Genomic DNA, 288,358 nt, shown 5'->3' on the forward strand with positions numbered 1-288,358 from the left:
CAGCAGACTTTATATATACACAGAGAATATGAAACAATACCTCTTCCCACCCCACTGTCCTGCTGGTAATAGCTTATCTAAAGTGATCATCAGGTGGGCCATTTCCAGCACAAATCCAGGTTTTCTGGATTTCTGGGGGTGTGGGGGGATGGAGGGTGAGAAAACCTGGATTTGTGCTGGAAATGGCCCACCTGATGATCACTTTAGATAAGCTATTACCAGCAGGACAGTGGGGTGGGAGGGGGTATTGTTTCATGGTCTCTGTGTGTATATAAAGTCTGCTGCAGTTTCCACGATATGCATCTGATGAAGTGAGCTGTAGCTCACGAAAGCTCATGCTCAAATAAATTGGTTAGTCTCTAAGGTGCCACAAGTACTCCTTTTCTTTTTGCGAATACAGACTAACATGGCTGTTACTCTGAAACTTTTAGATTGCCAACTCTTTAGGGGAGGGCCTTCCTTTATTATCTAGATGTGCAGCTGCATACATGGTGGGGTCCTCACCTTGCTGCCCTGTTGGGGGTACCGCAATAGAAATATTAAATAATAATCAATCTCAAAAATAATCCAAAGCCTGTACTGTGTATGTAACTAGAGCCATGCATGCCCTGGGTGTTTATCTGGGAGACACAAACTACAACCAGCAAAGGGTTTCTTTCTTTTTCTTTACTCCTGTCACAAAGTTTTTTGTTTCCTGGTGACATTTGGTAAATAAGCCATGGCAGTCAATGGGGGCCTGCAAACTGGAACAAGGGAAAACGCGCATATAGTGGAATCTGATATAATTGCACATAATAGTGAGTGTTATGTTGCCAAAATATAATGGTAGTGATTGCAAGCTTTTGGGGGCAGGGACCATCTTTTGTTCTACATTCGTACAGCACCAAGCACAATGGGCTGCTGGCCTATAATTAGGACCCCCAAGCATTACACTAACACAAACAATAACAATAATTGCAGGTTGCTGCTGCAAACTCCAGCCCACTTTTGGCCCCCTTTGAGCCATCCCAGCTCTGCGCGGGCTCTGTGTTTGTGTGTGCATTGCTCCGTTCTAGGGAGCATTTTCCATCTGTGACCGTGCATTCCAAGTGACCTTTTTAACGCTGGCTGCCTGGGTGTGCTTTTTCTGGGGGCAGAGGAGCGTGAATAAACAGAAGCGTGGGGGTGGGGGGGGGGATCTAGAAGCAACAGCCACCCCATTAGAAAAGTGGAAAGATGGCATTTAAGGAGTTAAGCAGTAGGCAGTGCTATAGGCCTGCAAATAGCAGTGTGCAGCTGCAGCAAGGAGAGCTGGATAGAGATGTTAAGTAACGGAGCTCAGAAAGCCTCAACTGCACCAGTAGCTGGAATCTTAGCTACAGGGCAAGGCTTTCCCCCCTTCCCCCCCCCAGCCAGTGACATCAGAGGCAGCGGTTGGCATGAAAAGCATCCCGGGGGAAAGCAGGAGTGGCAGGATGGACAGAGATTCTGGGAAGCCTCCGTCTAGGTTGCATGAGGGGGAATTGCAGTGACAGCTACTCCAGCGCTGCCATCCTTCCTGGAGACGCGGACTCTGAGACACACACACACACAGGCTGGGGCTGCTGCATTTGGGGGGACGGTCACTCCCTCCTGCACACGCTTACTTTGCTGGCGCCTTGGTGGAACGCAAAGCAAATGCCCTTCTGAGCAGGGCGGCGAGTGGAAAGAGAGGGTCCCGGTAGCAAAGGCAGATCCTGTACAATGCTGTTGGAAGGACCAAGGGGGCACACAAAGCAGCCGTGGACTTAACCCGGAGGGGAGGAAGCTGGCGCCCTGGCAACTGACCTCTGTGGAGTTTTGAAGTGACTGCACAGCGCTCAGGTAAGGGGAGAGGAAAGTGAGCCGTGCTGGGGCTGGTTATGCTCGGGCTGATGGAGAGATGGCTTCTTTTATTTTATTTTTAATGCTGAAAGCATTAACAGAAGATTGTTTGCCAAAAAAATGTACATAAGGCTATTGCGGGGAAGCAGGAGAGGCCGGGTTACAGGGATTACCAGAGGCCAGAGGGTTACTGACAAAGTTTCACTTTGGGCTGCCAATAAGCTGCTCTTTGGAAGGGGAATTTGCTCCGTTATCTTCCCCCATCTGCATTTAGCCGTACGGGAGATGCTTTCAGGACCTTATTAAAAATGCCGAACGTGACAAATGATGGACAGACAATTGCATTTCTACTCACAGTTGTCCCCATTTAAAACAAAAAAACGCCACACTGGAAATGACCTGAGTGTCTGTTTCTGCTTCTCAAAGCTGAGAGTGGGGAAGGAGAGGAGACAAATCATTTGTTAATCTATAACGAGCGTTTTATGCTGTCTGTGTAATTAAGTTAGAAATCGATATGTGAGAGCTTCCTGGCTCTGAAAGGGTTAAAGATCCTTTGCAGGGAGGTGTTAATAATTCTATTATTGTCCATGATTTCTCACCATATCCTGCTGGTTTAAAAAGGGCTCCTAGACTTGGAGAAGGGGGAAAAAAAATCTCTCTCCTTAGACTTTGTGCAGGAACATTCGCAGCATGGGAAATTGGAAAAAACTGGTAATCCTTTCAAATGAACTTTCCTGATTCATTCTGCGTCCCGGCTGATAACTTCTTAGAATTTTTTAAATATATACATTAAGAAAAAGGGGATAGTGAGCAGACAGTTAAATAATAATATGAAGGTTACCTTGAGCCTAAGATTAGAAAAAAATAAATAAAAGGAAGTCTCTGCTTCTTCCAAAGGGGCACGATTTAATAAACTTTCTCTGCAAATGCAGTAAGCCCATCATGGGTTTGAACTGAAATATTTGGATGGGCAAACTTTGGAGAAGGGACGAGACTGAGGTGAGGCAAGAGGGTAGTATGTTGTAGGGCAGAGAGCAGAGATGCTTAAAAAGCCGGCTGGAGCCCTTGGAAGCATGAGATGTCGGATACACTTCAGTGACCCTTCCAGTCCAGATTGCTCCTTATGGCACCATTGGCAGCTGTAAACTGGGGAATCTCCACTTGCTGGTTTACTCTGCTCAGATTATTTTAACAAAACATGAACAGGGTTCTACAGGGACCACCTGTCTGGAAGCATCATCCCCAAATTAATCCCTTTGCTCTTATTGCAAATGGAAGAGTCTTTCCCTCTGAGTTCCACTAGAGTTTTGCTGAGCTATTGTTTTAATAGGCAGCCCCTTTTGTATGATTCGTGAAAAAACTAGCTTGACAAGCTACATTGCAAATGAGTGGCTGGCCCTCCATTCATCTGCCATTGATGGTTGTTATTATTTATGGCAAATGCAGTTCAGTGCTCAGGAGAGGGCAAGAACTGTGCTGTGAAAGAACATTTTCCTCCAAGTTTTGGGCAAAGCACTGGGAAGCTATGCTGATATGTAAGGTTAGAGCGTTATGTCTGTCTGACCCTAGGGAGCCAAAAAATATAGCCTTGGAGAAATGCGAGATAGAAGAGCATCTACTTCCCGCCCCGGCAAATTGCAGGGTTGTCTCTGTTGTCTCTATATGTCTCCAGTACAGTTGTAAAGGTCCCAACCACTTGCCTTGTCTTGCATTCTGCACTGAAGGTCCCCCGGAAATCATACATGAACCCTTGTCCTCTTCACTCCCAGCAAGGGCATGAGACACGGGAGCTGTCTTCTCCCTAAAGGTGAACGGCCACCGTTTTTGCTCCAGGCACATCCAGGCAATCTTCCCAATGACTTCAAGAGGAGGTTTTCCTGTGTAAGGCCTGCAGGAGTTGGCCCTGTAGCCATGGCTGGTCCAAGAAACACTAAGGCCAGGTCTGATGGCTGGGGCTGCATGTTCTGAGACCGACTCTGCGATGTTACAATTGATCTCCCCGCAGAGAACGGGCTTCAGGTCCTGTGTGTATGATCCACCTGGACATTTTTATCCTTAACCCATTACTGCCAAATAGGGATCAAGGGGGTTCATGTTCTCTGTCATTTGCTATTGCCATTTCACCACTTACCCATATGCTACAGCCAGAGCTGGGATCCCAGCTCTCGCCACGCAGCAGGAAGGCAGCTAGTCTCCTCCCGCTTTGTAGCAAGCAGATACGAGATGGGGAGGTAGCATGCCACCTGCAGAAGCCCAGGGTACCAGTCTGTGACATGGGTGGAGACAGCAGGAGGGCCTGCAGGCAGGGACATGAAATTTCACTTTTCATGGGAGCGACCTTTCTGGTGGCGAACAAACCGCTTTACTTTTTGGTCTTCCTCAGGCCTTAATCAAAACACATTAGGGGCCCGATTCTGATCTCAGAATGGTGTCTATCTGGAGTAACTCCTCTGAAGTGACTGGAAAGCTGGTGAAAATGAGATATCAGAATCAGCCCTGGACTCCTCTTTAACAACTGGCAGCTACTGTGTTAATGCCCAGGTAGGGTGCATTAGCCTGTTACTCTGGGGTGCAGTGGAAAGGGGGTAGATTGGCTGGTGAGTGCCTACATTTCGTATTGCTAGATACACCCCTTGCTCCACAAGGTTTGAGGTTGCTTCCAGGGCAGTTCAGGGCCTGGCCACCAGCCCAGCTGTTTGCATGGGCTTGTTAAAGTTAAAGTCACTTGTCAGCGAGGAGAGAAAACTTCTGGCACAATTTGGACAGTGCTGGAGGTGAGCCTGAGCAACTATGTTGGATCCAGGTCTGTGTCCCCAAATTTCAGGTTTGTTTGGTTCTGATTTGCCCGACTGTAGAGACAGAGGCATGATGCTCCGGTCTGAATCTGAACTTCTTCAGGGATTAGAGGCGTCTGAGCTCAGATTTTCGTTTGGGCCTGTGCCTGGTACAAATTGATATAAACTCAGTGAAACCCCTGGATGGACACGGAGGGGGCTGCTGTGATATGTACAGTCTGCTGCCTGGTGGTCACGTATCTGTGTGTGTGTCATGCAAGGCAGTCAGCTGGTACTGGTTGAACCTTGTGGCTTAGCATTCCTGGACATACTCATTTTCCAAAGTGAATAATCCCTGCAGCTTGGGCATCTCTTGCTGCCTGACTGTAATTGACAAATGCTCTAACCTGGTGTTTTTTCAGCTAGTTAATGTGGGACAGCGCTGCACTGGACCTGCTCGAGGCGATGCTCTGATGCACGCGGTACTCCGTGGCTCTCTCCCATGCCATTCTTCCAGCTCCTCTTTGCAAGAAGCCCCAATTTAATAGGAATTGCTGAATAAACTCATGGGCGCTGAAAGCTCAGGTATAATTTGATTAAGTGCATCGGGGAAACAGGCAGCCCAAGATACAGAGCAACACCTTGGCATAAAGATTTCTAATTAGAATGAATTTGCTTTGCTTAAATAAACAAATCAGGAGAAGAAACTGTCAGTTGCTAAGCACCCCACTGGGTCTCATCCCGCCAGTACATCACATCGTGCTGCAAAGGATTCACAGCAACTCTCAGGTGGCTCAGGCACACAAGCAGGGCTTGAGTACCCCCTGTGGGTGCAAATTTGCACCTCTGTGTACCTGAAGAGCAGCTGCAGAGAAGGGGAATTCACTCCCTGGGGGAGCCCCGCCACAATCTCTCTGTTGCCTTCTGCTGGGAGAGAGCAGCTTTCAACTCCAGCTGGCCCCATCTGATGGAGGCTGATGAGGAGATGCAATGATCTAACTGGTCCCTGTAGTATCGTGGTTCCTTTCTGCATTGCATAAGTCAGCTTCAGGGCCCCCACAAAAGACGGGTTACTGTGACTCCCTTTCAGATGCAGTTTCCACTACCAGCCCTGATGGAACCCAGGCAGTGAACCTGGCCTCTTATCTAGATTTAATAAATAATGATTGCATGTTACAGTCGTGCCAGCCTGGGGTGCTATAAAGCTCTAGTAACCAGGAGTTGGAGATACCCCACCTCACTCCATAGGGAAAGGTGGCCTGCAGATCCTGCTGCCTTACCACTGAAAACTTTAACCTTGTCAAATCTTCTAGGCTATGTAGGGGTGGACTAGGTTAATGCTTGGATAGGAGACCACTAGGAAGATCCCACATATTATCCAGGATGCGTCTGAGTCAGTACTAGACAAAAGCCCTACCGTGGTAATAGCTGGCACTGTGCTGTTGGAGTTGTATTTTAGATGAGATAGAAATCCAAACTTAGTGGATGTCAGAAGGAGTCATAAAAAATACAAATTTCTTCCAAAACTGGATCTCCTTCTCTCCCCATTTTGTTGTGCATTAGCAAAGAGGCCCACTTCCATACATCACTACAGTGTGCAAGCTTTTAGTGCAAAAATAGGGCTTATTTGGAAGCCATCTTAAACGTGTGGCCAGAGTTTTTGGAATGGTGCTAAAGATGAGATTTGAACTCCCCTGGATTTCAGGTGCTTTGTTTACCAAGAAAAGAAGGTGATCGACATTCTAACATGCAGGAGCCCTGTATTGGAGGCAATCAGAACTGCTCACCTAGGGCCCTGTTATCTCCAGTAGCAGGGCCGGGTACTTTTGGAGGAGTTCGATCCCTGGTGCGAAGCACAGTAATGAATATAAGGCTCTGTGGTGGCCGCAGATTTCTTACAATATATTTAATAAAGAAATTCTTTTTTGTGCAGCAATTGCACACTCTTTCTCTTCATGTTGTATCTCAATTAAATACATTTAAAAGTGCACATTCATTAGCAAAAGAACCCAATTGGACCACTCATCAATATGTCATTGTGAGTGATGCCTTTTCCTTTCAGGGTCATGCACCATCAAATCTTCTGATTCATCACCATCATGAATCTCTTCTAACAACAAAAACACGGGGCTAAACTAGACTCTCACTCACAGTGGTCCTTAAACCGAAGGCAACTTGACACGTTGTTAGGTCTGCTACACTCGAGTAGTAGCCAAAATACTCTTTTTTTTTTTAAAGAAAAATCTAGTCTGTAAGAAACTCTTCTTCTGATTACTTTAGTTTTAAGAACACTGATAAAAAGAACGTCTCCTGCTTGAAATGGTATTTTTGCTTGCACAGTGCTGTTCATAATCTTAGATTACTGAAATCTGGGGAAAGACTCTGCGTCTGAGAACTAGAGAAGTGAGGTTTTATAGGTGAGATTAGTTTTGTCTCCTTTCCACTTGGAGAGGTTTGGGGTCAATTGGAGACACCACTCATTTGACCTTCACATGCAGTCTTAAGGAGGAACATTTCAATGATTACTGAAAGGGATTTATCATCTACTACCTGGTAGGAAGCTGAATTAACCAAAATCTTCCACAATCTTCTACTGGAACTTCCATTAAATGGCTTACTCCCCTTCCTTAGTAATAAAGTCCAATACTCCAACTTGCCCAAGGTTTGCTCAACAAAACAATGTTATTTTTAGATACACATTAGTGGCTTGATTTCAGCATTAGGTCTTAAAGTGAACACCAGAAATTAGACTTCTGTTTTGTTGTCAGTTCCATATTAGGGTGCTGCTCCTTGATTCCTGATGTCTATAAAGCATGCGTCTGATCTGCAGCTGGTATAAATTGTCATAGGTCAATTGATGGGCCTATGACAATTGACACCAGCTGAGGATCTGGCTGCATATGTATTTCTCATATAACCTATATAAAATAGAACCAAGTTTTCACGTTATAGGAATCCAGGTGTATTTTATAAGAATCTGTCCTTGACTTTGTCATTTTTTTCATCATTAAAACAGTCAGTATTTGTATTTACAAACCTGGAGCATTAAGGGGGTTCGTGTGCCCTGTGGGGTGAATTGCATCAAATAACACTGAGGTCCTGCAAAAATAACCCCCCAGATTGTTCCCTTCCTGTAGGGAGGAGGGAATTTGGAAAGCTTCAGAATTCTATCTGGATATTTTAAGTCAGAAAGCAAGAGATTTGCAGGGAATGGTGCAATGGCTCAGAATCCAGCAATGTGTCCATTAACCCAGAAAAAGGGATAACAAGCCAGGCTAGAATGACCTCCATTTTTCAGCTCTGTTTGCCTGTATTTCTACATTGCCTACCCTCAGTTAAAGGTAAAGGCCACTCTCTCTCTCTCTTCTGCAGCCTGCTAAACGCAAGCAGGCTGCTGACCCAGCAAAAAGAATGCCAAGGGAGCAATGGGCCCTGGCTCCTAGTTAAAAAACAGATCTACTCCATCCACCCTGGTGATGCTAGCAACACATCCTTGTATTCAACTTTCTTGCTATAACCAGGCGTCATTTCCACTTTGAGGGTCAGGATCTCTCCTCCGCGAGGGGCCCTTTGCGCCATTCTGGTGATGCAAGCAAAGGGATCAGCAAGCAGCCAGATCTTCCAGGTATTCCTTTGGGGTCCTGCCCTTCCAGCTGCTGGCATGAGAGTTGGGTCAGGGAGGAGGGCAGAAGGCCACTGTGCTCTGGTGATTCCCAGCTGGTGAACAGCCCCTTCTGGGCCATAGCCGGCGGGTGTACTTCAGAGCAGTCCTGAGACGTAGCACTGACCGTGTCATCTGGGAACCACGAACAGCTGCTTTGAAGTCTCTGCTACTCAAACGCCCCGGACGATGAATGGAACTTTGGTCATAAAAGTTTGTAGAGCATTGATATAGCCATCTCTCTCCCATGTCACCCAATGTGTTAACAGCTGATCAGATTGACCAAGGGGATTGGGGTGCTGGGGTTCCCCCCCCACACACACATGTTCTTTAAGTCTGAATTACTGTCAGGTGAGACTGGATTTGATTCAGCCAGTGTCTCCAATCGGCCAGGCCGCAGAAGGGGAAAGTATCATTACTAGAAAGCTTGACACTGTAATGCCTCTTTATGCTAGGTTAAGAACAGACAGCTAGCTCCACCCCACCCAAGAGAGATCAGTCTTTAAATAATGAATCCAATGGGAGAGTTGGTCCGACTGCCTTGGGCAAGGTTCACACCTGCGGTAATCATTGCAGCCTAACTAGACTGCGTGCTAGAGATGTATCGCAGTTGAGGGGACTAATTCAAGATGCATTTTTTAAAAGTGTCTTTTTTTTTGGTCAAGAGCAGATCAGACCAGACCAGATCTTGAATTTATTTGTTATTTGAACATAGTGTCTGGGAAAAGGACTTGGTCTGTAGTTTGTTTGCCGGCAGTTTGCTGTGAAGCATTGTGGCCTAGTGGCAAGAGCAGAATTGCTGGGTTCTATTGCGAGCCTGCTGCATGACCTTGGACAAGTCACGTCACGGCTCCGTGCCTCAGCAGTCCCCACCTATAAAATGATCCTCACCTCTGTCGTAAATCACTTTGAGATCTACAGATGGGAAGGCCTATGCGAGCGTAACCCACACACCTCTTGGGTGTGGTGTTCTGTCTCCTCTAGTGGAACCAAGACCACTTAGAGATGAAAGAGTCTGCTACAGCCTTCGCTAAGAGCTACGTGGCTTTTAGCTCATGCAGAAGAGGCTCATGAATTTAGCTCCAGAGATCCCAAGTTGAATCCTGCCCACAGATGACCGCGGTCTGTCGGTGTTACCTAAGAGCTAGGTATTATTATTATGAGCGTTCAATATTTAATAGTCCAGGTCCAAACTGTTTGAGTGGACCCCATAGGTGCAGTATTGCCAACTCCAAGCATCAAAAAACCATGAGTCAGTCCTCCAAAAATCATGACATTTACTTAGAAATGACGAATTAAAAAAATTGGGGCTCACTTTATTCCTTTTCTGATTTCTCGACCTTTAGGGTGCACCTGAGTCACGGTTTTAAGCTTCTCTGGGCTAGAAATGTCCTTTATTTAAAACGGCAGCTGAGCGTCTCCCCTAGTCACATGAATCCAGGAACTGGGGCTTTCAGAAAAACATCCAACCACGCGCGAGACTTGCGATAAAACAGCAAGAGTTGGCAACGCTGCACAGGTCACGTGACCTGTTGCAGAGACACAGTTCCCAATATAAAATTGCAGTGCAAGTGTTTTCCCTCCCTGGTCAGCTGGGTCACAGGTGTGTATGGTTTAAGAGAGAGGCTGGGGAAAAGAACCGAAACAAAGTGTTTTTTTGGGAGGTGGGGCCACCTGTATCCAGCTGTAGGGGAGGTAGGTGCTCCTGAATGAGGCTGCCTTGAAGTTTTGTTGGATATTTAGACAATATGGTGAAAGATGTATATGATCTGAAGAGAAACCAGAGTATTTAGGCAGCAAATAATAAATAAGACAGTAAATATCATAATGCCACTGTATAAACCCACAGTACACATGTACTGCATGGAGTTCTGGTCGCCCCATGTCAAGAAAGATACATTAGAATTGGAAAAGGTACAGAGAAGGGCAACAAAAATGAACAGGGGTATGGACCAGCTTCTGTATGAGCAGAGATTAAAAAGACTGGGGATGTTCCACTTGGAAAAGAGACGACTGAGGGCGGAGATGACAGACGTCTATAAAATCATGACTGGGGTGGGGAAAGAGAATAAGGAAGTGTTATTTACTCCTTCTCATAACACAAGAACCAGGGGTCACTCAATGAAATGAATAGGCAGTAGGTTTAAAACAAACAAAAGGAAGTACTTCTACACACAGCACACAGTCAACCTGTGGAACTCCTTGCCAGGGGATGTTGTGAAGGCCAAAAGTAGAACTGGGCTTAAAAAAGAATTAGATATGTTCATGGAGGATATGTCCATCAGTGGCTATTATGTAAGATGGTCAGGGATGCAACCCCATGCTCTGGGTGTCCCTAAGCCTCTGACTGCTTAAAAAAGAATTAGATATGTTCATGGAGGATATGTCCATCAGTGGCTATTATGTAAGATGGTCAGGGATGCAACCCCATGCTCTGGGTGTCCCTAAGCCTCTGACTGCTAAATGCTGGGACTGGACAACAGGGGATGGATCACTCAATAATTGCTCTGTTCTGTTCATTCCCTCTGAAGCATGTGGCATTGGCCACTGTAGAAAGACAGGATACTGGCCTAGATGGACCATTGGTCTGACCCAGTGTGGCCACTCTTATGTTCTTAGACAATGCAAGTTTTGCCTCATTCATTCTAATACACACAATATTACATTACTTTCTGGTCCTGATTCTATGGTGTACCCAAGGAGCACGTGGTGCAAGTCTGAGGTGGCAGGGGACAAAGGTGTCTTTTGAAGCCACCTTTTGTCCCTCCCTCAATTCTAGTGTCATGGCAAGGAGTCACCGGGCGGGGGCACTCTTACACATAATTTTACATGCTATTTTTCTTAGTGTGTGAGCAAATGTTCAGTCTTGGAAGAAATGTTGTGCTGCTAATGTGGGGATGTGAATTTTTAGGGGGAAAGGTTTTGCTGCAAACTGCAAGGAAGTTTGTTCTCTGCCTTAATCTATCTAACTAAAGTCAGTCCCTGGGGCAGAACTGAGCACTGGTGTTTGGGCTGACAGGTTTGCCTGCATGCCGTTGATCACCACCTCTGTTCAAAGACTAGCGTATACAGTGTACAATAATCAATTGAAATGAGAAAATACCCTGACTTCACATCCCTGATTTCTCTGACTCGTTGGAGGTGTTCAGCATTGCGGTGACCAGACAGCAAGTGTGAAAAATCAGAACGGGGGGTGGGAGATAATAGGAGCCTATATAAGAAAAAGACTCAAAAATCGGGACTGTCCCGATAAAATTGGGACATCTGGTCACCCTAGCTGCAACGAAAGGCTGAAGTTCATACCGCAGCACTGAAGGAGCAAGCAGAAAGTCTACCATCAAGGCCTTGCCCACATTTGACATGCTTGGGTTTCACCTCATAGAAATCAAGGACACCATCATGTCCTTCCAGCTGGCAATACTCTTGAAGAGTGCGATCTCCATAGCACAATCGGTTCTTCCTCTAGAAACTTGACCGTGATGACCTGACAAAGACAGAATTATCGTTTCGTATCTGCTCAGATATCTGACATTGGACTTGAGCATAGTCAGGCGTACCCTGGGAGAGCTGCCATCTCTTCCTGGGAAAATGTGTCCTGGGGAGTTTTCAGTAGTGACAATGACAGTTCCCTTCTCGCTTTAAACTCTTCTAACACATCTAACCACAGGACCTGTCTGCGCTGCAGCCCGGGGAGCAGTCTGATGTCAGCTCTTTCGGCTCTTGTAGCCTGTCTCCCGGCAGAGCCAGCTCAGTGATCAACTCATCCCTCACAAACTGTAGCAAGAAGTCTTGAAAACCTCAGGCTGTCTGGCACTGAAGAGTAACCCCCCTGCGGGTTCTGCAGGCCATTCAAAGCCAGATAGCCTGCCCATGGCCATGGGCAATGCAAACCCCTAGCTGAAGGGTGAAGACCCTTGGGCCCAGATCCTCCAACTATTTTCATTGGGCGATGGGTGCTTAAATACCTTTGAGGATCTGGTCTGTTTCTCTATGGCTGCTTCTTTCACTTCGAGGCTGAGGAGATACAGTACAATGACTCTTTGACCATGGTGTGTAACCCAGCCCTCTCGTGAGTATCCCACCAGCGGAGCCTATGTCTGCCCATCTCCGTCCCAGGGATGACACAATGAAATGCTGTGTAAAGGCCTCTGGGATGCGCTATCATGACAAAGCCAGACTAAAGGGAACCCGGGACTAGCCAGTCCCACGCCCGCTTAGCCAAACTTGAGTGCTAGAGGCCAGATATCAGAGACATTACTGCTGGCCTTGACATACGATGACTAGGCCAACGACCAAGCCAGCTGGTGTCTGAGGCCTAACCTTACACAACGATCTAGAGGCGTATGGTGCTGTGCGGCCTGTTTGACGGCTGGGCTCTAGCCCACCTTGCTGCTGTCAGTGGGTTGGCTGCTGGTGCTGACTCTGCCCCAAAGTGCTCTCCTCCTCCTCCGCTAGCCCGGGGCCTGGCCCTGCCTGCTGTGGGCCCTGATGCAGCCTGCCACATCCTTTCCTGCCCGGCTGGCTCTGGCGTTGCGTCAGGGAGATGCTGGCTCTTCTCTCTTAATCCTCTTGCTTCCAGTCCACCAGAGCCCGTTACACAGTAAACAGCATGTTTAACCTGGTGCCCAGCTCAGTCCTGACTCCCTGTGTAAGAGGCTTGCTTGTGAGCTAGCCTAGCGTTAACGTACTCTGTCTACTGCACACGTTACTCTGACGCTCGTGGCCCAGGCAAACGGGCAGACACTCACCCCTCCGAGTGCTGGAGCGCTCGGTGAGCCACCAATGTCACCTCCCAGCATCCTCCGGTTCCTGGGCTCACTCCTCTTTCATAGCAACAATTGCTGGAGGAGGGCAGCTCTTTTCCTGGTCTCTCGCCACAGTTTTCTGCCAGCCCCTTGTCCTTTTCTCTGATTTTTCCAGTGGTTTCTTTTCCTTGGCTGCTGAGGGAAGACTGAGTGACTCAGACCCCCTCCAGCATGCACTGTTCACTGCCTCTACAAAGGAATCTGTCCAGAGGCGTCTCCCAGGTTGCCAGCTCCCCTCAGGACTTTGCCTTCTCTTCTCCAAGTGGATCTGGCTGTGAGATCTCACAGAGATAAACACCTCCTTCCCGCTTGCCTGCATGCCTAACTGCTGTGTGCTGATGGTCTCATTTTGGTTTAGCAATTTGCTCTTGTGCCTTGACTTCTTGCACAAGTGTCCAGCGTTCACTACGCCCACTGCTTGCTGCAATCTAAATTCTCTCTTTGATGCAACACAGCTGGCCGTTCTGCATCAATACTTCCCACATTGAGACCTTTACATCAGCTTTAAACAGCGATGCCTCAGCTCATCCTCTCCTTGAAAGACAGCCAAAGGCGTCACTGGGACTGCAGTGGCCAGGAATTTCACCATATCATCTTACAGGCCGTGGGCTCCTTGGGATAGCCGCTGAGGTTCCCTTGCTGAGGATGTCTGTCCGTCAGGGAGGAGGGCTGTCTCTCTGATCTCCCCCGGGCAGATGGAACGCTGCCTGCACGATGTTCTCTCAACCATCCATACACAGTAAACATCTGAAACATGCGTAGGTGTCTGATTAATACACATGGAACCTAGTCACTCCAAAGCAAGACTTGTGCTGTAGCCATGGTGCTGAGGAGGCTCAATGTGGGGGCGCATGAGATATCTGTGCTCACCAGCGTCTTGGAGACCCAGGCAATAATTCCACTGCTAGGCCTAATGTACTGGCTAAGAGTGAGACCAGGCTCCAGGGCCTCAAAGGTATTTAGGCACCTAACTCCCATTGAAATCAATGGGCGTGGCACCTTGGAGGATCTGGGCCCGTGTCTCCATCTCGGTCATATCGGCAGGACTTTGGCCTAGAGCTCAAGACCAGGGTCCAATCCCTGGCTCAGTCACAGATTTCCTTTGTGCCCTTGGCAAGTCAGTTAGGGCTTGTCTACACTATGGGGGCTGCTGGTAGCTATGCTGCCGCAAACCCATAGCGTTGATGCATCCTACAGCGGTGGACAGGGGTTTTCCATTACTGCAGGTAATCCACCTCCCTGAGCAGCAGTAGCTAGAATGCTTCCGCTGGCCAACTGCGTGTACACCAGAGCTGAGTTCAGCCAGGCTACGGTGCTCAGGGGTGTGAATTTGTCAATCTAAATGGTTAGTGTATTCCAGGCCCTAGTCCACCCTATGCCTCAGTAACCTGTCTGTAAAATTGGGGTCCCAGGGGCGTTGTGAAGATAAATACATTAATAATTGGGAGGCGCTCAGGTGAAGAGGCAACCTAAGTACTTAGATCTATACAGAATCGGTTCCCTTTCGGCAGTGTGGAAATTCAATTGCACTGGTATTTACCGTCAGTATAGCCGGATATCTGCTAACAGTACAGGGATGAGCCCTGCTTTTTGGGAGATATGGGATGACACTATGGTGCTGAGCAGGCTGGGGTCTCTGGATACCAATCCCCTAAAACACTGTTTAATGTTGGACCGTGACTGGGTTATGTTGGGACATTTATTCCATCTAAATTAATACAACAGGTATCTCCCAGACCTCCTGCCTGGAGAGCTTTGCAGTCCCTCCCTTGTTTAGTCATGATCTTTCCCCGTCCTCCCTGCCTGGGGCAGCTCCCCTGGTCCTGGAGTCTTCCCTGTAGGACTTTTCCTCACTCTGCAAACTTCCCCCTTCATTGCAGCCTTCTGCTGTGCTTTATAGGGCAGTCACCCTGATCACTCCCAGGCATGGCTTATTCTGCTATCGGCTGGCTAGCCCCAGCCCTAACGGGGCGAGTCACCCTGTTACAGGGCTGATTCCACATTGTAGAGAAAGGTTCCACAGGCTGTTTTTACATTTGTCAGTTACAGGATTTTTATATATATATGGCTGAAATCCTGGCAGTGGCAAAACTCCCATTAACTTGGATGTGACCAGGATTTCACCCAAGGAGTTTTTAACTTGTGTAAAGGAAACCATTTCTGACAAGAGAAAGCTGAAGAAACACTAGGGGCAACTCTGCAAAATGCTGTTTTTGTCTTTATCCTTTAACCAGCAACAGTCTCTCCCAATTGAGATCCAGCTGTAATGCGACGTGCATGCAAATTCTAACGGGCCTACAGAGTAGATACCGTGAAAACCACGAAGCCTGGAAAAATGCAGACGGACAGCCCATCTGATTCAATAGCTGCCTCATTTGAGGAGCTCCCATTTGGGTCTAAGCAGCCCCCTTGCAGGGAAGCATATGCCATCAGAGGGAGATGACAAACAGCGCTTCTCCACTTGCATCCCAGAGTGCACCTCTCTCGTGAGGCAGGCTTACTGGGATTGCTGACAAAGCTAGGCATCTGCTGTGTGGGCAAGTGGAAACAGGCCTGGGAACATAGACCTGCACACACTGTCCTCTCCAGTAGGGGAGAATTTGGACACATTCTGCTCTGGTGAAGCTCTGTTCTGCTGCTTGCTGGAGAAAGCAGGAAGGCTGTTCTTCGGCTAATGTGACAGAGAGACTTGTCCTGTTTGCAATTTCATATTCCAGCATGCTAATATTATATTTGTATTATGGTTATTCATTTACATTAATGAAAACAAACATTGATCTAAGATGTTGTCCACTGCAGCACAGTGGAAGGTTGCTAGTTTAATGCAATTAGCCCTTCTTAGAAAATGATAGAGAATCTTTGCTCTTTCCAGAGACATTTTCAGGCCCTGTTAAAGGAAACCCAAGTACTGTAAGCTAAGATAACACTAATGGAAAGTGTCAGATAACACCAGCTTGTGGTTGTTACTGGGTAATTAAAATAGTAATACAGTAATATATTGGTACATTACAAAGGGCTGTCTACAGTTACCTGTTGCTGGCCCTGGCTTGAATTGTAAATTAATGCATTCTTATTTATATTATTACAGTGATTTCAGTGTTACTGTTACCCTGGCTGTTTTAAACCGTCTGATCTGAATACATTGTATCCTGTATAACATTCTGGATATACCTGGCTATTTTCTTTTTTCCTTTATGAGTCACCTTTTCACTTGCAAGGTGCATTCATCGTATGGCAGGATGCAATGTGCTTGCATTGAATTGCAGGCAATGGAACAGAACACAATCCAAACCCAGACCTTCGGGCAGGTAGATAGCTTGATGAAATTCAGCCCATTGCAAAGCAAATTACAATGCACGGAAAGGGAGACTGGCATGCAATCTTCAGGCCCTGTGCTCGGTTTAGCTCAAAGAAACTGGGAGGAGTGGTAGATACGCTGGAGGGGAGGGATAGGATACAGAAGGACCTAGACAAATTGGAGGATTGGGCCAAAAGAAATCTGATGAGGTTCAATAAGGATAAGTGCAGGGTCCTGCACTTAGGATGGAAGAATCCAATGCACAGCTACAGACTAGGGGCCGAATGGCTAGGCAGCAGTTCTGCGGAAAAGGACCTATGGGTGACAGTGGACGAGAAGCTGGATAAGAGTCAGCAGTGTGCCCTTGTTGCCAAGAAGGCCAATGGCATTTTGGGATGTATAAGTAGAGGCATAGCGAGCAGATCGAGGGACGTAATCGTTCCCCTCTATTCGGCATTGGTGAGGCCTCATCTGGAGTACTGTGTCCAGTTTTGGACCCCACACTACAAGAAGGATGTGGATAAATTGGAGAGAGTCCAGCGAAGGGCAACAAAAATGATTAGGGGTCTAGAACACATGACTTATGAGGAGAGGCTGAGGGAGCTGGGGTTGTTTAGTCTGCAGAAGAGAAGAATGAGGGGGGATTTGATAGCTGCTTTCAACTACCTGAAAGGGGGTTCCAAAGAGGATGGCTCTAGACTGTTCTCAATGGCAGCAGATGACAGAACGAGGAGTAATGGTCTCAAGTTGCAGTGGGGGAGGTTTAGATTGGATATTAGGAAAAACTTTTTCACTATGAGGGTGGTGAAACACTGGAATGCGTTACCTAGGGAGGTGGTAGAATCTCCTTCCTTAGAGGTTTTTAAGGTCAGGCTTGACAGAGCCCTGGCTGGGATGATTTAACTGGGAATTGGTCCTGCTTCGAGCAGGGGGTTGGACTAGATGACCTTCTGGGGTCCCTTCCAACCCTGATATTCTATGATTCTATGATTCTAAGGGTCCCGTATGCAAAGGCCATTCTCCCAGCACTCACAGTTGTGCTAGCTGCAAGCAGCACCCCAGGGCTTTTCGGACTTTACTGGGGATTGCTGGAGTGTAGGGACCCCCCAACCTCTGGCAACACCCCCTACACAGGGCATGGAGATAGGTTTGCACAGAGCCACTACATCAACCTTCCACCCCAAAGGGAATCCGGCTGTAAGGCTTCTTGTTACTGCCACAGTGGCACAGATCAGCTGGAGCAGCATGGAGAATCTGGCCCTTTATATTTCTGTTTCCTTTCTCTGACTGGATAAGGAGGTCAGTGGGGCTATTTCCTAAATAGGGCTGCACATCATAAGGTCAGAGAGTCGTTTTAGTTAATATTTCATAGCTGAACTTGGATCCTTAATGGGACCCTTCGTGCCTACAGAGCTGGATCTCCTGAGAACAAGCTTTGTAGCAGACCAGCACCTCCCCTCCAGTCCTGGCCCAAACTAGAAAGCAGGGGGACGGTGTGAAAAATTCAATATAACCCACACAACAGAGTTGCCTGGAAGCTTTTGAAGCAGATGCTGCTTTTGCATTCTTCCCCACCAGCCATGGCAAACAAACCTCTCCTGCTGCTTCCTGAGTGAATGAGTAACAGCTGGAGGTCCATTGTCCTCAGCCTGCAGCTTGGCACCCTGCTATGTCTGTCTTCACTGCAGTTAGCCAGGGCCGGGTTAGCTAGCCCAGTTGGGAGCATCCCCCTCTCCCGCCCCAGCAAGGCCCTACTTACATCTACTATGTCCTCACTGTTTCTGCGGTTCCCCTTGTAGGTCTGGGGGCATATCCTAGGGTTCTTTGTGCTGAGATGCTCTAGTATTCTTTCCCAGGCAATTGTGGGAAAACGTGTCTGTCCTTGGAGGGAATCAGAGAAAGGCATTGGAGGACGACCAGCATTTGGGTGACTTAGCCTGCATCCTAACTTCAAAGAGGGCGGGTTCCAGCCTGAGTTAAATGGGAGCCTGGGGTCTAACCCATACCCCCAGCCAGCTAGCCTGGGCTTCAAGCACCTCCAAACCCAGCATACAGGTTTGTCTGTATGGATGGTAGCGGTTTGGGCTAAAAACCAGGTAGGAGCCCAGGTTAACTGGTCCGTGAAGACATACCTACAGCCAATGTCTAGTGCTGTGCACAAGAGGGGCATTGGGTTGCTGGAGAAATTCAATAGCATGGGACTGATTCAAATGAAACAGTTTCTTCACACGTGTTGAATTTCACCATCTATTTCCTATGTCTGCCCTGCGTTTCATCCCATATTTCACACATCCTTGCTGCATGTCTTTGCTATGGCTGACGTCAGAACTGAAATCCCACAGTTCCAGACTGCACAGGCTCCGAAAAAGTACTTGAGTGTTAGGGTACGTCTTCAAAGTAAACCCGGAACCTTCTGAGGTTAGGCACCTCGCGAGCAAAGTTTTCTTACATTGCCAGGCTTGGATTCACTTGGTGGCTAATTCAGGGCAGATCTTCCTTTTAAGTAAGCATTGATTATTATTACATCCTTCTCCCACCAGTGGTGGAGCACAGCGGTGAAACAAATCTCTTCCATCTCTCTTTGTTATTGGCTGCTGCTTCCATCTGTGATATGGTTTTGAGCTCGACTGTTCTGCCCGCCCTGCTAGGGGGTCTTCTGAAGGTTTCTCTTGGGCATCCTTGTCTCTTCACACCAGTTGGTTTCTACTTGACAGCTTCATGTGGGAGTCTGTGTGCTGGCTTCCGCAGTACATGCCCCATATATGCCCGATGCTTCCTTCCAATTTCTCAGGTCTCTTAGTTGGTGATAGTGTCTCCTTCCAATTACTTATTTTCAAACGCATCTAGTTTCCTATCTAACATCTCCTAGATCTCCAGCCCTTGCAGCTGTATGTTAGGACTGAGTAGAAAATTCTCCGGTTTGATTGCCATCCGTTGTTGAGTTTAGTGAATGCTGTGGATGCCTTTCCTATCCTCCATGCCACATCTTTCTTGAGGTCTCCCCTGGCTAGTGTGATGTTGCCCAGGTAAACGAACTGTTCTAGTTTCTTGATGGTTTTGCCTTTTAATGGAACGTTACTGCTTGATGACCGGGTTTCAAGGATGTTTGTTTTGGTGTCACTGATTACGAGCCCTACTTGGCCGGCTGTTTTCGCAAAGGTGTCTGTCTTTGTAGTTTTTGGGGGTGTCACTCAGGAGCATGTGAGTGAGCATCACATTTAAGGAAAAGCTATTGCAGAATCAAGCAGAGAATGAGGCAAGTATTGGAATTAACCAGAAGGGCTAGTTCAGTGATATTAAAACAGTATTCGGAGTAACAGCCGTGTGAGTCTGTATTCGCAAAAAGAAAAGGAGGACTTGTGGCACCTTAGAGACTAACCAATTTATTTGCGCATAAGCTTTCATGAGCTACAGCTCACTTCATCGTTAGCGCGCTCCTAGGGTCACTTCCTGATTGCTGCCGTGCACCTGCAGCAGCTTTCTGGATTTGGTCCGTTACGCACTGGCTGTGTGAGGCCGACACTGGGCTTGCTGGTCTGCCGAATTAAGCAGCCCAGTTAGGTGTCAGGTTTCCACTCTGGGTGTAGGAATGTAACAACATCCTACTAGCAAACTCGGTTGCATTCTTTGCATTGCAAGCTGATCTTTTGCAGGCACAAGACAAAGGAAAGCACAAAGAGCCTTTATGATACACCTTGTATGAACCGAGTCACCCACAGTTACCCACCTGTGTATTCATTTAGAGATAAGAAAGAAGGGCCATTTCTTTTCCGAAAGCCACTTTCTACCTAAGTGTATGTAGGCGCATGTACTTTCCCCATGCATACCGCATGCAAGGAATATTCTATTGCACAAAACTCGGACCTGGGAGACTATAGAAAATGCAGAAGCTATGAAACATTCCATCTCACCTGCTAAGAGGGGGGAGTTGGTTTGTTACAGATATTGTGTAATTCTGGTGTCAAGGACAAGGTGCAGGGTCGGTACATATCTTATGGGAAAAGATCATGTGAATAGATCTTTTGGCATGTAGCAGCCACAGGGGAAGCATTGCCTATGGTGCTCTAGGCCAGTGGTCCCGAAACTTTCTACCTTGCATCCCCCACTTACCCCATCCGCATCCCCCCCTCGGAGCTGGGGAGCCCCGGGCACGGGCTGGCAGCAGGGGCTTCATGCTCCCTTCCTGGCCCCTGTGGGGGCTGGCCCGGGCCCCAGCTGCGCCCCCCCTGAACCTTCGTCTGTGCCCCCCCAGGGGGGGCATGCCCCACAGTTTGGGGACCTCTGCTCTAGGCACTCAAAGAAGTAGCAATGCATCCCCTCTCCCCTAAGTAACAAAGAGGCAGAAACGCATGTTTATTTAGGCTGTCAGCTCTTTGGGGCAGGGTACATCTTTTGTTGTGTGTTTGTACAGCACCGAGCACAATGGGGGGGGTGTCTCTAAGCACTATTGCAGTACAGACAATAATAATAATAATAATTAATAACGTTGTTTCCAGTCTTGAATGCAAGATGTAACCCTGCTGTAGGCCCTGATTTCTTTCTCCCTTGATGAGATCCCTTTCACAAATGGTTTTTGCACTGCTTCCAATACAAAGGGCATTACTGCTGCAAACCTGTCGTGAAAAATTCTGGCTGCAATTTGTTTTCAGTCTGGGTCTTCTTTCCAGTCAAAAATTGCCCTGGCATTCTCATGGGTTTAAGAATTCAATATCTTGGGAATATTTTCTGTGCCATCACATTACGAGCTTTTCCTTTGCAGTGTGGAGTAATGTGCATTTTTCTTCCACCTTTCAAACAGGCCTCACAGTAGAAATCCTCTGTGCTGTGTTTGCTTTCAGCAGGGCCTGGGCGAAATTCATGCCCCCCCCTGCAGTTTGGTTGCCTCTACTTCTGACCCAATCATCGCTATTATTTTGGCAGCAGAGTTTGTGCCACCGTTTCCACCTCAAATATTCCAAAGCCATGAATATCTTATCCTTTCACAAGCCAAACACAGTGGCTCAGGCAGGCATCTCTAGAGAGCTTGGGACTGGGGCTTTTGAGCAGCCTGTTGAATTTTTAATCCGCTACCACTCAACTCCGAATGTCAGTTATGTTTAAAACTGAAGACATCAGCTCAGTTAAATAAAAGAACTCCCCTCAATTTGCCACAGATCATGTTGAGGTGATTTCAGCCGTGCACTGAAAGATTATCTGGGCAGCTGTCAGCTGACTTATCCTGACCCAGGCTGTTGTGTACAGCAGAGGAAACACGTTTCCGGCAGGTATCCATCTGCGGAACTAATCAATGTGGACGGGCAGCGGAAAATCATCTCTAGGTTGTTCTGTGTAGGAATATCAGGCCAGATCCTCAGCTGGTGGAAGCTGGCGTAGTGCCAGGGGAAGCGGCACTGAGAATCTTGTCCAGCATTTCAGAGTTTATTTATAACTGACTTGTAAAGCTGGGCTTGTGTATGGTAGCAACCAGGCCTCGTGAAAGCGAGAGAAACAGAGGAAGGGTTACGTGCGGGAATAAAATACATTCCCCAGGAGAGGTCAGCTGAGCATCCAAAATATTGTGAGCCAACCCTCTTTCAGGTTCCTTCCTCACCAAGCAGCCAGCCTTAGATGCTCCCCGCCATACCCAGAGCAACAGAACAGCCAGTCTCCTGTATCGTAGTCGTATGCTATACAGAGCGTCAGTAAATCTTATAAAGAATATTTAAAAATTCCTTTCCTCCCCCAGCCCTGTGAGCACCGGCGTTTGCGGTCTCATTTAAATCTCAAGCCTTCCATTGACTTTCAGCGAGGAAATAGATTTATAAACCTTAAAACAGATTTGGAAACCCTGTAAAAATCAGATGGACAAATCCTCCTTTGGATTTACAAATCAAGCCAATAAATCCCAAATAAGAGGTTTTTCCATTGCAAATCTTTTTGCAGTTGGGCCAGAGAAGGGACTTAACTATTAACTAGGGACTCTGGAGCCCAAGCCACTAGACATACAGTTTCCATGAAAATGGCTGGATGAGAAAATTCTGTACCTGACTCTTCTCGGTGGTTCAGGAAAGCACTGTACCCTGGGCAACCCTCACGCTGCAGTGTCACAAACATACAGAACGGAAGGCAATCCGCTTGCCGCTATTTCTGTTTACAGATCTCACTATTCCGACTGTTTCCTCACCAGTAAAGTTCCACCACCCACTGTCTGTACCGGTGGCCCCAGATCCTCAGTTGGTCTCCACTGGCTAGCTCTGACACTGCAATCAATCTGCACCAGCTGAGGATCTGGTCTTCTATTTCTGCTGACCGGCTTCCCAGTTTACAACCCCCGTGTAGTTGTGCTTCTTCTCTCACACCAACACACTGGAGCTCCTAACCCTGCCCTACCTACACTTTCATGATGAAGTTCTTCCTGGACAGGGTCAGGTAAGATACTGGCGGCCGCCCACCTGGAACGCAGGTTGTTTCAACATCTCCGTGCCTCAATGTCTTCCCAGCAGCTACATGATATGCTTTCGAATGCACATGTCTGACCTCCGCTGAGGTCAGTAGCAGCCTCATGTGTGTGTCTAGCGGCAGAACTTGGTGACTAAGAGTTGGATTTCAGTCTCATTGAAGTCTGTGGAAAGGCTCCCATTGACTTCAGTGGGCTTAGGATCAGGCCCCGTCTCTAACTGACACGCTACTCTTCCATCTTCAATCAACTCCCCCACTGCCTTAGAGCTAGAGGTGCTGGGGTCTACTTCTCTCATTCTGATGCTAATTGGCTAGGGGCTATGATGGGGAGACTGCCTGGGTTTTCTGCTTTGCACCCGCTCATGTTGACACAGGGATCAGCTAAGAAGACCCACCAGGCATTCTTGAGTCACTGATCTGGGCACCCTTCTCAGGAGAATGGGAGCTGTTGAAGGAGACCGAGTGTGGAGGGTAATCCAAAGAGTGACCACACCTGTCTGGTTGGAAACAGAGGATCTCAGCCTGTGGAGAACTCTTCCAGAACTCTTTGAAGATCTGCATAAGAGGGCTCAAGAACTTCCCTTCTCTTGTGAACCTGGTACAAGGTTGCTATTGAGCCTGACCCCTCTTCAGCTACTATGGCACCTATTCTGGAGGAACAGCTGTGCAATAGCAGATATACAGAGATAGGAATACTAATCTGAACGTAATTACTTCTCAGATAAAGCAGTTCAAAGATACATTAGAGGATACAAGCTGTGGCCCTCTTGTAATATTTAAAGTAGGGAAATTGTGCTCATGCTGAGGGCTTGATGGGAAACAATTCCATTTCTCCAAAAATTCAGAGGCTTTGACATTTGCTTTTTGTTCCAATATGCAACAAAAATGAGACCCTTTGCATTTTCTTTTGGTGTGAAAAAATTGGAAGGAGAGAAACTTCCCTACCCTGAAATAGCCAATGGCCCAGTGATGAGGGCATGCACCTGCATGTGGGAAACCTGGGTTCCAGTCCCTGCTTCAGATCAGGACTTGAACCTGGGTGTCTCACATCCCAAGTGGGTACCACGGCTGCTGGGCTTTTGGCGGTTCTTGGGGTGGGTCTCTCTCTCTTACTCTCTGGTTTGGACCAGAAATTCCATCTTAGACCTCTGATCAGCTCTATTCGCAGCCAGCAACAAGTCCAAGTTGGAGGCCCAGTGAAAACCCCACTTATTTCCATTGGAGGCTGAATGGAAAATCTCCGAGGTTTAATCAGGAAGGGGTTGGCATTTAAATGCCCCTGCAGCTCTTATGGGCGCCTCCGTTTGTGCATGCCGTTGCTTATGGTTTTTCAGGAAGCGGGGTGTAGCTAGACACTGAGAGCTGACAAACAATAGGAGAGGTGCTGAAGGGATGTCACGCTGAGTCTTACAGGACAGGGTATACCTGGGTAGAGCATGCCCTGTGGGAACTGCAAAGAGATCTAAAACTTTTTAGCAAACTTGAGTTGAAGGAGGCTGCGGTCCTGGAGATGAGCCCGGGGTCCTGAAGGTTGGAGCTGTTGCTTGGCTTTGGGAGGAAACCTCACACATTTTTTAACCTGAAATGTAGTGTTTTGGACTGTGTTTCACTTTGAATTTTTGCATTCACTCAAAGTTGAAATGCCAAGGGGTGGGAACCCTTGAGACGCAGAACAGGAAAGGATCTCATGGTCCCTGTTAACCAAAATCATCACATCACACAGCTCTGGGGGGTTGCACAACAGAAAGGGGGAAAGCTGTCCAAGGTTTGGATGCTTGTCTACATTTATCCTGAGAACAGGCTCTCCCAGGCCAGGCCAGATTTAGCTCTCAGATACACCAATGAAAGTCTGCAGTAACTTCACTGAAGTCAATGTCACGCTCTGGATTTACATCCATTGGCGTCGTTCTTTATTTGTAGCACTGTGGCATCCAAAGATCCCAGCCAGGGTCCAGGCCCCATTGTGCTGATGGATATACAAACACAGAAGAAGAGAGAGCTCCAGAGAGCAATGTAGACGAGTGCCAAATCTGACCCATACTTTTTAATGATCAAACTTTTTGGTTTCATGAACTGGGGAAGGATTAAACTCGTCATTGATCCAAACCAGATTGTCGATCTCCTGTGTCCGTCATATTGGGAGAGTGAACTTTAGTGGTTATAGTAGGAAGCTGGAGGGCAGGGACAACTCTCCTGGGTTCTGTTCCTAAAAATACCACAGACTGACTCATTACGTGAATCTGGGTGTCTGAATTAACTTTGCTGTGTTTCAGTTTACCCATGTACAAACCTGGCATACTTATATACAGCATCCTACGTGAGTGCTGTGAGACTATATCTGAGGAAGGCGTTTTGAGATTTTTGGCTGAACGGAGTTATATGAGGAATTTATAACCCATTATCACAAAACCACCTTGAAGCATGATGACGGATAGAGCTGACAGTTCTGAAAAAAGAAATGGTTTCGGGTCAACCCCAAAATGAAAGTCTTTAAAATGTTCAGCGAATCAAAGGGGGGGGGGAATTATTGGGTCATGTTGGTTTAATTTTGAGCAATTTTTAACTTTTCTTAATCTATAAGTGAAGGAAATTTCAAAACAAAAAGTCATTTAGAAACTGTCAAAATAAAATGTTTATTTTGCCGAGGAACAGTTCAGCAACAACGACATGAATTTGCTCAATGTTTCGGTCAACCCCAAACTGCATTTTTCGCTGACAAACGTTTCAGTTGAAAAATGTCACCCAGCGCTAGTGGTGAGCAGCGAGGGGAATGACCCATAATCCCAGATCCAGACACCCCTAAATAGTTGGGAAGTTTCGATCCAGATCCACACTTTGGACCTGACCCCACTCAAACATGGAATGAACCAACCCGCCAGATCTAAACTTAGAGAAAGTTTTGATCCAGGTCTAGAACTGAACTCTACGGCCCAGACTCGTCTGTAGAAATAAAAGACAGATGGCACTTCCTGTAGGGAACTGATGGACTTATACAGAAGTTCGACCCCATTTAAAGTGCACCCAAGAAATGGAAACTAGCTAGAGACCTGAAGTAGGAACTATGAGATGAACTAAGTTATACTGCATAAACCTCAGACAGATGGAAAACAGAAACTGCCACCGCCTAGCAGAAAATAGTGCCATATTGGGCTACGGGTGTTGCCAACAGACTCTGAACTCAAGCCAAGCCAAATAAAACATTTTAAAAAAAATAAAGTTAGATTTATTTTAACTGCCTCTAACATTTCAGGTGGTGCATTTAGCTTGGCAGCGGCCCTGGAATGACTTTGTGGAGTGTGTGTTCTGGTTTGGGCTGACGTCTGTTTGTGGTGTGGATGAGACCAACGTGCTTTCTTGTTACAGCTTCTCCCCTCCGAGCCCCACACTCTGCGCTCAGAACGGGTTACTTAGCTTAAAAGGGCCTGCAAAAACTTGCTGTGCTTGACGACGCCAAATCTGCCTCAGTGTTATGGCAATATCATTTCTATCTAGATCTACAGCAGTGCCTCTTGGAATATTTATTGCGATAGACACGACTCCCTTCTGACTATCACTATATCGAGATAGGGCCAAATCTACAGCTGGGATAAATTCCCATTGCTCCACCGAAGTCAATGATCCTACATCATTTATACCGGCTGAGGACCTTGCCTAGCTAATGTAAATTCTCAAATGTGACTTGTGATATTGGGTGCCTCACCTTTTCAGTGCCCAGCTTATTATTTATTATTGGCATTAGCGTAGCACTGAGGAGCCCTAGTCATGGACCGGGCCTCCATTGTGCTGGGCCCTGTACAGACAGAGACCAAAAAGACAGCCCCTGTCCCAAGGAGCTGATAACCTACGTACTTTGGGGTCTGATTTGCAGAAAGGGATGAGCACCTCCCCTCTGCGAAATGAAGACAATTTGAAGTATCCCTTTTGAAAACCTAACCAATGGATTGAAATATAGGTTAACAATAGATCTAGACACACACACACACACACACACATGCTAGCTTGGAGCTCCATCACTGACAATTTTTCAATTAAGATTTACACCGCAGTCCTCTGGGCCAATCAGGAATGCAGCAGGCCAATGGCTGAGGATTCAATTCACTCTTGGGCACAGAATCTGCACAAGGCCTATTTGAAGGGCTTAAGTGGGACTTAACTGTTGACCCTATTTTCAAAACCAGAAAGTAGGACACTTCTATGGCCACATGGCTTAGACTCATGACATGCCCAAGGGCTCCCACTCTGGTTCCTTTCTGTGATCAGCCCTGCCTGGATGACATAGATTGAAAAAGGCTAAATTCTACCTCACCTCTCTGTGTTCCCTCATAGAGTGGAAGGAAGTGACAGGGAGAGAGACCATCAGGTGTACGCTGACCCCTCTCCTCTGAGGGGGTCACAGCTGGGGGTTTGCATCAACTAGAGCAGGTCATCAACTCGTCTTGCAAGGTTGTTGCCTAGGAAGTTCTGACAAGCTTTGACCCAGCACAGTGGCTGTCGTGAAACATGTTCGCTGCGTGATGCGAGTGACCCAGAGCTGTGGGCAAAGCAGGTACTGTTGGGGTAGCACTACATCTGGAAAAAATATTCTGCATTATAAAAAACTCAAGTGTTTAGACTGGTGCAATGACAAACCTGGACATTTCATGACCCCTGACAGAATTCAGGGAATCATGGGACTGTCCCAGGAAAACCAGGATGGACTGTCTCTTTCCTTAACTGGTGCATAAGTTTCATTCTAGCCCTCTTCACGTGGTGGACTTCCCCCATAGTAAGGAACTCTTTTCAGTGTCTCCATCAAACAAAACAGTTGAAATCTACATCTGACAGGTTTGCTTGTGTGTCTGTAGGCTGGGGAAGTTCTTGCACTCCCATTGCTATTTTTAGTTTTGAAACTGCATGGTTAACGCACATTGAAAGGTGCCCTAGAAACAGACGAATTAAATAAATAACGTTCCTGTTGATAAAATCATTCAATTAAAGTCCCAGCCTTTTCAGATGAGATTTCATTCATCTCCCAGAAATTGTTACTCTAGTAACCATTGCAACCAAGGTCTAATAGAATGACACGTAAAAACAAAACACTTGTAAAATGTGTTTTGATGTAAACCCAGCATGGGACGAGGCTGCCTGCAGAGAGGAAATCTAAGAAGAGAGGGAGGATATTGTGCGGAGAAAATAGCAAAACACACTCGCAAAACAGCGCTCCTTCTGCCGGAAAACAATTTGAAGCCCTGTTTCCCCTCGTGTAAAATCAGGAGTCATGCCACTGGAATCGATAGAGTTCCAGTGGCATCCGGGCAAAGGGAGTTAGGTCCAGAATCTGACGTGAACAAAGGAAATTCCTGGCTGTTTGGGATGACACAAATCTTTACACTAATACACACACGGATGCACTAATACTATAGTCCCCACTCCTGCAACTACTAGCCCATGCGTTAGTCAGCGCAGCCAGTGCCGGAGGCCTTTTTGAAATGTCCCTATGAAATCAGTTGTGTTCTCGTGAAAATCCTGAATGATTAGTGCCAAGGCATCGTCTCTGATTGCTACCAGAGCAAAAAGAGGCCAGCTCTGCCAAAAGCTTTCTTCTAAAAAGCAATGTGGCTAACGGGCATTCCTTCCAGGAAAAGACCCTCTGCTAGTTTCTGACGTTATTCACTCTGAAGCCAATGGAATTACTCTGAATCCATGCTGGTGTAAGGGCTTGAGCTTGCTTTCCATCAGTTTGAACGAGAGCAGGACCAAGACCTACGGCAGAGCATGAGCAGGTTCAGTGTGTGCAGTTTTCATTGGGTGGGGAAAAAACATGTCCCACCTATTGATACACAAAACCAATCACTTTATATGTATATGGCTCTTAATGTGGTTTCCCCATTGCACACCCGACCAGATTGCTTCCCAACAAAAGAAGATAACAAACAAGTTCAGCAACAAAATTGCATCAAAGCCCAGCTGAATAAATAGAATTTTAGCTTTGATTTAAAAGCAGCCCAGTGCACAGCAAGCTCTTCTCATTTCCAGTGGCATTCACGACCCCTGTGTATTAGTGGCTCAAGGGACTGGGCATCAAATGATCCTTGCACTGCTGTGTTTGACCGAAGGACAGAATGGAAACCTTAATTTGCACTGCCCTGGCTTTGCTCAGTTTCTCTCCCAGTGGTAATATTATTTAAATCTAGTTGGATGCATCTCATGTTCTGGTTCTGGTTCGGTTTTGTTTGGTGGGAGGTTTTGGGGGACAGGGAGAAGGAGAAATACCTTTTTACTGACAGTGCTATAGCTGGATGATTTACCGAAGAGCCCATTCTGATTTTAGCAGAGTGAAGTCCGCATTTCATGTCACCGCGGAGACACACCTAACATATGTCTAGTTTGATAACCAGACTCATATTTTCAGAAAGTGCTCAAGGGAGTGAAGGACTCCTAGCACTGACTAGATCTAAGACGGATGATTTGCAAGCTCCTAAAATAGCCAGGGCACCTCTCTCTCTCTCTCTCTCTCTCTCTCGCCTTTTATCTGCAATGGTCCCTATTGCAACCCTGGACCTTTTTGAGTCTAGTGGATGGAGCAGAAGCTGGGAATTAGGGCTCCTGGCTTCCCCAAGAATTGTGACAGTGTAAATTCTTATTCACAGGAACAACTTGATTGCAGCATCTGCCAATGGTGCCCCATATATCTTGTGTAAGTGAGAGGCTAGGAAAGCTGCAGAATACATACATAAGATGACATGTATATGCTGATCATTTAACATCAAGAGATTTTGGATTGCCAAATTACTAGATGGTAATCAATATGGTGAGGCAGCATCCAATTTAAAAGCTGTGGGTTGATTTTTTTTTTTTTGACAGAGAGAGAGACCAGCTCAAAAATGCATTCTATAAGATTGATTGCACACAAAAGCTTTCAGCTATCCAAGCATCTGGTTAAACTGAGCGTGGATGAACCAGATCTGACTGTTGCTGATGTAATCAGTGCAAACACATACTTCCTCTTGCAAACGCTAGATGAATTCTTCATTCAAGCTGCTAGTGCCAGGAACTAAAAGTGAGAGCAGAATTTGCCTTTGTGCATTGCAGGTATGGCATTGTCCACAGGAAGATCTCACAGAACTTTTTTGGCCTCATGTGAAGTAGGTAAGTGACACACCTGTGGCTCTCTAGGACTTCACAACTGTCACGATGCTTCACATCACAACCACTTTCAAACTTCATGGTAGCAGTGGGGGGATAGGACCCAGATGCTCCTGCTTCCAAACCACAGGGACCTACAGGAGAGTTGCCATGAACTGTTAGACTGTTCAAAAATGTTCCACAGTCTGTGTACTGCTAACTCCACCCAGAAGGGGGCAGTCAGTAGGACATATACACATGCCATACCGTCCAGTTACCGCATGGCCAGATCATGATTCCTGTTTGACAGTTAAGGAAACCAAGAATTAATGATTGCTCCTGGCAGAGTCTCCTGAGCAGATAGCCTGCTTCCACGCTTTAAACCCTAGACCACAGTCTATTTTAAAGACCTTTTCTCTTGCTCTGTCCTAGGCCCCAATAAGAAGTGGTTCTGATATGAAGCAACTAGATAGTTCAATTGCCTTTCTTCTCCTGATGGAATGCTTGTGTTGGCTAATTTGCTGGTTTTAATGGCCTGCTTGTTCTGCACATCCCAGGGAAGCCATGTGAGCACTTCGGTGTGTTTTGCAGCGGTCACATGCTAGGTGGTGCTGGAAGGCAACTGAACCTTGTTGCTCAATAATTGCAGAGCAATTTGGAGACACGACTCAAATGTATAATTTATGGGCGCTTTATTCATCCTGGTCACAGGCAGTTACTGAGACAATTTTTATAGTACAAAAACAATTGCCATCAGGACATGTGGCTGGCTACCTACACCCAGGCATTAGTTTGGAAAGGGAAGAAATCATAGAGTCGTAGGACTGGAAGGGACCTCAAGAGGTCATCTAGTCCAGTCCCCTGCACTAAATCACTTTGAACTTTCCGATGACGTTTTCCTCTTTAGCGAAAATGAGCAAAGGACCCTAAAATGAAGAGATCCTGATCTCACCTGCTTCGCACAGGGTGAGAAGTGAGTGTAAAATGCTAGCAAATCAGAATTCCCACCCTCACCTCCAACAGAAACTCCAACAGAATGTTTCTCACACACTTTGCACAAACGAGAATGACTAGAAAATAAACCAGGCCGTGAGGAACCCGGCCCGCCACCATTCCGATTTGCTAGCAGTTTATTCCTACTTTGCAGAGGTGCAAATAACTGCACATGGTGCTGGGCAGTGAGAGGAGGAACCCGGGCTCTTAGCCTGCTTTGCAGTGCAATATTATACGAGCATGAGCTGGTGGACTACTACCCCAGACCTCCGTCTTTCCTTCTAGGATGGAACCGCCCACTGTGGGGGAAAGCAGCTGCTGTCGCCACTGCTAACACCATGTCTCTGCTCAGACCAATTAAATCAATTATTCTCATTAGCCAATGGAGAATTAACAAGCATTGGGTTTAAACTGCAAGAGGGAGAGCTTAGGTTGAGCATTAGGAAGGAAATAAACCATATCTGGCCCAAATTCTGCTTGTTTCCACCCATATGAATCCATTAAAGTTAGTAGAGGTGGGAGCTGACAGCAGAATCTGGCCCTAACCCTATAATGGAACCAAATGCCAAAGAAAGTGATGGAGTAGCTGGCACTGCTGATATTCCAGGCTGGACAAAAACCAAGGGACAATCTAGACATAATAAAAATCAATTATGATTCCTCTCCAAATGCAGGAGATGGGTGAGACCAGCCATTGCTAGAGCTTTCCTCCAACCCAGGTGATTCTGAGATTTTAATAAGGGCATTTGTAGAGCGTAGCCCAGAACAAGTGATGAAAGCCACTGCTCTAAAATCTGACTTTTCCAACCCTGCCCCACTGCACTGAAATGTGTGATGAATTTCTCTTGCTTTTAGCGTCATTATTTTGACTCGTAAAGCATGTCACAAACTGTCGTCTGGCTAAAATGCTGATCTGGCTGGCGCTTATTAACTCTGCTTCCAAATAAGCGATGCTTGGGCAGCAGTATGTTCTGAAACTGCTTTCCCTGTGCAATGAAGATAAAGCCTTCTTCAGCACATCAATTCCCAGCCTCCCGTGGTATTTCTCACACAGCTCTTCAGAGGAGCGCTCATCTCCAATGCAGAGAGCTGCCTTCCACTGCTGGGAGTGCCGTTTGACTTTAGGTATCAGATTAAATCCCGCACACTTGTCATTCTGATGGCATATTATTTAAGAGCACGTGCGTGTGTGCACAAACACACATACGTACACTCTCCCTCGTACCTGGCAGAGAGAGCTGGAGATCCCAGAGGAGGTGAGCAGACACCTTGGGGCAGAATAAAAGTAAGTGACAGCGTATGTCGTCTTTAACATCAGTAGTAGGGATCTAGGAGAGCCAAGTAGGATTCTGACATCTAAAAGCACTCAGGCTTCCTACTCTATAAAAGAAACCATGGGAACGGAGAGGCCATGGAACGTGCCAGATTGGCAGCTACTGACAAATGCAGTGCACGGTTCATCCACTGAACAAGTCCAGCATGGGTTTCTTGCCCCACTGGTGTGCCTCAAACCTGGCACGGAGAGTAGGTGAGTCTTCATGGCTCAGTCTTCATAGCCTCCTGGCTGAGTTTGCCAACCAGTGCCAGCTGTGGGGGTGGATTTAGGAGGCGGGCACTTGTCCACTGGAAGATGGACTGAGACTACTGAGATCATTTCACGCCCTCCCCCACACCCGACGCCAGACACACTCAAACCTGAAAGGGGGTTCCAAAGAGGATGGATCTAGACTGTTCTCAGTGGTACCACATGGAGTAATGGTCTCAAGTGGCAGTGGGGGAGGTTTAGGTTGGATGTTAGGAAAAACTTTTTCATTAGGAGGGTGGTGAAACACTGGAATGGGTTACCTAGGGAGGTGGTGGAATCTCCTTCCTTAGAGGTTTTTAAGGTCAGGCTTGACAAAGCCCTGTCTGGGATGATTTAGTTGGGGATTGGTCCTGCTTTGAGCAGGGAGTTAGACTAGATGACCTTCTGAGGTCCCTTCCAACCCTGATATTGTATGATTCTATGAACCTCCCCAAATACACCGGTGTCTGCAGTGCCTACCCCACACAAGACAAAGCTCAAAAATGAAATCACTTTGGGTTGAATAGGGAATTTCTTGGAAGGCCATGAAGTCAAAAACACCTCCAGTCGCTTTACTATCTCTCTCCCACTGCCTCGGAATGATCACAAGGCAAATTCCACAGCAGGTTAGGTCTGACAGTTAGCCATGCGTGACAGGACGCATTGTGTCATCCACCCACGAGCGCCCCGGCCACCACCGCACACTTGTTGCACAGCAGCACAAAGAGCTGGAGGATGACTTTGGCTGGGTTATTAATCCCAGCTTTGATGGAAGTGTGACCGGTAATGAGGAACAGCAGCGCTGCATCATTAGAATGAAGGACCACGGGGGTAGTGTATTCAGCATCCAGGCGATGCAGAAAGAGCATGCTCTAGAGTCCAAATATGAGTTTCTATCTCCCTGATGGTACTTGGGGTTTCCGGCTAAGGAGAGAGAGCCGATGTTCCTATGCAGAGACTATTTACACTCTCTAGCGTTACCTTGCATCTTTTGCTTCTGGTGTTTTTTTTCTTTTTATCCTGCCTGAAAGTTAGCATGGCAGAGCTCCTTTAATGAGGGTTATGGTGCTGTAAGCCCCTCCCACCGGGGATTGCCCACTTCATCTGGGATTAAGCCTTCTTAGAGTGAAATTCTGAGAGATTTCGGTGCTACCAGAGGGCCCCGTCTTTCTGTTTCTGCACTCATCCCGTTCAGCCTGAGCTGACAGCAATTGCGCTGGAGGTGGGGAAAGGACGGAGCGTTGGCATTGCACCAATATTGTTCTGGCTCTTGGTATTATTGTTGTAGACAGAATTGGCTGGAAGGATGTGACGTGTTAGGCTTCACCACTGTCTGGTCAGGGTGAGGGCTTGGCAGGAATTTATTGATCCTGTTGTGGCGTCTTACTAAAATACTGTGTTTTGGTGACATGTTGCACGACACCTTGTTAAACCAGCCCATCTGTCTGCCTTCCTTCCATGTTAGACGAGGGCAATGGTTCTCAACCTATTTACCACTGTGGGCTGCGTGTGCAGCTCTGTGTTATGTGGGCTGCATCTGCACAATATATATACTACCTCATGGCCCTGAGGATGTCACATGGGCCACAGCTGTGTGATGATTGGGCCACGGTTTGAGAACCACTGGACTAGGGGCTCGGCAGTCAGTCTGCAAAGAGTTTTGCTGGCAAACTATTCAGAAGCTGTACAAGTCTTGCCGCCTAGTGGCTGGAGGGTAGGCCGTTGATTTCAACGGGCCTTCTCAGGTGCTTAAAATCAAGCTTGTGCTTTACTACATTGCTAGCTCTGGTCCTGAGAGGCAGTTCCAGACTGAGAGTTATTGCAACTCAGCAGAGGTGGAGGAGGAGGGTCGATAATTCTTTTTCAAGAGCCTTGAACTGGTTCTGTTCTTGACTGTTAAGAGCTTTGTCTCTCAGTAGCACTCCCATGAGCTGGTGGACTTCTGCAGAGACAGCTTGAACTTTTCTGGAGCTGTCCCAGGCTTTGTGGGCACTAAGACATCTCCCATGAGTTGTACCCAAAGTTGCAATGTGGACCTCACGCTGAGCCTTTTCTGGAGTAGGAGAAACTGGGGTCACCATGACTTTGTTCCAGAAGAAAGAACTCTGCTCCTAGACTCTGTCCCAGCGTATGGTTTTCCCCATCCTCTCTTGGCTGCTGCAGAGAATGCAGATAATTACATCTCGGAGCGAGTGACCTCCAGCACACAGGACTGATTCAGCACTTGTTTTACATTTCTGTCAATTTTTCACACTTTAGAGGAGGTTTAGCGGCAGGAATCAAAGTTGAAAGGTGCCCCGGTTACCCCTGGCAACCGCATAAAGCGGCGCTCATGGCTTGTGAACATGTAATTGGAATCACCATGGCTATTTTGTGTGTGCTGGCTGGGGGAAGAGGGAGAACAGCAAGGGGGTTTCCTCCTCCTCCTTTTAATTGATTATCTGTTCGTCCAAAGCTGCAAAGAAAGGGACCGATGAAGATGCCTCCCTTTCAGACTGTTTGTAAATATCCCCCTGGCTGGGGAACAATAAGAGGAGGACATTATCTCCTCAAGACAATTAGCAGAAGTATTAATGGAATATATGCAAATGTGCAGTAATTGACCTGAGACTTCAGTTCACAATGGAGAAGGATGAGCTCCAGGTGGCTTAATAAGAGTAATTTAAGCCCCTTCTTTAGAATGTCAGAGCCACAAAAGAACTAAGAAAAGCCAGGCTGCATTCTACCCTGGGAGGAGTGCAGCTGGAGATTGTTGCGACACATCCATGGGCCACTTGTTGCTTTAGGGGTACAGTGGGGATAGACCGCAGATCCTCCTGCTCCAAACAGCCCAACCCCTGCCACATGAGTGAAAGGAGACTGACTCTCTATTGGTTTTAGTAGCATAGAGCCTATGACACACAGTTAAGCAATTCTAATTCCATCCAGCAGAGGGAGGTGGTGCGCATGTGTGTATATGCACAAGTCATTTATGTTGCCTGAGAAGATACCATCTATTTTATGTACTCTGGTCATTTACCGTTTGTTTCCACCCTGGGAGGATCGATTCAGTGCTGGATTCAAACAGGGTGTGTAAAACACCACCTCCTGCTTGGAACCACAGCACTTTTCCGAGGCTGAAGAAAGTTTGGAACAGGATCTTTTGAAAAAAACCCTCCTGTCGGCGGCTGTCTCTGCACTTATGTCTCCTATCTAGTCCTCTAATCTCATGAACATTCGGCTGTTAAACCCAGCCTCCAAAGTCAGGACAATGGGCAGGGGGTGTACGGGCATGTCCCCAAACTTTTTATTATCTGGCTGATGTGTCTCTTTTCCTGTGTCTCCCCCCCGCCTCCCAAAATAATGTGATTGCTGGCACCTGGTTCCTCCTCCCCAAAGCTTGCAGTACCTATGTATCCCCCTTCCCCTGAATGTAGCTCACGAAAGCTTATGCTCTAATAAATTGGTTAGTCTCTAAGGTGCCACAAGTCCTCCTTTTCTTTTTGCGAATACAGACTAACACGGCTGTTACTCTGAAACTTGGGAGTTATAGCAAGCTAGAGGGTGTGGGGATGGGGTGGAGAGGTTAATGGTTAAAATAAGAATTTCACGTTGTCCCTGCTTTGGGCAGCTGGCAAGCCCTCTGGCCTGTATCTGAGGGGCGAACCACCTTCTCCAAAGAGGAATGTGTGAGTAGCCAGGTCTGGCAAGGCGCAGGAATGAAAGGAGACAGCACGCTCTGCCCCTGGAGGGAACAGCAGGGAGCAACCTCTCCGTATCCTGCTCTAGCTTACCTGGACTGGGGTGGATGAGATAAGCAGCGTCAACCCTCTTTGACTGGGGTTGTTGGGTGAAAGATAACATCCACCCCAATTTAGGCTTAAACAGGGCTTTTTTTAGCCCTTATTAGCTACAGTTTTAAGACACTACTATTATCACCTATGAATTATAGATGCATGCAAAACCAGATAAGGCGAGAAAAATTCTCTAACAGGGCGATTGGTCAGGCTGACAAGGGGTCCTTGTGGGAGGAGGGGGGACAAGAGCCAAGTGCTGGAACATCTCTTGAAATCTTTTCTCAGTGTTTACTCAGCCCTTACTCAGGCAAAATTCCCATTGAGCCCCGGACAATTTGCTTGAGTAGGGACTTCAGGATATGGCTTGCTGAGAGATGCTTAGCACCTGCCACTGTCATTAAAGCCAACGGTGCCAATCCTGAGGGACCTATTCAGTGTTTACTCAAACTGAGTAAAGAACAGAGTAAACACCGAGTAAGGACCTCAGAAGCAGGCCCATGATGAAGTCTCTGAACTAATGTCAGGTTGATTCTTGAGCTAATGCTCCTCCCTCATTTGCGGCCTGATGCTAATTGCAACAAAGTTCACACTTATAGAGCAAGAGGTGTTTGAATAATTACTCTGGGAAGCAGAATTAAAATATTTATTTATAATTCACACCATATGTTCCACCAATATTTTGTATTTAATCAACTAAAGACAGATGGCAGAACATTAGAGGCCATTAAACTAATGGCACTTAGTTTTTCCATTTATTTTCTTCTCCTGTGGAAAAAAGTTAGGTGGACACATGAAACTGAATGACGTCAGTGAGCTCTGATCTCGGAAAGGCCAAGTGGAGCTAGAGGGTAGGAACCAGGAAAAGGAGTGACAGGTTTTGCCTGAAGTTAATAGAGCTGGATTCCTGTCTTGCTGACACCAGTTTCACAATGGTTTAACCCCACTGACTTCAGAAGAGTTACTCCTGGGTTAAACCAATCTGAGGTCAGAATGAAGCCCTTAGTCATTCATTATCAAAAGGCAGTAGGTGGCTCTGGGATCAGTACTGTACTCTGGAGCCATCGGTCGCCAGTTCTCATCCAGCCTCAGTCAGTTGACATTATTACCATCCTCTGAGGAACATTGGCGCTCACAGTCCAGTTCCTAGTGAGCAAGCCACACCACAAATGACACTCCAGTGTCAATGAAGAGATTGGGTAGTGATTGGAGCTTTCTTCTTGGTTGGGAGGTAATCAGGACAGGGCAGGATTAAGACACCTTGGAGGGGCTTTGCTGGGGAAGTTTGTGTGAAACAGTGTTAAGCCACGCACGCCAGGATAATACACATGTGATGTAATACTCATGCATGGATTATGCAAAAGTGTCTTAGCTCAGTGGTTTGAGCATTGGCCTGCTAAACCCAGGGTTGAGAGTTCAATCCTTGAGGGGGCAATTTAGGGATCTGGGGCAAAAAAAATTGGGGATTGTGCCTGCTTTGAGCCAGGGGTTGGACTAGATGACCTCCTGAGGTCCCTTCCAACTCTGATAGTCTATGACTCTTTAACTCGGCGTGCTCGTTCATCCTCCAGTGCTGATGCAGAACTCTTGCTGGTGTGGGAATGAATGTACCTGCAGCACAGATATTGTGTAGCATTTCAGTGAAGGAACTGAATTATTGTACAGCATTTGAAATGTATTTGAAGCTCTCGTCTCTAATTTTGGCCAGTCTGGGACACCATACTGGAGAAGAATACTGGTTTTCCAGGTGCTGGCTGCACAACAGAGATCAGTTCCATTTAGCCTTGAGGTCTGCTGTGCTGGGCAGGAATCAGTTTTCTTCTCCCGCAAGAGTTTTCAAACTTTTGTCCTGTTCCAAACGGGGAGGAAAGGTTGAAATCTCAAAATTTTTCACAGCCTGATCAGCTGGGAAAAAAATCAGATCAGGTCAATCAAAACACCAAATCAAACCATTTTGGTTTCACTGAATCAGCATTTTACAATGAAAAAAATGTTTCATCAGAAAATTCCCAGCAGGCTGTCCTTAGACCAAAAGTTTCACACTTGCGTGCCAGAGACAGGCATGGAGGGTGGAATTTTCAAAACACCTACAGCCGAGACCCTTTGATGTATGTAGGTGCCTAATTCCCATGGAAATTACATTCTTCCTTTGAGGCCTGGGTGACGTGGGAGCCGAGTTCTGGTGAAAGTCAACGGGCTGGTTTGTGAAGCAGTTTGTGCTGTTGTGCTGCCCCACTGAAAGTCGTGGCCTCCTAGATCATGTGGGCGTTTTAGAATCTTCCACCCAGACCATTATAAGGCACTGCAGTGACTGATTGCCAGCTTGCTCCCAACCCCCCTAAGACACAATCCACGAAGCCTATGGTAACAGCTTCTGCCCAAATGTTGACCCTACTTATTTAAGAGCTGGTGTGTTAAGAAATGTGTGCTGCAAACGCCCCATTTATTGAAAGAGACAATGAAGAGAGCTCCTGCAACTTCCCTATTGTCTAGGCTGCTTTCTTCTTCCTGGGATTCAGAAGGGTAAACTACTTGGCCTCGCATTGTTGCTGTCTGTTCTGTGCACACAAAGCCGACTTCACTCTCCGGGGCTGTCAATCTGGCCTAGTTCAGCTGCATGAAAATTCACTCTTAAAGGGGGAAGGAGGGGAAGAAAAATAGTTTATTAAAAAGAAAACGTGACGAAAGGCAGCAATCAAAACGGTTTTCTTTATAGTTCCTGTTGCATTCAGAAAACCGAGCCTCCCCCCGACCCCGCTCTGTTAGTACACATTCAAGGTGAAAATGATTCACAGTTGGATAAACAGCTCCTGGAGGTGTTAACATTTGCAATAATCTATTGCTCTTCTTAAAGCAGAAATTAAAACCTTCAATCTGCAACTCACAGGCCCCCAGCCTCTGGGGCTTGTTGGGAGCAGCCTGAGAGGCAGGAGGGGAAGAGACAAGACATGCGAATGTTACAGGAAGCTTGGTGCATAATTCTCTTGCACATCAGCAGGATGACAGAGCCTGTAGTGTCTCTGGTTTCCCACACTGGTTTCCCACACCTCGCGGCTGGAACCCCTGGGCGAGAGCCGTCTCTCTTAGCTCTGTTGATTTCAATGAGGTTACTTCTGTCTGGATTTCAGAGGTGAATCAGGCTCATTATGCTCCCAAAGCTGGCCTTCTACTCCCTCAGTTATTCACTGCCAGATCGGAGTGGGAAGGATTGACCCCCCTTTTGAATTGGTGGCAATCGCTCCATTGGGTGTAGGGTGATTGCGAATCGGCCCTTCCGAGTTAAAAGGCAGACTCCTGCCTGGGCGAGCTGGCTGAGCCATCTGGAGCTCTGACCTTAGCACCTTTGAGTCAGATTGTGCTCTCACTTACTCTGGTGTCAGCTGGAGTTTCTCCCCAGAAGTCCATGGAGTTCCTCCAGTGTAGAAATGGGGCGAGGTCAGAATCAGACCAATTGCACCATTATGCAGACTCACCAGCTACTAGGCCGCGGGTTGGCAGTAGCAGACACAGCCCCCAGAATAACGGTGCAGCCCAGAGTTCAGTGAACCAAAGATCAGAGGCTGTTTATCCCTGAAAGGGCACAGGAGCAGCTCACTCCAAGCTGCATGGGTTGCTGTTACTATGCAACTTTCCCTTCTCCCAGTGGCGGGAAGAACAGAGACACTTCCTGAGATGAAGGAACCTTCCCCCTCCCTGCCACCTGCCCAGGGCTGTCTATCGGTGGGCCAAGGAAGCCCTGCATGGCCAGCCCGTGCAGGAACTCTGTTACAGTACTCCTCAGCGGGATAGCTTGAAGCTCAGCGTTGCAGCTATGCCTCTGATGGAAGGCAAGAGAGATGCTCACGTGAAAGATGTAATAAGGACAAATGGAAAGTGCTCCACTTTTAAGGAACAGTCAATTGTACACATACAAAATGAGAAATGACTGCCTAGGAAGGAGTACTGCAGAAAGGGATCTGGGGGTTATAGAGGATCACAAGCTAAATGTGAGTCAACAGTGTAAAAAAAACCCCAAACAAAAAAAAGTGAACCTCATTCTGGGATGTATTAGGAGGAGTGTTGTAGGCAAGACACGAGAAGTAATTTTTCCACTCTACTCCGTGCTGATTAGGCCTCAACTGGAGTTTTGTGTCCAGTTCTGGGCGTCACATTTCAGGAAAGATGTGGACAAATTGGAGAAAGTCCAGAAAAGAGCAACAAAAAGGATTAAAGGTCTAGAAAACATGACCTATGAGGGAAGATTGAAAAAATTGGGTTTGTTTAGTCTGGAGAAGAGAAGACTGAGAGGGGACATGAGAACAGTTTTCAAGTACATAAAAGATTGTTACTAGGAGGAGGGAGAAAAATTATTCTCCTTAACCTCTGAGGAGAGGACAAGCAGCGATGGGCTTAAATTGCAGCAAGGGAGGTTTAGGCTGAACATTAGGAAAATCTTCCTAACTGTCAGGGTGGTTGAATACTGGAATAAGTTGCCTGGGGAGGTTGTGGTATCTCCCTCCTTCCCACTCCCCCTCCAATACCCCATTCCTCTAGTGCTTAGAATCATAGACTTGTGGGACTGGAAGGAACCTCAGGAGGTCATCTAGTCCAGTCTCCTGCACTCAAGGCAGGACTGTGTAATAACTAGCTCAGCATTATGCTGGGTGCTCAGCATCTGTCAGGATCAGACTTTACTGAAACTTCCCAACTCTTCGTTGGTGCCATCAACAGTCCCCCTCTTGCAGCACAGAACTCAACATGCCTTTCACCAAACTGAGCACCTGGTACCTAATCTACTGGCATGCCAGGGCCGCCTGCACACAAGAACACTCGGCTATAGCAGTGGCCGGGAAGAGAGCCTTGGCTGGCACGGCATCAGCGGCGCAAATCAGAGATGGTCTCACGGTACTTTCAGACCAGGCAACGGGAACATCTCACATCTGTGAGATGTAAAGTCAACTCACTGCTTGGCAAAACCACCCGTTGGTCTCAAGGGATCAATCAGTTCTTGGCCGCTCTGCTTAGTCTGCCCGCAGTGGGGCCTGTTGGAACAATTGCCTTTCCATCAGCCACTGGATTGAGACCATCAGCTATATTGCAGAGGCCATCAAACCGCTGTAAGGACCTTTGTTTGCTTGGGCTGGATTCAAACCGAGCAGCCTGGAGGTGAAATTCTCCAAATGCTATTACCAATCCCACATAGCCAGCTAGCCCCCACCTGCTACTGGAGGTTGATCACAAATGCTGAGCCCTCCCCAGGAAGTAACAGGCCTTCAAACTTTTGATACTCACAGGTCATCAAGCCACGAAAGAAAGGTGCTGACTGACTTGTCACCGAGCTCTTTTGTGGGGAAGGCTGGCACATTTATGAGCTCTTAGGAGCCACAGTAATCTTTGCTGCTTTTCAAATTGGAGGGTAGGAAATGTCCCGTGGGCTCGGAGAGACATTTGAGTGATAGAGAATCTGGAAAACATTTACAGTGTGTTTTAAAAAAAAAAAGTAATCACTCAGCTTGTCTACTTGAATTTAGGAAGGAAGAGGAAGGGGGAAAAGCCAGGAGAGTGCTGCAGACAGTCTGTTATGTGTTTTTTGAAAGCTGAGATTGACTAAAAATTACATTCTGATGGGAAATGAGCCAGTATGCATGCAGAAAGGGGCTGTGTGCTTGTCAGCAAGCTGATCTGGAGGGTGTGCTGAGATACAGCGCTTTGCACAGATTAAATCATTTAGAATGTTTCTACAGCAAATATGTTGTGATAATGTGCTCCGGGCCATCCTGACATTCTGTCAGCATCACCTGACACCCCGAGCTGCCTCTCTCCCGGTGCCCCCACGGCTAGGCATTCGGAGAACCCCAATAGGATATCAGCTTGGGGTGATGCCCTGGTGAGCAGCTGGTACCCTGCTCCAGACCCCAAGTCACATCAAGGGATAACCCCAGCAGAGAACTGCCCATTGGGTTCTGGGGGGGAGGGCTATTGCTGCAGAGTGATGCTGGCACCCCATTCTGCCCTGTGCCCCTAGAGAGCTGCACTAGGTAGTAGTCCCCCATCGTTTGCAGAAGCATAGGAAGAACTCTAAGCCTAGGTGGACAAAGAGACACTTTCAGGCAAAGAAACTCCATTAGCAGGGATCGGCCCATTGGCAGCGGTAAACCGTTTATCTTTCGAGTCCGGTGCTAACAGGAGAGTCCGGCTAGCACACTGACTAGGTGACGGGGGGCACACCGGCAATGCCGTGCTTTCCAGGCCCAGCCCCATATCAGGGGTGGGGTGGATATGCATGGCCCAAGCAGCAGTTCCCAGAGGCATTGCGTCCGAGGCAGACAGCTCCTCCTAGAGCTCCCAAAGAGAGGTGCTGCTAAACCTATGCACGGATGTAACATATGGGCCCCGGCTGGCCAGCATTTCGGTCTGTGTCAGGAAGGAGGGGATGGCCAGCTGGTTTCAGTGGGAGACACCCATTTCCTGGGAGGAGCAAGGCTCAGGCGCATGACAAAGGCTAGGCCCTGACCAGAGAGGGGCATCCTAACCAGAGCCAGTCGGAACGTGTTCATTAAAATATGGTTTTCCATGAAAGCCAAAATGTTTTTCAGAGACTTATCGGTTTTTGGGTCTGGGAAGGGGAGAGCAGGAGACCAAGGCAGGTACTTGCTCTAAGGCTTGGGGATTAGAGGATGGGCTGGGACACCCAGGTTTGAGTCCCTGATGCAGAGTAATCTAGAATTAACCACCGGAACCATTTCCTGAGGGTCGTGGTGAATTCTCCGTCACTGACAATCAGTAGGGAGGCTGAAGAAGCAGCTGCGTGTTTTTCTAAAAGCTCTGCTCCAGGAATGGCTGTGGGGCAGGTCTCTGGCCTGTGCTACCCAGGCAGTCAGAGCAGAGGATCACCATGGTCACTTCTGGCCTTGAAACCGCTGAATCTCTTCCCTGGGGCAGCTGGAGCCAGGTTTGCCCCCTCTGAAGATCCGTTGCAACAGCCTCTTGAGAAGGAGGCTGTCTCAGGCGGGTGCTCTCCTGCACGGATGTACGGGAAGGAGCTACCTGGTCTCGCTGAATGAAGCCGCCCTCCATTTCCTCACAAACTCCTCTGCAATAAGGCGCTCTGGTGCCGCTGGTCTAATGCCCAGGGGTGAATCAAAACAGCTTCTGTCCGTTTTAGCTGCACAATTAATTTAGAAAGGGCATTAAAAGGCCTAATCTAACTAACGAGGATAAGACATGGAAGGTAATCACACATCTGCCTCTCCCAGCAACAGGAGCATCCAGCAATAAATATGCAGATTTGGACACAGTTCAGGCAGCCGCGAGCACTTTGCTGGTATCTGCAGAAGCGAGCGAAGAAGAGCTCAGTGTAGCTATCTCACCACCAGAAGTTATTCCCTCACCTGCCTTGGCTCTTTAAGTAGAGCACTGGGAGACAGGAGGTCCTGAGTTCAAATCCCAGCTCTGCTACTGCATGACCTTGGCTACTGACTCACCTTTCTGTGCCTAAGGGTCCCCCTCATTAAAATGGGGGTGGGGTCATAATACTAGCTACCTCCCGGAGATATTGTGAAGTCTGACTGGTCAAGACAAGATTGTGACCTGGCTGCTGGGGCGGGATGGTTGAGAAACAGGCTGTAGTGCCCTGCTCTTGTTGGACTCTGGCGTGTGTTGGCTCTGCAGAGCTCTGCAGTCTTCTCCCGGTAGCCCCACTCTGTCACACCCATTCACTAGGTGTGGTTGCTCTCTCTGTCTCTGAGCCTCCCGTGGTATCACAAAGTACCATGGATACATCCCAGGCAAAGGTATGTTTTCAGTCCAGTAGCTCCCGTGATGGACAAGGGCAGATGAAATAAACCTGGAGCCACTCTGCCTCTCTCAACAGTGGCCCAGAGCAACTCTCATCTCTCCCCCTCAACGGCTCCGTGAGATACAAAAAACAGACCTTTTCTTGCCTGGGCTTGAACATCTGAGCAGCCTGATGACACCAAAAATACAGACGACTCATGTCTTACTGCTCAAGCCTCACAATCTGCTTTAGGTTCTGATGGAATCAGGTAGCTCCCAGCTGCTTCTTCCGCCCCCCAGCCAGCTCCCACAACCATGCACCACCTTCCTCCCCACGGCCCATATTCCTTTGCCTTACTCACCGAAGTGCTGCTACATCTCCTCCACCCACAGCTTCTCCCTCCCACAGCTGGGTGGGCCGTTGCAGCCTCTTTCCACGGCCAGTCCTGGTCAGTGTTTCCTCCCCCCAGTCTATTTCTCATCAGTGGGAGATTTCGGTGTTTATTTAGTTCCAGTCTCCCTCCCCTTTGCTGCGTTGTGTGAGCAGCATTGTGTCCTGGAGCTCCCGGAAAGGAAGACTGGGATAGTTTGGGGTGGGATGGTTGAAGTTGTACTTGCCATTTGGCTTTTTAGGCCACTAGGAAATCTCTTTTGCTTGTTGATATCCCCTTCCCCCCATTTCCCCACAACTGTAAATTCACCTGCTTTTTTAACTCACCACCCTGGCATCTGAGCTAACTATAAAGCAAGCTCTGTTGCACTCTACTGGGTATTGTTATTACTCTAACAATTTCGGCTAGAGATGGGATTTTCTTCCCCATATCAAAATAAAAGGGGTATCAAAGCAGCTAGCTGGACAAAACTGATTTCTAGCACCTCTTGTCGTAAGTACCTCACACAGCTACAAAGCAGTTTCTACAGGGAAAAGATATTTGTTGTAATAAGGGAGAGCAAAGTGCTCTGATTACAGGGCATTCTTGAATATGGACGACACAGCATGTCCTGTAAAATCTTCTTCCTTGAGGAACACCAGCTACACCTGCCTAATGAAGGAGGGGGTATTAGCCAGAGGGTCAACTGTGATCAGTGAACGGAAGAGTGGCAGCAGCTTTGGTAAACAAAGGTAGTACTAAAATAGTTGTACCACTATTAATATTGAGTGTTTCTATGTAGGTAGCATTGAGGGGCAGTGGGTCTAGCAGAGGAGGCTCTGTTCCCAGCTCTGCTACTGACTCACTCTGTGACCTTGGGCAAGTTACTTCACCTCTCTTCTTTGTTGCTTTGGTCTATTTAGACTGCAAGTGCTTCAGGGCAGGGGCCCTTCTTATGCATCTGTGCAGCACCTAACACAACGGGGCCCCTTCAGTCTCTGATATTTCTGCAAACAAAGGGGCCTAGTAACACCAGTCATGATGGGCACATTTTCCTTTAAGAAGTGAGTGGATAGATGTCACGTCACCTGGTGAGGAGCACGGTAGAAAAACAGTTGTCATGAGCGCACTGAACAGCTGTCAGGTGGGAGTCAAATCCTAGGCTGGATCTGAAGTGAGAAGTCTCTAATCTTTCTCTACGCCCTCAGCAACCAGTTAGTCAGTTTGCCTATCTGGAGACAACTGGCCTTGCTAAGCCTTAACCAGCATTTTACACTATGTGGTTCTAATCTGGTCAGCATCTAGTGCAATAATCCTGGACAAATTAAATGCCATTCTGCTTGTGAAGTCAACTGAAATCCAGGGGCCCATCCCCTTCCTAATTCAGTCAACAGGGTAAGAATGTGCCATATGCAAACAAAGGCAGCTAAAATCTAGACCTCTTCAATGTTGTAAGAGCCACAGGCCTGGTGATTTTGTCCAGCTGCCGAGGTTTCACGAGACAGGACGGTGGGCTAGTGGGTAGATCACTGCACTTAGACGCTGTCACACATCCCCCTGTGACCTGGACAAGTCACTTGTTCCACCCTGTGCCTTGGTCCCCCTCTGCAAAAGGAGAATCAGACTGTCTGGCCTCCCAGGATAAAATCCACTCCTGACTGGGAGGTGTTCAGGCCCTGTGGTGGCAAGAACCATGTAAGTAACTAAAGGGCTCATCACAAGTGAGCCCCAGGGTCAATCATTGTTATTCCAAGTCCTGTGGTCATTACTCAGGGAAATCTTCCACTGATTTCTGTCCAAATTCACATCAGGACCCTGTAGACTGCTGTCCTGTCTCCCAGCCCAGGGAAGCTTAAACGCCACACCCCAGAGTCTGCTCAGACCCTTTCTCCAGGACACCATTGACCACTCCCACCTACAATCTCCCGCAAACCCCATAATAAACCAGTTCAACATAACTCCAACAGCCACCTGGCTCACACCTCCCTGCTCCTGGCATCTCTTCCCCATCCCTCCTATGGACCATCTACCTCGGCCTTTCCCTTGCCCGAGAAACCAGCCTGTCCCCTCAAGCTCTCCTCCTTATCTGAGCTCTATCAGCCTTTCTAGGATCCAGGTGCTCATCAGGCAGTTACCTGACCCCTGCCCAGCTGGGTCTTATCATCCCCTCTACCGGGCCCAAACCCTGGTTCTTCAAGGGGCTCTGCCTGGCCCCCTGGCCCTGCTACAGACCCATTGTTATTTATTTATTTCCCACAGTGTGTTCACACCACATAAGGAACCGTGAGGTTCATCTGCAATAGGGATGGGGAACCAGTCTGGAGAAAATAAGAAATGAACCGACTCAGAAGTAGAACCCAGGCGGGAACTCGCTCTGATGCTTACTGAAATTCAGAGGAGGGTTTTGTTGAATAGATACACACATTCGACAAGCACAGGCGCCTCCCCGTGCATGTTTACTAGGGAATGGGAAAACCGACTTGAACCTTTGTCCGGCACTTCCACCAGATCCAAGTCATTTGGGGAGCGCTCATTTCAAGTGTGAAGCTTCCTTATGTGCGTGCGTCTGAGCTGGTGATATCCGGTGAGCATCCCCATACAATCGTGGTTTATAAGCACTGTAATTCCCCTTCTCGCCTTTGAGTTGCTCGGGATGCCTGGGAACCCGAGGTTAGCACAGTGCTATCTTCCATGCCCGATCAGGGTTTGAATTCCATCCGCTCCCGAGCAGCTGCCCCAATGGACCGTGGTGATGGCAATCTGAAATAGCCAACCGTTTTCACTGGGGCTCTGTGTCTATCCAGGAGCCTGATCTCCCTACTCCCAGCACGGCACAGTGCTCTCCAATATGCTGAAAATGGTATTAAAGAAAAAGTTAATGGCCACAGCTACTGCTATGCCTCTCACTCCAACAGGCTTGGCGTATTATTGTACCATCAGCCAGAGCTGAGTCGAGAGGGCCGTGTTCTTGCCTTGCTGTTGCACTGGATGCAATGCCACAAAGATACTGTCCTGCAAGATGCCTGGTGCCCGCACTGCCTGCAGACTTGGGGAAATAAGGGATACTCGTGCATAGGCCCCCCCCAAACCCTCCACTCTCCCCTCCTCCTCTAGTCAGCGGAATCCTAAATAGCTGTGGTGTGTAGCCAAGAACATAAGCCCCGTGGAATTTGCAGCTGATCTGAAACACAGGTGGGAAGGAGGGCGGGAGGGAGGGGGCCATTACACGATCTGATCCCATTTATTGACGAGCAAAGCCATCTTCCACATCACATAAAGAGGAGGCTGGAAAATCTGCTAGTGAGTCAGACTGAGGAGCAATTCTCGTGCCGTCCTCCAGAACCCCTCGTGCAATGCTGCAACATGGGTGATGGGGAGAATTCCCTCCTGACCCCGAGCTGGAAATTAGTTTCCGCCCTGAGGCATGAGGATTGATTGACCTGGTGGCTTGTATCTGAGCTAGCATAACTGCCCTGCCTGGGAATGCCTGATAGACAGTATCAGCGTACAATCTGCTCATGGCAAGAGCTGGGTGCCGGGCCTGTGAAGGTGTATGCTTGTGTGTAGGCCCCATCTTGTGTGTGTGCTGACCCATCTGCACTGCACACTACATGGCATTCTCTTTATGCAAGAGGGGCGACAGGGGTGCCATTAGAAATTGAGCATTCTCGGATCACTGAAGGGCAAAGGCCTGTCTTATTTGTGACCCTTTTCAGCGCCTCCTTCTCCTGTTTATTCTCCCCACCGACCCCGAGCAGGGCAAAGGGGAGAACAGAAGCTCATGCACAAGCCAATCATTTTCAGGTCAGCAAGCTGGGTACCAGCAGAATGGGCAGCGTGTTCGGGCCATGTCCCCTGCCTGCCTAATGGCATGTGGGGCAGATTTTCGTGTGTGGGCATAATGGGTGTATCCCTAAGGATGCATAGGAACGTCGGATGCCTGCAAGCCACTGCATGGGTACACACAGACGAGCCATTACCTGCTTTGTATGCACAATTTTGTACCCCTTTTATTGGCTCTTTGACTTGGGTAGACAACGGGGCAGACAGATTCTGCCACAGTCATTATCCAGGCTGAGTGCTTGTGATTATGCAAGTGGCACACTCACTCGTCTGACTGGTGAAATAACAGGGGAAATGTTGTATAAGGTGGTTCTGGTTCTTGTGACAGTCAGAAAAGAGACTTTTAGGCTTGCTTGGTGCTCTCCCTTAGGCCACCTTAAAATTTTTTTTGGGGGGGGAGGGCCTGAATGCTCCTTCACAATGCATTGTCGCAGACAACATCAGGACCAGGTGAATTCATATTAGCCCCCCTAGTGACATGCAGCCATTCTCATCTACGGGAAATCCTTGGGGCGTGGCCTTTGGAAGGCTGGGAATCGGAGATTTAGAACTCGGCCACTTCCCAGCAGCAAAGATGCAATTTACAAAAAGTTAAAGTTAAACCAAAGAACCCTCTGAATTTGAGGGTTTTCATAGATTTCTCCCATTGTTCCGACAAGGCCACAATTAACGGTGACATTTTCCCCACAGCACCTTTGTGACTGAATAGCTGCTGGCTCATTATATGTGAATCTGAATTAGCAGCCAATCAGAAGAGTCTGCCTGGGATTGCTGCTGGGGAATTCCTGAAGACCCTTTGACGACTTAGCTGTAAATTTGCTTTTCATTCGATTGTGGGAGTCTGGACTGAAGCATGACAGTCTCAAAGGGATGTGATTAACAGGACGGTGCAAAAGGCGACCCTGCGGATCAGTCTGCATAGGCCTCATTGCCTTCCAGGGACAGGAAACTCTTCGACTCATTTCAAACCCAGCTGAACGTCCAGGCTGTTATTGCATTTGTGTCCGGCTTTGGAAAGATGGGGTCGGGGGCGGGGAAACAGGAGAGGAGATGGGAGGAGAAGGGAAAACTGTTGAAAGACAGACCCTACTGCAGCAGAGCGAACAGGAAATGTGCAGGGAGTGTGGCACAAAGAAGCGGAGGGGAAAAGAGTGAAAATGGATGCTGTCCGTACGTATATGTTGTACACCGGGCAGCCACTGGTGCGTGTCTGTGTGCATATGGCAGTGTGCATATCAGTGTGTGTGTGTGACTGTGTATATCTCTGTGTGAGAGGGTTACTCTATTCTTGCTAGAAAAATTCAGTGGAACTTCCCTAGCAATCAAATGGCATTAAAAAACAAATGTTGTCACTCTAACTTGTCACCCTTATTACCAGGCATAAAGCTCTTCTAGTCCTGTAACACACCATGGGCCTGTGCCCCCTTTGGTCCATCCTACAGGTGAATTTCACTAGCACAAAGGCTCCTGTAAAGCGAATTTCAGTGTCACGTGGAGAAGCTGAATTTTAAATCCACACAAGGAAGTGGTCACACTTGCTCACTCATCCAATCAGGGAACAGGAACAATATCATGTGACTGATCTGACCACTCTTAGCTACTCGGGATTGGCTACGTTCAGAGAATTGTTTGTGAGCAATCTGGGTAGTTTAAAATAAAATGCAAAAAGGATGTGTTCAGTAACAAATACACCAGAGGTAACTGTGATCTGCTTGGGGACACTTAGCAGAAAAAGTGATCAGTTATCTGTTGTGAGTTATTGGCCCATCCCTAAGTCATTAGTAATAAGAGCTCATTCAGATATAGGGCTGAGAGCAGTGGATATAAATTGATTAGAGCATTAAAGTACGCTAAATGCAATGATAATTAGCATAAATCATAGATTATCAGGGTTGGAAGAGACCTCAGGAGGTCATCTAGTCCAACCCCCCTGCTCAAAGCAGGACCAAGCCCCAATTTTTGCCCTAATCGGCCCCCTCAGGGATTGAACTCACAAGCCTGGGTTTAGCCGGCCAATGCTCAAACCACTGAGCTATCCCTCCCCCTAATCTATGTGTCTGTGCCTGCTGCCTGGCCCTCAGTGTGATGAAGAGGAACCGTGAAGCCGGAAAGACCTGAATGAAGAGAAAGAAAGGCTGGAAAAGGAAAGAGATCACAGTGGCCTGCTTCCCTGACTCTAGGGGGAGCTCCCGAGACACTCACGGGAAGCTAGCAGTCAGTTTTGCACCGTTGTCCTTCGCGTGAGCAGTTCAGGGTTCATGAATCTTCTCTCCACGTTTTCAGTCTGCTACTAATTGTCTCATTCGCATTTTAAAAATCTTTCTCACCCCTTTGTAAATGCTGCTAAATAGCAGTGCAAATCCCAGCGAGGAACCCAGAGCTGCATATAGGATATCTGAAGAGGGGTCTGGCAAGCCTAGCTAGAGACACGCAGTAGCCTCTGTATACAGATATTCTCTCTCTCTCACTCACAGCAAGGCAAAGGGCTGCAATTTAATTAGACCTTTCCAAATTACATTGACTCCTCAGGGTTCTGTGGCTTGATGATGACATTTCCAGGGGTAATTTTCCTGGCACGAGCTGCCCTTGGGTACGTTCCTCTTGCCCACAATAAGAACTTGTGCCTTTTGGGACGTGTGGCCAAAGAAAGTTGAGATGGTGCCAGACGTGTATGGGGTCCAGATGGATAGTGTGTGGCCAGAGAGGAGCCGGGACAAGGGCTGGAGAAGGCTACTTTCTCATCAGTATCGAGGTGGTAGCCGAGGCAACAGAGATACAAAGGCTAAGAGCCAGGCTTCTAGCAAAGTGTAGGCCCCATGTGCTGAGCAGCTCTTCTGAAAATCTAGCTGTAAGTGTCACCGTGAGAGCTGCTGGGAGCGGAGCCAGCCTAAAAATCTGGCCTCATTTGTGGGGGCTGAGCTGACTCGAAAACCTGACCTCCCATGGGGGAAAGTAGCTTGGAAAGGGGCCCGGGCATTGAAGGAATTCACACAGGTATCTTTGCACAACAGAGCAGTAGACACACAGCTAAAGCAGTTTGACAGGCAGTCGCTGAACAATGACTGGGTTGGCTAATCCTGAGAGGAAGGCCGGTTTTGTGGAGCAGCAATCAGGAGAGCCGGATTCTATCACTTACTCTCACTGTGCCTCAGTTTCTCCATCTAATAACACCAACCTATCTGACAGGGGTTTATGAGGCTTATAGTTGTAAAGCCTGTTGAGATCTTCAGATAGCAGGAACCCCAGAAGCGCAAATTGTCTGTTGCATGTTACTTTGATTAGGGAGGGAAATATAAATGTAAAATCCATTCTTTTTCTAAGTGCACATAACCAAGGAACATCTGTTGGTTGGAGAGCATTAATTGGAAACAGTGGCCGTGACCAAACCTCCCTCTGCACTCAGATGTGTGCTCTATTAGGCAGGCTGCAATGAGGAGTTTGTTGCCAATGCTGGATGGCTTTGTGGTGGAGAGGTTTCCGATGGTTGCTTCTCATCTGTCATGCAGAACAGTCTGGAAAATGCAGGAGAACGACCACATTTAAAGAGAGTTTCATGGGGCTGTCCAGGTCCGGGTGTTTTCTGGTCTGGAAATAACCTATTTCTGGGTTGCATTGGATTAGAAACACCAGGAGAACAGCTGAGCCAGCTACAAGTTGGTACTTAATATTTCTAGTCTTCAATGAAGCTAGGGGCACAGAAACACATTCAATAAAGAAATAATGGGTGCAAAGTTATCAGAACTGCAACAAATCTGCCCCCCCCTCAGGTTTGGGTTCAGGGAAAGCTTTAGGCAGAGGTTTGGGTCACTTCTGCTTTTCAGTGAACTAGCTAGTGCATCCCTACACAGGGCCAGATATCCAGCTGGTATAAAGTGATGTTGATCCATTGAAGACCAGGCTCCTCAGTATCATGCGATAACAGCAGCTACGTGCTTTCGCAGATGCACCAGGGAAGACCTATGAAGCACAGGGAGCTGTGCAGATTTAGCCCAGCTGAGGATCTGGCCTGATGGCAGTGGTCCATTTTTCAGAACCACCTGTCTGGAGCCCAGGAGCGAGTATGGCATTTGCACAAGGAGAAGTAGCCGGGTTGATCTGTTCCGGTCACACTCTTCACTGGTGGCCCTACTCTCCTTTTTCTGTGCTTACGCAGTCTGTGCACATGACCTGCATGCCCCCTATGCATCGTTTAATCCCTGCTTGTGCAAAGAGCCTAGTGCAGGTGCTCCGCTCTGCCAGGAATTTCACCTGTCGTTTTCCCCTCCAAGCGCACCTGGGGGCTTGTCTTCGTGTACAGGGCTACAGTGGGGCGGCTGTACCAGTGCAGAGTTCTCAGCTGTGCCACGGTGGTGCTTTAGTGAAGACCCTACTACGCCGTTGGTAGAGCTTCTCCCGTCGGCGTAGTTAATCTGCCTTCCCGAGAGGCGGTAGCTTTGTCAACAGGAGACGCTCTCCCGCCAACGCAGCACTGTCTACACCCGGGCGTAGGTCGGTGTCACTCCGTCGCTCAGGGTGTGGATTTTTCATGCCCACGAGTGACGTAATTACACTGTGATAGGTCCGGAGTGTAGGCCTGAGGTTGTTCACAAAAGAACCGGAACATTCGCTGGGGTGGGGGTGGTTTTGTGGCCACCCCCTCAACTCCGGCATGGGAAACAGGCCGTCTCTTTTGCCATTATGAGGGAGTCGAACAGGTACCTGGAGCTCGTGGCTTACGACCGTGTCCGATTTAGCAAGCGAAGGCGAGTCCAGGCTGGGCAACGCTGAGATGGGAGACTTCCAAGGAAATCTCTGGGGTCTGCACCACGTGGTGGTTGGGGTTCGGTGGGTGGTAGTCTGGGAGCAGATGAACTGAGCCACTATGAACCAATGCCACCACATGATCCTGGGGAGGGCAGGAGGGGCTGTGCTGATGGGAGCTGTGGGAGAGGTATAACACTGAGGTTCTCTGACTGCTGGGCGGGGGGGGGGGGCATTCGAGATCCTGAACCCGTTAATGAAGCAGGATGTTAATATGAAGAGAGCGATTTTCAAAAGTGCCTTGGGAGCCTGCAGCATAAAAAGTCATTTGCATTCTGGTCACCTGACCATGGACCGGCCCCTTTAGACAGAGTCAGAGCCGGGTTGCTGCTATGCAGTAACTAAATTACTCACCCAGCTCTAGGTTATCTTTCTTCTGCCATCAGTGGGGGTTTTATCATCAAGTGCATGAGGATTGCATCAGAAGCGTCTGCCCTAGTTGCTTCCAGCGGTTGTGCTCTAAGAACTGGGACCTTCATGTTGCTTTGCCATTGAGGCCTCTCGCCTTGGGGGAGGGGGGCAGTCAGGTGCTGAGATAAAAGACAATCCGTCTGAGTCAGCCAGGACTTTTCAAAGTGGTGAATGGTTTCGATGCGGGGATCGGGTGCTTTGCCTTGACACATTTTTGAGGGAAGTTGATCCTCAAGAACCGAATGGCTTGATAGCAAAGGTTTGATCCAAAGAAGATGCAGGCAGGTGCCAGGCAAGCTTCTCATTTTAGCTCTGCCGTTACATTTGCAGCCACCCCCACTCCCCCCACACACACCATTCTAGCCCTGGGATGCTCCCTGCACCGGCTCTGCCGATGACACCCCTCCGCCCTGACCTGCAGCTCCCCTGCTATGCCAGCCATGAGCTCCTTCCTCCTGGCTCTGCTGGCACCCCTCAGTTTTGACTGGGCTCTAGGACACTGGTCTCTGCCGTTCTCCTTTGACACTCTTGTGAAGGAACTGCCCATTGTGTGTGGAGATTTGCTATGATATGCATAGGACTAGCAGCCTACTGGCTTCATAATGACCTGAACAAACCAGGCTTGGACTCCAGTCTCCAGCTACCATAGGCTCACACATGCTCTCCAGAGACTGAAAATCAGAGATGGTTTAAAAAATCTTGCGTGTTTCACAGCAACACCTCACATTGTACCTCAGGCTCAGCTGGAGAGCCCTTCCCATCCATGCTGCTCATAATGAGCACAGTTTAAGGAGGTTTAGCTGTCCCTTTAACAAGACAATGTTGGTGAAAATGAAGACAGCTAATCATTCCTCCATGTGGAACCATATGCCAAGCCAACAGGGAATTTGTAGGAACAATAAGACACATGTGTTTTGAACCGGGTCTCATCAACCGGTTGACTGGATGTTCTCCAAGAAGTCTGCCTTTGCTCAGGCTGGGACGGGAACACATGCAGGCAGCTGTTTGGGGCTGTGGCTTTACACACACCATGACAGGGAGGCGATGCACAAAGATGCACTTTGTATGAAATGCTGCAATCCTCTGCCAGCTGATTGAAAGAGTTAGCTGATAGCTAATAGGGATTCTCCCTTAGGTAGCAGAGACCTGTGCTTTCAGAGCAAGAGAATCTGAGTTCTATCCTGGCTGAATCCAGGAAATTCCAAGTGGCCGCAGTGTATGACACAGTGACAACTGTGACATGCCTGGACAGTCCTGGATTTCTTATAATAAGTTAATTTGCAAATATCCCAGACTGCTAAGCTTCAAAAGGAAAGAAGAGGAGTTGTGTTTTATCTTGACTGGGATCTGTCTGGGGGAGGGTTTGCAGCTTCAGATGCTATAAATCTGTCCCTAAAGCCTTCTGAACACTTTTCTAATGATTGTCATTCCTTTTGACTTGCAGGTAGAGATTTCTTGTCCTGAGACCGAAATGAATGGAGATTCATTAAACAAAGGGCTCCAGTCAGTATTCCGTACCTGGAGATGCATCCAGGGACCTTTTATTCTTTCGCTGAAAGGGAGACGGTGCCATTTCCATTACAGAAATGCCTGCAAGAACCAGCTCTGAGGAGCTGAAAGCAGAGAAAGCCAGTGAGGGGAGCTGTGTCAGCTGATCAGCTTTCAAATCACCTTCAAACACTCAATTTTCTTAACATGATCCTGCCATCAGTGGAGTCTCCAGAGCACCCCTTAGGAACGTTAACAGGAGAAGAATAAAATGGGAGCTACTGTGATTTGCTTTGAGAAATACCTCGTTTTCTTAGCACAAAACGGGAACTGAAAAATACACTCTCCATCCCCTTACCCTAGCCCCTTCGGACTTTATTGAATTCTAAAATATTTCTGTATGAGTTCTGTACACAGTCCCGTTCTGCTTTAGTGGGTACTTATTGATCCCAAAATAACACCAGGGGAGAATACTTCAGCAATTGAACCAGCGCAGTGGGACGGCTGACAAAAGGCCATTGTCCTTCCTTTCCCACTTCTCTCATATCAGCCGGTTTTGACCCACTCTTGTGCACTTGAAGAGAGAGTGGCGAGACTAGAGTTGCTGAATTTGCTCGGCGACATCCCACCCAACACAAGGCGAGTAATGAAGGCGCTATGGCCAAATTATTGGTAAAGTTCCAGCGTTATTTCAGGCGGAAACCCGTGCGCTTCTTTACTCTGATCGTGCTGTACCTGACGGCCGGGAGCCTGGTGTTTCTGCACTCTGGGTTTGCGGGGGAGCCCACCATCTCAGAGAATGAACCCAACCCCGTGGATGGCACCAGCGAAGGGACGGCGTTTCAGTACCTGGGGGTGGTTCAGCTCGGGAGGGGCTTCAAAGAGACCTCGGAGGCTCGGAATTCGGTCCGGAGGTATGGGCCTTGGTTCAAGAGCGTTTCCAAGGATACGCCGGAGAGGAACAAAATGGGGGACTATGGCGGGGCCTGGAGCAGAGCTCTCAAAGGGAGGAAGGTCCGTGAGAAAGAGGAGGACAGAGGTAAGATTCTGATGGGGCTGTGGGAAGAGAGGCTGAATAATAGCATATATTCATAGCAGGGAAATGGCAGAGACTAATAGCAAACCTCCTGGGCAAAATCCTGGCCCCCAGGAGTCAAGAGGAGTTTTGTCCCTGATATTTGCTCATCCATCCCCTTGTAGGGCATTTTCCAGGGCTTTAGCGATTCTGGTTTTCCATAATTCACTCAACCCAGCTTCCCCCACTTCCTTTGGGAATTCATGCCTTCAGCCAGTAGAATCCCCCCTCCCCGCCCCCCAGATATTCAGCCTGAAGTTTCCTTTGCTCATTTTCATCTCGAACGTCCAAGGGCCTCAGACCAAAACAATCTGCCTCCCCTAGGGTGTTGATAAGTGGTGCTTGCAAACATCCAACTAACCCTCAGGGAACTTTCAAGAGGATAACTGGCAAGCGAAGAGAAACACAAGTTGAATCTGAGGTCCAATTTATGTCCCATTGGCCCTACGGATTTGAATATGCTCTTGTGTCTCCTGCATTGAGTGAGTCTCATCTGCTAGGCACACCTTGAGCTAGATTCTGATCTCAGTTACACTATCTTGTGTCTCCATTGGCTTTAGTGAGGTTACTCTCAATTTACATTGGCGTAACTGAGATTAGCAAGGATCTTCATCTTGCCCTGTATTTTTACTGGCGCCTGCCTGTGGGAACGCTAATCTGAACACAACCTGAGCTTCTCCCTTGGGGGTGCGTTGAAATCCACTCATTTTTAATGGTCCCGCTGGATGCCTAATTGAAAGCCTGAGAAAGACCGAAACCCACACGTTGAAGTGAGTTTCTATTTCCCAAGCTTTCTGTGCATTGGAGCTGATAAGGCAGCACTGCAGTGGATCAGTGATGTTTCTAAACCAGCCAAAGAGCTTGCACCAAAATCAGCATCCTCAATCTCTTTGCGTCTATCTGAACTATACATCCCTGGCGGTTCAGCTTTGGCACCATGACGGGGGACCGAGAGGGCACTGGGGACAGACCAACACCTGTCAGCCCCTCCTAATCCCCTTTTAAATATACATTATCTCAGTTTTAAATGAAACCTGCTACTGATTTTACCCTCAGCTGACAGCGTCTTTTGTGTGGTGACTTATTGCGTGGCTTCTGATGTGCTTATCGTCTCTGAGAACCTAATTTACAGTACCTAACAGGACAGTTATTTTATGGGGGATGCAGAGCAATCATAGGTTCTGTTTCTTTACTGAGCAGGGTGGCTTAGCCAGCTTTGTCTATTCCCAGTCATTATTTCCATTCGTGCCAGAGGGTGCCACAGAGAGGCAGCGCATCATCCATTTCTTTAGCAAGAAAAGGCATCCTGCATCTTTTTGCTTAACACTGTCCTGCATGGATGTTTGCTGTGCGCAGTAGACTGCAAGAGCCAAAGAAACCCAAAACCTACTTCTGGAGCTACCTGATTTCCTCCTCCTGTTCTGAACATTCCCGCTGCTCCACGAAGAGTCTCTAAAAGCATTTGTGCCATCGGTACGAACTGGGAGACGAATGGATCACCTCGCTCGGTTGCTGTAGTTATAGCGGTCTTGTTGCTTACCCTGAAACATTTGCCAGACTGCCCGCCCAGAAAGACACAGACATGCCTTTGATCAAGAAGACACCTTCCCAATATCTGTTGTTATTAATACTTCTGGTATGCCTCACCTACTTAATGTGGGCATTCTGGGTGAATGGGTGGATGCAAATTCCTTCTAAAGTAATGGGAAATTAAAGTACAGCCAATTACATTTGCAGTAGGTGCTCAGATTTGATGTTTAGATGTCCTGATATACCAACTGTCCTTCTCTCTGTCGGTAAATAACGTACAACATATTGTGGATCGGCTAAAATGTTGTTAATTACCCAGGATAAGCTAATTTAGTAGTTCTCATTGGTTTTTAAAAGCTCACTTATTGACCCTTTGGTTGAGTATACGCAGACAAACACACACTCTCTGAGGTGCTCTAAGGTTGTGTGTGTGCAGCTGCATTTTCAGAAGTGCTCGCTGCATCTGTCTCTCTCCATCCTGGGCCTACTCCAGGAGCGCGGGGGCTGCTTGGTACCTTGGAAAATCAGGCCCCAAATGGCTCAAGTCGAGCACCCGAAACTAGTGGCAACTTTTGAAAATCCAGGCCAGTATGCCAGGGTTACTGCTTCAGACCCGGGATAAGCCTCGCTTTAGAAAATTGTCCTACATATGCTGATGGCGTTAAATATCAGACGAGAGCAACAGGATGAGGTGTCAGGAGAGTACCCAAAGATGACACAAAATTACCTGCAATCCGTGTTCCCAGATTGGAAGATGAACGGGAACGGTACATTTACAAGGCAGTTAGACTCTGCAAATACATTTTGCCTTGAGTTCTCAATCTACTCGTTTTTCCCCCTTGAAGCACTAACTTGCGTCTTTGGTTGAGTGTGAATGCTGTTACAATTTGTTGTCATTAATAAAGTGGGCTGGTGAGAAGAAGCAATATAGCATGTTGTTACAGTACAGTGCACCTGTGACAGCAGCATAATAGATTGCCTTGGTATTTAGGGAAATAGCGGCAGCGTTATCCATTATGGGAACCCAAAATGAAATACGAAATAGCAGCAGTAACTACTGATGATGGCTCCAGCAGCACGTTCAAGCCCTGGTATATTTTTGAAGATGATTTCTTTCCATAGCTTTTCCCAGGGAAGGCTTATGTGGACCTTAAACAATGTGGACGGCCATATTATCGTCACCAGTGGTATTTAATTGCTGGTGCAGTTCTGTTGCAAAAACACATAGTTAAAAACGGGCCATGTCCACAGGAAAGACGAGACCTCCTGCAAAACCAGACAAACACATCGTGAGCCATTAGGAAGCTGAGCATGTGAAGGAATGTTGGGAGCATTCACATGTCCCCCTATTGTGAACTAATTCAGCCTCTCTCTCTCTGTTCCCCAGGATAGTTCTGTGAGCGTCCTGCTTGAGTTAGCATTAATGGGCGAATGTCCTGCAGGTAGCAAGGTAATCTCTTCCCAGGCATTTCCCCTCTAAGTCACAGGCTGGCGTCTGGCCCATACAAGCTGCGAGAAAGGCTCCGCAACAATTGGCAAGTGGATGAAAGGATTTAATTCATCTGCAGCGACTGTGTCAAGCAGCTCTGGTTGCAGGGATCAATGTTTGTGGTTCTGGGCTGTGGAGGTGCAAAGGAGGACTGGAAAGAACATAAAGGAGGTGGGATGTATGAGATACGCAAGAGGTGATGGCTTCTCATAATCCGTTTCCACAATATGATCCCTGTTTATTTGCTTTACTCTCTGCAGTATCAGGGGTAGCCGTGTTAGTCTGTATCCACAAAAACAACGAGGAGTCCGGTGGGACCTTCAAGACTAACAGATTTATTTGAGCATAAGCTTTTGTGGGTCAAAACCCCACTTCTTCAGATGCAGAAGTGGGGTTTTTACCTATGAAAGCTTATGCTTTACCTCTGAATCCCTGGACATTTTGCAGCATCAGCCCCTTTGTACAGAATCTGAGCATCGAGGGACAATAAATGTTGAACAATTTACAGGCTAATTCCGATTAACTTCCATCCTCAGCTCCCAGTGGTGTGGGTGGGAATTGTGGCGTGCAGCACCCCCTCAGCAAATGCTCTGCACCAAAAAGGATTAGGCCTGAAACAATACTCCTAGATGCTGTATGCTGTGTGTTTGAATGGCTGCAGCACTGAAACCAGCCAGAAACTCACCTCTGCATCGTGGGCGCAGAAATGATTGTTAATTGGTTGATATTTTGTGTTCTGTTTGGAATTCCCCTGCACTTAGCGTTTGCCCTAGAATAGCAACTGTCACTCACACAACAAGGAGCTTATGTAAAATGTCCACACACAAAGCCACAGCAAAGAGATGACAGACGCGCACAACTCCCTCGCAAGCAGGTGCCTCGCCCGGTGCCATTCGCTGAGCATGCTGCCCCCGCTACCTTTCATCTTGTCAGGTGTGCAGATGGGAATATGATCTCATCAGTGTGCATGGGAATCTGTATGTATAACGCCCAGGGCACAGTGAGTATGGAGATGACAACATACCCCCAGTTAGTCGGGATTTCACATTGATGTGCCAGATAAGTAACCAGTGAAACATTTAATTATGCACAGAAGTAACCTTCCATGGAAAAGTTCACTGAGAGGTTGAGTATGTATTTCTTGAGGTGTGTGTGGGAGGAATGCTGTAATAAATCTGTGGCAAGCTAGGAATTTCACAGCTGTCACTATGCTGTGCACCACGGATCTGCCTCTCAGGTCCTCGGTTTCCAAAATCACATCCGCCAGCTGCTTTAGCTCAAGTTGGATCACTGTTGGCAATTAGCAGTATAGGGCCTATGAATCACAGCTGAATGGTTCTTATTTAATCTAGTAGAAGACAATGATGAAAATGCTCTCTAGACAGTTCATTGCAATGCTCTGTAGTGGCAGCTAAGTCATTTCAGGTCGCTAGAGACCTGTATATGATGCATGCTCCAATCCCCTACTAAACAGGCTTTTCCAAAGCTGGAAAAAAGTAAATGCCCTCCAGTCAAGTGACTTTCATGTTACATAACAGGAGATGGGAAATATAATGCCCAAATAAATAGTCTGCCCTTCCCTCTCCAGCCTTGTGGTGTTCTTATACTTACAACAGAGTAATCTGTGGAAACCCACTTCTGAAACGCATGTGGTCGTGTTCATTAGATTAATTTGGATTGACACGCAGAGAATCTCGACCAGATGGTTAGCGAGAATCAGCTGTCTGTCACCATAAAAAAACATGCAGCATTCCTGTTCCTGGCCATATGTAATGTGTCCACTGCAATTAACTGCTGATAAAATGGCTTCTAATTCCTAACGATGGAGATGGGGACTGATGCAGGGAGATGCTATCGTTATCAATGCACATTGGTGCTGGCCATGAGTGACAAGAGTTGGACTCCACACTTGCATTAGCGACTCCTAGAAAAGGGGCTACTTTGTGTTCAGAGGGAAAGCAGATGCTGCTACCACTCGGTTTATACCTTAGCTCCCAGCAAGTAACCGGCCCAAACCATATTCAGAAGAATCTTCGAGTTAAGCAAAGCCAGTTCATCCGTAAGAAACCTCTGCTGGCTTTCTGCGAAATCACCAGTAGAGAGTCAGCCCAATCAGAGACGGGGCTGCATGTGAGACAGAGGGAGACTTTGGGGCTGTATTCAGTACATTCTGGCAACGCCTCATCTGCATAAGTTTCCCTGCATTTCGAAGCGCAGATGTTGTACATGCTACTTTATTTATTAGCAGTTTACTTGTCTGTTTGTTTTATAATGGAACGAGAAGATTTGGTTACTCAGGACAAAAAAATCAAACTGCACGGGACTCAGTGCTCAGACCGGGTATAAGCAGCTGTGGCCGTAATTAACAAGAGGAAGCGAGAGCCGGCGAGGCCAACATGAGATGCTTGTGAACAAATGGAGCCTGAATGAGATCTGAGTAGACCCAATAAAGACAATCGGGCGGATTCACCAGTATGGACTGGCAGTAACCACACCCTACTCAAGGGCCTTCCACAGTGTGAAACCAGTGTAAGGGAGGACAGAACTGGGCCCATCTTAATCAAGGCCCTACTGCCTAATCTATGAGCACTCCTCCTTTCCAGCTTGGGTTGACAAACCTGTGCTAGCTTTGATTGCAGCATCGCAATGCGCAGCAGCATGGACGAGCTGCCCAAGGGTTCACCTCGGGTCTCGGATGGGATTATACTCGAACTGTTAGCCCATGCTGCTCTTTTTAGTGTGCTAGCTTGATCAAAGTTAGCGTGTGTGTGTCTATCCGAGCTGCAAAGGACACCTCCGGTGGCAGTGTGGACATCCCCCTAGAGTCTTCAAGTACATAGAAGGTTGTTACAAGGAGGAGGGAGAAAAATTGTTCTCCTTAACCTCTGAGGAGAGGACAAGCAGCCATGGGCTTAAATTGCAGCAAGGGCAGTTTAGCTTGGACATTAGGAAAAACTTCCTAACTGTCAGGGTGGCTAAGCACAGGAATAAATTGCCTAAGGAGGTTGTGGAGTCTCCATCATGGGAGATTTTTAAGAGCAGGTTAGACAAACACCTGCCAGGGCTGGTCTAGATAGTACTCAATCGTGCCATGAGTGCAGGGAACTGGACTAGACGACCTCTCGAGGTCCCTTCCAGTCCTATGATTCTGTGCTTCCTTTGTGCCCTCCACTGAAAATGTCTCCCTCTGTTCTTCAGCCATTCACTGCCCAGTTGTGTGGCTTTTCAGAGAAGCGAGCTGTGTTCCTGTAAAGTATGTTGTGGTCTGAGTGTCCAAGCATGTCTGAGCACCTCATTCAGGGGTTGTCTCTTTGTTATGTCTGTTTGGCATTTGGGGGGTGGGTGGGTGGGGTTAGTTGCTTGTGATATTTGGGAGCTTGGGCTCGGTGATCTGGTGATCCCTTCTGGCCTTGAACCCTATGCCTTTATACCATACTCTTGGCAAAATTCACCGCTGGGCAGAGGTGACAGCACAAGGGCCTAGGCCTTACCTCAGACCGATTTTGTAGGGTTAGTCCTTGTGTGGACCTCCCCACAGAGGTGAATTTCCCCTGCAGTGAATTGCTAATGACACTAAGGATGACCTTAGGAAAGGAAAAACGCCCTTAACAAGCTGGCCAAATGCACCCCCGGCGTATGTCCGCAAGCTGTAACTTGGTGACACTCCTGCTAAAATCACAAAATCCAGTTCAGTCCAGCCCCTGTTCACTTCTTCAGACTCAGTGGTGGAAAACACAGCAGACTCAAGCTAAACTCCTGCCCCATTGCTGGAAGCTTTCTGCTACCCAAGAGCCATCAGGCGCAATCCTACTAGCATTGCATACAGCAATTAGTGTGTAAACCCTTTAGAACAGAACGTTATCTAGGCTGGAGAAACTGCGCACCAAATATGCAAGTCCTTTGATCTGGAGCCTTCAGGATAAGGGTAGATACTTACTCCACCCTAAAGCTAAGCCCGGAGAAATTCTTTCATCCTGCTTTTAACTAACAAAGTGACAGTTAACACCCCATGAGCCAGCAGAGAATGTGGAGGAGCAGACGCAGAAGCCAGCGGAGCCGCGTGATTTCTGCCAGCTCCGAAAGAGCTCCCGGCAGCAGGCTCTTGCTCCGCATCGCAGGCCTTGGCAGTATCCACGCCTTGCACTTCCCTAGCGTCCGCTGTCTGGGGATCTCAAAGTACTTTGTAACCGTTAGTGAACTAGCCCCATGATCCTCCCTGGAGGTAGTGGAATATCACCAGCTCCATTATAAAGGTGGGGAAAGTGAGGCATGGAGAGGTTAAGTGACCGATCCAGGGTCACACTGCAAGTCAGTAGCAGAGCTGAGATTGGAACAAATAAATCTTGCTGCCCAGCCCCCACCTCCCCTAGTGCTCTAACCACTAAACTCCATACCCCACCCAGAGCAGGGTATGCAAAGCCAGCAACCTTGACTCACACCGTTTCGCTTCTTCTTTCAGTCACTACAGTATTCTCCTTCCTGGGTGTGGTTATAGAACCCAGGAGTCCTGACTGCAGGTCCCCTGTTCTAACCGCTAGGAACCCGTTCCATTCCCAGTGCCAGGATCCCTAGGCCAAGTGAACTGTCTGACTCAGCTGTAGTCAATCCCACTGAATGCATTCCTGGACATCGCAAGTTTGTTTTAGCAGAGATGTTATCACGTGTTGTTATGTCCAGATGCCAAGTAGCTAGGCCCAGAGGCCCAGAGCCTCAAAGCTATTTAGGTGCCTCCTTCCCCATGGGAGTTAGGCACCTAAATACCTTTGAGAATCTGGGCTGAAAAGCCTTGCCTGCTGCAAGCCCTTCCTTGGAGCAGCAGAAAAATCTCTGGGGGCAGCAGCCAGATAGGAAGAGCCTGAGGGGTTGAGACTCCACCTCGCAATACGAGTGACAGCAGGCGGTCAGGTTCACCTTTGGTCCTGAGGAGAGCACAGTAGCGTATCAAAGCCCGAGTAAGACCATATGCCGCTTGAGCTGTGCCGCAAAAATGACCAGGCTGGCTATTTGTGTGAGGGGAGGGTTTTACTCTGGGCTTGGTATTGTAAATCAAAGGCCCCTCTGAGTCACCGGCCCCATGCAGAGAGGCTCTCAGTATACATCACTAGCCACCGACACAGCTGTCTCCTCCAGGTGATGGATGGCTCTCTGGGGCAGGGAGAGGAGCGGCTTGTGGAGAGCAGGCCCTCTCCGTGTGAGCCCTTCAGATCCCATATTACGGGATATAACACCAGGGAGAGTTATTCCAGGCGGATGAAAATCACCATATAGGTATTGTTATTTTTATTACAGTCACATTCCCAAAGGGACTGGAGGTGAATGAGAGCTGGATGCTACCTTTGCTTTTTAACCCCTTCTTCCCCAAATCCATAGTGAGGCTCCTAAATAAGTGCCCAGGTTTCCATATGTGCTAAGACCCCACAGCTCCCATTGAAGACAAAGGGGCTCTAATACGAGGCTCCCAGCTCCCACTTCTCCGTTGGCCTAATTCAGCTGACTTCAAGGGAATTGCACCAGCAGGGAATTTGATCCTCAAGTTTGACGTGCTTGGTCAATGAACACACCCACGGAAGGCAGGATCGGTCTATGGACCATTCGAAACAGGCTAAAAAGGGCGACATTCACAAGGGTGTAATAATTATTCTGTGCTCGTAAAGCACAAGTGCACCCTTTTGGTCACTTTTTATTTCAGAGGAGATCACAGGACAATCGTGCTTGTTCTTGTGATTGCCTCTTCTTCAGCCTTCCTACCCAGGAATGTGTCCATGGAGATCTCTCTGTTCCTTTTAAAAGCTAGCTGCAGCGCATCCACTTTTCGCAGAAGAATGAACCTCCCGGCATCGGCTGCTTTCGGTGCAAAGCCGAATGCCGGCTCCCAGGGGCATTGGAGGTGGATGGAAGCAGCGGCATGATTTCCTGCAAGTGATAAGATAGGCAAAGGCTGTAGTTCCAGCTAAGGATAACTCGGTAAAGTTCTGACCAACTGGATGAGTCTCGTTTTTGGTTTCCTTGACGGACCAGATGTCTGCGCACAGCCAAATCGTGGCCACTGGAGGTGGGACTCCACGCATGCAAAAAAGACATTGGCCCTGATTTTACACTACATGCTCAGCTGCTATATTTCACTGCAGAGGTGGCTGCATTTCAGTGGGGGACAAAGTGTATTTGCTGCATGGCCTGTAAAGTGCTTTGGGATTCTTTGGGATGAAAGGCACAATCTATACAAAACGACATTTATTCTTAATATTGCCATTATATTTACAATGCTAATGCCACTTACCCACTAACAAAGCCATCAGATGAGAATGAAGTAGTAGGGATTTAATACATATTTGCTGGATGGCCATTTTCCAGCAAGTCAACATGGTCCAAATTCACTTCTGTTCCATTGACATCGGTAGAGTTACACCAGGTCTGAATTTGTCCAAATGCATTATTTAGCAGGATTATATCATGGTAGCTGTGTTATTAACTCTGAGCTTCTGCTATGCCAACTGGGCTGTACTATGCTCATCATGCCTCTCTTAGCCCCTTGTTAACTCATTATCCTTGCATTTCCCTAATTATTCAGTAGACTTCCTAATAAGTTGCAGCTCATATATGTCAAGAGCAGTGTACTAAACATAATGCACATCAGTCACTGGCCCGTTAAAAATTACTGGAGTAATCCCATATCAGTTGGATAGATCATGAACAAAATTCGCTGACCTTCTGAGACCTGATCAGCATTGTGGAAATGCCAAGTTATGCTGAAAATAATTGGAAGCAATGCGCTATGACTATTCCGTGGTTACCGTTACCAGGGCACATTTCCCTCAATCTTCCTCCAGCCTTCTCCTCATCCTCCAAAAGTCTTTTAATAGTTTCTAAGACGTTCCTTTAAGAGGTCTAAGAGGATCCGACAACCTTTAACTGTTCGAGTTGAATCCAAAAAACCAAACTCAGTCAGTATTGTTCCTGGGATGCACTGTGGTTTGGATGGCACCCAGGCAGTGGGGTGTGGAGAGTACGGATTTTGGCTTAGGTAGATGTAAGGGCTGCAGACTCCAAGCAGGAGCTGAAGAATGTTATCAGTCGGGAGCACGGGACGGCTTGGTATTAGCAAGTTCATTGCTGCCGCATTCGATACCCAGGTGATGGATTTGGCGTGTGGATCTAGACAGATGAAGAAAGAGAGAATGAAAGGCCCACATTATGCATTGCAATGTGCAGATTGCTTTCCAAGCCAGAGTGAGCCCATAATGAAGCTGTTCTGTGGGTCTGATCCAATACCTACTGAAGTCAATAAGAATATGAGCTTGGTGCATGGGAATGATGGGGTCGAAACAATATGGAAGTTTACAGGAACACAGGCAAAGAGATCAGATAATTCTGTTCAAAAATGTATCAAGCTCCATCTTCAGACTACTTAGGGTGTGTGTCTCCGCTGCTCCAATTGGGGGAAAATGTATAAAAATAACCTGGTCCCCCTTCTGTGATTTGCCCCCAGTTGTCTCCACTTTTTACAGGCCAGATTCAGTCCATCAACTTCAGCTGAGTTTACACTAATTTCGCCCTGTGAGGCTCTAGTCCGATGGATCTGTCGTCTGTGACACTATGCTGCAAGCTCCTCAGGACTGGGGCTAGATTTGGATCAGTTCATTCAGAGTAAATCAGAGTAACTCCAGTGAAGACAGCACTGGTTTAAAACCAGTCTGAGATCAGACATAGGTTTCTTGTCTTTTACCCTGTAAATCATCTCGATTACCCCGGCAGCCAATAAGCACATGAATACTATTATTACTTGGCCAGATTCTCATCTCCGTGTCACAGGAACAAATCCAAAGTAATTTCACTGCTGTCAAATAGGTTCTAACAACCTGCCTGGACATGGGATAATCTCACCACAGCAGGATTCCTATGTCAGAGATACAGCTGGGAATCCATTGTTAGGAGGAGGTTGAGACTTGACTGTAAGTCAAGGAGTATAACAAAGAGTAATGGTCTCAAGTTGCAGTGGGGGAGATTTAGGTTGGATATTAGGAAAAAAATTTTCACTATGAGGGTGGTGAAACACTGGAATGCGTTACCTAGGGAGGTGGTGGAATCTCCTTCCCTAGAAGTTTTTAAGGTCAGGCTTGACAAAGCCCTGGCTGGGATGATTTAGTCGGGGATCGGTCCTGCTTTGAGCCGGGGGTTGGACTAGATGACCTCTTGAGGTCCATTCCAACCCTGATATTCTATGATAAGCAAGATTAAGGGCTCCACTTGAAAGAAAACACTGAAGGTAAACTGTATTTGTCTCTGTGTCTTTGAATCCCATGCTTGTGGTCACATCCCTGCTGATGGAAAACTAGGGCACGTGGTCATCTGAGGCTAACAGGTTTGCTCTAGGTCTAGGACGAAGACGGGGCTCTGACACCCTGCAGTAAGGGGTACATAAACAAACCCAGAGATAAAAGAGATTTGACCCCGGTAGGATTCAGGAACGTGTTTTAAAGAAACCATTTGACTTCTGCACATTCGAGAGCAGATTAGAGATACTTTCAGAGTTGCATGCCTCGGGCGATTCCTGTCCTAATCAGTAAACTGCACATCTCCCGTCAAAACAGATTAATAAACGTTACATTAACAGATTACCAAATAGCTGACTACCCACCCAGCACTTGGGAAACTGCTTTTTTTCTTCCTTAAAATCGGCACAAGAAATGGCTGTAGGTTCAGTTCACTGAACAAACATGTCACGTGACTTTCATCTGCGATGTATCTTTTCAGCAGAGCATGTATTTTTGTATCTGATTAGAAAAGAAAAGGTGAAGGCAATGAGAATTATGTTGGCCACGCTTATTAGTGGTGATACAGTACCCCAGGCAAAGCATCTAGCATGGGTGCCTGCCTGCTTTAATTGTGACTGGCTAGGGTAACTGGTGCACAATGTCTTACCTGAGTATCAGTGTTAGTGAGGTTTCCCAGTCTTCAACAATATTCTCATTCATAATTAGAGCTGCCTGAATAGTGCAATATATTTTCCCTGACTATTCCTCTGAATGTTTAAATGAATCCACCCCAGTCACGTTCGCTCTGTTCTGTGTCCTGCAAGTGCGATTTTGCAAACATCACTCCATCATCTAGGCGGGTCTGCTTCTGAACCTACTGGCAATTTACATGACTGAGTGCAATATTTGTAGATTCCAAGACCGGAAGGGACCATTGTGATCATCTCATCTGATCTCCTGTGTAACGCAGGCCAGAGAACTGCCCAAAAATAATTCCTAGAGCAGATCTTTTAGAAGAACATCCAGTCTTGATTTAAAAATTGTCAGTGATGGAGAATCCACCACAACTCTTGGTAAATTGTTCCAATGGTTAATTATTCTCACTGTTAAAATTGGATGCCATATTGCAGCCTATTTTCTCCCCTATATCATGCTTCAGACATGAAATGTGGTTTTCTATCTACACCGTCTCAGGATCCCCACCTCCGTTAAAGTGACAGACAAATTTACATTCGGCCATTAAAACTTTTTTTTTCTTTCAAATAAAGGTTTCTCTTTCAACTTAATTTAAGATCTGTGAATCCATCAGTTATTATTAGACAAAGATCTGGGACAATTGGTACATTTCCATAAAATATATTGATTCACCAGCCTTTGGAAAGTAAAGGTTTTGTGAAATACAGCAACAAAATAAAAACAGAGAGCAAAAATAGCATTTCTCGGAAGTGTTTGTAGGTGCCAGGTCTCTTACAGATTCCCCCACAGCCAGTTCAGGCCAAATAGAAGATTGACACTATCACTTCTACAGCAACTTGGTGCAATGCTTTCCCCATGCTGTTTTCAACAGTTCCAGCCATACTGAAAGCAGGAGAAGCGACCTGAATGCGGTCTGTATCCAGACGGAATGTAGTGTTCATCACACCCAGGGCCCTGTCTGTGTGTGTGGGAGCACAGCTGTTCATCTCAGAAGGCAGAGTTCATGTTATGACAGTGCCGGCCTATTTCACTCTGCCTTTCGACAGGACAGATGATGTAGCAGGTCTGAGAACTCCCTCGTTGAGGATACCCAAATCAATGACCCAGCTCTAGCAGCTCTCTGTGAGCTCCCCGAGGCGGCAACGACTGTGTTAGGGAACTGCGTATTGTCCCATCGGCCATTTCGAGCAGCTTTCCCCTTGACACCGTGCCGTGAGCAAGCAGCTCACATTGAGATGCCCAGCAGAATGCAGCACTGTGACCTCAATGAAACTGTATCGTGACGGGTTCAGCATGCAACACTCATGGGCGCCAGACGGACGAGGCGAAGTGACCAAGGTACCTGCTGAGCTTCAAACCAAATGGTAATTGTCCCATTGGTGCAGCCTCATTTTCTGTCCTGTTAAATTAGCTCAGTGTCATTTTTGTCCCTGCTTTGTAGACTTTTCCCCCAATTTACTGGTATTGTAACTATAATTTCCTATGGATGGAATCGAAATTAACTCCCGCTCAGTTCTTCAGCTGCATAAAAATGCATGACAGAAAGAAAGACACATGGCTAGAGATATAGAGGTGACCATACCTCGTCCATGCTAGCTGCCTTATTTTTAAAAAGACAGTACATTCTGGGTGACTTCATGGCTCAGCGGATTTGTATTGGCATAAGAAGTCTAACCTCCACATTGCTGGTTTGAATGTGGCCTCGGTCTGTAATGATCGGAAGCTATTACCCAGTCCGTTTGCTGACCTAGGGGAAAGGAGTTGTATTATGTCCAGTAAGTTCCCCTGTTGGCTTCATTCATGAGTAAAGTTCTGCATATGAATCCGTGTTTGCAGGAGCAGAGCCTAGATGATGCACAAGATGATGCACCTAAAAGTATCTAGTGCTTTTCTGCTCATCATAACTTAAAACCAACGTAAACATTTAATTAAAGTCATGGAGGGGAAAAATATTTGCTCACAAACAATGGCTTGTAGCATGAAACAAATTTCCTTTGTTGGGCATGACCGACCTGACGGTCCTTTAAGAGCTTCATAAGCCCTGGATTGTCACTGCATGATGCAGCAAGAACAGGATGTGCACGGAGATTACTCTGCTTACTGCAGATTTGCTCCTGCTCTCCTTTCTCTCTCCCTGGCCCAGTGTGTCTCCCTCTTCCTTTTGCATTGTCCAATAATTCTGACCTTTCCTATCTGCCTGCTCCTGCTGCCTCCAGCTTCTCCACCTGCCCAAGCCACTTCTTGCCTTTAGAACAAAGAAAAGCTAATACATCTCCTGCCACAGGAGGTCAGAGTCAAATGCTGTTGCTGTGTTTTAAGAAAGGCTAAGTAACTTTGTGTCCATTGATAGCATTTGTCCTTGTGCATGTTAGGCTAGGGGGAATCAGACCTCACACTTCAGGACATATCTTGTAGACTAGAGATTGTTGTAGGGATGCACAACAACAGAAAGCCCCAATGAACAGACTTCCAGGCCTGACTTCCTTTCACTTTAGAAACTCCTGGGCTCCATTCCCTGTTTCTGAAGAGCTCCATGTTGCAGAGTTCAAAATGGAGTGGGCTTCCTCAGAGACTCATCCTTGTGCATTAGGCCCTGGAGCATCTCTGTGATTCTCTGCAGTGTGCAGGAAGGAGCACCAAGCATGTTGCCTTTCCCTGACTTCCTGTTCCCTACCCAAGCCTCGTGTAAAGCACACACGTTTGTATCCTGGAACAAATGTTTGGAGAGTGTTCACGCCTGCTTCTATCAAGGTGTAAACTGCCCTGAGCTAAGTGGCCATCAGTTAACTCAAGGTAAAAAAGACCCTAGTAAGCAAATGACCCCTTATAGTAAATGTTACCCATCAATCAGGTTAATTTCGCCCTTTTGCCCAGTGCACAACATCCTCCTCGAGAGGCTGAGACAGCAGCATCTGGTGACAATCAAATGCACCAATAAAAATAAAAAGCAAAGACATTGAGGTGCCTCAGTTTCTCTTTGCAATTTATTACCATCTCAGCCCCTTGATGTGGAAAGCTGCTTTATACAGTCAGGGCCAGATCCTCAGTTGATGTAGATCAGTATAGCTCCACTAACATCAACAGGCCTGTGCTGATTTATGTCCTTGTTCAGAATCTGACCCTTCTTCAATATATTAACATTCGTTTGGTTCACCACCATTATATTCTCTTTTCCCGTTTTTGTTCTTCCAAGCCCAAGTAAGAGCATGTTTTCTAGTAGTGAGACTTCAATTCTAACGTTAGCCATGGGTTATGCCTAAACTTATGAAAAAATGTTATGACTTTACTGTAATTTTAAGAATTGCTTCTTTTCCATCAGGGAAATCATTTAGTTTTTACGTGCAAATTGAAAAACAATGGACAGATCTTTTTGTAGGTGCAAAATTAAAGTTCCATAGCGCAGCAGTTGAAACCAACACGCAGGGCTAAATCCCGAAGACCTTAGTGTGTTTTTACTCAGGCCTTGCTAAGGCAAAGACTTCTGTTGATTTTAATGGGGTAAAACCTGGGTTTAATCCCAGGCCCGCTGCCATCAATGGTGGGGGTTCTTTCATTGTTAGCACTGATGGCTTTGTTCCCAAGATGCCTTTGCCCAAGCATGTGTGACGGCTGCCCTCTTAGCTGGCAGGCTGGGAATTGAATTGGCGACCTCCAGAGCTAAATGCCTGAGCTACTACATCTTGAGCTAAAATAGCCATCTTTGTTAAAGCCACAGGGGCTGTAACTGCATTTCCGCTGCAGAGCAGCACGGTGGGAGTCCTATGACACATGCTCACCAGAGGATTACACCTGCACTCTGTGATTTATCTGCTCTAGCTCGGTGGAGCTGATGGCGCTTGTGCACAGTAGGGGGGTACCAGCCTCAGCCTCACCGTCTGATTCCAAGTGTTCGCCATGCCTGCTGGCACTAATTTCCTAAGCACCGCTGCCTTGTTGTCTCGGCTCTCTCACTTGAAGCGCTAGGTATTCTGCCTCAATCTGTGATGCGAAGAATCAACTGACTGGTGCTAAACATGATGGATTGAGCCATCTTCCTGGCCTTGGCTGCTGTATTATTTTTTAATGTAAGGCAAGTCCTTGAAAGGACTGTGCTAATTATATAGTATATAGCTTATGGTTTTTATGAATTAGCCCTGAAACAACTGTTCACACTGCAAATACAAGGAGCCTTTGCTCTGAATGACCTGGGGTGTTGTTTCCTCTAGCTGATAGGTAAAAAAGAGAATTCATCCCCCGATAGATAGTGCTGTAAGGCTGCTAGAGAGAGGAAAGAGCAGGGAGCAATAAAGTAAGCTGAGCCAAAACACCCGCAATTGGCTTGTGCCTGCAGATACTGGAAGTGCCCTCTCCAGGCCAGGGGCATGCCCTAGACTCTCCAAAATTCACACTTACTGTTCAGAGCCAGAATTGAATCCTGTAGCCACAGGCTTGCCCATAGAAATGGGTGAAAACGGGAGGGAACAGAGGAGAGAGAATGCAAATGCCCAAGCTTTGAAAAGTGTCCTGCTCTACCTGTACAGCTGTGGCATGATCTGCAAACCCACAAGGAAGAGAAAGCACCTGGCTATGTGCCACATGCCATACTTGGGATACAGAACCTGTCTTCACACCCCTCCTCACGTTGTGCCTGAGATAAGGACACAAAGCTCAACTGTGCATAGCCCTATGGCCCCTTCACACCATTCCGGCAGCATTAATCCAAAGAGGCTTTCCACTGGGAAATACAGTACATCTGACTGGACACTGTACAGGTTCCCTTTTGACTGGACTTTCCGGTCGAAAACCAGACAGCTGGCAACCCTAAGCCCCAGTCACATTTCCTGCCCTCACAGAGGCAAGGAGAAGATTTGGTGGGTGCAGTTTGGCCACGTCTGTGGAGAGGGGAGCAGGGCTGAGCTCCCTATGCACACTGGATTGTCTTGGGAGTTATTCTGCCCCAGTCTGGCCCCTAGTCACAACATGTCCTGGGAATATGATGATACAGGAGCTGATCCAAACCCACTGAAGGCAAAGCAAATCTTTCCACTGAATTCCAGGGCTCTGGATCAGGCCCGGAGAGAGGACATTGCACGTGGCAATGGTCATGGGGATGCCCAGGGTGGGATGGCATCGAGAGAACCAACACTGGGCTTGGGATGTTTAGCCCCCTGTGCCCATCCCTGGATTGTGCCCGGATGCACAGCGAGTAGCAGGCTTCTGGGTTGGGCCGAGAAGTTCGGATTGCACAGTGGGGAGGGCTCTAATTCCCATGGCGTTCTGCCGGCCTGGAACGAGAGTAACACAGAGATGAATCAGGCCCCGTCTGGGCTGTGTTCCTGGCCTGCATTCTCAGCCTCGCCATTTCCCAAGCACTAAACACGTCACAAATTACCTCCCCAAATTCAACCCCCTTAGCCCCTTCCTGTGCCAGGCTGCCCCTGAGACCAGTGCTGCTGAGGAGAGCAGAACCTCCCACTGGAATATGGGCTATTGCTTTAGTGATGGTTCCTTTCCGGACGTGCACTGACTGGAGTTAAGCGAATGAGTTAAGCATTCAGCCTTCCAGGGCTCTGAAAAACTCATTTTGCTTCCCTTCCTTCTCGGGAACATGCTTTATTTGCCTGTGTATTCATTCCTTGCACCTACGTGGGTGCTTCACTGATGGATTCCTGCTCCCCCTTCCCCCCTCCCCTTGACTTGCATTTCTAGGCCAGCTGAACTGACTCATGTTGAAGAGGTGAAAAATAATATTTAGCCAGAGGCTCAAATTCGGAGAGAGAGGGAGTCACGAGTGACTTAGATATTGGGAGTCTCATAACAAGCCAAATTCGTCTTCTCTTTCTTTTCCCCAGCAAAATACATTGGCTGCTACGTGGACAGCACTCGCCGACGGGCGCTGCGTGGTGTGTCCTTCTTCGACTACAAAAAGATGACAGTGTTCCGTTGCCAGGACAACTGTGCCGAACGGTAGGGTGGTAAATGAACACAGAGTCTTCATTAATTTCAACACATCAACAGCGTTTCTTGCTTGTCAGCTCAAGCACTCCAGTTTCTTGGCCATTTTTCTTCTGTCTCTCCCTCACTCCCCATCCTTAACTACCCCCCCCCCCCGGATGTTTTGAAAGATCCTATTTTTCCCACCGGGAAAAGGCCGGGGCAGTTGATGTTCCTCATTTGGGATGAAAATGCTGTCCTGATTCGAGGGGAGCCTGAGGCCCTTTTGCTGAGCGCCACCCAAAGAGCAGGCTGAACTCATTGCTGGGGTACATTGGAACAGCTCCCTTGATACCACCCATTTACACCAGCAGGGAATTTGGCCCTGGTGGAGCCTGGAATAAAATGGAACAGGGATGCTTATCACTGCTGAGTTTGCAAAACCAAAACCCACTGACAAGATTTTCCAACCTCCCCAAACTACCCTGGTTTTATGCCCGTTTGCTTTGGATGCAATTCACCTTGTGCAGCAAGCACTTCAATGCCGCACATGCCCTCAACCCAGGGTACAGTGCCCCACAAGCCGCACGCTGGCCCTCTGCGCAGGGTTACCCTTCACTCAGCACTGCAGCCCGTGAAACAAAACAATCGTGAAACAAAAAGGGACACCGGCTAGCGCCCTGGTTTTGCATGAGACAGCCGGCATCTTTCCAGGCTGCCCAGTGTTGCCTTTGAATAGCAGTAATTGCCGCTCACCCCTAAATCCCTTTTTGTTTTGGGGAGACGGTGGGGAAAATACATTGATCTCTAGATGAATGAACGTCTGAAACCTTTTATTACATATGGGGCCTGGAAAAGCTCTTCTGCCCCGTGTATCGTCTCAGAGATATAATGTGATTCCGTTGCCTCGATTACCGTAGTATCTGCACATCTCACAAACAGATTTACCCTCCCAGCACCGTGATGAGGTAAGGAAGTGCCATTATCCCCATTTTTCAGATGGCAACTGAGGCCCAGAGATCTTAAGGGCCAGATTTTTAAAGGAATTGGGCCATCTAAAGATACAGAGAGTAGGCACCTAACTCCCATTGAAATCAGTTATTGAAATCCCACTAGAGACCTATCTGCATCTTTGAATGCTTGAATTGCTTAAAAAATCTGGCCCCACATGCTTATTCAAGGTCACCCAGGGACTCTATCATGGGGAAGGGGGGGATTGAACCCTAATCGCTCACATCCACAGTGTCAATAGACATGGTGGTTCCTTCTGGGATGTCTTTGATCAGAACTTTAAGCTGGAGGGATGAATTAACACAGAGCCAGGAAAGGAATTGGAATTCTAAACATTCCACCAGCCAGTCAGCATTCCACGCACCAGCTCCTTCACTGCTGGGCCTCGGAAATGCACTGAACAGCGTCTGTATATTGCCAGATAATCCCTCCTCTCGGCTCCCTAGCAGACCTTATCACTCCTGTGTCTTCTGTAGAGTCGAGAGGCCAAAGCCCAGCACGTGGGCCTACATATACCTGTGACATTCTTGAGCTTTTCCATTAGTGCTGCCATTGATACAGCAAGTGGAGTCCTCCTCGCTGACCCCCAGTTCCTGACTGCAGTCTTTCCTAGCAACGACCACATCCGCAGGGCGGGGAGACAGATTAGGAACTGAATGATCCCCCATTGGTCCAAGCTATATTGGTCATGCAGGGACAAAGCTGCAGCTGGACCTCTATTTCACTGCCTGTTTGTGCAAGTACCTACCTGGATGGGCACAGACTTGTGGGTACTTGCACAAACAGCTGCTAAAACGTCTAATGTTTCCGTGTGCCCTTTACACAGCCTCGCACCCGGGCGTCCACAAGTGTTAGCATCTGCACCCTTGAAAGAAACCTTGCCTCTTGTTAGGTTTGTGGGTACAAATGCTAAGATATCCCTCCGGGCTGCCATTAGACAACTGAAAAGATGCATGCAGCATCGGTACGTGCACAGGTGTTTGCAGACAACAAATGCAAGTGCAAGTTCAAGTTCGTGTGCATGCAATTTTGCATATGTGCATCTGCCACATAGTACACCACAAGAGTATTTCGATTGTAAACTCCCAGGTGCGGGGATCTTCTCTGCTCTGTGTTGTACACAGCATTGAGCTCAGCACTGCTATTCAACCACTAATAAAATAAAATAATCTGAGAGTTTGCCCAGCAGCTCTCTCTTACTCAGCAGAATTGCTGCATGACTGGCATCTTCCTGGAGAACCCGTGTCACCACTCTTGCGAGTCAATTTTTTGTGCCAAGCTCTGACCCTTGTCTCTAGAGGCAAGGGGGTTCATCTCTATGTTCACTTTTCAAGCCCACTCCTCTTTCAGGTAACGTTGCAATCTCCTCTTTTCAAATCCAATCGGTATCAACTAGTGGAGCTTTCCAACTCTAGGGCCCTGTAAAGTCTCCATTGCTTATTATTTCACTTGCAACACACATAATGTCCTTTTTGCCTGTAAGTAATGTTGCTGTCTCTTGCTTTATGATCTATAAGATGCACTGAGCCCTTTTTCTTTTAAAGTGATGCTACTTCCAGCTGGTGTCTAGTAAATCATCAGCAATGGACACACACATACAGAAAAATCAAACACACTCTTGTTCAGAGAATTTTAGCTATAACATGACTGCTGTGGCAACCAGAGCCCTGAAATGGCTTGCGGCAAGCTGATCTCCTATTGTGCCCAGTACTTGGAGCAATTTAGATTGACTCTCAAGTGGCTGAATTGTTATAGAGAATTCAAAATACAGCAGAATCCAGATAATGCCACAAGCTGGGACTGGATGACAGGAGATGGATCACTCAATAATTACCCTGTTCTGTTCATTCCCTCAGAAGCACCTGGCATTGGCCACTGTCGGAAGACAGGATCCTGGGCTGGATGGAACATTGGTCTGACCCAGCGTGGCTGTCCTTATGTTCTTATCTGTATCTTAATCAGTGTACCAGCTTAACTGATGCAACAGCCAAGCAATGGATTCCAGGCTGGCCTGATTCTGATTCAACGGGCCTGATTCTGATCTCACACCCAGTTGACGCTGGTGTAACTCCGTTTCCTTAAAGGAATTACTCCTGATTTGCACCTGTTGAAGTGAGATCAGACTCATGCCTGGTTTTGCTAAATACTGGATAAATAGTGTACTGATTAGTTTAAAAAAAGAAAAGGAGTACCTGTGGCACCTTAGAGACTAACCAATTTATTTGAGCATGAGCTTTCGTGAGCTACAGCTCACTTCATCAGATGCATACCGTGGAAACTGCAGCAGAAGGCTGCAGAAGGCTGCAGTTTCCACGGTATGCATCCGATGAAGTGAGCTGTAGCTCACGAAAGCTCATACTCAAATAAATTGGTTAGTCTCTAAGGTGCCATAAGTACTCCTTTTCTTTTTGCGAATACAGACTAACACGGCTGTTACTCTGAAACCTGATCAGTTTAAATGGCTCACCTGGTACAATCTGGATGCCTGAGTTAACTGATGTGACTTGGGGCTTCCTGGTAGAGATTACCCAATGTGTTCTCCCCAGCACCTGTCGTTCACCATTGAGGGCCTGATCCAAAGCCCATTGAAATCAGAGAGGTTAGGACCAGGCTTAGGAAAGTCGAACTGGCCTTAATAGAGGTTTCCGAAATGTGCAACTGTTTTTGCATCACCTATTTTGGGTGCAGCTCCTCTTGATTTGAAAAGCATAGATCTGCGATGGCAGTGTGCTCCCCAGGGCCACCGGGAATGGGATGTGTCTGTGACGGGTACATTTCTCTTCCCCCTGTGGTCTGTGCCAGTGAAGAGGACTGAACGGGGAAGATCCCAAGAGTACTTGGAAGGAAAATCCACCAGCTATTGAGCAAAATTCCCCTTGCAGGTTTGCACGTGAAACTCTCTGTGCATAAACAGGGCTGCTGTGGATAGTAGTGAGAAATCTGCACACACAGGGCCAAATCTTGAGACCTGCTAATGTGAGCGGGAGAGGTCAGCACCGCTCAGGATTCAGCCGATAGCAAGAGCAAGGGATAAGAGTTGCAACCCACTGTGTGGAGCTGAGAGGAGAATTTATGCAGGAGAGACTTTTTCCACCACATCTGTCTCATGCGATGGGCTCTGAGTAACCTCAACCCTTTCCGTAGACATTCCCAGTGCCTTGAACTGCTTACCCACCACTGATCTCATTAGGGATTTGAACCGTCACCTCCAGCAGGTGCAAGAACTCAGGGGTCAGATCCCCGGTAGCTCTACTGACTTCCAGTAGGTTTACCTGGGCCAGGCTCCTCCTTCCTCCCGCGCCTGTTGTTTCACTGTGTAAGGGATGCTGCTCTGACTGTGGTTTCTATCTCCAGGGGTTATTTGTACGCCGGGTTGGAGTTCGGTGCAGAATGTTACTGTGGACACAAAATCCAGGCCTTAAATGTGAGCGAGTCTGAATGTAACATGGAGTGCAAGGGAGAGAAGAGCAACTTCTGCGGAGGTGTGAACCGTCTCTCCATTTACCGGCTGGAGCTGGCCCAGGAGTCCACCAGGAGATGTAAGTAATAACCGCGCTGCTGTCAGACATTGAAGTAGCTAATGAAAATGGATTGGCAGGTGCAACATGGAAACAGGGAAAGTGCCCGGCTGGAAGCATTTGCATTTCCCAGAGCTTTGTGCTCACCTCTTTGGGGTGAAATGCACTCCTTGGGCTTACCTGGTGGGTGCATTTCATCCCTGGTGATCACACGGTGCTCTCCTCTTCTCATGCTCAATTCATGCTGATGCCTGTAGCCCAAAGTGAATAGTGAGACCCAGCTGGGGAGCCAAAGTACCTCACCAGTTTGGGAGCTTGGCTTTGGTTGGGATCTGATGCTTTCCTGCAATGTTCAGAGGTGTCTCTGAACTCTCCAGACTTCCCCACCTGTGGATGACTATGATCTCTCTGGCAAGCGCTCCAGCACCTCTTGCTTCTGGCTGCAGGAAGGATTTCAGTGAGCAGAGGGCAGCTCTGGAAGGGGCATCCCAGGCACAGAGGGGCCGGGCTGCTCTCTTAACTGGGATCGTTTTCAGAGAAATTGATGGGGTTTATTTGGGGGAAGGCTTGTGCCAAGAGGCATGGCACACATTGTGCCCTCAAGGTGGACAGACGTAGGATCCAGTGTTAGGGACAATGCCCATACTGCCCACCCACCCCCCTCTGAGACAGGGGAAGCAAGAGTGATTAAGAGTGAACTATGACAGGACAATAGCTTGGCTTTACACTCACACCCTGTAGGTCCTGTCGTGCACAATACGGTAACTGTAGGGCTACTTCAAGCAGCCATTCTGTGTCCCTCTGCTATAAAGAAAGGGGAACTTTATATTCTTCCCATCAACTTTGCCTGGCCTCTTTCTCTTTTCCGAGCTACGTCTTCCCCCCTACCCCCCATTCCTCATACGAGTGCTGGGCAACTTGGAGTCATAAACCAGGGAAAAGAGGAGTGGGGAGGAGGGGGGTTGATTATTTTCAGTAATGAATTGGATGAGCCCTGGAACCAGGGCGATGTGTAACCACAGTCACACCTTGAGAAAACTAGCTGGCAAGGCCAGGGACGATCATGACAAATTGATGCCGGGGGCCGTAGTAACTTAGGAGAGGAATTATTCAGAAGGCGCCTGAAACAGATAGTTCCTAGGCTGCTGCCCATGGAGCAAGACAGGAAAGGGGAAAATTCAATACTGAATTCATTACACCTTCCCCCTTTGAAGCTGATTTCATCTGTCAGACTAGCTGTGCCGAATGACCGTCTGATAGCTGAAAAGGAGAGGATGGAATTGCACTTATCTTTTCAGAAAAGAGGCTCCACCCCCCTACTGGCTTTCCTCAAGCCCCAGTTAATCTTCTGGTCCAGCACATAGTGCACTAGACTGGGAATCAGGGGACCTGGGTTCTGTTCATGCCGCTGACCTGGGGCAAATCTCACCCTTTCCGGACACTTGGCTCTTCTATAGTGCTCATCCTTTGTGGATCTCCAAGCACTTCACAAAGGAATGTAAATATCTTTAACCCCAGTTTACTGATGGGGAGCTCTGCTCTTGTCCCTCTTCATAAGGAAAGATAAGGAGGCGCTGTCATTGCTGGCCCTAGATTCTGAGCTCAGTTACGCTGATGTGTGTGTGGAGTAACTTGAGGGGAGTTACTCAGGATTTGGCCTGAAGCCAAAATCTGGACACCGCCCCTTTAATTCCTCTCCATCCCGCAGGAAGGGAGGGACCTTTGAATTAGGGATGTCATGTTGTTCCATTTGTTCTGCAGAAATGATGTCTGCAGGGCTGTGGGTGGGCATCAGAACTGACCGTGGGCACTTGCTATTCCTCTAGGGCAGGGGTGGCGCAACCTGAGGCTGAGAAGGAGCCAGAATTTACCAATGTCCATTGCCAAAGAGCCACAGTAATACGTCAGCAGCCCCCCATCAGCTCCTCCCCTGCTCCCAGCGCCTCCCACCCAACAGCAGCCCCGCCGATCAGCGCCTCCCCCTCCCTCCCCGCACCTCCCCATCAGCTGTTTCGTGGCGTGCAGGAGGCTCTGGGGGGGGAGGAGAAGGAGCGAGGGCATGGCAGGCTCAGGGGAGGAGGTGGAGTGGGGGCAGGGCCTGTGGCAGAGCCAGGGGTTGAGCAGTGAGGCCCCCCGCGGCACATTGGGAAGTTGGCCCCTGTAGCTACAGCCCCGGAGTCGGTGCCTATACGAGGAGCCGCATATTAACTTCTGAAGAGCTGCGTGGGGCTCTGGAGCCCCAGGCTGGCCACCCCTGCTCTAGGAGATGAAGAATATACACGGGCTCCGTAAAGGAATGAGGGGACTTCCATTCCACTCTCCTTCGAACACAGGCTCTCTCCCGCTCTCTCTTAAAGGGACTCCTTTGGCTTCCAGTTAAGTTGCATAATACTGTAATTAGCCCCCATTCTAAGCCTTTTTTCTGACACTCTGTGGCAGAAGCTGCCAAGAACTGTGTCGTTGTGATGGTAAAGTGTGCAGCAGCCGTCAAATTACTCCGACTGGGGTCTTGCCATAATCGTTTTAATAAGGATTGATTGACTTCACTGGCATAATTTAGCAACAAATAACGAAAAGAGGAAAACTCGATGCTGTGTGCTTTCTCTGATGAACTACATGCCAGATTTTTTTCTTGAAAGGAACCCTTACACAGATACAAGGCAGTATGTGGCTAACATGTAGATCTGAGCACTGGGAAGCCCTGGGGTTTGAACTACAGGAGAACAAGATTCCATATTAATATCAAGTACCATGGGGTAGTTGTAGAAGCAGAAATCTGAGGGCGGTAAAACTTTCGTCTTATTTTGGATGTTGGTTTTAGTGTGGGGTGTTAGGGTGGAGGGTGTTGGTGGGCTGTGATAGGAGGTCAGCTGAGATGATCTGGTGGTCCCTTTTGGTCTATGAGAGGAGGCAAGGGCCGCGGCCTCAGAACAAGAGACACAAGTGCAGAATGATCTCTAATGCACCTTTGGCAAGACAGTCAATGGTGAGAGACTTGTGCAGGTCAGCAGCAGAGGTGGGACCAGAATGTAGGTCTCCTGAATACCACTCCACTCCCGCTCCCCGGCACTAGGTTGCCTCTGATTTTCCCCCAGTTCTCTGCCTGGCCTGGCTGAGATCAAAAAAGGCCAGGTTACTTGCCCAAGGAAGCAGCCGTTTCAGATCACAACAGAGGTTCTCAAAGTGTGGTCCATGGACTGCAGAGCACTTGGTGGTGGTACTCAGAGAACCAGCTAGTTGCTTGGCACTGGCTCCCAGTGGCTAACCTGCATTAAAAGAAACTCAAAATCCATTCACTATTTCCCTACTGTTACGTTTTCGGGTTGACAGGGACATGGTTGCCAGAGTATGTTACGAGGAGGGGGGGCGGATGAGTTGGGGTTGGTCCTGCTTTGACCAGGGCGTTGGACTAGGTGACCTCCTGAGGTCTCTTCCAATCCTAATCTTCTATGATTCTATGAGCGGGAAAGCATTCATGAGTCAATCTGAGTGTCGAAATGTGGTCCGCCCAGTGAAAACGTGGGGGAACTCCTGCATTGCCCAGTGACGCGCACTTTGCTTGTTTAGGTGCATCCCACCCTTGTTGTCAAAAGCAAAGTCCGCAGCAACCTTGTGCTTGTTTGTGTCTTCCGCTGTAAGTGGTGAAATGCTCTCCATTAAAACTGCAGCATCTGCGCGTCTCCCTCAGCAGCTGTCCTGAAATGTTAACGATGTTACAATCCGAAAGGACACTTCTTATAATCAAAAGGCCTTTCCCTTGCAGTGAGCTGGCATTAGCGTTTGCCAGAAACAGAGGAGTGGGGAGAGAGAGAGAGTCTTAAGGAGCTGACGTTCTCTTAGAGGAGCTGTGTTATTAATTTACAGCGAAAGGTGTGTCAGCATGGACCTGTCAGATCTCATTAACCTTAATGCTGAGTTGCAGATGTCAGGATTATTTGCAGGATTACAGAAGAGCTGAGAAATGGACTGTCTGAATTGGATTGCATACTTACAGTACTTGCATACTTAAACCAGCACCGGCTATGCAGTGAGCCTGGCTAATTAGTTCATTCCTGCCAGGCAGACCAAAGTCTTCCTGAGTGATTGCTTGGTAAATATGCCAAATGATTTGAATTTCTCTGATTGAAAACAGAGGCATAATCGTTTTTGTTTGGGACAGACAGTGCATGGCTGGAATGTGAGCAGCATGGAGCATACGGATCTCAAGTGACTTGCGTCTGTAACTCAGACTGGTTTAGCAACAGATAATAATAGATAATGGATTCCACTTTGCTGTTGCTACTTATTATTTGAGATGGCCCTACAAGTTATCTATACTATTGACTATTTGTGTTACTGTAGTACCTAGCGGCCCCAGGCATCGGCCAGAACCCCATTGTGCTAGGCCCTGTACAAACACAGCTCAGAAAGCCAGTTCCTGCTGCAAAGAGCTTCCAGTCTGAGTGTGAGACAGGAGATAACAGATAGAAACAGACGGACAGGGGAGTAGATGTAAACAATGAGACAATATTGGTCTGCATGATAGGCAGCGGTTACAGCACAGAAGTGTCCTGTAGCACTTTCCATCCAGTGATCCCAGACAGCTTTTCAGGTACTACTGAATTAAGTGTCCTAAGCCCCCTCAGTAACGTCACTCAGAATGATCATCCCCATTTCTCCAGTGGGGAAACTGAGGCACAGAGAGCAGAAGTGACTTGTTCGGGAAGCCTGCGGCAGGTCTGGGGAAAGAACCCATGTCTCCTGACAGTCTCAGGCCAATACATGAGATCTGAAGAGCAGCTTATTTGTAGTGTGCTGATAAGGTGATAGCTGAGGTTGTGCTAAGGTACGATCTTCATGTCAGGATACCTCGGACTTTCCAGATTTGATTTTATCTGTATGGGTGTTGCCTGCAGCAAGATGTTCCTCACGGGCTGAGCTGTCCCTGGGTGGAATGGGTGTTTTATTCAGATGTTATTTCATAGCTTATAAAGCCAGAAGGAACCACTGTGATTGTTCCTATATAACACAGGCCAGTGAACATCCCTGAATTAATTCCCCTTTGCCCTGGAGCAGATCTTTCAGAAAAATATCCAGTCTTGATTTAAAAATTGCCAGTTGGTAAGTTGCTCCCCTGCTTAAATCCCTCTCTGTGCCTTATTTCTCGTCTGAGGGTGTCCACAGAACAGCCACTCCAGGGGCACAACGACAATGCTGCAGTTTTGCTAGTGCACACTCCCTGCATCAACCGGCGGGGTTTTTCTCCCGGAGGCGGTAGCTAGGTTGACGGAAGACTCCTTTGGTTGACCCAGCCATGTCTACAGTGAGGGTTATGTCGACCTAACTGCAATGCTCAGGGAGTGAAATTTTTCACAGCTCTGTGCAATTTAGCTAGGTTGACTTACATTTTAGGTGTAGACCAGGCCTGAATTTGTCTAGCTTCAACTTCCAGCTGCTAGATCTTATTATACCTTGGTCTGCTAGCCAGAAGAGCCCTCTAATATAAAATTTCTGTTTCCCACATAGACACTTATAGACTGTGATCAAGTCACTCCTTAAACTTCTCTGTCTTAAACTAAGCAGATTGAGCTGCTTCCGTCTATCGTTATAAGGCAGGTTTTCCAATCCTTGAATCATTCTCGTGGCTCTTCTCTGAACCCTGTCCATTACCAACATCTTGAATTGTGGACACCAGAACTGGATGCAGTATTCCATTAGCAGTCAGTGTCAAATACAGGGGGAATATAATCTCCCCACTGCTACTCGAGATTCCCATTTGTACTTCAGTGATAACATTAGCCCTTTGGCCACAGTATCACCCTGGGAGCTCATGTTCAGCTGATTATCCACCACAACCCCCAAGTCCTTTTCAGAGTCACTGTTCCCTAGGATAGAGTCCCCCCCTTATGCAAGTATGGCCTGCATTCTTAGTTCCTAGATGTATGACTTTACATTTAGCTGTATTAAAATACATATTGTTTGCTTGTGCCCAGCTTACCAAGTGATCCAGATCGTTCAGTATCAATGACCTGCCCTCTTCTTTACATATCACTTCCCCCAGTCTTTGTGTCATCTGCAAACTTCATCCGTGATGATTTTAAATTTCCTCTCACATCACTGATAAAAATGTTAAATAGTGTAGGGCCAAGAACTGATTCCCGCAGGACCCCACTGGCAAGAGTCATCCCCCTTTTAGAGTTACACTTTGAGGCCTATCAGTCATCCAGTTTTTAATCCATGTGATGTGTGCCATGTTTATTTTGGCCAGTTCTAGTTTCTTAATTAAAATGTCACATGGTACCAAGTCAATGCCTTACAGAAGTCTAAGGCCTTGTCTACGCTACACTACAAACAGTGGAGGTAGACACACTACAAAGCTACTTTTGGCTGCAAAACTCTGGTGTTTTGCTGACAAAATAAAACCACCTCAACAAGAGGCATAAAGCTTTTTGCAGCAAAGTTAAAGCGACAGAGCATCAGTGCAGATTCTGCTGTTTGTTTTGTTGACAGAACTGGCTTCCCCCAGTATCCCACAATGCCTGCTGGGACCGCTCTGCTCACCGGTTTGATCTCTGCTGCCCTGCAGACATGCACCCCTCCCTTTTCAAAGTTCCGGGAAGTATCTGACAGCTGAGCGTGCGGCTCCGTTGGGGGAACAAAAAGCAAATCGTTAATGTGGAAGGCTCCTGTTCTGCCCTGCACTGGAGCACAGCGGCAGGCAGACTGCTGCTGCAGGGACGGGACTGCTGCGCTGCTTTGACAAGCCTCAGCCCGGAGAGCTCCCAGAGCAGCTCGGGATGCTGCTCCCCACAGATGAGGAGGCTGTGGGAGAACTCGGAGGGAATCACAGAGCCATAAGCAGGCAGGCAGAGCGGGCTGCTTCAGGAGAGACCAGTGTGCCGAGCAGAGCCAGGGGCTGATGTGGGGGTGGGAGTGTGTCCCCCTCCCCCTGCCTCAGAATAGATCAGTCAGCCTGCTGTCTCCCCTGCCGCAGACACACCACTCTCCTCTCCCTCCACCCCTTCAGTGGGGTGAAAAGCAGCTGACAATCTACTTGGATGCCCATGGAAGGATGGAAGTGAGAAATCTGCATCATGTGACGCTGTCCCTGCCCCATGAGGCACTGCAAACCCTTCCCAAAGCACCCTGTGGCCAGTTGCACAGTGGAATAGCTACAACAGTACACTGCTTTCTGTGTCGATGCAAGAGCTGTTAGTGTGGATGCACCCGGCTGACACAAGAAGCTAGTGTGGACATGCAACAGCGGTTTTAATTAAAGTGGCATAACTTTTGCCGACAAAACTTTGTAGTGTAGACAAGGCCTTACGTATATTCCATCAACACCTTTATAGTCAAATGTATAATCTCATCAAAAAAGACAAGAAGTTAGCTTGACAAGATCTATTTTCCATAAATGCATGTTGATTGGCATTAATTACAGTACTCTCCTTTAATTCTTTTTAATCAATCCCATATGAGCCATTCCGTTAATTTGCCTGGGATCTATGTCAGGCTGATTGGCCCATAATTACCCAGGTCATCCTGTTTACCCTTTTTAAACATTGGCACAACATTAGCTTTCTTCCAGACTTCTGGAACTTCCCCAGCATTCTAAGACGTATCGAAACAACACTGATGATTCAAGCGGTTCCTTGGCGATCTCTTTTAAAACTACTGGATGCACGTGGAATGTTTAATTTCAGTTAATTATGAATTAATTAATGAGTTAATGCTGCTGAATATCATCTTTAGGTACTGGAAGAAGGAAAAATATTTCATCATCATATGATAATATGACTACATCATCCGTTTCCCCCGCAATTACAAAACAGAACTGTTAATTGAACCCTCCTGCCTTTTCTGCATTATCACTTTTATTAGAGATTGGCGCATCCATTTGAATACTATAAGAACCAGCTTGATTGTCTGTCTGTCCAGCAAACCTGAATCTTTTGGGAACTTAGAGCTGTAGATGCAAACTTTCTCAAAGACTGCCAGTCTGTAACAAACTGAGCCGGACTGTGCTGGCCAAAGACATTGGGATGCCCAGACAGTGAATTCACCCGGTCTCCGGCTCTAAGGATCCGATTCAGCAGGTTGCTCTGATGAGCAGGTCACCTGCTGCTCCAGCCCCTTTAGGAGAGTGATTCTTTGTGAAAACTGTGCCACCTTCACCAATCGGAGACCCCTCTGGTCTCTGTTCTGAATCAACAGCTTTCTCTTGACATCCCTGTTGGCCTTTGCTCATCAGCCTTGGAGAGTGAATATAGCTTCCCTTCTACTGCAGTGGAATGTGGTAGCGTTTCGAGTCGTCCCTGATCAGCTCCTGAGCATTTATAACATGGACAGGGAGAACCACATGAGACACAGACCGTCTGTTTGTCGGGGGGGGGAACCCTGGAAATCTCTTTGCTCCTCAGGCAAGAACCTCCCCTCAAGCAAAGGGCGAAATTCAAATGAACAAGGATCATCTGGTTCCCTGACAAAGGGTCAGGGCAGGTCCAGGAGAAGAGACAGAATCTGAAGTGCTTCTTGCCCTACTGTCCCCAGGCCCAGTGTGGTGGGTATCCCAGGAGAGGATAAAAATAGAGAGACTTTGCTCCTGGGCTTTCCCTCCTGTTTTGTGACATAAGCAACCAGCAAAATGCAGCAACGTGTGCGTCTCACTGGAAAAGCCTCACACAGAAGGAATGAAGCTCATTCCCTGCAAATTGCTTTTGCCCTTGTTTTGTCGCAGCTCGAAATGACTCATTCAAATGCCATTAGCAAATCTAGCTTCACAGCCATTAGGCGACTGCAGATCGTTATCATAATAGGACACAGCAAATGCTCTCCAGGCACACAGAATCTGTGGGCTTTGTGGGGGAGGGGAAGCAGATAGAAGAGGATGTGTAGGAATTGATCCCTGTCTGTGGACTGGAATGGTGAAGGAGACACCGCTGATAGACTGAACCCTGCAGTGAAAATGTGGCTCTGTAACTTTTCTCTGCCTTTGTTTCCCCATCTTACGATGGGGATAATTCTATCTATCATTCAGGTGGGGTGTTCCCCTCATTCACAGGGCTATAAAGTGCTTTGAGGATGCAGCAGAGAGGAAGGACATTCTTGTGGTTAAGAGACAAGCTGGGATTCAAGAGATCTAGGTTTAGTCCCTGGCTTTGTCACAGACTCCCTGTGTGACCTTGGACAAATTGCTTAATCTATGTCTCACCCATAACGTGGGGGTGACTGTACGTCCTTCATCTGTCTGTTTAGATTGTAAGTCCTTTGGGACAAAGACTCTCTCTCTCTCTACTGGTATGGACAGGACCTAGCACATTGGGATCTCAACTGGGCCCTCTAGGAAGTACCAGAAGAGCAGTATTGAATGAGATGAAAGGTGCTATGGAAGTATGAAGTTTTCTTCTGCAGTAAGTGTCTGCTCGGTGAAATGCCATGAAGAGAAGGGCTAGGCTCCCCCACTTCACCATCCCGCTTTTGACAACAGCCAGGAATCTCTCTCTGGCAGAATGTTCTCAGTGTCCTTTAAGAGTCCTTCATGTCAGCAGTCTCCCATGGATAAGGCATACCATGCTTGGAAAGGAAGTATTAACCGAGTGGCCATGCATCAATAACTTGACTAATGAGGTTGGCCTGTGAGTTTCCAGAGGGATGCAAAATTCTGGTCACCTCTGCTGCTGATAACTTCAATCTGACTAGCTCACTCCAGAGTGTGGTTTAGACCTCAGGAAAAATAAATGCTCATTAAAGAGCAAAGGCTGGAGGTGGCTCTGGAGAGATGTCATTGCCGATTCAGGAGAGCAGTCAAAAGCCAAGTCATCTTGGTGGGAGGAGGGAGGCCAGGTTCAACTGGCTGGAAAATTGAGCTGGCTTCTCCAGCCAGCAGGGAGATCATGTGCCAGAGCAGACAAGGAGGTCACAGGATGCACCCATACAGGAAGCAGGCAGGAGTGAGTGGTGGCGAGATTCCTACGAGAGACCCGTCTTCTATCGGTGCAGTAGTGATGCTCTCTGTCTTCGCTACTGTGCCAGCCACCGAGGTAGCTGAGCACTCCAGAACAATTGGAAGCACAGGCTCTGAGGGGGATTTCTATGCCCTGTTAAGGTTCAGTTCCTCGCCCCGTCACTCGGCGGTGCAGGTAGCCTGTGTTAAATCATAACCTGGCTGGCACACTGATTGTTTGCTCTAGTAGTCAGTCAAGGTACCTTGTCTTTCTGTCTTCCCACCCTGTCTGGTTGCTTGATCCATCTGTTGTGTCCTGCCTGATACTTCTCTCTGGGGCACGGCCTGCCTTCTTGATTTGTTTGGCACAATGGGACCCTGGTGCTTTGACTGGGGCTTGGAGGCACCTACCATAATAACCATCAATAGGAAGAGTGGGATTTGCAATTTGCAAGTGACACTGCATTGAAACTATTGGAGACTTTCATTCTGATTCCATATGTAATGCAAACTTTGTACACCTGGGTGCTGCACATCTTTGGAATCCAGACACAGAATGGAATTAGCTGATTATGAGAGTAGCCTAAAAGAACTAGCTGATTGGTCCACAGGAAGTTAGACCCTTTCAATTCATTAAGCATACCACTGGCCCCAGGTAGCCTGTAACAGCTTGCTGATCAATGCGCTCTTTCCCCGCTGACCATCTCTAATGGAGCAGAAATGTATTTGATTACTCAAGGGATGTCCATTTTTTAATATCACAAAGGATTCATTCTGCCATGGTTTTGTTGACGAGGACTAGTTATTACAGGGATTTCCGAAGGTGGTAGGTTTTATATAAGAACATAAGAACAGCCATACTGGGTCAGACCAAAGGTCCATCTAGCCCAGTACCCTGTCTTCTGACAGTGGCCAATGCCAGGTGCCCCAGAGGGAGTGAACAGAACAGGTAATTAATCACCAAGTGAAACATCCCGTCTCGCCCATTCCCAGCTTCTGGCAAACAGAGGCTAGGGACCCATCCCTGTCCATCCTGGCTAATAGCCATTGATGGACCTATCCTCCATGAATCTATCTAGTTCTTTTTTGAACCCTGTTAGAGTCTTGGCCTTCACCCTGGCAAAGAGTTCCACAGGTTGACTGATAGCAGCCTCAGATCTAGACTAGAGGCCATGCCTGTTTTATAATTAGCTAGTCACTTGACATCTAAAGGAATGCATCTGTTGTCTTTGGCCCAACTATCTAATAATGTAACTCAGTAAATGTATATGTTTTGCTTGTTTTCAGGGGTGTCATGGTGTATGGTAGGTCCTTCGATGCCCTCTGGAGGAGACCTCCTTGTGATACTCCCCTATCACAGTGACTTCTCTAGAGGAAGGTCATGCTGAGCCCAGAAAAAGAGCTGTGATAGTTTGGGGTTAAATCTCAGCTTCCTACCTACATCTGTGTTAGGCAGATACAGTCGAGCTTGGATTGCGCCTTAAAACGAGGCAGTAGAAACAAATGATCAGAAACCAAGCCTGAAGGTTCTGGAGGCGCAGTGGCTGCTTGGTTTGGTCTGTTATTGTTTGTTGGCTGTTAAAGGGATGCCATCAACTTGAAACTCATATTTCCTATGTGGGTATAGCTATCCCCTGGTGATCAGTGATGGTGGCAATTTTACACCTGAAGCTGGGCCTAAATAATCTAGTGACTTGACCAAAGTTGCACAGTAAATCAGTGGCAGATGCTGGACTTGAAACCCAGGAGTCCTGCCTTCCAGTTCACTGCTGCTCTAAACACCAGACTTTGTCCAAAATACAGACTCCTTCCTTGAGGGAAATTTCCCCATTTCAGGAAAGTAATTCACTGGTGCATGTTCTAAGTACAAGGTGACTTTAGCAGATCACTTTTGCTGCCTGGAAAACCCATAACCTCCCTTCGAGATAATAAAGACCCACTTTGCATAAACGGAGCCAGGGTTGTGAATGGAAGGGGTGTAACCTTATTAAGTGATTTGGACAGGCGGATTAACTGTAACACAGCCAAAGGAGAGGGAAAGAAGAGAAAGACAGAAAGGCAGAGGCATCTGTGAATGCAGAGTCTTCTTTAATGAGTCAGAAATGGGTTTTTGATCTCTTTCTGACTTTTTAAGGCTTTTGTGAATCTTGTCTGTAATTTCATATTCATTGTATTCAGCCTCCCTTCATCTTTAAGCCCCTAGACTTGTGGGGCTCATTAGCAAGTACTTAAGTGTCAAAGGGAGAGAGAGAGAATCTATCCAGTCAGGAGAACGATCATTTACAGTGATACTTGGTTGCGTCTAAGATCTCCAGCAGGAATGGTTTGGGGTTTTTGCCAGGCTGTCCCACAGGAAAGCCAGCAGAAATCAAATTAGAAAAATGCAAATGAACACTCACAAATTGTTCATGGTACTGGCATTGCTCTGAGAAGACCAGAAGGGAGTGGAATACTCCAAGCGGTGCTTTGCTGCCAGCGTACTCTGGGAAGCTAACCCTCTTTGCGCAAAGCCATTGTTGGTACACACCTATGGCATGGTTCCATTAAAAAGTCAGTTTTAATCAACAGTTACCCCATTGTCATGTGGCACAGGCAGCCTTGTACCTGGGATGACTTCGTTTTCTGTGTACTGCTTCTTTATATTTCCAAAACATCAGCCATTTTGTTCTCAGAGTTGCTGCAGCCTGTTACCGGGAGGCACATGCACTGTGATCACTCTGTTTCTCTTGTTTATTTTTATTCCCTCACTGAATTTTTCCTTAATCTAAACTAGCAGCCACTTTAGTTGGAAGTAAAAGTGTATGAATAATGGATTTTTTGCATGGTATCGTGGAGGTGCTGAGAGCCATTGTACCAAACTGTAACCCCGGTATATGATGGAAACCACTTCAAGCCAGGAGGTCTGCCACACCCCCAGCATGACTAGGTCCACCCCCTATAATTTTTTGGTTTACGGGCAATTCAAAAACAGGGGAAAAAATCACTTTGGGTCAAACCAAAATTGCATTTTTAAAAAATGTTTTTGGCAAATTAAAAAGTTGGGGAAAAGTTCATTGGGCAGGGGGTTGGACTAGATGACCTCCTGAGGTCCCTTCCAACCCTGAGAGTCTAGGATTCACTCTTCCCCTCTGCCCCACGATTGGCAGTCACGGGTCGTCTATGGCTTCAAGCAAATCAGGCCAGAGACTTTCCAAGATTCACCCTGCCTTCGTAAAATGATGGAGATCAGACACAAAGTGCCAGGCTAACGTGTAACTGTATGCCGGTGGGTGCACTCACACCATAACCACAGTGCACAGCATCTCAGAGCCCAGGGAGACAGGTCTTCCTCCTCCAGAATGGCATTCCAATTGACACCCTTTCTAGGCTGGCTGGAGAAGAGCACAGAGTAGCTGAGTGGGGGTAACTGGTGTCTGGAAGCAATGATCCTTAATCAGGCTGCTCAATACTCTCCTTGTATAGCAAGAGAAAAAAGAAACAAGCTGCATAGAACAGAGGTTAAGGAATTAAACCGCAAAGAAAGTCTATGGGGAGACAGATTCTCATTGAGTTTGTGCTGCTGTTTGTTTTCCGGATAACCTCTCAGAATAAACATGAGGCTTTTCTAGTTCAACTGGTGCATTTTTATTCAAGGCAGCAAAGAGTATTTTTCCGGGTAATGTTCTAAGTGCTTTCTCAGAGTACAGCTAATGGTATTCAGTTAGAACTGGCTCCCTTACTGTACCAGAGGCTTATTTAACTTAAAATTGTAGTGAAAGTTGGATCGTTTCCTGAGAATAAGGGGAAGGGTCCTTAATAAATCTGTGGTAGTGAAGAGACAAGATTGCTCAAGGGGTTGGAGCCTTTCACCATGGATTCAGATCCTGATGAGGTCAATGGTAGCCAGCCCTTTTACCAGCCAGTCACTGTTCATTGGTCTGTTAGAGATATGTAGGTGGTTGCAGACTCATTCATACTGGCCCTCTCTTCATGGAACGAGCCCAAGGTGTTAGGGAACTGCATGGAACTGGCATGTGTGGCAAGGGTCTATAACCTATCTCTCATGCCTTTGTGTGGAGGAGGATTTGGAGTGGAGGCTTTTTGCATCAGTCAGGAAGGTTTGTTCAGTTGGGAGGAGGGTCGGATTACTTGTTGCTGAGGGTAGTTTGCAGCCAGAAGTAAGGATTGGGTTTGGGTGGATTGATTGCCCAGGTTTTGCGGTGGGATGGGTGGCGGCAGGTGGAGAAGACCACGAAAGGCTCTCAGAGAGTTTCGTATATCGTCTCTTGGCACTACAGATGTTACTTTCCGTCTTCCATGTCACATGGACCTTTACTAACCAGCTGTCTCTATTCCAGATGGCAGTGCGATATTTCGCGGATGCTTCCACCGGCCGGACAACGTTTCCTTAGCTTTGCCTGTGACTGGGGTGATGCTGAACATGTCTGTGGACAAGTGTGTGGACTTCTGCACTGAAAAGGTAGGTGGGAGAAGTGAATGGGGCTCTAAGCGAAGGACCTGGCACACACCTCCAGTTTGCAATGACATAAATCAGTAATAACCCCACTAGAGCCAAGGGAGTGACTGGTGAAACATGGGTGCAAGTGGGGAAGGATCAAGCTAAGAGTCCTTCCAGAGCTCTGCATTTGCTTTGGAATAGTCATGTTAAAAATCATACTCAATACATTCTAATCCAATTTAATGGAATAATTGCTTGTGTCCAAACTACAAGAGGTGAAATTTACAGTTTGTATCTTTGCCATACAAAAAGTAGGTTCTAAGGCAACGCTGAGGATCACTAAATTTCTCCTTTCGCTTAATCTGGGTTTGAATGTTAATTTTTAAAAAAATGAAAGAAAGAAAGAAAACAAGCAAACGAACAAACTTACTGGCAGATCGCTGACCAGAAATAACAGATTAATGCTTCACCTCCAGCAGTAGACTGATGGCCAAGAATCTGAACCCAACATGGGAAAAAGGAGAATGTGTTAGAGGAAACTGCGGATTCCATACCATAGTAATGGGGGAAGGTAGTTTCCTTCCTGACCCCAGCTGTGGTCACAGTTTATGTCCTGAAGCATGAGGATTGTTCATTTTTCTGATGGCTCATATAACTGCAGATGTTAATCATGTAAAGGTCAAACCGTCTGCAGCAGGGAGTTCCTCAGCAAACAATCCCTACAGCTTACAAGTGTCACATAGGGCTACATCGCCACCCTCAAAACAGGAAGCTGTGTGTGGGGACTTCCTTATAAATGCTGTTATGAACCAATGAAACTCCACTGTCTGGCAATGACAGCACTTCCTGGGACTCGGTTGCTATGAGCTCTGAGGATGCCCAAACGTATACTTAAATGGCTGCCCTCTAATGAGGCCCTCCCGTCCTGCATCCGCTGACACTGGAGGTTTCCCCGCTGTCACATTTCAGTGCCATAGACAGATGTAGCTCAAACAGATGCCTGGCAAACAGGACGTTAAGAAAGGGATTTGAAAACAATATAGCTAGACTCAGCAGCTTTCCCTGGCTGTGTCTGCATCTCTACCCCAGGGAACATGCTCCCTCAGCCGCTTGATGGACCAGAGAGCCCCACTAAAAACCATTAGGTTCCCTGCACTCTGTCACATTGGATAAATAGGAAAGCAGCAGCTCTACACCTCAGCCCTGCTTTGTTCTTGCTCCCCTGAGAGCTTGGCTCTCGGAGGTGTAAATAAAATCCTGAGCACCGAGCCCCTTGATTAACCCAGCGTTGCTACAGTCCTGGGTGTTAAATTGCCTGTCAGTCTCTGAATGTTCCCTCATAACTCTGCACTTTAAAATCCAAATGAGGTCACAGAAGATGCAGTCTGTGGGCTTTTAGTAACCTTACTCTGGGTGACAAACTCACAAATTACCGGAGCAGCATCAGGCCATGATTCTAAGAGGAGTATCATAGCTCCAGATATATTACACCCTGCACTAGCAAATAGCTCGGCAATTTCCAGCCCCGTGGTTTGGAATGCCGGGCCACGGCTGGGCGAGGAGGCGCTGGAAATGCTAGAACTCTGGTTGGGTTGGTTTTTGTCGAAGCCAAGCTGCCGTTGCTAGCTATGCAGCTTTGTGATGGGGTCGCCCGGAGTGATAACCCCTCGCCCCTCGCCCGGCTCGGCTCCAAGCATGGTTACGTGGCTGCAGAGCTCTTGGCCGCAGTGGAGGTACTGCTGGTCTGCGGAGTGCCACTGGAATCTGGCCCACAGAACACATTTCATTTACAAAGCACTCTGTGCCCTGAACCGAATTTGCCCGCGCGGTGTGGAGAGGGGTGTGTGTGAAGATAGCCAGCGGGAGATGCCAAGGAGAGGGGTGTGTCCAAAGGCCCACCCAGAGGCACCAGCAAAGGTGCTTACGGACCTTTTAACATGGAAATGTAGCTGCCTAGTGAGTTCAGGCACTTACAGAGTCGGGTGGTGGGGGGGCAGGGGTTTGCACATTGCACATTGCCGTGGTGCCAAACTCCTTTTGTGCATCTAGGCCTTAGTCTCTCTGTGCCCCGTCCTTACAACGGGGACAACAGCAGGCTTTAAAGATTGTGAGGCGCTCTGGTGAAGGGGGGGCCGCCGAAGTACCATGGATAGATTGCGAGCAGTCTGCCTATGCAGATCGCAGTGCAGAATCAGGGCCTAAGAGTAAACCTACCCCTAGGAGCTAGGAGCGGTCACTCTTGTAATTCACAGCCCTTTTCCAGCTCCTGACCCAGAAAGGAATCGTGAGAGAGAGAGAGAGAGGGAAAAGCTTCTGTCACCCTAGAGACTTGTGAACTGGCCCCAAACACCAATGCCGTTATTCCTGTTCTGCTGGGTGGGGTGATAGCTGAAGTGTAACTGCAGTGTAGATGGACCTTTTGATAATGACTAAACTTGGGAGAACTAAAGGAAACACTTTCCCAGGCCACTGTGCTCAATCACTGACCCAGCGTTAATAAGTAAGGGCCTGACCATGCTGCCCCTGCAGATGATGGGAGCTGGCCCTGAACTCTGATGGCAGCAGAAATGGGCCCTGTGTCTGGGGCTGAGTTGGTGGCGATCAGGAAGCAGGTGGGCGCGGGTGGTGGGTGGCAGCTGGCAGGCAGGCAGCAATGGGCTGTACATCCCAGCCTCCTGGCCTGCTTCAGGCGGCTCCAGCTGAGCGGCTCTGTCCCTTGCTCCCCCCAAGGAATACCCGCTGGCAGCCCTGGGGGGGGCCTCCTGCCACTGCGGCTTCCCCACCACGCTCTTCACCCTCCACGAGCGCGAGGACGAGCAGCTGTGTGCCCAGAAGTGCGGCGGCGAGGAGTTCGAGAGCTGCGGGACCGCTGAATACTTCATCATGTACCAGACGCAAGTGCAAGGTACGGCGTGTCGGGCCGGGCTCTTTGCTCTGACAGCGTGTGTCTGCTGGGGAGGCAGCGCGAGAGGTTTCTAACTCTCCTCTTGCAGCAAGAGCAATGATGCCGGGAACCCCTGAGCGCAGCTGCTCACTTGGAGTTCAGCTAATACTGGATAGTTATTGCTACGTGCCTGTGGTGTCTTCTTCCCTGCAGAGGGGCTGGAGAGCTGGTGCATGCTGGAGAGCTGGTGCATCAGCTGCTCACTCGATGCTTCCCCTTTAACAGCTTTCGAGCAGAGCCAAGTGGCTGCCAGAAGACAGCTCGACCCCCCCTCCGCTGAGAATAGGGCCAGTACCTCTCTGACTCACAAAGACTTTTGCTCAGTAGCTTTGGACTCCCCGCTGCCTAGCCAAATGCTGATCCTTGGTGGCCCCCCGTTGCCCACCTCCCATTCGTCAGTGCACCCTCTACTGGGGGTTGGGCTGATGCGACATGCAGTGTGATGCATGTTCACAGCAGCCTTTGTTACAAGCCCTGGCGGGAATACTCTGCCATATATTGAGCATGTTCATTTCCTTTCAAAGTCAGCAAGGGGAATGTTTTGATTATAAGGCTTTGATGTGATCCCAGCAAAGGACAATGAGCACCATTAAATCAGAGGCAGAGCTTGGAGCGCTGCCTGGGACAGTGGTTCTCCAGCTATCTCAGTCTGCAGACCTCCCAGGACGGGAAAGTCACCTGATGGTGGCCACCTTTACTGAGCCCTGGTCTACACTAGGAGTTGAGGTCGAATTTAGCAGCGTTAAATCGATTTAACCCTGCACCTGTCCACACGACAAAGCCCTTTTTTTCGACTTAAAGGGCTCTTAAAATCGATTTCCTTACTCCACCCCCGACAAGGGGATTAGCGCTGAAATCGGCCTTGCTGAGTCGAATTTGGGGTACTGTGGACGCAATTAGATGGTATTGGCCTCCAGGAGCTATCCCAGAGTGCTCCATTGTGACTGCTCTTGACAGGACTCTCAACTCAGATGCACTGGCCAGGTAGACAGGAAAAGGCCCACGAACTTTTGAATTTCAATTTCCTGTTTGGCCGGTGTGGCAAGCTGCAGGTGACCATGCAGAGCTCATCAGCAGAGATGACCATGATGGAGTCCCAGAATCGCAAAAGAGCTCCAGCATGGACTGAACCGGAGGTACGGGATCTGATTGCTGTATGGGGAGAGGAATCCGTGCTATCAGAACTCCGTTCCAGTTTTCAAAATGCCAAAACATTTGTCAAAATCTCCCAGGGCATGAAGGACAGAGGCCATAACTTGGACCCGAAGCAATGCCGCTTGAAACTTAAGGAGCTGAGGCAAACCTACCAGAAAACCAGAGAGGCCAACGGCCGCTCCGGGTCCAAGCCCCAAACATGCCGCTTCTATGATGAGCTGCATGCCTTTTTAGGGGGTTCAGCCACCACTACCCCAGCCGTGTTGTTTGACTCCTTCAATGGAGATGGAGGCAACACGGAAGCAGGTTTTGGGGACGAGGAAGATGATGATGATGAGGTTGTAGATAGCTCACAGCAAGCAAGCGGAGAAACCATTTTTCTCGACAGCCAGGAACTGTTTCTTACCTGGACCTGGAGCCAGTACCTCCCAAATCCACCCAAGGTTGCCTCCCGGACCCGCCAGGCGGAGAAGAGACCTCTGGTGAGTGTACCTTTTAAAATACTATACATGGTTTAAAAGCAAGCATGTTTAATGATTAATTTGCCCTGGCATTCGTGGCTCTCCTGGATATACTCCCAAAGCCTTTGCAAAAGGTTTCTGGGGAGGGCAGCCTTATTGCGTCCTTCATGGTAGGACACTTTACCACTCCAGGCCAGTAGCACGTACTCAGGAATCATTGTAGAACAAAGCATTGCAGTGTATGTTTCCTGGCATTCAAACAACATCCGTTCTTTATCTCTCTGTGTTATCCTCAGGAGAGTGATATCATTCATGGTCACCTGATTGAAATAGGGTGCTTTTCTTAAGGGTACATTCAGAGGTGCCCGTCCCTGCTGGGCTGTTTGCCTGTGGCTGAACAGAAATGTTCCCTGCTGTTAGCCACGGGAAGGGGGGAGGGGCTAGCCACGCGCTGGGGGAGGCAAAATGCGACCTTGTAATGAAAGCACATGTGCTGTGTATGTAATGTTAACAGGAAGGTTTACCGTAAAAGAGTGTAGCCATTGTTCTATAAAATGTAGCTTTTTAAAAACCACTGTCCCTTTTTTTTTCTCCACCAGCTGCATGTGTTTCAAGGATCACAGGATCTTCTCCTTCCCAGAGGCTAGCGAAGATTAGAAGGCAAAAAAAATGCACTCGTGATGAAATGTTCTCTGAGCTCATGCTGTCCTCCCACACTGACAGAGCACAGACGAATGCATGGAGGCAGACAATGTCAGAGTGCAGGAAAGCACAAAATGACTGGGAGGAGAGGTGGCGGGCTGAAGAGAGTAAGTGACAGGCTGAAGAGAGGGCTGAAGCTGAAAGGTGGCGGCAGCATGATGAGAGGACGCAGGATTCAAGGCTGAGGCTGCTGGAGGATCAAACCAATATGTTCCAGTGTATGATTGAGCTGCAGGAAAGGCAGCAGGAGCACAGACCGCCGCTACAGTCCCTGTGTAACCAACCGCCCTCCTCCCCAAGTTCCATGGCCTCCTCACCCAGACACCCAAGAATGCGGTGGGGAGGCCTCCGGCAACCCGGCCACTACACCCCAGAGGATTGCCCAAGCAACAGAAGGCTGGCATTCAATAAGTTTTAAAGTTTTAAACTTTTAAAGTGCTGGGTGGCCTTGTCCTTCCCTCCTCCACCACCCCTCCTGGTGCTTCTCTCCTCCACCACCCCTCCTGAGCTACCTTGGTAGTTATCCCCCTATTTGTGTGATGAATGAATAAAGAATGCATGAATGTGAAGCAACAATGACTTTATTGCCTCTGCAAGTGGTGATCGAAGGGAGTGGGGAGGGTGGTTAGCTTACAGGGAATTAGAGTGAACCAAGGGGTGGGGGGTTTCATCAAGGAGAAACAAACAGAACTTTCATACCGTACCCTGTCCAGTCATGAAATTGGTTTTCAAAGCTTCTCTGATGCGCACCGCGCCCTCCTATGCTCTTCTAACCGCCCTGGTGTCTAGCTGTGCATAATCAGCAGCCAGGCGATTTGTCTCAACCTCCCACCCAGCCATAACATCTCCCCCTTACTCTCACAGATATTGTGGAGTGCAAAGCAAGCAGTAATAACAGTGAGAATATTGGTTTCACTGAGGTCTAACCGAGTCAGTAAACTGCGCCAGCGTGCTTTTAAACGTCCAAATGCACATTCTACCACCATTCTGCACTTGCTCAGCCTGTAGCTGAACAGCTCCTGACTACTGTCCAGGCTGCCTGTGTACGGCTTCAGGAGCCATGGCATTAAGGGGTAGGCTGGGTCCCCAAGGATAACTATAGGCATTTCAACATCCCCAATGGTTATTTTCTGGTCTGGGAATAAAGTCCCTTCCTGCAGCTTTTGAAATAGACCAGAGTTCCTGAAGATGCGAGCGTCATGTACCTTTCCCGGCCATCCCACGTTGATGTTGGTGAAACGTCCCTTGTGATCCACTAGAGCTTGCAGCACTATTGAAAAGTACCTCTTGCGGTTTATGTACTCGCCAGCTTGGTGCTCCGGTGCCAAGATAGGGATATGGGTTCCGTCTATGGCCCCACCACAGTTAGGGAATCCCATTGCAGTAAAGCCATCCACTATGACCTGCACATTTCCTAGGGTCACTACCCTTGATATTAGCAGATCTTTGATTGCGTTGGCTACTTGCATCACAGCAGCCCCCACAGTAGATTTGCCCACTCCAAATTGATTCCCGACTGACCGGTAGCTGTCTGGCGTTGCAAGCTTCCACAGGGCTATTGCCACTCCCTTCTCAACTGTGCGGGCTGCTCTCATTTTGGTATTCTTGCGCCTCAGGGTAGGGGAAAGCAAGTCACAAAGTTCCATGAAAGTGCCCTTATGCATGTGAAAGTTTCGCAGCCACTGGGAATCGTCCCAGACCTGCAACACTATGCGGTCCCACCAGTCTGTGCTTGTTTCCCAAGCCCAGAATCGGCGTTCCACCACATGAACCTGCCCCATTAGCACCATGATGCCCACATTGCCAGGGCCCGTGCTTTGAGAGAAGTCTGTGTCCATGTCCTCATCACTCACGTCACCGCGCTGACGTCGCCTACTCGCCCGGTATCACTTTGTCAGGTTCTGGTGCTGCATATACTGCTGGATAACGCGCGTGGTGTTTAATGTGCTCCTAATTGCCAAAGTGATCTGAGCAGGCTCCATGCTAGTCGTGATATGGCGTCTGCACAGAAAAAAGGCGCACAACGATTGTCTGCCGTTGCCCTGACGGAGGGAGGGGCGACTGACGACATGGCTTACAGGGTTGGCTTACAGGGAATTAAAATCAACAAAGGGGATGGCTTTGCGAGAAACTGAATGGCCCTCTCAAGGATAGAACTCAAAACCTCAAGGATAGAACTCAAAACTGGGTTTAGCAGGCCATTGATTTCACAGAGGGAGGGAAGGAGGAGAAAATGAATACAAAACAAATCTGGTCTATTTCTTGTTTTGAGCCACTTCATCTATCTTTCTACATCTTGCTGGCAGCAGACTGTGCAGTACGACCGCTAGCCATCGTCAACACCTGCGTGCTCGGCAGAAGATGGTGCAGTATGACTACTGGCCATCGTCTTCTGCTAGCTGCAGATTAAAAGACAGTGCGGGACTGAATCGCCACAAGACGAAACAAGGGAAATGACCTGGCTGAGTCACTCCCGTGTTTGCCCAGGAGCCCGGTTAAAAGAGCACCTAGGACTACGTTGACGACGGCTACCAATCATACTGCACTGTCTGCTGCCAAAAGGCAATAAACTGCTGCTGTGTAGCAATGCAGTAACAAGTCTGCCAGCACCCTGGAGACATACGGTGACGGTGAGCTAAGTGGGCTCCATGCTTGCCGTGGTATGGCATCTGCACAGGTAACTCAAGAAAAAAGGCGCAAAACGATTGTCTGCCCTTGCTTTCACGGAGGGAGGGAGGGAACGGGGGCCTGACGATATGTACCCAGAACCACCCGCGACAATGTTTTAGCCCCATCAGGCGCTGGGATTTCTACCCAGAATTCAAATGGGTGGTGGAGACTGCGGGAACTGTGGGATAGCCACCCACAGTGCCACGCTCCGGAAGTCGACGCTTGCCTCAGTACTGTGGACACACTCCGCTGACTATATGCACTTAGAGCATTTGTGTGGGGACACACACAATCAACTGTATAAAAACGCTTTCTACAAAACCGACTTCTATAAATTCGACCTCATTTCGTAGTGTAGACATACCTTGAGACCCCAGGACTTGGTGAATTTACATTCAGCCCAGCAGGTGGGCTCTATAGAACTAGATTAACCCCCGCACACACACACACACCAAGTGCCCGGTGCTAGCCTCTGCTGGGCTTTTGGGGGAATTCTGTGGCAGCAGACTCTACTTCCGTTGTTTAATGGTCCTAATCTGGGCCACAGAGTGGAGCTGCCCTGAACATTATACTGACATTTGGTTCCTCTGCCCCAGCTGTATTTCCTGTGTAGCTTTTCCTTTCTTTCTTACCTGGGCACAGGAGTAAGGGGTGGGAGGAAAGACACACTGACTGATCAGATGGTCATATGTCTCTGCGGCAGATTTCAGCTTTTCCACTCATGTCCAAACTGGCCATAGAATACGTGGAGCTCTGAGCGTTCTGTCACCCTGGATAAAAGAACCCGGGCTTCCAAATATCCATTCGGTGTTCATTAAAAATGACCATTTATTTCAATTTCCCAGGAAATAAATCCTCCTTTGAACATGCGACTTTAATTACTGCTTAGATCAGACACAGGAAATAACAGTTTGCCATCTGCCTTCAGCAGACTTTTCTTTCTTTTTTTTTTTTCCTTGTCACTGTCAATAAGTTACAGGCCAGAATAACCAATCACTGGTTAATAATGGGTCTCTGATCTTCTGTCACAGAGCCCTCCAGACATCCCAATGCATCTGCTGTCCATTGCTGCCCTGGGGGAAGAGTGCAGGAGGCTGTGAAGACTGTTTGAAAGCAAAATGTGACAAATCCAGTCTCCTTCCCAAAGAAGCACCCGGTGTCCCAACTAGGCTGTTCATTTCCATTCACTGCAGCATTTTCTTCTTGTTTGGGTGGTTCTGACTTTCATCACATGGGATCGTTGCATATCAGTCCCTTCTGAATGCCTGTAGGCCCCGCGTGTGACAATGCTTTTCAGTTATCTCACTAGCTAACCAAAAAGAATTTAGGGTTCAGCTTCATTCAGATATGTGGGACTAGCTGCTTTGTTCTTGCACCTAGTTGGAAGCCCGTGTCTGGTGATCATAGCTAGGTTGAGCATTAGCATTTCTGGGTGCAGCTCCTGGCACTGCCATTGACTTGCTGTGCATGCCACTTAATCGCTTTGTGTCTCGGTTTCCCCATCCATAAAATGCCACTAACATTCCTCACAGGGGGGTGATGAGGTTTTATTAATCTATCCATGCTTGTCAAGTACTTTGAAATCCCTCTTTGAGCACAAAACATTATTACCCTGTGAAAACGCGGCCTAAATGAAGGCGGAAAGCCCAGAGGTATCATGTTTGAAGACATCAGTGCTTGAGAAATGTTACAGAAAGGTGCTTGGGGGATTACTGTCATAGAAAGAAATATCCTCAAACCTCCATAGACCATTTTGACTTTGCCAGCTTGCAATGCAAAGTAGATACATACATGAAATTGCTCAGCAGAAGACTGCAAGAATATGCTTGTCTTCTGGTGAGTGGGTGACAGATGTGCCTTTGTCTTCTGAACTCTGTTAGCATTTCACAGAGGCAAGGCTGAGAGTAGATCCATACAAGTTACAACACAGGCTAAAAGACTGTGGGTCAAGGAAGGAGAAAAGGAAAAGCCAGTCCAGGAAATTAGAGGAAGGAATCCTAAACAGAAAACTCAAGGGCTTTTCATTAGAGGCGACTTCTCCCAGCCCCCATTCAAGGTCTCATAGACTCATAGACATTAAGGTCAGAAGGGACCCTTATGATCATCTAGTCCGACCTCCTGCACAACGCAGGCCACAGAATCTCACCCACCCACTCCTGCAAAAAACATCTCACCTGTGTCTGAGCTATTGAAATCCTCAAATCATGGTTTAAAGACTTCAAGGAGCAGAGAATCCTCCAGCAAGTGACCCCTGCCCCATGCTACAGAGGAAGGCGAAAAACCCCCAGGGCCTCTTCCAATCTGCCCTGGAAGAAAATTCCTTCCCGACCCAGCTCCATCAAGATTGTTCCAAAAAACGTTAAGTAAATAAAAAGGAGCCCTCTGCTCTGCATTTAAGGAGATTCTTTTTTTATCAATTTCATTAGGGCCCAAAGTAAGCAAAGGCTTCAAAGGACATCTGCAACACATTGTTTTGCTATAACGTGGTTACTTGTGTTCTGTACAAAAACTTCTGTAGGGACTTTCTCAAGCAGTTTTAGCTTTTGCTAGAAAATAAAAAGGGTAGAAAGTTTCCTGTTAATAACATTTAGCATGGAGCTATCCAAGGAGCTCAGTGCATTCTGCAAACATTAATTGTCCATTAAACTTCAGAGCTCCCTGGGAGGCAGGTAAGTCATGTGCTCCCCCATCCTAGTGTCCAATAATCTGTAAAATTCTCTTTAGCCTTCGCTCTTTGGACAAACATTCTTGCAATTCGTGTTCACTGGCAGGTTCATGGGATGGGAATGAGAAAGAGTCACCAGCCAGCCCAGGAGAATTGGCTTCAAAAGTCAGACAAGTGTGCACAGGGATTTATTGTACAGTATTCCTCCAGTTCTCCTCTTCTCTGTGGTCATTTGAAAAATGCTTTTGCATTAATCAACATAAAAGAGCAGGATGCATTTATACATACCCAGCTTAGGAACTATACATATATCTAGAAAAGGAGGACTTGTGGCACCTTAGAGACTAACATATTTAGTCTCTAAGGTGCCACAAGTCCTCCTTTTCTTTTTGCAGATACAGACTAACACGGCTGCTACTCTGAAACATATATCTGGGTTATTCTACATAAGATTGACAACAGTCCTGGACATGCAGTATTGGGCTGGCATCCCCAGCTCTGGAAGGTGATAAGCTGCATTCAGCACAGGGGATCAGTGTTGGGAAGATAAAATGTTGATCCCACTTCAGCAGCTGAAAGCCTAATAGGTGGGAGCAGAGAATCTATTATTGGCACTTAAAAGCCACTCCTCTGTCCATCTGCAGCATCCTGTAGGCAAACGTTGCAGCTCCTCAGTGCTGCCTTTCATGATCTAGTCATTGGAGCAGATGTTTGGCCAGGATAATGCTGTTCCTTTTATTTTATCTGGAGACTCTGGTGAGCGGAGGAGGGCATGGGATAGGAACAATAGCAATAACCCATCTTTTAGAGAAGCAACCAGGGGAAGGAACTCTTAGAACATGTTACCTCCAAAATGCCTGCAAGTTGAACTGCCAAATTCTGTGCGAGGTCAATGATGTCACCGTCAGAAAACAATGAACACAAAGGATCTAACTTAAACCCATTCCACCTTGCACAGTGATCTCAAGCAAAGCAGCACTAAGTGTGGTCAGTACCAGGATGGGAGATCCACCCGCATACTTCTATAATGTTCAGTTCCTGAGCATTTTGTGATCCTGTCACCTATCTGAGTTGGCCAGCTGCTCCTCGAAAGCAGCAGAATTTTGAACTAGAGCAGCTGTACCCAGTTAGAATATCTTAGTGGCTGGCACTTTTCAGTGTTTCTACAGTGAGTGAGGCTTTCCCCAATGCAGCCATCTAATTGTGTACTGCTTCTGTCTGCTCCAGGAGACGACAGCAAGCCATACGGAGTTGACACATTTTCTCTATAGTACAGCCAGTGATGCATTCTTTTGCATCTTTAGCAATGAGGATGAAGAAAGACATAACTAGAATAAAACAGGAGAACCAGTGTGCTTCCAAACCACGGAGAAATCCTCGGGTCGACTCTCTGTCCCTTGGAATATTCTGTTAATGCGTACTCCAGGGACAACCCCCTAATAAAACCCAGCCTCCCACTAAGCAAGGGGATACTGAGGGGCAATGTCCACGGAAAGTTAAACTGGGACCCATTCTGAGGCTAAGGATGAAAGGTTGTGAGGATTGATCCCGTCTCTAACAATGTTAAAGGGAAGAAGGAGGATCCTGGGAACTACAGGCCAGTCAGCCTCACCTCAGTCCCTGGAAAAATCATGGAGCAGGTCCTCAAAGAATCAATCCTGATGCACTTGCATGAGAGGAAAGTGATCAGGAACAGCCAGCATGGATTCACCAAGGGAAGGTCATGCCTGACTAATCTAATTGCCTTTTATGATGAGATTACTGGTTCTGTGGATGAAGGGAAAGCAGTGGATGTATTGTTTCTTGACTTTAGCAAAGCTTTTGACACGGTCTCCCACAGTATTCTTGTCAGCAAATTAAGGAAGTATGGGCTGGATGAATGCACTATAAGGTGGGTAGAAAGCTGGCTAGATTGTCGGGCTCAACGGGTAGTGGTCAATGGTTCCATGTCTAGTTGGCAGCCGGTGTCAAGTGGAGTGCCCCAAGGGTCGGTCCTGGGGCCGGTTTTGTTCAATATCTTCATAAATGATCTGGAGGATGGTGTGGATTGCACTCTCAGCAAATTTGCGGATGATACTAAACTGGGAGGAGTGGTAGATACACTGGAGGGGAGGGATAGGATACAGAAGGACCTAGACAAATTGGAGGATTGGGCCAAAAGAAATCTGATGAGGTTCAATAAGGATAAGTGCAGGGTCCTGCACTTAGGATGGAAGAATCCAATGCACTGCTACAGACTAGGGACCGAATGGCTAGGCAGCAGTTCTGCGGAAAAGGACCTAGGGGTGACAGTGGACGAGAAGCTGGATATGAGTCAGCAGTGTGCCCTTGTTGCCAAGAAGGCCAATGGCATTTTGGGATGTATAAGTAGGGGCATAGCGAGCAGATTGAGGGACGTGATCGTTCCCCTCTATTCAACATTGGTGAGGCCTCATCTGGAGTACTGTGTCCAGTTTTGGGCCCCACACTACAAGAAGGATGTGGATAAATTGGAGAGAGTCCAGCGAAGGGCAACAAAAATGATGAGGGGTCTAGAACACATGACTTATGAGGAGAGGCTGAGGGAGCTGGAATTGTTTAGCCTGCAGAAGAGAAGAATGAGGGGGGATTTGATAGCTGCTTTCAACTACCTGAAAGGGGGTTCCAAAGAGGATGGCTCTAGACTGTTCTCAATGGTAGCAGATGACAGAACGAGGAGTAATGGTCTCAAGTTGCAGTGGGGGAGGTTTAGATTGGATATTAGGAAAAACTTTTTCACTAAGAGGGCGGTGAAACACTGGAATGCGTTACCTAGGGAGGTGGTAGAATCTCCTTCCTTAGAGGTTTTTAAGGTCAGGCTTGACAAAGCCCTGGCTGGGATGATTTAACTGGGAATTGGTCCTGCTTCGAGCAGGGGGTTTGACTAGATGACCTTCAGGGATCCCTTCCAACCCTGATATTCTATGATTCTATGATTCTATGAATGTTTACTCCTGGAGCCAAGCCAGCCCGTCTTCCAAGCTGCAAAATGATATCCTAGAAGGGAACGGCCTAGGGACCTGATGTGATTTTCAGTCTAAGGGCCAAGTCACCAGGCAGTAGAGAACAGCTATAATGAGAATGATTATTCCAGAGATAAGCTAGCACAGGGCATCTGCACACACAAACCCATTAAGGTATACACTCAAGCATGCACACACCTCCACTGTGTGCACACACCCACAGTACCTACAGATTAGATATACATCCACCAGTACACTCAGACTATCACATACACATGTCCTTGAAGCAAAACCACCTTTGAAATGGATGTCCAGCTCTGTACCCAAAAAATTCACCTCAGATCCCCCATAGCTATAATAGGCCAAACCCAAGTCCCTGATCTAGACATCCCAGGGCCTCTGGGGCCAAAGTTTGAACTGCAGCCCAGGTCTGCCTCTAGGACATACGCACTGTTATTAGCACACATGGTGTCCTTTGCTGTAGTCCATCTGCCTTCAGAAGGGGTCACTATATGATGGCGGAGCTGGGTAGCAGAAGAAAAAGCTTTGACAAACAAATGGGAGTGTCACAGTGTGTCTGGCTTGGCCACAAAGATTCTTGTGCCTTTTGGGGGTGGATCTGTGTGTCTTCCTGTTGGCCATTCTTACTTTAGATGACGGCTTTTAACTCTGTGGGGGATCCTTTGGGAAGTGATCATTTCCTTTCATGTTTGTACAGTGAAACCCGTCCAAGTGATGCTCCCTGCAGGATCGGCCCGGAGATGGTTCTCCAATCCCTGCAATCCCCATCACCCTCCCCACATCCCAGCCCCCTGCGAAGCATGTCAGGGATGGTCTGAAGGTTCCTCATTTCAAAGCAGCACAGCTGGGATCCAGCCAGCCATCACAGCTGCAGACTTGTGTTGTCAATGAAGGAGCAATAGCTGTAAAACATAAAGTAACAGGGACCTGAAAACCACAGTTAATGGAAGGCCCTTGAGTAATGTAGTCACGTCTTTAAATACCAGCATATACAGCTGATTTTCCTTCTGTTTCCCCCTCTTATCCTCACTGCCAGAGCTATGTGGTTCATATGCCCTGCTGCCAAAGCGGAACCTGAAACTGGCAGGAGAGTCGCTGTATCACTGGAAAGGCCCCAGTGGCCACAGGAACTGATGGAAGAGTGCTTAGTTTGGGATGCATCATACACAAACACGAGGCTGAGGATGTAGCAGCAAAATAGCAGGAATGTTTCTTGACACACTGTCCACAGATCCAGAAAATAGTAATAAACCTTGAGGCGGCCACAGTGGAGGGGAGTTTGGATGGTACCTGGTGCTTTAGCCACAAAACAAGCCGAACGCTGTTTCAGCTCCTGGGGCGGGAAAAGAGACTCCCCCACGGTGGCCATTATGACCAATCACTGAATGACCATTTCCACATCTCCGTTAGTATGTCCCCTGAGATCTGAAAACCTCTCTTCCCCTTACCTCAGTGGTGGAATCTTATGTATTGCACCTTGACACATCTTCCATTTATTCTCTTTCTAGACAATCGTTGTATGGATAGAAGGTTTTTACCAGCTCGGTCCAAACAACTGATAGCTCTGGCAAGCTTTCCCGGGGCGGGCAACACTTGGGCGCGCCATCTCATCGAGCTAGCTACAGGTTTCTACACTGGGAGCTATTACTTCGATGGATCGCTCTACAACAAAGGTGAGAGGGGCGGGTAGCCTTTAAAATGTGCTCGGTTAAGAAATAAGTGGAGATTAGGCTTTGGCCTAAGAATAGAGGAGTATGAGAAATTGAGTTCGTTAGTGTGAGCAAAAGTTAAAAATAAAAGTTGGAGTGAATCAGATGTGAACATTCAAGTGAGCAAGAAGGACCAGGGCCGTGTTTGGTTATAACTGGTTTTAGCAGGATATATATAGTATTAATGGTAATGTGCATGCCTGTTACTAGTCATTTTCCCCTTAATAAAATTTGGTTCTATCATTCAAAGTATCATCCAAGGTCCTCTACGAAATTAAATTGTCTTTAACTGACTTAGAGGCTCAAACCTGAAAACTAAGCTTGGTCTATTGCATTCTTAGCTTTAACAATTTAATGCGTATTGGAAACATTTAAAATGCAAGGTCACAGGCGTCACCAGCACTTTTGCTATCTCTGTGACTTCCGATGGCCTATCAACAGGGATCTCAGGAACTGGACAACTTTAAGGATTTCAGAAGAAAGGCAGCAGAGGAGATTTAAACTAAAAAATACACTACTGTGAGTAGGGAAGGAAATGTGCTTTATTAATGAGCAAAAGAACATAAAGGGTGTCACTGGCACTGACTTTCCATTGTGCTGGGGGGTGCTCGACCCCTGGCTCTGCCCCAGACCCTGCCCCACTCCACCCCTTGCCTCCAGGCCCAGAGCACCCACGGAGTCAGCTCCTATGAATGGTGCACAGGCCAAATTCTCCTCCCTGCCATGAAAACTCATCGATAGATAGGTGGGTAGAATTCCATTTAATTCAATGTAACTACTCTTGATTTACCCCTTCTTCCCGAAACTGACACATGTCAGGGATGGTCTAAGGCAGTGGTTCTCAATCGGGGTACACAGATCCCTGGGGGTATGCAGAGGTCTGCATCAACACATCTAGAGATTTGCCTAGTTCTAAAACAGGCTACATAAAACGCCCTAGCGAAGTCAGTACAATCTAAAATTTCATACCAGACAATGACTTTATACAGCTTTATATACTATACACTGAAATGTAAGCACAATATTTATATTAGTTGGTTTATTTTATAATTATGTGGTAAAAATGAGAAAGTCAGCCGTTTCTCAGTAATAGGGCGCTGTGACACTTTTGTCTTTTTATGTCTGATTTTGTAAGCACGTAGTTTTTGAGTGAGCTGGAACTTGGGGGGATGCAAGACAAATCAGACTCCTGAAAGGGGTACAGTAGTTTGGAAAGGTGAAGAGCCACTGGTCTAAAGGTACCTCATTTCAAAGCAGCCGCTGACTTGTGTTGTCAATGAAGGAGCAATAGCTGTAAAACATAACGTAACAGGGACCTGAAAACCACAGTTAATGGAAGGCCCTTGAGAAGTGTAGCCACCTGCTCAAATGCCAGCACATACAGCTGATTCTGTTTCCCCTTCTTGTCCTCACTGCTCTGAAACAGAGTTTTGAGTCTTTCAAGCCATCACAATGTCTTGGTAGATTTGTTACTAGGAATTCGCTTAGTGCATTTCAAATGGCCCCAAACCCAGCAGTCCTTATTCAGGCAACACTTTCTTTGGCTCCAGTAGGAATTTTGCCTGAGGAAAGACTTCAGGCTTTGGGCCAAGTCTTGCCCCAGGCTCGTGGTGTGATCTCCACAGTGTAGGAGGGAGGGAGGGATAGCTCAAGTGGTTTGAGCATTGGCCTGCTAAACCCAGGGTTGTGAGTTCAATCCTTGAGGGGGCCATTTGGGATCTGGGGCAAAAATTGGGGATTGGTCCTGCTTTGAGCAGGGGGTTGGACTAGATGACCTCCTGAGGTCCCTTCCAACCCTGATATTCTATGATACGCGTCACTCCTTTCTGTTCCTGCTATACAGTTCTATTTGCATGGTCCACCTAGCATTACCTCCTCGGAAAAGGCCCGAGGGCTGGACTGTGCCATTTCCACGGAGCCCTGGGTGGGGCATGGTGCCATTTAGCTCAAATGAGGACAATATGAATTCACCCCCTGCATATCCACACGCACCTTCCTGAGGGCCAGATTGTGGGCTGCCTTGCGTGACCTCCCAAGTAAATAAGGGGGTAATTCCCTGGCACCAGCTACTTGGATTGCGGGAAGCAGGAAGAACAGTCTCTGTGGGACCAAGGGGGAGGAGGAGGTGGGAAGTGGGTGGAGAGTGTGCGGAGCCTTGGCTCCCTCCATTCCATTGCACCAGCTACAGTTGCTATGCCAGCCTCCCAGGGGATGCATGCCACACCCGGTGTGGTCCTGGGAGTAGTGGGAACCTGGGAGACAGATTCTAAGCCAATCACGCTGCCTGTTGCTTGGGGTTCGAGGCCATGCCATGACTGGGCCCTTCACTTTGGCGTGGAAAAATTCTATGTCATGTTTGTGTTGCAGCTGTCACTTGTGGTCCATGCTGGGGACTGAAACTTCCCATAAAAGGTCTTGGCTGGAGTGGCTTGGAATTTGTCAAAAATTTTCAAATTCCACATTTTTGCACCAAAAAAAAAAAATAAAATAAAATATCCACTCATTTTTGACCAACTCCAGGCTCAGCCGACTGCAGCGTGGCTGGACCAAATGCCAGGGGGCAAACTCCCACTTTGTTTTGCATTATAAAAACGATTTGGGGGTCTTATAACAAACTCCCTCCGCCCCCTTAAATGGGTATTTTACCCTGCCTTTATCCTGCCTTGTCCCCTGTTTATGATACCCATTTTGTAGTATGTCAGTACTAAACTGTGGATTCATGTGGGTCACCCCAAGACCATCAAATCTGCCTTTAAACTCACATTTCATTAGGGATTTTTTTAAAAATAACTTCTGTGGGAGACTAAGTTAGCGCAGTTGACAATCTCCATCCTCTGAGAGAGCACAAGAAGAATTCAGCAACCAAACGCAACAATAACAAAGACAGCGTCGGTACATCAATCAGTCTTACATAATCTCCCGGGCAGAGAGGAAAACTGCTGAGAGTTAATTTAATGATACAGCAAAGCAAGGCTGCGTGCTGGCTGGCTATGACGGTAAAACACCGATGTTCTGCATTAACAGTCAGGTAGAGGACTAGAAAGGGTTGGCTTTCATGGATTTGACAGTCTTCCTCCAGAGTGCACAAACTGCTAACCAAAAACATCACAGACCCCTAGTGAGAAGGGCCAAAACAGAGGCAATCTGGGGGTCACCCAATGGAACCTCCCTGTGGCTAGCAGGACCGCAGCCCACCTCCACTGAACAGCATCAAGCCGAGTCGTCTCTCCTGGCCCGCTAACGCCTCTTGAAAGAGACAGTAGCCCATTCCATCTGGAGCCACCATGAGCAGGAATTTCTGAAGGGACATGTGGTTTTGAGCACCACACTTCTGGTGGCCCAACTTGAGGCAGTTTTACGGGACCTGATTCTAAAAAAGTGCCGCGCACTTGTCCTTTTTAGTGGCATTTAAGCATGTGCTTGAAGCTAAACACGTGCTTTATACATAGCTGCAAAGATTCCAAGGCCAGAAGGGACCACTGTGATCACGTAGTCTGACCTCCTGGATGACACAGTCTGGAAACCTGCCCCACAATAATCCCTAGAGCAGATCTTTTAGGAAACAGCCCATCTTGATTTAAAAATTACCAGTGATGGAGAATCCCCCAGGATCCTTTATGTGCTCTGCAAAACAGAGAGGAACATAACCACATTCTTCAAATTAAACACGTGCTAAATTTCTCTGCTGAATCTTGACTTTAAATTCTCTGGACCTTTGTAAAACAGGGAATAACGCTAAATTAAATTATTAAATTAAATTCTCTGGACTTCAGTTCCCCTTTGTAAAACAGAGAATAAAGTTTGCATTTGAAATCCATCAACGGGCTCACGGGTGACTTGCAAACAGAGAGAGGGGGTCAGTTCCTTTTGAATATCATTCACACTGGATAATTTAACGAGCCCCAGTAGTTCTCTTTCTGTTTCTCGTCTTGCTGGTAACTTGGGAAAGCGTGAAAAGGGCAAGTCTGAGAACAAGTTATCCACTCCCCTTCCCCATTGCAAAAAAATGTTTTGGTTCAGACTGAAATGTGAGCATGGAGTCAGATCACTTTGCTTTTTGTCAGGCTCAGCTCCCCCTGTTCCTACCACAAAACAGGCCATTCCACAAAAGCGCTCCCTCCTCCAAATAAGAAAATATCTGCTTTCGAAATGCAGTAAATCCCCTCACCCTATGTTGGGAGAGGCCAATCTCTCGGTTACAAATTAGACTGCTTCAGCGCAAATGTTATTGCTTAGGGCATGCAGGATGGCTTAACAGAAAAACGTTAGCCTGCCGGTCTGCTCACTGCTGCTGGTTGACTCGCAAAGCATGTTTCTCCTTGGGCATAATGATTTTGCGGATATCCATCTTTTGTTCCTGTGTGAGATGGAGAAATTAATATTTTTACAGGGAAAGAGCTCTTCCCCCATTCTGCCTCTAAAGCCCCTGGAGGGACAATAGCAACACTGCCCCGATGAGGTAAAAAATGACGGTATGACTTGGCTAGAACTATAAAGAGCTACAGGTGTGCTCAGTGCAGGGAAGGTCTGAAACGGACAGAGGAATAGCTTCTGGGACGAGTGAGGGCAACACAAGGAAGAACAGCTTTCATGCACTTATGCAATTAGCTATGGAACTTTTTGCCATAAGATATAATTGAGCCAAAGACATTAGTAGGATTCATTGAAGGCGTCGCCATTTATATGGCTAACAATAGTATCCAAAGTGGAATAATATGGTTATTTGTTATAAAAGAAGACTTGTGGAAGAGTTATAAACCCTCATGCTCCAGGGCATAAGACAACCTCTCAGGGGGGTCAGGAAGAAACTTCTCTGTGAAAAGGTTATTTGGTCAGTTCCTTCTGCAGGATTTCTTGCACCTGCCTCTAAAGCAGGCATTGCTGGCCAGTGTGGCTAGCAGGATACCAGACTTAATGGACCACTGCCCTGATCTAGTCTGGTAATTTTTATGTTCTCATGAAGCTCCAGAAGAAAATACATAAATTATTATTATTTATTCTTTGTATTACAGTAGTGCTGTAGGCAGGGTTCAGGGCCCCATTGCATGCAGTTCCCAAACTTTCCCCCTGCGTGATCCCATTTTCAGATGTATTGCCTCCCAGACAGCATGGAGGATGCCATTTTAAAATGGCACCCTGCAGGCAGCGTAATCTCATATGCACCGTATGTACTAGGTCACGCTGTGCTGAGGAGGCCAGTTTGTTCCACAGAATGTGCTACTCTGAAGACACCATTTTGCTCCACAAACACCGACTAGAAAGACCCAGAGAGTTTGCAATCTAGATTAGTGCTCAAGAAATGGTCTTTCAATAGCATTCAGTCTTGTGATAAGAGGAATAATGATGATCAGATTTTATATTTATTTTCAATACCTTTATTTATAGATCCCATTTTCTTTTCTTTTCTTAACAAAATCTCAGACAAAATCTCTCCTCCTAATGCTGTCCATACCAGAGCTGGCCTTGCAGTGCAAATGGTTATCATAGATAGTCATTTGAATACATACATGAAATTTGATTTCGTTGTGTTTGCCACTGGAACTGGGTGAATAATTTTAAGAACTTTTTTGTTGTTGAGTAAAATAGTCAATGAATAAATTATTCCTTGAGTATGTGCGCAAATGGCTCACCATTGGAAATGCTGGTCAAACCTTCAGGATTCTTTCATGTCCATGGAGATATCTGAAAGACTCACACCTAGTAAACTGCATGGCACTCAGTTTATGTGCTTCTGAAGGATGACCAACTAAGCTGACCATGTGGGGAATTGAACCTGTGACTCCAGGGGGTCTAGGCTTATGCCCAGAACTGGTCATTCCTAGGATTAGAAGAGACCATGTTTCCCTGGTAGGCTTTACCTTACCAGTCCTTGCTCAGATCAAGTCCATGAGAAGTCTATTTCAAATACATTCCAAGATTCTCTACAATTTCAGTATCAAAATGCTGAGCTCAGTTTAATTCTATGGAACCCATCTGACATGTCTTTGCAATAGTTGTAGCTGATACAGCATGATAGAGTTTCCAGACACGTTCACTTATATCAACCAATGCCCATCCCCTCGTTCTCCTTTGCACAATGGTTCTTGAGTATGTTCGTTCACTAGAGCAATTTATTTAAACGTCTTTATCCCGCTGAGTTTAAAGAAAAAACAAAACACACACACACCAAAATCTACACACTAATGATCCAAACCATTTTGTTCTGCTGGCTAAAAATCAAACAGTATTTCATGTTTATTCTGGGCTTTCTACTCATCTGACTGGGCTAGAATGTATCCAAGCAACTCATAGATTAGCGACCATGTAGCTATGTTGTACAGCATAACAGAGGAAAGCAAATTACACATCCATAATTGATGTAATACATCTACTTACACCCTCTGGCTCCCCCTGGCTTGACTCATCTGTTGACATGTTTTTTTTCTGTTTATTTAGACATGGTGTGTGTATTTTTCATACAGCTAGGCCTGCGGGTCATGGAGACGAGGCTGTTCGGCAGGTTGAGTGCAAGCTGGTTGGCTGCTCAGTTGGATTTGCAGCTGGTGAACTAAGAAAGTGAGGCCACAGCCCTGTGTGCTCAGCAGCAAAATAAGTAGAATTCAGAGCAGCTGGGAGAGGGAAATCTGTGTCTTCCCAAAATGAGTTTGCAGGTAGTTTTTGCTATTGTTATCTTAGCCCTAGGAGATGGCACAGGATGCAAAGCAAAGTGATTTCGGCAACCACACATTGGGCCGTTGCCTCTACTTCACAGGAACCCCCAAGCACTCCTGGCGCCCGGCCTGCCCTACCCAGGCTGTAGTTAGCGCCAATTCTGCTGTGGACACCTGGCCAGCAGGAAGTGGACTGACTCCGCTGACTCTCCTCCCAAAGGCAGTATAATGACTTTAAATCACTCAGCCAGGACCAGGCTCACAACCTGGAGGCGGGGAGCCTATTCCCAATGCCCAGAGACATCTGCTCCCTTCAAGTTTATTTAAGACAAATTATTCCTTGTAGGAGCTCTGCTGAGTCATCTTGGATCAGGGACAGAGGCCAGGTGTTGGGTGAAAGCCCCAGCCAGACATCGTATGGGCCGTGGGTAAAACTGAGGCTGGTGCAGAGAACCAGCGCAATGCTTTTACACCACTTAACACCCCCAAACTGGGCTAAAGGAAGCGGTGCAGAAGCCTCCTGTTCGTCTGCTGCATAGGGATGGAAATCAGCGCTGGACTCCCCAGGGGTCGGGTCACGATGGCCACCTCTAGGCTTGGCCAAACATGAGTTCAACCCGTCGGCCTGTGAGCCTGCCTTTCCTCTCCTCAGCATCCAGGGTTGAGATCTTCAGTCAGAGATATGGGGGGGATTATTACAAATCCCACACTGCCCCAGCTGAACAAGAGTGGTGCCTCATTGGCTGTGCACAGGGGACGTGGCTGAGCTGGATTGTTGCTATATATAAACAAACCGCTTTAAAAGTTGGACGAGTGAAACCAATTTACAGACAACAGCAAAGGCCGGTGGCATTAATGGGCACTCTGAGCGCACCCATAACAGGCTGTCAAGTGTCATTTCTCACTTTACGAGCCGCCACCACTGAGTTGAGTGCAAACTACCAGAGCCAGGAAGGTTATACTTTAAAAGAAGTGCTCTTGACCCTCAGATTCAGACCAGGGCTCAGGTATGTTGGTTAATGCTGTAAATAGCCCATGAAGGCTCATGAATGCCAACGTGTTTGCCACTGAGGCCTCAAGGAAAGCTGAGATTTGGGAAATCGGTCTGTTTGCAGACAGCTCTGCTGACAAGTGGTGAAATTCACTGCACCAGTGCAAAGCCAGAGGCACCGGAGAATCCTTGGCACTGAACCACCTGTTGCGTACTGGTGCACAGGATTCAAAAACCTGGCTAAGTATCGCTATCCTCCTTTTATACATGAGGAATCTGAGAGGAAGTTATTTGCCTGAGTAGCCATGTGAGTCAGTGAATGAGCCAAGAAAAGAACCCAGGAATCCAGTCTTGGAGCCCTGTTGGGGACATGAAATCCAGACACATCCCATCCTTGTTGACTGGAGTGGGGGAGGCTCCCAAAGTGCTGTTTTCCAGGGAGCACTGGGAATGATGGGGCTTTTGGTGCGCCTTCTTTAGACATGGCATTGACCAATGAGGAGGCTCCAGATCTCGCTGAGAGTCGCTGCAGTTGTGGTGTGCGTGGTTTAGTCCCAGGCGAGGCGAATTAGGGGGACAGTTCACCACCTCAGTTGGCCCTTTGCCTAGCATGCCTCCAACAACTGGCCTCGGCTAATCCAGACATGAGCAGCATGTTCCCTCTAAGTCCCTGGGAATGCCCCGAGGACACGGCCACTGCCACCCCGTGCTTTCACGTCAGCAAGCTGTGGGACCTCAGCACTCACAGGCTGAGATCGACACAGTGTGGTGGAGCTGGGGACAGCCTCTGCCTTCCAACACACCACGGTACCGTGGATTTTTGCAAGCATTGATAAACTAAATCTCACAGAGCCTTCTGTCTTCTAGTAAAGTACAGGCATCATCATCCCATTTCACAGATGGGAGAGGCTCAGGCATGGAGAGAGGTCACCCAATTTGCCCAGCTCCAGAGAATCCACTGGAGATACTCTTGATCTACATTGCTACAAGAGCTCAATCTGGCCCAAAGTGATTTAGCCAACCCAGGATTCCTGACTCCCCATCCCCTTCTGTAACCATTAGGCCCCACTCTCTGACAGTTGTCACTAGGACTGAAGCTGAGGTTGCATGCTGACCCACCAGATCATTGCACTGGGTAACCAGGCACTGTGCTAAGTAAAACATGAATTGCTCAGAATCCAAGCAAATACATTATTTCCTTCTGGAAAGAGGATGCAAATATATTTTAAATTGCCAGTTGCCTTCATCCAAATATATCTTGCAATCTGATTTCTTCCTGCTTCCTGTTTTCTTTTCTTTGGTCTTTTTTTTTTTTAATTATTATTTTTGCATTTACTTATTCTCTTGTGTCTGTTTATTTTTCTGGAAAGGGTTCAAAGGTGAAAGGGATCACTGGCGAAGTGGAAGGACAATCTGCATCAAAACCCACGAAAGTGGCCAGAAAGAAATCGAGGCCTTTGATTCAGCCATATTGCTCATCCGGAACCCATACAAAGCCCTGATGGCTGAATTCAATCGGAAGTATGGCGGTCACATTGGATTCGCGTCTCACACACATTGGAAAGGCAAAGGTATGCAAGTTACCGTGATACTTTTTGCACCGGTGTCACTTGCTGGTTTGGGTTGGAGGGAAAACACCCACCCATTCAGAACACGTCTCAGTGTTTTGTGTCAGCATTTTCAAAATGAAATGTGTTGATTGTTTGGATTGAAATGACTTTTTGTTCCGAAACGTCCTTCAGACGTGCACCGGAATTTGTATGCAGTCTAGGCTGGCTGAGTTATGCATGCCACTGCCCTCTATTAGTAGGAAGAAAGACTGAGGCTACCATACCCAGCGCTCCTTTGGCTTGTGTTTTTCAGAGCTGTGCTACAGTACAGTGGACAGTTGTAACACCTACATACAGTACATGAGGGCAGAGGCTATTACAGGGCTGCAAGGGACCTAATGAATGCATCCTTCTCATAGCCAGCAGCCTCATGTATAATAATAGTATTTGCCCTTACTTAGTACAGCGGCATAGTCGCCCCCCTTTTACAGATTGCTATGAAATCCGGAAGTGAAATGTTTCATTACTGCGTCATTCAAGCGTTATTTTAAAATGTGCCTGAATGCATTAAAAGACCACTGAGGTGACCAGCCCACAGCAGGTGGTCAGCCTGTGACCGACCTGGGACTAGAATCCAGGAGTAAAGTGGAATTTTTTAGACAAAACTTTTTTTCAGTTAAAAATGCAGACTTGGGGACACCAAAATGCTTTCTGTATTTGTGCCGGTTTCGGACTGGTTTGGGCTGAGGAAAAGAAAACCAAAAAGTCTTAAGATTTTGTTTCAACATTTTCAAAATGAAATGCTTTGACTTTTTTGGATTGAAATGACTTCTTGTTCTGAAATTTCCATCAAATTTCTTTTCATGCATTCAGTCACATTTTAAAATAACGCTTGAATGACGCAGTAATGAAACATTTCACTTCCAGATTTCATTTGACCCACAATGATTTCTCTCTCTCTCTCTCTCTCTCTCTCTTTTTTTTTAACTTTTTGATTCACTGAAAATTTCAAAACCATTTATGTTCGGTTCAATTTTTTTCCTAATTTTTCGGAATTACCAGCAAACTGAAAAATCCACTATTCTCACAGCTCTCTCTCTCTCTCTCCCAGAGTTCTGATTTCCATTCCATGGCTTTTACCACTAGATCAGAGGCCTTGTGCTCATACTTTGCACAAAGGGGCATTTCACCAAGAGAGCAAACTCATAAGGGGACTAGATATGGAGAAAGGAAATTCAGCCTTTAATCTGGGCAAACATTCAAGGAAAAGATGTTTTGCCCAGCTTTGGTGCACAGAGTTTGGTTGGTATGGCTGGTAGAGGCAGACGGAGAGGATGCTGGGATTGATTGTCCCTATCTTCTTTTAACTCATGGTACAATAGAGATAACCCTCAGGGGCTGCAGCAGGCTTGGAACGCAGCTTTTGCAGCTGGTTCTCAAACACCCATCAAAGCCATTTACTCCTCCATTTGGAACATTATCCCTTAAACAGTGGTGTTAGCAGAGGGTGACACCATCACTCCCATTGGACTATTCAATTCAGCCTTCCTATGTGCTGAGCTGAAACAGGAAACCTGTTAGTTGGAGAATGCCCCTGCCAGGGCTGCCTTTCCCTGTGGTGTTAAACCAAAACAAGTAGCTCATTAAGGCAAAAGCACCTTCATCTAGGTACCATCCAGTGCTTGTACACAAGCCCAGCCTAACTTCAACACTCTACTAACCCGTGGGACTGAAATGCTTGTAAGAGCCCATTGGGAGGCCTTGCTTTCCCAAATACACTCCGACATGGCCCTGAATCTCTGCTTGGTAGAATGAAGGAGAAATCCTCCAGGGTTTTCCCCTCTGAAGCCAGAGCTGCTCTCAGAAAGGGGCCTGGCCTCCTTGCAGAAATCACTGTTATCAGGATGATGCCATAAAATACCTGGCCATGACATCTGGCTAATTATCCTCTTACGATTTGATGATCTTTCCCTCTGAGTGACTGGACGTTCCATGTGGGAGCCCCAGCAGGAGAGAATCCTCCCTGCTAGACAAATCAGTTGCAGCCTTTTAATTCTGCACACCCAGCTGCTCCAGAGAAAGCACCTTTTCCATCCATGCACAGACACATATTGTAGATGCTTGTTAATTATAGCAATTTACAAATTGCTGTTGTGAAATTGACTTCATTGGAAAGAGTTAAAATATTTAGCTTGATTGAACATCTGCTACCCTTAATTCAGAGTTTATTTAAGGGGATCTCTTTTTGCGTTGTTGGTATGTGCCTGGATTTCATTATTGCCACATGCACTGAAATGCTCTCTCTCTCTCGCCTCGTTGCAAAGCCACCAATACCAGAGACATGTCCAGAGCAGAACCCCAGCTCCGACTGGAAGCCAAACTTGGGGAGAGATTCTGCCTTTTTCGACACAGCTCTGAGCACAGGGTGGTGCGTCAGGGGCGCTGTCCCAGGAGGAATTGTTTCCCCATTGGCTCTGGGGCAGTAGCGATTTGCTGTTGACTTAGGCCAGTAACAAATCATAACACCATTTCACACCAGCTCATCTGTGCCCGGGAGGTGGAGGGGGTGGAGCCTTGTCTCCATCTACTCCTCACCCATTTGTGCCACTAGGGAGTAGCTGGGGCTTGTGTGTCTTGGAAGCAAGGTCTGGGTAGCCCATGCAGGTGTGTAAGGGGGGCTTGTGCTCTGCCATACCCCCGCCCCCCGGGGGACATGAACCAAGTCACTATCTAGCCCTCAGTCTGGGGCAGTTCATAGGTTCAGAAGAGACCACATTGATCATCTAGCCTGACCTGCGTGACAGAGGCCATAGAGCGTCCCAGCATTCATGGCTGTTTGAACTGCAGCAGATCTTCTAAAATAACAGCCCATCTTGTGCTCACCTCTGGGGTTACATTTTAGCAGTTTAGGCCCCCCTCTAGGACTGATGTGAAGGCTGAGGGAATTCAGGCATGACGGGGTGCTGAGTCTTTCTTTGGAGTATGTGTCTCCATGCCCTGGTCTCTGTGCTGAGGGTGCTGACAACAGTGCTATCTGGAACCACAAGTGGTAGGTTTTTGGATACCCATCCGGGCAGCCCCATCTGCTGCTCTCCTTCAAATGACTGTCAGAGATAGCAGGCTGGATTTTATTTTCAATTATCCAGAGCTACCCCACTGAAGTCACTGGGGTTCTCTTGGATTTATGTCCACGCAAGTGAGATCAGAATCACACCAAGCAATACGGGATGACTCCTTCAGAAGGATACAGGACAAAGGCAGTTGTCCATTTCTCCCTCCACTGTTGATGTTTAGGGGACAAAATTCCTGCATAGCCCTGCTCAGTTTGTGTAGCTCAGGGAAGGGCAACTGTCAACAGGTAGCCAGGCAGGCCATTCCCCGATCTGCACCAATGGGGTCATTTGCAGGTTTCACTATGTACACGTGGGCAGGTTTTCGGGTCCAGTGAGCATGTGCATATTTCCATGCCTCCCCTCATTGTATCCACACTTGAAACCTTTTTCTTTAACGTACTGGTCTGGGATAGCTAACTGTTCCAGAAATTTCTCTGTGTAAGTTTGTGCCAGTCAGGTAGAGCGCTCAGCATGATTCACTGATTGTCTTAGCAATAATTATACTGCACAGAGAATGTGGAGAGAGGAAGCCTCAGAGAAGCTTATTTGAGGTGTTAGAACAATCAACACACAAAGCTGAGGAGAAGGTGGGAAAAATCTGTCCACAAATACTCTCTCCAATGCAAAAACTAATTTCGATTTGGATTTAAGTCAAAATATACCACCATGTGCTCTAAATAAGACACATATTTGTAACAGTGAGGGTAATTAACTGGTGGAACAACTTGCCAAGGGATGTGGTGGAGTCCCCATCATCACTCGATGTCTTTACATCAAGAACGGATGGCTTTCTAAAGGGTACGCAATGGATCAATGACAAGATGTGGGTCTGAGACAGGAAATAGAGGGCGAAACCCTTTGCCTGTGTTATGCAGGAAGTCAGACTAGGTGATCACAGTGGTCCCTTCTGGCCTGGAAATCTGTGAATCTATAGAACTGCAAACCTTTCAAGTTCACTTTCCATGAAAGCTCAAGCACTTCATCTTTACCAGCATGAATACTCATGAAGAGCAACATTTCCTACTGGACTGTCCTGTTTGTGGAATTTTGGGACTAGCACTGTGTTGCTTAGTTACCTGACTCATCCCATCAGAGGACAAAACCAGAATTCATAGAATAGTCAACACACTGCAAACCAGATGCACTATATCCCTCTGCAGAGCGGGCAGCACACAGTGCCTCGGCATTACTTAAGCCCTTGTTTGAGGGCTGAAGTGGACAATAAGTGGCCTCTGCCCAGGGGTGAATTTTACCCATTCTGAATATTTGCAGTAAACTCTTAACAAATAACCTGCAGAGCAAAAATTATTCTCTGCAGAAATTCACCGATAAATCTGAATAGAGAATCAATTTAACAATGGTGCAAACTGAAAAGAAGGCAACATTTGTCATAGGAATTATCTATTGGAAATCATTCACTCAGCTTTGCCCGCTCCTGGATACCTGTCCCAAAGCATTCCCCGTTCAATGGGGGACTTGCAAGACAGTCGCACTGCTGATTCCAAGTGCCAGAGTACCAGTGAGTCCAGTAAAAATGGGAAAATATGTCTTAGTGCCGAGCAGGTTTAGAAACACAGGACCTAATATTACAGAGTTATGGTTCTGTCAATAACTATGAAACAGTGCAGTGAAGAAAGGCTGCTTTCATTGCAATTGGCATCCATGTGTGTTCTATTAATCTCTGCTCAGGATTGCTGCAGTGGAAAGGAGAGAGGCAGAGAGGGAATTGGAGTCGGGGCACTAGCGCAGATTTTTCTTTTTTACTACAAGTGATTGTTTCCCCGAAGGGTTGAAGGGGAAAGGCTGGAGAGAAATATACCAGCTAGTTCTCCAAACTATTCTAACTGCAGAATCAGCCAAGGTCAGCTGTAGGCATGTTTGGGACCCTGCGGTTTTGTGGTCCAGTTCTCACTTGGCAGCTCACATTCCAGCCCAGTCTCCCTTCCAGCAACGGAATGAGAGTGGTGAAAAACTTGCCCCCATTTCCTGATCTCCTGCTTGGTACCATTAGGTCCCCATAAATTATACGGCTGACCACTCAGGAGGGGGCTGCGGGCTGGGGCAGAGGTGCAGGGGGGTGGGGGCTCTGGCTGGGGGTGCAGACTCTGGGGTAGGGCTGGGGATGAGGGGTTTGGGGTGTAGGAGGGTGCTCCAGGCTGGGACTGAGGGGTGCAGAGGATGGGAGGGGGATCAGAGCTGGGGAAGGGGGTTGGGTCATGGGGGGGATTCAGGGGTGCAGGCTCCAGGCGGCTCTTACCTCAAGCAGCTCCTGGAAGCAGTGGCATGTCCCCCCTCCGGCTCCTGCCCGCCACTCTGTGTAACCACTAAAGCACAAGCCTCTACCACGTGAAAGGAATAATTCCATATGTTGGTAGCAGTGGTAGGGCTGTTATCCTGAATGGGAACCAGCTCCTTGAGGATAACAACCTTTGAACCTTGGTGCAAGTACCTGCCCTGCAATAGACTAATAACAATAATACCTTGTTCCTATCTAGCACTTTTCATCCATAGAGCTTAAAGTGCATTACAAGGGAGGGTCGATCCGATTATCCCCATTCTAGGGATGGGAAAACTGAGGCATAGAGAGGAGAAGTGACTTGCCACCAGCCAATGGCAGAAGCAGGAATAGAACCCAGGGCTCATGGGTCCTAGTCCACTATCCACTGGGCAACACTGCCTATGTGACCATGGGCAACTCACTTAGCCTGTCTGTGCCTCAGGTCCCGCTCTGTGCAATGGGGAAAACAGCATGGCTCTGCCTCACAGGGGTCTTGTGCAACAAAAACAGAAACGATTGTGAGGCACTCAGATACTGCAGTGAAGGGGGCCAGATAAGTCCCTAAGATGAAAGGTGGAGGAAGACACCGCTCACCCTTTTAAGAGGCCTCTTGTCTGGAATGCTCCGGAGCCATAGATTAAAACAAAAGGGTGAGCCAGCATTTTGTTACTTCCCCGTAAATCCCGAAGAATGGGAGTCCCTTATCGACGCAGCCTCCTGTGCGGCACAGACAGCTGTAGCATTGCTCATTCTTCCCACAGCCATGGCCTCCGGGCCGAAGGAAGGGGGAGCGACTCTTCATGGGAAGAGAGAGATGATTACATTTTCTTTGCTAGCTTAATCCGTGGCCTTTCCTCAGCCGCGACTGTCAGTTTGGCCACACGTAGGGCACTGGTTGTTTTTCTTTCCTGACCGAGCTATTGGCCTTTCTCTTGCCACTGAGTTATGGACACCCAACTTATTTCATGTCAGACATGACTTTAATTTTAAGCATAAACTTACAATGAATTAAATTAATTTTAATTTAAAATTAAAGTCATCCTCCATGGCATTTGCCCTCTGAGCTAGCCCCCAGGAAAGCCTACCTTTAACCCTTCACCATGGGGCTACATTTATGCATCCAAATCATGTGTGTCTGTATGTAGTGGCAGACCAGGGACTGCCACTGGTACCTTGTTCCCTGTCATTAAAAGCAAACAAAGGAAAGGCCTAACTGGCTGGATATGAAAATGACCAATAGAAACAGGATCTTCTTGGTTTTTACTTTTCTCATAAGGATCTCTGCATCATGTCCAAGCATCGTATGCTCTGTCTATGCACTGGTCAGCGCAGACAGACCCTGGAGACTGGATTCCTCTTGTTTTCTGTGTGTCACTCTCCTGCAACTTCCCTCACCAACATGGCTCAGTCGGCCCCAAAGAGGGAACCTCCCGCAATGGCTGAAAGAGGAGCTCACTCCCCAGGGCCAATCCAGTCCTAAAGGCTGTGAGTGCCAACTGGGAGGGCATTTTAGGTCCCAGATCAGGAAGGGCATTTCAGGACCTGCGTGAAATGAGCCTAAGTGCTTTCCTGAATCAGCGCCATCATGCCAATGATGAGTTTTTTCCACCCAGCTCTGAATTAGGTGAATATGTATTTCACAGAAATACACCAGCAGTTGACTCCCAGCAAGGTGACGTTTTGTGCGGCCGAAATCTCTGTGAAAGCCCCTCCGCCGTTTCAAGCTTTGACTTACAAATTCCCCTCTGCCAACAATGGGATTTGACCAAAGACCTGCTCTGCCCTAAGAAGGTGCTTTGGTCTCACCTGTGGAAATATGTCTGAGTAGACTAGAACCTGAGATGGTGTGGAAGGGCTTTGCTGGACCATGAATGGTGATTTTCAGTCACTCTTGGAACACTGAGAAGGGTGAGGGGTGACTTGAGCACACCGTATAGGTTCCTACATGGGGAACAAACATCTGATAATGGCATGTCAGTCTAGCAGACAACGATGTAACAAGATCCAAGGGCTGGAAGTCAAAGGTAGGCATATTCAGACTGCAAATAAGGTGGACAATTTTTTAATGGTGAGGGTAATTAATGATTGGAACAATTTCCCAAGAGTTGAGGTGGGTTCTTATCAAGATTGGGTAGTTTTCTAAAAGATCTACTCTAGCTCAAACAGGAATTAATTCAGGGAAGTCCTATGGCCTCTGTTATGCTGGAGGTCAGACTAGCTGATTGCAGAGCTCCTCTCTGGCTTTACAATCTATGAACCTCTCACTCAGCAAGTGACTTCTAGGCCCGTTGAGTCGAACAGGCCAGACTGTGACCTTGGTCACACCACGCTGTGGAACTGGAGTGACTCAGCTCACTGCAGTGGCCCAAATCTACACCGGTGTGAGTGGCAGAGGAATCTACATCCACCCGTCTAAGGGGAGCTTATCGCTGTGACTAGGATACCAACCCAACTTTCAAAAATGGAAGTATGGCAGCTCCCTGTCTGAGCAAATGCAGTGGGCATGTAAGGCACTATCAGAATTATCTGAACAACTGCATGTGAGGGGATGAGACCTTGCTTGGCTTCTCCTGGCTGCTGCTGTTGTTGAATATAGCTGCTGATCTTTTCTTTCCCTCCTGGTTGCAGCCGGGCTTTTCACCAGCCTGGGCTGAAGGCTCTTTGAAATCAGTATTTTGTTCCGTGACATTAATTTTATGATATCCCTGGAGTGGTTCCAAAGCAAAGTTTTATGTGATATGATTACACAAGGTGAATTGTCCTGTATCTGCTTAATGAAACAGATACCGTCTTTAATGATTCTTTGGGGAATTAAATACAGTTAAGCTATTAATCAGGCATTGGTTCCTCAAGGAGGACAAGAGGAAGGAGCACATACCCAGAGCTTTTATGCATCATAAGATACATGTGTATTACAGTTTCAGCAGAATCACAGCTTATTATTGGTGTTTCATTATCCTTTTTATCACCTGATTTTAATGTGGGGATCAATTAGTGAGAGACCTTGGGAATAACGGAAAGATTTTTAGTAGGGAGCGCGTGAAGTGAGCCTAGGAATCAGATGACTAGTTGAGCTCACTGAGGATATTATCAATCACCAGCCAAAGACCTTTGTGGAAGTTTATCGACAGGGCCTATTGTCATTTCTTTCAGAGCCATTTTGCTGAACTACTCCTGGTGTTGAGGATCAGAAAACACCACATTTAGTATCTCTCTCTCAAACACACACACACATGGGGCCCATTTTTATTTACAGTTGTCCAAGGGAAAGAATTGAAACTATAAAGTCAACCTCAAAACTCCATGATTAGACAGACTGTTTGCATTCAATTTCAGGAGTGACAGGTGGTAATAGCCACTTTGATTAAACCCAGAGAGCCCAAGTGGCCTGAAGAAATGCAGAGTCGAGGCTGATTAAATGCCCGGAGGGGAGGAGGCGGGGGGGACTTGAAGTGGTTGCCACTGACAGTAGAAGTGAAAAGAAGGCAAGCATTACCTTGCCTCAGTAGCTGAGATTTCCAGCTCACATGACATTGTTGTCATGGAAATTATACCAGTTCTGTGTTCAGAAAGTGAGTCAGCCCCATTGACTTTAGAAGCAAGCAGCATCTCAGCAGAGTCGAGGGAAGCTACAAGGGGAAAAGATACTGGGCTACAGAAGAGAAGTTTCAGACTTAAAGCCAGTTTTAGGAGATTTTGGTAAAGATCAATCCGGCAAGGTCAGCAAGGTTATGTGATGCATATAGAAAAGGAGTACTTGTGGCATACAGTATGCATCCGATGAAGTGAGCTGTAGCTCACGAAAGCTTATGCTCAAATAAATTGGTTAGTCTCTAAGGTGCCACAAGTCCTCCTTTTCTTTTTGTGAATACAGACTAACATGGCTGTTACTCTGAAACCTGTCGTGATGCATATGACATGCATGAAGTTTGCATGCTGTATGGAAAGACTCCTCCTCAGCAGATGTGCTGCAGAGAGTGACTCAACCATGACTGGAAAAACACGAGGCCATTAACAGCAAGAAAACACCATTTGAACAGGGTAGGAATGTGGGATCAGTTTAGTTCTGTAAGGAGGGCCGTTAAGTTTAGAAACATGACAGTTCACAGTTGTCAGAGACATGAACAAAAGAGCACCCCCGCGCTTGTTAAAAATACTGCAGCTCTTACAGTAGTAAAAATCACACCGAATTATAGAAATGTGGGGCTGGAAGGGACCTGGAGAGTCATCAAATCCAGCCACCTGCACTGAGGCAGGACCGAATAAACCTCAACTATCCCTGACAGGTGTTTGTTCAACCTGTTCTTAAACACCTCCTATAATGGGGATTCTACAACCACCCTTGGAAGCTTATTCCAGAGCTTAACCACCCGTATAGTTAGAAACTTTTTCCAAATATCTAACCTAAATCTCCCTTGCTGTAGATTTAGCCCATTACTACTTGTCCTACCTTCAGTGGACATGGAGAACAATTGATCACCCTCCTCTTTATAACAGCCCTTAACCTATTTGAAGACTGTTCTCAGGTTTCCCCACCCCTCACCTCAGTCTTCTTTTCTCAAGACTCAACATGCCCGATTTGTTTAACCTTCCCTCGCAGGTCAGGGTTTCTAAACCTTTGATCACTTTTGTTGCTGTCCTCTGGACTCTCTCCAGTTTGTCCACATCTTTCCTAAAGTGTGGTGCCCAGAATTGGACAGAGAACTCCAGCTGAGGCCTCACCAGTGCTGAGCTAAGTTCCCCCACACATCACCTCCATATTGGTGCACATAACAAAATTAATTACACACATGGAGGTAAAAAATTAGAGGGAACACTGGTGCTGAGTACAGCAGGACAATTACCTCCTGTGTCTTACATATGATACCCCTGTTAATGCATCCCAGAATGACATTAGTTTTTTTCACAACTGCATCGCACTGTGATCTGCTATAGACCCCAGATCCTTTTCAGCGGTACCACCACCTAGCGGTATTCCCCAATTTGTAGCTCTGCATTTGATTTTTCCTTCCTAATTGAAGCACTTTGCACTTATCTTCATAGAATTTCATCTTATTGATTTCAAATAAATTCTCCAATTTATCAAGGTCATTTTAAATTTGAATCTTGTCCTCCACGGTGCTTTCAACCCACCCTCCCCTTCCAACTTGGTGTCATCTGCAAATTTTATATCACCTTCATCATCATCATAATGTGCACACTTCTGCCTGTTGTTGAAAGATCTCACTGTATTTTACAGTGGGGCCAGATACAGAGGATTTTCCTATATGCACATGCCAGGATTTTCAAACTGGATAAGGATTTGGATGCCCGATTGCAATTCAAATGAATGGGAATTGAGTGTGGAAATCTCAGCCATAGCACGGATCAGATTTTTGCCCCACATTGGAGGCATTCATTAATTATGCCCTGTTACACCCCAGTGAGCTAGGCAAGTATAACCAGTATAATTCATATCCCCTTTTTACAGAATGGGCTATGAGACACAGAGAAGGCAGGTCATTGGCCAAGCTTACACAGTGAGCAAGCCATACCATGGTGTCACCGCTGGTCTCACTTTAAGGCTCAAAGGGAGGTATCAGCTGTACAAAGCTGACATTTCAGGGACTCTGTCTCCATGTACAGGGGGGCTTCAGCGTGTCCTTCCAGGAAAACGAAAGGAATACAAACGGACTGCAGGAAGGGAGAAAACAAGCCAGGTTATTTGATACCTACATTTCCCGTCCGATCCTTTCTCACTTGTCCCTCCTCCTTACTCTTATTGGGGAAGAGACACGGATGCATATCAGACAGGGCTGGGGGAAACTAAGACCATATGTCCCTTCTTCAGCCTGAGTCAGGGTCAAGAACACAGTCTAGTCCATAACACCGTGTTGATATGTTTATAGAGTCTCCAGCCTTCCAGATATTTCTGCCCCGTCCCCCTGGCATAAGTGTTAGCCCCCTCCAATTCTTTCCCCCCACTGCTGGCTCCAGGACCTCCTCCTCAGTGTCCCCAGGATTGGAACAGGCTTCCAGACCCAGTCAACACGAGTGCCACTTCTTCCCCCCTCTCCTTCATGCCACTCCTAAAGACTTCACCCTGTAATGAAGTCCTGATGTCGTAGCTCCCACCTACATTAATTGCACCCTTCCTGTTTGTACACTTAGACCAAGTCTTGCATGCCTTCCTTGCATGCCTGAGAGCTGGGCTGGATTGACCCATCACTGGGCCCTAGGCAACCATAGGGGTCACAAAGCCACTCAGGTTTGGGTCTTCTCCCCCCAAATTTAGGGCATTGGCACCTGCTTAGTTCACCTATGCATCAGTCCAGCCCTGCTTGAGAGGTCTCTTTGACGTCCAACAGACCAGGATTTGACCTTTGCTTTGTAATCCCATTGGGTCAGGGGCCGAGGTCTTTGTCCTGATAGGGGAATTGTTACTCTTGCAAAGTGCCACCATAATATTAATAATATTACTCATAGATAGATTGGTAAACAAGAGACCTACATAGTGTCTAGTGCCTTCACACATGCTGTGACTGATACTGTTGTTAATGGATTTCCTTTGCTTCTCGCAGAATGGCCAGAATTCGTTAAGAATTACGCCCCCTGGTGGGCCACTCACACCCTGGACTGGTTGAAGTATGGCAAAAACGTCCTTGTGGTGCACTTTGAGGACCTGAAGCGAGATCTCTTTGTCCAACTGAAAAGGATGGTGAGCCTCCTGGGCACCAGGGTGTTTGAGGACAGACTCTTGTGTGTTGAGGGCCAGAAAGATGGAAACTTTAAGCGCTCCGGGCTGAGGAAACTGGAATATGACCCCTACACGCCCGAGATGAGAAAAACGATCAGCACTTACATTAAAACCGTGGACATGGCTCTGAAACTCAGAAACCTCACAGGGGTCCCAGATGACTATTATCCGAGATGATGAAGATGACACTTGGGGGAACGGACTCTAACCAGAACAGAAAGGCTTGGTTTTCCCAGCCAGTACCTAGTTCCACCCAGTGGGTGGCTTTCTTTGAATTATCCACCTGCTGCTATTAGCTGTTAATGAATTCCCTGCATGAGAAAAAAGAATGGTTACCCGTCATCGCTGAGAAGATGCCTTGGCAAACACATCGACGAGTCTAAATTCTTTGGGGATCGTGCTGTTGTGAATTGGCGTTTGCGACCTGAAAAGCTTCACCTCTGCTGTCTTTACTGTTTTCTCTCTCCTGTAACGCGGGGTGCGTTTTCCGTTCTCTGTCAGACTTTACAAAGTGGCGAACAATGCTCAGAAATGGCAGGAAGGAGAAGCAGCCTCCGGTTTCCAGTCTGAAACAGGGCTGAACAGAGACACGGCATTTAAAATTTCATCTGATATTATTTACGGTGATCCATTCATTCCTAATAACTTACTTCTTTATTTATAACCTTCCTTGGAGTTTGGGGGTAATGCTAATGCTGGAGATTAACAGTAAAACTCACCGTGCATTTCCCGGGCCTAATTCAGCTCACAGGCCCTGATCCAGCAAGGCGCTTTAGCACATAGTTAGCTGTATGCACGGCTTCTCAACCTGGGGGGCACGACCACCTTGATTTTCTTAGATCACTCAGTAGGAGGGAAGTCCTGACCGAATGGGATGGGCATTGGGGTGGAGAGGAGTAAGGAAGAGGCTGAGAACCACTGATTTCAGGCACCTGCTTAGCTGTAAACACAGGAACAGTCCCACTGGGCCTATTCCACTACTCTCATGCTCAAAGTTAAGCATGTGCCTAAGCGCTTTGCTGGATCAGGGCCGTGGTTACATGAGTCTAAATCTGAGGAATGACACTGGAGTTACACTGGCTTAAACAAGAGCAAACGTGCCCCATCCCCCACCGACATCCCAGCTGTATTGTCCTTCCCACCTCCTCCTGCCTAAGGCCTGGCTGATGCTGATCATCTCTCCCATCACTGGCTTTGGCAGCAGATGCGGCCGGGCCTGGACAGGCTCCTGCGGTGGCTGTTGACATTCTTGTCACAGAATCTCAGACAGGGCCATTATCTTTAGACAAATATTTGCTGCTTCGTCGGTGCAAGGGCACCACAAGCCACTTCCATTTGCCCTCCTCGCAGACGCCAGCTCTCTCCTCTGGCAAGCCAAGGTCTCCCTCAAGCGCTCACAGCTGACCCATCCCCTGGTGCTGACAATCACCCATGGGTGGGGAAGTAGTTGCAGGGCCGCTTAGCACTGAAGCTGTCAGGCTGATTAGATCCCCCTGCATGCTCATTTGACATTCATTACCACTGAAAATTAGAACAGAAAGAAGGAGAGGAAAAAATGATTCTCAAGGAGAGATGGAGGGCTGGGTCCTCCATCCCTGCCCTCCACAGCCCGTAAGCCATAAAGCAGGGGTAACGTCAATGTCCTTTGGAGGATTACAAATGAGCAAATGGTTTGGGGGCTGGGCACCAAGTGCTGGAGAGCTGTTGAATTTGGATCTGAGCCTCATGTCAACCAGAGTCTGGGGTCCCCAGATTTGAGGTTCCAGTTCAGTGTGTCCAAGGTGTGAAGTCTGGATCTAGATGTGAATCCAAACTCCCTCAAAATTCAAGGGGGAGGGACGGTTCAGGCCCCAGTGTCCGGATTGGACCGATCTACGCTAATCATGCATCAGGTACCCATTTGGCTTGGATTCCACAGTACAGCAACAGCAGACAGGATGCAGCCTTTAGTTAGCTGAATTGTAATTGAAAATCTTGCAGCTGAATAGCTTGTACTCTAGATGTTCACCGCCTTTTAAAAAGCCCTTCATCTCTGGAGAGGCAACAAGGAGCCTTTTGGAGTCAACAGGATAAGAGCAGCCATTCTTACTCAGCCTGCTTGACTCTCCTTCTCTCCTGCTCCTCCCAAAGCCTGCTGCTCTGCCGAGAAGGGTTGAGCACCCACCTCGGAAATGAGTTCGCAGTCGCTCCTCTAACCTGAAATTTGTTCAGCAACAAGGATGTTGCTCCGTTTTCCATCAGCCATTACCGTGCCTTGTGCACAAGAGAACGAGGAGAGGGATGGAGAGTTTTAGGGAGGAAATCCCGAGACTGAGCTGTTTAGATGGCTAAATCAGGAACAAATTACTCCAGCTGGAAACAATTCAGGACCACTCCCTGCAACCCGCCCCCACACCCATGCAGACACTAATCCATGGCCACACCAAGAGGGAGCTGTGAGAGACACTCTGTCGCCTCTGAGTTCTTGCTGTGGAAAAAAAGGAGTCAAAAACCAAAGGATTTGTGTGTGTGTATTTCAGTAAGGTATCATTTTGCAAAGCCGAAGTTCCTAGGAGCTGTGTGTGGTCCTGCAGCAAATTCCAAACCACCAGTTCATTCCCGGATCAATACTTCACTGCAGTCCAGTTCCCCCACCCTGCCAACATAATCTGCGAGTCCCCTTTGGATTAGATGCAAAAGCCATATATTGTACTCTGCCTTTTTCTATAGTTAGTTACTTGACAGTTGGCTTTTAACTCTTGATCTTGATAGAAATCAGTGCACAGTTCTCTATATATCTCTATATTCCAGGAAAGCAAAGCAAACTACATTGAGAAGAGGAAAAATTTAAATAAATATATTTTTTTAATGTGTCTGAGGAAAAGACATAGCCAAATGGAAAATGACAGCAACATCAGGGCTGCGGGGTTTGCTTTCATTGGGTTTTTTTTTTCCCTTTCTGATTTCTCTTTTCTTTGGCTGTTTAGTCATCTAGGTGCAAGCAGAAGCCTTAGCTTACAAACCAGGTCTCATCTCTGAATGTATTTTGTAAGGAGTAACTACAGAGTTTTTAACTCTTTCTTTAGCCAATCATTTGAGGTTTTCTAGGAGATCGGACGCCTGTGTCCTGACAGAGAAAAGCAATCTGGTTTCCTTTTTCTTCGTATGTGGCAGTCCAGGGACTGTCAAACTCTGTCAGAGCAATCCTCAGGTTAACGCCTATTAAACGAGAGTTTTGTTGATATTCCTCAGCGTGCTGGCATGTGTTTTGCAGAGCAGCTCGACACACACACACAGACACGCGCCCGGGACACAGAGATGTCACCCACAGAGACAGCTCAAAGGCAACTGTCAGACAAGGACGATATTGCCCCCAAAACGGGCTAGGTGCTTCACAGAGCAAATCCTCCGACGTGACATGGTTTCCTGGCCAAAGAGCTGACAATCACATCATTGACGAAAGCAGCAAAGAGGAGGGGATGCAGCAACCGGCGGAAAGCAGGGAGCAACAGGGGATGGAGCAAAGGGCCAGGGTTACAGGCGTGCACTCCCTCGCCTGTACAAACCTGGGAAAATCACAATGTTATTGCTATATTTATGCCTTTTCTGGGAGACACAAAATAAGTGGTGCTTTAGGAAGGCTCTGAATGAGAAAAAAAGGGAGGGATTGCTCAGGATATTACATGTGTAAGGGGCAAAGGCATGGGACTGGGAGAAGAAATGTGTCCCAAACACACACACACACACGCAGGTTAAAAGCCTGCAAAGGCAGGTCCCTTGAGTTTTCCCGTGCAAACACAAACCATCTGGTGAAGTTCAAGGATGTGTTACCTCAGTGGGACCCAAACCCAGAATCTCCCTGGTTTTGCCAGCCTTGGGGCAAGCACTTTGCTCCTTGGGTGACGATGCAAATGGAACAATCCCTCTCTCCCATGGGAGCATTCTGCCCCTTGTTATGGATGCAATGTCCTTGGAGAGCCTCATGGGCCAAGTTCAAGAGCAGCCGTGCCTAGGGCAGATCAGTTCTGCTGCCATGAGCAGATGCTGCTAAGAACAAACTGCCAGGGCAATGAATTCTAACTGGGGCAGCCAGGAGAAGAAGAGTGAAAGCAAAAATAACACCTCCCTATATTGCAAAAAGAGAGCGAAAATGCCAGGCTGGCATCTAGAATCGATGCTCTAAAGGAAGCCTGCATGTGTAATTGGAAAAGAGAAAAAAAATGACAAGCCGGGGAACTGACAGCATAGCCCTAAGCCGGCATCCAGAGAAATCTTCTCCAGGGTGACCCGCAGGAAATCTGTAGACACTAGATCCATAAATAACCACGGAAAGGCAGATGTCGACACCCAACAGTCAACAAAACAAAAATCGCCGAAGGGTGTTCACACTTCCTCCCTCTGTCGGCAGATCATGGCCACACTGGGGACACCATCATCGACAGGGTGAGCAATGCGCCGTGGGTATGTATCCCACAGTGAGCATTGCGGGAAGGCAGAGCTGCGCATCTGGGGAGGATTCCCACCGAGTTCTCCCACAGCCCCCTCAGCTGCCGGGAGCGACATCCCGAGCTGCTCTGGGAGCTCTCCGTGCTGAGGCTTGTCAAAGCAGCGCAGCAGTCCCGTCCCTGCAGCAGCAGTCTGCCTGCCGCTGTGCTCCAGTGCAGGGCAGAACAGGAGCCTTCCACATTAACGATTTGCTCTTTGTTCCCCCAACGGAGCCGCACGCTCAGCTGTCAGATACTTCCCGGAACTTTGAAAAGGGAGGGGCGCATGTCTGCAGGGCAGCAGAGATCAAACCGGTGAGCAGAGCCATCCCAGCAGGCATTGTGGGATACTGGGGGACGCCAGTTCTGTCGACAAAACAAACAGCAGTGTCTACACTGGCTCTTTGTCCACGATAAAGGGAGGGGAAAAGAAAAAAGTCTCTCGGAGGGGTGGATGTTCTTTGTCACTGAAACCGGGCGTTTTTCCCGACAAAAGTCGCATTGTACTGTGTACGCTTTTGCTGTTCTGTTGCCAAAAGGCAGTTTTTGGCGACAGAACTTGGTAGTGTAGGCAAAGCCTGAGTGAAAGGCTAAGTGCTAGTAGCCACTGGATTTCCGGAGCAGCAGGAGTGACTGGTACGCTTGAGACACTACTTGCGATATCAGGATCATTCTAACTCACTGGAAAAAATACTGCAAAACAATATTCCAGTGCTTCCAGAGTTTGCGCAATCTAGTAACTCACCAGCGTGCTTCTGCTGAAATTGCTGATGTCTATGATCTATGGACAGAGCAGACTCAGCTGCTGGAGAGATCACATCCAAGCTATTAGTAATACATAAGGCACTACAGTAGGGGGGAAAGCATTATCTAAAAAAGGTCATCCTGCATACAAGTGGACACCAATGTTCCCCACTTCGCCCTCTCCCTAGCAGTCCTGCACACCCATGTTTGTAGATTCCTGTGGCAGATGAGCATCAACGTCATCAAAATTATAACAACTAATTACTTGAGCCTCACAAGCCCCTTGGGCTTGGAGAAGCTCTCAAGAGTTGTGATGAACAGCTCAGCTTCTAGAGTCAACAAATTGCACGAGGAAACTCATGCTAATCAGCTTTCAGGTGACGTTTTTGGTCCTTCTTGCTTCTTGTGAGGCTGAAAAGACGGTAAGAACAGCCTTTCCTTGCATTAGTTTGACACCTTGCACCTCCAAACTCAGATCTGCAACAAAACCCTAATTCAGGTGAGTTTTGCATGATGTCCAATTACACCAGAAAAGTTCTGCTGAGCTTCAGTCTGTGGATTCATGGATGGGTGCATTATGAGTGTATAAAACTCATTGGCTAGAGAGATAAACCACCCCTTTTTCCTGGCAAAATATGCCTGCTTTTCATTTTTGGCACAAAATATTGTCCAGTTTGTGTTAGCGGTAAGTGCTGAGCAAACAAAGAGTTAAGTAATACAGACTTCAGTGCTGCAGCTCTTTGAGAAGGCAGAGAAGGTTAGCACAACACATTAGGTCAGTCACAAAGTTCTCTCTGTCCATACTGTACAGCCCGACCCTTGTAAATTCCCTGTTCCCCCTGACGGCAGCCACCAGAGTTACTGGCCTGCGACCCAGGCCCTCCTGGTACTGGCCCACCCTGTAATAAAATCCTTTCCACTGATGTTCTTGGAAACGGAGTGAAAACCCCAAGACCCAAATACACAGAGCTCCTCACGCTGCACAGTGAAAGCTCCATAGCAAAGCTATTAATGGCCTTACACACGAGCCGGCAGTTTACAATGGGAATCAGACTCAGTGGTGCCTCGAGTGAAAAGGAGAAAATTACCAAGCTAATTATTTAATTAGAGCTTGGCGAGAAAGTCAAGCCAGGGTAATGCTTCACACAGGCCCCAGTGTGACTGGCAGAGGAGTTCACAGGCCTGTGGTCTGTTACCCGGGCCAGGCCTGTGTTGTCCCACATCAGCAATACCTGCAACTCATCCATGCCAAGAGCAAGATTTTCAAGGAACACGCAGCCGTCCTTGTAGCCACATGAATGGGGTTTCATTGGGCCTGCCCGGAAAGAACCACAGCATAGGCCCGAAGGACACAGGTTCTTTATGCCCAACAGCAAAGTTCTCAATGGTCTGCTTTGTCCGAGCAAAATGCCTTTGCCCACAGACAGTAGGGCATTATGCTGTGTGGCAGAGCTTGCAAGATGGAATGAGAATTTGGGAGGGTGAAGGCTCCAAGTAGGAGGTTTCTCCAGCTCCTCTGACTATTTTCCCCCCAAACATTTTAGGATTCACAAATTAAGTTTGAGTTTTAAATGACAGATCCCCATTTCCCCTTTCCAGGATGTCAGGGGAAGATGCAAGCAACCCCACAACTCCTTCTCACAGAGAACCCCGGCTCCCACCTTTCTCACTGCTGATGTCTTCTATGGGATGAGGTCACCAATGACCTATCACCCTTCCACCAATCCTTGTGGGTTACATGCTGCCTTTTGTCCTGTCTGTCCTGGTGGTAGGAGCTGGCCAGGAGTCCCCGGTGGTCTTCCTCCTCCAATCTATGGATCTTGGGGAAAATAACTTCTCAGGACAAATTCTTTAAATAGAAGGTTTCTTGTATTATTGTTCCTAGATATAAGCCACTGGTAATGACAACACATTACAAACATAAATAGCTCCTTCATGATATTTTTATTACCTCTGGAATATCCTTAAAGTAAGGGCTTTTCTGTTGCATCCTCTAAGTTTAAAGCCAACTGATTCACTAAGAACATTATTTCCATTCTCTGTTATAATTATTTCCATGAAATAAAGTTCTGGACTTGGTGGAATTTATTTCTTTTCTCTTTGTCTATCGCCCTCTCGTTTTCAATTCTTTAAATCGTTATTTTTAGTGATGCATTCACCACCGTAAACCTGTATGCAGCGCATGGCTTATTCTGAGAAGTATCATCCTGCAACACATAAAATTCCAGTAAACCCCACTGGAAATAATTAACACAGAGAAAGGAAGCTAATCTCAGAGATAAAAGAATTAAGAGTCAATATCTCATGCATAAAACATACCCTGTACTTAGTTTTCAATCTAAACCTTATAATCCCCTTTGATTAGCAATAGAGGGGCTTGGCAAATGGATACAATTCTAGCTCTCTCTCGATTGTATTTTCAGCACTGCCATCACTACCATCACAATGGGCAGCGTTTTCCAAAGCCGTTGGCCTTGGCCGACTTTGCTCCATTGAGGCCAATGCTAAAACTCCCCTTGCTTTCAGTGGGGGCAGAGTGAGGTCAGTGTTGACCCCTTTAGGAAATCCCAGCCCTTTACATACACATTCAAACCCTGCACTCCGTGTACCGGGGGCCCTGTCTCCGCCTCTCCAACAGCAGGGTTTTCTTGCTTAGTCTCCACGATGAATGCCACCAGGCCTCCTTCTGCTGACAACACTGATGGGACGCTCATGCCAAGTGCTTACCCTGCTCTCTAAGGGTCCATCTACACTGGGATAAAAGATCCAGGGCACGGGCATGGCTGGCCCGGGTCAGCTGAAAGGGCTCAGGCTGAGGGGATAAAAATTGCTCTGTGGACATTCAGGTTGGGACCTCACAGGATCCCAGAGCTCGGGCTCCAGCCTGTCTACATGGCAATTTTCATGTGTGGCCCTGGAGCCAGAGCCACATGAGCTTGAGTCAGCTGACCCGGGCCAACTGGGTTTTTTTAATCCCTGTGTAGACGAACGCTGAGAGTGATGGATTTCAGGAGTGAAGAAGTCACCTGGAAACCTGCTCTGGGCTCTGCCAGTAGTGGAAAGGACCCACTGATTGCAGCTGCCCTGTGGATCCTGGAGCAGGAAGCCATCCCTGAGACAGCTGGGGCCCAGGCTGCTGTGGCTTTCAAGAGCAGTACAAGGACCTCAGCAGAGAGCTGAAACTGGACGGGGAGCTGGGGCAGAGTGCAGAGTACTGGACCGGTGTGTGCTCGTCAGTTTACAGTGCCCAGTAGTGGGCTGCTGCAACTTTCGTGCAGACTTTGCCTTCAGGCCCACAGGCAGAACAGTGCCTCGGCACAGCCTGCAGCTGACAAAGGCATGGCTTGTTGTGGCCTGGCCCTGGAAGGAAAGGGTGCAACCTTCTGGTAAAAGACGTGAATAGCTACCACGGTCATTTGGGTGTCAAGGATCAGTGATGAGTCCAGGAGGCCCATAAGATTCATGGGTTCATAGATTACAAGGCCAGAAGGGACCATAATGATCATCTAGTCCTGCATAACACAGGCCAGAGCATTTCTCCCAGCCAGTCTCGCATCAAGCCCATAAATTCTCCTTGAACCAGAACAGATCTTTACAAAGACACTCAGTCTCCGTTTAAAGACTTCCAAGTGATGGAGGATTTACCCCCCGTTGCTAGGTAAATTGTTCTAATGGTTGATTTGGTTTATCGTTAAAAAACTGCATTGTGCCGGGAGTCTGGATTTGTACTGCTTTCTCCACTGTAATTTAAATACTCCTGTCACCTTTGAATCTGGGCACAATGGGTGAGATTTTCAAAAGGGACGAGCACTGGCCAAATTATCCACTGCAGCATCTAACTTCACCTTTCCAGTACTTCAGTTCTCCCTGATGGAGCCTCAGTCATCTCCTCTTCATCCGCGTATTTCTACCGCTCGGGTGTGGGACATTGCCTGCATTTGAGCAACACAGAGCTGGACAGCATCAGTATATTGTTTCATAAGGTTACCAGACCCAAGAGGATCTGGTCACATCCAAACCTCGCAAGTTGCTACCCACAATGAACCTGAAGCTGGAACCTTCTGAGGTTCATCCAGTGCATCGACGTCTTTGCTGCCCATGTTTCTGGTTTCGCCCGATCTCAACTCAGGCTTAGATCAGGCTGTGTGCTTGTGCTCACCAGGCTCTGATGTGCCTTCATGTCACACCCCGAGTGTAGGTAAGCAGCTACCAGGCAAGAGAAATCAGATCACATGTAGTCTGCATCCCCGGTGGGCAGAAATCAGAGGAAATTGATAATACACTGAGATATCATTTGAAAGTTCATTTCAAAATATTTGGAAGAAACAAGATGTATCATGCTTCGGAGACTGCATTTTCTGAAAGCCCAGAAGCAGAACCTGTAGTGAGCTTCCTGGCTGAGAAGAGACAGGGCTCAGTTGTAATGAATACAAAGGGGATACTTCATTAAGGCTAAGGGACTTGAATAAACCCCGCTGTTCTCTCTGGCTCTATGACCCAACGCAACCGCTCTGCTACCTAGCATCACCACGCCGGAACTCTGTACATCTTGGCAGTCAAGGAAGGGACTTCTGATACCCTGTATGGTAACCATCTTTAATGAAAAAAGAAAAGGAGGACTTGTGGCATCTTAGAGACGAACCAATTTATTTAAGCATAAGCGTTCGTGAGCTACAGCTCACTTCATCGGATGCATCCGTAGCTCACGAAAGCTCATGCTCAAATAAATTGGTTCGTCTCTAAGGTGCCACAAGTCCTCCTTTTCTTTTGCGAATACAGACTCACACGGCTGCTCCTCTGAACCCATCTTTAATGAGACGTCTGTCTACAAGATTAGACAGTGGCACCGTGGAATCAAACAGGCGACTGCTGTCTCTTTGCAGATCCATGCTCTGTATGTTTAAAAATACATAATGCAGCCCCACTTGGCTTACACAGTCTAAATCACTGTATAAATAAGGAGCAATTTTTTAACAGTGAAGGTAAATATAAACCATTGGAAACACTGACCTCGGCACACAGGGATTTCTCTATCACTTGAAGTCTTTAAATCGAGACTGGATGTCTCCCTAAAACATACACTGTGGCTTAGCCAGAAGGGATAGCCTTGAAGCTGGAACCACTGGAAATCTATGACCTCTAATATGCAGGAGGTCAGACCAGAGAATCATAATGGTTCCTTTCTGGCCTTCAAAATCTGTGAATCGTGTGGCAAATTGCCAGCACTACTATGATGGGTCTCGCGCTTTCTCTTCTTGGGGGCGGGGTGGGTTCAGGGCACCGTTTCTTGCCCCTGAACTGGGGTATTAACTGCCCCACTAGTGTCCTAGAGGAGGGGAGTGGAGAGGGAGGGACCCGGGCATGCCCTCTACTCCAGGTCCCAGCCCAGGGGCCCTAGGGATAGCGGTAAACCACTAGAACTAGCGGTTCCTTTCCCTGGGCTACTTTCCTTTCCTGCCCTTCAGCTTGTGGGGCTTCCTGCCCTCCCTCTGCACAAATCAGGTGTCCCTTCACCGAGGGTCTTGGTCTTCTTAGCCCACCGCAGCACTTCTCCAAACTCTCCTCTGCTTCCCTCCAAACTGCTCTCTGCTCCAACACCAACCCACTCTGCTTCAACTCCTCCTCTTGTCTGATTGAAGCGGGGGGGGTTATCATGTGCCTGGCTTCAGGTGCTTTAATTGGCTTCAGGTACTTTAATTAATTTATAGCAAACTTTCTTCTTTCCACAGGGAATAAGGCTCCCTTCTAACACTGTCCTGCTGCCCTCTGGCCATGCTGTATCACAATCCATAATAAATGATCTTGCATTTTTACTTCCCCTTGTGTCCAAACCTCTCAAAATGTGGCACCAAAAAGAGTTTGCGCTCAAAACACCTCATGAGGCAAGGTGCATGCGAAGATCATTTCACTGCTGAGGAAACTGAGGCAGAGGGGGTAAGTGACTTGCCCAAGGTCGTACAACAGAGGTGCTGGTTCTCTTCCCTGTTACCAGAGGAAGATAACTGGGGGGCAGAACTGAAATGAACAAAAGCAGACAGTGTGAGCAACAAGGAAGAAAACCAGCAATTCCCTGGAGAGAGCAAAAAATGCACTAGATCCTTTCCTGACATCGTTCTTCCATGAGAAGAGTTGCTGTAAGTGCTGCAGGAATGTCATGCAATCACAAATAGGAGGGGACGTGGCTATAAAACAAGCACCCCATTAAGATGTGGCCTACATGCTATGAAAAAGTTTGAGAACCCCCATCCTATAACGTAGCAGTGGCAAAGCCAGAAACAGGCCCCAGGAATTCTGATGCCCAGAGACCTACACTAACCTCCAGAGGTTGCACAGTTTGTCCCAATATGGAGGATTTTGATCTTTGTTCCATCCCAGCCTTTCTAAGGGGGCTGTCTGCAAATATTTGGCCAAGTTACAGTTTTCCTGAGGTATTGCACATCTTACTGCCCTCAGCCTTCTCTAGAGTGAGTATCGCACAAGTTACACGGTTGCTTATATCTGTGATGCAATCTGGTGTTATTTCCTTTCAGCAAAACACAAGAGATCACCACACACAGCGTGCTGTCTCCCACGAGCAGGGCCGATCAGTTTTGAATTACAGAAGCATTTACGCTGTATGTAATGTGGAGCCAACCAAACCATTCTAAACTCATCAGAGCGTGGCAAGGTGTATAATGGGCTCTACCGTAAGTACTTATACTTATGTCACCATCGTTTCTGAGGGCCTCACAGTCTTTAATGTATCTATCCACATAACACCCCTGGGAGGTAGGGCAGTGCTATTAACCCTGTTTTACAGATGGGGAAACTGAGGCACGGAGCAGCTAAATGATTTGCCAAGAGTAACACAGGAAGTCTATCCCAGAGCAGAGACTTGCACCCAGGTCTCCAAGTCCTAGGTTAGTGCTCTAACCACTTGGCAACCCTTCCTCTCAAAATACTACCTTGGTGTTCGATGATTTTGCTTCGGAAACTTGGAAATATTTGTAAATTGCAGGCTTCTTCATTTTTATGTATGTTGCATGGCACCATGGGAATTACCCTATGACAATATATGTATACAGCAGCCACAAAATGGTGATAAGCTGTTGAGATAGGAACAGGATTGGGCCTACAGATTGTTTCCTCTCCTTCTCTAATACTTTGGAGTTAGTGCAACCATTTTTTTAATGGTGCCTATCCAGACACAGCCTAGCCTTGCCTAGCCTGTGATGGAAGAGGCATTTCAGAAGCAGATCAGATATATTTCCAGATGCCAGAGAAAACCAAACCTTAAAGCTTGCACAACAACAGAGGAACCCCTCCGAATGCTAACAATATCATCTGCCTTTTTTTCTGTGGCTTTAAGGATCACAGAAGCTTAATTCATTTGTTTCACCGCAATTGCGTTTTGCAATGAAATTGAGCAATTTAAGTCATTACCTCCTGGTAATTGCCTGTTGAACATTTGATAGCACATACTCTGCTTCTGTATATCGGTGGCTTACAGCTGTTCCCAGGAAGAGCCGCGTCAGCACATTCCGATTCACCTTTTTGCGGGACCTTCTCACAAAGAAACTACCACCCTTCTTTCCACACATTATGGGACCTTAAGGTCCACTGCTTCAGATGTTACCTACAATGCAACTCTGAAAAGAGACTCAGGGGTCAAACTGGAGAGGGGAAGGAGGTGGTCCTCTTTCAAGCTCCACCCACAAAATAAGCTCCACCCAAGCAAGTCCCCAGAATGAGACTCTGATGACAGCAGATTGTGTAGATGTTTGAAATATGGCCCTATGAGCTCCACTGGGTGCCCCTCTGCACAGTTTGAATATCCCCAGATGCTCTATTAGGCTTTTTCCAGGGCTGCATGTTTGCTCCCACTCAACTTATTCCGTGTCAGATAGGCTCAAAATTGCAAGTGGAGAGATGGGTTTTTTTCTAACAGCCAGAGCCACAAGCTGGGACTTGGATTCTCTTCCATCCTCACTAGCAATGGCGATTCTGCAATTGGTGGCTATATGGTGTTGAATCATGAAGGTCCGTCAGTGCCCCAAAGATGCAGGACCACTGCCGGCAGAACAGCTGATTACCTGTGTCAGCAAAGTTCTAGCAGGCAGCAAAGCAGTCCCTGACTCTTCCTGTGGGTGGCTGCAGACTATGCCAGGGGCCGGCTTTAGCTAATTGGTCAAAAACTACCCTTGTGTTGCTGGTTAGCCCAGCAGGGGCTAAACATAGCGAAAATCTGTTAGTTATTAGTAAGGTGACGGCTCTGACTTGGAGACACCCGGGGAGCAGATCCTGTATGTAAGGAGGGGCCATTTCTACCTAGACAATTTTCTGACCATGATCTAATTTTAAATAGCTCCATGCAGCATCCCCGCCCTGCTGACAGACTGCGTGCTGGCCTGTGAGGGTCAGATCTTTGGGCCAGGGGCCAGGAAACTGACTAGTCCATTTTCAGGAGCTATATAAATACAATAAGAAGGAGCAGAAACAACTGAGTGCAAAGTTATCAGCCAAGCAGACCCAGGTCGTGCTGTGTCCGAGAGGTAAGAGGATCTCATGGCAATGAGTCGCAGCAGTGAAGTGCGTGGCTGGACTTCACTGACCCTGTTTTCACTGCACTAGGTATGGACACCAGACTGACGAGACTCTCCAAGCGCTGGCCCTGCCTACACGGTGCTCAGTGTAAGACCCAGAAAGCATGCTTTTCTTGGTTTGCTCCAGCGTCCTGCCAGTGGTCTGGGGAGTTTGTCTTCTGGATGTTACAGGCACAGTAAGTTCTTTGCAATTCGGAGTTTCCTGGTCCTGAGCGGCCTTTGAAGGTATCTGCACATTTGTACATTTCACAGGCAGGCCTGTTGCAGAGCAATGACTGAAGCCCTCAGAAGGATCAGCCCAGATAAACAACTGAAAGTTCAGATACTAATTGAAACCACTTGACCCTGTCTGGTCTGTAAACAGGGCTGGGAATACTCTCACTGGATTTCTGCTCCCTCTTACTTCAGATCCAGGCTGGGATTCCAGCAGGAACACCGCCCTCTGGTGCTGTTTTTGTTTCTTCTGTTTCCACCCAAAGTTCAAAATAGGAAGGGGTAAAATGAAACACGTTATCCTGAGAGAAAAAGGAATCACCCCTAAAACACAAATTTGAGCTCGTCTTGGAGACCGATCTGCTCATCCTTAGCAGCATGGGCACAAGGAGCCAGATGCAGAGGGATTCTGCCTGCTTTAGGGTGCACTGAGGCACTCTGTATAATGATCTCCTCCCATGGGTTGTGACCAGAGTTTGAACCGAGCACATTCAATTTGTGGCCCAGACCTTGATCACTTGAGCTAAAGAAGCAGTATCAGGAGTAGGTTGTTATCCTCTAGTGGAGCAGCCCCCTTACACGCGCTTTGCCAGGGATGCAGGATTAGGCTGCTAGGTAGCTGGTTGTTCGTCTCTAAAGGCAAAGTAGCACCTCTGTGAACATCTGACACTCCCTTGGGGCTAGGATGCTTTTCCCAACTGCTAGTGAAGGGACATGTGGCATTTTGACATTCAGCTAGGCAGCGTAAAAACCACCAACAAAAAATAGCATTGCAGAAATATTAAAAAGCAAGAGATAAAAAGAAGCTAAAAAGAAACACAGAGGATTAAAGCTGAAAAGGCAGGGAGATAAAACGACAGTTATCCACAAGCAGATTAGTTCATTTCTCCCAACGGATCCCAAATGCCATTCCTTGCCTCTTTTCTCTTCTCCACACAAATAGGAACCTGCATGCCTCTGAAACTAAACACTCCCCTGCTCCCTTCCTGCAACACACTGACTCTATTAGAGACTCCAAAGCTAGCAAGACTCATTGTCTTTCCAGATGGGTTTGTCACATAAGTGCAAGGGGAGAAGTTTGAGCTCTTGATTGCTGCCTCTGACTCTTCCCTGACAGATCTGCAATTCTCCCAGTGCCTCAGTAAGCTGGATTAATAAAACATTGGCTTTGTAGCACGGGCAGAGAAATGCAGATGCACAAGGACTCCGAGTGGGTCATCAAGATGCCACTTCTTGCGAGGGAAGCCTCAAGACTTTTTGTCCCCCAAGGTCTGGTGTTCCAGCATCACTCAAGCTGCGAGTTATATAAAGCACAAGGAGCAGCTCCTATAAATAAACTACCCTGAAATTTTCACTTGAAAACAATAATCTGTCTCAACTGCTCTTCGGAATGAAAAAGCATCTATTCACTGAAATTAAATCCTACCCATCTCAGGAAAGAGTATGGGAAGAGGACTCTGGTTTCCATGGGTGAGCGCTCTGTGCCTAAGGGATGGCTGTCTGGCGTTGTTGCTCAGAAATCCATCTCTAGCTCACATGAAAGGTGCAATCACCTAAATTCTTTTCTCTGCCTGGTTCAGTTAAAATCTTGGCCTGGTGTAAATTAGCATAGCCCCTATAGCTTTAGGGTGATTTATACCAGGCCTAAGGCTCCGGCCATCCTTACTTGGGCTGAAAGAAGCAACTGGTATTCTCAGAGCCAAGTGCTTTTCCGGCTGCTGTATTTTGCAAAGTAGCATTTTATTGTATTGCGTCAACTGTATGTTTCTTGCCATGCATCTTTCTTCTCAGAAAAATATGTGGTTTCCCCCCGCTTGGATTCTGAACAACACAGCTGCTGCATCTCAGACTGGGGACCCCTACGTGTGCCATGGTGCAACCGGGTCCCACTTGATGGTCCTGCCATTAAGATGCCTTTGGACTCTACCTGTGTGCCATCAGCCGTGAAGGGGTTAAGTGGAGGGCTAAATTCAGCCCTGACACAAACAAGCTCACTGCAGCTTCTCAGCCCAGGGCTCCATGTGGGATGGGGAGTTTCTGCCCTTTCTCTCTTTTTCGATACCGCTACAAGTTTATCAGTACTTGGCCCATAGGCTCCTTGGGCAGGGATGGTGTGTCCCTCTTTGCAGTGGTATGCACATAAACAATATCAGCCACTCCCACCCCCACCCAAAACAATCTGCATGCAGTGGACAAAACCAACCCATCTGCAGGCAGTGCCTCACCGGGTCCCAGTCTGGCTGATCCGGCTGCAGGGGACTGACTTTGCCAAGGAGGAAGAAGAATCCTTCCGGAGAGAAAGTGCCCAGCACCCAGAAGAACCATTTCTCTTCTCCCTCCCAGCTCTCCTTGTATCTCCTTCCTTTACCTTGCTTTACTTCTCTCCCCACACACTGGCCGTGGTGCTGAATGCGGATGAGTGACATACAGCTTTCTCCAAGCCTAGGCCACCCTTTCTAAGCTGTTTAGTCCACGTTCTGCCCATGCCACCAAGCTGCTTTTATTGCTGGTGGGGTACCAGGTAGATCAACACCCCCTGTGGTGTTCTAGGCACGCCCCGGGGCCTGGGATCAGGCCTGCTGAGCTGGCCTGGCTCTGCAGCAGATAGGACGCAGGGAAAGTTCACAATCGAATTTTCTCATGAAATATTGGCCGAGCAGGAGAATGCAATTCTGAAGGCTATTTAGCTGGAAATAAAAGGAACTTTGAAGTGTGCTCTAGTCACAAAAGCAGAAAATAACTAATTTGATGGCTGTTTGCCGCTGCGTTTGCTCCCCAGATCTGACAAGAAGAAGAAGAAGAAAAAAGAAAGAAAAACACCTTCTCAATGCTCCACAATCAAGGAAACCCAGTCTGGGCTTGGGTGGAAGCTGTCAGTTTATTACCATGCTGAGGTTACTGCACTGAATCCAACCGTGTCTGACTTCTCCAGGCAGGAAGCGGAGCATCTGCGCGATTAGGATGAGGTGAGAGGATGAAACAGAAGAAGAGATTCATGTGTGAACGGGAAAAGGCAGTGTCCTCTATACAGCCGATATTCTTCTGCCTGCAGCAAAGGATTAACTAAGGTGCCATGCCACACTCATAGAGGAGATGCACCACGTACGTCCCGCTAGAGCCAACAGTGAATTTCACCTGAAGAGAACAGCCATGGCCGGTCACAGTAACCATGGCAGGGCATCTCCATGTGCACTTTCCTTTCACCCATTGTTAGGAGACGGTAGCAGCTATGTCAGTGCAATTATTATTATTATTATTGATTACCTGTACTATCATCATGTCTGGGAGCCCCAGCCATGGCCCAGGGCCCCATTGTGCTAGGCGCCGTACAAACACAGACCAAAAAATGATTGCAAATCTTCTGCCCCAGGCAGAAGGAAGGACGGAGGTGAGAAAAGCATAAAGGGGAGACCTCCAAAGAAAATCCCAGGGCTGCAGGACATGGTGCTGGGGATACAATAGGTATCAATGCTTCTCTCGCTACGCACCCAATGTGCCAGCATTCCCTGGTGGGCGACTACCGTGCAAGGTCCCCCTGCCAGGGCAAAGAAGTTATTCACTTTCCCTCCCAGAAGTCTGTTACGCGGCATCGCTAGTGTAGACCAACTGCCGTGTTCCACCCCAGAGGTGGCTGCATTTCAGCGATGATTCCCTTTAGACACAGCTTATAAAGCATTTTGGGGTCCTTCCAGAGGAAAGAAGCTGTGCAAATAATAACGATATTTAAAACATGCACTAGCTATGCTGCTGCTCCCATCCCCCCATCTATTGCAAATCTTACGCCAGCTCTTAAGTTATCAGCAAGCCTCTGCCTGGAAGCTGCAGCCTCCTCCTTTCATTTTCAAACCGATTTCAGATTTGATCTGGGAGGCAAATATAGACACCTGGTTTCTGGCAACACACTGCTTAGAGAAATGTCATCGTCACTGACTTCCCCTGCAGCCGCTTCTGAAAGGACAGAGACAGGTAATCAAAGCTTTGATCGGTTCCCCAGGATTAAAGCTCATCGCAGAATCTGTCTTGGCTTTCGTGTGCTTCCTCTGCTTCTCTCCCACTTTCTGATGGGCCAGGACTCCCATGCCACACACACAGCAGGTAGCTCCCAGGGATGGCTCAGGTAAAATAAGAGGAGGGAGCGGCTTTGCCTGGCACCGGACTAGGAATCAGGAGACCTGGGATTTACTCCCAGCTCTGCCACTGATCTGCTGGGCGACCTTGGGCAAATCACTTCCCCACTCTGTGCCTCTGCTTCTCTTCCCCTGTGTGTTTAGATGGTCGGTTCTTGGGGGCGTGACCTGTTGGCTACTCCGTGTTTGGGCAGCACCTAGCAGAATGGGCTGTTACCCGCAATCTGAAGAAGAAGAGCTACATCACGGTGCGAACTGCCCGCCCCCCCCCGGCCTCCCCTGGATTTTACAGTGAGGGCAGCAGCCAACCCGCTTTACTTATCCTGAGGTTGTTTTACATCGTTTGGGGCAGTGAAGCCATAAGCTAAGTCACCGTCAGGGCAGGGAGAGTGCATGGCCCAAGGCTGCCAGCTCACAGTGTAAGTGAGTGTGCGGGGGGCAGGAGAGTGCCGGGTGCAGGATGGCGCTGGACCCAGGAAGCCTGGCCCCCACAGGCCTGCTGGGCATGGACTTAAAAGGAAATGTCTTTAGCCCAGCAGGGTAGCATGCGAAGAGAGGCAGATGTACGCTCACTGCTGCAAAGGGACTATGCCAGGAAGGCATCCTGGGGGCTGGGGGCGGGGGGGGGAGCGGGGTCTCCTGCACAGAGCCAGGACTCCCTCAGCCACTGAGACCCATGGACCAGAGACAACCACCAGCTATAACGTGCCCCAAGCGGGGGCACAGCAATAGGAAGAGACCTAGGGGAGAGTGCTAGCCGACTGCAGGTAGCGGACTCCGGCCTTCCGGCGCCCAGAGAGCCCCTGGGTTGGAACCCAGTGGAGTGAAAGATCCTGGGCTTCCCCTAACCCTGCACCACTAGGCAGCACTGCCGATGCAGCCTCTTACTGCGAGGTGGTGCTGATGTCACAGACCATATCTCGCCCCACTCACAGCGAGTCCAGGGGGCTGGTGGCTGCGGAGCAAACGTAACAGTGGGGCTCATGCTCACCCAGTTTGTCATTAAACTCTCAGACAATGGGATTCCCAGACTTTGCCTTCCCACAGTACCAGGGAGAGGAAGCAGGTTTGCCAGGCAAAGACTGTCCTAGGCTGGTGGCTCTCCAGTAGCATCCATGCTATGATTTAGCGGCCCTCCACCCCATTCCACATACCCGCCCCCACCTCCCTCTGAAATGTGATTGCTCCTGGAGAACCCCGGGGCCGTGGGAACTGAACTCCCAACTCTGGAGAGGTGGCCTGTGGAGAAGAGGTTGAATGCATGGGGGAGGGGGAGAGGATCTAGGAGAATGCAGCTGACTTTGCTCTACATGTTCTGTGTGTAGAGATCTCACTCCTCCGGTGCTGGTGATCTGTCTCTTCTCACCCCCTGCTTCTCATCAGCGTCTTGCTGTTCAACGTTTCCAGCAACCCCCTGACGAAAGCTGCCCCAGCTTAGCCACAAGCCCCAACCTTGTGGCCTGCCCCAGAGCGGTCCCAACGCTGCGGCTGGTTCGCCACCATTCCCCTAATTGCTCAGTCAAACCAGCTGAACACTGGACCCCGATCAATCCAGCTGTTTAAGATTCGCCAGTGGTATTTGGATGTGAGGAAAGGCCTTGAGAGGGCAAGCCACCGCTGCGGCTAGTGTACAATCGGTCTGCTATTGGCAAGGGATGACATCAGATTATCTATCTGCTTTCAGCATGTTTGTGCCAGTTTCCAGCAATCCCACTGGAAACATGGTTAGCCGAGGCAGCCCGTAATTTCATTAAGATCACGAAATGTATGTTCAGCAGATTTCGATGACATTATCGTCTATGACTGTCATTAAGTTAGTGAGGCTTAACATCCCAGCATGAGGGGAGAGAAAGAGAGAAGCTTGCAAGGCCAAGCGAAAATGAAGGCTCTCTCTCAAAGCGCAGGCAGCCTCAGAGGGCTTGGCAGAGGACAGGGATGGCTGGACAGTGCCTGAGCAAGAGGACCCCAGTGTGCAGGGAGAACGGGAAGCTTATTCCATCTGCTGGGGGCTGCACTTGGGCATTTTCTTTTCCTCCAAAGCAGGTTGCCGGTGAGTCAGCGCCTGAGCCCGGGTCACCTGCTGATGATCGTGACAGGGAGAGCCACTGTCTGCCAGCATCGAATCAGGGAGCTGACCAGGATAAGGGAGAGAGTACGCGATTGCTAACCCCATGCATTCAAAAATCTTGAGTTTTCACCCCCAAATATCAGGAAATTGGCTTTAAAATAATGAGCTTTTAAAAATATAATGAATGTGGGGTTCTCTTTATTCACGTTCTGGCTTCTGAAGCTCTAAAGAGCGCTCAGGGGTCACGTTTCCCTCCATAAACACGAGGGCTAAAAATGTACTTTTTTTGAATGAATGAATGAATGAATGAATGAATGAATGAAAGTGGAGATTTTCCTTTAATCACATGAAACCAGGAGCTGGAGATTTAAGAAAAAACACCAACTATTGCAAGACCTATGATGCACAGATTACAGGGCCAGAAAGGACCATTATGAGCACCAAGTCTGACCACCTGCATAGCTCTGAATTAATCCCCGTTGGAACTAGGGCAGACCTTTTAGAAAGACATCCAATCTTGATTTTAAAATAGCCAGTGATGGAAAACCCACTGCACCCCTTGGTAAGTTGGCAACCTGGACCTATTATCCCTAAAGCTGGTAAAGGATATCAGGACCTTTGGGGAAGTTCCCAGAGACCTCCCCCATTGCTACAAAAACCCCCTCCCCGCTTTTTTATATTTTACAGAGGAAAGGAGGACAATGTACCAACCGTTTGTGCCTGTTCAACCCCTGTCCAGAGCCGGCTGCAGCCCCTGGGCAAAGCAAAGGAGGCAGAGGAAGCCAAGATGCTTGAAAAGTTCCATTAGCCTGCACTGAGAGAGGCCTGTTACTCCATCTGGCTGGGCCTGAGGGTTATTTTGACTGTAGTTAGTCCATGGCAGTCATGCAGGTGAAGCTAGCGGGCATCCGATCTCATGCCTCAAGGCGCGCACTGCTCCCTGCGTGGGTTCCGGAAGGAATTGTACACGAACACATTTTGCACAACTGGCCAGGTGCATTCGAGTGGTTTTGCCTTCCTGTGAAGCATCAATCAAGGCTACTACCACGTCTGAGCCAGACTGGCAAAGCCTCTGCTTCTAAATTATCCTGACCCTGGCTTCCGCTTCCCCATTCAGCACAAACAACACTGCTCAGGGAGCAATTCTTTTCCTCTCTGGCCGTGCTCGCCTCTGGCCAGATGCACACTCCAGCCCCCCCGAGCCACATATCCAGGTAGAGCTGACTGACCCACTCATTTCTCAGCAGAGCAGGTTCTCTCCTTCACTGTCGGCTCAGATCTTCAGGGCTATTTCTTATCACCGTTAAGCATATGTGGTACTGCTCATCTTCAGGGTGCTTGCCATAGGTAAACACAGGGGCCGGAGGAGGGGTGCAGGGGGGAGGGGGCGGGGGAAGGGAGAGCTAGCTAGGAAGGATTTGTGGAAGGAGTGGGTTTTAAGGAAGTTCTGGGGGAAATTCCCTGGCCTGTGCTATACAGGAGGTCAGACTGGAGCAGCGGTTCTCAAACTGTGAGTCAGGACCCCAAAGTAGGTCGCTACTCCATTTTAATGGGATCGCCAGGGCTGGCTTAGACTTGCTGGGGCCGGGGGCTGAAGCTGAAGCCTGAGGGCTTCAGTCCTGGTGGTGGGGCACAGGTTACAGGCTTTGACTTTAGGCTCCCCCTGTCCTGCCTGGGGATGGGGGACTTGCTGGGCTTAGGCATCGGTCCCCCCTCCTGGGGATGTGTCGTAATTTTTGCTGTCAGAAGGAGGTTGCGGTGCAATGAAGTTTGAGAACCCCTGTACGAGATGATCCCAATGGTCCCTTTTGGCCTGGGAATCTGTGATGGACAGGAAAGGGGAGGGAGCCTCTTGGCAGAGGAGAGAGGCCAGCAGATCCCCATATAGCCCAAAAGCCAGCACTGGTTTGAGCACAGGAAAGGCAGCCAGGGAGAGGACTGGGGAGAGCACATGGAGTGAGAAGGGGAGTAGGAGGAAGGGAGAGCAGCCGTGTGGGTGAGCAGGAGATCATGCCAGTCACGGAACAGGAAGACAGGGATCTTAAAACTGACGCAGAAGAAGCCCATGACAGGTGCCACGGTGTCCAGAACAGGAGCTGCGAGGTGAGATCTCACTCCCCGGGGCAGAGACATGTGCATGGCTCAGTGCTTTGGTAAAGGCACGAGGGCTTGATCCAGCCTGGATCAGAACGTGATTCTCACTTAACAGCCGTTTAGGGACCTATGTGAAACGCTTTGTCTCACTCCACAGCTGGCAGGCAGGTAGGCTCATCTCAGCAGCCACCAAACTAGGAACGGGGAACCCTTCAGGGGAATCTCAGCAGAGAGAGCCAGCGTTAAATCGGCCCAGAGGCCAAACTCCCCCAGTACCGATAGTGGTGTCACTTCCAGGCCAGGCCTACAGGACATCTGCAGGGGCTGCCTGGGAGAAGCCGGAAATGCTGCTGACCTGGCTCTAGGCTTGAGAGCAGGGCACTGATAGCCAGGACTCCTGGATTCTGTTAGCTGGAGCTCAGGGCATGATGCAGTCAGCAAGAGGATGGATACCCCATGGCTCAGTTACTTACTATTTACTAATCCGGAGGCCCAGGCCTGCCTCTCATTAGCACAATTACTCTTTGGCGCGTGATGAGTTTCACTGTCTCCCATTAACTCCACGCATTTAGGCAGAGCATGCAACCACCCTGGTTACCGCACCGGCTGTGCAAGGGGCAACAGGCTTTAAGCTGAAGCGAGCTGGGAAGCGAGAGGCACCTAAATGGTTTAGCGTCGGTGCTGTTCATCTGCTGAATGAAAAGAATTCCACTTCAGACCACTAACCTGAAGTGAGGGCGTGTGGGTTTATTTTGCCTCCAGACCGGTTTCTCAAGCACCCTGTGGGGAAGGATTTGCACCAGCGTTTGTCAGCATTTAAGCTGCTCAAAGTGGAATTTGTCGCTCCCGGAGGGTGATTGGCATTTTTGCAACTAGCCCCTGCTGGGGCTGACATCCCCTCTGCACAGTGCGACCCTTCCCACGGGGGGATGTCTCTCACAGCCAGGGAGACGGACTCAGAAGGACGGCAGCTTGGAGAGTGAACGTAGGGGCTCAGAGTCTGGGGCGCATGGCCTCGCTTTTCTCCCTCTCTGCTGCTCTGATCAAAAGGGTCAGCTGCTCATTAGTGGTGGCAGGTGCCTGGGTTTTCCGTCTGATCAGAAAGGTGGGGTGTCCAGCACCAGAGCATCTTCTAGCAACATGCTCCGGGTCTGAGTCGGTGCTGAGTCAGAGGGCAAGGTGGCCGTGCTGCTGAGCTTTGCTTCAAGCCTGGCTCAGAGAGAGAGCCGTGCTAGCAACATTTTCCCGCAAGGACCTGGCTATTGCTCTGCATAGAGGCCTCCCGTTGATCGAACTCCTGGCCAGGCCTTTCCCTTCATAGCATTACAAAGCTGAGGAGCTCACCCTGGAATGCGCCGTCCCGAGCCATGAAGCTCATTGGCACCCTGGTCAGAGAGGTAGAAGACCAAGCGGGGTGGGGAGAGACAGAGCTGGTGCTAAGGGCGGGAGGGATAGCTCAGTGGTTTGAGCATTGGCCTGCTAAACCCAGGGTTGTGAGTTCAATCCTTGAGGGGGCCATTTAGGGATCTGGGCCAAAAATTGGGGATTGGTCCTGCTTTGAGCAGGGGGTTGGACTAGATGACCTCCTGAGGTCCCTTCCAACCCTGATATTCTATGATTCTAAGCCAAGGATCACGTAGAGGTGGTAAGAGGATAAGGAGGGAATGGATAGTTCTGGGGACTGGATACATGACACTTATAGCTCATTCTGCCATGGAACCTTCTTTTTTCATAGTTGCATAGACCAGAATGGGCCGTTAGAGCATCTAGCCTGACCTGCCTATAACAAGCCAAATGTCCCTACGCTGAGCCCAAGGGCTTCCATTAGAATAAAGCATTCCAGTCCTGAGGAGACTCTTGTGTGCCCCAGACAGAGGAGAGGAGAGACCAAGGGGGCCTCAGAGCTGGAAGTCCCTGCGCTGGCAGGGAATTGCTGAGGTGAGACATGCCTAGATAATCCTAGCAGGTGATCCATACCCCATGCTGCCAAGGAAAGCAAAAAAAAACTCCTAATGTCCCAGCCAATCTGACCAGGGGGAAATTCCCTCCTGACCCCAAATCTGGTGCTCAGTTAGACCCAGAGCACGTGAGCCAGACCCAACCAGCCAGACATCTAAGACAAAGGATTCTCTGTACCACCTCGGCACACCAGTCTCCCCCGACTAATATCCTGCCTTCAGCTGTGGCAGATCTCTCTTCTTCAAAGCAAGGCAGGAGGGGGAAACAGATTACAAATGTGCATTAGGAAAAATAATTCCTTCCTGACTCCTGCAGGTCACTTGGCTGAAGCCCTGAAGCATGAGATTAGATTATAGTCATTATCGTAAAAAAGAACTACAAGTGTTATGAGCATGCTGAGGCCTTGGCAGTCCTGGTCTCTGCACAAAGCAGTCAGTACCCTCTCCCTCCTACTTTTGGGGATGTTTTCACACTTATTGTCAGACTGTTAATGCTTTTAGTTTTACTGCTTTTCCTAATTTTGTGGCTGGCAGAATACTCTCAAGATCTCTCTCCAGGAGTCACAGGCAAAGCAGGCTAGATAGGTTATCAAGCAGTTGCCCTAGCAACAGTGTCTATATTAAAACTCTCGCTGTATTTCCCCCAATTTTGTGCAATTTCTGTACTTACTGGGTTAGTTGCTTTAGATAGAAGAAAATGATCCAGGAGATCAGATGTGACTTCATTAGAATAATGGGGACGGTCCCAATCCGTCCTCGCCTGCTCTTGCAAAAGGGATTGGAACTGGCTGTGCTTGGTGCAACCTCATCCATCTTTTGCCCAGTGGTTTCATCCTAGATTTACAGAGTTTAAGGCCACAAGGGACCGTTTGATTGTCTACGGTGGCCTCCTGCCTAACACAGGCCAGAGACTCTCATGCAAGTGCTCCTGTGGTGAGCCCAATAAATTGTGGCTGACTAAAGTATATCAGATGCCCTGCATCCAAATCTGCCCTCCCACGAGTACCAGCTGAGCTGAATGCCGCAGTTTCCTTGACACATTTTCCTGGCTCCCGGAATGGTCCCAGAGAATTCATTGGTTTTCAGATGTTTGTGTGAATATATTTCTCGCCCGCTCCAGGCCCAGAACATGTCGTGATCCCCATTCAAGTATTCTGAGCTGACTCTCCAAACCTTTCCTGTTGCCAGCTCCTTGAGACTGTTCTCTTAAAAAGCAAATGGCTCTGAGCCCATCTTCTCCTACCTTATATATGCATTGATCTGGCTTTCTACCACCTCACAGTAAAATGGGGTCTGTCGAACTGACAGTCTTTGAAAAGTACACTCGCAACACACAGATGCATCAGTTACCCCAGAGCCAATGTAACAAAATCCCCTCCTTGCGGATAGCCAGCACCGCTCACCTCCCAGGCACTGGAAATAAGGTAGGGCCTTGCAGCGTGCCGTGACAGACAGTTATGGATCATGCGGGATGAAAAACAGACCCACTGAAATCAATAGGGCCACTAGGCTGATGAGTAAGGACTACTTGCCTGAGTAAGGGCTTGCAGGATTAGTGAAAGCAAGAGAAGTGCAGCAAGAGAAATTCCTATCACAGCCCCGTGCCCCTGGCCCAGTGCACCGTCGGCCCTGCAGCCAGTTGTAAATCAGAGGTAACAAAACCAGGGTCATCTCTGTTGAGAAGTATTTTCCTGACAGTGGCCACGAGCAGTAAATCCATCTTTGGAGCAGCTGAACAAAAGCCCAGCCGGTGCATTTAAAAACCTGGATTTTCTTAAGGAGGATTATCACCTCCTTGTTTAACTTCAGATTAGCCTGCAATTTCAACATTGTTGTTTTCTCTCTCAGTTAAAGAAATGGCATGGCATGGATCACCTGAGAAAAGAAGATATTAAAATGGACAGGGTGGGAGGTGGAGTATAAGATGACTGACATCGTACGTGAGACAAGGGATGGGAAAAACACAGGGACAACTTCCTGTACACAACTTCCCCATGCCCTGAGTAAAGGACCCAACTTCCTACCATACCAAAAGTAACAGACCAGCTACCAGACTTGGGACTGGTCTCTTCAACATCCCTTGCACTGGGAGACTTCACTCTGCAGACTGCCAATGCCGAGGTTGCATTGCTAGGCCAAGAACTCATCACTGGTTTCTCCTGGCTGGTTTGTGCACCAGCCACATGGCTGGCCACGCATTAGATTTCACCTTCACACCCTGGGCGACAGACCACCAAAAGTTGGAACACTCTGGGAGCAAAGGGTCCCCCCCACGCCTCACAAGGGATCAGCTGATGTCTGCCAATGACCTCCTCTAGCGCTCCGTCCATCAGCTCTTCACACTGAAGAGACATGGTTTCAGCTTGCCTTTGGGTATTTAATAAAGAGAGACTTTGTGGGGATTTGTGTTATTTACTGGAACAGCTACTGGGGTCGGCATTGCCAGCTGCCTCCAGCTTCCACGTCTAACTGTTATAGTAGAAGCATTAAAAGGGTTTAAGTGGGACTGAAGTGGACGTTTCACCCTGGGAGATCCTGAGCAGAGAGGGGTCTCAGCCAGAACCTTACATCCAAACTCCCCCACTTCTTGAGCAACTTTGCATCGGGGTCTGAAGTTGGTGACCCGAACCGAACTCCAGTTTTCAGAGATCATTTTAAAAGTGGGATACTACTTTGTATTCTAAACAATCCAACAGCAGTGGGGCCCAGGGTCTAAGGTCAAAAGGGATAGGAACTTGAGAATACAGGATTCATATGGAAGAACACTGGGTCATCTGGTCAAGCGTCCTGCCCCTAGCAGGGAGGAGGCAGCATAGGTAAGGCACTGGACACAGAGTCAGGAACCCTAAGCTACATCTGCCACATCTGACCTTTGGCAAATCGCAGCAAGAGCTCTGTGCCTCAGTTTCCCCACTTTGAAAACAGGGATAACCATACTTAGCTTCCTCTGCAAAAGTGCTTTGAAACCTCTGGATGTGAAATTCTAAGTAGTATTTAATACTCCACAGGAAGACGACTCCACCCCAACATTCTGCAATGACATATACAAGAGGGGAAAGTCCTGCCTCTTGTACTAATCAAATTATGTCCTCAAACCATGCAATTTGATGGAAGGCAAGTCTGGGCAGGGGCCCCACACATCCCCAGTCATTCTCTCCTGGTCTTCTCTGTCCACAGGCTTCCTCTGCAGGGAGCGGCAGCTGCAGGGAGTGGGGTTTTGGCTGTGTCCATGACTAAGCGGTACTGCTGACAGGCCTTGATAGTAAGCTGCTACAGGAAGTTCCCCAGCAGGTTCCCAGGAGACCTGGGACTTCAATGGTGCCAACTCCAGCTGGTCTTTCCACACCTCAGCGTTGATGGAAGCGTGCATTGCCTCTGCCCACACTTTGCCAGGCCTAGGGACAGCAGCAGACTTTGGCTACCATGAAGCGCCACCAGTTGGTCACCAGCACCAAAACGCGCTTGTAAAACAGGAGAAAATCCACCATATTGCAAATGGAGCTGCCCCCATGACAAGGCAACAGAGAAAAAAAATATCTCCATATTCCTCCAAATTGTGGATCGAGTTCATGCTGACGCTTAAATGAGAAAAGGGGAAACATTTTTGCCAGTGTAATACAGAGGCCGACAGCTCCACCTTTACAGAAGCAATGAAATGCAGGGGAGATGAGAGTTATAAATCTGAATAGCGATCATATCCTTCCCCTACAAAAAAACCACGTGTTTGTTTATCGCTTTTACTATTTTGCGTAAAATTTACAGTTGACAATCTGCCTGAATGCGGCAGACATCTTCTAAATGCGGCTCCAACCAGCCTGGCATGGAGGAAGGAGATAGGCTAAAAATATAGCTTCTATTTCCTCAATCCATTTCCAAACAAAAGGGGTGATTTACCAGGGATTTAGTTGGGGATGGGTCCTGCTTTGAGCAAGGGGCTGGACTAGATGACCTCCTGAGGTCCCTTCCAACTCTGATATTCTATGATTCACAGCTTTACGTCGAGCGCCTGACAGCTCCCTGGGAAGAACAGTCGTTATGTTCAACAGAAATGATTTTTGTGTGGATTCTGGAGTTAATTTTCCAAATACTTGCATGAAATGAGACCAACCCCAAAGTTGCAGGGACATGGAGAATTGCTTGTAACTACAGGGCGGGGAACAGAAGCCAGCCAGACCCAATCAGAGGATGCCCGGTTCTGGAATTCTGGCAGCTAGAGGAGTCACCCTGGGCGGCTGGACATGCGTCTCTTTAACAGTCCTTGGGATGAAACATTAAAATCAAGGTCCCATCTACAGCTGAGTCACCTCAGGCTGTGATCCCACCGTATCTCAGAAGTCAGGGCTGGAACAGACCAGTACCGCAGGAAGTGTTTCAGTACATACACCTCTCTCTGGAACAGTATTGACCCAATATTGGGTATGGGGTATTGTATGAACGGAAGTGCCATCTTGCCTGTGAGATCATCGTTAAAAGGGTCCATGGCACTTTTTGCAAGGACAGGTGTCCTGCCCCAATTCCACTTTGGATAGTTGTTACAATCCATCAACCTCATTGAACTGGATACAAGAACCTTCTTCACTTCCTGTCCTAAACTGTCACCTAGTGCTTCTGGCTCAGGAGGAATAGCACGTAGCGCTCCGAAGATGGTTACATTCCAGTGGCAGGGGAGTGAACAAGTGCTCCACTCTGTAAAGTTATTTGGGATCCCAAAAATAAAAGATGACATAGCAAATATGGGATCCTTATTTCCTGCACGCATGTTGTAAAGGGCCTAGCAGACATGGTCTTCACCATTGCATTGGTGTTCCCAGCACCCAATAAGCAGGGTACTCCAGACTTTGAAACACAGTCAGGGATGATCATCATGGTTCTGCATCCACTGGGGTCTGACAGTGAGGAGAAGTTTTTTATGCCGATGGTTCTAACTAGCTGGTGAATAGTTTATCCTAGTCACAGTCATTCCCGCAATTTCCTAAGAGCTGCGTTCAAACAGCTTAACACTAGGCGTCACACAGGGTAGATTGGGCTTGGAATCCCTGTAATTCCTGGCCACTCGTACCTGTGAAATTCAGGTCCCTGTTGTATTCTCACATCATTGATTTCAGTGAGGCTTTTGTCCTGAGTAAGTTCTTCAGAACCATTAGCAGATGGCACCAGTAGGGATGCCTGTGCCAAAAGTCCTCTTTCGAGGGTGTAAGTGGGACTGAGCAATGTATGGGCTTGCAATGGCCCACTGCACAGGATGGTACCCAACCCTAGGGGCCTAATCCTGAAGTCCTTGCTCTCTCCATAACTTACAAAACTTCACAGCATGGGCATGGGGCTCAAGCCTGCCAGGGGCTAGTAAATCCCAGACATGCCCTGTGTCCTTCTTTCCCATGGAAGCCAATGGGAGTTTCACTAAGGACCAAGGATTGGGCTGTAGCCCATGAAAGCTTATGCTCAAATAAATTTGTTAGTCTCTAAGGTGCCACGAGTACTCCTGTTCTTTTTTCAAGGATTAGGACAATTCTAAAATCTGTTCAGTTCTTTTGGGGTCAGATCGAGCTAAAATCAGGATTTTGCCCTCAGACCACTAAATCTCTTCGGTATCATTGGAACAAGGACGTTAGTCTGAATGCTGATGACAATTTTGCTTTTAGGTTTCACTCCAGTTTCATTAACCCGCTTGATATGATTTATTCAATGGACAGAATTAACGCCTAGAAAGGGCCAGCTTGTAACTTACATTTTTAGACTCTCGTGATTATAAGATAAATGAAATTGGCTGATTTGGGGTCAGCATGGTGACTTCGAGGATTAATGCTCTAATATATTAGACCTTCTGCTCAAAAGCAGCTCATTTAAATCCTGCATTGCTAGGCAGCCCTTCTCAGTGGCAAGCTTCCAGAGCTTGATCAAATTGACAAATGCTTCAATGAGGGGAAAGAAAAAGCTTTCACATTACCATTAAAAGTACAGTCAAAATGGCACTAACTAGTGGCACTGTGATTGGTTAGAATTCTCCAGTAGTTGGTCCAATCTTCGGTGGAAATCATAGCGAAGTTTGGAAAAGAATTTTATTCAGAAGAAATACTGGAGAATTCATTTCACTCTCCACAGCCATAGCTCTTCCCACCTTCCCTGTACTTTTAAGAGTAACATAAAACATTTTTATCCCCCTCTTTGCAATAGACGCCGAAAGGGATGTAGCTTTAATGCTTCATCTGACAGGTGACTGAAATGATGCGTGTTCAACATCCCAGGTAGGTGCCATTGGCTGCAGGAATTTGTGCAATGGGCAAACCTATCAAAATACAGGACATTTTAGCCACAGGGAAAAATATTAGCCTGGAAAAAAAAAGCTACATGTGCAAAGCATTTGGATACCTGACTGCCCTGCATTGCTCACTCAGAACAGGAGTTAGATTAGGAAGCTGTCTAGTTCCTGAGCGTTTCTATTTACGGATGTTTTACTACTCATATTATCTTCTCTTTTTTCTTTTATAAAAACAACGAGGAGTCTTTGTGGCACCTTAGAGACTAACAAATTTATTTGGGCATAAGCTTTCGTGAGCTAGAACCCACTTCATCAGATGCATGGAGTGGAAATTACAGGAGCAGGTATCAATACATGAAAAGATGTGAGTTGCCTTACCAAGTGTGCTGTCAGTCTCACGAGACAATTCAATTGACAGCAGGATACCAAGGGATTTACGTTCTGTGAATGTAAACTTTGCAAATGCTCTTAGTTTAGTCTATGCACTACCCTGTTGCCTGAGCTGTTGGTTGTGCATTAGTTATATTGATCACTTAAGACTACCCATTTAACACTCTGAGGCTTGGCAGGGTCTCGGCCCTAGGTCAGGCGCCCTGTTATTAGAAGTACTGTTAATTTGAGAACCCCAGCGTGTACGGCTGCAAGACTCACACATAGGAAAAACCTTCTGAATTTGCAATAACTTTATTAACACAGTTAGCAAAGGTAGGAACGCTCCAACCCAGCGAGGCAGACAGAGATAATACCAAGAAGAAAAGGAGGACTTGTGGCGCCTTAGAGACTAACCAGTTTATTTGAGCATGAGCTTTCGTGAGCTACAGCTCACTTCATCGGATGCATAAAGTGGAAAGTACAGTGAGCAGATTTTATATATAGACACAGACCATAAAAAAATACACATTGTAAGGAGAGTGATCACTTAAGATGAGCTATTACCAGCAGGAGAGGATAATACCGAATGAGCGTCTGGGCATCCACATACTCTCACCATCCCTTGTGGAACAACCCAAAGTGTCAGTCATCATCCTTGTCCTCACCAGTGGTTGTCATCCTGGCATCTCCCAAGGCACGCAGGCCGGGATGCAACTTCCGTAATGTGCTGTGCTGGTGCCCACTATGCCTCGTGCTTATTCAATAGGGGTTTCAGCCCCTTTTCCTTATTTGCACTTCCCCACTCCATTCATATCGAGGGTGCCCTTCTCCCATAGGTTACAAGGCCTTTTACTCAAATTCATTAGCACATGCCTCAACTAGTTACCATGGCGTTCTTGTGGCTGGACACCTGTGGATGTTCTGACATCAAATGCCTAAAGCTGGCATATCAGCTGGCATCTTGGGGGTACCTGTCAGCCATTTAGTCATAACTGTGCATTACAGCAGTCTATCTTATGAGCGAGGGTTACTCCTGGTTAGCTGCTTATGCTAAGCTATTGTCTTACGGGCCTGGAGGCTTGCCGGCACCTTGTGTTACTGCCTTAACATATATTTATGCCTTACATAGGAAATACCTATAGGCTACAGCCTTAGCATGCAATACACTTCACTGGAAAGCATTTGTATGATTTCCTTGTGACCCTGATTCATGGAAGCTCTCTCGCCGGCGTAGCTCATTAGGTCAGTAGATTTACGTCGCTCAGGGGTGTGGATGTCATTATACCGCTATAGGTCTGTAGTATAGACCAGGCCTCGCTCTGCATCCAACCCCTCTGTTCTCAGGGATTGCAATTTGCAGTAACGAGCTTCAGAAGAATAAATCTTGGCCACTGTTGGGATAGTGGAAATGTAATTAGTGGCTAATGCTCCCTGTCAGTCTTGGAAGATTAACGGGATGCAGTACTCAGAGCCGGGTGGATGCTGAGTAGGGAAGTCATGATTGGTGGGAAGTTGGCAGGGATAGAAGAGCAGGTGCCCATTCTTATTGTGACTGCAGCTCACTCAAAGGATTGGGGGGGGGCGGGGACCAGAGCTTGTCCAACCCGAAAGTTATGTTGGCAAGAGCGGCAGCAAACTGAGGGCCACATTAATTTGAATAAAATGGAGTAGACTGCAGGCATTGGCTGCTTGGACAAAGCTGGAGCATTGCATGCTGGGATCTTTGCTTCCCGGGGGCTGCACCTGTGTATTAAAGTGGAGGAAGGCCTTGGGCTATGCTGACAAATGCAATAATCACATTTTGGCCACCTTTGATATTTCATAAATTAAAGTGGTGGCCATTAAAAATCCAATATTTGCCAACACATACCACATGGTGACAACCCCAATTTCCTGTTTTAAGCACACTGTTGTCTCAGATACCGTTGTTTGGTAACTGTTAACAAATGCTCACATCTCATTGGTGACCACTGGACCGATGCTGAGGCCAGGAGCAGTAGGATGTTTGGGTGGGCTGGCCCTTCATTTCACTTTATATTTTTCACTGTTTCCTAGGAGATCAATGGTACCGTGTGTTTCATCCAGCTTCCTTTGGGATGAAAGGGAGCTCAGTTAATACAGAGATTCCCTGGGTTTGGAATGAGCACTCAGAGTCTATCCCACTTCACTGAACTTCTTTGATCTGAAAATCGGACCAGTAATAATGTGAAATCAGGATTTCCCTGCTAGCTTTCTAGTCGTGCTCGAACAGTCAGGTTGGATAGAAAACCAGATTAGCTGTTCCTTGGGGTATTTTAGTATTTCTCCTGCTTTCTCATGAAACCAGAAAGGTCAAAGGCATATGAGCGGGTTTCTAAAATGAACAGCTGAAGCCCTCAGAGGAAAAGTTCTGGGTATCTGCTGGCCTTCATGTTTTGTGCAACATTCCTTCCAAATTGGTTTGCTGCAGCTTTCAGTATTGCCTGCCCAATCCGTCCACATAGCTATCTCTGCCCTAAATACGGAAAAGAAATAACGGTGGCAAAGAAGTGATGTGGTTGCTAGCGCAACGCCTCAGAACTCCTGGGTTCTATTCCTGGTGGGGCCACTGACTTGCTGTGTGACCTTGGGCAAGTCACTTTGCCTCAGCTTGCCCAGCTGTAAAATGAGGATAGTATGCCCCCACTTTCCAGGGGAGTTGAGGATTCATTGTTAGTGTTTGGAGAGTGCTATGAGACCCCTTTGGGAAAGGGGCTGGATAACTGCAACGCATTTAACTTTGCCATTCCCCCAGAGATGGCAGCTGTATAACCCATCTGCTGGCTGAAGCTGCAACACAAAACTGGCATGGACCATGTATTTTAAGCATTCTCCCTTCATTATTAAAGTGTTTGATAGTCATTCTGGCAAGAGGAACAAATACTTTGGACTGAAAGCAGCTGTTGTATCAGGAAGCTTCCCTGTCTTCTCTCTGTTAACGGAAGCAGGAGGAGCAGATGTGCTTCCACCTATCTTTGGGCTCCTCCAGACATTTGCAGGGTTGCCAGCTCTCATGATTTTGTTATGAGTCTCATGATAATTGTTGTTTTCCTTAAAGCCCCAGCTCCTGGAGTCAAGTGGAGATGTGCTGATTTCAGCCTTCGTTCTTAAAGACAAATGAAGTTTCTAGCCCCCGTGGCTGTGGAGAAAGCTTCCAAATGTGACCCCAGTGCACCCGAAAGGCTCAGAAAGCAGACAGCAAATAAAAAGAACCCCAAAGCTATTATTTTACATCATCTCAGGATTTTCAAGCCAATCTCGTGATTTTTGGTGAGCCAGACTTGCGATTTTTGAACACTCGGGGTGTCAGGGGATCTCTCTCTGCCTTGCTCTCTTAATCTCAGTTGGGTAATCAGGCTTTGGGAGAAAGAAAAGTGTCCATGAGAGCTGGAGTCACTCCTAGGTCTTGCGAGCGAACATTTCCATCACTACCCAGGACCTACAATCCGGATCTGAGCTGTAAAATGGAGATAATAATCCTATCTTTCTTCCACCCTTTGTGTGCCTAGTCTATTTAGACTGTACGCTCCTCAGGGGCAGGGGCTGTCTCTTCTGCATGCCTCCACAGTGCCCAGAACATGGAGATTAAGTGATCTGCCCAAGGTCACTCAGAGTCTGTGGAGGAGCTCCTGACTCCCAGTTTAGTGCCTTTAGCAAAGGGGATGGTTGGCCTTCTCGTTACTGGTTAAGGCTGCTCTAATGGACACTTAGATACATAAGAACTAAGACTAGATAGATTTGATAGCCAGTGATTAGGCGCAATACTGGAATGAGAAGCAGTGGAGAGAAACAGATTTTTGCCTACATTTGAACACATGGAACGGTAAGTCAGATGGCCCATCATTCAGATCCCAGAATGGGAAACAATGCCGTAAAACAGCGGAAAAGTCATTTGAAACATGCCAAATCAATTTCACGCCATGGAGACAGTGACGAAAACTCTCCCAATGTCTGCAAACTCAGCATGGAGGAAAATGTCGCCAACTCTGATCCTGTGAGAGCAGAGCAAGATGTAAATTCTTTCGAACCAGATACTAATCTCAGCGCTGTCATTAATAATTCTTTTTCAAATAACAGAACATTTGCCAGATCGTATCGGACAGAGAACACATCATGTTGACATGAATACAAAGAAAAATATTGTAGGCCACTCAATGCATGGATTAATGAATTGGGCAGGGGAGAGAAACAGCTCCAACCCATGGGATCTGCATATAGCCAGCATCACAGTGATAGCCCTACACGATGTTCCTCCATGGGGCAGCAGCAAACATGTCTGCCTTTCAGACAAGGCAGAAAATACATATATGGGACCCAGGCAGTTAGACACACGTAGGCAGACCCATGTCTGTCCTTTGCAGGCGGCAGAATGTGGAAGGAATGAGAGAGGTTTCAGGGCAGGGCGACCTGGAAATGGACTGGCCTGTAATCTGTGCTTCAGCTCTCTCTCGAGAGAGAGAGCAAATTCACCCCAGTGCAGAACAACGGCCTGAGGCCTACACTCCCCTCAAGCTATATTTTGCAGCTAGAAGAGCTTTTGCGTAGGGGGGGTGCATTTCACCCTGGAGATATTTCTCAGAGGCCAGGGTTAAGATGACAGTTTAGTACCTTAATCAAATGAGTCAGGCTTTTATAAACATTATTGGCATGTCTGTGGAGCTCACCAGCTCCCACCTGAACTAAGGAAGAACGGTGACATCATCTGAGCTAGAAGTTCAAAGGGTGACCAGCCCTCAGATTGCAGGATATAAGATGTTCCTGGGGTGAGAGGTGGAGAAAACTCTCCACACACCTCCCTGGGATAATACTGCAAAGTTAAGTCCAGGGGGTGTGTGAGAGACAGAGGGGTGAGCTGGGCTTTAGAATCATAGAATATCAGGGTTGGAAGGGACCTCAGGAGGTCATCTAGTCCAACCCCCTGCTCAAAGCAGAACCAATCCCCAGGTAAATCATCCCAGCCAGGGCTTCGTCAAGCCTGACCTTAAAAACTTCGAAGGAAGGAGATTCCACCACCTCCCTAGGTAACGCATTCCGGTGTTTCACCACCCTCCTAGTGAAAATGTTTTTCCTAATATCCAACCTAGACCTCCCCCGCTGCAACTTGAGACCATTACTCCCTGTTCTGTCTTTCCTGTGAAATAGCAGACCTGGACACCAGGCTGCAGGGACGATATATTTGCACTGGCATGGTAGGCAGCTGCTATGTGCTGACAACAAACACCAGCGTAGCTATGAGAGGGATCGAACAGCCTCTTCAAACTGATGTAATAACTCTCATGACAGGTACCTAAATGCTGAGCATTAGAAGCGCCAACCTACAGGGGTGACAGTCAGGCGGGTTTATCAGAGGTGGGGGGGAATGGCCGTCATTAGTAAACAATATATGTCGACCCATAACGTGAATTGATCCCCTTTAACAGAGACTCTGAAAGCTCTGAAGCCTTTTGATGTGTTGCAGGGCATTGTGTAGACACAGCTGACACCAGCATTTTCACACTAGCTACTGCACTTTAGCAGAAGGTACGTCCCCCACTAAACTGGACCGTGTTCAAGGTTCAACTCCCTCCTTCCAAAAAGGAAGCTCTGATCGCAGGATTTACAACCGGCTTCCCCTGAGAGCAGATTAGCTCCAAGAAGAGTTATATGTAGAGTCCTGGCTCTCAGCAGTTCCTTTGCTCTGAGCCTCCGTATCTTTCTCTTTGATTTCTATTGCAATTGGCTCAGCTCACTTGGAGACGGGATGTTCTCAAGAGCGGAGCAGCACTTGGAAAGCAGGACTTGCTTTTGGGATTCAAACAGAGCCGTTCAGCCATTAATCATCTGTGCTTAAAAATCCACTGACTCCTTGAGGAACAGTTGGGAGAGCCTCCGGTTCAGAAAGGAGTTGTTGTAGACACAGGATGCTGGCAGTCCTTTTGCAAGGTTTGCGGTTCGTTAAATGCCTGCGTTGACGTGAACAGAGGGGTTGAAGTGACGGCCTGGAAGATGGCGGGCCCAAGACGCTTACGGGAAATGTATAGCACAATCCCATGCTCCCCTATCCAAATCAAAACCCCACAGTGATCACCCAAGCACTCCACAGTATCATGAATCTGAGATATAGGCCCAGACTCTTCCCACTCCCACCCTCAACTGGGACACTTTGCACCTTAAAGAGCATTGGGAGTATCAGCCCAGCACAGGGTGAGCGTCCCTGACATAGAACCCACAGAATGGCTCTTCTCCTTTGTGCAGGGGCCATGGCCAAAGAACGGGTGCGTGGCCAGACCGACACTGCTTGGTAAGGCTCTTGGCAGCTGACATAAATTAGTACAGCCTTTCGGCTGCTCCGAGCTACTCTGCAGAGCCGGCCCAGAATTAGGGGAGCCCCAAAGCATCTAACACCATCTTTGCATCCTCCCCTCCCCACTTCTCCGCTGCACTGTGTGCTCCTCAGCCAGGATCAGCGTGTAGGATAACCATTCCTGCAGAACATGGAAGTTCTCCTTGGAAGGGCTGCCTGCTGCTGCGTCTCAACCTGTCCAGGCAGAACCACCACTAGGGCTGGACCTGGGAAAGCAGTTCAGTCTGTGTGGCCTTCACAGACTGGTGAGATTAAAACAAGGGTCCAGATTAGTGCAGTGAACCTCTCACCAATGGGAATTGGGCTGAGACCACCAATTCCCTTTGCATATGCCACTGAACGGTGATGAGGTGGTAAAGACTCTCAGTTACTACTTGCCTGGCTTAGTGTGAGCCAGCGATGCCGAAACGTGATGCCCTATGTGACTCTCTGTAGCCCATTGTCAGAGCGCTCCTGCCCTATTATCACTACAAAATCACAATTGAGGATCAGGGCCCCATTGCACTGGGAACTGTACAGACAACCAACAGGAAAGCCAGTCCCTGCCCCAGAGAGTCTAGAGAGGATCACGTTGCCTGTTCCTTCCTCAAAGTCACAAACTTCTGCTCCTTGACCTCACCCTCATCTGCTTGGAGAGTATTTGTGAAGGGGAAGAAGCAGCAGGAGGAGTGAAGCCATGAAGAGAAGAACATTAAACCAAATAAAGGAAAGGCCAAAAAATAAACACTTCTGCTGTCTGTTTGGAGTGGGGGGGGAAAAAGAGATTCTCTCATCCCCAGGAGTTTTCAAGGCCGCTGAGCAAAATGGATGGAGCTTTCCTGTGAGTAGCCTTTATTCTCCGCTTCCGTGGGAGAGCTGTGCACAGTTCAGCAGATATGCAAGCAGGAATTCTGTTATTAAGGATGTGCTCATCATCCTAATGTGCCTCTTGGATCCTTTCCTTCAGAGCCAAACTAAGGAAAGGAACAAAGCCCCCGCTTCCCTACAGTGTGTGCTGACCCACTCTGGGTTATCAGCAGCTCTGTTACTATGGTGCATCTCTTTCTCATCATTTTCTTTTATTTTGCTAGCTCCGTTAATGTCTGCAGACCAAAGAAAAGAATCCCCAGGGCTATCTTGAGGTTAGCAAGATAGCATGCAGACATATTGTACTTTGAAGCTCTTCCTCACAAGGGATTTGGGCTCGGCAGTTGTCAGGGGGTCTCTCTCTGCCTTGCTCTCTTAATCCTCCCATGGCTGCACAGTCACTGAATGGCTTGGAAACACCAGGATCTAAAAGTACCAGCAAAAGAAATACATCATCCTGGTCCTCGAGGCAGCTTTATTCCATGTAGTGTCTCTAAGACAAACCAAAGCTCAAAATGCTCCTCTCCTCACACAGTCTCAAACCTTTGCTGCTTATAAACCTGTGACCACCACATTGATCCTGCTTTCCTGGGGCTAGTCGTTCTGCAGCAGCTGTTACATTGGTGAATGCTACCTGCAGTCTCTTGTTTGTTTCTTGGAAAGGTTAAGCTCTAATTAACACCCGTGAGCTCCATCGGTGTAAATGAAAGCAGAACACGATCCAGAGAATAGAATAAAACCATTCCCATAGCAGCAAGCCCTGTTAGAGTCTTGAGATGCAAATCTCACCGAAGAAAAGGGAAAAAAGCTCTGAGATTAATCAATTATTATTGCATAATTATTTGGCAAAGTGCTTTGACAAATGATGTTGGAGAGGCTCCCCTTGCCAGAGGTTCAGCAGAGTCTCACTTGCTTTTTGGTCACCGAAATTCTCAAAATGAAATTTCCATTTCCTGTGCTTCTCTCACTGAGTCATGGGGAAACTCCCAAAAGCTAAAGATGACCTTTCCCTATTCTGGCCCCATGAAGAACGTGGGCGAGAGTAATAATATGCTTATGAATGATATGTGTTGTACCTCTGTGTTTTGATTAGTAGGATGTATTCTCCCATGAGGTGACAAGGAGTTCAATTCCTGCAGCAGTGACTCACACATTCTCAGGAAAGGGCCACAGTGGCCTCAGTTAGCTAGCCATCTACCAACACTGTTCTCCTTGCAGGGCTATCTCCAGCCCCTGCCGTGCTCACAAGGTGAGTTTGGTAAGGGGAGGAGACACCAGCTTGTGGACACAAAACAAAGGATCCTGCCTTATTTTAGAAAGACACTCTCTCTGAAGCCCATAGGAGTCAGAGAACCCAGAGGCAGAGTCTGTAATGCTCTGTCTGAATAATGCTTTTACCCTATGAATACGTGTGCTTGCTTAGGAAGAGTTGGGTGGCAGATTAACTGTGGCCATTACACAGTTTATCATCACTGAGGAGAAAAGTAAAGGGGGTTGGCTGGGAAGGTCACAGTTTAGGCAGGGTTTGTGTTTGTTGTGGTGTGCTTGCTGCTGGACTGAAATATACTATATGGTCTGTTTGTTTGGGGGACCGTGTGCTGACCATGTGGGTGCTGAGCCTGCTAGGCAAGGCTGAGAGCTTCTTAACGAGGCTTTGATCCCAAAGCCCTTTAGCACCCATCAACCCTTAACCAGCGGGCAGGACTACTCAGGAAGACTTTTAGAAAGCCCCTCCTAAGCAACCAGAGGAGCTAGTGAACAGGAGCAGCTAACAGTGGAGTTTTGCGAGGGAGTTCTCCAGGGAGAGAGTGAGGGGGGACTACATACACTTACCATTCCTTAAACTTCTTTAAACTTAAAGCCCAAAACACCCCCTGATAAAAACAAAACAACAACAAAGGAACCAGCTGCAGAAGTAAAAAGAGAATGCAGGCAGAAGTCCAGCAACAGCACGGGGGCTGCCCAGTTTATTGCATCCAATGCAGAATGCATGATTACCTGCCCTATGGGCAGGTGGTGTATCTTTGCATGCGGTGCAAGGAGCTCCTGGCCCTCAGAGACCATGTACTGGCTTTGGAGACCAGAGTGGCTGAGCTGGAGGAGCTAAGGGAGACAGAGAGGTACATAGATGAGACTTTCCACGACACAGCAGAACGGTCCAACCCCCCGGTCTGACAGCCTCTGTGCTGTTGAGGAGGATGAAAGCCTCAGGGAAGGAGAACATCCAACTGGAGCAGACGGAAACGATCCCATAGGTGGGACCCGCCTTCGAGATGATGATGTGGTATCTTCTCACACTGAGAATAGCTCTCCAGGGGAGGGAACTCCAGTTATTATGAAGAGACAGGTATTAATGAGCGATTCAATCATTAGAAACATAGATAGCTGGGTTTGCGATGACCAGGAGAACTGCATGGTGACTTGCCTGCCTCGTGCAAAGGTTGTGGATGTCTTGAGGCATCTAGATAGACTTATGTGTAGTGCTGGGGAGGCATCTAGATAGACTTATGTGTAGTGCTGTGGAGGAGCCGGTGGTCAAGGTACATGTAGGTACCAATGACATAGGGAAGGATAGGAGAGACATCCTGGAGGCCAAATTTAGGCTGCTAGGTAAGAGGTTGAAGTCCAGGACCTCCATGGTGGCATTCTCTGAAATGCTCCCAGTTCCGCACGCAGGGCCAGTTAGACAGGCAGAACTGCAGGGTCTCAATGCGTAGGTGAGACGATGGTGTAGGGAGGAGGGGTTTGGATTTATTAGGAACTGGAAAAACTTTTGGGAAAGGGGGAACCTGTACAGGAAGGATGGGCTCCACCTAAACCAAAATGGAACCAGATTGTTGGCACTTAAAATTGAAAAAGGTCGTTGAGCAGTTTTTAAACTAAGGGCTGGGGGAAAGCAGACAGGTGCGGAGAAGCATGTGGTTCGGATAGAGACATCCCTTAGGGGAGGATCTACTAATGGAGATTCTCTATGTCCTAGTAAGGAGGAGAGGATGGAAGATGATAAAATACAGGTAGGATCTGATGAGAAATAGTCAAAAGAAAAAAAGTCCCATTCAATTACGTCACATAATGGCAGACAGCTAAAAAGTATCAAGTATTTAAAGTGCTTCTATACCAGTGCTAGAAGTCTAACTACTAAGATGGGAGATTGGCAAACTCAGGATTGGATCCTCAGCTGGTGTCTGTTGGCCTGTGTCTGTTGAAGTCAAGGGGACTATGTCGATTTGTACCTGGTGAGGATCTGGCCCTTCATTTTTAATGAATCGTTTGTATTTTAGAAATAGAAACATCCATTAGAGCATTATAAAACAACAGCCTACTGGAAGCCTCCAGACTTCCTTCTCTCTGCATGGAGCTTTTGCACGGATATGCCATATTTGTATGTAAAACAGACTTTTTATATTAAATAAGCAAACAGCTACAAAGACAAAATCAAATATTAGGTTTTCAAAGCTGTCATTATCATGATGATTTAAGCCAAGGTTATGTACCAAGTCAGAATTATGGGAAAGCTGTTTGCAGTTTTCAGCTGTTTGCAGTTAGATGGGGCTGAAAAAGCCAACTATGAAGATTAGTGAGGATTCTCCCCACATTAACTTCTCCTCCGGGAGAGTCACATTATAAAACAAACAACAGCCTAGCAGAAACCACGTGCAGCTGTAGGGGCTCACAGCCATGCTGGTGCTTTGCTGCCGAGAGGTGGACTGCATCTAACTCCAAGGAGAGACCAAACACACGTACGGTACAGGGTGCAATTCACCCATTGGTCAGATGGTTAGTGCATGGCTCTGCAACCCAGCATAAGGGCTGCATGAAGGTCCCCCTAGAGGAGGCACAGGGCTGCCTGTCCACCCCCAGCCCCTACACAGCACACAAAGGGCCTCCTTGTTGGCTTCTTGTAGACCAATGAGAGAGGCCACTGCAGAAGTGGGTCTTGGGGCGGGATCAGAGGAGCGGCCCCATATCCACTTTTACATGGATTCAGTGTGCGCCATACAATCAGTACAGATGGGCTGATAGTCCAGAGAGTAGGGTTGGAGGGTAGATTTCTCCACCCCAGCTGCCCCTCCAACCACCTGCAGAGGTCCTGAACCTACCCCCCACTGAAGACAATGGAAGCTCTGCCATTGCCTTCAATGGGTGAAGACCAAGCCCAAAGACACAGAAGGAGTGGAGAGGATATCTCCCAATGGACACAAGCAGGAGACAGAGGGGACTGCGCCCAGACACCTTGGCAATCCCACGGCTTTATGTTAAACACCCGATGTTTTCTCACACCTTTACAAAGAATTAAAATAGAAAAAGGAGTTGGGGAGCCCACAGATCCCATGTTAATCCAAAACAGCTTCACCCCACAACCTGAGCCATAGCAAGGCAGGTTCCAAGCCGTCTGGGTAACTTATTGCCTTCTATTTATTTGGTGTTTTTGCACATCTCGGTAAACTACAGGCCCACACTCATCCCTGGAGCCTGGAACCATCCCACCTTTTAGGAGATATGGATCTGGATTCCGACATTGCTGCTTAGACCCATTTCTGGTCTCCACATTTCTCAGAACTCTGACAGCCCAATTCAGGAAAGCGTTTAGGCATGTGCTTAACTTTGAGGACGTATTGAAGCCTGACTGACTTTCCTGAACAGGGATGGACTTAAGCATGCGCTCAAAGACTTCCTTGAATCAGGGATTGGAGGCAGTTTGCCTGAAATACCACCAGAAAGCCAGGGGTTTGGCGTAAACTGTTTTCTCAACACCCCCTTGAAACTCCACCACATGCCGAGACGCACTGGGCGAATATTTTGCTCCTGCTAATTATTCGTTTCTTTTCCAGCTTTACAAGGTGGCCATCAATTCTGAGATGACCTGTGTATTTGTGATTGACATTTACAGTGCTAAGTTGAGGAACTGTTTCTCCTACCAGCTATAAAAACCTTCTGTTCTCGATGCATGATTTAGAGACACTTTCAACCTCTATTCTTGTTCAGCTAATAGGATTCCAGATGCATACCTCTTCGCGCTTAAATATTATGTACAGTAGAAAGTGGGCAAACAAAGACTTCCTCCAGCTGTCAAAACAACACCCATTTTTTCTCCTGCCATGGAAGAACAGGAAGGTGTTTCAAAACTTAATACAATTAGTGGATGACAAAATGTAAGCACAGCATCACAGAGCCTTGGAGCAGCTTAGCCCTTAGGGCATTTAACTAACGGAGGTTTTAGGAGACAGACGAAAGGATATAGATGACAGATTTCCATGATCGGTTATTAATGTTCACAGCCCAGTGTTTCCTGAATGGAGAGATTTCAGCCCTGACCTTTCGAACAGCCCAGGATGTGCAATAAGCATAGGAACGCAGTCTGTTTTGTGCAATTATGCGCCGCGGTCAATAGTTTCCTGCACTCATATGACCTTCCAAAGGTCAAGCGTGCTTTGGAACGTTGGGGTGTCACTGCTTCGGATTGGCCAGTGATTCTGCGTGTCATCTTGTCCAATCCTAGCTGATTGGCTGGTCAGGACATTAGTCATTTGCCTAACCTCTTTGAGTGAAGGCCTTTTACTGCTAAGATCCGGGCTGGGGCCAAAAATTCACGAGACCACCTGTTAGGTGGTAGAGTCCCGACCCTACTGCTAACACACACACAGCACGCTACTCCGAGAGCTAAAAAGCCAGTTTACTAATCAAACTGTCAGTCCAAAATAACACAGCAGTCCCAGAGGGAGAGAGGGCTGGCTCAGACCCCAAACTCCCTCTCTGGTAAGGGTGACACCCATTTGTCTTATAATTCAGGATGGAGTTGAATGTGCCTACCTGCCCCATGAATCAGCTGTACTTAACCTGCAACTCCGGACAGGGTTCTTACACCCCATTTCAGAGTGGAGGGGGAACAGGAAAATCCTACTGCCAAAAAGCTATCATGTGCCAATGACTCTGGGTTATTGCAATGATTTGGGCTTGATATGAAATAGTGACCTAAAGGGGAAGACGAAACTGACTAGGGTTCACTTGAAATGTCAAGCTAAGGGATATTATTCCTACAAAGCTGATTGCTGAGTGGAGCCTCCTGGATCTGCCAGGATTCCAATATGCGAGCGCGCCTGTCGCAATCACAGACGTGTACCCTCTGCGTGCACGTTACTACATGGCAAGACATGACTAGGTTCCAGTTTGCAGCCATGGATCAATGAGCTGACTAACCCCAACAATGAAGAGCTCTCTCTAGATTGTGCCTTAAATACTTTCTGCAGGGAGGGGATAAACAAAGGATGAGCTCCAGGGTATCGCTGTTGAAAATAAATAACACTGCACTCCCGTTTGCTTTTGGAGGCACCACAATGCATCAAACAGAATATAATGTCCAGCCCTCAGCTGGTCAATGCCAGTGGTAGGAGTCCAATACCTGAATCTCTCTTTAGCTCCGTGATACTCAGAGTGCGGCTTTAATGCGTCTCCTGCAGCTCTTTGCAGCACAGCTGTTACAGTTATTAACCAATCAGGATGCTTTTACTATGTTATTAACCAAGTAAGTTGTCAACTTGCACTAGGGTACGAACTTACTTGCTGTGAGAATAATATATATATACATATAAAAACTAAATATTTCCCCGTCAGATTGTTTAAATGTGAATAGTACTATAGTAAATGAAACAATGAATGCACACTACTGCGTCTCTTTTGGGTAAGTCTGAGCACTAATTTGGCTCCTGAACCACTGAGGTCTGCGTATCACTGCTTTAGATAATAACCTAACTGCTCTTTTGAGGGGAAGGTTCGTGAATTTGGGGTTCTTTATTAGAGAGTTAAGTATCCTGTAATGTTCTCTTATTTATCCTTCTTTCTCTCCCCAGTTCAGGTATACTAAAGGCAGAAGCAATGGAAACATCCCTAAAAGTTTCCTGCCCACCTGCCTCTCCTGGAGGAATTGTTCTGTAAACACACCAACACTGGAAGGAAAATGCACTGTGAAGATTTCCACTGCAGGATGGTTTTTAAAGGGAATCGCATTCTCTTCAGCCTCCAGTCTCACCCCGAGCGAGGTTCCGCAGCTACATTTCACAGTGAGTGCAATTAACAGAAGATGCCAGTGCTGGATGTAGACCGCAGTCTCATTTCTGGGCTCGGCCCGTAGGTCTGCCCACTAAATGGGAGACTGGTGTCAAAAATCAGGCCTTTGCATTTGAAACTGCAGGCAAACAAGAAGGTTTAGGGGAAGCCACTCTTCTTCTAAAACCCCCTTTTTATAGCTCTCCCAGCCTTGCTTTAATAAAAATGCTTTTAGTCCATCAGTGTTATTGGGGAAACTGTCCAGCAGGTGGTAGTAGCCTATCTTCTATTCATTTGCTTTATAGTCCTGTCTAGTACAATATTCATTATCCTCCTTCTGGGTTCAGGCTGACCAAATCTGATTTTTAATACAAATCCCCCTGACCCTCCCATTCTTAAATGCCAGAGAATAACACGAATAAAGATCTCATGTTCTCACTATGCCCTGGCAACACAGAGCAACCAGCAGCTCTAGGCTGGAAGGGCATTCTGAGTTGATTGAGCTCTGGTTCAGATTTAAGCAGGTTTTTTCTGCTTACTTGGATTCATTTTCTGGGGATTGGCACTACACCTTGATGTGTGTGTACTGGGAAGATGCCAGGAGCAATTGTAGCTATTGTAGGACTAATGCAAACGGATCAGCAGCGATAACATAATAATATCCAGCCCAGCTTTGAGAGTACTCGAGGGAGAAGTCCTGTGGCTAATTTCAAGCCCATTTAAGCATCAGTAAGGTTGAAAATGCAAAGTAAAGGCAGTGTTATTGGGTTCATGACCTGTGCTAAGGAGGACTGGAAAATAGAGTTTAAAATGGCACAGGGAGTGGGCCCCAATGAAAAACCAAACCAGGAGGAGACTGCAAATAAAGGTGCATGGGGCAGGGAGAGCACAAACATCAATGGTAATGTGTCTCGGTATCCCCTAAGAATGGCACTCGCTTGTACCCCCCAGCTGTGGGGAGTTGGGCCTACCCCGGATACATAGAACAGGCTGCCTTTAGCAAGATAGTTTTTTTTTAAAACCTTGAATCATCCTTGGAAACCAACCTTGGGTTTAAGGGTTATGTACCTGAACGCGTTTTGCAACCCACCCAAAAATAATCGGAGAGGCTTGACTCTCCCCTCCCCCCGCCAACTCCAGGTGGTTCATCCATCCTGTCTTGTATTTAATGAAAGCTGCCCTGCAGACAATGTAGCAGCTATTCACTGTACTGTCTCCTTCTCTCCATCTTGTTTGGTAACCTGCACACTCTCTCTCTCTGTATATATCTAAATATTTCATCAGTTTCATTTCCTGGTTCCCATGCTTGTGCAGTTTAGGTTGACAACGCCACAAAAGAATAGGTCAGCTTACCCTTCTGGTCTCGCCTCCCCTTCCCCTCCCCGCTATTCCTGGCCAAAGTAAAAACACCCTTTCTCCTTAACTCTCCCCTCTAAATGTGAGGCCCTACACCAGATGAGCTGAAGAGCTGAGCAGCGCTAGCCTCTCTCCCTCCCAGACTGCCACATGATGCTGTTTGAAAGTGTGTTTTCTAGCAATGAGGGGTGTCAATGCAGAGATTAGGGTGTTACCCAGCAAACTCGTTTGCCGCAGAAAAAGATGGTTCCTGTTTTCACTTATTGGCACGGGGCTGAGATGTTTCCCTGATGCCGGATAAACAGGGTGCTGATTTGGAGTGCCTCTCCCTTACCTGAAGTGGTATTTTATTGCGATTGCCATCTATCTCCTTAGCTGATTCTGATTTCCAGAATTCCTAGCACACAGTATGCCCCTGTGTATCAATGCCAGGTGCTCGCATCAGATAAAAGGCTTTATCTACAGCTGCAGGTTTCCTATTAGTAACAAACCTTTCACTTTATATTTCAGGTGTAAGAGGCAGTTTTATTTACTTTCATCACAGATATTTGATTTTGGCAAAAACTCCTGGAGTGGGATTTTTTTCATGTCAATCACTGTATACAGTTTTATGTGTTTATTCTATTCCCTTTCGTTGTTTACAAGGGCCTCTCAGCATCTTCAGAATAACATTGCAGACTAAGAGCTTGAATCCTGCACTGACGAGTGCCTTAGAAAACCCTTGGTAGTTAGATATTATTAATAGTGCCTAGAACCTCAGCTGAGATCAGGCCCACGTTATGCTGGGCGCTGTATGAACACAGTGCGAGAGAGTCTCTGCCCCTAATAATCTACACAGACAAAGTGTGGAAGGGGAAACAGGCACTGGGGCGTGAAGTGACTTGCCCAAGGTCACACAACAGGTCAGGAGCAGAGCTGGGGAGAGAAAGCAGGTCCTCCCTGTCCAGTGCACCACACTACATCTCCAGCTTACATGCCCCAGTGAAAGGTGCTGTGGGTAACCCGATGGGAGAGAGATTTCTCCCAAATATCCTTTCCCTTTGCTGCTTCTTTTTCCCACTGGGCACAAATTGGCCCATCCTGGTTTAACTGCTTCCTTGGTTGTCCAAAGCATCCTCAGGGCTGTCCTGACACCTGCTTCTCTTACTCCCCTGTCGGCCTGTCTTTGTTTGGCACTGAACAGAGAAAACAACGTCAGTCCTTTAAAAAACCGACAGCAGTCTTTCTGTGTTAACAGCCTGCAAGTGGGAGGAAGATACCGCAGGAGTAGCTCCAGCAGGGCTGGGACTTTTGATATAAACGTTTATTTGCAAGGTGCATGAGACACGCTTGTAAAATACATCACACCCCCCTCTACTTGCTGGTCCACAGTCTGCTAATGGGGTTGCCCCTTTCGTGTAAACTGTAGAGATCTGTGCTTTGGTGTGGAAGTCCCTGGCCTAACTCTGCAGAGTCAGACTAATAGGTCACATATGGAAAGCAGAACTGCCTAGAAACACGGGTGACCCCTCCATCAGCCTATTTCACTGTCTAAGACGGGTGAGCAGCAAAGAGTGGACCCACGTGGCTGTTGTAAAATGTAGAATTTTATGCAAGATCCCTTTCACCTCCAAAACCACACAACTTGGGGTTAGTCAGGGAACAGGAAACCTGCCTGCTGTAAGCAGAAATAGGTGCTAAGCACAAGCCGTGCTCTCATTTGACTGGGAACGGGGAAAGATCTGCAGTGGGGAGCTAGGCGAGAGGTGATGGAAGCGTGAGAGGTGGGAGAATCTGCGCACAGTGTGTGTGGAACAAATTGTAGCGCAACAAGATACGCCCCCAGGCCAGAAGATTCCTAATCCGTGATGGCAGTTCCTGGGGCCACATGCAAACCCGCCTGATCATCTGTATACAACAAGGAGAACAACCCAGTGGAAGCTTCCACATGTTGCCAGCCACTGACTTGTGAGGGAATCCACCCCTCCGAAGATCGGCTACCCATGCCATGACAGTGACAGCTCCGCCCTCTCCCCAGTCCAGATGGCCCATTGCACCCAAGCATAATGTGAGAAGCGGGAAAGGGAGAGCACCTGGCTTGGAAGGAAAAGGATCCGATGAGCTTCAGCTGGTTTTGTGGTTTCCACAGTATGGACTGAAACACTAAACACGATTCACTGCGGAATCCCAAATGGCTTTGCATCAGAGCATACGTCTTGATCCAAGGCCAGTGCTTTAAAAATTCCAGCCCTGTAAATCTAAAAACCTGCCCTAATCAAGAACTAATTTCAGACACTGCTTATACCCCTTTCCTGTTTGCCTTTCATTCCCCGATATGTGCAAAGGCTCTCAGAAGCCTGCTAGTCCCTTTCACACATAGTCTGCAATATTCCCCTTTCTGGCCTCTCCCATTTAGCAGGCGCAGATATTTTACGCTGATTTCTTTTAAAGAGACCACGACATAATGGCAAAGCCTGTCCTCCCTTGTTGCGAAAAGCCCCCTGGACCCAGCCCGACAGTCAAAAGTCAGGCTGCGGTCCAGGTGTGGAGAGGACAGAATGGCAGGTCTCGCCTCAGCGTGCTGCAATAGACAAAGCTGGGGCCAGACAGATGTGGCAAAAGCCAAGTGTGATCTTGTCCCAGTCCCAGGACGGCGTCCAGGCTCAAAGGCCTAGCACACGTCACGTGCTCAGCACCTCGCCAGGGCTCGAACTAACATGAATGCGCTGCTTCGCAACGAGAGCCAACTCCCAGGCTTGAACCAACTGATGGGGAGAAGGAAGAGGGTGTGATGAGAACAGAGGAAGTTTCCCCTTACTGAATGAGGGAGGCAACCTAGTGACAGAGGATGTGGAAAAAGCTAATGTACTCGATGCTTTTTTTGCCTCTGTTTTCACTAACAAGGTCAGCTCCCAGACTGCTGCGCTGGGCATCACAAAATGGGGAAGAGATGGCCAGCCCTCTGTGGAGATAGAGGTGGTTAGGGACTATTTAGAAAAGCTGGACGTGCACAAGTCCATGGGGCCGGATGAGTTGCATCCGAGAGTGCTGAAGGAATTGGCGGCTGTGATTGCAGAGCCATTGGCCATTATCTTTGAAAACTCGTGGCGAACGGGGGAAGTCCTGGATGACTGGAAAAAGGCTAATGTAGTGCCAATCTTTTAAAAAGGGAAGAAGGAGGATCCAGAGAACTACAGGCCAGTCAGCCTCACCTCAGTCCCTGGAAAAATCATGGAGCAGGTCCTCAAAGAATCAATCCTGAAGCACTTGCATGAGAGGAAAGTGATCAGGAACAGCCAGCATGGATTCACCAAGGGAAGGTCATGCCTGACTAATCTAATTGCCTTTTATGATGAGATTACTGGTTCTGTGGATGAAGGGAAAGCAGTGGATGTATTGTTTCTTGACTTTAGCAAAGCTTTCGACACGGTCTCCCACAGTATTCTTGTCAGCAAGTTAAGGAAGTATGGGCTGGATGAATGCACTATAAGGTGGGTAGAAAGCTGGCTAGATTGTCGGGCTCAACGGGTAGTGGTCAATGGCTCCATGTCTAGTTGGCAGCCGGTATCAAGTGGAGTGCCCCAAGGGTCGGTCCTGGGGCCGGTTTTGTTCAATATCTTCATAAATGATCTGGAGGATGGTGTGGATTGCACTCTCAGCAAATTTGCGGATGATACTAAACTGGGAGGAGTGGTAGATACGCTGGAGGGGAGGGATAGGATACAGAAGGACCTAGACAAATTGGAGGATTGGGCCAAAAGAAATCTGATGAGGTTCATTAAGGATAAGTGCAGGGTTCTGCACTTAGGACGGAAGAATCCAATGCACCGCTACAGACTAGGGACCGAATGGCTAGGCAGCAGTTCTGCGGAAAAGGACCTAGGGGTGACAGTGGACGAGAAGCTGGATATGAGTCAGCAGTGTGTCCTTGTTGCCAAGAAGGCCAATGGCATTTTGGGATGTATAAGTAGGGGCATAGCGAGCAGATCGAGGGACGTGATCGTTCCCCTCTATTCGACATTGGTGAGGCCTCATCTGGAGTACTGTGTCCAGTTTTGGGCCCCACACTACAAGAAGGATGTGGATAAATTGGAGAGAGTCCAGCGAAGGGCAACAAAAATGATTAGGGGTCTAGAACACATGACTTATGAGGAGAGGCTGAGGGAGCTGGGATTGTTTAGCCTGCAGAAGAGAAGAATGAGGGGGGATTTGATAGCTGCTTTCAACTGCTTGAAAGGGGGTTCCAAAGAGGATGGCTCTAGACTGTTCTCAATGGTAGCAGATGACAGAACGAGGAGTAATGGTCTCAAGTTGCAGTGGGGGAGGTTTAGATTGGATATTAGGAAAAACTTTTTCACTAAGAGGGTGGTGAAACACTGGAATGCGTTACCTAGGGAGGTGGTAGAATCTCCTTCCTTAGAGGTTTTTAAGGTCAGGCTTGACAAAGCCCTGGCTGGGATGATTTAACTGGGAATTGGTCCTGCTTCGAGCAGGGGGTTGGACTAGATGACCTCCTGGGGTCCCTTCCAACCCTGATATTCTATGATTCTATGATTAAGTGTAGACTTGTCTAGATGCCACCCAGGGAATGCAAAGGCTAAGACCTGTTGCCACCTGGGATTCCTGCTTGACGGAAGCGCATGAGAAAGAACTGCTATTCGGAGAAAGTGAGAACAGGTGGGGGCCTGGCATGAGGACCAGCCACAGAGATGGGAAGGGAACATCCCACCAATTCCCACGAGACAGCCTCGCCCCCAGCCAGCAGCTAACGGTGTGGTGCATATGTAGAACACAGGGTTCTCACCGGCCCGGCAGCCTGCTCCCTCCCACCTACTCTGCTGTAGCCGATGGTAACAAAGAGCCACACTCAGGAGCCCTCCCAGAGGCTCCCACACCCCTGCACAACTGAGTCTAGAGTTAGTATCTGCGGAGTGAAGAATTAGGTGCCAGTCCTGAAGTCTGATGGGCTAGGGCAGCCCCAGAATCCTTGCTAGGAGACCCGAGTCCTGGATAAGGGCCTTAATTATCAAAATCCCTTTTTTTGGTCTAACCCTGCATCCCACAGTTGGCAGGAGTAAGACACCGAACCTTTGCTTTTGACGCCGTCTATACCACGAAGAGCAATGTTATATTTTTACCATAGGTGCGATATGGGACTATATAGGGGGAGGGGAAGGAAATTAAACACATCACAGATGATGATAATTCAGGGACTGTCATGGGATCCAAGCCATCAAGCTGCTGTGCAGTAAGATGGGGGGAAGGAGGGGATGTCATAAACATAAAGGGAAGGGTAAATCCCTTTAAAATCCCTCCTGGCCAGAGGAAAACTCCTCTCACCTGTAAAGGGTTAAGAAGCTAAAGGTAACCTCGCTGGTACCTGACCAAAATGACTAATGAGGAGACAAGATACTTTCAAAAGCTGGGAGGAGGGAGAGAAACAAAGGGTCTTTGTCTGTCTATATGCTGTTTTTGCCGGGGATAGACCAGGAATGGAGTCTTAGGACTTTTAGTAAGTAATCTAGCTAGGTATGTGTTAGATTATGATTTCTTTAAATGGCTGAGAAAAGAATTGTGCTGAATAGAATAACTATTTCTGTCTGTGTATCTTTTTTGTAACTTAAGGTTTTGCCTAGAGGGATTCTCTATGTTTTGAATCTAATTACCCTGTAAGGTATCTACCCATCCTGATTTTACAGAGGGGATTTCTTTACTTCTATTTACTCCTATTTCTATTAAAAGTCTTCTTGTAAGAAAACTGAATGCTTTTTCATTGTTCTCAGATCCAAGGGTTTGGGTCTGTGGTCACCTATGCAAATTGGTGAGGCTTTTTATCCAACATTTCCCAGGAAAGGTGGGGGTGCAAGTGTTGGGAGGATTGTTCATTGTTCTTAAGATCCAAGGGCCTGGGTCTGTAGTCACCTAGGCAAATTGGTGAGGCTTTTTACCAAACCTTGTCCAGGAAGTGGGGTGCAAGGTTTTGGGAAGTATTTGGGGGGAAAGACGTTTCCAAACAGCTCTTCCCCAGTAACCAGTATTTGTTTGGTGGTGGTAGCGGCCAATCCAAGAACAAAGGGTGGAATATTTTGTACCTTGGGGAACTTTTTGACCTAAGCTGGTAAAGATAAGCTTAGGAGGTTTTCATGCAGGTCCCCACATCTGTACCCTAGCGTTCAGAGTGGGGGAGGAACCTTGACAGGGGATGACAACAGGATTATTGCCATTTTTATAGATGGGGAACTGAGGCACAGAGAGAGACTAAGTGACTTGGTCAGGGTCACAGGGAGTCTGTGGCAGGGGTCAGGGTAGGGAATAGACTCCTGAGTCCTTACCCATACTGTACTAGCCTTCTGTTTCTGGTCAGTTGCACTGACAGGGTGCCTTTCGCTGCAGCTGGACAACTCTTGGCTTTAGAAAATATCTGTTATTATTATAATAGACTTTTCTTATGTGTGCCTGGAACTATTTCCCATGGGTCTTAGGTTTTTAAAGCTCGTTTTCATACAGCCTAAGTGATGGGCTGGATTCAGTCTTAGACTGTCCCTTTAATTCTTGACTTTATGCTTTATCGATTGACACTTTAAAAACATATTGCCACAATCATACCAATGAATACCGTGTTTTCCTCTCTCAGGGCCTGCTCCTTTGCCACTCAACCCCCCGGACATTTCACCACCCACTTCAACAGGTCTTAAATCCCATATTTTCTGTTTTGTCAGAGCAGCAGCATGTTCCTGATTTCCCTCCCTGCTGACTCTACCCAGATCCACCAAATGAGATTGTTCATCTCCCCCCCAGAAAGGAGCCTTGGGAAGATTCTGTAATGCCTGTGACACTTGGATTAATTAGTTTAAATGTGCGAAGCTCCCTGCAGATGAAAAGCACCCAGTGCTAAATCTTGTTGTTATTGTGAGCCTCTCTGTGTTACAATCCAAACGGTCTTGATGGGGGAAGCCTCTAACACAGCAACACCTGCAAACTGGCCTGCAAAGCGCTTTATCCCCCCAGAACATTGCAGAACCTTAGTGATCAAAGCAAGTTTGCTCAGCGCTCACAGAAAAAGATTTCCCTTTGTAGCAAGCTGCAACACAGAGACCTAAACCATCACTTGTCTTTCTCTCCAGTTAACGGAGCCAAATCCCCCATGCGCAGCCACTGCACTCCCTATTTATGCTCACGGGCTACCAACTCACCACCCTACTGAGCTGCTCACCTGCAGTAGTTTATCCGCAGACCATGGCCCAATAGCTTCTTAACCTGATGCTGCAGTCAGAACCACTTGGGGTTCCGCTCAGAATCAGGTGGCCACGTTAATGTATCTGATTGCAGGCTTGTCTACACTGGATGTTTAATTTGGATTAGGGTAGGATGTGAAGTTAAAGCCCACTAGCTATCCCTGAATACCTCCATGTATGGATGCTCATTGCAGAACAAGAATGTCTTGTTGCTGTGGATTAAATTACCCCTGAATAACTCCACATGTAGACAAGCCCAATTACTCTATAACTACATTCCACCCCAGCTCTAATTAACAACCTTCTGCAACAATTAGGCTTGAAGAGACTTGGCTCTTTGCTCCAAACAGAAATGCCAGGATGCAGGCAGCAGGGTGGCTGGGCATGGGCACATCTCATGTCCTAGTTGTCATTTCAGCAGCCTACGGAGTAAAGCAAAAACTTTCAGTTTTCAGAGTAGCAGCCGTGTTAGTCTGTATCCGCAAAAAGAACAGGAGGACTTGTGGCACCTTAGAGACTAACCAATTTATTTGAGCATGAGCTTTCGTGAGCTACAGCTCACTTCATCGGATGCATTCAGTGGATAACTCCTTTCAGTGTTATTTCTTTATATGATAGGCACCTACCACAGAGCCCTTGGACAAAGCTACCATTGTAAGACACAGTCAATTAACAGCTACTTTCAGGGCTGCAATTTCAGAACAATCCTTGAATAAACAAGTACTCATTAGCTCTCCTAAATTGCCTTGTCTCCCTTTAAAGGAGGACTTGGAGCAAAGGGGGCACCCAAAGGGGATTGGACAGTCCTTCATTTAGGGCCTGCACCATTCAGATCAATGGGAGTTTTGCAATTGATTTCAATGGAAGCAGGAGCCGGACCTTAGACGCCCCCATCCTGCAATCGGATCTATCCTGCACATGCCTGGGTTCCACAGGGACTGCAAAGGCCTGGCTGGAAGGACCTGATAGCAGGATCGGGGCCTTCCTTTACCTGGCTGGTTGGTTTGATTTCATTCTGGGGCTTCTGTATTTGAATGCCTGCATGTTCTACTTTCATCGCTCTGCAGGTTCCTAAACAATTAACAAACCACTGGAATTGATTATTGCAGAGGTTTGCAGCTTCCCTGGGAGTCGCCAAGTTCCATGGGCTGCAGTTTTCTGCTTGACCTTTCTCTGCCATTTCATGTCTTCATTGTTTCACAGTCTGCATCTCTAAATAGCTCCCACAGAAGAAATCTCCCAATGCAATTGGTTCCAGCAAACAAGATAAATACACCAGCACAGCAGCCGCCCTTCTTGCTGTTATGTCCTCACTGCAAAAAGGTGTGTTTTTACATCGAGACAGTTAACTCGGTGTAAAATCCAAAGAGAAACAAGGGGACAGTAGTTGTTACCTGGATGTAGCTAGTCAAGACCCAGTGGGGATATAGGGTTCACGTCACCTGGACACATCCAGGCTAAAAATGACACGAATCTTGTCTCCACTAGGATTCTACATCCCGACTGTTATCTTCATGTAATACACCTGTTTTTGCAGGGATGCTCTTACTCTCATGTTCACCTGACGCTCTTCTGGCGAGCAAAAGCAGGAAACATCATAGAATGCATCTTTCTGTCTATCTAATGAGAAAGGGACAACTTTGGTGGATGCACCTGGTCTCCCACCTTCCTACCAAGCTGATACTAACAAGATTATGCAAATGAGACACTCGATAGATTAGAAAAGCTCTGCCGTGTGGGGGTGGGGAGAGAGCTGTCTGACGATCTGCTGGAAATCCATCTCTCTCTGCAGCATTTGGTATGATCAGCGGCATTTCTACTGCTCGGCAGTGCAGCTCAATTACTCGGGCTTTGAGAATCAAGTGTACAGCTTGGTCTGGCTTGAGCAGCCGCTGACGAGACCTGTAAATTGCTTAGTGTCTTTTCAGGCAGCTGCCTATTGACTTTTTCTTTTAATATAAAAATATATATTGGTCCTGTAGGTGTCTATGAACAGGCTCCCAATTCCTGGGAAAGGAGCTGTCTGTCTGGTGTTTTCTAGGGCTGTAAGATATAAAGTCTTCCCAGTGGAAACGGAACATGTTACAGCCATTGGCCTTAAATAACTCCTGGGGGCTTTTTAATAAACACAATGGTCATTGCCACAGCTTCATTTCCTGGCTTTTGCCCTTTACCAGTGCAAGGGAGGTTAAAGCAGAGGGAGGAAGACCTTCTCGGGGGGGAAGGGGGGCACCTTCTCCAGCTGCCAAACAGTGACATCAAGAGTTAGACATCTAAATAGCAGATCTAACTACAAATTGCAACTCGGTCATCTTTTTTCTGGAACCAGCCTTGTGCTATAGACCATGAGCAGGAGTTGCTCTGTTGAACACACTGCCTTCATCCCCACCCCACACCTTTCAGGGATAATTCATAAAGAAACCAACCCTGCCCGGTGGATCTCTGCTAATTAATTTGTAAAGCTAGGAAATGGCTGTTGCTGGGGTCGCTGTTCCTGCTAGGCAGGTCAATAGCTGTTCTAATCTTCCATGAGAAATTAAATCTTTGTGTTTATTTTTCCTGTGGGACCCTCTCTCTGACGCTCGTGTTAGTAAACCGGTGCAGTGCGGTGAGTTTATGGGCTGTGATGTAGTCATCTCTTTAAATCATTAGGGTCCCACAGCTAATACCTTGCTACATGGCTACCATTCATCACTGCGGAGGTTGCTAGAACTGCAGTGGCCCTCAAGCCAGCAACTTCAGCACATGGTACACTCTCATCGGGTATACAAATTGTGTTAAAGAGAATGATCTAATATATAGGTTAAGAAAAGAGAGTCTGTACATCTGGGTATAGTGCAGGGATCGGCAACCTTTGGCCCGCAGCCCGCTAGGGAAAGCCGCTGACGGGCCGGGCCGGTTTGTTTACCTGCTGCGTCCGCAGGTTCGGCCGATTGTAGCTCCTACTGGCTGTGGTTCACCGTCCCAGGCCAATGGGGGCTGCGGGAAGCAGCGCGGGCAGAGGGACGTACTGGCCACTCTTCCCGCAGCCCCCATTGGCCTGGGACGGCGAACCACAACCAGTGGGAGCTGCGATTGGCCGAACCTGCGGACGCGGCAGGTAAACAAACCGGCCTGGCGCTGCAGCGGCTTTCCCTGGCAGCCCGTGTGCCGAAGGTTGCTGATCTCTGGTATAGTGCTTTAATTATTCAAAAGTACAACGGTTGGTTTAAAAGTAATACAATATATATAGTACATAATCAGCAATAACCCAAATAAGTTTAAAAAAATTAACGATACAATTTAGATGTTAGCATCCAAGCATTCGGGTACATCACTCATGGAAAGTTATAGAGAGAGTTGGCTATGGCAAGCAAATATAGGAATGGGTGAAGATTGTCCCTCAGTAATTGAGAATTTAGGGTAGGTTGTCCATTAGAAAATACAATCCATCAGGGAAGTATTTCAGTTACTTTCCCCATTGTGCTCCTCATCAGGACTCCAGCTCATCCCTCCTGGTATTGCCTATGTCCGGTGATGCATTCTAGGGAGATGTCTCTCGACCACCTGATGGCGTCCGACACCATAAGTTGCTGCATCAGCCGAGTGTAGCGCTGACCAATTCTGAATTCTCTCAACACTCACTCATTGCTGAGGTCCCATGCGCCCAGGGCTCCAACGAGCAGAGCGTGAGTTTAAACCTGGTTTATCCGATGGTTAGAGCTGAGGGGGAGCTGAGCCACAACTCCTGGATTCTATTCCCAGTTCTGCCGCTGACTCACTGTGTGACTACGAGCAGATCCCGTTGCCGCTCTGTGCCTCAGTTTCCCCATGTGAATAATGAGAGTAATAATATTTACCTACCTTACAGGGGGTTGTTGTGACATCTAGTTAATTAATTACTGATCATGGAAAAATCAGATCCTGAGGGCCTTTCTCAGGCAAAACTCCCACTGAGTTTTAATACCTGCTGATTTCATTGTATTTTAGCTCATTGCTTTGTAAGTGCGCTGTCCAAGGTGTCGGATAAATAACAAGGTGTGAACTTTCCATCGTTCTGATAAGCATCTAACTGATCACGTCAGTGGATGCCATGGCATCCCAGCTCCCTATCAATTCCACACTCACAAGATTATGCAGATGAAACACTTGGCTGGAGGTTTAGCCAAACCCCTTTGCTCTGTGGGTCTAATCAACAAAGTATTTTAGACCCAGATCCTTAGATCTGTTGAGGCCCCTCACTCTGAATTATTAATAACTTTAGCATCACCACACCCTTGTGAGGGACAGACGTATCATTATGTCCATTTGATAGGGGAAACTGAGGCACGGAGACACGAACTATGTGCTGACTCCTGATCCAAACTCCTCCAAAGCGTTGGTGGGAATCAAGGTTCTTGGTTAGACCTCTCTCAGAACTGGATTTTTTTTTTAAAGGTTGATTTGTTTGAACAATTTGAGCCAGACCCGCAGGGGGAGTAAATCAGTGTTAGTCTCTGGATTTCGCCTGGAGCTTTGCTTATTTACCCGACCTAAGGCAATGGCTTTTTTTAAAAGAAATTGGGCAAAACCGGGCAGTTCATAGTTCATCTTCATCGATTTTCATACATCAATTTTCATAGATTTTTAGGCCAGAAGGGACCATCCTTGTCCTCCTGTTCATCCAGTCTGCTCACCATCAGAGCCCAAGCCAGAGAACCTCACCAGGAATTTCTGCATCAAGCCTGAAAATTCTGTTTGAGCCGCACAGAAAAAAGGACAACTCCATTGCAGCTTTGTGGAAGCTTCTCCAGGATTTGAACCCAGCATGTCTCACTCCCAAGACAACAATCAGTCTTTTGTCAGTAAGCATAACTCCTCCCCTTATGCAAAATAATATAGAAATGAACAGCCTCAGAATTGATAGGTTTCTACAGGAATTTATCTAAAACCCAATAGAATTGAATCTCCTTCTTTGCATATGTTTTTGGAACTATCCAATAGAATTTGATAGCAGGGAAATAATTGTCTTTGTAATTCTCTAGGTTAAAAATTTCTGTCAGCAGGTTATCATTTTCTCACCAGGGGATCATGGTAGATGGCCAAGTGGTTTACAAATGATCTTCGTGCTACCTGGACACTAACCCAACAATACCTCTGCCCATTGATTTGCATTTTTAAAATATCACTTTCTTGATTTTTTTCGTAGATTTCCCTGATCGCTTTAATAGCTGCGTCTGATCCAAAGAAATCAACATATAAATAAGCATGTCACCGGCTTCCACTCATTGCTAGCAGTCAAGAAGCCAAAGTATAAATTATCTCCCAAATTAACTGTGCATGAAATTGGCTAGAGAGAGTGGCTCAGCCCATCTTTTATCTAAAAGATTTATTAATGGGCTATGCAGTCTCACTGAATGGTAACACAATGACAGGAAAGTTACTTGATGGGTGATAAAAAAGAGAGAAATCTTGAAGTGGGATTTATTATTTGAAAACTTTCTATGGGTGTTTTGTTTGCTTGATAAAGAATCCACAGGTATTTTTCCCTGATCTAACCATGTAAAAGGTAAATCACATTTTGTGACTAAACTAATCTCATTGTTGCCAGTTCTTGTGATTTGATTGCCACTCGTGATTTCTGGTGTTTTTCTTAAAAGTCTCAACTTCTGGGGGTATTTGTGTAAGTGAGAAGCTCAGCTTTTGTTTGTTTAGAAATAGTAAGGGTTTCTAGCCTTTATGTAAGCTAAGCTCACGAAAGCTCATGCTCAAATAAATTGGTTAGTCTCTAAGGTGCCACAAGTACTCCTTTTCTTTTTGCAAAGACAGACTAACACGGCTGTTACTCTGAAATATGTAAGCACAGAAACTGCAGTAACCTCAAGTGTGACTCTAAAGGATCAGCAACCAGAATGCAAAGGAAAAGAAACCAAAAGTAATTCGTTTTTTTGTTTTTTAATTCTCGCACTTTTTAAGCCAGTCTTATGATTTCGGGGTCTGACTCAGCATTGTTTAATTTGCATCTACCAGCAGCATGCCCCCAAAGAGGTTATCGCCATTAATGCCTCGGGCAACTGATGGAAATCCTTCCTTAGCTCAAGTGATGATGTGCTGGAGTCCTGCTTGGCAGCCTTGTATGTGTGTCCTGTGACCATTGACTGACTTACAAAGCTGGGCCAGCCAATATGCATGCAGCATGGTTGTGGGAGGGAAGGAGAGGTTTTGAGTCAAGTGTTACTGGAAAGGTGCATTGTGGGTCACGGTACCCAAGCCGGGTGTTTATAGGATGCCGCTCTCTCTGCAGGGCTCGCCACTCGGCACACACTCCCTCTCTCCTCTTGCCATTTGAGTGACTGCCAGGGTGGCAATACACTCCTGGTGTGTGCTTTCCTTCTTGGCATCAGACCAAAGGGGAAAGACTGGCAATTACCACTGTGCACTCCTCACCTGCAGATAATTCTTCCTGCCACACAGACAGAGCCCCAGCAACTGCACCATATCACAAACCCGAATGTGAGAGGATAAGGGGCGAAATGTCCTCGTCCCACCTCTGGGGACCTGCTTTTCAGCTCCACTGGAAGCGAAAGCTTTAGGTGTTCCCATCCTGGCCCTCAGCTGACTGTAGTTCACATCGTAGGACCAGAGCAGCGTACTCTCCTCAGCTCACCACAGCAGCAGTCGGGCGAGGCCTTTGCGGTTGCGTGAGCCGTCGGAGCCTCCAGCGTCTCAGACGGTCTCTGGGGTAAGCTGCGATCCCATCTCAAATGCAGCAGTTTTCGGCAGGCACGGATGGCCAGTGCCACTGCTTGGGAAGCCGCAGGGATTTCACTTCTCTTTTGCTGAGCCTGTGGAGAAGGGTTCGTTCTACTCTCCCAAGAGGAGCAAAAAAGAACGATGACCTGGATCATCAAAGGTCCATTGAGGATCTGGGTCCATGCCCCTGACTCCTCTTGGCTATGACTACCCCCGGGACACTGGGGTGGGGTGGAATTGGGAACCACCAAAATGACAATGCATCCCTCGGCTGCAGAGGTAACAAAAGAAGAGGGGAAACTACCCTAAACCAAATGCTGTATTCCCCAAAGGAGAAGTGGGTGAATTCCATTTACCCCTGACTGCTTGTCCATGTGGAATTCTTCTCCTTCTGAGAATCACTTCAGAGGCAGACACCAGGGGGGCAAAGTGGCCTGGTCCCCCGGCCTCATCTCCCCAAATGTGGATCATGGTGGGGCTGGAGTTGGGGTGAGCCCAGCATATAGGCAGGAAGGAAGAAACCCCGGCATGGAGGTCAGGCTCAGTGTTGAGCTAACTGGACACATTCTTGGATGGAGGGAACACACAACCAGGATTGAAATCTTATCAGGGTTTGTCATCCCTACTGCAAAGCACGTGGTCCTCATTAACTGGGAAACCATGTGGATCCAAGTTACCCAATTCACCCTGGGTATTTTGGTGGCACCCAGCTGGTGGAATTTCGGTTTCATCTCTCACTCCGGCTAAGACAACTGCTGTGACTTCACTGGCATACTCAGTGGCTCCATTCATACTGTGTCTCATGCCTTCTGAGGGCGTTGAGAGGGGTAGGAGTTCGTTCTGCTCTCCCAGAGGAGCAGAGGATCCATGGCCCGGATCCTGCAAACTTACTCTGTTGCCGTATTACCAGGAGATATGTCTTCATTCTACTCTGTGCTATCGATCCCCACACATAGGAGGGATGGGGCGCATGTGTGCAATTAATCCCTGACAATGAAACCACAAGCAAAGACAACTTGTTTGAATCTGAAACGTAGGTGGGTAGTTGTTAAGTGCCATGCACAATGTCATTTTAAGTTCTCACTCCACGCGACAGGCTGCGGGGTATTTATCTCTGGCAGGAGGGACGGGATGTGCACTGGTGCCAAAGGGAGTTTGGTGCCCAATGCCAATGGGCTTTGGGCACCTATCGTCCTCAGCTGCCTGGCTGGTGTTGCTCAAATCACGCCTGGAGGGAATGTCACCCACTGACCACAGGGCTGCTGGCGAAGTGTGTTGTGTTTGCAAGCCCCAGGGCGACCGTGCGCCAGCAGGATGCCCTGCTGAGCCGCAGCATGTCACTCCGAAGTGAGCAGCCGCGGTGATGGCACCTGTCTCTGCAGATTCCACGCCGCAGAGGCTGGCCGATATTCTGCTCCCTTGCTAGCACTGCAGCCGGGGGAAGTGGTTACAGGCTGGCACCCGGAACCTGGATTCCTCTGTGTGCTAACAAGTGTCTGACTGCGCTCCACAGTCCTAGCTTGGGGCCCCTGCCCAGGCCCCTCTGCCACCATGCTGCTGCTGGTAGAGGGGCTTAGGGTGTTACCCAGCACTAAGGCATGATGCAGAGTGCATTGATCCCAGCTCCCCCAGGCCAGCTCACCAGGCATGGCCCAGGCCCCTCTGATCAGCCACCGCGGCTCTGCCCAAACGCTCTGTGAGTGCAACAAAGCCAGCCATGTACTTTTAGCCACATACTGGGTCCGGTTCTCTCCTTGGTGCTGGCCCCTTTGTGCCCAGGGGCTGGAGCTCTCCGAGAGAGTCCAGTTGGCAGAGGCAGCTGTGCCCCCAGCCCAGCCTAGGGCATGTCGGGGGCAGGGCAGAGAGTAGACCTCCTCAAAACCTCAGCCCCCACTCTGCCTTCCCATCCCCCTTTTGTGCTGGGGGGGAGCTTGGCATGGGAAGGGCGCTAACCCCTGGGCTGTCATTCAGCAAGGCGTCTTTTGCCTGCAGACAGTGCCATACGGTATTGGGAAGATCTCAGTTTGCGCCTACATAGCTTTTAAACTGCAGTTGTTCCAGCTAATTTTATTTATGGATTAAAACTTACCCCGGAACAGAGCTGCTCGGCGACTGGCTTGAGCCGAGCCTGATAGATAGATTTCTCTTCTCTACACGGGCTGCCAATGCCAATAACCCAGCCCGTCGATTTTCACGCGGCGTTTATGACTTCTGAAGTCATTGGTTGTCTTCCTATTTTTTCTTCCCCCTCCATTGGCCGAGTCCCTGATCTACCGCATTTAGGGCTGAACCCCTCCGAGCCAGGCTCGTGATCCACCACGGAGCAGAGGCAATCTAATCCTAGGCCTCTGCACATAAGCCGCCCGCTGCCGGGGGTCAGGAGGTCAATTTGTTTTGATATCGCACAGCTGAAAGGCAGCATTAAGGAGTTTTGTTTTGCCTTGCTCTGAATCAATAGGCATGGAGCTGGAATGGAGTTAACACACCACACTGGAGGGATTGTTGCTACCACTCCTGCTATGTGACCTGCGAGGAGCTGGGGTGCGGGGGCTGGGGAGGTACCCGGGAAGATATTTCACTACTGGAGCCTGGTGAAAGCCACGTGGATGAGAATCTTGATTGTGTCTTTGAAGAGGTCATGGGGCAATGTGCCTGTGTGATTGCACGACTGTGACCTCATTCTGCCTCGTAAAGGGGGCAGGATAAAATGAACCCAGCCAGCAATGCGACCGGCTTTCCTAAAAGAGCAAAAGTGAAGCAAAACGCTTTTTTAAATCTGGCATTTCTCCCAGCCTGGAACCCTTTGCATCCCTGGGAGGACTGTTAGGAGGGTTTCTTTGTGGCCATGCTCAGAACCCCATATGAGACAAACGTAGGGTAACTCTACTCAGCAAAACCACCTGCACGGCAATGAGCCTCAGGGCCCGGGTAAACCACCTGGGCTCACGCCGCAGGGCTAAAAAAGCAGGGGAGATGCGTCTGCTTGGGCTAGGGCCCAGGCGCCGAGATTCTTCCCCCTTGCTGGGTTTCAGCCCAAGCCCGAAAGGCTACCCTGCTTGTTTTTAGCCCCTGCCAGCTCACGGCAGTTGACCCAGGCTCTGAGAATCACTGCTGCGGGTCTTGTTTGGCTGCGTAAATCTAGGCTGCTCCAGCATTCAGTTCCCCAGTCCAGAGGCAAACTCCTTGAGGCGCGCCACTGATTTCACGGGGCGTCCCTTGCAGGGATTCAGAGTTACTCATCAGACCCAGCGGCGATGGATGCTGCCACAGTTTGGAGCCTCAGGCCTTGACAAAGGAATTTGCTCTGGTTGTAAGGCAAATTGATTTTTGCCCAGAAGAAATTGCAAAAAAGATTGCTCCCTGTTTTTTGCTGAGAATTTTCCATTTCTGGGATGCTGCGTCTGAGCCCAATCACCGCCCCCCGCACACCCCGAAATGTCACTGATTGTCACAGTGCTGGATCGCTTTCCTGATTCAGCAGAGCACTTAACTCAGTGCACAGGGGTAGGCCCACTGACTGCAGCGGAATGACTCTCATATTTAAAGTTCGCTAGGTGCTTCAAAGCTTTGCTGTCCTGGGGCTGAAGCTTCCACAGCGGTAGATGCCTTGCCAAGCCCTAGAGGGGTGGGTGAAGAATCCAATTATTCCCCGGCGCTGATTAGCGAGAACATGGGAGCTGGAGCCAGCCCCGAAGACTCAGCAGGATCTGTTTAGAGGGGCCCATGGCAACCTTTTCTTCACTCTCAGATGAACCAGCCGTGATTTGTCAGGGTCCCGGCTGAAACCGGAAACCCCCCGACTCGGGCGTGCTAGAAACAACCTAGGTTTTGCTGACAGTATGGACCACGGCTGGGGTCTGTTCTGAAGCAAAGACCAAGAGACTCTGCACCTCTCTGTTTAGCTAACGCTAGGCAGCTCTCTCCCGATCTACCCATTGGAGGGTATTTCCAAGAAACTTGTCAGGCCGTCTGACTCGCAGCACTCTCAGTCTATGCCATTTTGAGAGGAAATGCAGGCACCAGAGGCAAACATGCCCATTAAAACTAACATCCAGGAGAGCCGTGAGGCTGAGGGGCCGTTAAAAAAATCCCATGGCTCTTTGGCCAGCCGCACCATGACGTCCTGGCCGAATTCTCACTTTGAGAATTCTACCTCCCTAATGTTCCCTTATGGCAGAGAGTCCTAGCCCTGGTCTACACTAGGACTTTAGGTCGAATTTAGCAGCGTTAAATCGATGTAAACCTGCACCTGTCCACATGATGAAGCCCTTTATTTCGACTTAAAGGGCTCTTAAAATCGATTTCCTTACTCCACCCCGACAAGTGGATTAGTGCTTAAATCGGCCTTGCCAGGTCGAATTTGGGGTACTGTGGACACAATTCGACGGTATTGGCCTCCGGGAGCTATCCCAGAGTGCTCCATTGTGACTGCTCTGGACAGCACTCTCAACTCAGATGCACGATTGTTTGCCGTTGCTCTGACGCAGGGAGGGGCGACTGACGACATGGCTTACAGGGCTGGCTTACAAGGAGCTAAAATCAACAAAGGGGGTGGCTTTACATCAAGGAGTATTTCAGCCAGGACTTCACGGAGGGTTCCAATAAGAAATGGTGCACCTAAGTTATTGTTCTTATTGGAACAAGGAAGTTAGTCTGGCCTCTGATTGATACATGGCTAGATTTACCTCGCTGCACCTTCTCTGTGAGAGACTGCAGTGTGACCTAGAAGAATGAGTCCCCTAGACGGGAGGCGGGGGGGGGGGTTTGCAAACGAGTACAAAACAAATCTGCTCTATTTCTTGTTTTGATACACTCCATCTATCTTTTACATCTTTGGCTGGCAGCAGACGGTGCAGAAGGACTGCATGCCATCCACATCTCATGGCTGCTCGGCAGAAGATGGTACAATAGGACTGACTGCAGGACTAAAGAGAATGACTTGATCAAGTCACTCCAAATTTAGTCCCTGCGCCCATGTCTGCCCAGGCGCTCCCAGCCGACATGGCCAAGAGCACCTCGGACATGACGATGACGGCTACCCGTCCTATTGCACCGTCTGCTGCCAGAAGGCAATGGGTTGCTGCTGCTGTGTAGCAATGCAGTACCGCGTCTGCCAGCACCCAGGAGACATAGGGTGACAGTTACCTGAGCGGGCTCCATGCTTGCCGTGGTATGGCGTCTGCACAGGTAACTTAGGAAAAAAGGCACGAAACGATTGTCTGCCCTTGCTTTCACGGAGGGAGGGAGGGAACGGGGGCCTGACGATATGTACCCAGAACCACCCGCGACAATGTTTTAGCCCCATCAGGCATTGGGATCTCAACCCAGAATTCCAATGGGCAGCGGAGACTGCGGGAACTGTGGGATAGCTACCCACAGTGCAACGCTCCGGAAGTCGACGCTTGCCTCGGTACTGTGGAAGCACTCCGCCGAGTGAATGCACTTAATGCACTTAGAGCATTTTCTGTGGGGACACACACACTCGAATATATAAAACCGATTTCTAAAAAACCGACTTCTATAAATTCGACCTAATTTTGTAGTGTAGACATACCCCTAGAGAAGTTAGTAGCAAACGTCCTAACTCAGGAATGCCAAATCCAACTCTATTCTGATGTGGTGGAAGACCTAACTCACCCATTGTGAGGCTGATTTCCCCTCTTTGTAGATGCGGAGGTCAAGGGCTGGCAAAGTCGGGGCTAGAATGGAAACTCAGTGCGACCTTATCTAGTTCTCCTCCATAATTATATCTCCGCTAGAGAATAAGTATTATAGATCTTTAGAGTAATTTCTATATAACCCTTTTACATTTCTATAGTGCCCTGGTACTTTTACCCCTTATAGATTCTATAAGACTTTTCCATAAGTGCTCCCGCTCAGTTTTAATCAGACAAGTTATTCTTCACTTCTTGTCTGAAACGGTTGTGTAGTGTTTTTGCATGCGGTGCCACGTTCAACCCCAGAGGTGGCTGCATTGTAGTAGTGGAAGAAGTTATCCTGGTACGTAGTACGTATATCAGAAACATTTTCTGATCCCTTTGCAGTACAGGTGTTACGTGAGTGTAAGTTTTTATCAGTATTCTGTCTGATATTTATTTGTTCTTCTGTATCCTTTCCGACTTCAGGTGGACTTGATGAAAAAAGAATGTTCAGAACACAATTTAAAAACTTATTATACTCGTACCAATATATTACATGCCTTTAAGATGTTGGTTAAGTGGCTATATGCATATTCTGTACATAACATATTCATAATCATTTTCTTATATAATAGGCAATATATATCCCAGCTAGACAAGCACCACATTTTGATCCCACGGTGTGTTATGGGCAAGGTGAAGATTTTGTCACGGTTATTTTTAGTAAAAGTCATGGACAGGGGCCCCTGCTGCTCGCTGCCCTCTGGGTGTCCCCACCACCTGTGGGTGGCCCCCCAGGTACTCCCAGCACCCTCTGGGGCCTCCTGCCACCTGCAGTGGCTGAGAGTTCTGGGGCCCTCACAGCCTGGTGCTGCTCGGAGCTCCAGGGCCCCCGCTGGCTGACAGCTCCGGCCCCCTGCTACCTTGGGGCTGACGCGGAAAATGTCATGGCAGTCTGTGAAAGTGACAGAATCCATGACTTCCGTGACATAATCGTATCCTTAGCGGTGGGCATTGGAAGGATGTCCTCAAAGCTAAGAGTTACAAGTCATGGCCTCCTCCACCTTCTCCCCAACTTCAGTGGGAAGGAATCTGTTTTTCTCTTCTCTGCACTTTTATCTCTCTTTGGGATAGGTCTCTTCAATTTCCTTGGTCTCTGGAAACTTCTACATTACCCAGTCTTCTAGTCATTTAAGGTAAAATTTTCTACATTTGGGTGCTAATTTGCCCATAGACTAAGCAATTGTGTGTGCAAATGGAGATTTGTGCATGAAAATACCAGTCTGCATGTGCAGTCACCACTAATGCAGGGTTTGAACACACAGTTATTAGGTGTGAGCATGTATAATCTTTGAGGATCTGATTTGGGCAAAAGACTAAATGAATTAACTAGTCCAGTAGTCAAAGATGGATGGATGGAAATGCATTTTGGCCACAGAGCGTTCTAAACTCTAGGACATAATAACCCATATCTGCAGTTTTGATTCCAGGTGCTTTAAGGTAGTATTGTCCTTCTCTTGAGCAGTTCAGGAGGCATGAGGAGAAAAGTGTAAAGGTGCAAGCAAAAGGTACATGGAGCGCTACCAGCACTGGTATTGCGAGTGCATATGGTCTGTCACTTTTTAACAATCTGGGTCAGAGAACCTATAGTGAAGATTCCTGGCACCCGTCATCAGACATGACTAATGTGGGCAGATGCACAGATTGGATCGGGAAAACCCAGGCGCTGCTTGGAACACTTCTTCAACCATATTTTGAAAGCACTAGAGAATGTTCAAAGATCTCAGTGCAATTATCTTTGGCATCCAAATAAAAGCTGATGGGAGCTTATCCTGGGTGAGCCCCTCAGGTACCACAGGTATTGCTCAGAGAAAGACGGTCTCCTTTTCAGTCATTGAGGACATCTTTGAGAAGCTCCTCTGAGCGAGAGTCGAGTGGGTGGTGTCTTCACTTAGTGCGTTTACTAGTCTGGAGAGGATGGTCACCTTAAACTTTTTAAAGTCCTGGCCCATGAAGACATAAAGGATGGGATTCATGCAGCTGCTGGCCACAGCCAGAGCCGTGGTGATGGGAATCCCAATCATGAATACCATATGGGAGATGTGGTCATGCTGTGTTTCCAGGAGGTTCAGGACTTGGTAGGGGGCCCAGCACAAGAAGAAGGTCACAATAATGGCGACAATGATCTTGAAGGGCTTTTTGGATTTGGCGAGCCGGTTTCTTTTCAGCTTGAAGACGATGGTCATGTAGCAGACTGTGATGATGGTGATGGGAATGACAAACCCTGTCAGAAACCTGATGATGTTTACAGTCTGGTGTCTCATCATACCCTGAAGATGGTCAGACGTATTTCTGGACAAGGAGTAGTTATTAAAACAAATCACCTTGCCTTGGTGAGTTGCAGTGTCCCGGAAAATGAGAGATGGCAAACTCATGACCAAACCAACCACCCAGTCGACGACGCAAATCAAACAAGCCAGAGTGGTGGTTCGATGGTTCTGGGCCCAGACTGGGAAGACCACGGACACACAACGGTCAAGGCTGATCGTCGTCAGCAGCAGCACGCTGCTGTACAAGTTCAGGTTGAGGAGGAAGGAGTTTAACTTGCACATGGCTGCCCCAAAGACCCAATGGTAGTTCATGGCGGTGTACGTGATATTCAGCGGCAGGAAGATGTTGAAAAGAAAGTCGGCAACAGCCAGATTGAGAAACCAAATGGCATTGATGGACTTTTTCATCTTGAAAGTGATGATCGTGATGACTAGGCCATTCCCCAGAATTCCCAGGAGGCAGGTGAGGCTGTAGATTACAACAGAGAGGATTCTAGCAATGTCTCTTGCATCATGCGATGGCTCTTGCTTAACACTAACCGTGGCCAAATCATCATCATAAATATCATAATCCACCAAGTAGTCATAAGAGGAATTGTAGATCTCCATTACCTGTAAACAAATCACAACAATTTCACCAGGCGGTTCTTTTATAGACTATCTCTCTGCTTGTTTCTGTTCGAGGCCAAATCAACAGGAGTGAAGAATTCAGGATTTGTCCCACAGACTTTAGTTTGTCGCATAAATGGATTGCTCCATGCTGCCTTAAATCATGTGTCTACAGCTCTCCAGAGGAGCTGCATACCTGCATGTGAGGACAGAAGCTGGCAACTCTGTGCACGTATCTAAGAGTAGAATGTGCACTGTTATGTCACAAAGTGGGGTTAAAATCATGTACGGGGCCAACATGATGCTACTGTATACACATTTGACATGCAATTTCTATGGGAAAACCTGCCTTTGGCTGCCTGCCAGCCCTTCCAGGACTGGTCAGTCAAATATAGCAAATCCTGGCTCAAAGACATGAAGGAAAGGCTGCAAGTCGTGGCATTTAAGTGCCTGTATTGGTCCAAACACTAGCTTCTCCTGTCGACACCGCTCCTGCCTCTCAGGGAGATGAAATACCCGTGCAGACAGAAGCTCTCCCGTGGGTAGCGTCCTCACTGAGAGCTATGGTGGCTGCACCGCTTCCTTACTGTGGGTTTACACGCGTAGGGCCGAGTGAAGAATTTTGCATTTGGTCTAAACCTGTTTGATTGCATCAAGGTTTGGAATCAGCCCCTCGCGTTGCAAAATGGGTCTGATACGACCCACCCACCACCCAAGGGAGTGTCTGAGGCTTAATTAATTGGTGCTCTGTTAAGTGCTTTGAGATCCTCCGATAAGTGCAAAATATCATTGCTCTGCTCTTTCTCCTCCTCAGCATTCATTCAATTGCACATTTTGGGGCCAAATTTTACTCTCAGGCAAATATGCCTCTCAACTGACTCCTGTGGGATTGCGCAGGGATGACTAAGGCTAGAATGTCGCCCTGTACGCAGTTTATTAAATCTCACCTATTTACTCCCGTATTTTTTTCAGCTCCACTCTCAGTGTCCCTGTAGCAGGGGCCTCATCCACTCACCGAATAGCTGGAAACACCTGCAATACGGGAAAGAGACCCACCGGGTTTATTAGCCAGACCAACACGGACAGTTCTTCCCTTTGAAAGCACTCCCTATTCAGAGGCACGTGCAGGTGCACAGATAGAATATCAAAACAGGGATCGAACTAGGGCCATGCACCCTTCAGAAAGATGCGTTGGAAGGGAGGAAATCCATGTTTGTGTTGGGTTAAGACAAAAATCACAGGGATGATTACGAAATGCCAAGCCCAGAAGTGGCTGTTGTGATCATCTTGTCTGACCCCCTGCCTCACACAGGCCGGAGAACTTCCCCAAAATAATTGCTAATGCAGACCTTTTAGACAAACAGCCACCTGTGATTTTAAAAGGGTTGTTTGGGGAAGTTAAACTTATCTGATTTTTGCATGTAGTAATTTCCTCTGGCAACTCTTGCTACAGGGGCCACAGCAGTGTTTTTTAGTTAGTTAATTAATTAGCATATCTGACCTAAAGTTCCATTTGCTACCATCCCCTCCAGCTCTTGTTGCTTCCAGCCTCTCTATCAAGGATTTTCCAAACTTGATAAATGAGTGTAAGTTTAATCTTGCTTCTGAGCCCCTGGAACAACCACAGCTACAATTTCCCCCACCATGCCCGGCTGGTAAACCTGTGGATCTTTTTCTGCTGGCTGGATTCTTCGTCGTCACATGGACGCTGCTCACATCACAGTCGTCTTACTCAGATAGAAACTTCCTACATGCCATTACTGTAAATAGAAGACCTTACTCATCAGTCCTGTCTGCTGCTGCCTAACCACCAGCACCACTTGGCTTCTCTGCTGCACACTGGCAAGGAATGAGACATTGATAGTGTAATTAAGGGGATATGCACATAGCCTATTGAATATTGTATCACTCACACGGCAGCTTGTGAGGGTGAATTTCTCTGGTAATCCAAGATTTATTAAAAAATAACATCAGTGGGCAGAGATATCCTCAGCCAGCTCTTTTAGGAGTCTTGTGTGCAAGTTATCCAGGCTGGCTAATTTAAAAATATATATCTCTAGATGATATTGTTTAACATCCTCCTTAGTTACTAATGGACTGGAAAGTACGTTAGCCTCCTTGTGTGATAGGATTACATCATCCATTTACTGAGTTAAAAATTCCTATCGCCTGTCACCAGAAGTTTACCTGTGTAAGGACTGAGTAATGAACCAAAGCACTCCGTCTAAAGACCTCTGAACTGTGCCAGTTTCCACATCTGAATCTACATTCAAATGCAAATTTTGAGGCTTGGACCCATCTCTCTGTCAATTAGTGATAAGTCTGGAGGTTCAGATAAGTCTTTTTGTACATCTCAACATTTCCCAAACTGCCTAAATTTCCTGGGTCTGACAAACTGAGCTAGATACCTCAGGATAATACTAGACAACTGTTCATTTACAGAATTCAATAAGAATTGTTCCTGTTTGAATCAATATTTGCCATTTGCCTCAGTTTTGTATTAGCTGTTGATTTTTATCTTCTTCTCCTAGGTAAAGAGTAGCTGGCTTTGGATTGACATAGAACAAACAGTAATAAAAGCACAAAATACAGTGACATATCATCTGCCCCTTTTGTGCAAGAACTGAACCAGCCCTTCACCTCAAGCTTGAACTAAATGAGGGTGTTCGCCAATGTTCTCGCTAAGGGTCGTTACATGCTGCCCTTGGCTCTGCAGCCACTATCTCATGTGGAAGATGCATCTCATGCGTATGCTGGTCGCAAAGGGCCATAGGGGAAAGCCTGGTTGGCTTTTGTTTTATTTTAATTATTTTTAATTGTCATTCAGCTCTGCATGCCCTGTGCCCTACAAGGACCCCGAGTTCCAAAACCCAACTGGAAAGGCTGCCCTGCTCTTAGTCTAGCCCAGCTAGAAGCAGGAAGAAGCAAAAAAATGAGGCGAGAGAACAAGATTTTTAAGCCTCGCTTTGCAGATTCCCCAAGTTTGATCGCTCAGAAAACATCCCGGCAATGCTGAGAGCTGGGCTCATGCTGTGCAGTTCAGCTCTGCTCAGGGCTAGATTCTGAGACACCCCATCACTCCCAATACAAGTCAGGGAGTGTTTAGGATCCAGGGTGATGAATTCGGCCCATCCCTGAGAATCTCAATTTATGGGAGATTTGCTGATGGAACCAAGGAACATTTGGCAATTTGTCCATCAGCTACTCATGGTCCCAGGTCAGGAAAGCACTCAGGACTTATCTACAGGATGTGGTGAGGCACCCTCCGGGGGTGGGATTTGTAAAGCGTACTCAGGTGTTGCACATTAATTGAGCCATGTCCACCCTCCTAAAGGCTCCCGAGTGCACTTCAAGCTGGTGTGCGCTGAACCTTTAGTGCACACCAGCATAATGTGCAGCACCTGGACCACATAATGCACAACACCTGAATGCACTTTACAAATCCCACCCTGTAGGGTGCATTGCCGCGCTAAGTAGACAAGCCCTGAAGCACCTGCTTAACTTTAAGCACAGCGCTCAAGTCCCATTGACCTCAAGAGTCAGGCACATCTTGAAGTGCTTTCCTGAACCAGAGTCCAGGTGACGACACTGGATTGGGTCTTACGCTGCTGCATGACACCTCAGCCACTGCCTTGTATCCGTCTCACTTCAGGACAAACCAACGGACTGTAATAAACTAACAAACCAAGTGACTGTAATAAATAAAGGGAGACAACCAAGTGACTGTAATAAATGAGATTTTTAGGACCCGGCTTGTACGTTGGCCTGAATTGAAAGGAGGCCTGCCCCTGGTGAACCCTTTATTGTCGTGAGGAGGAATTAAAGCTGATGATCCAGCGGAAGTAACAATAGCAGCAGAAGTGGTTGTTATACAGCTGACTGTTAATGTTCCTGTTTAACGAGCCGTTCTAACAGTTCCCTTTATAGACCAGTGATTTTCACATTGTTACCTTTCGAAAGGCAAAACCAGAGATGGTCTCGATGGCAGGAACCGGCTTCATTTGCCCTGCAGGGTTTTATGGGAGAAGGCTTCCGTAAAAGAGCAGGGAGCTGCCTTCCCTGGTTCATCCTTCCTCATACAAACAGGCCCCCAAATGATCCAACCCGCCTTTGCGCACCCCATGACACCCAGCCCCGGCACTGCCTTATCGCTAAGGGAAACGGTAGCATCTCTGACTCTTACTGAACAGGTCTGGAGTACTTTTTTTTAGCAGGGAGTAGAACGCAATATAAGGGTGGAAGATCTGGCTAGGTTTGAGGGATCCTGAGTTTCGAATCTGGGTCTGCAGGCACCCAGACTGCAGCCACCACCCAGCAGGGAGTGTGGGCTGATGGACCCTTCCTCAACACAGGCACCATCTACGAAGCTCCTGATTGGAGGAGACCTCTGGCCTCTCTGATTGGCTCAGACTCCCTATTTAAGCCAGAAGGAGGCACAGGCAGTTGTCTGGGCAATGAGGTGAATCCCTGACCGGCTGTTATATTAGACCCTGCCTTCCAGTCCTCTTCCTGGTTCCTGCCCTGTTCCAGATCCCTGCTTTTACACCCCACCCCTGGCTACTGTCTCTGGCTCTGACCCTGGGCTCGACTCCTGACTCTGCCTCCGGCTCTGACCTCCAGCTCCAGTTCCTGGTTCCCAGCTTCTGCTCTGACCACTAGGTCCAACTGCCTAAGTCCCAGACCACAACATTAGGGGAAAAGTTTGATGCCTATGGAGTCTGCTCCATTTCTAGAGCCAACCCAAACCCAAACAGAAGGATGGTTCTGAAGTGGTCAGTTGAACTCTCCGCACCAACTCCTCCTACCCGTCTCTCTCTCTCTCTCTCTCTCTCTCATACACTTGTTTTTCTTTTGTACTACTGTGATCCATCCAATCGCTTAAAATACCACTGCTACTCTTGATGTAACTCTGGCCTGACCAGTAGCAGAAAGTCCCTGTTCATGTGAGATTTCCAGCCTAATTTCACAGGCCTCAGAAAGGTGGATGGTTCTGATAAACATCAGAATGTCTACGGCCTTTTCTTTGCTGAATCTGAACTCTGAACCTTTCTGAGGTTGGCGCATCAGATCAAACTCACCCAATGCTCTCTGTGACGATGGGGAATTCATCTTGTGTGATACACACCCCTGATGATCCGGAGGTTCCTACAACAGCTCCTTGGCAGTTGCACATTGGCTGGAGAAATCTTTAAATATAAATGACAGATTGCTGGCTGGGGTGAGCTTACTTCTGATTAGCGCTCATACACCGCACTGAATAGTGAGGTATAAGTCCCCAGCTAGGAGAATGCATGTGGAGAAGTTTTATGATGTTACCAGAACTTTGTTCCCATGGAGCTCACACACGTCTTTTTTTATTTAAAAATTCTGTTTTATTGTTGCTCCGAACAACTAGTTCCCAAGGTGACATTTCGCTTGACATTTCAAAGCTATATTTAATGGGTTATTTGTTGGGATTCTCTGTTTATTTGGTTCTTTTTTACTTTCTTTTTATTGGACATCAACATTTGGACAATAAAAGGAGAATGTACAAAGCAAATGACTAAAAAAACCCCAAACTCTTGCTAGTCAGACAATCAAAGCTTCCCTGGGAATAGGAGAGATTCCATGTACTCTGAGTAACACTCAGTGAGCCAACACCAGGTCCGTGGGGCCTAAGCCATGCATAGGCCTTGTGGCTAGTCTTCTGCACTGGGATGACTTTCACCTGGGGTGCATTGGTACAATGTACATTGAATGAGAGAAATCTCAGCCTAAAAAGGACCTGGAGAGGTCATCAAGTCCAGGCCCCTGCACTGAGGAAAGACCAAGTAAACCCGATGGGTGTTTTTCACCCTGTTCTTAAAAGCCTCCAATGACGGAGATTCCACAACCTCTCTTAGAAGCTATTCCAGAGTTTAACTACCCTGACAATTAGAAAGTCTCCCTTGCTGCAGATTAAGCCCATCACTTCTTGCCCTAATTCCAGTGGATGTGGAGAACAATTAATCCCCATCCCCTTATAACAGCCCTCAGCACAGGTGATGACCATTGTCAGACTGGTCTCATGAAGATAGCAATGGGAGATAATCCCTTCCATGCTACTGCAGGTGGAGGTGAGCGTGAATATATCCCAGGAAAGGCATCTCACTGGCTTCTGAAAAATCTGTAAGATGAGCCCTATGGAATCAGTCCTTCAGCCCCAGGACCCAGCCTGGTGGAAACTAACTGATGCTCTCAGAGGAAGAGGAAACCTATATCCTCCTGGTCAGTTCTGCAATGTTTCATATGTGGAGAGAAAGATACTGCTATGCTGAAAGATGCTAATGGCTGCTACCAGTGGATTCTGGGATTCAAAAGAAGTCACAGACCTCATTAAGGCCAATGGGTGGCCAAGGATCTTCCTTCAGGCTCAGTAGAAGGAGCAATCAAACCCCATTATGTTGTAAAGACAACTGCAAACAATAAATGCTACCACCCAAGGACTAGGCTGCCTGGCAGGTCAGAGCTAAGCCATGTGGACTGAGGGATTTCCTGGATGCAAACTCAGGGGATAGGATATTTGATTGCTGCCTGTGGGTGTTGGAAACAGAAGACGGAGTAGTGAGCATGACCCAGAGAGGAAGCAAAGAGATAGAGCTTCTTGGGCACAGAGTTCACTGGAGTGTCAGACTGGGAGATTTCTGAGCAAAGAAACTGCCTGCTCTTGTTTGTTTCTACTATGTTCGGAGAAACAGGACTTCATTTGTGTTCTTTGAAAACAAACAATGCTACACAAAGAAAATACCTGCCTTGTATCACTGATTCCTCATCCAAATGGAAACAACCCTGCAAGGCCCCATATATTGACTAACCACTCAGGCCAAAGGGGCAACCACTCCCTGACCCATGCAGTTACCAGCTGATGGCATAAAGCATGAGTTGATTATCCTCTTAGAGTGGATAGTGGTTACAGCTGGTCAGGAAATTGGAGTTTTTCCTGTGAAAAATTTCAAAGAATATGGAAATATTTTCATTTTTGTCAAAAATTTTCTGCAAAAATGTTTCAGCATTTTGTTGTATAACTGCAAGCCAAAAATGTTGTTGTTTTTTGACAACTGAAAATTTGCAGTTGTCAGAAATGGACATTTCCCAAAGAAAGGTGCATTTAGACCCAAAAATGTCATTTTCGATCAAAAAAATCGTTGCTGCACAATTGTCGACCATCTCTAGTGACTATGTAATGCAAGCCCTCTTGGAATAAGTGATTATCTAAGGAGTAACAGCATGTGAGTATAAACCAGCAGCCACCATTATCTGGCTCTTTGCTGTTCTGGTCTAAAGCAGAAGCAGTGTATGATCCAGAATCAGCCTGGGTCTGTCTGTGTATTCAGACCAGGGAGATTAGCACACTCAGACTGGGACAGCTGGTGTGCTCATGCAGGGGTAACTGGGAACCCCAGGTCAGGATGCTCCCACAATGCTCAGCCCAGGATGACTGGTTGACGCCCTCTGGGATGGGCAGTGCCTTGGACTGGGGTAGCTGGCATAATCGGGTGGGAATGACTGACATAGACAAGCCTGTTCGGCGGGTGCACCCATTCGGCTCAGCTGGTGCACTGGTTTGGGCATGGCTGTGTGCACATGTGACATGACTGACACACGGAGATGGAGAAAAAGGAAGGCTTTGTACTGGGACCATTGTGCTGATTGGTAATTTGCTTGCAACAAGGAGTGTGGCATTCTAAATTAATCTTCTAGGGTGAAGTTCACCCCTGTACAGATGGCCACCTTGGGTCTGTGTACACTGTGTATTCCAACCGCAAATGTTATTGCAATAAAATAGCCACATACCTAGTTTGTATACTCCATTTTAAACCATATGCCTAGTGACAAATCCTTCGACAGCTCACCCCGAGAAAGAGTTAGATATAAACTGGTGCAGATTGTAGAAACTTGAGCTGAGCAGAGGCAGAATCCAAGAAATTAGCCGGAAAATATTTTTTTCGTATTATCTAAATAGCTGCGTTTACAGTGGCAATCACGGAAGCATTCCCCATCATTTGGCACTGCACAGTATGTCTCTGTCCTCGGCATCAGAGGATGATAGCTTGCAGCAGGGAGCGGTTCAAAGCCATTTAATAATTACTATAGGCTGGAGAACATTGAGCCTTCGACAGCTGAAAAGCCACTTCACTATCAGATAGCCCCAGAGAGACACATACAAAGAAGCGAACAGGTTTAGGCCGATGCATTCAATGAGCTTCTGCTAAAGTAACAGGTGATGCTAAAAATTCTAAGTGAAGGTTGGAATATATAAGTAGGTGTTTTCAAATGTCTTAGCCGGCTGCCTGCATAGAGATCTAACTTGTGTCTGTGTCTCTGTCTATACACACACAGGGGCAGAAACTCTGTGCATAGCTTCATTCATTTGTTTCACTTGTGTGTGTGTCCATTTGTCTGTCTAAATCAGACCATGGATTTGTCCATTGTGTTCCCAAGGGTTACCAGTGCATTCAGACCATCACCAGACACTCTGTTCAAGCCAGGCACCCACTGAGTGGGCAATGACAAGCCATTCCAGGCTACAGAACGGCAGGGTGCAGACACCTGGTGTACAGGTGACAAATAAAACGCACACACGTGTCACCTCCTCACAAACCTTCATGCACCTGGGCTGGTCACTGTAGGTTTGTGCTGATTTGTGCTGGTTCAAGCCAGACCCTTTGTGCAGCCCTGTCCATGAGACACTCACCACTAAGAGGTCACAGACGAGCTGTTGGGATCTCCACACACACACCTCTATTGGGTTGCGTGATGGTATTTTTTTTAAATCAGACTTTTGGGGTTTGCGCTGCCCTGGCTGGCGCGTGGGCCTTTGTGGCGGTGGTGCTGGCCGTGGCTAGGTGGTCCAAGGGGGTGTGCTGCAGCAGAAAGTGGAGTTATTACAGTTAATTTCAGGATCCCACCTTTAAAGTACTACGCAAGGTATATCCTGGTATACACACCCTGCTAGTCACACGGGTCTTGGGTGTTCCAGTTTGTTCTATGTAAATGCAGCTGGAAGGGCCGTCACGCAGGCAGCAAAGAAAGGCCAGTCCTGGGAGTCTGACTGTGGGATCTGAGGGTACGATGGTGCGTACCAAATGACTATGGTATGTGGAGGGCAGCAGAGAGCTCACCAGGGAGACTTCTACTGCAGCACACCCTGTCTGATCCCTGGGTGAATGTGCGTCCACAGGAACAGGCAGAGAGAGATGCCCTGGTTATAAGCAGGGGAGAGGGTCAGAGTGCAGTTACTCTGTGCATAGCTGAAGCAACTACCTTGCAGTCAATGGAGCACCTCCCTATTTACCCTGGCAAAGGTAAGGGCAGAATCTGGCCATGGGGAAGGAGAGAAACCACTATGCCCTGCACACTCGTCCTTCAGGGCAATCAGCGTCTCCTGACATGCATCTTAGAGAAAGCCACGACAAGCTTGCGGAAAGGCAAGAGCAACTCCGGGCTGAGCTGTGTGGGCAAATTCTTCACCGACAGCAAAATGCTGCTTTGGGGCACTCCCCAGAGCCTTTACGACGATGCTGTCTCCATAGTCTGAGCTTTCGAAACAGAGAAAGTCTATTTTTTCTGCCAACAGGTGACCCCCATTTTTGCCCAGCCGAAATCTGATTTCCCGGCCAAGCACCAGCCCGCGGGTGTGAGAGAAACTTGTGCTGCCCTGCGGTGCGTGTCCTGCAGAGAGAGGACCTCCACCTCCAGAGCTGCCGGTCCAGCATGTCCCCTCAGCCCCACAATTCTGGTGCTTTATTGAACGATGGATCTCAAGCAAGGCACATGGCTAGTTAAAGGCCTGATCCACAGGCGCTGAGGACAATGACAGTCTGGATCTGTCCCTAACCCCAGGCTAAATCCTGATAGCCAAGACGGAGTTCCTTACCTAGACAAACTCCTGTGGATTTCAGCAGGAGCCCTTGACTGAATACTGGGGAAACACCGAGTAAAGCACTCTGGGGTCAGCCCCGCAGTATTTTGCGACCTGAGCTTCACTCGTGAGCCTGTTAGACATTTCTTCTACTTCAGTTTTTTCCTTTTCTCATAACTAGCAGTATCACAGAGCTAATCTCACGGCTCCTCTCCGTAATCCTCTCTATCCGACATCTGCAACCACAGACCCAGCCTTCCACCCACAGACTGGAAAATCTGCCCACAGAGTACTGACATTCGAGCCAGATTTTGCATGTTCACAAGTTTTGCTGGCAGACATGAAATTGGCTAAGGGACCAGTCCAGTTCTGTGAGTAATGGAAATCGCAGACAGATGTTTGGGGAACATTTGGTTAGTGGAGTCCTGCCAACCTCCTGTGCTTCTGCCAGCATTAATAAAAGACAGCCGGAGACATGGCTGGAGCAGACATGGGCCTGAAAATAGTTTTGTCGTCAGCCTTGGGCCTGGAAGTTGTTCCTTCTCTCACACCCACTGGCTCAGACTTTTCTGTCATTGATGCTTCAATTATATCATTTATACGTTAAAACAACAGACCCAGAGTTTCCAGCAATAATCTCATCCTCTGTAATGATTCCTTTTATTCGTATCCCTGGCAATGCAGTTGATTAACAACAGGAGTTATGTTTATATTAGCAACAGGCAAACCTCTGACAGGGATAATTGTTCAGGGATATAGAAGCACCGAAAGATCAGATGCTCCCTTATTAAGGGAAATACTGCAGTAAAAGAACAATATGTTGCACTGACATTATTACTGTGTTAAGAACCCTTGCTGCAGAATATTGGAATGGACGTTCGCAAGGGTTAAATGACCATCAGCCGAATGACTCAAACTTCTTGAGGCTGTAGAATCGATGGCCTTGATTCAGGAAAGCACTTACATACATGCTCAATTTTAATGGGATGCAAACACATGCTCAAAGTTAAGCCTAATGGTATTGGGAGGGGCTTACCCAGGAGCGCCCCCTTAAACCCTTAAGGCATTGCAGAGGTTCTTCTACTCTAGCGCCCCCTATTGTCTGCCATTCTGGTTCTGCATCACTCTGCAACTTCTGGGGCCTCGTCCTCCAGCCAGGTCCCCTGCCAGGGTAACACAAGTCTAACTAAAAGGCCAAACAAACAAATGATTCTTCTGCCCCTCTTGGGCTACTCCTCAGCCCATCTTCTGGGCTCAGCTCCATGCCCCACATGTCAGTGCTCTAGCTGGAAAAAGCCTCAAGAGTTGAGTCTTGCATCTTGCAAAGTCAGGGCCCTTTTACGCTGAACTCCCATAAGGGAAGAAGCCATGAATCAAAGACTGACCACTCGGGTAACCTAACCTCAGCCCATGCAATTGGCAGGTCACCTGCATCCTTCCCGCCAATGCCTTCTCGCTATCCCTTGCGGGGAGAGGGTTGCCTCCACCACTTCCCTGGGGACTGTCTTTCCACTCTGCAACTGCCTTTCCTTCCAGTTGATCTCTCTCCTAATAGCTAAGCCTGGAAAGGAGAATTGAGCAAAGCCTGCCTGCAAACAGGAAGCTGGGCAGAGAGATAAGATGGGTAGGGGCGGGGGGAGGGAATATATTAAATAGAGAGCCCACAAGTGCCGGGGAAGATGTGAAATAAGAGGGGAGAGCTTGAAAGTTAGAGGGTGATGAAATCTGCAGTTTGACCCATGACAGAGGGAAAGGCTCGGCGTCAGTGCAAACCCAGGTAGGAATTTATTCTCCCCCAAAGCTCTAGGGTGTTTAAACCTGGGGCGGGGGTGTTATTTTGGGACCATCTCCGAGGACAAATAACCTGGGATAGGGGCATCCCGATTTGTTACAACCCTCAGAAAGGTTTGTCCGGGGGACAGGTTCCTTTCTACAGGAGCTGGTCCCTCAGCCCCGAGCTCAGTGATGGAACTCACACCCAGGTCTAGGAAACCCGGCCTAAGAGCAGTGGGTCACATTATATTCTGTGACATCTTCTCCCACCATCCCTTCACTCCACCAGGAACCAGCCACCAAGCAGCTCTCAGAGAAAGCCTGTTTATCTTCCCCGATACACTCAACCCGCCACTCCGTTTGTTTTCTAAAATCATTCCTTTCCAGAGCAGAGATAAGGCTGCACAGTGCCTGCATATGGCTGATTTATGTGCTCAGCATCATGGCTCTATGGAAGGAATGTTTGTAATCCTAGCAGTGAAGCAAGGATATAAAACCCGGCTCTCCGAGCAGAATCTGTGTGGCATGGATGGAGACGCCTCTATTAGTGTAGGGCCAGAACGCCACGCACATTCTGTGTCCTAAAATTACCGCCGTACTGTGACTGGGGTCCTAATGGGGAGCCAGCTGTGGTTACTCCATTAGGGTGAACTGCAAAGAATGGGGCAGACAATCCCCCAAAACTGGTGGACATTCCAATACTTAGATTTACCAAGCCAGGCTAAAACAGCTTCTTTATTACCTCACTGGTTACTCAGAAGTCCAAACAACGCAGTTCCCTTAAAGTGATCCAGCCTCAGGCCTCCATCCAGGTACCTAAGTCAAATATGATGGTTTCTGAAAATCTTATTTCATCCTATAAAAGAAAAGGTCCTACCAATCCCAAAGGATCGGACACATCACCTCCCAGGTTAATGAATATTCCAGATCTTACTCAAATACAGCCAATTCTTATTAACTAAACTAAACTTTATTAGAAAGCAAAAGAGAGAATATTGTTAAAAGATCAATATACCTACAGATATGAGTTCAATTCACGTGGGAGCAGATTCAGAGCAGAGATGGTGAGCTTTGCAGTTGCTAAGAGTTCTTTCAGAAATAGTTCATAGGTTATAGTCCAATGTCCAAATCTCATATTCAGGGCATCCCAGCATAACTGGGACCTCAGTCTTGTGACTCAAACTCCTCCTGATGAAGCCTAAGCTGATCTGAGATGACAGAATCAGGACCCAAGGATCTTTTATACAATTTCATATCTTTTGCCAAGTTGGAGTTCAAAAGGTAATTAGGATGACTTTGAAGGAGGTCCATCACTGGTACTTAGCTATAGAATTAACATAAGGCAATTTGCTTGTTCCTCCACCATTCACAGATGATTTGCTATACATGTAAAAGAGAGACGAATACTGAGATATTCTGTGTTTACAATTCATTTAAATGACAGGATGTTCTTTTGACCTCTGAATTATAGGGATATAGCATAGACAGGTTTCAGAGTAACAGCCGTGTTAGTCTGTATTCGCAAAAAGAAAAGGAGGACTTGTGGCACCTTAGAGACTAACCAATTTATTTGAGCATAAGCTTTCATGAGCTACAGCTCACTTCATCGGATGCATACTGTGGAAACTGCAAAAGACATTACACAGAGACCATGAAACAATACCTTCTCCCACCCCACTCTCCTGCTGGTAATAGCTTATCTAAAGTGATCATCATTTCCAGCACAAATCCAGGTTTTCTCACCCTCCGCCCCCCCCCCCCCGCCCCAAACTCACTCTCCTGCTGATAATAGCCCATCCAAAGTGACCACTCTCTTTAAAATGTGTATGATAATCAAGGTGGGCCATTTCCAGCACAAATCCAGGTTTTCTCACCCCCCCCACCCCCCTCCAAAAACCACATACACAAACTCACTCTCCTGCTGGTAATAGCTCATCCAAAGCGACCACTCTCCAGAGTCTCCAGCTAACTGCGCCCCTGTGTTGTGTTGGAAGTGAAGTGTGTGAGCAGCTTTCTGACGGCTGGGCCAACATGTGAAATAGAGATGGGTCCTTCAGCACTCTGGACATGAATAGCATACTGATAGCTAAATAGACACTGAGCAGCATGGGGCCCAAAATAGATCAAATAGACAGGCCAGAGACGGGAAGGATGTCCTTGTGCTTAGAGCTCTGGGCTGGGACTTAGGAGAGGTGAGCTCAATTCCTGGCTCTCCCATCGACTGTTCTAATGAGTTATGTGATCTCTCTCACATAACTTGGAAAAGAGGAGACTAAGGGGGGATATGATAGAGGTCTATAAAATCATGAGTGGTGTGGAGAAAGTGAATAAGGAAAAGTTATTTACTTGTTCCCATAATATAAGAACTAGGGGCCACCAAATGAAATTAATGGGCAGCAGGTTTAAAACAAATAAAAGGAAGTTCTTCTTCACACAGTGCACAGTCAACCTGTGGAACTCCTTGCCTGAGGAGGTTGTGAAGGCTAGGATTATAACAGGGTTTAAAAGAGAACTGGATAAATTCATGGAGGTTGAGTCCATTAATGGCTATTAGCCAGAATGGGTAAGGAATGGTGTTCCTAGCCTCTGTTTGTCAGAGGGTGGAGATGGATGGCAGGATGGATGGCACTTGATCATTACCTGTTAGATTCACTCCCTCTGGAGCACCTGGCATTGGCCACTGTCAATAGACAGGATACTGAGCTGGATGGACCTTTGGTCTGACCCAGTATGGCCATTCTTATGTTCTCTGTGCCTCAGATCCCTGCCTAGAACCAGGGGATGGTAAGGCTTCCCCAATGCACAGGGGTGCTGTGCAGAGCTAAGCTACTGCAGTGACCGGGGCAATATAAGTGCCCTCTTTAGGGAGATATGATAAAGCTCACAGTGCTTAGTCCTGGTGTTCAAGCAGCCAGTGGCTTGAGTTCCAACGTTCATATTGAGTTCCAGGTCCAAAGTTTGGGTGGGGGCTCTGAGGCAGACCCATTTCTAGCTTGACAGCTGTAAATAGGGGCAGTGAGAGAGGAAAATAAGGATGTTCCCTTGAAATCCTGCCCATTGTGGTAGGGGAGCTCAGTGGGGCCAAGTAGGAAAATGGCCAATGTTTCACTAACAAAGTCCACCGGTCCTTCCTCAACAGCTGGGCTGTCACATGGGCCCTGCCTGCACCCGCCCCCTGCCTTCCAAACTGCTCCGTCCCGATGCTCCAGCATCAGCGACCAGCAGGCAGGCAGTGGCTATTTCCCTTCCAAGAAGTACCTGAACCAGGCATTAATTAAACCCTGCAACTCCCGATTTCCTCTGCCAGGCTCAGAGCTCAGCACTGATTGGTGAGTATGCCACTCCAGTGCCCCGTGCAATGCCATGGTCCTCTGAGGCCACTGTGCAGCCCCCTGAAGAACACGTAGGAGATTAAAAGCAAAGGAATGAGAGATGGGGAGCGTTTCCTACCTGCTTCGGTCACATTTGCCGGTCTGGGAGATGCAAAGAACTTAGGGAAGGCCGCTGCTTTATTGGGGGCATTCAGATGCATTGACATCAGTGTTGTATGTTTCAGTCCCTTATCCAGTCGCATATTGCAGTAATTATCAATACTGAGTATGAAAACAAGACCTGACTGTCACTCTGTGAGGGTCGTATGTTATCTAAACTCTGGTCCTTCAAGGCTCGCTGAGCCAGTGGAGTTTGAATGCCTGCCCAGTTCTGCTTCATGTCACCACCTCACCACCAGCAAATCGAAGGCTCCAGTCCTCCCATTGGACCCACAAGGGACCACTCCCACAGACCCAATTGCTGGACTAGGGGCTAATCATATTAGTTAGGCCGTGAGCTCTCAGTCTGGGGGCTGTGACCCACAAGGGGTTGCACACAGGTGTCAGGGGACATACCCGCCTCTGAGAGATAGGTAAGTGGCAGGAAATCTCATGGCCAAGGAGCAGAGAGCATGGTCCTATGGAAGGGAGGGCACTGGAGAAGGGGGAATTGGCTGATGAGAGAACTGAGAGCGATGGGAAAGAATCAGGCTCCAATGCACCATGGTTAGTGAAGACTTTAGGGCCCTCTGAGTCTCTTAGTTTCACGCTGTTGAAATAATGGCCGCTTGTCTCCGCCCCCATCGCAAATGACCCTGCAGGCAGGAGAAACGCAGAGGGAAAGACCGAAGATAATGAGTGCTTTGGGCCAGCCAAACAAGTAACAACTGCACTTTGTGCCAAGCCCTTTTGGTCTGAGCACCTCAAAGCGGGGGGGTGAGTCTCACCATCCCCTTCTCCAGATGGGGAAACTGAGGTGCTGAGATCGGCCCAAACTCGCACAGCGAGTCAGTGTCAGGATCCAGGAGAGCGCCCTGGGCTCCTGCCTGCCAGGCTGTGTTTGAACCACCGCACTCCCCCAGCGCCGACCCACTCCTCTGACTTCACCCAACTCAAAGGCGCGTGCTGGTTAGGTGTGCTGAAGCCGTACCTGCTCGCGGGCTGGCCAGGTGCTCCCCTGCCTCTGTGCTGCGGCCGCTGCATGGGAGGAGAAGGACCCCCCCACACCCCCGCTTCAGTGTCTCTCTCGCATTCCAGCTGCAGGAGCTCAGTGCTGTGGTTCTCTTCACAGCCCACCCAGCACTCGGTCTCCTTCCCTGCACCTCTGCCAGAGAGCTGCTCCCCGTCTAGTCCTAGGCCCCAGGGATCCAGAGGGGACTCTGATTAAGGCAGCTCTGGCTCTCCTCACCCGGCCTGGCTGCTCGGCCGGCCCACCCAATAGCTGGAGAGCCACCCTTTCTTGGCCCCCTCGCCGGCTGACTCCAACCCGTAATTAGATTGCTCTGGTGGCAACGAACTCGCTCCGGAACTAGCAACCGGGCCTCTGCAAACATCAACAATAAATGAACAAGGCAGCCTTGGAAAGCCCATCTCGCCCACGGAGGACCTGATTTACGAGGGAGGCACAAAATAGGACTCGTTCAATTTATCTAGGCAGAACAGGTCCTGATGCTGCGCCCGCTCTGATTTGGGAGGCTTTAAATCTCCATATGCTCCCTGCCCGGGAACACTTGCTAGCGAAGGGAGAACCAGCCAGCCCCACCCGTCTCCAAGTGCAGCCACAGCCAGCAGCCGCTGAGCACTTCTCGATCCTCCCAACCCTCCTGTCTGCCAGCTGGAAAGACGTCAGGGTTGGTGGTTGTTTTGAACGTCCCTGGATGAACACCAGTCAGTGAGCAGTGCTGCCCACTGCCAGGCTCACAGATGGAGCAAGTATTCCTCTCTCGGGGGAGCTTGCAAGCTGCGAGGAAATAGCCCTGTTTAACCTCAAACACGGTTCGGATTGCAGGTGCAATAAACTCTGCCCTGTGCTGTGATGCCATGGGGTACGCCGCGGATGCTACGTGTAACGCTCCCTCCCTGGAGACAGAGTCCAGCGCTCAATGAGAGAAACACGTGTTGAAACTCCCAGGAGACTTCAGCAAGTCAGGGAGGTGAATAACGATGCAGGCACCAATGTGAGCTCTGGCAGCTCACCCACGCAGGTGCCCGTAATACACACACAACACGGATGGGAGATTTGGCTGCCGGTGCCAAATCTCAGCGATGGCTTGTCCATCCCCACGCTGCATCAGTCATTACCAAAGGGGTAGACCCAGATGGGACAGTTCCAGCACCTGGGATCTGCGTTCTGGAACTGATTCATCCTGGAATATCCCAGGGTCCCTTGCGTGTGACGCCTCTGTGCGTTGTAACCATTCAGGCCCCTACCGCTGGAAGCCTATGGACTCATTCTAAGGAAGGAGTAGGCAATACACGAGAGTTAGACAGCCTCTCCCAGCCCTTCCTGCATTGCAATTCTTTGTCCAGAGAGCAGGTCAGGGATCTCCTCTCATTGCCGTACAGGCAATACTGACGAAGATGCACCTAGACGGACAGGTAGATTCTGGGAACAGCATATATTGAAACGATTGCCCTAGGGTGAACCAGCAGGGGGGAGCAGGGCACAAGGCGGGCAAAAGGAATATGCCCCAAAAGAGGTTTTAGACAAGGTATTATTGACGCAGAGCATTGGGAAATGGCGGCTAGCAATCAAACCAACTGACAACACGCCGTAGACAATGGAGAGCCGGTGTTGGGGAACATTGGTGTGATCGCATAACAAAGGCCGTACATGCATCCATGAGACGGCGATGCTTTCCATGCACTGCACCGTCTCTGTTTCTAAACACTGGGGCAGCCATTTTGCTCTGAGAGAGGTTCCTGCTACAGCGGTGACTCTTACATGCCGGGCTCTCTCTCGGAGTGAGGAGCGCGGAGGGGAGGGGTCCATTCAGGCTGAAAATGGCATGCTCATGGTTACTATGGTGACCTAGGCTTCTCGTTTCAGACAGAGCCCAGCACTGCACAGATAAATGGGAACACAAATAGTGGGCAGAGCTGGGCCAGAACCCAACCTGTGGCTCTGAGCATCCCTTGGACTTTGGAGGGGCCCAATCTGGACCCTAACGTTACAGCCCAGGACCTTCTGGAAGTGGGCTGAAGCGTCCAGTCCTTTAGAAGGTAATGATTCTGGTGCAGTCCCAGAGACGGACACAATGTGAAGAGCTGGTTGCTAGGCCTAGTGGAACTGGGCCCCCACAGTTCGCGTGGTACCACATTTCACACACACACGTCAGTCTAAAACGGTGTCATAAGAATGTCTGCCCAGTGCTTCCCCTCCAAGAATCTCCAGGGGCTTTCCAATGCTTGGGAAGTATCCTTGTTTCTGTGACATGACACCCCAGATGCTTTATGGAAACGTGATTACGATAGGACTGTGGTATAACTAAGTTATACTTTATGCAAGATGGGTCTTGTCAGATATCATTGGAAAGGTTATAATTTACTGAATGTGTTTGTCGAATTTGTATGCCTGTATCATTTCTGTATCTGAAGCTGGGAATATTGACCATGTCTCTGTATTTCAAATGGGCTACGTTGGATGAGGCCAAACAATGTTAGTGGCTTATTGAAGAAATGCACACAAGCACAAGGACCACCCCAGAAACTGTGTGCAATAGAAACCTCTCAGAGATAGCTCTACACAATGGGAACTGTTTGACACAGGTCACAGCAAAAAAGCTTTCCAGCAAGTGGGGGGAAGATATAAAAGAGGGACAATGACAACATGAGGGGTCCTCACTCTCCCTACAACAACGCACCTGAAATCACCTGAGGAACAAAGACTGAACTGTGGGAAGTGATGGTCCCAGCTTTAGCTTGTGTAAGAAAACCTGGGAAAGCCAAGGCTACTTGTGCCTTAAGAATCCACCACCTTTGTGTCACTCAGGGTGAGAATTTGTTAATTTGTATCCTGCCTATCTAGTATGTTAAGATCAATCTGCGGTTTTTGTTTATTTACTAAGGTAATCTGCTTTGTCTGTTTGCTATCCCTTGAACCACTTACAATTCACCCTTTGTAGTTAATGAACTTATTTCTTGTTTACATTAAAACCCAGTGTATGTCATTTCTAACTGGGGGGGCAAGAATTTGTGCACATCCCTCTTCACATTGAGGAAGAGGGCGGATTTTTATGAGCTTGCGCTGTGCAGATTTTTCTATACAGTGTAAGACAGTATTAGTCTGGGTTTATCTCCCAAAAAGGGTGTGCATATGAGTGCTGGGGGAGTCCTCTCACACAGAGCTGACTTCAGTCTGCGTCTGCAGCAGGGTGTGGCCCTACCTGTGTGTGTGCTGCAAGAGGCTGGAGAGCCAAATTCAGCAAAGCAGGGACAGCGAACCTTGGCTGGTTGACCAAGAGAGGCTCAGTGAAATCCCAGTACATCCGGTGGCATCCCAGAAGGGAAGTCCAAACCATCACAGTCTCCATCCCACAGAGAGAGAAACAGAAGCACAGTGTTTAAGCAATTTGTCTAACACCACACAGTGAACTAGCCCAGCACCGTAACCTCTGAACCATACTGCCTTTAGTTCTATAGCTTCTCTCATTCTGATGTGCATAGACAGCTGTCCTCTGGGTGTTCCCTTATTTACTCCATATTTTACAACTCTTTCCAAGCCTTGGGGCCTAGGATTCCCACTTGCCTTATGAAAGACAGTCCTTTCAAATGCCCACTATCATCTCCCTAGTGTAGCCTCACTGACATGATGGCAGATGTGCTTATAGCTCACACTTCATGTTCAAAGGGCACGTTTCTGGTGGGCCAAATCCTGAGCTCTTTATTCAGCTTGTACTAAGTCTGTGACTCGGGCAAACCGAGTAAAGAACCCTGGATTTGGTCTATAGACTTCAGTGCAAATTAAGGTGCTGAGCATTTGGCTCATTAAAAATAACCATTTAATGGAGGCATAATTCTGTTTTCTTGCTTCCATTTCCACCATATTCATTTGACAGATTTAATTTTAAAAGAAGGGGAAATTCTTGGGAGTCTGGGGGGGAAAGGAAGCAATTTATTATTATGCTTCTGTCTGCCCTGTGCTGAAAGGCTGAGAGACTAGGGCTGTTTCTGAGATAATAAAAGTATCTTTTTTTATCATTTTTCTTCTTTTTTATACTGGTTGCTATTAATTTTAGGCTCTCCTGGCATTCTGCAGCCAATAAAAAGGCCAATAAAATGCTCTTTTTTCTCCTGCAAATTGTTGCTGCTTTTCACAGAAGAATCAGAGATCAGGGTTGGAAGAGACCTCAGGAGTTCAAAGTCCAACCCCCTGCTCAAAGCAGGACCAACCCCAACTAAATCATCCCAGCCAGGGCTTTGTCAAGCTGGGCCTTAAAAAGTTCTAAGGATGGAGATTTCACCACCTCCCTACGTAACCCTTTCCAGTGCTTCACCGGCCTCCTAGTGACTCTCTCCAATTTGTCCACATCTCTTCTGTAGTGGGGGACCCAAAACTGGACACAATACTCCAGATGTGGCCTCACCAATGCCGAACAGAAGGGAAGAATCACTTCCGTCGATCTGCTGGCAATGCTCCTACTAATGCAGCCCAATATGCCGTTAGCCTTCTTGGCAACAAGGGCTCACTGCTGACTCATACCCAGCTTCTCGACCACTGTAACCCCTAGGTCCTTTTTTGCAGAACTGCCGTTTAGCCAGTCAGTCCCCAGCCTGTAGCAGTGGGTGGGATTCTTCCGACCTAAGTGCAGGACTCTGCACTTGTCCTTGTTGAACCTCATCAGATTTCTTTTGGCCCAATCCTCCCATTTGTCAAGGTCACTCTGGACCCTATCCTGACCCTCCAGCATATCTGCCTCTCCCCCCAGCATAGGGTCATTTTAGTCCTCCCCACCACGTGCTGCAGAAAGTAGGTGCGACCACTCTGCTTCCAAATGCCAGCGGTCTTTGCTGCAATTAGGTTGTAGCGATTTACATGGAGGGCAGAGCTAGTGCTATTCTGGCCACTCAGCTACCTTCACGAATGCACCTAACATCAATCCCAAATCCTGCAGACAGTGCTCAGAGTCTGGCAGGGTCAACCCACTGATGGAGAGGGCTTATGAGGCAGGCATAGAAAGTGAGCAGGCTTCAATGCTTAGAAAATACGGAGTCTGAGGAATCCTCTCAGCTGGGGATCAGCTATCTGCTGGTGACTGAGCTAACGGAGTCCCATTCCGAGAGAAATAAACTCCTGCAGATCTGCCCCAAGTAATGGTTTGCTGCCAAAGTTTTTATTTCTGAATGTCATAAAAACCAGAGTCGCCGTATTAAATCCAACTGTTGGCCCAAGAAGTCTGGTATCATTTCACATCTAGGGGCCACTGCCTGATGCTTTGGAGCAAGGACAAATGCCCTAATGGACAGAGTTTTACAGTGAGAAGAAAGCAATCCCTCCTGCCCCCCAGCAATCCATGGATTTCTTGAAATGCCAATGACATAACTTGCCAGCTCAGGTGTCTGTTCTGTCTTTATCCCAGGTGGTTGTCTGGGGCTCTTTAACCTGCTCGTCTGGCTAGACACTAGTTGCTCTGCAGCAGGGTTTTAGCTTTGGGCTCATTTTATTGTCCACTGCTCTGCACACTTACAGTGCTGTATAACTGTAAATATCAGCATATATATCATAAGAACGGCCACACTGGGTCAGACCAAAGGTCCATCTAGCCCAGTATACCGTCTTCCGACAGTGACCAGTGCCAGGTGCCCCAGAGGGAGTGAACAGAATAGGGAATTGTCCAGTGATCCAACCCCTGTCGCTCATTCCCAGCTCCTGGCAAACAGAGGCTAGGGACACCATCCCTGCCCATCCTGGCTAATAGCCATTGATAGTCCTATCCTCCATGAATTTATCTAGTTCTTTTTTGAACCCTGTTAGTGTCTTGGCCTTCACAACATCCTGCGGAAAGTATGTTGTCTGAAGAAATACTTCCTTTTGCTTGTTTTAAACCTGCTGCCTCTTAATTTCATTTGGTGCCCCCTAGTTCTTGTGTTATGGGAAGGAATAGAGAACACTTCCTTATTTACTTTCTCCATAAAGTAAATAAGGATGTAGTAAATACCAGATGCAGGCAAAGTTTTCAGTGAGACTAAACCAATTGGGCCTTTCTCCAAAAACCTGAAACTGAACTCCAGCAGCTGTGGGTGCAGAGAAAGTCTGATTAACTCTTTGGGGCCCCACGATGCAGTGATTACCTCAGAGGTTGTGAAAGGGGGATTTGGGCCTGGTAGACCAATTAACCAGCCAGGGGGGGAAGCTGGAGAGTGGACCAGGATGAATTAGAAATGAAGCCCAGCTGAGGGATAGCAGGGCCTGTCTCCAGCAAGAGCTGTGTGAGCTCAGTTGGGGAGAGGAGACCAGGTGGGAAGTGCCCTGTCTGTAGGAACCTGAACCATCTGGAGCCTGCCGGAAACCTTGAGGAAAGGGAGGAGCGTGCCAGCCCCTGGAGCAGGGACTGATTGGACCAGGGAGCAGCAAGAGCCGCAGATTGACACCCGTACAGAGGTGGCAGCCCGCTGAGCCCAGCCCGGCGGAAGGGTTGGATACATTGGTGCTGGACTTGGATAAAGGGCTCTGTGACCCCGGAAGGGGCAGGATGCTGTAAAGTGACCTGGTTGGAGGGCCAGAGCTCTGCTACATCTGGAATAGGCTAAAAGAAGGTGGAGGAAACTGAGGCAAAAGGCACTGCAATGCTACAGCCAGTCAGGAGGGGGCAGGTTAGGGTGGCTACTTTACCACAGGCCCTGATTCCGCAAGGTACTTCAGCACGTGCCTAACGTTAAGTTGCACCACCGAAGTCAATGAGATGAGGCAACTGACAGGTTCAGAGAGCTCGGTCCTGCTCCTACTAAAGTCAGCGAGAAAACGCCCATTGACTGCTAGGGTGCAGGATCAGGGCCGAAGCCAGGGACATGCTTAAGGGCCTTGTGAACCTGGGCCTTCCTGCTGCTGTTCGTTCTGCAGCACCTCTGGCTTCATTAGGAAACAGCAGAAACGAACATCTACTGCCAGGGCCATCAGGCCATGCTGCGCGGGCCAAGTGAGGAGGCACTGGAGAGCTTGCAGAAAAACAACAATCTTTGATCCTCATCTGAAAATCCTAAACCAAAAAGGTCTGGGTAAGCCAGCCAATTTTTAAGAGCTTATCCAGACCAAACCTCTTAAATTTCAGCCAAAACTTGTTCATTTCCCATTTCAAAACCCTTTGAGCCCTTCCGAGCTCTCTGGGTCTCACTGGTTTCTAACTCTGTAGCACCCACAGACAGCCCTCTAGCTCAGGAGCTAACTGTGTAAATGCTCATAGAGCCTGGGTCACCGTCGTGGCTCTGTCTCGCTGGGAATCACGGCTCACCGAGACCCCTGCCCAGCTGTTGTGCCGTTCTACCACGCTGATGCGCTCCGGGCGCACTGAAGGGATTCTTTGGAAATGCCGACTGACTTTGGTGGCACTGTGCTGGAGCGCCGTGGCTGCTTGTTTGCTTCCCTGAGAACTAGCTTTCTAAACCCAGGGTTGTGAGTTCAATCCTTGAGGGGGCCATTTAGGGATCTGGGGCAAAAATTTGGGATTGGCCCTGCTTTGAGCAGGGCGTTGGACTAGATGACCTCCTGATGTCCCTTCCAACCCTGAGATTCTATGAAATCCAAATTCTATGAAACTCTAGCGAACCGGCTCATTGACCCGGGACATTTACAGGAACATCTGGAGACAGTGAAGTCAGGAAATGCCCCCTGATGGTTCATGAGCAAGTGCCTGATTCTCCGCCACCCCGTCCCTTGCATCATCCTTGACACAGTGCAAAGAGAGTATACAATGCTGAACGATCAGGAGGCAACCCTGCAAACCTGGATGTGCTCGCACGGACCCTGATGCCACCTGGAAGCAGTAACAAGCCAGAGCCAGCCGGGGATATGGCCTAGTTCAATGTAGACGCCAAAGTGAGTCATCCTCCCCTTAGATTGCTGCGTGCAAGGGTGGGCACAATTCCATTTTCACGGCCCACATACCCCTTTCTTTCCCTGTCTACCTGCATGCCCCCACCCCCATGCCTCAGCCCCTGTGCAGACCTCTGAGCTCTTCCAGTGAGGCTGGCAAGGAACGGCAGCAGCATGCAGACTGCTTCCATTTTCCTGACCACATCTACATCATTGCTCAGGTGACGAACTCAGTCCAGTCTGCTTCTCGAAGAAATTACGCGCAGGCTTTCAGCCTTGCAGGAGATTTGGAAGGGGCAGCCGGGGGGAATTCAGTCCTGCCCTGGGGCTGAGCCAAGCACAAGTCAATATCGTCACTGCACCCTGGCTACTGAGACAAGCAGAGCATCGGAAGCAGGGTCTGTTGCAAACCATGCAGGGATGTCCGAGACAGAGGAGAAAGAAATGAAAAAAGAAAATGGCCTTTTTATCCTCTGTGGTATTTTTGGCTGCTTGGGGGCGGATTCCTGTGGCTGTCACTGTTTGGTGGGGGGGAGGGAGATGTCTCCCTTTATAGCAGACACCCAGTATAGCTCCCCGGGACTCCATTTGTCAAGGTGAAAAATTCCCGTGAGAGCTGGGCCCTCCAGGAACAATCAAGTCATGAGAAATTCTGTTGAGCTGGGAGCATCTCCCAGCTGCCTGCAGCCTCCTCAGCTGCTCTGGGGGGCTTCCCACTGCCAAACCACTGCAAAGAAAAGCTCTGCTGTTCTCTCGCTAGTCCCCACCCTTCTGCAGCTGGTAAAACAATGCCCTGCCTCTCGGTTCTGCTGGGTGGGCCACTCGCCGGGCCTAGAACTCCGGTGCTTTCTGCTGCCTGGCCATCCCTGGTCTCTGAGCTACGGCATTCTCCCCCCACTACAATTCACTCCGAAAGGATCCTCAAGGATTGGGGGCCAGATCTGGAGGTCCTGCTTTGGTTTATGACTCAGGCAAACTGGGAGTCGCCCAAAGTCTATACAGAGTGCTTTGGAAAGGCAAAGAGCTACGTACTGTCACCGCAGGCCTGCCTGTCCCTGGCTCTAGGGCGCATGGGGAGCGCATAAGAAGTCTCTCCAATCATCCAAAAACAAGGACGGGGACACTTGCCTCCTGGCTGTCAAGGCAATGCAGAGGCTGCTCCTTTCATGCCCCTCTAAAATGCTATTCCCCCCACAGGATTTGGGAGAGGAGAGAGGGACATATGATCCCCACCTCCAGACTCGCCTTCAGAGCTGGCCAGCGAGAGGTGGAGCAGTCTAAGCAATCCTCGGAACTATGGCAGAAATTTGGCTTCCTGGGGTCCCTTTTGGGTCAAGATGGCGGCAGGCTGCCCCATAGCCAGGGCTTTGGCAAAATGCCATGATCCAGATCCAATCCAGTGCAAAGAACTGTGTGTGTTACAAGCCTCAGTCTGGGATCATCACATCCCTCTTCTCCATTAGTGTTAATTACTAAGCAGATCACCCCTGGACAAGGATCCAGCGCCGTGATGAGTGACTCTCACCAGCTGTAGAGATTCAGCTCAGCTGAGCATCCGGCAGCTGAAATGAGGCATTTCTGAGCTACTTTGGCCCTGAACTTGGGCTGAAGAGCTCACGGGGTTAGGCTTTCACACAAGAGTCCCACAACTTCCAAAAGAACTCGCAGGACCACTTGTGAAAATGAAAATAAACATTGTGGGACATTCTCAAGGCTCTGGAGACTTTTGAGGATGGGCTTTTGATCCAAGGCACGCACCTATCTGGTTCTGCTTTAACCAAGGCTGCCAAGCCACCCCCGATGAAGATGCGACAGTGCTACCAAAAAGAATAACTATTCCAATCTAGCTTCTCTGGCGAGGTTTCTCCACCTTCTCTCTTTCTAAAGAATGACTCTTCTATGCCCTACTTTCGAAAGTCTGTAAGAAACTTCAGGGTGAGCAAACTAGCTTTCTCCCACACAAGCAGAAAGATACATGCAAGGAGATGACTGTACAATGCACCATGTGCAAGCTCCATGCACAGAGCCTTCTGCTGCAGAACTAGATGCATGTAAATCCCCACACATCAGGATTAGACTTTACCTCTATAATTAATCATTCATTAACAATGAGACCCTGATGCTGGAATAACAAAGAGAGGATGAAAAGACTCTCTGAAGAATCTGAGTTTGGGAAACTTGACTAACCAGCAAAATCATTCTCACAACGACCATGGGGAAAACACCCCTCAATCATTCCAGAACCGTCACCGCAGTACCAGCACCTGCCAATGCTGTTGAGTTTCCCTGTCATCCCTTTGTAACAGCAAATGCCATAAACCTTTTCCTGCACAGTCTCTGCAAAGAATGCATTTCCCCAGGATTTGACTGTTGCACTTTGTACCCTCTTAGATCCCACCCACTATCCAAGAGAGCCAATGATAGAAGCAATCCTGTGAATAATCAGGAAGGAATTTAGATTATAAATAGGGATATATTTACCTGGTCTGAGTGTGATCAATTGGGTAATCTCAGAGTTCTAAATCCACATACAAATTGAGTCAGGATTACAGCTGTCCGGCACTTCTGAACAATTAGGGTTACATATGAAACTGACTCATGGTTCTGTAATTTCTGCACACACAGTTGATAGATTTTTAGCTAAGTCAACACTTCTCCTTTCTAAAAGAAAAAGAAAAAACCAGGAGGAAGTGATATTTCGCAATAGGATGTGGTGTCTCTATTTCAATTTTTAAAAAACTGTCCACAAGAGTGAAAATAGGCATGGTGAGAACTGTGACACCTCTGAACATGACTGGGTGGGAACATCCCATCACACCTGCCGTACTGGGTCAGACAATGGTCCATCTTGTCCAGAATCTGGATTCTGACAGTGGCCGGTTCCAGAGTTGGGAGGGGAGTCACAGAACACGGCAATTATGGAATGATCCACCCTTGAACTTATCCAGTTCTTTTTTGAACCCAGTTATACTTTTGGCCATCACACGGCAATGAGTTCCACAGGTTAGTTGTGCGTTGTATGAAAAAGTACTTCCTCTTGTTTGTATTAAACCTGCTGCCTATTAATTTCATTGAGTGAGCCCTGGGCTTTGTATTGTGGGAGAGGGTAAATAACACTTCGCTAATCACTTTCTCCACCCCATTCATCATTTTATAGAATTTGAACATATCGGCCCTCAGTCAACGCTTCTCTAAGCCAAACACCCCTAACCTTTTTAATCTCTCCTCATATGGAAGCCGCTCCAGACCCTTGATCATCTTTGTTGCCTTTCTCAGAATCTTTTCCAGTTCCACTCTGATCTTTTTGAGATGGGGCGACCAGAACCGGGCACAGTACTCAAGGTATGGGTGCACCATGGATTTAGATAGTGGCAATATGATATTTTCAGTCTCTTTCCCAATAGTTCCTAACATTCTGTTAGGAATGTTGACTGTTGCTGAATAATGAGCAGTTGTTTTCAGAGAACAGTCTACAGTGACTCCACAATCTCTTTCTTGGGTGGTAACAGCAAACTCAGACCCCATCCCAATGCTGTTTATCCTACCAAATGGAACATCTCCTGTGATACACAGTCCTACTGCATGCTTTTCTGAAGGCCATCACTGCATCCCAGCAGCCACTGGGCAAAGAAAGCAGGTGTTTTTAAGGAGGTGAATCAGTGAGAACCCAGATGGAGCCCACCTCTGTCAAAACTGGACATACAGCACCATCCACCCATGGAAGTGTTCCACTTTTCCTGCAAGTCAGTTCAGTGCTGTGCTTGAAGGAAAGGGTCTATTTACCCCAGTTGAATTAATAAGTTGCAATGTACTAACTCAGCAGAGCAGCAAACTTAATATCTACTGGGAATGCACAAGGGTAGAGGCTTTTCATTGCAGAGAAACATCTCTGAGGACCTCAGGAGCCTGAGGTCACTAATTGTGACCTGCTAGGTGAGGTTCGGGCCAGGAAAGACTCAAGGAGATGACAGCCGGGTGCAGCGGGAAGCTGAGACACAGTCTAAGCGCCAGCAAAGCTCGCTGTTGCTGAGGGAGACATTTGGCCCGGTAACACACAGCTCTGGGTCTCTCCACAGCCTGGTACACCAGTGTGGAAAGCTCCCCTTCCGTCCAGTCACACTCACAGAGCGACAGGAGAGCACTCTGTCCGCCACTCCCAACCACAGCAGACACACACACGGGTTACTTCCTTCTTCGAAGGAGAAAACTGCATCCTCCACACAACTGCAGAGGCTGGGCAGGAGCCTGCTCAGTGCTTGGAGCCATTGGCATTCCTCGGGGAACAACCAGGGCGTCACCGCGGGCATGGGAGACAGACAGAAGCGGGCCCTAGTGTGAAAAGCATGGGGAAGTTAATCCCCCCAGGACTGCTTGGCTTGGCTGTGAAGGCAAAGAATCCCTTTGAGAGCAAGGTCTACATTTTTCAAATAAGGCTTCCGTTTGGCAAGCCGAGGCGCCCCTGCAAAACGTGGGCGTGCGTTTCTGCATCAGCCCCCACACTCTGGTTGTTTTCAGTGGAGCTACACGTCCAAACCAGAGCAGAAGGTTCAGCGACGACAAATGCAGAGGGCATTGCAAGCCGGGGCAGGCCGACTCCGTCTGCATCTGGTGACCTTCTCACCCCAGTCATTCGGCCTTCTCTGACCAGCTGGTTTTTATTTCACTGCTTTTTGTGGTGGGGGGGGAGGAGGAGGATTATTGGAGTGGGGAATAATCTCCCCTTCTGATGTTACCCACAAAATGTATTTTAGGGCCATAAAAGAGAAGTGGGATTGAGCTCTGCCCAGCTGCATCCACTCATTGGCGGGTCTGAAGTAATGCATGGAATAAAAAGACCTCCCACCAAGGCAAAGGAAGCAGCTGTTCTCCACCCCCTGAAATGACACCCCCGCTGAGTCATCTCTGGGATTGCTGCTAGGATCTCCAGGTGTAAAAGACTCCCTCGGGACTAGAGCCCTGGACTTGGACTCAGGAGACCTGGTTTCTATTCCTGGCTTGGCCATTGGCCTTCTGGGCAAGAGTGGGCAAGTTACTTCACCGCTCCGTGCCTCAGTTTCCCGATCTGTAAAATGGAGATAATGATGCTGACCTCTTTTGTAAAGCTCTTTGAGAACTACAGGTGAAAAGCGCTATATAAGAGCTAGGGAGTGTTATTAAAGTGGCTGAGTTTAAGGACCAGGTTCATTAGCTGAGAGGCAGCAGAAGACTCATAAACATCGTTAAATAGTCAAGCCACTAGCCGGTGACAAAGAACCACACTATATGTGTGAGCAAGCATTAAACATGGCAGTTCAATGTGTTTTTGTTCAGTGGGCTCATTTGCATCTGACTACCCACAATGCTCCTGCACTCCATGGCTACAGTGAAGTTACGGTAGGCATATTTCAGTTATGGTGGGGCTGAGCCAAAGAGGAAGTGGGGCTCAGAGCCACATAGGGCTGAGCCTGGGGTTCAGAGTTTGGGTCTTCAAACCAAGCCAAGCGTAGGTCCCGGGTTTGGGTCAGAGGGCACCAGACTCTGACAAGCTGCTCTTTGAGATCTTGGCCCAGTGGTGGACACTACAATGAGTGCATGCAGCTGGGCCGAGCTTAATCCGAGTTCTTTTGTGTCCTTAAGGTGCATTTTGTGGGTAACATCAGAAAGGGAGGGTCCCCACCCATATAGTACCATCCGATCAGGATTCTCAGGAACGTGGTAAGAACATACAGGAAAGTGTTTTTTTCACTGTATCAAGAAACTACCCCCAACTGCTGTATGGATGTTTTTAAAAAGACAAAGATAGAAAGAAACAAAGACAAATGGAGAGGGAGAGAAAAAGTGGAAAAGAGAAGAGAGATGAAGAGGAACTTGCAGTGCTGTCCAAACGTTAAGCCTCAAAGTGCCACGGGGATGGCAGGTCAGTACTATAATAACTCTTTTAAAGATGGGTAAACTGAGGCACAGAGCAGTTAAGTGACTTGCCCAAGGCCACACAATGTGTCAGGTGTGATCTTGTGAAAGGAACCCAGGAGTGCTGGTTCCCAGTCCTCTGCTCTGACACTCCATAACTGGGGAGGGAAAAGAATCTGATCATTTTAAATAGTCATAACTAGATTGGGTTTGTTAATCTGACTCCCTGATTTTTTTAAAAAATGCTGTTTTCTACTGAATGTAGTGTATGCGGAATATATCACAGGAGCCATTCGCTCATGTCTCATGCCTCAGTCCTTCCTCCTTCACGGACAAATCAAGGAGAACACATCTGACCCTATTCAAGCAAATTTAACCTTTCTCGGGCAATGCAGTGAATAGAGTTTGTCCTAAACCTTCCCAACAATAGTGGTGTCTGTTTAATTAGCATTCAGCACACAGCTCTTCCTCCCAGACATTCTGCTGTAGGCCAGGCATTGTAACATCCTCAAAGCCCATTAGGGTTTCCCTTAAATCATCCAGCCCTATTTCCATCACAGGGCTGGTCTGTTCCAGCAGATACATGGGGAAGATCTTAAAGTGTGATTAAAACAACCAGAGGAATAATGCTGCCTTGGCACAATTTACAGGTGAGGGCTGCAAATGCAAACCAAAGCAGTGCTGAAAATGGGAAAGATAATTACTTTCTTGGCAGCTCTCAAGACTTGCACCTCATCGAAACGAGGTTGATAAAAACATCCACAGCTCAGGTCGTTGGAGCCAGTTTTTCTTAGTCCTCAGCTTCACCTCCTTGGCTGATTCTGAACCATTCTCCCTTGATGCATGATCCACGTCCTGATCCAGGGCTTGAACAGCCTTTGCCCCAAAGTCTGAGGGTTAATAGCTCTTGGGTTTGTTACCCAGTATACCTAGTATAACTTCACCAGCCACCTACGGTTTTATACTGCATTCATCCCCGTAGTATCTGAGCACCTAACTGAAGGGCTATTTTTATTCCAAAGAGCCTAATTCTTTGCTTCATTTTTCACCAGGACATTTGTCAGAGCACTATCAGGAGGGAGGTAGTTCTCCAGGTTAATCTGACGTTATACTGAGCTTTTATCCCTTCTAATTTTATTTTCCATTTCAAATAAAAGCAGGGGTACTAAGTGTTACACCCCATTAGGCGTCCCTTCAGACATTGAGGTGGGTTGGCAGTCAGCTATAGAAACCATGAATTTTATCAATCATGTCTCCACTGCATGGGTTATCTCCCGAACAACCAATGCCCTGTGCCTGCCCCATAGGGCTCCGGGAAAACCTGAAGAGGATTCTCTGGGTGGCTGTTCTCTCTCGTTATTCCAAAGATCTGGTCAGGGGATGGCTCCCAGACATTGCACTAGCTTTCCACAGAGCGGCTCCTTGAAGTGCCCTTCCTGGGGAAAGCATTCCAAGATGGCAGATTGACTGAGATGTGCTAACAGTGGCTCAGAAAGCTGCTGGCTGACAAAACCACTCTTTCTTCCCTTGGGCTTTTTGGAACGAGGGAGTCTGTCTGGGCAAATCTGCCAGGACCCGTCTCTGCTTCTGAGAAACGCAGAGCGAAATACAGCAGTGGAAGGGAATAGCATGCGCGGAACTTTCTCTGACTGCAGCCAGTGCCTAGATCTGCATTAGTGACGGAAGTCTTGCCAGCAATTCCGGGACATTTGAGATTTCCTAGCAGTGAAGAGAAAGAAACTCCCTAGCCAGCCTTGGCTTCCTCATGGATGTAAATCAGGGTGTCCGCTGTGTCCAAAGCTCAGTGCTAAGGAATCAGGAGGGCCACTGGTCATGTTTCTGATCAGAGCCTGGAGAACGGTCCTTCCACTCGAGTGGCAGTGTAATACAAACACAGGACAAAGGTGGGGTAACTTCGAGAGTAAGAAGCAAGTAACCAAAGCAAGAGAGTCTGCACAGGAACATGTGCAACCTGTGCACAGCTCCAGGAGGTAATAGAAACACACCTCAACTGTCACGCATCAGGACCTGCATACCTCTCGCCCTTTCTATAGTACAATTTGTGCCCCAAAGACTTCTGCCTATGGATTCAGCACCTAGCGGTGGAAGGGATAGTACCCCTCGGGGGATAGAAGATTTCCCACTGAGCAGCATTCTGATGTCATTCCTCTGTTCAGCAGGTTTAAAACAAACAAAAGGAAGTATTTCTTCACACAACACACAGTCAACCTGTGGAACTCCTTGCCAGCGGATGTTGTGAAGGCCAAGACCATAACAGGGTTCAAAAAAGAACTAGACACATTTATGGAGGATAGGCCCATCAATGGCTATTAGCCAGGATGGGCAGTGATGGCGTCCCTAGCCTCTGCTTGCCAGAAGCTAGGAATGGGCAACAGGGGATGGATCACTTGAGGATTCCCTGTTCTGTTCATTCCCTCTGGGGCACCTGGTATTGGCGACTGTTGGAAGACAGGATATTGAGCTAGATGGACCTTTGGTCTGACCCAGTGTGGCCATTCTTATTCTTATGTTCAGTGGCTCATGGGGAGGGGCAGGGGTGGGCAAATGCAGTGGAGCTGAGTTACAAGTACTCCATTCAAGGACCTTGTTTTAATTCCTGGAGCCATGGCACCTACAAGGGAGTCAGCACGTTCGAGGCAGCAGAGTTGGAGGCTGTGCGGAGAGCAGTGGGAGTGGGTCTGTGTGGTGTAGGCAGTGTGATGGCCACACGCCCCTGGGTTCAGAGTGTTTGTGTGCGATCTATTTACACTGGAGGTTCACGGCTGTGACATCTCAGCTTGTGAGCGCCTTGGGCCTCATCAGCTCCCCAAGGCAAAGTCCAGGAGGCTTCCGAGGAACCCCAGGCTGCTGCCGGAAGTGGAGATGGGGAATAGACCCCACCCAGTTTTGTTTCGTGTAACACCTTGTAAACGGAATTGCACTGTGATCAGCCAACTATTGCAAATGAGGAGAGAGAGGAGCCTGGCTTGGAGACCCAGACGCAGAAGGGAGTGGCTTGCAGGAGCGAATAATTCTGAAAACAAATGGAGAGAAAGCCAGACACCAATATGCCTGCCAATCAAACCAACCGTCGCCACCAACCAATGAGACTGAAAAAGACACTGGGAAAAGCCCAGAGAGAATCAGCGGCATCATGCTGCGTAATTCATGCCCACTGCTATTTATTTAAGAGCTATGCATGAAATTTGCTCCCATTCAGAAGGCCTGCACTATGTCTTTGCCTCATCTAAGTCCCACCTGAACAGTGCACAGAGCCTTCTGGTCATCTTTGCAGAGGGTGAATTTCACCCTATATGAGACACTAGTATAGAAGTCAAGCAGCAATTAGCAAGGGCCGGGCAGATTCCTGCCAATACAGGACCTGCGCTTGCTGAACACAGCAAGATCTGACTTCTTATACCAGAGCCGTATCCTTGATAACCAAAGGGAGCCAACGCTTGAAAAGAGGAATCCAATTCACTAGCGTCAGTCCTGTTTATTCTTTCACAATTGCCTCTTACAAAACCACGCCAAGTTAAATCATGAGGAAAGTTGCTGACATGACCGGTAATTTTGGAGTTTCTTCTGGAAAAAGGAGAACAGAATTTTGGCAAGACTGTGCTCGAAGGTTACAGAAATGCCAAAGTGGGCGCTCAGCAAACTCATCTACCCACACTGTTGTCTTGTGACATGTAAATTTACAAGGGAATAGCTTAGGCGTGAGATCCAATCAACTGAACCCTTGGGGGCATTTCAAACTAGATGGGACAGAACACTGGAGAGTAGGGAATGAATCCTGAACAAGCCCTAGGCAGACCGTGGATCTCATTGGACTTTTCCATCTATAGGCAGGCACACAAGAACTCAGCACAGAGACTTCCATGCCCCAATCAGTGAGCACCAGCAGGTGTGGAATGACCTTCACCTGCTGTGGGAAGTTAGAAACATACACTGACTTCCTGTAGGATGATGTCAACATCTTCCTGTTGCCTCCAGCTACCATTTTGCTCAAGACTTTTGCAGAGACTTAAATGGCTGGCCTTCACTTGCAACCACCTGGCCATTGAAAGCTGACCTGCTTCTCTTTCTTCACCCAACCACTCCCATTCCCCCATTTCTGGTTTTCTAATGTTCTAGTGACCCTACCCCAAGACATTGCCTTCCTCTTAGACATCAGGCAGGTAGATGAGAGTACACGGAGACAGGTTCATTAGGGTCCAGCTCTGAATTCAGCAGCAGTAAGTTAGAGACAGAAGAGAAGAGCAGATGTCAATACAGCCCAGAGCAGCTGTATGGGTCTCGGCTGGCTCATCGATAAGGGATGCAAGAGTATGAAGAAGACAAGAGTCCATCTTCTTGGAGGAAGTGTGTGTCTAGGAGAAAAGGGCCCTAGGCTGGGAGGAAGTGTCTGTGGGGTCTGTGGGGTCCCTCAAATTAGCTGGCGGAGCAAATGATCGACTTCATTGGCAATTCTGGGTGTTGCTCTGCTAATTCGTGGGGGTAATTCAGGCTAGTGAGGAAGCTGAATTCCATGCTGAATAATTAGAGGATGAAGGAGTGCTCCTCTCGAGACAGACAGGAGTGTGAGGAGTTCACAGGAGGTGGATTTGTGGAAATGCTCACTCTGCTGCTTTGATGAATCTTGGATTCCTAGGGATCGTCTTTAATCCATTTGTGAAAAGGCTGTAAATAGATCTGTCAGAATTATCGCTGTACGCAGCATTGTTGTATCTGTGTTAGGTTCCCAGCCCTGAAGAAGAACTCTGGGGAAGCTGGAAAGCTTCTTTCTCTCACAGACAGAAGTTGGCCCAGTAAAAGATATGACCTCACCCACCTTGTCTCTAGAATATCGCTGTCTGTTTCACTGAACAGAGGAATGACATCAGACCAGACCAATGGCGCATCTGCTCTCATATGTATTTTATACAGGTTCTTATTCTGCACCCAGCCCCATGGGATCTGAGTGCACACCCCGCCACCGGCAAAGGTTTATGCTGGATGAACACAGCACGGCCAAACAACTGCAGAGGACGCCTGCCCCACGGTGCAATGCTATGGCCTGGGGGACTTGGTTTATGGCATGGCGATCTATTGAATGGCTTTGAAGGTGCTCAGCGTCTAGATGCCCAGACTCGTTAGCCACAATTACATTTCCACCATAGCTCAAACTCAGGTAGCAGCAAATACTATTAACAAACACAAACCTATTCAGTCCTTTACAAAAACGTTCTGACACCAGTAGTCTCCATGGCCAGCTGTAGCGGTGAGTCCCACAGGTTGGCCATGCCAGCAGTCGTGCACGGACCATAAATGTACTCCCTTTCCGTTTCACGGCCCGGTTCCTTGCTCACACATTACAGGGGAGCTTAGACCGAATCACCTGGCTGGGGTTCAATATTGTGAACACCTCAGTCAAGACACTTCTTACTCTCCTCTTTTAGGGTAAAACATCAAAATCAAGATAACAATGTGTCTTTCACAAGACCCCCTGCTAAGCATCTCTGAACTGTTTCTTAGCATCTCCTTTACCGCTCTTGCTTGGGAACCCGACACTCCCCCAGCAGACACACCGTCATGTTATAAACGGCTTGATAATACCTCCGTCCACTGGTAACACATCCGAGCACCCTGTTTTGTACTCTAGCTTCTGCACACTGGCCAGGCCATTGCATCAGACTCCCGAAAGGTGCCTCTTTGCTCCTTTCACCCTCGTGGCACCTACTCATTCAGACCCTTCCAGCACAGGGGAGGCAGTTAGATCATTCCTCCTCATCATGCAGCTCTCCCTCCCTCCCCCCCCCCCCCACCTGCCCCCAATTTGATTAGGTCCCTGTGGAGCTTCCGACCTAAAATAGCCATGTCCCCGTCAGCACGTTTCAGTGCTGATTGCGGGGTTAGGCGTCAGGAGCCCTGGGCTGCCGGCACCAATTTATTGTGAAATTGTTTAAGGGCGTAAAAGAGCTCTTTAAGGATTAGTTATGTAAAATACCCTGACACATCTAATGGAGGACATGGGGTTTGCAGAGGAAGTCAGAGGGGGGAGGAGGGTGGGAAGGGCAGCTCAGCTGAGTCCACCCCATCCTTGTCCCTTTGGTCCAACGTCAAAATCTTTCAGTGGGGACCGGTACCTTCTGATTGGCGCTGTCCTCCTTGGGTCTGCTTCTCTCTCCTTGAACTGCCTGGGCCGGGTACTAAAGACAGGATCAAACTACGCAGGGTTCACCGACTGCATCACCGAGTGCCACATGGAATCAGCTCTCCCCTCAGGCTGCAACGAAGCTCCGGGGAGGTTCGGCCCGTCGAAGGAGAGAAGCCATGCAGCACCGTGCGAAGAGTCGGTTAAGGTTTATCTTGCACCTTCTGATGTTGTACCTTCTCCAGGGGGAAAATCATTCCATGGCCCTTCAGCAGAGAGACACACACATACATGGATACACACATGCATACACACAGTGCCTTTCCGATCTGATCTTAAGGCAAGAGAAAAAAAGCCACACCAAAATCTTAGGATGGGGTTTTTGGCCGGGTTCCCTCTTAAAGCAACATCTGGAAGTAACACAGTGATCTAGCAAAATTGGCAGGAGTCCTGCCGGTGACCCAATCCGAGACAGAAATCAGCTGGGCCTCATGTATTGTTGCCAAAAATGTGACATACTCTGAGTTCTGTTTGATGGTGGCTTATAGGGTCCAAAGGCCTCCACAGCGGAGCCCCTTCCTCCCCTGATGTGGTTAGAGCGAGGTTGGAGAGGAATGTGTACAGCGTCTCTAATCTGGCTAGAATTAGGCCATTAATCTCTGATCCCAGTGTGTGAGGCTGCCATCCCTCTTTGGTAGTCTCCTCACCGTCCCGTCTCTTTCCAAGGCACTGAGTCACTTCCCCTCTTGAAATCTGACTTCAAAAAGTTTCCTCTGCTACCCCTCCTTCAGATCGACTTTCTCACATGACTTTTCTGGTTGTCATTATTTAGCGTTTGTACTATGGTAGTGCCCCCAGGCACCCACGGGCATGTCTGTATAGCAGCTGGGAGCAAGTCTCCCAGCTTCTCGCCACAGACTTGCGTGAATGGGGCTTGCGCTAAAAATAGCTGTGCGGATCTTGCTTTGACGTTGCGACTGGGGCTGGGGCTCGGGCTCTCGCCCATCCCCGTCTCCTCCCTGCCCCAGGGCTGAGAGGCCGAGCTCCAGCCCAAGACGAAACATCTGCACATCTGCATCCTCCCAGATGCAGTGTGGACATACCCAGTAAGCATCCATTCTGCAAGGCATTGCACAAACACAGAGCGCTTGCCATTCTAACCCAGTGGGCTATCTTGCCTTTATTACATTTGCTGTTCTGCATTACTGTGACTGGGGTCCCAGTGGAGAGTCAGCCGAGGTCACTCAACTAGGGTGAACTGCAAAGAATGGGGCAGACAAACCCCAAAGCTGATGGATAATTCAATACTTAAATGTACCAAGGCAGCATAAAACAGCTTCTCTATTACTGCACTGGTTACTCAGAAGTCCAAAACAATACAGGTCCCTTAAAGTGACCCAGCCTCATGCCTCCATCCAGGTACCCAAGTCAAATATGATGATTTCTGAAAAATTTATTTCATCATATAAAAGAAAAGGTCCTATCAATCCCAAAGGCTCAGACACATTACTTCCCAAGTTATTGAATATTCCAGATCTTACCCAAATACACGCATACAGCAAATTCTTATCAACTAAACTAAACTTTATTAAAAAACAAAAGAGAGACAGTATGGTTAAAAGACCAATATACATTTAGACATGAGTTCAATTCTTGAGATTCAGATTCATAGCAGAGATGGTGAGCTTTGTAGTTGCAAACAGGATGTTAGGAATCATTAAAAAAGGGATGGAGAATAAGACAGAGAATATCTTATTGGCCTTATATAAATACATGGTACATCCACATCTTGAATACTGCGTACAGATGTGGTCTCCACATCTCAATAAAGATATACTGGCATTAGAAAAGTTTCAGAGAAGGGCAACTAAAATGATTAGGGGTTTTGAACGGGTCCCATATGAGGAGAGATTAAAGAGACTAGGACTTTTCAGCTTGGAAAAGAGGAAACTAAGGGGGAATATGATAGAGGTCTATAAAATCATGAGTAGTGTGGAGAAAGTGAATAAGAAAAAGTTATTTACTTGTTCCCATAATATAAGAACTAGGGGCAACCAAATGAAATTAATGGGTAGCAGGTTTAAAACAAATAAAAAGGAAGTTCTTCTTCACTCAGTGCACAGTCAACCTGTGGAACTCCTTGCCTGAGGAATCATAGAATATCATGGTTGGAAGGGACCTCAGGAGGTCATCTAGTCCAACCCCTACTCAAAGGAGGACCAATCCCCAACTAAATCATCCCAGACAGGGCTTTGTCAAGCCTGACCTTAAAAACTTTATTCCACCACCTCCCTAGGTAACGCATTCCAGTGTTTCACCACCCTCCTAGTGAAAAAGTTTTTCCTAATATCCAACCTAAACTTCCCCCACTGCAACTTGAGACCATTACTCCTCATTCTGTCATCTGCTACCACTGAGAACAGTCTAGATCCATCCTCTTTGGAACCTCCTTTCAGGTAGTTGAAAGCAGCTATCAAATCCCCCCTCATTCTTCTCTTCCGCAGACTAAACAATCCCAGTTCCCACAGCCTCTCCTCATAAGTCATGTGTTCCAGTCTCCTAATCATTTTTGTTGCCCTCCACTGGACGCTTTCCAATTTTTCCACATCCTTCTTGCAGTGTGGGGCCCAAAACTGGACACAGTAATCCAGATGAGGCCACACCAATGTTGAATAGAGGGGAACGATTACATCCCTTGATCTGCTGGCAATGCCCCTACTTATACATCCCAAAATGCCATTGGCCTTCTTGGCAACAAGGGCACACTGTTGACTCATATCCAGCTTCTCGTCCACTGTAATCCCTAGGTCCTTTTCTGCAGAACTGCTGCCGAGCCATTTGACCCCTAGTCTGTAGCGGTGCATGGGATTCTTCTGTCCTAAGTGCAGGACTCTGCACTTGTCCTTGTTGAACCTCATCAGATTTCTTATGGCCCAGTCCTCTAATTTGTCTAGGTCCCTCTGTATCCTATCGCTACCCTCCAGCATATCTATCTCTCCTCCCAGTTTAGGAGGTTGTGAAGGTTAGGACTATAACAGGGTTTAAAAGAGAACTGGATAAATTACTCGAGGTTAAGTCCATTAATGGCTATTAGTCAGGATGGGTGAGGAATGGTGTCCCTAGTCTCTGTTTGTCAGAGGGTGGAGATGGATGGCAGGAGAGAGATGACTTGATCACTACTTGTTAGGTTCACTCCCTCTGGGGCACCTGGCATTGGCCACTGTCGGCAGACAGGATATTGGGCTGGATGGACCTTTGGTCTGACCCAGTATGGCCATTCTTATGTTCTTATGTTCAAAGAGTTCTTTCAGAAATAGTTCATAGGTTATAGTCCAATGTCCAATATCATATTCAAGGTGTACCAGCATAACTGGGATCCCATCTTGCAACTCAGACTTCCCCTGATGAAGTTTAAGCAGATCTGAGATGAACAGAATCAGGACCCAAGGATCCTTTATAGAATTTCATGTCCTCTTTGACAAGTTGGAGTTCCTCAGGGAACAAAAGGTAATTAGGAGGACTTTGAAGGAGGTCCATCAGTACTTAGCTATATGAATTAACATAAGGCATTTGGCTTGTTCCTCCACCATTCACAGATGATTTGCTATACATTTCAAAGAGAGATGAACACTGAGATATCCTGTGTTTACAATTCATTTAAATGCTAGGATTTTTTTTGATCTCTGAATTATCAGAATACAGCATAGACAGGGACTGTTGATTTCAGTGTCGACCATTACCCATATACATGTAAATGCGCAAAAACCACAAACATTATTTCCCGTCATGACTTTAAGGGTTGAATGTGAGTCATTCATCCTACAGGATGTTTAAGGCTTTCAGGCCATGCGTTACAGTTATATTCTGCTTTTATTATATTCAGCAGTAACGCAAAGAACCGACAGGCCCGTATCCTGTAAGACATTGGCTTCAGCAGTTACCGTAACGCTTGAGGCCTACGAACTTCTAACACAAACTTTCCGCAGATAAACAGCCCAACAGAAACCCCAAGTATTGGGGAGCAGAAAATAGAGTGTTTAAGGGAAATTTCTGACCACAGGAACATGCTCCAACCCCAAGAGTGTCATGGCAACAAGTTGACATATATAACAAGTACATGTGCCACATCCTCTGACACCTAACCACAACGGGGCCATAGTATTGAATTGACATATGTGATAAGTTGAGATCATTAATATACTAATCTATAGAAGAAAGACACTCCAACCTTAGTAAGGTGAGGAAATACAAATGAGGAAAAGGGGAACATCTCCTACTGAATATGCATCAAACATCGCGGTGTCAGCGTAACATCTTATAAGAGTTGCATCCCAGCCTTGGGGTGGTAGGAGAAGGAGATGCAGTCCTTGGGAGGTGTCAAAATTATGCCACTGGTGATGAGGGAGATGATGGCTCCCATTTCAGCTTGTTCTGCAAGGCATGCTGTGAGTATATGGATCCATTCTGTAGTATCTCGATCTACCATCCTGAGTTGGGGCAGTTGTGACTGTGCTAAATGTATTAATTAACTATGTGTAAATATAGAGGAGTTCCTACAGTGAGAGTGTTGCAAATGTGCACATCGGGGTTCCCAACTATAGAATCATTTAAATATACTGGGCCTGATCTTGGGACAAGAACTTGTTACCCTCAAAGTGATGACTGGGGATTCAATATAATTAACACATCATAGAATCATAGAATATCAGGGTTGGAAGGGACCCCAGAAGGTCATCTAGTCCAACCCCCTGCTCAAAGCAGGACCAATTCCCAGTTAAATCATCCCAGCCAGGGCTTTGTCAAGCCTGACCTTAAAAACCTCTAAGGAAGGAGATTCTACCACCTCCCTAGGTAACTCATTCCAGTGTTTCACCACCCTCTTAGTGAAAAAGTTTTTCCTAATATCCAATCGAAACCTCCCCCACTGCAACTTGAGACCATTACTCCTCGTTCATCTATATGTAACCCTTCTGCCCGTCAGAGTTGGCAGCAACCAGGGCCGAGTTCAGTATCTAGGGGTTCCATTCCAATAACACAATGCAAAACCGGCTCGAGCCCCCACCCAGTGACCTGGGACAAATATATACCACCCCCGCTGGGTGCCTCCAAGAGGCAATACTTCCCCTCTCACAAGCACAGAGTCTGAGTGTAGCAGAAAGCCTTTTAACAACAGGAGAGAAACAATGTGGCATTATGTTGGGGAAACACCACCAACAGGATTCATAACACAACCCATGAGCAAAAAACCCACCCCAAGCAAATGGGGGCGTGTCCTTTCCCTTTGGTTCTTGAGGCCAGCAACCCAAAATCACCCATAGTCCCAAAAGTCCAACGACCCAAAAGTCTCTGTCCCTGGTCAGGGCAGCCCCAGAGTTTGAAAGTTTATCTGCAGAGTTTTACCTCCCAACCTGGGTGGAGATGGGGGGAGGGAGGGCTAAGGGGCACTTTACATGGTCCAAAGCTGATTGTTCCACCTCTCCATGGGGATCCGCTCTGCCAGCCACCCCGCAAACTACTCCGCAGCATATCTTCAGGCTCCCCCACTACTTAACACAACATCCAGTGATTTCAGCTGTTAGTAAGTTTAGCTCTTCTGTGATTTCAGCTTGTAGTAGGGGAGCCTCAGTGCTGGTGCACCATTAGCCCAAAGCGAATTCAGCTCAGCAGCCTGTAACCAGACTCCCAACGGAATCAAAATGAGCTCTGATATTCCACAGTGGAGAGAGGAGAAAGTGCAATTAGCATGTAAGGCCCTCACCAGGGGGCCCATACCACCAAGTATTAATACCAATCCCCAACCTCTCTCCATTCACTGGGTTTTGGAACCCATGACCCTTGCCTCGCGAGTGCTGCTTAGGTGATGGTGAGTCCCTCCATCATAACAAAAGGCCAAGTACAGTTCCACTGTCCTTGATTCACATAATCAGGATAACAACAGTTTATTCCTGCCCCAATAACAGAGAAACTGGGGCTCCTACCGCAGCCAAAGTGACCACCTAGGCAGGGTGGGTGTGCCTATGCAAATGAGATCAGCCCCTGAAGTTCTTTTCCACAACCCACCATGACTCGCCACAAGATGTCAGGGTAGAGCTCATCCTGACTCTGCTTACATATAGATCAGGTTTCACAATCTAAACAGAGAAGAAGGGAGCAAACAACTGGTGGAGGGGCTGGGGAGGAAGGGCACTGGTAGCAGTGGAAGGAGAGCTAACTCAATGATTTGCACAGGGCAGCCATGTGATAAATTGCATTAGTCATGCACCTTGGACTGCCTCACCTGCATCCTGCCCCTAGGGGCTGGATTGCTGCAGCACTCACTCGGTCTGCAAGGTAGTAGATTCATAGATTCCAAGGCCAAAAGGGGCTAGTGTGATTCTCTAGCTCAGTGGTTCTCAACCCGTGGCCCAATTAGCACACAGCTGCGGCCCAGCTCAGCTGTGTGCTAAAGGCTGGCCTGCGTACTGGGGTCCACCAAGTTCCCGGCTGTCCGGCATGGAGGGGTCAGGGCTGCCCCACTGCCTAGCATGGCAGGGTCAGGGTCGGGCCTGCCAGCCTGCCTTGTGTGGCGGGAGTCTGGGGTCCACGAGCTCCGGGCTCTGGGTCCAGGGTCCAAGGCTGCTGGCTGGCCCTGAGGGGTCCAGGGCAGCTGCACAGCCCCACAAGGTCCGGCCCCATGAGGTCCAGGGCACCTGCATGGCGGGGGTCCAGGGCAGGCGGGCAGGCAGCCAGCCCATGCGACAGGAGCCCAGGGTCGAGGTCCGGGCTGCCACTGCCCTGCCATCCAGGTAACACATATTCTAGCCTGACCTCCCAGATAACGCAGGCCAGAGAGTTTCACCAAAAAATTCCTAGAGCAAATGTTTTTGGAAAAATGTTCCATCGTGACTTAACAATTGCAAGTGATGGAGAATCCACCACGACTCTTGGCAAAATGTTCCAATGGCTAATTGCCCTCACTGTTAAAAATGTATGCCTTATTTCCAGGCTGAATTTGTCCAGCTGCCCCTTCCAGCTATTGGAATAAGTTTCTCTCTTCTAGACTGAAGAGCTCATTACCAAATATTTGTTCTCCATGTAGGTACGTACAGACTGTGATCAAGTCACCCCTTAGCCTTCTCTTTGTTAAACTAAATAGATTGAGCTCCTTGATTCTATCACTATAAGGCAGAATTTCTAATCCTTTAATCATTCTCGTGGCTCTTCTCTGAACCTCTCCAGTTTATCAACATCCTTCTTGAATTGTGGGCACCAGAACTGGGCACATTATTCCAATACCAGTTGCACCAGTGCCAATTACAGAGGATCACATTAGCTTTTTTAGCCACAACATAGCACTGGGAGCTCATGTTCAGTTGATTGTCACCAGGAACCCCAAATCTTGTTTCAGAATCACTGCTTCCCAGGATAGAGTCCCCCATCCTGTAAGTATGGCCTATATTCTTTATTCCCAGATGTATACATTTACATTTAGCTGTATCAAAACACATTGTGTTTGCTCTTGTCCAGCTTACTGAGCGATCCAGATCGCTCTGTATGAATGACCTGTCCTCTTCATTATTTACAACTTCCCCAACATTTGTGCCACCTGCAAACTTTATCTGTGGTGATTTCATGTTCTTTTCCAGGTCAGTGATAAAAATGTTAAATAGCGTGGGGCCAAGAACCGATCCCTGTTTTTAATCCATTTAAAGTGTGCCATGTTAATTTACATCATTTTAGTTTTTTTCATCAGAATGTCATGCGGCACCAAGTCATGTGCCTTACAGAAGCCCAAGGATATTACATCAATGCTATTGCCTTTATCAACCAAACCTGTAAGAGAACGTAAGGCTCAGTCCCACCCTGTCCTGCTCAGCCCTGCAGTGAAGAGAGCAGGGGCTACTCCTCAGAGTCACACAGGAAATAGGAGGAGAGTTTTCTGAAAAAAAATATTCAGAACACAAAATTGGGCAGAGAAGGGGGCTCAACAAGAAAATTAAAAAGTTTCAATGAAGGGAACACTTCCACTTTTTCATTTCCCCCCAGCATAGGGGGAGGGGGAATAGAAAAGTGACTACCCTTTCTCTCACTGTGTAACTTTCTTCCCTTTTCTAGTGGGGGAGGAGGAAGGGAGAGAAGGAGGTTGATTTTTTTCATTTCATTTGTTTCATGACTCTTATGCTTGTATTTAACCTGTAGTGCATCGTGTAAGGTGCAGGGCTCTCTTTGTCTGGCCCATGGAGAGTACACGCAGCTCCATAAAATGCTACACATCACTTAAAGCATAACTGGCAGGCGTTCAGATACGACGGTGATGAGCATGATAGAACCTGAATAGAACAGAAAGGGTGTCAAAGGTTGTAGCACAGACTGCATGATTTCTGTGGTATTAAATAAGAAATAATATGTGATCATGTAATTTAAGACTGTGGGTCAGATTCACGTTTACAAGAAGGCCCCTTTTACACCACTCTGGCAGTAACATAGTAAGGCCCCCTTTTACTGCTAGTGTGATGCAAAGGGGCCTTAGTGTATAGAAGAATCTGGCCCTCTGTCACAGTAATACATGTGCACAAGGGGACAGAGTTAAGGTTACTGGTGCAACCTTAACTTTGCCGTTTCCTGACTGCTGAGTGCTAGTGGGGCAGCCTGAGCAGTATCTGAACAGAGGTTTTCTGTTGGAATATGTATTCTTGTTGCTGGAAATAAACCAACTTGAAGATCCATGGAGTAACTCTTCTTTTCTCTTCCCAAAGCACTTGCCCAAACCTTACTGGGTTTTAACAATGGCGTATTTCTGGCCATGCATCCTCAGCAAGACCTTCTTGGGGTTAGAGCATGATTATGGAACTGGGGCTCAAGCATCAAAGGTGAATTTACAGGACTGAAATCCTGGTGGCAGGGTGCTGTGCGGGGGTGGCAGGAGTGACAGAGGCCAGTGTTAAGGAGCCATGGAAAGAGGCAGCTGTTGGTGAAGCAGAACAACAAGAAAGGTCACAAGGAGCAGAAGGAGGTTGAGAAAGGAGCATCTAAAGTATCCGTCTCCGACACAGCATTCTGCCTACCCCTCCCACTGTCTAGGATCCCAAGCAAACCTGGAGGGGACAGCCAGATTAAGAAGCATCCTAAACTTGAAAGAAAAGCAGCATCCCTCGATCGCAAACCTCAGCGAACAAACATGAAACAAACCAGCCCAGAAGTAACAGACGTGCTCTGGAATCAGAAAACGCACTGAGCTAGGAGCAACAGGAGGAAATCCAGGCTGGATGTAAAGGGGTAAAATCTCCTAATAGTGAGGCCTGTCAGTCTGTGGAACACTCCCCCTCCAGTTACTTGGGTCATTTGAAAGCCCCATCATCTGGGTCATTTTGAACAAGGGTGAATGAAGCCCGGGACCATATAATGAAGGAGATGGTTCCTTCCCAGAATGGGGAGAGGCAAACAACTGACAAAAGAGGGGTTTTCTATCTCTGGTTTAAATAGACCAAAAGCCTGAGGTCCTAACTTAGTGTCTGCTCAATGGGAGTTCCCTGGAATAAGGATGGAATAAAAACTGAGTATCTAAAGACCTGGCTCTCTGACTCCCTGACCTGGTTGCATTGTCAGGTACTGGGACAGAGGAAACTTAATTAAGAATCACATTTATGAGGTTTAATAAACAAAGCTCACTCTCAGTCAGAGCATGAAGAAAATCAAATATTTGCATCACTGATTTCCCAGCTCCTTTCAAAACCATGGGCCTCCAGCATTACAATTCAACAAACCCACCACTGGTAAATTACTTAGCTCCCTACATTTGCAGTTATATTGTCACAAGCTTGGGGACTGAATTTTAAGGGAGAAACTTCTGATAAAATTTCTCCTGGTACAAGGATTAAATCTTCTGGATCCTGCAAATTTAGATGAAAAAGCAGAGGTTATAGGAATTGCCATTTTATAACAGATCAACAAGCCCATCTCATGGAATATCCTGTCTCGAAGGCGCCAGTGACAGATATGTCCATGGAAAGTACAGTCCACAAAATGTATAATGCGCTTCATGACACAGTATAATACCAGGCAAACAAAGTTCTTCCTGATCCCATCTGACAACCAACTTAAGCCTGAAGTAGCAATGCAGATGGTCTTTGTATTTTGACTACTTCCAAGATGCAGTCACCTCCATTTGGCCAAGGTTGGCAGCACATAAGACTAGATAGAAGTAGAACTCAGTGCACCAGCCAATGGAAAGTTCATAAATTAAACTGCTCCTCAGAAACAAGCTGATTGTTCTTAGCTTTAAAGGCAGTTCCAAGTTCAAGTAGCAAGAACCAAAATTGAAAACTGCTATTAGGTCATCTATTTATCAGTCCCCTACCCCCATCACACCCTCAGTCAAAGCACTGGCAAGAATCCATTTTTCTCGAAAGGTGTGAAGTTATTCATCAGCTACACACAATGCCCATTGGAGGTTTGTTTCTGGAAGTAAGAAGTGATTGAGTAGACATTCACCTAACTCATTGTGGAAGATGGCCAAGGCATATCTCAGAGGGAAAGTACTTGAATCTCAAACTTTCTAACAAGATGACGTAGATTCAGGGAATTGGGGAAGTAGAACACAAAATGGGAAATGACTGCCTAGGAAGGAGCACTGCAAAAAGGGATCTGGGGGTCCTAGTGGACCACAAACTAAATATGAGTCAACTGTGTAACGGTGTTGCAAAAAAAGCAAACATCATTCTGGGATGTATTAGACAGAAATGTTGTAAGCAAGATACGAGAAGTAATTCTTCCACTCTACTCCACGCTGACTAGGCCTCAGCTTGAGTATTGTGTCTAGTTCTGGGAACCACATTTCAGGAAGGATGTTGACAAATTGGAGAAAGTCCAGAGAAGAGCAACGAAAATGATTAAAGGTCTAGAAAACATGACCTATGAGGGAAGATTGAAAAAATTGGGTTTGTTTAGTCTGGAGCAGACTGAGGGAGGACATGAGAACAGTTTTCAAGTACATAAAAGATTGTTACAAGGAGGAGGGAGAAAAATTGTTCTTCTTAACCTCTGAGGCTAGGACAAGAAGCAATGGGCTTAAATTGCAGCTAGGGAAGTTTAGATTGGACATTAGGAAAAACTTCCTAACTGTCAGGGTGATTAATCACTAGAATAAATTGTCTAGGGAGGTTGTGGAATCTCCATCATTGGAGATTTTTAAGAGCAGGTTAGACAAATACCTGCCAGGAATGGTCTAGATAATATTTAGTCCTGCCATAAGTGCAGAGGTCTGGACTAGATGATCTTTTGCGGTCCCTTCCAGTCCTATAATTCTATGATTCTATAATTGAAAAGAAGTGAATTAGAGTGGAAAAAAATGCAAACTAACTTCATGTCCTTCATAAGAATGGCCACATTGGGTCCAATGGGGCCCAAACAAATCCATTTTACCCTGTATATAGCTTATACAGGGTAAACTCATAAATTGTTCGCCCTCTATGACACTGATAGAGAGATATGCACAGCTGTGTGTCCCCCCAGGCATTAATACATACTCTGGGTTAATTAATAAGTAAAAGTGATTTTATTAAATACAAAAAGTAGGATTTAAGTCGTTCCAAGTAATAACAGAGAGAACAAAGTGAATTACCAAGCAAAATAAAATAAAATACGCAAGTCTAAGCCTAGTACAGTAAGAAAACTGAATACAGATAAAATTTCACCCTCAGAGATGCTTCAGTAAGCTTCTATCACAGACTGGACACCTTCCTAGTCTGGGCCCAATCCTTTCCCAGGTACAGTCCTTGTTCCAGCTCAGGTGGGAGCTAGGGGATTTCTCATGACTTTGTTCTGTTCCACCGCCTTACATATCTTTTGCATAAGGTGGGAATCCTTTGTCCCTCTCTGGGTTCCCACCCCTCCTTCTAAATGGAAAAGCACCAGGTTAAAGATGGATTGCAGTTCAGGTGACATGATCAGATGTCACTGTAAGACTTCATTACCCACTTGCTATAACCTTGCTATACCTTGTAACACACGTATACAAGAAGACTTATAAGTAAATAGAGCCATCTACAGTCAATTGTCCTAGTTGATTGGAGCCATCAAGATTCCAAACCACCATTAATGGCCCACACTTTGCATAATTATAATAGGACCTCAGAGTTATATTTCATATTTCTAGTTTCAGATAAAAGAGTGATACATTTATACAAATAGGATGACCACACTCAGTAGATTATAAGCTTTGCAATGATACCTTACAAGATACTTTTTGCAGGAAGCATATTCTAGTCACATTATATTCAAACTTATTAGCATATTTTCATAAAATCATATGGAGTGCAATGTCACAACAACATCCTCTGGCAAGGAGTTCCACAGGTTGACTGTGTGTTGTGTGAAGAAATACTTCCTTTTGTTTGTTTTAAACCTGCAGCCTATTAATTTCATTTGGTGACCCCTAGTTCTTGTGTTATGAGAAGGAGTAAATAACACTTCCTTATTTACTTTCTCCACACCAGTCATGATTTTATAGACCTCTATCATATCCCCCTTAGTCAGGGGTGCTGGCACAATTTGTATAGTAGTGGTGCTGTGAGCCATTGAACCATACCATAAACCCTGTTTATAATAGAATCCACTTCAAGCCAGGGGGGGCTGCAGCACCCCCAGCACCCCTAGTTCCAGCACCTATGCACTTAGTCGACTCTTTTCCAAGCTGAAAAGTCCCAGACTTATTAGTCTCTCCTCATATGGAAGCTATTCCAGACCCCTAATCACTTTTGTTGCCCTTTTCTGTACCTTTTCCAATTCCAATATCTTTTCTGAGATGGGGTAACACAGCTGCACACAGTATTCAAGATGTGAGTGTACCACGGATTTATAAAGAAGCAATATGATATTTTCTATTATCAATCCCTTTCCTAATGATGCCCAACATTCTGTTCACCTTTTTGACTGCCGCTGCACGTTGAGTGGATGTTTCCAGAGAACTATCCACAGTTCTCCAAGATCTCTTTCTTGAGTGGTAACAGCTAATTTAGACCCCCTCATTTTATATGTCTAGTTGGGATTATGTTGTCCAATGTGCATTACTTTGCATTTATCAACATTACATTTCATCTGCCATTTTGTTGCCCAGTGACCCAGTTCTGTGAGATCTTCTTTTACCTCTTCGCAGTCTTCCATGTGCTTCAAGTCATAGGCAGCCATTGTGAACTCTCTCTTGGATCAGACATTGACTCTTGGTGCCAAATGTACTGAATTTTAAAGTTCTGTTCCGATCAGCAAGGAAAGATATCTGGCAGGCTGATAGCAAAACTGGAGGGGAGCCAGAAGGATGCAACATAAAGGGCGGAAGGCAAGCAGGTTGTTCAGGCTAATAAAACCTTTTCTGCATTTTGCGAGAGGGGACGAAAATGTTTCGGCCCTGGAAAGACCTGAACAATCCTGAGATATGGAAGTTCCATTCACTTTCAGAACAGTAAATGCCACAAGGAATCCAAGATCTAAAACTGGCAATATTTCTGCACATGACAGGGCTACTTTTAGATGCTGTTTTTTTTATGCTCCAGCCACCGATAAAACTCTGAAATTTGAGAGAAGTGGGAGGAAATGTAAACCAGTCTAATTCCTTACTCAGAAGAAACCAAAAAACCACATTCAGCCAAGTCCAATGTAATTTGAAAAGTCTGACTGTGGTCTTGGTTGACGAAGGCTGACTGAGGTCTATTTCACACAGAGGTTGTTGCCCACCATGGTGTCTTTGCAGAGGTCAATATGTTGGCGTTCCAGGCTTTTGCGTTCCTCTGAACACCAAAGGTGTGGTTTAAGGCCTGAGCCAGTGGCCACAGGAGTCAATAAGAGCCTTTCCATTGACTTCAACGAGCACAGGATCAGGGCCTAGGCATGCAAAAACGGATACAGTCGTATCATGGAAAGCCAAACAGCACTTGCGGATAGTCCTGCCCTAGAAGTTATGATAAATCTAGAGCATGAGATTTGCATGAAGAGTTAGAGCCCCTTGCAGAGCTCAGTAACTCTTATGTTTAGCAATAGAGTGAAGACTAAATGCCATTGACATGAGAATCTGAATCTAGAATGTTTGACTGGAGACGGGGACACTTTTCTTTTTTTATTGTCAAGAATAATTTCCACAGGAATAACTAGCACCAGGTTGAGTCGGTCTGTGATCTGCAGAGGGCCAGGCCTGGCCATGTATAAGAGACCTCCCCAAAACACCCAGGGTGTGATAGGCAATGGTGCCGGTGAGGGTTTGTAGGCTGAGTCAATACTGGTTCAATGCCGCAGGGTTTTATCAAGAGATGCAACGATGACGGTACTTGGTAACAGGGTAGGCCACTCCTTAGTTGGTGGTGATGGAAGCTCAGTAGATGTTGCTCTTCTTTCGGAGTCACTAATGGGCTTAACGCTCCAGCCCGCCCTGAGTCTGGATGAACAGACCCACTGGATGCCACTGAGTGAAGCCGTGAAATCTCTAAACTCAGTTCACCCAAATGTTCCTGAGATTCTGTTGTCTAATTAACCAAATTATTTTGCTTATTAGCTGCCAGCATGACTGGAGTGCGAGAGCTATTCACAGAGGAATAACTTAGTCGACCAGTTTAGCCACTTTTCCTCCTAGCTGAGATTTTTACAGCCGTATTCATTGCTAATAATTATCAAAACTTTTTATGCAAAGGAGATTCTGTAGATTGTAAGATCTTTGGGGAAGGGGCCAGCTTTCCCTTATATGTTTGTACAATCCCATGCCCAGTATAGCCCCAGTTCCTGTAGGGAACCTTTGGGTGCTATTGCAATATGAATACATATTAACGTTTCAGCTTACAGATTTCTTGCATTCACCAGGACTAATGCTCCAAATGTTTGCTACTGATGCTGTGTGACTGGCCACCTAACCCTAAGGTTTCTTCTCCTCAGCTTGTTTTGCCTCCCAAACCCGCCATGTGCACACTTGTGGAATGAATACTCGTGCGTATCCCTTTCTTAAAATACCTATTTGGACAAGCATTCATGAGACTTCCTCTTTCCAGGAACATTTCTGTGGCCAAAAGTGCCCTCCTATAAACATGCCCAGAAGGAGCACAAAAGGGGTTGCAAGGACTGTCCGAGGGAGTTCTTGGCTTTCATTCAGATGAGGTTGGCTAATAATACTTTTTGCACAGCTCTGCGGGTGTCTCAATGGGCACACGGCAGCGCCGAGATCACAGCCAGCTTATGGCAACAGGGCAAAGGTTAGACGTTAGTCGGTGCAGAGCAGAGTCAGCAAACCCCATCCTACTTCTCCTGAGAAGTCGCCCCTGATGATTGTTCTTTCAAACGGCCTCCCAATCTGCTTCACCATTCTGGGTTGCTTATTCCACATCTCATCACTGTGAACCTTTTGAATTTCTCTATCACTTATTTTCATTTACACTAAGACCCTTTTACACCACTCGAGTGTGTAAAGGGGCCTTAAAGTGGATGTAAAAACCATTTATACCCATTCAAAGACCCCTTTACCCTGCAAGAACAGTGCAGAAGGGCCGTAGCATAAATGAGAATCAGGCCCCCCAGCTCAACGCTTTTGCAGCTGAACAAAGCAAAGGGCCCGCCTGGAAGTCTGTAGCTGTGCATGACAGCTGCAGCCGGAAGAGAGAATGTGTCCACAAGGGCTCGGGACGCTTTCTACCAGTCTCCGGTCAATTCAACGTTACTTTTGAACAGCCTCTGGTCAGAACACAGCCTGAACTCTTCAGCTCACATATGGCTCATAATAAATAGCGCAAGGGCCCAGGCTTTGAGCTGCCTGCATTTTTGCGAACTCAATCTGACCTGTATCCAATTGCCAGCCACGGATGCTCTTGCTTTCCTGCAGGTTAAAAGTGGGCAGCCTTATAATACACCCTAACCCTGGCCTAATCTGCTAGCTCCTGGTTTTGATCCTCTCCGATGCGTTCTGTTTCCAAACTCTGGCAGTGGCTTTTTCCAGAGCTGAAGCAATTGCTCCGTTGTCATATTCAGTCTAAGGATTGAGGTGATTTCACATTTCAAAGGATTGAGATTAATGGCCCACAACTTTATACTTGTCTTCACTGTTTCCTGTCCTGGCTGCTACCACCATGTCTGAGCAGTACTAACAGCTGATATGCTTTTCATTCGAACAAGATGTTCAGACATCTCTGAGATTAAAAACTGTTACAAAATAGAGAGACAGAAAAAAAACCCCAACCAAAACTGCTTCTCTATTTCCAGGATGTGACTTAAAGTGAAAGCCACCTTTTAATAGAAGGCAGCTTTATTCTGTATTGCATCTCTCATAAACAATGTAATCCAAAGTGCTTTCTAGGGAGTTGAATAATACAACAGCTCAGAAGACCAAACTGTGTGAGCTACAGAAAGATGTATTCACTGCAGAGCACAGGTGGAAGGCAATTGTCCTTGATGTACACATCTTCCCTACATGTTTGCTCAGCCAAACAGGTTTGTGTGCAGTTGGACAAGCTTTGGTTGTTGAGTGCGTTGTAAACATGCAGTAAGATGTTAAAAGATGATGGTGATGAATGAAAGTTTGCATGGGTTAAGAAAATGGGAAGGATGAAGCATAAACATGTATTAATAATGATGGGTAATCCACTAAATTTGGGAGCCTCCATTTTTGAATGGCCAGTTTTGGCTGGACTTCCAGAGGTCTTCAGCTGGAATGGTAGGTGCTGAGCATTGTGCATACAGACCCTAGGCATTTCAAAAATCGTAATTAGTTATGGTGTCAGCACTTAGACCTGAGTCCCAATATTCCTTGTTTGATTGCAAATTCCCGAGTTAGGCATTTATTCAGCATTGACAGTTATTGATACCTAATGGGATGCAGCACAGACACGGTTGATCTTAACCCTATAATCTTGATCTGGATAAGTGAATGGAAGGTTCAACTGACTTTTGGTTAGCAAATTAATCGTTCTATTATCCATTCTCATGAACTATTTCCTAAGCTTCAGTTAATCAGTGAAAAATGAAACTTTGGTTCAGTGAATTCAATCATTTGGAAACATTTCTGTCTAGCAGTTTGGTTTAAATTTGCTCTGCGATGAAGTCGTGAACCCCATCAGAGCTTAGAAACAGGCAGTCCTTGCCCATACACCGTACCTGCACCCCTCTGAAGCGACTACCTTTGCCTCCAGAATCTTAGCTTGGAACAATAACTCTGAGGGGCCTGGACTGGGATGATTTAATTGGGGATTGGTCCTGCTTTGAGCAGGGGGTTGGACTAGATGACCTCCTGAGGTCCCTTCCAACCCTGAGATTCTATGATTCTATGACTGCCCCATTCCTCCCAGTGAGGGGTAAATACAGCTGGCAAGTGATTATCATTTAAATGTCCAGCAGGGGAGACAGGAAAGATGACCTGCATGGTTTGCTGTGAGCAATGGCTCATTTTGGGGCCACAAGGTGGGGACATTTGGGAGATATCAGCACTGATGGTTTTTCCTCAATCAAGAAGCCTAGCAGAGTCCATGGGCGGATGCAGCCTCCTGGTGCAATGCATGCACTATGGGTTGCTGCCCTCTCCATGGGGGTGGGGGGACTCAGGAGAGAATGAGGGAGGTCAGAGAGGGCCAGGCCTATGGGGTCACTGTCCTCCCTGTGGGGGGCATCAGAGAGGGCCCAGGCTGTGGGGTCACTGCCCTGTGTGCAGCTGGGAGCCACTCGCTGAGCTCCCAGTGGTGGTACCTCCAACCTGGTCCTGCCTCCGGGCTCTCAGCCTGGTGGTTTGCCTTGGGTCTGGCGTGGGGAGGCCAGCAGTTCTGGGCCGAGCGGGGCAGGCGGGTCACTCCCTGCCCCATCAATGACGGGCACAAACCTGAGTGGCGCTGTGACCCCACGTGCCGGGTTGCAATGCTACTCACTCCCATTTGGCAGGGCTGTCACGACAGAGGAGCAGCCAGGCCAGACTTGAGCCAGGGCCCTGTGCAAGTGCTCCCAGCCCACACTGGTCCGGGCCTGACTTCTCTTGGTGCAATTGCACCCCTGAACCCAGCCTAGAGCTGCCCTTGCCATAGGCATATTCAAGCCCCAACAAGGGGCAGCCTGTAGTGGGGTGGTCACCCGCTCCTGCCTTAAAAGGCTTAAACCAGCCCGGGGAGAGGGCTGTGGCAGGGAAGGAAAAGCGGGGCTGATTGGGAGAAGCAGACTCAGCTGGGGGCCATGCCCCAATCAGGCCACGGCTGGCTTAATCAGGGCCCAGCTGGCCCTTATAAGAGGGCAGTGGGCCAGGAGCACCCAAGCTGTGGAGGGAGATGGGCCTGGCTGCTGGGGAGCGTACTAGGGTACCTGCGGTGAAGCAGGGCTGGGGAAGGCCAGAGGAGCTGGGAGGCTCCAGACTGGAAAAGCCCCAGGCTGCAGGCCTGGCAGACGGCCTAAGACAGGGTACTGGGGTTGCAACAGGGCAGGCCAAGGGTAGGCGGAGGCAGCAGGTCCAAACCCCCCTTTCCTATGATGACTGGCTTGTATAAACTGCAGTCAGCCCCAGTGAAAGGGGACTAGATGATGACTGGCAGTAGCCCATAGGCTGAGGCAAGGTGGGGATAGAGCGTGGCGGGGTTCCCCGGGGAGGGGAGACCCAGATCTGTGGGGTATTGCCTGGAGGGGCAGCACCGCAGGTAAAAGGGCACCAGGGTCCAGGAGGGACACGGGGGCCAGGGACGGCGAGACACCGGCAGAGGGCGCTCCGGGGCTGGTAAAAAGAGCTAATTCCCAGACAGCCAGGAGGAGGCGCCGCTGGATGAGTCTGCGCCCCATTACTCAGCCCCAGGCAAGGAGCCCCATGCAGCTTGGAGAGCACATGTTCATATTTTGAATCGCTGCACCATCCACAGTGTCAATGGGTGGAGCTTATTTTGTGGGCGGAGCTTGTAAGAGTACCACTATCCTTGTCCCACCCCCAATCTGGCCCCAGTACTCAGTAATGGATATTCCTGCAGGACCAACGCTCTGCTACACTCCGGCCTCTGTTTTGTGATGTGCATTAAGATTTGCAGGCAAATATCATGCAAAAGCAACACTGTAAAATCAAAGGGTCCAGATGTGCCTGAATAGTATCTTAATACAAAACGTACTTTAGCTCTCCATCAGTAAAAGAAGATGCTGGAGAGAGACAGAAGGGGAAAAGTGCCTACAGGAAGGCAAAGATTCCACACCCAAGTTCTGAGGTCTGGATAAAGCAACCAGGCTGTTGGGAAGTTTTGCCATGTGCTTGTTTTGCTGACTGTGGCTGTTGTTCAATTTCTGCTGATACAGATTTGTTCCTGCAGAGAAATCCTTGCTGATGACTGTTATTTCTAGAGCTGGGAGGGAGACTTTTCCCATCCTTCAAAAACTTTTGAGATTGTAAAAAAATGTCCGATCCCAAAATGGGATGAAAAATCAAAATCTTGAAAATGTTCATGAACCAAAAATAAATAAATAAATAGGTTTGGGTTCATCGAAACATTTTATTCTGATCATTCCAACCATTTCAATTCCCTCCCCCACAAAGTTAGCTTACATTTATAAACCGATAGGTCACTCTGAACTAGACACTGTCAGAACATTTCACTTCAACAATTTCAAATTTTTTCCCAACATTTCTTCAAACTCAGGAATCCATTGAAACTCTTTCCAGAGAAAAATTTCAGTTTCAACAAATCAGCGTTTTCCAAAAAGAAAAAAACCCAAAAAACATTCATTGAAGAATCCCAGACAAGCTCTAGTTATTTCTGCAGAGTCAGCTGATCAATCCCAGATTCTACACAAGATTCCTTCTCTACTGTGGGTGATTGAGCACCGACGAAACTGGATGCATTCATCAGAGAAGCTAGGCTGTTGGCTTGGGTTTTGTTTGTTTTATCTTAGTACCAAGTTCTCAGTGTATTACTCAAAGCTGCCTTGTAACCTGGGACAGAAGACCTCGAAATTCAGCAGCAGGATTACCTACCAGCCTCCCTTTGACGCTGGGGGCATTTCCTTAATTTGACATACAGAGATTGGCACAGCCGAGAGCAAGTATTTCCCAACGGGGAAGGATCGTTGTGAGTCTGATTTCTCCAAAGAAACCTGCATTGTTTCTAAGCTGTGTCTCACTGTCTCTGTCTGACATTTAAAGGTCTGGTGCTCCAGTCACGTTGCGTTAGAGGTGATGTGGAAAGACTTGTCTAACGTGGGCTTTCAAAGGAACTTCTTCACATCCATTCCACTCACTGGGGGAAAACATATAGTCGGGAGCCTCCGAGTTTCTACACAGTGGTTCATGGACCAAATTGCCAGTGAAAGTGAGGTGTTTGAGATTGCTGGGTGATCTCAGTAAAACTGCCTTTGGGTCTGATGTGCTGTTATTGACATCAACGGAGCTAGTCTCATAGAATCACAGAACCATAGGGCTAGAAGGGACCATAAGGCCCAGCTACTCTAACCCCCTGACAAGATGCAGGATTTGTTGTGTCTGAAATGCTTACAAGAGACGCTGTACCAAGGCTGAAACCCAGCACCTTGCAGGATCGACCCGCTAAAGGACGAGTGTCCCTATTTCAGTTGCACACAAAGCAGGAGAGCAGATGGTCCTGATTCGAACCCAGCGGAGGCCAGTCTCCACCGTATGGCAGCCTTCTGATGGCTCTGTGAAGTGAGATGCCATCTCGCTGCAGCTCCCAGGGCTCAATCCAGCGAGGCACTGAGCCCTCTGGCCCTGATCCAGCCCAGCACCTAAGCGCACATTGAACTCGCAACATGTGAGCAGCCCCCCACGAATGCCAGCATGACTATTCATGCATGGTGGGCTGGATGGGGGCCAGAGTGAGCTGCACCTCATGGACAAGTGAACCCCCCCCACCGCCATTGGCCCTGGGGTTAGACTCCTCCGCCCAGGCCAAGGAATGAAGGAGCTTGGAGGGCCGCACTGCCTGACCCTGAGCGGGATCCCTGCAGGACAGCACTGAGTCACATTGCAGCAGGTACCTTGACTTACGCCTCCCACGCTGGCGGCCTGACCAGCAGGGCCACCAACGGGGGAGGCAAAAGAGGCAGCAACGTTACGGCTGTCCCAGGAATAAGCCGCAGATGGTTCCAGTCTTCAGGGCTGCTTATCCCTTCAGCAAGGGGATGCCTTTTTCTTAAGACATGATTGGAAAAGCCTCCCCACTTTCACAGTGGGCTACTTTTCTGGTTTACCCATGAATGAGCGCTCTCTATTTTCTCTAGATGCATGTAATGTGAACCTGTAGGTTTATCCAGCTGTAATTTATCTCATGCAATTATCACACAGCCTCCGGTAACTGGAATCACCTTTAATGATGCTGACAATGTTCCTTTGAGTCTCCTCATGTCCTTGGTCCATTATGTGGGAATTAAAGGAACAAACGTACCAGACCCTAATTCCTGATTAGCCTTGTCCCATCTAAGGCAGGCTGTTTGCCCTGTCCCATTACTTTCCTCTCTTTCCTCCTCCATCTCCTGGCAGGAGCACATTCTCATGTGGTTGGGCGTGTGGGTACTTTTTCTGGGATGAAAAATAGCCTGAGTCATCGCTAAGCAGATGTCATGCTCTTATTGTAGAAGAAATGCAGGAGCTTTCCCGTTGCTGGGGGAACTTTCAACACAATTCACTAACGCCCTTTCCTCGCCTACACGCAGAGAAAAGAAGGGGCAAAACAGAATACACCCACAACCAACCTGAGCCTCCACCCAAAATTAGAATCAAGCCCAGGGCCCAAAGCTTTCTGCAGATCTGGACATTTTCAATTCACTTTTTAGTAGTATTCTCTATTTTCCGTGGACCTCTGCACTCCCAGGTTCTGGCTGGAAAGGGCAGTAATACTATGAAGATAAAAGTCTCCTTGTCTTTGCACAGCCAATGTGGCAAGAAATACCAGAAACCTCACCAAGAAGCCAGCACTGGGGATGTGTTCAGCTCAGTGATATGCTGCCAATATTATAACAAGGGGATCCCACCAAAAAGTTTCCACCCTCACCCATGATCCAGCCCAAGATCTAGCTGCTCGCAGAGAGATGAGTGGAGCAAAGACAAACAAACAAACAAAAAGATTCTTGTGACCGTGGAGTCAAATCCACCTGGCAAACTGTTGTGCAGAGGTATTTCCTGGAGATGTTTACGCTTTGTTTCGAAAAGCCCGTACCGGGAGGGTTGCTAGCAGAGCACCCCATCCAGGCTGTGTGAGTCAAGCCAGGTGCAGGGTGGGTGGTCACTTTGCAAGCCGGAGGGATGGATGGATCCTGGATCATTTTTTGAAAACAGCTGATATCTGGTGCCATCTGATCCATTCCAAAGGCAAAAGGATACTGAGGAGTTCCAAGATGCATCATCCCTGGCAGGGCTGGTTTAGCCGCATCCAAAAAGACAAGAAAATTGCCGCAACGTTCCTTTCGATTTTGGAGCAGAATTTTAACAAAGGCTTCATTCAGTGATCCCCACCCTCCCCCGAAGGACACCTCAAGGGATCAGAGTGCTGGTGACTGTTAGTCTGAGTGGCACATTGATCGGCTTCAGACACAAGGCCACGTACACATGTAAGGATTTTAGCATAAATCAATGCTTTTTATATACCTGAAACTACACCTACAACCCGACGCTCAAGAAACAGCCGCTCTAAGTGCCTTACCGGCAACGTTTTTAGTTACTCAACAAGCAGATAAAACGGTGGCACTAATGTGGCCTTTGCAAACCATTATCCAGGGCGCTCTGCGTGTGCGTTACAGATCACTTTCTCCTACCTCTTGTCCATCTACCTAGAGCGTAAGCTGTCTGGGGGCAGGCCCCAGCTCTCACTACATTTGTGGACAGCACCTCGCACAGTGGGGCCCTGATCTTGGCTGGGTCCTTTGCTGAAATCGCCATTGTCATAAATATAAAGGGAAGGGTAAACCCCTTTGAAATCCCTCCTGGCCAGGGGAAAGCTCCTCTCACCTGTAAAGGGTTAAGAAGCTAAAGGTAACCTCGCTGGCACCTGACCAAAATGACCAATGAGGAGACAAGATACTTTCAAAAGCTGGGAGGAGGGAGAGAAACAAAGGGTCTGGGTCTGTCTGTAGTCGTCTTGGCCGGGGACAGAACAGGAATGGAGTCTTAGAACTTTTAGTAAGTAATCTAGCTAGGTATGTGTTAGATTATGATTTCTTTAAATGGCTGAGAAAAGAATTGTGCTGAATAGAATAACTATTTCTGTCTGTGTATCTTTTTTGTAACTTAAGGTTTTGCCTAGAGGGGTTCTCTATGTTTTTGAATCTAATTACCCTGTAAGATATATACCATCCTGATTTTACAGGGGGAATTTTTTATTAAAAGTCTTCTTGTAAAACACTGAATGCTTTTTCATTGTTCTCAGATCCAAGGGTTTGGGTTTGTGGTCACCTATGCAAATTGGTGAGGCTTTTTATCCAACATTTCCCAGGAAAGGGGGGGTGCAAGTGTTGGGAGGATTGTTCATTGTTCTTAAGATCCAAGGGTCTGTGTCTGTAGTCACCTAGGCAAATTGGTGAGGCTTTTTACCAAACCTTGTCCAGGAAGTGGGGTGCAAGGTTTTGGGAAGTATTTTGGGGGGAAGGACGCGTCCAAACAGCTCTTCCCCAGTAACCAGTATTAGTTTGGTGGTGGTAGCGGCCTGTCCAAGGTGTAATATTTTGTACCTTGGGGAAGTTTTGACCCAAGCTGGTAAAGATAAGCTTAGGAGGTTTTTCATGCAGGTCCCCACATCTGTACCCTAGAGTTCAGAGTGGGGGAGGAACCTTGACATGGTGGCACAGTGGTGGGATTAACCTGAAATCATTTTGAGATCCAGTTGAGATTTTTTGAACTAGAAATACAGATTTTAAAAAGGAATTTTTAGGAAGTCCAGAAGCAGCTTTGAAACTGAAAGCAGCTTGGTTTCTCTCTGCTTTGTGGCCAAGCAGAGACAAAAGGGGATTATCTTGTGAATTGAAGGTTTTCTTTGCCTGGAGGCAGGGTACTTAACTCCTGCAGGGAAATTCACAGTCTTCCAACCCAGAGGTTTTTTTTTCTTTTCTTCCTAAAAGTAAATAGGGGGTGTGTGCTCTACCCATTTGCCTGGAGACAAAAGTGGCAGGGTTTTTTTAGGATTTTGATTTTTTTTTTGTTTTACAAGGAGCACAGGTTTGAAAAGAAATTTTTTTTTTCTTTGGGCTGGGTAAGCAGTTTTCCAAGTAGTTGGAGGTTTTTTGCTTTAATTTGGGCCCAGAGCAGAGACAAGGGAATTGTCTTTTTCTGTAGGCTGACAATCACTATCAGAGAATAGGTATTCTATTCCAGCACAGCAAAATTTTACAGCCAAGTTTTGTTTGTTTATTTCTAAACCTCGGGTGTAAAGTTAGTTAAAAACAGAGAGGTTAGAATGGCCAAATCCTCAGCTCGACTACAGCTGGAATTAGCCAAATTTCAGGCTGAGGAAAAACAAAGGGAACATGAAAGACAGATAGAACTCATGCGGCTGAAGGAGGAGGAGAAGGAAAAAGAGAGGAAGCATGTGGAGGAGATGGAGAGGATAAAGGCCCAGCAGAATATACCAACAAACCCTAGCAATCCTTCTCCAGGTACCACTTCCCATCCCAGAAAGTTCCCCACCTACAAGGCAGGTGATGACACTGAGGCCTTCTTAGAAAACTTCGAAAGGGCCTGCCTTGGGTACAACATCTCTACTGACCAATACATGGTAGAGCTGAGGCCGCAGCTCAGTGGACCCTTAGCTGAGGTGGCAGCTGAAATGCCTAAAGAACACATGAACAAGTATGAACTGTTTAAATCCAAGGCGAGAGTCAGAATGGGGATAACACCCGAGCAGTCTCGTCGGAGGTTCAGAGCCCTAAGGTGGAAACCAGACATGTCATTTACCCGACATGCCTACCACATTGTAAAACATTGGGATGCCTGGATATCAGGAGCAAGTGTTGAATCTCCAGTAAATTTGCCCTTCCTAATGCAAATGGAACAATTCTTAGAGGGTGTTCCTGAGGAAATAGAAAGATACATCCTAGATGGGAAACCCAAAACTGTAATTGAGGCAGGAGAGATTGGAGCCAGATGGGTGGAGGTGGCAGAGAAGAAGAAAACTGGTCGCAGTTGGAGCGGAGACCAGAAGGGACCACCCCAGACCACACCCTATTACCGGGGGCCGCCCAAAGCCCCACCTACCTCCCAAAGAACCCTCCAGACCCCTTATCGTCCCACCACCCCGTTCTCCAGCAACCCTCCTCGCCCCAGTGACCCGTCAGCTGGACGATGTTTTAAGTGTAACGAGCTGGGGCATGTAAAGGCCAACTGCCCCAAGAACCCCAACAGATTACAGTTCATTGCACCGGAATCACACCAGAGGTCCACAGGCCCAGATACCTCCCAGATACCCTTGGAGCGGAGGGAAACTGTGAGTGTGGGTGGGAAGAAGGTCACCGCGTGGAGGGACACCGGAGCACAAGTGTCAGCTATCCATGCTTCCTTAGTGGACCCCAATTTAATCAACCCAGAGATCCAAGTGACGATTCAACCCTTCAAGTCCAACTCTTTCAATTTGCCTACAGCCAAGTTGCCTGTCCAGTACAAGGGCTGGTCAGGAATGTGGACTTTTGCAGTCTATGATGATTATCCCATCCCCATGCTGTTGGGGGAAGACTTGGCCAATCATGTGAAGCAGGCCAAGAGGGTGGGAATGGTCACCCGCAACCAGGCTAAACAAGCCGTGAGGCCTAGCTCTGTTCCGGAAACTTCTATCAGGACCCAGTCAGAGGTGATGGACCTGGACCCCAGGCCAATGTCTGCAACAGCAGTAGTGGATCCAGTCCCAGAGACCCAGACGGAACCAGTCCCAGAACCGGAACCAGCCGAACAACCAACACCAGACCCCGTGTCAGCACTGAATCCAGTACTTGCAACCTCAACACCAGAGGGCCCCACCGAACCTGAACTGGCAGCAGCCGATAACCCTACACAAGAGGCTCAGCCGGAGCCTGAATCCCAACATAGTGCACCAGCGGAGAGCGGTTCACAGTCAACAGAAACAGCTCCATCCCCTATATCGCTTCCAGAGGGACCAAGCCTAGGTCCACAATCCCATGAGGAACTGATGTCTCCAGCATCAAGGGAACAGTTCCAGACCGAACAGGAAGCAGATGAAAGCCTCCAGAGAGCTTGGACGGCGGCACGGAGCAACCCACCGCCTCTCAGCTCTTCTAATCGATCCAGGTTTGTTGTAGAAAGAGGACTTTTATACAAGGAAACTCTTTCTGGGGGACACCAGGAAGACTGGCATCCTCAGAGACAGTTGGTAGTTCCAACTAAATACCGGGCCAAGCTCTTGAGCTTAGCCCATGATCACCCTAGTGGCCATGCTGGGGTGAACAGGACCAAAGACCGTTTGGGGGGGTCATTCCACTGGGAGGGAATGGGCAAGGATGTTTCTACCTATGTCCAGTCTTGTGAGGTGTGCCAAAGAGTGGGAAAACCCCAAGACCAGGTCAAAGCTCCTCTCCAGCCACTCCCCATCATTGAAGTTCCATTTCAGCGAGTAGCTGTGGATATTCTGGGTCCTTTTCCGAAAAAGACACCCAGAGGAAAGCAGTACATACTGACTTTCATGGATTTTGCCACCCGATGGCCGGAAGCAGTAGCTCTAAGCAACACCAGGGCTAAAAGTGTGTGCCAGGCACTAGCAGACATTTTTGCCAGGGTAGGTTGGCCCTCCGACATCCTCACAGATGCAGGGACTAATTTCCTGGCAGGAACTATGAAAAACCTTTGGGAAGCTCATGGGGTAAATCACTTGGTTGCCACTCCTTACCATCATCAAACAAATGGCATGGTGGAGAAGTTTAATGGAACTTTGGGGGCCATGATACGTAAATTCGTAAATGAGCACTCCAGTGATTGGGACCTAGTATTGCAGCAGTTGCTCTTTGCCTACAGAGCTGTACCACATCCCAGTTTAGGGTTTTCCCCATTTGAACTTGTATATGGCCGTGAGGTTAAGGGGCCATTGCAGTTGGTGAAGCAGCAATGGGAGGGATTTACACCTTCTCCAGGAACTAACATTCTGGACTTTGTAACCAACCTACAAAACACCCTCCGAACCTCTTTAGCCCTTGCTAGAGAAAACTTACAGGATGCTCAAAAAGAGCAAAAAGCCTGGTATGATAAACATGCCAGAGAGCGTTCCTTCAAAGTAGGAGACCAGGTCATGGTCTTAAAGGCGCTCCAGGCCCATAAAATGGAAGCATCGTGGGAAGGGCCATTCGTGGTCCAGGAGCGCCTGGGAGCTGTTAATTATCTCATAGCATTCCCCACCTCCAACCGAAAGCCTAAGGTGTACCATATTAATTCTCTAAAGCCCTTTTATTCCAGAGAATTAAAGGTTTGTCAGTTTACAGCCCAGGGAGGAGACGACGCTGAGTGGCCTGAAGGTGTTTACTACGAAGGGAAATGTGCTGGTGGTGTGGAAGAGGTGAACCTCTCCATGACCCTTGGGCGTATGCAGCGACAGCAGATCCAGGAGCTGTGCACTAGCTACGCGCCAACGTTCTCAGCCACCCCAGGACTGACTGAACGGGCATACCACTCCATTGACACAGGTAATGCTCACCCAATTAGGGTTCAACCTTACCGGGTGTCTCCTCAAGCTAAAACTGCTATAGAACGGGAGATTCAGGATATGTTACAGATGGGTGTAATCCGCCCCTCTGAAAGTGCATGGGCATCTCCAGTGGTTCTAGTTCCCAAACCAGATGGGGAAATACGTTTTTGCGTGGACTACCGTAAGCTAAATGCTGTAACTCGCCCAGACAACTATCCAATGCCACGCACTGATGAACTATTAGAGAAACTGGGACGGGCCCAGTTCATCTCTACCTTGGACTTAACCAAGGGGTACTGGCAGGTACCGCTAGATGAATCTGCCAAGGAAAGGTCAGCCTTCATCACACATCTCGGGCTGTATGAATTTAATGTACTCCCTTTCGGGCTGCGAAATGCACCCGCCACTTTCCAAAGACTTGTAGATGGTCTCCTAGCGGGATTAGGAGAATATGCAGTCGCCTACCTTGACGATGTGGCCATATTTTCGGATTCCTGGGCAGACCACCTGGAACATCGACAAAAAGTCCTTGAGCGCATAAGGGAGGCAGGACTAACTGTTAAGGCTAAGAAGTGTCAAATAGGCCTAAACAGAGTGACTTACCTTGGACACCAGGTGGGTCAAGGAACTATCAGCCCCCTACAGGCCAAAGTGGATGCTATCCAAAAGTGGCCTGTCCCAAAGTCAAAGAAACAGGTTCAATCCTTCTTAGGCTTGGCCGGTTATTACAGACGATTTGTACCGCACTACAGCCAAATCGCTGCCCCACTGACAGACCTAACCAAAAAGAAACAGCCAAATGCTGTTCAGTGGACCGGAAAGTGTCAGAAGGCCTTTAACAAGCTTAAAGTGACACTCATGTCTGACCCTGTACTAAGGGCCCCAGACTTTGACAAACCGTTCCTAGTAACCACAGATGCATCCGAGCGTGGTGTGGGAGCAGTTTTAATGCAGAAAGGACCTGATCAAGAATTCCACCCTGTAGTGTTTCTCAGCAAAAAACTGTCTGAGAGGGAAAGCAACTGGTCAGTCACTGAAAAAGAATGTTATGCCATTGTCTACGCTCTGGAAAAGCTACGCCCATATGTTTGGGGACGGCGTTTCCACCTGCAAACCGACCATGCTGCACTAAAGTGGCTTCACACCGTCAAAGAAACTAACAAAAAACTTCTTCGGTGGAGTTTAGCTCTCCAAGATTTTGATTTCGACATCCAACACATCTCAGGAGCTTCTAACAAAGTGGCTGATGCACTCTCCCGTGAAAGTTTCCCAGAATCAACTGGTTAAAATCGTCCTTGAGATGTGGAAAATATTGTTAGTCTTTATGTACTTGGTAGTATATTTAGAGATGCATGTGTCTTATTAACTCTGTTTTCCTAGAGCTCCAGGAAGAAATCCCAGCCAGTGTTTCACCCTAGCTGAGATTTGGGGGGCGTGTCATAAATATAAAGGGAAGGGTAAACCCCTTTGAAATCCCTCCTGGCCAGGGGAAAGCTCCTCTCACCTGTAAAGGGTTAAGAAGCTAAAGGTAACCTCGCTGGCACCTGACCAAAATGACCAATGAGGAGACAAGATACTTTCAAAAGCTGGGAGGAGGGAGAGAAACAAAGGGTCTGGGTCTGTCTGTAGTCGTCTTGGCCGGGGACAGAACAGGAATGGAGTCTTAGAACTTTTAGTAAGTAATCTAGCTAGGTATGTGTTAGATTATGATTTCTTTAAATGGCTGAGAAAAGAATTGTGCTGAATAGAATAACTATTTCTGTCTGTGTATCTTTTTTGTAACTTAAGGTTTTGCCTAGAGGGGTTCTCTATGTTTTTGAATCTAATTACCCTGTAAGATATATACCATCCTGATTTTACAGGGGGAATTTCTTTATTTCTATTTACTTCTATTTTTTATTAAAAGTCTTCTTGTAAAACACTGAATGCTTTTTCATTGTTCTCAGATCCAAGGGTTTGGGTTTGTGGTCACCTATGCAAATTGGTGAGGCTTTTTATCCAACATTTCCCAGGAAAGGGGGGGTGCAAGTGTTGGGAGGATTGTTCATTGTTCTTAAGATCCAAGGGTCTGTGTCTGTAGTCACCTAGGCAAATTGGTGAGGCTTTTTACCAAACCTTGTCCAGGAAGTGGGGTGCAAGGTTTTGGGAAGTATTTTGGGGGGAAGGACGCGTCCAAACAGCTCTTCCCCAGTAACCAGTATTAGTTTGGTGGTGGTAGCGGCCTGTCCAAGGTGTAATATTTTGTACCTTGGGGAAGTTTTGACCCAAGCTGGTAAAGATAAGCTTAGGAGGTTTTTCATGCAGGTCCCCACATCTGTACCCTAGAGTTCAGAGTGGGGGAGGAACCTTGACAGCCATCATCATCCGAGGTCCCAGTCCCAACACCCCCCGCCCATCTCAAACCATCATGAGCTCAAAGCCACCAGTACAGCTGTATCCCATCCCTGGTTCTTTGGCCAAGTCCCGGCCAGGAAACAGCAGGCAACAGACATTGTCTGCAAGAGAATTTTCCCCCCCAGCTCTCTATTGGCATGAGAAAGAAACAGGTTGTTTGCGTTTCCCATTCTCCATGCTGGTGAACTCCCTGGCTCGCTGGAATGGCTCTTGGAACATGTGGAATGCTGAACTAATGGCCACTTAACGGCAATTAATGTTAATGCTAGATTAGTATTGAAAACATTGCTACAATCTGATAACTAAGCATTTACTATACCCTGCAGTGGGCTCCGTGCTGATGCAGGAGAGGTGGCGAATTATACAGCTCGCAGCCATTTAGTCACACCGCCAAACTTGGCGGCAGCCAGCTCGGCTGAGCGTCTCATTCAAATAACCCCTTTGGCAAAGACAGCCTATGGCAAACGTGCAGCAAGCCATGTGGCTGTGTACGTTCTATATGCCTGGTGTGTACAGGCTGCATGGAGCTCCTCTCCATCAGGACGGGGGGAAGGACAATAGACCACTGTTCAGAAACCTGCCTTGTTTTTCCTCTTGGAATTAACTTAAACAAGGGGAAAGGCAGGGTGAAGAGCAGGAAAAACAACATCCCTGTGTGAAAAGAAAAGGAGGACTTGTGGCACCTTAGAGACTAACCAATTTATTTGAGCATGAGCTTTCGTGAGCTACAGCTCACTTCATCGGATGCATGCCGTGGAAACTGCAGCAGACTTTATATATACACAGAGAATATGAAAAAATACCTCCTCCCACCCCATTGTCCAGCTGGTAATAGCTTATCTAAAGTGATCATCAGGTTGGGCCATTTCCAGCACAAATCCAGGTTTTCTCACCCTCCACCCCCCCACACAAATTCACTCTCCTGCTGGTGATAGCCCATCCAAAGTGACAATTCTTTACACAATGTGCATGATAATAAAGTTGGGCCATTTCCTGCACAAATCCAGGTTCTCTCACCCCCTCACCCCCCTCCCAAAAACCACACACACAAACTCACTATCCTGCTGGTAATAGCTCATCCAAAGTGACCATTCTCCCTACAATGTGCATAATTAAGGTGGGCCATTTCCAGCACAAATCCAGGTTTTCTCACATCCCCCCACCCCCATACACACACAAACTCACTCTCCTGCTGGTGATAGCTCATCCAAACTGTGCATCTGATGAAGTGAGCTGTAGCTCATGAAAGCTCATGCTCAAATAAATTGGTTAGTCTCTAAGGTGCCACAAGTCCTCCTTTTCTTTTTGCGAATACAGACTAACACGGCTGTTACTCTGATCCCTGTGTGAGCTATTAGATCACGAAATTATCTCCCCCCAAGGGAAATAGCTAAAACCCCAACACTTGGGACATTTCAAAGTGACCTGGACATAAGCAGTGGGGCAGAACAACCCTGTCCATGCTGCCAGGAGACCGACAAGATGAGTTCATAGCAGTGGCATGCCATCTAGGTGTGCATTGCACACCCCACTGGCTAGGCATTGTCCAAATGGCAGTCTGTGGGCCGATTCCATCCAGCCCCTATGGAAGAAGCCATTTTCTAAAACAAAACGGCAACCTCCACACAACATGACACCTCACGGAAGACGGCATTTTGGACCACCTGTGGCACGCAAGCGAGCAGTTGCATACCTTACTAATAGTGTCATGGCATGCTGCTGATTAATAGGCGTTCTCTCGCCTCTCGTTTCGGTGACGTTGGTTTGAGGTCAGAACAGAACGATTAAACCAGAGTGAGTGATTCACTACACCTCCATCTTGCTTTGCAAATTGCTTGTGAGCGGCTCACGAGTCGCCCCACTTTAGTCACAGATAATGAAAACAAGCTCACAAGACCCTGAATATTAACTAACGGCTTGGGCCAAATAGGCAACACGTTGGAGACAGTCAGTTCACACGGCTGCCTTTTACCTCCTCGTTCATCATCATCATTATGACTGATTTGTATTACTGTAGCACCCACCAGACCCAGGACCCCAGTGTGTGAGGCGCTATATAGACACAGAACAAAAAGACGGTCCCTGCCCCAAAGAGCTTGCAATCCAAGGCACAGGGTGAGGAGAGTTTCCCCAGCATATCTAACCTTTCTCCATAGCACCTCCTATTGCAACCCTCAGAGATACTTCAGGTCTGCTCTGCATCCCCCAGTTAAAGAAGACAAACCTCTTTGCTAGCTCTTTATACTTCCTCTCTCTGGGAGAAGGTGGATCCAGGTTATGTTCTGGGCAATGCTCGGACACCTCCCGCAAGTGGCATTTCCGGGGCCCCTGCCTGTAAGGGTTGGACCTCCCAGAATTCCCAGGAACACTGCACCCCAAACCCAGGTTCTGCCTGAGCAACAAGAGTCTGTCCTTGCCCAAGTTCCTTTGTGTTCCAGTTCTTATCCCACGGCAGGTCACCTGCCACTGGCCCCCGGTAGACTCTGCAGGACTCCTACCCCAGGACCGTCTGTCATGCCCACCAGTCTGTCAAACCTTTATCTGTCCCCAGTGCACTCCACTGAAAAAGCCATGCATTTTCTTAGCTTCATAGCCCTATGGCAAGAAAGGGACATATTCCATTAGTGCCTTGAGATCCAAATGGAAACAGAAAACGATTGCAAAAAAAACCTCAAAATCCCACATGTGGGATGACAGAGAGACAGTTTGCTTCACATCTTTTACTGCTTTGACAGAACTACAGGAAAAACCCTTAGAACTTGGTGCAATCCATGGCCTATAAATAGAAACCAAACAAGGAAACTGACAAGGGCTCCATGCAAGGATGTCTGGGGTTCTGCCGTCATTGCCAAAACCAAGCATCGGTCCTAGATGCCATCTATCCTGTGGGTGGCTATCGCCGTATTAATGTGATGTGCTTGGGTCTTCATGGTGCAATGCCTCCTCCAATGTGTAGGACTGGGCTGTAGAGCCTAGGTAGTTGAAGACAATTTGGCCAATGAAGTGGTGTCCGAAAGAGAAATTGCGTCACGGAGCCAGTGTGGCACAGCAATTGTGAATCTCTGCACACGAGCACTGGGTGGGGAAGGGAAACCTGCTCAAGAGCAGTGCTATTCATGGCGCTAAAAGCATCCGTGGGGAAAGAGCATCGCCTCTCTTCCGCTGCTGTGACCTGGCAGGAGGAGACCAAGCTTCAAATCCCAGCTGGGGAGCAGGGTGAGTGGCAGGCCTGAGAGCCAGTGTTAAGGCAATGGTAGCACTCTACTCTTCTCTAATCCCACCCATTAGAGGATATCAGAGGGCTTTACAGGCATGCCATGGTGCATCATGGGAGATGTACTTCAGCTGGGGAACCTGGCCCACACAGTAGCATGGAGTTGCGAAGCCTCAAATTACTGCTCTCAGGAGGCACCACGGTGGCATTTCCAAACAGAAATCGCTAAAGTTTGGGTCAAAATTTTTCAATTTTGGGGTGCTTAGTTTTTCAACACAAAGTCAAAATTTTCTGAGGCTTAGTTACTATCTCCCAGTCACCGTTGTGGGAATGGGGGGAGGACTTTCCCAAGGTCACACATCGTGTCAGTGGCAGAGTGATTCCCATTTCCCTGTTCTTTATTCACTGTGGACTTTACATTCCCTCCCCACCTGCAACATGTGCAGCAAAATAAATGAGAACCAAACAATACAGCTAGACACCCTGGCTTTCAGAGCACACACACAGCTCAGCACATGTGGAGGGGGTAGCTGCACTAAGTTCTCTTCTAAGAGCTTTGCAACAAAAGCTGAGACCAGCAGGAGTAGCAGAGAGTGAGCGAGCTGAATGCACTGCACAGCCCTGGTGCTTTTCTAATTTCAGCTGTCAGCACATGACCTCACAGGCCCTAAGCAATCATTCCCCACAGCTGTCACCTCCCACCTACAGCTAACTGCCCAGCTCTCCTTGGCTCCTGGTTTGCTTTGCCACCCTTCTTATAAAGGGCCTGGTGTCTGTTACAAAATATTCCCCTTCCACCCAAGGTCCCTCTTATCTAGTTCCTCTTTCAATCGCTTCCAGGTGATCCTATTATAAAGGTCACTCTCTGCCCACCCTTGCACCAGCGCATTGTTTCTCTATTACCAATTAAAAATAAGGCTAATTTGAGCCTTTACAAAGGCTGTTTTACATTTGTTCCCAACACGCTAGGGCTGCTTCCCCTCCAGAGATCTCTATTGACCCCCAAACACCTCACTGCCTGCTAAATCACAGTACCAACCCTGGGATGTTCTGACCTTACCATCCTTTGCAAGGACTCTGTTTCTCACAGTCTATGAATTCAGCGCACTTTGTGTGCTTTGTGTGAGAAGCCTGGGTTTGTTTTCTATATACTGGCACAGAAGTAGCTACAAATCAAAGGTTCCTTACTTTCTTCACTGATAACATTGGCTATATGATGGCTCAGATTCACTCTGTCTCTCTCTCTCTCTCACACAGACAGATATCTCCAGGCTGCTGCAGAAGCACATGGAAATCTCATTTTGCTAGGCTTTTTCACTGCAGACACCCTAAATATGTCCCACTCAACTGGAACCAGACAAATGCATTTTTCCCGACTGTGACCATCACAATCTGAGAGCCAGCATGTCATAAACACTGCTGTTAGAATATGCAAAATCATGGGAAGGTTGCAAAGTGCTGTTTGGATACTTTTCTGAAGTGTCACCTACCTGGGCAGGGAATTTGACAAAAACAGAGTTCAGCTGTGAATTCCCTTTCTGGAGATATTTTTCAGCCAAAGAATAGATGCACTCAAAGGATAGGTCTTCATGGCAGTTAACTCAGGTTCTTAGCCAGGTGTAGCCCCTCACTCCCTTCCTGTCCACAGTCTTCTCATCTAACTGTGGTGGTGCTTTCCATCTGAGCTGGTTCATCTGAGGCTATAGGCTAAAACCCTAGTGCTGCTTTCACTTGGGCTGGTTGTTCATCCACTTTGCCATGAGGACACCAACTAAATTACTGGAGTTCTGATCCTCCTCCAAGGCCTTCCCACAAATCCCCCTGCGTGCCCAGCAGGACAGACAAGTTCTTCCACAATTCACTGGGACAGAATCCTAGAGCGGCTCAGCTCACCGCAGCACAGGGAACCATGGGATATGCCGCCAGAAGTCCTAACAACACACCTAGGTGAGCTCAGCCCCAGGGAGGACCCAGCGAATTGAGGAGGACTGCTCACACCCAGGCGAGGCTCACCTGGGTGCCACCCAGCCTGGTCAACTCTGCAATGAAGACACACCCAAATATGGTGAAACCTGCACAAATGGCCACTTCTAATAGGCAAATGGCATGTTTTATTGCCATTGCTATGAAACAGTGCCCTGTGCTAAGCCACCAATTAAAGTCTAACTTCTGCTAGGAAATAGGCTTTGGCAGATGCCTTCTGTCATTGCTTCAGAGACATTTCACTGCCGTAAACAGAACAAAAGTTTTTCAAATTTCATAAAAGGCTCTGGTTGAATTATGGGGTGTAAATTTCAGGACAACTCTCGTTCCACCCACCCCATTTTATCTAGTCCAACTCTGGATCTTATTGCCTAATAAATACTGAATTCATTCCCTCTCTTGTGCAAATAAAGCTCTGACATTTGACAAACTGTGCCCAAAACAGACTCCCAGGTGCCTGGCACTTATTTTGGCTTCCGTGGGTGCTGCGAACTCTGAATCTCAGTTAATTAACGGTGCTGGAGACCTGGAAAAAACTTCACCGTGTTGCTGGAAAAGCAGGAATCTAATTAAAAAGAAATATTTGAATGCTGTGCTGTGGCAGCATATAAGTGACGAGCGTGATTTTGAGATTCACGTCCTTTACCTTGCTTGGAGAACTGGGGAGGAGGGATAGCATAAATGACTCACCTTCACTGGGATTCAGACATGCCAGTTTTAAGGACATGGAGGGGGAGAAAAGCTTTATTCAGCATTTGGACAACTTCTACTTTTGCAGTCTTTAATGAAGTTCATTAGCAATGCAGTCTGTGCTGAATCAGCTGCATTTGGAGGCTTGCAAACCACACAGCAAAGTGGAGAGCCAGCAAAACGGGATGGGATCTGAGGAGACATGTCGGATTTACTGATTGAGAGAAAGATTCTAGGGCCCTTCTAATGCTCTGGTTTCTCCTTGTATTATCAGGCCAGGAGTCAAATGTCAGTGAGCCAAGTAGGCCCAAAGAGGTGGCTTATGAGATTGATAAGGGGTATAGAACCTTTCAATCTCTAGGTCGGTGGGTGAAATCCTCAGCAGTGACAGTAAATCCTTGCCATCTGACAGCTCTTTGGTGGCATACATGCAGGGGCTTGATAGTTCTGGGTCTGTTTCCCAGTGAATAGGTGGTCCCCTAGTTAGCAGCCTCAGCAAATGCTTAAAATAGGCCTGGAGACAGAATGAATTTCTCACCTCCTCCAGGTCAAGGGGGGCGTGGGAGATGTCATAAATATAAAGGGAAGGGTAAACACCTTTAAAATCCCTCCTGGCCAGAGGAAAAACCCTTTCACCTGTAAAGGGTTAAGAAGCTAGGATAACCTCGCTGGCACCTGACCACAATGACCAATGAGGAGACAAGATACTTTCAAAGCTGGAGGGGGGAGAAACAAAGGGTCTGGGTCTGTCTGTGTGATGCTTTTGCTGGGGACAGAACAGGAATGGAGTCTTAGAACTTAGTAAGTAATCTAGCTAGATATGCGTTAGAGTCTGTTTGTTTAAATGGCTGAGAAAATAAGCTGTGCTGAATGGAATGGATGTTCCTGTTTTTGTGTCTTTTTCTAACTTAAGGTTTTGCCCAGAGGGATTCATAGAATCATAGAATATCAGGGTTGGAAGGGACCTCAGGAGGTCATCTAGTCCAACCCGCTGCTCACAGCAGGACCAATCCCCAATTAAATCATCCCAGCCAGGGCTTTGTCAAGCCTGACCTTAAAAACTTCTAAGGAAGGAGATTCTACCACCTCCCTAGGTAACGCATTCCAGTGTTTCACCACCCTCCTAGTGAAAAAGTTTTTCCTAATATCCAACCTAAACCGCCCCCACAGCAACTTGAGACCATTACTCTTTGTCCTGTCCTCTTCTACCACTGAGAATAGTCTAGAACCATCCTCTCTGGAACCACCTCTCAGGTAGTTGAAAGCAGCTATCAAATCCCCCCTCATTCTTCTCTTCTGCAGACTAAACAATCCCAGTTCCCTCAGCCTCTCCTCATAAGTCATGTGTTCCAGTCCCCTAATCATTTTTGTTGCCCTTCGCTGGACTCTCTCCAATTTATCCACATCCTTCTTGAAGTGTGGGGCCCAAAACTGGACACAGTACTCCAGATGAGGCCTCACCAATGTCGAATAGAGGGGAACGATCACGTCCCTCGATCTGCTCGCTATGCCCCTACTTATACATCCCAAAATGCCATTGGCCTTCTTGGCAACAAGGGCACACTGCTGACTCATATCCAGCTTCTCGTCCACTGTCACCCCTAGGTCCTTTTCCGCAGAACTGCTGCCTAGCCATTCGGTCCCTAGTCTGTAGCTGTGCATTGGGTTCTTCCGTCCTAAGTGCAGGACCCTGCACTTATCCTTATTGAACCTCATCAGATTTCTTTTGGCCCAATCCTCCAATTTGTCTAGGTCCCTCTGTATCCTATCCCTGCCCCCCAGCGTATCTACCACTCCTCCCAGTTTAGTATCATCCGCAAATTTGCTGAAAGTGCAATCCACGCCATCCTCCAGATCATTTATGAAGATATTGAACAAAACCGGCCCCAGGACCGACCCTTGGGGTACTCCACTTGACACCGGCTGCCAACTAGACATGGAGCCATTGATCACTACCCGTTGAGCCCAACAATCTAGCCAACTTTCTACCCACCTTATAGTGCATTCATCCAGCCCATACTTCTTTAACTTGCTGACAAGAATACTGTGGGAGACCGTGTCAAAAGCTTTGCTAAAGTCAAGAAACAATACATCCACTGCTTTCCCTTCATCCACAGAACCAGTAATCTCATCATAGAAGGCGATTAGATTAGTCAGGCATGACCTTCCCTTGGTGAATCCATGCTGGCTGTTCCTGATCACTTTCCTCTCATGTAAGTGCTTCAGGATTGATTCCTTGAGGACCTGCTCCATGATTTTTCCGGGGACTGAGGTGAGGCTGACTGGCCTGTAGTTCCCAGGATCCTCCTTCTTCCCTTTTTTAAAGATTGGCATAGATTCTCTATGTTTTGAATCTAATTACCCTGTAAGGTATTTACCATCCTGATTTTACAGAGGTGATTCTTTTTTACTTCTATGAAAATTTTTCTTTTAAGAAACTGAATGCTTTTTTCATTGTTCTTAAGATCCAAAGGTTTGGGTCTGTGGTCACCTATGCAAATTGGTGAGGATTTTTATCAAACCTTCCCCAGAAAAAAGGGGGTAAGATTTGGGAGGATTTTGGGGGGAAAGATGTTTCCAAACAAACTCTTTCCTAATAATAATAATAATACCGGTGTTAGACGTTTGGTGGTGGCAGCAAACGTCCAAGGGCAAAGGGTAAAATAGTTTGTACCTTGGGGAAGTTTTAACCTAAGCTGGTAAAAGTAAGCTTAGGCGGTTTTCATGCAGGTCCCCACATCTGTACCCTAGCGTTCAGAGTGGGAAAGGAACCTTGACAGGAGGGAAGTATGCTTGTTTTGCACATAAGAAAAGGACTTCAATCCACCACGTCTGTGAGTTCATCTAGCATCTTTCACCAATAGTCAACTCCTTTAAAAATGGACCCATCCACAAAAAGCAAACTCCAGTAAACAGTCGTGGTCAGGGCAGCAGATTAACACACCTAGAACAGTATCAATCCAGAGAGTTCTGCTACTGTTCATTTCAGGTTGGGCCAGAAATGCCACGGGATGTAGCCCTTCTTCTGGCATTTAACTGCTTCTGCTTCCTGTCTCAGCCAGCACCAGGGAATGCAGGGGAAGAGGTGAACGTGACACTAGAGCAGGGAAGATATTTTCCTGGGCCTAAGTTTTCAAAAGTAACTAGTAATTTTGGGTGCCCAGCTTGTGATATCTTAAATGGACCTGACTGTCAGAAGGTGCCAAGCACCCGACCTCTGAAAATCAGTCCCCTCTAAAGTGTCTCAGGTTAGACACCAACAAGGAGGTGCCCCAAATCACTCATCGCTTCTGAAGCATTAGGGCTGAACTTTTGTAAAATTCACTCAGAGGTTGGTTCCAATTCATTTCCAGTTTGGGGGAAGCAGCAAGTGGATTTTTCTCTTCTCCAGCCCATCTGTAAACACATTCTTCACAGAGGTATTCGAAATACTCATACAGCTTCTCAGGCCAGCACAACTGTTCTGTTTGTGGTTGGTATGAATTACACACTCTCTCAGGAATGAACACAAATACACCAGTGTGCGTGATTAACTCTGTACTGAGCAATGCACCAAAGAGACAGTCATGCGAGTGGATTTTACTCACTACAGAATGATTATTAATTATTATTATTATTATTAATTGGTATTAGCATACCATGGGAAACCCCACCTTGCACAGATCAATTTTGAGAGAGAGAGAGAGAGAGAGAGGAGAAATCAGCTCTAAAGATTCTGAAGGAAGCTGACCTAGGAATTTTTCATTAATATTGAGAAATCAGTTTCTAAATAAGCAGCCAACACTGTTTAACATGCAGCTTCATCTCAGCAAGCAACGGAAACTGAGGGAAAGTTAGCACCATCTTGGATCAAATAAAGATCAAATGCTGACAAGAATTGTTGTTTTTTTAATAAATTACCAGTTTTCATCAAATCAACAGGGCTTTCTGTGCATTTTATTTAAGACATTCATAATGCATGTTAATACACAGACCTGGCCTCTTGCCATGGTGAATGTCTGAGGGGACAGTCACAGACTGAAAATGAAGGAGATATTTCAGTCAGGACACAGACCGTTGCATTCTAGAAATTATAATACTTTCTTAACAATACTCACATCTGCGTGCATATATTGGGGCATACACAGGAGTGTGGATCATGCTGGAGTGTCATTGTCAAACTTCCATGTCATGAACAGATACCATGATCAAGAGCGAGTCACCACACAAAAGGGCATGGGGATATGGATTTCAACCCTGAAAGCACTGGTCTCCAACACTTGTGTTAAAAGATAATCCCATTAGATAGACAAGGTGGGGGAGGTAATATTTTTTATCGGACCAACTTCTGTTAGTGAGACAGACAAGCTTTCAAGCCACACCGAGCTCACACTTTGTCTCTCTCACCAACAGACGTTGGTCCAATAAAAGATCTTACTTCACCCACCTTGTCTCTCTAATATCCTGGGATACACATACGACTACACTGCATAAAATCCCATTAGCTGGCAGATTCTTTATTGTCCGGCAGCTACTGTGCAACAATGCTAGAGTCCGTCTGACCTCAGGCAACGGTGTGTACACACACACACAGAGTACATTATACACTTTATGTGGCGACTGTCTCTAATTCAGAAGCATTGCTGAGAAGCTACACTAGTTCGTTACATTCCAGAATGAGCACATGGCAAGAACATTTCTGTTGGGAAGAGTCTGGCCCATTCCAGCCATACGTTTAATGATTCCGGATGATCAATGTCAAGCACGGAATGCCGTTGTTTGTTGATGTTGCCTAAGGGGACTTGGATGGTTTTTAAAGTGCGACTGGTGTGAACCGAGAATGGAGTTTCACACTGACAAAAACGAAACAGGATCATAGCCAGTAGAGTGAAGAGCCCTATTAGATTACCAAATCTATCCCTCTGCCAGGATGCATCAGATTTAATAATTTTATTAAGATGATGTTGAAGTAAAAAGAAAACGGTACGGAGTTTAAGCATAGAAGTTTCTGGTTATCAGGGAATAAGGTACAGATTAGCAAGGGGTGCAAAATTCGGTTTAGGAACGGGTGGCGTAGGGAATACATACCCTGCAATCTCCCCGATTGGGGGTAAAAGGTTAACGGGTCAAAGTACAGACATTGAGCTATGGGGGTATGTTGTTCATATGATGGCTATGTTCAGGTGTGGAGTATAATGAGCGGCTACGATGATGAGGATGGATTTACCCTCATTTGGTGAGATTTAATTTTCAGTCTAAACTTGTTCTGCACTTAATCTTAGCATGACAGCTAGGAGAAAATTGGGAGCTAACCAACCCAAAGCAAGAGTGACTATTAAGTCGTGCAGTTTACTGACTGGGAAAAGCATTTTAGAGGTTACTGAAGAAAAATCCTTGAAAGCTTCATCCCAATTTATGGCAGCAATAAAAAAAAGGCAAACAGGAAAGTGGGACATCTCCGGAGAGGGTTAGAAGAATACAAATGAACAGCACTGGAGGGGCAGATTCTCCTAGGCTCAACCCCCATGGCCTGCTCTCCCCGCTCCATCTTCTGAACTCCCATTAGTGCTGACTGGCTAATTCTATACAGCAGATCTCTCAGAGAAACACCAATCTCAATGCTTCCGCCCCATGGGTGTGAAGAGAACCATTAACCCACAGCTAATAACAAAGCTTCACATTTATACAGCTTGCCAAGTGCTATGGAAACACTCACAACCCCCTTATTTCTGTCCCCATTGTGCAGCTGAGGAAGCAGCGACATGTACCAGTGCTGGGATTCGAGTTTGGCCTTTCCTGGCTCCCAGCTCGGATCTCAGTCCAGCTGGCCACATAGTGCACACAATTCCTTGTCAAGCTGCTCTAGTGTCTACTCAGGAACACTACTGGTCAACTCTTCACAAGGGCTAAGTACTACACTGAGCTCACCAAAACCAGGCAGGCAATAGGGTAAACGCTAGGCAGCGTGAAGTGAGATTTCATTTCGATGCCGTCAGGGATTCCTGGATGAGAGATGTGCTTGAGGATTCATGGGAAGCGGGGATAAGGCGCAGGGAAGATTAAAAGAACCATCTCTCTCTATGTTAGCTGAGGGATGAGTAACAGGGATATGATATATGTCTGCAGGGAGTGAATAGAAGAAACTGGATTGTGCAGGCATCTCCCAAGGGACATGATGAGAACCACATTGCACGTAACAGATGTAAGCAGAAGAGGCCCTACCGTTACGCTGGAAGGTGCCATTGAAAGGTCACTGATCTATAGGCTCCCAAGCTGAAACTCCCCATAGAAAGAGTTAGAGAGAGGGTGGCCAGTGACGCATCCCCTGAATACAGGACGTCCCTTTTGTTGTCCCCACTCCCACCTGTATGACCTCAGCTCCGCCGGCACAGGTGTGTGGGGCTATGCTACATGGAGGACGCCATTTTGCTGAGCCGGCTGCCCTTCCCCCTCCGGTATGACTTCACCCGCACAGTGCGTGTGCGCTCAGGCTGCCCGGAAGATGCCATTTTGCAGCCCGCGCTGCCCTGCGCCCGCGGGCAGGACGAGGTCCCGTTGGCAGAGATTGAGCGGCCCGCTCTGCAAAATGGCGTCCTTCATGCGTGATACCGGACAAAACCCCGTCCGCTTTTAGACCAGGGCTAGACAGGGGACAAACCACCAGCACTGTCCGGCTCAAAACGCAACCAACGGCCAGCCTGGCTAGAGCTGTCCCACCAGAGCAGCACCCTCGCTCCTCTGGCAAGTAAAGCTCTGCAGGTCCCTTGTGTTGCAGAGCAGCTGTGTACAGAGAGGGGTAGCAGCCTGGGGTCATCTTTCCAGGCCTGGAAGGCTTGGCGGGCCTCCTTGGGCAAGGCAGTAAAAAATTAGGGGTTGGGAAAGAAGAGGAGACTGTGGGCTTCTTACACCAGGACAAGTAAAGGTGTGGATTTAATCCAATATAGTCGTATACCACCACAAATCTCTGTGTGGACGCGCTTCTCCTGGTTTAACTTCTGTCACTGAGAAAGGGTTTAAGCTACACCGAGAGAAGCCGCCCTTATACCAGCAGAGGGGTGTCCACACACCTGGTTACCCTATCCTGTGTTAAGCAGAGATACTTTTGAGAGACCACAAGGCAGGTGGCTTCGGAGGACAGGTACCTGAGGTTTCTGCAAACGGAGTTGCCAGCATGTTTCTTGTCACCCTCTCTGTTGACAGAGCAGGACTTGTGTGCATTCTGTAAATGAATAAATGACGCAACGAAAATAACCTGATTCTGCATCACTGGTTTCTACTGCAATGGAAAACGGACCGGCAAGGCCCTGAATTCTTCTGTGCTCAACAAATGTACTGCACAGAACAAGCCTGCGTTGGCTGCTACGAGGCATCTGTTGCTCCCACCGTCCTGTGGATGCAGCAGCAAGCAGCCGTTAAGGCTGCCACGTGATAGACCCATTTCTTTCCAAAGCAGCTTAGTTCTAGATTCAGCTCTTTCCTTAGGCACTGATTATACAAGTAATTAGCAGCTCATCCCCCATCACCGGACCATCCGTCTAGGTGCAAAGCAGACTCCCTTAAACAATCTTTCCTCAGCCAAAAGCTATCCCTGCTGAAGGCTGGAGCGAGTCTTAATTTGTGCCAGGGCTCAGCCCTGGCACCTCCGGGCCTGGCAGTTCAGAGCCCCGGCACCCCTGGGCCTGCTGCATCAGCTATGTAAAAAAAATTGCTTGCACCCCAGCAATTTCTTGAGCCCTGGCATCTCTTTCATTACAAATTAAGCACTGGCTGGAGCCATCAACGGAAACATACGCAAATTTACCAGGAACAATTGAATTGCTTAATTTTGCCCTATTAATTCAACTGCAGCCCATGAGAACAGACAGATCCTTCCCACTCCCGCTGAGTCAGACTCACAGCCTGGAGGGATACAAGTGGGGGAGGGATAGCTCAGTGGTTTGAGCATTGGCCTGCTAAACCCAGGGTTGTGAGTTCAATCCCTGAGGGGGCCATTTAGGGATATGGGGCAAAAATTGGGGATTGGTCCTGCTTTGAGCAGCGGGTTGGACTAGATGACCTCCTGAGGTCCCTTCCAGCCCTGAGATTCTATGAGGCAGAGGCTGGTGCTCTTCAGAATGGGGCATCCCTGCAGCAGTGGTGCAGTAACGTTCTGTAGCCAGTGAGGGCTTTATGTGACTTCCTTCCAAACTCCTTAGGGCTACCCCCGGCTCAATCACAGGAATCAACACAGAGCAAACTGCTCCCCCTACCCCGTAGTAATCCCAGCCCCATTTGGGCCAGGCACCGGTGGGACATACAAAGACTAACAAACAGGTGAAAACATCTCGGGTGAAATCCTGGTTCTATTGAAGTCAGTGGCAAAACTCCCATATAGGCTCCAGCATTGGACGACTAAAATGTCACCTGGCCACAACGTGGCCACTAGGAGGTGTTGTGGTTGAAGGCTTATCCCCCTGCATTTCAGGTGGCCATGCCTCCTAGATGCTGCTCGCCTGTCCACCGGAAACAGTTGCTGGATCTGGCAGGCCTGGAGGACACACTCTTCTAGGATACCAGTCTGCCGAGATACCAGACAGGCTCTGTATTTTTTGCTCCTGGAGGCCAGCATGAACTTGCTGCTTTGGAAATGACTCTGGGGTCATCATGGCTGCTGGTGAGGTATAACCAGAGGAAACACAAAGGACCTGTTTTCAGGTCCTGTCCTGTGTCCATTAAAGAACGATAGAAGAAAAGACATTAAAAATGATATAGTCAAAGTAAATAGAGCCATTTTGTAACTGGAATATTTGTTCAGAGTCCCATGTGAGACTGACGGTATCACCTTCTAGTGGTTGGAAGATTGACAATGACTATAAATTCACGCAGGTTGGTCTTATCCACCTACTGGTGGATTAACATCAGCTAATGTTTGTACCATGATGTTCTGTTTTTGTGCTAGGTATTCTTAGTGTTTTCAGAAACAGCCAGAGATTCAGCAACAACTTGAAAGACCCCTGGAGTGGACATGAAAAGAATGGCCTGAATGCGAGAAAAACATGGCCTGAAAACCGCAGGCGCTCCTCTCACAGAGGAAGAGATGGTTTCCTCGTCTCTTGTATTAATAATAGGTACATAAACCTTCCCTGAAGTCGAGTTTTTATGCTATGTAATTAATTCAGGCCGTAGCTGAATTTGCATCTGTAGTCAGGGTTTTACACTGGCAGAGAATACTGCCTTTGAATAGGAGAAACGCAGTCATAAATAGCAGGTAAACACTTCTTTGGTTTATAATGTAATGCAAAAAAAGAGAACTTTAAAGCTACTATATCAGTGTTTGGTTATATAGCACCTTCTGCTTTCAGAGCATCCCAAAGGCTTTGCAAAGCAGTGAGTTAGATACTAGGGATGCAGTAAAAAATAAAGCAACCGTCACACACACAACAAGAGTAATGCTTGTCTCTGGCCATTCAGCCCTCTTTTATCGACAGCTACGGTGCTGGCTGGGATATCTGGCTTGTATCTAACTGTTTTCAATGTGTGCTGGGGGTGGGTGGGTGGGGTCTCTTTTACTCCCCGCATTCTGCACCGTGACCAGGGATAGATAATAGAGGCTCCAGGGTAGCTCATTCAAAAGATGGCATTTCTAACGGTGTGTCACTGCGTCCTGTACTGCCTGGCTGTCCACGCTGGACAGCAGACACTCCTGGAACAGAGCAGGGGTGAGGAAATGCAACTCGTGTCTGAGAACGAGTGAAACGAGGGGCGGGGCGGGGAGTCACTTCTGCTTCTTTGCTGCCTGTAAGCATGGAGCCATCACACAGATGGGATCGACACTCAGACACTGTGGATCTAGGGACCCTCTCCTGGTCTGTGAGGTAGCTGTCAAGTGCCCCAGCAGGACCAGCCCGGAAAGAACAAGAACTTGCTGCCCACAGACCCCTTCTGTTCTGTTACTTTTTAACTTCAGAACAGGTCATCCCTTTCAGCATTCTCCAGTAACTTGTTTCTTGTCCTCAGATTCCTCAGGCAGATTGGAAATAGACCATCACCTTGCCTTGAATTTATGAAGAGTGGAGGCTATCACCTCACCCGCTGTACCTCTGGAAATCTTAGGTCATTCTCTGAACCATGCAGCATGTATCAGCACAGAGGAAAGTCAAGGTGAAGAATACACCCTGGTCTGGTGTCCTCTCTTCACTCCCCCCTGCCACCATCATTCTGCTGAATTCCCACAGATATTAATGAGACATACACGCCTGTAGGAAGTGGGGCTTGGACCTACGTCTTACCAGACAAGGAGAATGTTTTACAAGTTTCTCCAGAAGATGTAACACACCCAGCTTTGGGACCCTCATCCAAAGCCCAGGGAAGTCTCGAAGAATCTTTCTGGTGGGCTTTAGATCAGACCCTAAACGGCTGCCCACGCCTTCTGTCTGGTTGGCATTTCTGATGGCTCACTCCCCACTCACAGGCTGGTGTTATTTCCTGAGGTCTGGCAGTGCGCTTGGTGCTCCACAACCCCAGATGACAACATGGGGCTGAATCCAGGGGCAGTGGGTACGTTAGAGGGCCACACGCTCCCGTAGACACCCCGCCTACCCCAGCCTGTGACCGGGAGGCAGGGAGTCCAAGGCTGAGGTGACCCAGAAGGAGATGTACATCACATCCTTCCTCTGGGTCCTGCACATGGAGGATCTCCCACCTCCAGGGTGCAATCTCCATCCCCCTCCACACCCTGCAGAGGCTGCTCTGCAGGGGCAGGGAGAGGCGATGGAGACTGGGTTGGCTGGGGCGAGAAGCAGGCAGGACAGTAGACAGTGCTGGGGGGAATGCTCCTCCCCCCCCCCCCCAGATATCTCTGATAGCCATATTACTGCAGGATCTTTTCCAGAGACCTCCCTCTCCCAGGTCATTGTTGGTTCAGGGACGGCCCAGTCAGGGCAGTGTCCCTACTAGCTCTGTCTCAATGGATCCTTGCTATGTGGTGGGCTGCTGGGGGTCAGAGCCAACGCAGAGTTACCAGGCTTGGTATGGGGATGGTTCTTGATGCCTAAGTGTCCCCTGGGGAAATGTAGCCTCTTCTGGGGGCCAAAACCTGCTCCCAGCTGGAACGCAAGGGGAGAGTTTCCTCATGAGGAAAATAAGGGTCCTTACTGTGATGGGGTAGCATGCACAATGTGGGCCCAAAGAAAGGTATAACTTCCATTAACTTAATGCACTGCCTAAAGGTGCCCCGATACCACAGTGATGGGCACAGTATAAGAACCAGAATAGTACAGGCCTTAGCCTGCCTCTTGCCTCTCTTAGGTTCACGGGTTGTCCATCGAGCTTACAAGCTAAATCAAAAGCAATCACAAATCAGCCACACGTACACCCTGTGACACCTGTAGGAAGACTCTGAGGTTTGGGGGAGTGGCGGGCAGCAGTTATACAGAGATGGGGTAGAGCACATGGGGGTGGGCAAGTGAATGGACTCAGTCTACTGTTTCAGCAGATTCCTGCCCGTGTGGGGAACAAGTACTTCACCATAACTTGGCTTCAGCACCCAGGCAACAAAAACAAATGATCATGAGGAGATGGCTGGTAATCAGCCATGGAACAGCTGGGTACAGACCTAATGCAGGGCCCTCAGTGCCTCACAGGATTAGGCCCCGAACACCCAGCTCACAAACTGAGCTGCAGTTTCTGCTCAGAGACACCAAAAAGTGAATTGGCCGTTTTCTTTGCTCTCCGCAGAGTTCCTCTTTCATGCTCGTGTCATGCGAGATCAGAGCGGTGTTTTGTTGGCCGGTGTTATTCTGGTGGTGTTGTCTGTGTTTTCCCCAGCCCGAGTCGCTGATCAATGAGAAAAGAGCTGACAGCCTGCCTCAAGTTGTGACTGTAGCCTCTGCTGGGTATCTCCCTGGTCCAAAGAGCCTGTTTGCAAGGCAACGCACGCACCTGCTAAGGTAGCGCAGCTCTTTAAATATTAAAGGGAACACACGTTGTTTCTTTACAATAAAGGCCCAGTCCGGCTCCACTGAGGCCGGCAGCTCCTGAGAGTTTCCTCTCTGTTTATGGTAGAACCTTTTCCTTATTCATACAGAGAGGCCACCCCTCCGCACTTCAGAAGCAACTGATGCAAAAGTGCCCTTGTTCTCATAGGGGCTCGGCTGGTGTCCCCACATTACACTAGCAAGCAGATAGCATTTTCGTTACATAGCCCCGCTTTTCAAAGGGAGAAGTTCCCAGTTCACAACTCTGGCCCTGATCCAGGCAAGCCCTTACGCACTTCCTTAACTTCAAGCACTTGAGCAGTCCCATTGGTTGCAATGGGAACATTTATGTGCTCTGCTGTTTTGGACCCGTGTCATCAAACGTGCAGCCAGTGCTGGAATGTGTGAATGAAATGGCCATTCCCAGAGACAGAGCCACTGCAACACCATTCACATATCTGGAGGTACAGAAGCCACGCTGGTTGTTTCTTTTGAAATTACATTTTATCTACAGGCCTTGTCACATGATAAAGAAGATTCATTCATGAATGGAAGCATGAAGACCTGACTCAAATTTGATTCACTACTATTCATTGGGTCGCACCTTTCAGTACTCACGATGGTCCGGATGACCTCAAGGATTTATTAAAAGTATAAATGAACCTCAAAGTGTCCCTGGTTTGGACTGGAAGTGTGTTATTTGCTATTTGCTGTTCCTTATCATTATTGTTTCTATGACTATAGCATATAGGTCATGGACCAGGATCCCACTGTGCTGGGCACTGTACAAACACAAAACCGAAAGACAGTCCCTGCCTCAAGTGCAAGACAAGAGACAACAGCTGGACACAGACAGACAGGGAAGTACAAGGAGACAATATTGTCCATTGGTTGTCATCCTGTTTAAAATGTTTCAGTCATCCAACCAGTGAGCTGAAATACCACCAGGGGACCAGCTACACACTGGGCATGCCAAATGTTGTAGTGAACAGATCATCAGCTCGCTACAGGCGGGAATGGATTCATCTGTACTATTCCACTAAGCCTTGTGACTATCGAATACATGAATTCTTGATCCACACATTTGGCGATTCACAAACCAAACAAAAGCAAAAATGCATCGAACGTTTGGTTCAATAAATACTCTGTGGACAGCTCTAATGCTAATGTGGACACATATTAGATCTATATAGGCACCACTTTTCAAACCTGAGCATGCCCGAATCCTTTCACCAAATGGTAAATGGGCACAATTAAAACAACTGATCTGGCTCAAACCTTCAGCTTTTGTCAGTCAATGTAGTTCCATCAAAGTCAATGGAGCTAGGCTCCTTTTCCTCATCTGAGGACCTGACCCGTCGTTTCTTTTCCACCCAGAACTCTCTTTTACCAGTGACCAACAGCCTGGATGCACCATGAGCTGCCCAAAGCCTGCTGCAAAGCCGCAGCAGACAAGAATGTGGTATAAAAACGTTCTTTTTTCCCCCTGAGCAACTCAGACTAAGGCCAAGCTGTGCAGATTGCTGTAGAAATAAGATTCTTTTTTTCCTCTTCTAAGGCCATCACTACCCCTGACAGCTTTTTTTTTTTAATCGACCAAGAGCCCTTTCCTCCCTAATCCACTAAGGCTGCACCAGCAAACTTCCTATCTCTGGAAAATTCTGGTATCGTTTCAAGGAGAAAGCGATTGTAATCACCAGGTGGTGTTTTATGAACATTCCATAGGAACCGCTGTTAGCATGGGCACCATGGGACATCTATTTCAAGCCCGTATGTAATTTATATTTTCCATCGTGTTTTTAATCTCTGGAAATTTAATGGCACAACCATAAACTGTATTAAGGACACAGCTGATCCATTCCCAATAAATCAAAAACTCCTGGAGATGCTTCAGAATAAATGATCCCCGTTCAGGAGATGAGACTATCTAGCTTGCAATTTTTAATGCACTTCCAGCTAGACGTATACATGGTGCTGTACTAAAGGCAAGACTGAGCACAAGGCATGCTTTAAAGTTTAAGAGTGTTATACATTATAAATCTAGGTAATGGCTCACTTCTTTCACTGCTAGACTGTTATTTTCCCCTCCTTGCATTTGCCAATATATATGTTCAGCCCTTATTACAGAGCAACCAGGGCCTAATCCAAAATCCATTGAAGTCAGTGGAAAGTTGGCAGGTCTACAGGTTTGGATTGCATCACTAAATAGGGCCAAATCCTGGTCAGTAGTTGGCTGGGACACCTTCAGTGGAAAACCTAGGTGCTGCAGGGAATGGAGTTAGTGATTCAAGAAGTGTCATCGTGAGATCAGTGACTCATTGAGGAGGTAGAGGGCATTTTGGGATGGCCTCTCAGGAAAGATGTAAACTGAAATCTCCCTTGTCACTTAGTCATTAAACATCCCATAGCACCCTTTTTTAAAAAATAGGTCTGTTAGACTAAGTGCCCTGGACAAAGCCTCTCTGGGTGATTACATCCTGTAGTTTCAATTGAATGCAGGGCTCTTCTTTCCTTTCTGACTTGCAGTATTGTGTTGTGTTGCTGTCTGCTGTTAACCGGCTGCTGTGTTCTATCCTAGTGGTAGCTGCAATGCAGTGGTGAATTATTTCTCCATAAAATTTACACACTGCTTTAGAGTCCTTTGAAATGGTATATAACTGCAAGTGATGGTTATTATCTGACAGCCTCTGAAAACACTACATGCAGAAATAGCCCACGGTTTTTCAAACCATTTTAGCCTATCACTACTAGAAATATTTTAAGAACCATTTTAGTGAAAAAGGTAGTCAAACATGAGATGAATTATCGAGGATGATAATAACATGTATGTCTTGAATTGGAAAGGTTCCGAGAGTGCTTTCCAGACGTCAAAATGCAGCCACCTCCAGGATTGAACACAGCAGCCATCTCAACAGCTCACAGCAACACTGCACTGAAGTTTGTCTGAATACTGTAGCGTTTTTAAGGCAGTGGGATGCTCGGCTAAAAATAAACATGTCAGAGAGGCCACGCAGCATAAAATGTACTGCACCGCAATTGATTTTTGTAAAACCACCTACACTAGAAAGTAAAATGTCAAGACAAGACAAGACAGACAACTTATTAATTCTCACTGTAGTTCGGGTACTGAAAATGTAGCTTGTTTATAAAATGCTTCAGCACCACCGTCACTGCCAGGCTCACGCCAGGGCTCATAGCACAGCTGCCTAATGCACACACTCCTCTCTCTCCAGATGGCCAATGCACAGTGAGGGAAGTGTAGTCTCCCCAGGAACTGGAGGAAGAGAGAGGATGCTCCCAGTGTTGCAATGAACATTAGAGCGGGTGGGGAAAATTTGGACTGAGTGTTTTTTCTTCCCAAAAATGCCTGTTCACCAAAACCGAGACTGTTTGTGGGAAATCGTCAGTTGTTAATGAATTTCCTAAGTCAAAAAAAGTTGATTTTTTTTTTAAATGGTCACACTGTCTTGTTTGGCTTTTTTTGAAACAAAGAGTGGTGGGTTTTCATTTTGAGAATGACTTTTTGTTTTGAAATCTGACTTAATCTACACTGAAAAAAGTGGGAGGGGAAAGGGAAAAGTTGACATCTCAACAAAACATTTCAAAATGAGCAAAATGAAACATTTTGGTTGGCCCAGAGGGCATTTTATTTTTTTATTCCTTTTTTATTAGTAGTAGTTTATTGGGCTTTTTTGAGATTACGACTTTTTGTCTTGGTTTGGGATGAGAAAATTTTTCAAAATCTCAAATATTCCCACTGGATGGGATGACAGTTTCCTGCCCAGATCTAATGAATATGCTAATGAGTTTGTATGGATTTGGGTGTGGACAAGCTAAAGAGATGATGTAATAGTATGAGTGTGGTTATGCTAATGAGATGATGTGATGTTAGTGAGTGAGTGCCATTGGTCATTCCTGTGTTAAGACTGTGAGCATGCCCAGTGTGAAATAAACGTTTCTAGAAGCCTGCGTCACTTCAGAGTGGGCTGGATGTTCATGTATTTAATCAGTGGTGGGTCTTATTTCCAATCCTGAGTGCTTCGTAGACGTTGCATTGTGTCTGCAGTTACACTGAACCAAAGCTGAAGCTGTTATTCCCTCCAAGCTGACTGACTGGCAATGAAACCTTGCAGGGGGGAAAAGACATAAGATTAACCAAAATTTCTCATCTTCAAGGGAGCTGCAGTGAAAGCACCTGAAATGCCGGTGAATCTAAATCCCCATATAGAGGGCCCAGCAGCAGAGCAAGTATAAGATGCTTTTCCATAGGAGGAGGAAGAAAACAAAGAGGACTTGTTGCAGATCAGGGATACATGGAACTGCAGAAGAAATATCACTGAGCAAGATAGTGATTGATTGATTATGTGTGTGTGTGTGTCTTAAAGATTATGAATTCAGGGACTCTTTAGCAAAAGAGAGGCTCCTGGGAGGAATGCAGAATGACTGACCCTGCAGCAGGAGGCTGATTTAACTTTAATTCAAGCCATAGGCATTTGCAAAGCCAGTGAAATTAGCAAAATGGGGATTCAGCTCCAAGTGACCTGGTGAGAGTGAGAACAAAATGTGTCCATGCAGCTTCCTTTCAAACTGCTAAAAGTAGAAACAAAGGAAACTGAAATCCCATCAAAATAGAAATAAAAGGTTTTCCATGCAGTAGAGACCTGATCCAGCTATCATTGCCCTCAATCAGAGCCTAAGCTAGGGAAACCATTTGCCTAGCTGTCAGTCTGGAGAAAGGTTTTGTATGTCACAGCACTCTCACGAGTCACAATGTATATTAAAGTTCAATTCGTAAAGAATTAATCATGAGTAACAGATGTTGTAAGCCTGTTACAAATGTGAGTACTAAGTGTTATAAACAGATCAATAGAACACATTATGGATGGTTATAACCTCAGATGAAAGCAACCTATTGACAATTTGTTACCTATTTATTAAAATGTCAATTAATTCTTTGTTAACCCTCTATAAATGGAACCTTAATAGAAAGTGTGCCCCATATTTGTTTCTTTTGCTTTGCACTGGCTCTTTGGTTTGTGCTTTTTGGAAATGATCACATGTATCACTCAGCAAAATCTCTCTTGCGCTTTATTTGCCTTTGTCAGTCCCTGCATGGTTGCTGTGTGTTTCTGGAGAGCGTGGCCTTGATCAGCACCAGTCGAACCATCTGTCATTCTCCTCTGAGCAAAGTGTTGTCCTCCTCACTGATTGTGAAACAAGCTTGGCTTTCGATTTCTCTAGCAGTGGAGCTCTGATGAAATTCACCCCTGTACAGAGGGCCAGCAGTGTAATATCCATTTAATACCTGACACATCCTAGAGCAGAGTTTTATAGCTCACCCAGCCAGGGGATGGATTTAATGATCTAGTAGATCTGTTCCATCTCTTACCTCTTCAATCCTACATCAACCCATAGAGTGTGTCTAGCCATTACACATGCAATTGCCACAATACTATTTAACAGTGTTCCAGTCACAACAAACACAGGGATCAGCAACATTCTCAACCAACAAGTAGGGCTCTCGATTAATTGCAGTTCACTCACACGATTAACTCAAAAAAATTAATTGTGATTAATCGCTGTTTCAATCGCACTGTTAAACAATAGAATACCATTTGAAATGTATTAAATATTTTGGATGTTTTTCTACTTTTTCAAGTATATTTATTTAAATTACAACATAAGAATACAAAGTGTATAAGTGCTCACTTTATATTATAATATTTGATTACAAATATTTGCACTGTAAAAATGATAAACAAAAGAAATAGTTTTCAGAATAGCAGCCGTGTTAGTCTGTATCCACAAAAAGAACAGGAGTACTTGTGGCACCTTACAGAAATAGTATTTTTCAATTCACCTCATATAAGTACTGTAGTGCAATCTCTTTATCATGAAAGTGCAACTTACCAATGTAGAATTTTTTTTGTTACATAACTGCACTCAAAAACAAAACAATGCAAAACTTTACAGCCTACAAGTCCACTCAGTCCTACTTCTCATTCAGCCAATTGCTAAGACAAATAAGTTTGTTTACATTTGCAGGAGATAATGCTGCCTGCTTCTTAGAATCATAGAATATCAGGGTTGGAAGGGACCTCAGGGGGTCAACCTAAAGGGCCCCCTCAAATTTTGAACTCACAACCCTGGGTTTAGCAGGCCTGTCATAAATATA

General features: G+C 47.6%; 2 protein-coding genes across 6 annotated transcripts in view; one reads left to right on the forward strand and one right to left on the reverse strand.

Annotated features, from left to right (window-relative positions):
* Positions 1-1,322: 1,322 nt before the first annotated feature.
* On the forward strand, positions 1,323-132,613 carry WSCD2 (WSC domain containing 2). Its single transcript, XM_084649548.1, has 9 exons — positions 1,323-1,842; positions 54,877-55,959; positions 73,794-73,908; positions 78,241-78,425; positions 92,664-92,785; positions 95,495-95,669; positions 107,872-108,036; positions 117,084-117,284; positions 129,215-132,613. Exons 2-9 carry the CDS (start codon positions 55,578-55,580, stop codon positions 129,565-129,567), a joined length of 1,698 nt encoding a protein of 565 aa, XP_084505674.1. The 5' UTR covers positions 1,323-1,842; positions 54,877-55,577; the 3' UTR covers positions 129,568-132,613.
* A 63,375-nt stretch (positions 132,614-195,988) lies between these two features.
* CMKLR1 (chemerin chemokine-like receptor 1) overlaps positions 195,989-288,358 on the reverse strand; it is a 120,594-nt gene continuing 28,224 nt past the window's right edge. Inside the window, exons 1-3 of one of the 5 annotated variants that reach the window (XM_084649061.1) lie at positions 234,390-234,701; positions 199,328-199,412; positions 195,989-198,383 (exon numbers count right to left, since the gene is read on the reverse strand). In XM_084649061.1, the coding sequence (XP_084505187.1) occupies positions 197,307-198,380 (1,074 nt within the window). In that variant the 5' untranslated portion in view covers positions 198,381-198,383; positions 199,328-199,412; positions 234,390-234,701 and the 3' untranslated portion in view covers positions 195,989-197,306. Of the gene's footprint in view, positions 198,384-199,327; positions 199,413-214,494; positions 214,708-224,853; positions 224,959-234,389; positions 234,702-288,358 lie in introns of those variants that run through there. The other 4 variants (XM_084649060.1, XM_084649062.1, XM_084649063.1 and 1 more) reach the window with 4 other exon arrangements.

Source organism: Lepidochelys olivacea, assembly GCF_965140295.1.
Source record: "Lepidochelys olivacea isolate rLepOli2 genome assembly, chromosome: 15".
Taxonomy (NCBI): Eukaryota; Metazoa; Chordata; order Testudines; family Cheloniidae; genus Lepidochelys; species Lepidochelys olivacea.

Coding starts and splice junctions, on each gene's coding strand:
- WSCD2 (XM_084649548.1), top strand. CDS start 55,578: ATGGCCAAATTATTGGTAAAGTTCCAGCGTTATTTCAGGCGGAAACCC. Junction 78,426..92,663: donor CCAGGAGTCCACCAGGAGAT/GTAAGTAATAAC, acceptor TCTCTATTCCAG/ATGGCAGTGCGATATTTCGC. Junction 117,285..129,214: donor CACACATTGGAAAGGCAAAG/GTATGCAAGTTA, acceptor TGCTTCTCGCAG/AATGGCCAGAATTCGTTAAG.